The 288,358-nt window shown below is 38.4% G+C and overlaps 11 protein-coding genes and 2 long non-coding RNA genes across 25 annotated transcripts; 6 read left to right on the forward strand and 7 right to left on the reverse strand.

The window, feature by feature from the left end:
• Positions 1-14,923: 14,923 nt before the first annotated feature.
• LOC121643333 lies at positions 14,924-15,444 on the forward strand. Its single transcript, XR_006011100.1, has 2 exons — positions 14,924-15,067; positions 15,281-15,444. It is a non-coding gene; the product is annotated as an uncharacterized LOC121643333 (long non-coding RNA).
• Positions 15,445-22,266: 6,822 nt separating this feature from the next.
• Positions 22,267-22,844, forward strand: LOC121643146. The gene is made up of 2 exons (XR_006011044.1): positions 22,267-22,467; positions 22,681-22,844. It is a non-coding gene; the product is annotated as an uncharacterized LOC121643146 (long non-coding RNA).
• Positions 22,845-45,450: 22,606 nt separating this feature from the next.
• Positions 45,451-50,183, forward strand: adrb2a (adrenoceptor beta 2, surface a). Its single transcript, XM_041990211.1, has 2 exons — positions 45,451-45,603; positions 45,875-50,183. Exon 2 carries the CDS (start codon positions 45,875-45,877, stop codon positions 47,135-47,137), a length of 1,263 nt encoding a protein of 420 aa, XP_041846145.1. The 5' UTR covers positions 45,451-45,603; the 3' UTR covers positions 47,138-50,183.
• Positions 50,184-66,224: 16,041 nt separating this feature from the next.
• sh3tc2 (SH3 domain and tetratricopeptide repeats 2) lies at positions 66,225-86,270 on the reverse strand. Of its 3 annotated transcripts, none has more exons than XM_041989538.1 (22): positions 86,051-86,270; positions 79,194-79,292; positions 78,471-78,596; positions 77,814-77,941; positions 77,298-77,403; positions 76,971-77,114; positions 75,558-75,759; positions 75,301-75,374; positions 74,917-75,112; positions 74,544-74,680; positions 74,240-74,290; positions 73,837-74,141; positions 72,792-72,986; positions 71,817-72,674; positions 71,493-71,713; positions 71,223-71,389; positions 70,839-71,016; positions 70,590-70,740; positions 69,924-70,046; positions 67,859-68,009; positions 67,536-67,732; positions 66,225-67,388 (listed from the first exon to the last, which is right to left on the reverse strand). In XM_041989538.1, the coding sequence occupies exons 2-22, from the start codon at positions 79,201-79,203 to the stop codon at positions 66,474-66,476; spliced, it is 4,635 nt and encodes a 1,544-aa protein (XP_041845472.1). In that variant the 5' UTR covers positions 79,204-79,292; positions 86,051-86,270; the 3' UTR covers positions 66,225-66,473. The 3 variants fall into 3 exon arrangements, with proteins under 3 accessions (XP_041845472.1, XP_041845473.1, XP_041845471.1); XM_041989539.1 differs by having other exon boundaries at positions 79,194-79,295; XM_041989537.1 differs by lacking the exon at positions 86,051-86,270 and adding an exon at positions 80,420-81,250.
• A 3,243-nt stretch (positions 86,271-89,513) lies between these two features.
• Positions 89,514-134,045, forward strand: ablim3 (actin binding LIM protein family, member 3). 7 transcript variants are annotated; one of them, XM_041989540.1, is made up of 23 exons: positions 89,514-89,939; positions 97,546-97,680; positions 111,303-111,486; positions 116,642-116,757; positions 118,951-119,077; positions 119,242-119,335; positions 122,168-122,255; positions 122,336-122,394; positions 122,482-122,553; positions 124,533-124,694; positions 126,126-126,155; positions 126,299-126,425; positions 126,872-126,967; positions 127,282-127,332; positions 129,871-129,987; positions 130,181-130,251; positions 130,473-130,641; positions 131,544-131,573; positions 131,908-131,963; positions 132,110-132,176; positions 132,282-132,292; positions 132,408-132,488; positions 132,827-134,045. In XM_041989540.1, the coding sequence occupies exons 1-23, from the start codon at positions 89,927-89,929 to the stop codon at positions 132,938-132,940; spliced, it is 2,070 nt and encodes a 689-aa protein (XP_041845474.1). In that variant the 5' UTR covers positions 89,514-89,926; the 3' UTR covers positions 132,941-134,045. The 7 variants fall into 7 exon arrangements, with proteins under 7 accessions (XP_041845474.1, XP_041845479.1, XP_041845475.1 ...); XM_041989545.1 differs by having other exon boundaries at positions 132,285-132,292; XM_041989541.1 differs by lacking the exon at positions 127,282-127,332 and having other exon boundaries at positions 129,853-129,987.
• A 2,438-nt stretch (positions 134,046-136,483) lies between these two features.
• On the forward strand, positions 136,484-172,138 carry afap1l1a (actin filament associated protein 1-like 1a). 5 transcript variants are annotated; one of them, XM_041990886.1, is made up of 20 exons: positions 136,528-136,569; positions 157,707-157,738; positions 162,168-162,293; positions 162,812-162,916; positions 163,000-163,079; positions 163,452-163,587; positions 163,759-163,854; positions 163,950-164,164; positions 164,261-164,440; positions 164,540-164,623; positions 165,148-165,223; positions 165,702-165,821; positions 165,901-166,112; positions 167,370-167,515; positions 167,613-167,685; positions 168,163-168,277; positions 169,766-169,933; positions 170,670-170,845; positions 171,090-171,215; positions 171,711-172,138. In XM_041990886.1, exons 2-20 carry the CDS (start codon positions 157,708-157,710, stop codon positions 171,735-171,737), a joined length of 2,292 nt encoding a protein of 763 aa, XP_041846820.1. In that variant the 5' UTR covers positions 136,528-136,569; position 157,707; the 3' UTR covers positions 171,738-172,138. The 5 variants fall into 5 exon arrangements, with proteins under 5 accessions (XP_041846818.1, XP_041846821.1, XP_041846820.1 ...); XM_041990884.1 differs by lacking the exon at positions 157,707-157,738 and having other exon boundaries at positions 136,484-136,569; XM_041990887.1 differs by lacking the exon at positions 157,707-157,738 and having other exon boundaries at positions 136,484-136,569; positions 162,812-162,895.
• Positions 172,139-173,022: 884 nt separating this feature from the next.
• LOC121643527 (gamma-aminobutyric acid type A receptor subunit pi) lies at positions 173,023-202,766 on the reverse strand. Its single transcript, XM_041990989.1, has 11 exons — positions 202,582-202,766; positions 178,619-178,798; positions 177,555-177,635; positions 177,326-177,438; positions 177,149-177,216; positions 176,833-177,050; positions 176,209-176,291; positions 175,889-176,026; positions 175,651-175,803; positions 173,927-174,120; positions 173,023-173,838 (listed from the first exon to the last, which is right to left on the reverse strand). Exons 3-11 carry the CDS (start codon positions 177,605-177,607, stop codon positions 173,506-173,508), a joined length of 1,353 nt encoding a protein of 450 aa, XP_041846923.1. The 5' UTR covers positions 177,608-177,635; positions 178,619-178,798; positions 202,582-202,766; the 3' UTR covers positions 173,023-173,505.
• A 1,333-nt stretch (positions 202,767-204,099) lies between these two features.
• Positions 204,100-206,269, reverse strand: foxi3b (forkhead box I3b). The gene is made up of 2 exons (XM_041989377.1): positions 205,519-206,269; positions 204,100-205,391 (listed from the first exon to the last, which is right to left on the reverse strand). The coding sequence occupies exons 1-2, from the start codon at positions 206,117-206,119 to the stop codon at positions 204,823-204,825; spliced, it is 1,170 nt and encodes a 389-aa protein (XP_041845311.1). The 5' UTR covers positions 206,120-206,269; the 3' UTR covers positions 204,100-204,822.
• Positions 206,270-207,253: 984 nt separating this feature from the next.
• syce3 (synaptonemal complex central element protein 3) lies at positions 207,254-208,593 on the forward strand. Its single transcript, XM_041990489.1, has 3 exons — positions 207,254-207,361; positions 207,922-208,030; positions 208,170-208,593. Exons 2-3 carry the CDS (start codon positions 207,922-207,924, stop codon positions 208,346-208,348), a joined length of 288 nt encoding a protein of 95 aa, XP_041846423.1. The 5' UTR covers positions 207,254-207,361; the 3' UTR covers positions 208,349-208,593.
• Positions 208,594-210,754: 2,161 nt separating this feature from the next.
• LOC121642797 lies at positions 210,755-215,358 on the reverse strand. Its single transcript, XM_041989748.1, has 6 exons — positions 215,281-215,358; positions 212,880-212,957; positions 212,506-212,704; positions 211,477-211,557; positions 211,324-211,393; positions 210,755-211,229 (listed from the first exon to the last, which is right to left on the reverse strand). The coding sequence occupies exons 1-6, from the start codon at positions 215,356-215,358 to the stop codon at positions 211,082-211,084; spliced, it is 654 nt and encodes a 217-aa protein (XP_041845682.1). The 3' UTR covers positions 210,755-211,081.
• A 2,134-nt stretch (positions 215,359-217,492) lies between these two features.
• Positions 217,493-219,526, reverse strand: LOC121643197 (protein Wnt-8a-like). The gene is made up of 6 exons (XM_041990480.1): positions 219,285-219,526; positions 219,157-219,190; positions 218,891-219,020; positions 218,418-218,543; positions 218,172-218,314; positions 217,493-218,093 (listed from the first exon to the last, which is right to left on the reverse strand). The coding sequence occupies exons 1-6, from the start codon at positions 219,350-219,352 to the stop codon at positions 217,542-217,544; spliced, it is 1,053 nt and encodes a 350-aa protein (XP_041846414.1). The 5' UTR covers positions 219,353-219,526; the 3' UTR covers positions 217,493-217,541.
• Positions 219,527-219,685: 159 nt separating this feature from the next.
• LOC121642601 (protein Wnt-8a-like) lies at positions 219,686-221,893 on the reverse strand. Its single transcript, XM_041989363.1, has 6 exons — positions 221,582-221,893; positions 221,450-221,483; positions 221,147-221,285; positions 220,841-220,966; positions 220,603-220,745; positions 219,686-220,456 (listed from the first exon to the last, which is right to left on the reverse strand). Exons 1-6 carry the CDS (start codon positions 221,650-221,652, stop codon positions 219,893-219,895), a joined length of 1,077 nt encoding a protein of 358 aa, XP_041845297.1. The 5' UTR covers positions 221,653-221,893; the 3' UTR covers positions 219,686-219,892.
• Positions 221,894-224,410: 2,517 nt separating this feature from the next.
• On the reverse strand, positions 224,411-226,446 carry tmsb2 (thymosin beta 2). Its single transcript, XM_041989368.1, has 3 exons — positions 226,291-226,446; positions 225,157-225,261; positions 224,411-224,854 (listed from the first exon to the last, which is right to left on the reverse strand). Exons 2-3 carry the CDS (start codon positions 225,254-225,256, stop codon positions 224,817-224,819), a joined length of 138 nt encoding a protein of 45 aa, XP_041845302.1. The 5' UTR covers positions 225,257-225,261; positions 226,291-226,446; the 3' UTR covers positions 224,411-224,816.
• Between the last annotated feature and the right edge of the window lie 61,912 nt (positions 226,447-288,358).

A 288,358-nucleotide genomic window follows, 5' to 3' on the forward strand; every position in this document is an offset into this window, starting at 1 on the left:
GTAAGAAAAGGTGAAGCAGCTCCAATACCTAAATTTTAACCAAAGGAATTATTAACCACTACAATCCTAACTAGCCCAACACATTCTAATATAAAAATATAACTAAAGGAGAAGCTAAAATGGCTTTAAGACTTATCACAAAAGAAAAAAGACTATCAGTCAATACCACAAAAGAAGAACGCAAAAGCCCAAACAGTTCTACCACTGTGGGGGATCTACTCTAAACTAAGTTTCTCTAATCACAAAACCACCAAACAAAGCATATGATCATACCCAACGCTCTCAAGCCAAGGGCAGACTGTGTGTGCAAACAGTTGCCAACGACTCCACAGCTGCAGATGGCTTTTATTACCTCATCAGGTGGCTGTAGGGATGATGATTGGCCTGGCAATTATCTAATCAGCTTGATGAAGGCAGAGGTGTGGTGTACGGAGCCAATCCTCAGTAGGCAGGAATAAAGGTGTGTAAGAGCATAACCAATCTCAGATGAGTGACGACACACAGGCATTTCCATGCAAAATGAGAGGGCAATTAGTGAAATGACAGGCAGCCGTAACAATTGCACTGGCTTAATGCAGGATCTACTGTATCTGCATGATGGGTTTATTTTGTATTTAAATTGATCTAGGACAGGGGTAGCCAACCTCGTTCCTCGAGGGCACCAATCCGGCAGGTTTTCCAGATTTCCCTGCTCCAGCACACCTGACTCAAATTAAATGGATCCAACAGCCTATAAGGATCTCCACAATGACTCGTTAGTTTAAGTCAGGTGTGTTGGAGCACAGAAATCTGGAAAACCTGCCGGATTGGGGCCCTCGAGGACCGACGTTGGCTACCCCTGATCTAGGAGATAACTGCTGTAATTATGTTGTCAACATTAAAATTGAGTTGCTATTGGTATCGGTTATTCTTTATACCCATACTGACCATGCTGATTGATTAGGGTTTAAAGGAACTCTGACATGAGCACATGTCTCTACTTGGAAGTCCCATTGCATTTATTGTCCAGTCAGTAATCCTGTGCATTCAAGCAATGTAACACTTTTTGTTCTGTTCTTCTAACCATTGAGCTTTTGTTTCTCAGCCCACATACATTTTTCTTCTATCAAACTGGTGTAGTTTAAACTTTGCCTTCTTGTTATTTTACTTGCGTCACTTATTTGGATTTTCTCACAACAAAACTTTTCAATATCATTGGTGCAATTGGAGTAAAAATGGTTTAAGTGCATTTTTATTAAGCTGGGAACAGTGTGACATTTTACAGGAAAATATGGTCCAAGCAGCAAGGACACATTGATCATTTGACATGATGTGTAAAGCAGATCTATGAAACAGCATCTACACTCATTGGACACGTTATTCGGTACAATTAAGTATAATTGCATGTTGACACAAAGAGCTAATCAGCCAATCACATGGCACAACTCAAAAAAAAGAAAATTTAAGTGACATAAATGCAACATTGTTGTTGGTACCAGAAGGACTGTGCCCATGCCATCAGGGGAAAAAAAGAAATAAAAAATCCATTGATAGAATAACCTGGTCATTCAATATGTTCAGCTGACCTCATTTTTTGGGCACATAATGTGGCTGAACCTAGACCGGATATTCCAAGATGACAATGCCAGGATTTAGCAGGTTCAAATTGTAAACGACTGATTCAGGGAGCATAAGACATAATTTTCAGTCATGGTCTGGTCACCACAGAGTGCAAAGCTTAACCCCTCTGCAAATCTTTGGGATGTGCTGGAAGAAGGCTTTGTGCAGTGGTTGGACTTCCCCACCAATAAGAAACAAGTCCGGATGAAAATAAATCATAGGACATTGCAGAAGCTTTTTGGTGGCCAACACACATTTTGTTGGAGTATGCTGTAAAATATTTGCCATCATTTACAGATTTTTTTTTGGGCCATTTCATTGACAAACATATATATATATATATATATCTATATATAGATAGATAGATATATATAGATATATATTTCAGATCTCCTCACTCGTAGAAGCAACAATAGTTCAAAAGAACAGTAAGAAACAAAATAATTCATAAATAATGTTAGAAAGCAATAAGAAAAAATCAGAAAATCTTCCAAAAAAAAAATCTAATTATTAAACAAAGAATTGAAAAACACTTGAAACATATTTACATATATGGCAGGTTTTGATTATTCAGTATCATTGTGTCAAAGTGATTCTCATGTTGTGAGATATTTCTGTCACTGTGTGAAACTTCATAGAACAGTTTTACATTTTGTACACATCTCTTTTGATGTTGAGCAGTGTGATGTATTGTCCAAATGGACACCCTGATTTAAAATGCAGGCTGTAGATCCTTGCTTCTTCTTCTTCTCATGCTTTAGGAAATCCCATCATTGGTTTGCTCTCTCTAGCTTTCTTTTTTGGATTTGCAGTGTTTGTGCAGTTTGAAATTTAAATGCGTACCCTAGCTGATTTTTGTCCTCTCATTCTCTTTGCTGCTAAAAGAAGTAAAACTCTTCTTTATGTTTTTTTTTTTCAAACACCCTGACTGGTTGGTATCATTTATGTTCACGTAAACTGGGCATGGGGCTTAAAAACTTTGTGTTGCCTAAATGAGGTATAGTAATGGACAAAAGCAACATTTGTCCATAAGCCTTGCATTTTTGTTCCTGCAGGCTGTCATTTCTTTTTTCCTTTTACAAAAGATAAATATATTTTTGAATCTGGGTATGAAAATCTCAGTAGATCCTGATTCCTGTGACCTGAGAATTACCTGCTCAGTGCACTCTCAGCCTATCAACTGACTGTATTCCTCAAGATACAAAAAAACATGTAAAAAGAGCAGGAGGATAGCACAGAGTTGTGAAAGAGCTTTACTAAAAGCAGCTGCAGGTGTTGTACACTGTGCACAAAAGTCATACTTGTTTAGAGATGTTTCAATTTTGTGATTTTGAGTCATGCATTTTTTTCCTGCCAGTTTGAAATAGGAAATTTAAAGAAAGAACTTCTATCTAAGTTTCAGAGAGCACATCAGATGACAGTCAGGCTCCTGTTTGTTAGATAAATGCTATGTTTGCATCCATGCTGGGACTCCAGTTTCCCCACAGGATTTAGACTGTTGCAAGTCAACTCACTAAACCATTTAAAGTACATTCAGCAAACTTTGGCTGCATATTGTTACTGCAGTTTAGTGCTGAATTTTCTACACACACTATTGAAGATTTTCTGGAACTTTGTGTGTGCAGTGTTTGCTTTATAGTTATCTATTTAATATTATTGTCTGCAGCCATTTTTCTTCTGAAATGTGATTGAATATGAAACTTTGTCTGTGCTTAAAGCGCATTGGAAACAAATTTTTGCCACTTCTTCCAAACAATAAGCAAAATCAGACGTAGTGTTTCACTTGCTCCCCCATGTACACTACTTACACCTTGCATTTTAATTACAATCTGTTTCTAGAGGAAAAAAACAAGAACAACAACAAAAAAAAAAAAACACTGATGAATCCATAAGAATTATACCAAAAAAAGTAACAGAAAGTTTAACCTTTTAAAACCCGAGGTGCCCCAATTTGGTGATTTTGAGAACAAATGGTGGCAAACTGTAACCTATATCCTGGTAATTACATATCTTAGCAAATCTCACAAGTCCTCTCTTTACTATGACACCTAAACTTTTCATATAGACCCTGCAGTTATAGACATATTTTTTATTATACTATGGATGCAATTTTGAAGCATAGGGCTAATAAAAATAACTACAGGACTGAAATGGTTGAACAAAATGAGGATTTTCATGCTGTCTTGATTAATCAATTCTTTTATTTAAAACACACAAAAAATAGTTTAAATTTATATTTAGATTAAACTAGTGCATCATATGCTAAAATTATAAAGCTGTGATATAGAACAGTAGAATGACTGAAATGTATAAGAATAATCATGACATTTTAAAGTAGAAAGTCAATTCTAAAGCAAAATATTACTGTAGTTTGTTGTGGAGCTTATTTTGAAGACTTACCGAGTTAATAGACTCCAGCTCTTCATGGCACTGATTGTCTTGAGTGGAGGGAAGACAGCACATGTACCCAGAGAGCAGCCAATGTTCTCTGTCTGCTCTCAGAATAGGGCATCTGTTAATTGTCATTATCCTGTGATATGACTTGAAAATGTAAATCAGTCTTTGCTTTGATTTTGCTTTGTTGGACAAAAAAAGAGAAAGTGATTTCTAAGTGATTGTGTTGCGTTACACAGTGACTTGTTTCAAGTGCAATTCTACACATCGACACATTTTACAGGCAGTTAAAGACCATCATGATGAATTATGTTATGCTCTTTACCCTTCTAAAGACTACATTTAAATGAATATTTCTTTTATTTAAAGAACAGAATAGAAGCCCCCTTTTCCCCCAAAGCTTTCCACTGAGAGTCTGCTTTGTCCAAGGGAGCCTTTAATTGTTGCTTTTTTGTCTTTTTGCTTTTTAGCTTCCCCTTAAGTAAAGGAAGACAGGAGCAGAGCGTGTCTTTACCTAACCCTTTGCTCTCTGTGTGCATCTATGTGGGCATGGCAACCAGGCGCAACAGCAATAAAGGTTAGCAAAAAAGAAAGGGGTGAGTCATCCTCATCCACAGCTGAATGTGCAAATCAATTTAAGGAAAAAGCTTGTGGAAGAGGCTTTTATTTTTTCCAGCCACAGCGATTACACGGCTCCTTCCAAAGCCAGTCTTAACACATTTAGGGCAATTTTATATGTTAAACTATGTCATAATAATTAAAACATTTATTTATCTGACACAACACAAACATCCCTTAACCTCAAAACAAGGTTTTTCTCTCTTAATAAAGCAACAATAATACTGGCAGGTACACAGAATGGCCAGAGGCAGGTTCCCATCATTAAGCATCTGTGTAAGGGCAAACTGAGGCGAAAAGAAAGCACAGAAAATCAACTTCTAACCAATATGTTTGAAGACGAAAACATTTATTAAGGTGACTTTCTTGTTCAGAGTGTTATGACAGACACTGTTTTTCCTCGTTCTCATCCAGTGAACTTCTTGGTGCTGCTGTTATCAGAGAAAAGTTGCTGTGGGCAATTTAAGACTGCTTGACACCTGCAGGGAGTTAGATAGAGTGAGGTAGAAGAGCATGTCTCTAACGCAATTACTAAAACACTCTCCAATTTAAGAGCTGCACTCAGGCACATGTTCATAGTTGGCTTTATTAAACACAGCTTTCCAGTGCAGAGATTTCCTCTACATTAGAACTGCAGTCGTTTCTCAGGTTTTTGCTTTGCATGGTAAATATGCACAGTACACATGCAAGCATGGGGTGTGTTGCCTACACAGGGTTTGCATACAATGTGCTTCAACAGTTAAATATTTTAGAGGTGTGAAGCACCTGAAAGTTTTGCTCAAGTACTTCACAGATTAGTTGCAGATAGTAGGAACTTAACAGACCAGCCAGACCTGTTCATACCTTTCTATTCCTGCCTGCTGGCAAATCACATAGTGTTCTTGGTCAGAAATGCTGGAGGAGGTGGTGACTGCAAAACATATTGTCAATAAAACACAGTTTGAAGACTCTTAATGTCAAAGCATTTCATTTAGATGTCATGTATGTGTGAAACAAGCTGTATGATACTTTTCCTACTTTTCCTGGTCTTAATATTCAGCAAAAAATTAAGAGTATTTGATGTCTTTGCTGTGTTTCTGCATCAGTCTTTTTATACTTTCTCATGTATTTGCTGGACTTTCCATTTTTTGAATTGTGAACTTATGAATAAGATCCACAAAGGACTGAATTACATTTAGAAAATGATTCATGAAGGACAAAATACTTTTCAGACACTGAAGGTCCAGCTCATGAAAAATAGTTTCATTGTCATAATAATAATAATAATAATAATAATAATAATAATAATAAAAGGAATCTGAGTAACTCAACCTGAAAACTGTAGAACTTTTTTGTTTATATTTTTTTTAAGTAAAACTAAAACTGTTGAGACTTAGATGTAATTCAGAAAATTAAAAACCTTCCAAAAAAAAAAAAAAAAAAAAATTGTAACACTGTAGAATAGGAGACACCACACCAGTATATGCCCAGACTTAAAACTCTGGGATTGTAATTTCTCGAGCCCTGTCATGTGATAAGGAGTATCCATCCTTATAAATAGTCTGTCTGTCCCTCAGTAATTTTGGCCCCACACTGTCCCAGTCTGAACTGCCAGCTATCAGGGGCACTCAGTGGTACAAGGTTTCATCTGGTGGAAACGCATATGGCGTCAACTTGGGAGTTACTGCTATCATGTGTTCAGGAACAGGGAGATAAGACAAATGCAGGCATGCATCGACATACCAACACTTGACGAGGAGTTAGGCATGTGGTTGGAATTTACATTAGCTGACACCCACATGCACATACACACACACACACCTGTATGTTTCTCATTATACATAAGGCACTGACATGCTTCTGCCAGCTTTTCACATGTGGCACTTTAGCCTTGCTTCAAATTTCAAATCCTGCAATGACCTACACCATGTGATAACAAATACACACTTTCTCTTTTGACGCTGCACTCAAAAGCATTTCCAGTGTCAAATCATATGGCATCATCAGCCAGGGTTACATAAAATTTTCCACAGATAGGAATTTAACAGAGCAGTAATGGATGTATTTCAGACAGTTTCCCAGACATGGGTTTAGGCAAGTCGAGGGCAAATAAAATTACAGTTAAATAAAGAGCCCTATCAGAGGAAGATTTTAGTCTTGAGTAGATTTAATTCATGTCTGAGAATCTAAGTCTTTATGTTGTTTGTCTATGCAAGATCCAAGTTCATCACTACAAGTCTGCTGCCCCAGTGGCATCTGTGAGTAGTTAAGGTTTTATGTTGTCATACAGATTCTGAAAAGGGAAAATAATAGTAAAAAATTATTCTCTGCAGGCAGATGCACAGGAGAAGCAGTGTTACCACTATTCTTCTGAACAAGAACATGTATGCATCAGCAGCAAACACACACCATTTCCCCTGCACAAGAAGGTCCCTTTCCTTTTGAATTGGATTGCACATCCTATTCACTCTGCCTCCAGGAAACGCATGTGCAGCTTTTACCCCCCGCATCTCTTTGCTGCTCTCATTCTTTCACTTTACAGTGCTTCTTTGGTCAGCTGAAGAAGTTTCCCACACTAGATCAGGTCCCTTAACCCCTCACTCAACCTTACTATCTATGAGTCCCCTGAAGTAAGTTCATGTTCAACCCACTGTGACCAGAAAGAACATTTAACATTGCTTAACCATCTGACTGTCTCCTATGTAAGCTTGTCATGTTCCAGTCCAGCTTCTAGTCTCAACTTTGTAACCCAAGGTTTCCTATTAGGTATGAATTAATTATATGCTTCAATCTGCTATTTGTAGACTTATTTATTTTTTTCAAACTGCTTTGCCAGTCCCTGACACCCCCTGTGGTGGGTAAAAAATACTGTGATTCAGGATAAAAGCAATGAACCAGCATAACCAAACCAACAAAAAAAGCAGAATGATTCAGTTCTTTGAGCAGACCCTAATCAGTGGCAGACCTTGTACTTTCACCATCATATAGGGTGACAGTTATTACTCCAGCTCACAGATATGAGCAGGAACCATATGCCATTTCTTTCCTGCTCAAGGTTTTAGTGTATGGGCAATGATGAGAAATTAGACACAGAGGGACCTGGCAGAGTTTTCAGAGGTCAGATGAACACTTCCACTAACAGCCAGAGTTGCTGTGATAATTATATCTCCAACAGGGACAATCTGGAAAGGTTATTTCCATCTGCTGAAAGGGTTGTGGGTGGGCTTCCTCTTGGCTCTCATGAACAAATTGTTTGAGGAAAGAAAGTGACACAGTCAACACTCTCTCAAAAAAAGACACCACAACTTGATTCTCCTGCTCTGAATAATCAGAAAGAGTCTCTTTGGGATATTCAAGGCATTCCTTGAGTTCTTATGGGATATGACAAAATTCTCATGTATCCAACTGGTTTAACAGTTGTTTCTTAATCTTTGTTGCATTTGTCTCAACTTCCACCATTTCTTTCCTCTACATTTCTTAGAAATTATATTATTAAAAACAATTGACTGACTGTACAGCTTTACATGTCTCAATGTGCCAAAGCACTAAAAAGACAGTCAGTGTATAAAGACATTGGTTTAAATATCCATGGATCCAAGACTAAAAATTGGGTTTAAATTGTTGCTGTTACCAGCATTTGCTCTGCTAAACCACTGACTGAGCAATTACGGTGGGAGAGTTGAATTAAATACCTGCACAGCTTAATATGAATATCCAACTGTATCTCTCTTTGAGTTTTTTTTAACCACTCCACTTCTCTAACTTCCTCCACGTCTTTTGGTTTGGAAACCATCCTTGCAATCACACTCTGGTCTTTGGTTTCCTCCACATGCTCTCACTGGGATTTGGGTCTGGACTACATTAAGATTCAGGAGGAAAACACCTGGCAGTTAGCAGTTCTTGGCCTCAGGCAGCACTGAACCTTCCAGCAAGTTAATAATCAGAAACATTTTTCCGTAGTAGCCAGGAGTCATCATAAATGATGACAGCTGGAAGAGGAGTAGCTCCAATATAAACAGCTTAACAATTACAAGCATTTAATTTTTGTGATAGTAAATACAGGGCTTGCCACTATTTAATGAGAAGAAGCTTAAATTTATCAAACTATGACATGGGTATAAAGTATTTTGAGTTAAGCAGCAGTTACACACTTGGATCATTAATCACTTGGACATGTTTCCAATTGCAGCTTCATCACACTGGAAGTGTAAAGAAAAAAATATCACATAAACATATCGTTTGTTCTGCCTGTTCATTCCTTTTAATCACAGATTTATAACAAATTATAAACTTTTAAAAGCCATTTGTTTAAACATTTTGAAAGTTCTTTAGATTACAAACTATTTTGATTGTCGTTTTTATCAAAATCTAAAAGTACAGATGATTTTCCAGTATTTTATCAAGAGCTACAAATAGGGGGCTATAACTTAAAAACCTGAGGTCATCTTGACATGCTTTAGCCATTTCTACTGGGGGAAGGTTCAGATGATTCTAATTTCACATATATTGACTGTGTTTCCTGCATCATTGTGAATCTCCATGACGTGACATTTGCTGTGAAACTAGTGAAAAGGTTAATGATATATAAAACAAATTGTACTGTGCTTAATAAGCTGAGAGCTTTATCTGTTGTTTCTCTCTGTGCAATTAACGTTATTTTGATTCCTGAACTTGAGGCAAAGATGACACGCAGTTCTTATTTCAATTAGAATATGATAAAATTCTTCATCTATCACAGATGAAAAGACTCGCATTAATAAAGGCTCATGGCCTCATATTTTTCCTAATTATACATAAATGGAGTTTTAAACTTGAATAATAAATGTTTTAAGGCTCAACTTTTATAAGCTCTGTCATTTCTCAAGCATTAAGCTGCCTATTCAATGAAGAGACTTGTTTGAGTTATATTCTGACATGTGGGACTCTGTGATTTCAGGGTTTCTAAGGCTTCACATGTATATTGGATTGTGAGGGCTGGAAGAAGGTCTGGTTGTTTTATTCTGCTGTTTCTTAAAGGAATCAAAGGAATTTAATTTTCAGTCATAAAACAGGCCAACATATAAAACAGGTAACATATAACAAGCATGGAAGACTTGATTTTTCTTTTTGCCTTTTCTAAATAAAAAGAAATAAATAAACCCTCCCGTACAGAGAATGTAATGTGTTTAAAGTAAATGTTTGACTTTGAACTATTGTCCAGGGTTGCGGTTAGATGTAAAAAATAAATATCTAGGGTTACATTTAACTCATTTAAATATTCTTGGGTGCAGTACATGTGCTGTTGCTGCTCCCTTGTTGTGCTTTACGAAGCAATATGCTGAAGGTATGTATTCCAATTTCTCTGGATGATTGTTGTCATATATTTTGAACTTCTAATTAATCAGACTCTACAATAAAGTAACAGTAAAATCTTTCTAAATAACAGGACGGGTCCATAATGCCTAGTTTGGACTGATTAAACTTAGCATAACGAGTCAGATTCATAGACCTGATAGCAAAGATTACAGCATATATTATTGTGTCTTTCTTTTGCTTTGTTTTTTGGGGAAAAATAATCGGTTAAAATAATGTTTGATTACTAACCAAACAGTAAAAATGTAATATAATGACAGGTCACTTGCATCATCTGTGTTGTTGATCTCAACAAGCACGATTGATCCATCCGCTTCTCACACTTTGCTCTATTGTTAAGTGTTACAGAATTAGCAGTAGCTCGACCTGTAGTTTCCTATCACCGTGTCTGAGCAAACGGAAACTATCTCGTGGTTGGATGTGTGTGTGTATGATGAAGGCCAGAGAACAAGAGAAAAGGGTGGGTCATGGAACTGATCCCAGGCCACGAGGAAATGGAGGGGTGGGACACCAAGGCAAATACAACTCTATAATAACACATGATGCACATGTTGACATTTTGTTGGCTTATCTTGGGATTTTCACCTTTCATTACCTTTTCTGCATGTCTGTTTGGAATAGTTTTATGGTACATGATTATGCTGTTATAATCACCCACAGCTTAATGTTATATGACATACATGTGGATTAGGAATGTCAAAAATGTCAAAGTGCTGCATAGACATTATCTTGAAGCTTTTATTAAGCTGTCAAAAGCCTTAAAGAAATACTGAACAATTAAACTTGCTGTCAGGTTGTGGAAAACTGAGAATTCAGTATGATAATGTCAATGTCAATGATAATGTTTATAAAGCTATGCAGCATAGTCAGTCTTTTTCTTTATTGCATGCTTCTATTGCTTTTAAAAGTATATTGACTTTGAGAGACTTGAATATGAAATTAAATGAAAACTACTTTATTTGTAAATGAATGCAATTTCCAGAGTAGACTTTAAGAAGACGTGCAGCATTTTGGTGCAGACAATGAAGGATCTTAGCTTCCTCAGTAAGTAATGTCCACTCTGTTCCTTTTTGTACACAGCCTTTTGTTTAATTTCCAGTTTAGTCTGCCTTAACTCCCAGCTCTGGTTCCTCCTAAAATTCACAATCATCTCTGTTGTTTTGTTTGTGTTCAAGATGTGTTTATGGACCCCATACCATCCTACAAATTGATGGACCACTTCCCTATAGTGGGCTTCTTGTCCATCACTGACACCCCACAGCTGCAATCATCTGAGTAGTTTTGCAAATATGAGGAAAGAGTTCATCGAAAGCCTCAAGTGTACAACATAAAGAGAAATAGTAAGAGTCCCCTGTGGTGCTCCTGCGCTTTCTGACCACTTTCTCAGACAAGTAACCTATTGCTCTCACAAACTGTGGTCTGTTGGTTTGCTAATCATAAATCCAGGTGGTTATGGGGGTATCCACCTGAAGTTTCCCATGTAACAGTGCAGACTGAATTTTGTTAAAATTACTGGAGACATCAAAGAACTTGCTGTTTGATTGGCCCAAATGACAGCGGGGTTGCTGAAGCAGTTAGATGATGCCGTCTTCAGCCCTAAGTCCATTACAATAAACAGGATGGGTACTAAAAGGTTTCACATGCTTATTGAGGTGAGTAACAAAAGCAGTTTCTCAAGCATTTTCATAATATGAGATGTAAGAAAAACTGTTCTGTAGTAATTTGAGGCAGATGTGATTTTTTTTAGGTACCAGAACAAGGCAGGATGTTTTCCACAGCACGGGAACTTTCTTCTGACTCAGGCTGGTGCTGAAAAGCTGCTGTAGAATCCTATAGTTGTTTTCCAAAGGTTTTCAGAGCCCCGAGGCTGACACCATCTGGGCCTGCAGCCTTGTTCCTGTTCCGTCTTCCCAGTTGCTTCCTCATCTGACTGTTGGAGACAGACAGGCTAGAGGTGGCGGCAAAGGAGGTCTCAGTGTTTCCTGATGTGGGGGGAGTTGAGGCTGTGTTAAGGTCCATGAATGAGATTCATGGCGACAGAGTGAATGTGTTACAGGAAAGCTATGGCTCATGGAGGGTTTGAGGATTGCTAGCTGGGAGCAGTGGGAGAACATGTTCAGTTAATTTGATTTGTCCAAATTTCCATCAGTGTAAATCCCATTAACTTGAGGCCCGTTATCTTTTTTTCATTCTTAACCACACATCCCTAATCTTGAATTGTTTTTCCTGTAGTCCTTTTTAATCTTTCTTTTTGTGTTGCCTTCAGTAATACCCTGTCTACTTCCCTGAAGTTTACTGGTGATCCATTTACTGGCTCACTATTGGGAAAAGTACCTCACTGTTTTCACAGGGTTGATGCCCGCCACATAGAAGCTGATGCAATCTGTCACACACTCAGTCATGACCCTGATGTCATTTCCATGTGGCTCACAGGTCAAATCATCCTCACAAAATATTCTTAGCATCATTAAACAAAGTTTTAATTGTCTGTTTGATTACTGGTTGCAGCTGAAAGATGGATGTGTGAGTGAAGACAAGTACAAGCACAAACTAACGCAAACTTGCACAATGTTGTGTTTGAATCTCTTTTTGTGATGAACTTGTCTTAAAAAATAATGGTAAGTCATTTAAACAAATTTAAATAATAATGTAAAATAGACTCAGTCATTTATTCTTTCAAAATTCTACAGATTTTTAAGCGTTGCTGTCATCCTATTGTATGGTCTAAGAGACAATTCTAACTGGAGGAAGCCTACAAGAGTAGTGCTTTGTTTTGTGAAAGGCTTTTGCTTGAAGAATTGGCTTCTGAGAGTCATCAGTCATCATAAGAAAACATTGACAACTTGTGTAATAGCCCTCCCACCCAACCTGAGCAACAGTACCCTTGGCACATTAATACCTGTTTTATGAATATACAGTATAAATGTAACAAAGTGACTAATGATGATAGAAGTGAACAATTTTTTCCTTTTTCTTTTTTGTATAACAAAGCATGTCAGTGTTTTTTGTATGGCAATGTAGAAAGATTTAAAGTTTAGTGCTTTATTTTAAGTTGAATGAAGATAAATTGTTTTATATTGTGTGGTTCATTAAAACCTGCAAAAAAGTACCTGTAGAGAGCACCTCAGACCTTCAGGATGTACCATATAACATTCACAGTAAGAAATCTCTGTAAACTAAACCCACTCTGGTTGTTACTACTCATAAACCTTTAACATTATGTGCAACTCATTTGTAAGATGGTCAGTTTTGATTCAGATCAATGCTGTAGCCAATCACCGAAAGGGCCCAACTCATGCAGGCAGCATTTGTAATGAGGAGAGATGAGTTAGCTAATAAAAGAAGAGAGGATAAAAGGCCAAGGTGTCTGATTCATGGTTTGGATTTGTATTAAAGCTGCGTCTCATAGAAATGTATTGATCATGTCAGCATGACATAACCAAAGAGCTCCCTTTGCACTTGCAACACTATGCTAGAACTGGGTCTCAACCTGTCCAGACCGAGACAGAGACTAAAAACAGCACAGAGAAGGTCGTAGCAGGGTTGTGTGTAATTATTTAGAGCTCAGTTTGTTTGCCCTTGTCCACAGTGAGTGCAGAGTGGTTTCTTTGCTAATTAGATTCTTGTAATTCCAAATTACAAGGGATGCACATATCACAACATCGTCCCATGACACTACTGGTTATTTAGAGACCGTAGATGAGAATAGTTTTTTGAACAAAGTGTAGTGAAATGCATGAACTATACACAGACCTGGCACTACAGGTGGGCCTTGCCCACTGGGGCCAGCCTGTAGCAAGTCCGGCCCCCCAATCCAGCCTTTTCATTTTAATTTATATACTTTCCAATATTGTTTTCATTTTCAATTATTTAACTTTTTTTTTTATATAGTGGTACTACGTTATCAAAATTAGAATCAGTTCCCATATGTACTTTTTTTGCATTGATAAAACATATCTTGAGATATTTGGAAGTTGTGTGTGAATGTGTTTCTATATTTAATCTATGTGTGCGTGTAGTCACCAAATCCCATAATTACCTAAAGAATATAATGTGTTTTTTAAGTTTTTGCAATAACTGACATTAAGACATTAACTAGCTTCAATGAAGTAGTAGGAAATTAATACCTTTACGCAATGGAAATAAGAAAGAGATCCAATGATAATGCGAAGAAAGAACATGTGTCAGGTGTCACACAGCAAGAATTAACCTCTTCCAGCAGTTTGGATGATTCCAGTAATGTGATGAGACCTAGCAAGACAGTAACCATGACAACCACAGGTGCATGTGGCCCGTCTTCTCCTCCATTTCTGGAGCATCGACTGCAGCTGGATTAAACTCAGTCCGACACGTCCTTACTAACTGTAGTAAGTCGCAATTACATCTTTAGTATGTTTTTGTCTGCTGCAGATGTTTGATGTTTTACAGAGTTGAAGTTGCACAAAATGAACCAGGATCAATTTGGTTGAGCTCTAGTTGCTTTTCTCTAAGACAAACTTATGTAAACATGTGCAAGTTGGTAGTTTACTGAGCATGATGGAAACATCTGTGTTGTGCTGAGTGTTTATGTTGTTTCTGGTAAAATTTGATCCGCGGATCCGAAAGTCCCTCACATAATGTAACTGTTTATGTTTTTTGATTAACTGATCTCGACCTCTGACAGTCTGTCATTTAATTCTAAAGTCTTATTGGTTGAAATGATTGACATTGTTATTTATAAATTAAATGTTTTATTTTCTGTGAAATCTGTCATGTTAATCTGATACTTGCCGGATCTGATTTTTTTTCTTTTTTTTTTCTTTAAATAGTAGAGGGAAAAAAATCTCTCTTTTTTCATTGTATTCTATGCCTAATCTGCTTTGACATGGGTCAAATTTTGAATTATTAAAGCAGAATTTATCTTCTTAAAAAGTCAAAATTCATTTGATAAATAGGTCCTGCCCACAGCGATCAATTGCCTCTGTACTGGTGCTGGTGTAACATAGTTAAATAGGTTCAGGTTAAATCCTGCTAAATGGGGAAAACAATGCCACCTGCTGGTGTAAAATGTATCTGCATCCCTTAGCATAATAGTGACAGCAAGGAACGATGGGTAATCCTCAAAGTAACGGAGGATTCCCACGAGGTAGGGTGCAGATGGAATGTCCGTGGACAATATTACTATAAACTCACTGAAAAATGCATTAAAATTAAGTTGACTTCTTTTTAGTTTTATATTATATGTTTTAGAGTAATTTCACCATGGTTTTGTTAAGTAATGACTTGAGTTTTGTATGTTTTATTGCTGGTGAAAAATTTGGGTTAGGCTAGCTAACATTAACATGTGCCACGTTTCCAGAGTGAGCATGTCCTGTTGTCCGCGCGAGGTGACATTCCTCCCTGTTTGTTACTGATGCAGGTATGTTACTGTATGAAGTTTGTTTTAAGATAAAATGTTCCTGTGGTTATTTATTCGACTTGTATTTTGAAGTTGATAAATGTTTTAACATGAAAAATGCTGGGAAAAAGGGTAACAGTTCAGTGATAAAATTGATAGAGATTTTATAATATTTTTTGTTTAATTCTAGTAATTCTGGTAAGCTGAAGGTAACAGCGTAATTAATTTAATTGTATTTTCATTTATATGACATCAGATCCACTATACGATCACTCCATGTATTGTACAGTTAAATACTGTAAATGTTTTTTTTGTGAACTATGGGTAATCAAAAAAAGTAACGGAGGATTCCCACGAGAGTGAGCATGTCCTGTTGTCCGCTCGAGGTGACATTCCTCCCTGTTTGTTACTGATGCAGATGCAGAATAAACTGGATGTTACCCAGACCTGACCAGCTCCAAGAGAGTTAATCACAATCAGAGAGGACATCACACATCGGTCACATTGGTGCCGTGACCCGGATTTAACCACGCTGGATCGGGCTGATGTCTTCTCGCCACTGCATCACTGGAGCTGTGATCCGTTTTTTTTTGCTGTGTATGAACTGAACTTTCTGAGGAGTAATAGGCATACTTCCTTAGATGGTCATTTTATATGAATGAGGTGTTGAATAGCCAACATGAGTCTCAGCAAATTTACTGATTCTAATGTGACTCCTTTCAGTGTTGGTAGAGGTAGAGGGTTTCGTATCACACCTGTTCCATTTTTGCTTGGTGACCACCAGGTGGAAGTAGTGTCACCTCATAGTCAGACTTATCCACCACAGAGCATTAGCACATCACTTCCAGACCCCCCTCCTCATAATGTGATACCAGGTTACACCTCACAGTCAACACATAGTCAGCCCATAGCCGACTTACACCCACCACAATGTAGTAGCACGTCTGTTTTAGACTCGCCCTCTAATGAAGTAAGCCTAGCTGACCAAATGAATACAATCGTGCAGCAGATTGGGCAGCAGCTAGCTGATAGCATTATGTCACACCTCAAGACATCAACCCCTGTGGCTGCAGGAAACTCTGACAAATGCAAAAATGAGAACTCTTTCCAATGCCCCACACTGGACCTTTCCCAAGTCCAGTTTGTCACTCAGAGAGGTGTCAAGGACCCACCTGTGTTCCGAGGAGAGAGTTTGGATACGCTGACTGTTGATGAGTGGGAGGAATCAATGAAGAATTACATCAGAAAAACTGGTGTTCAGCTGGAAAATCAAGCTGAGGAAATTCTTGTCCATCTGAGAGGCAGGGCGAAGGACGTCGTGAGATTTGGAATAAGGAATGGTGAGATTAATGTCCAGCAAAACCCAAATGCAATCTATGGACTCCTGCACAAACATTTCAGTACCAACCAGTGCTCCTCTGTGCCCCTAGCTGACTTTTATTCCACCTTACCAAAAGAACAGGAAGACCCCTATGAGTACTGGCTCAGACTGAATAGGAGTGCTGATGTTGCGGCGAGCTATCTTAAAGACCAGGGCAAAACATTTGACAACCCCAGTATTGAGGTCACACGCATGTTCATCAGACATTGCCCCAATAGAGATTTAGCACTTACCTTTAGGTCCAAGACAATCGATAAATGGACAGCTCGTGAAGTTCAGGAAGTGCTAGATGAATACCACCTGGAGAAAGGACTCCGATCTTCTACTGGAAGGAGTAGCAGAGTTAATATGAACTCAGTTGAGGTGAGCCCTAAAGCCACTCTAGTGCCTGAAATTCCCGAACAGAAAGCAGCTTTTAGTCAAGACACCTCCACTCTAGAGAGATTGATGGGAATGCTAGAGAAAGTGTTACTTCAAGGCCAGGGTCATGCTCGAGCTAACAAAAAGCCCCAGAACAACAGACTTCCAAGAGTAGAGGGTTTGAATGACATACCATGCTCCATATGTAATGATGGTTCTCACTCTGCCCTCATCCACTGTAGGGAAAATAGACTTTGCTTCCTGTGTCACTCATCCGGCCATTCAAGACGCAACTGTCCTGAGGGGAAGCGTTCTCCTCTCAACAGTCAGCAGGGAAACTGAATGACGGGGGAGGACAGCGCAGATCAAGTGAGCGAGCCTCCCACCTTCGATTTGTCAGACACTGATGACTATGAATCATTGTGTCATAACTACAGCAGCATGGTGCCACCACATAAAATACTGATCGCACAAGGCTTGCATAGACTCTCAAAGACTGATAGCCTGTTCTACACAGAGGTGAATACAGACAGTGGGCAGGTCCTCAGAGCTTTAGTGGACAGTGGCTCTATGGCATGTACTATAAGTGAAACGGCTGAGACAAAACTTGCAGAGACCATCTCTAACACTGAAAAGAAATCAGCTGAGGACTTTGTCATTGTTGGTTGTGGGGGCCACCTTGTCACGCCGTCTGCCATTTATGAACTCACTGTGTCCGTATGTGGGTTTAAATTAATAATCCCTGTCCTAGTTGTGCCTGGCCAGACTGATGAAATGATTCTTGGCAGTAATGCCATTAGGTGGCTGATTTCACAGATGAAAATGACTGTTAGTAGCCAAAAGATCACACCCTCAGTTAACAGTGCTCCTACTGATAACTTGCCCCATTTATTATCTCTACTGTCCTGCTCAGATGAATGGGAAGGTGGGGCTATGCCAGACAGGATCGGCACTGCTAAACTTAAAAGATGTGTCACCTTACAGCCCATGTCTGAACATTTGGTGTGGGCTAAACTGCCAGCCTTCGACATTTCTGCTGTGGGAACCACCGTCATAATGGAGCCTACACAGTCCAAGACCAGACCTGCACAGATCCTGGTGGGAAGAGTTGTAACTTCATTATGGGGAAACGGTTGGGTCCCAGTAAAAATAGTTAACCCCACTGAAAAGCCACTCACCCTGAAAAGGAATACAAAAATTGCAGATGTGTCTCCCTGTCTTTCAGTGCAGGATCTACCGGAGCCAAAGCGGATACAAGTCGGTGCACAGTTCACAAATGGCCCCCCACCTGCACCAAAGTCTGATGAGGAGATATCACGCATCTTGAGTGACATGGGTCTGCAGGAGTTGGACATTTCATCTTGTGAGGTTTCCCCTGAGTGGAAAGATAAGTTGCTACAGATTATTGGGAAGTATGAGTCCATCTTTTCGAGGCACAAAATGGATTGTGGCGAGGCGAAAGATTTTGTCCACAGAATCCGCTTAATGGATGACAAGCCCTTCAGGCTTCCATACAGGCGGGTCCCTCCATGCCATTATGACAAGCTTCGAACTGCTCTGAACGAGATGGAAGAATTGGGGATAATTCGCAAGTCTCAGAGTGAATATTCGTCCCCCCTTGTCCTGGTTGGCAAGCCAAATGGTGATCTCCGCATCTGTAATGACTTCAGATGGCTAAATGCAAGAACAGTGAAAGACGCCCATCCGTTGCCTCATCAGACAGACACCCTCGCTGCACTTGGTGGTAACGTATACTTCTCAACCATGGATCTCACGTCAGGTTTCTACAATGTCAGACTGCACGAGGACGACAAAAAATACACAGCATTCTCCTCTCCATTCGGTCTTCATGAATATAACAGGATGCCACAAGGCCTGACAAACAGTCCTGCTACCTTCATGCGAATGATGATGTCCATCTTTGGCGATGAGAATTTTACAAGCCTGTTATGCTATCTGGATGACCTCATGGTTTATGCTCCATCCGAACAGGTTGCCCTGGAGCGTCTGGAGATGGTTTTCTCACGCCTTGCCGCCAACAACTTGAAGCTTGCGCCAAAGAAGTGCCACTTTCTTCGCCGGACTGTAAAGTTTCTGGGGCACATCATAAGTGGAAACGGTGTTCAGACAGATCCAAGTAAAGTGGAAGCTATTAATGATGTGCAGGAAGCTGATTTGATGGAGGCTGATGGAGAGACACCGTGTGCTAAGAAAATCAGATCCTTCTTAGGGATGGTTCTCTATTACCATCATTTTATTGAAGGATGTTCTGCAAAAGCCAAGCCATTGTTCAACCTCGTTGCTGAGCCAGCTACACCTAAGAAAAGAGGGAGGGGCCATAAACTAAAATTCAAAAAGGCCCAGGTGAAACTGTCTCCGACTGACTGGACTGAGGAGTGCAGTGAATCATTCAGGACTTTGAAACATGAATTGGTGCACAGCGTCACATTAGCACATCCAGACTTTAATGCACCATTTATCCTGGCAGTTGATGCCTCCTTTGATGGCATAGGAGCTGTCCTCTCACAGTTGCCCCCTGATGGAAAAATTGCCAGGCCTGTGGCGTTTGCCAGCAAAACACTTTCACGCTCCCAACTGAACTACCCTGCACATCGACTGGAGTTCCTTGCTCTTAAATGGGCGGTCTGTGACAAGTTCAGCCACTGGCTAAAAGGGCAATCTTTCACAGTTTGGACAGACAATAACCCATTGACCTACATCTTGACTAAGCCAAGACTGGATGCATGTGAACAAAGATGGGTTTCAAAGCTGGCAGCTTATAGCTTTGACCTGAACTACGTTCCTGGCACAAAAAATGTGGTTGCTGATGCACTCAGTAGAGAGCCATTTGTTCAGTCATGCATAGGCCATCGTCTTGTAAATGAACCTTATGCTTTGCTGCTGAGTCATATGAACGGAATGGAAGATAAGACAGTACAGGATGCATTCAGATGTACTACTAACTGTCAGTTGGTTGCTGATCAGTCTGATGAGGAAGTTGTCGACACTCCACATTCTTCCCAGGGTTCGTTGTCTTCTCAGGATATCTCAGCTTTGCTGCAGGCACATGAAGGGGAAGGTGTTAGTCGAGTGAGAGGCACGGGGCCAGCAATTCCCCAGCTTGCCGGTGTCGACCACACTACATCCTTACCCAAGAGTGAACTGGTCAGTGTCCAAGAGCAGGATGCTGTCTTGAGCAGAGTTTTTTTCTACATCCAGCGTCATAGGAGACCCACCAGACGTGAACGCGCTAGTGAATCGCGTGGAGTGGTGAAACTGCTGAGACACTGGCCTAAACTTTCCATCAAGGATGGGATGTTATACAAGGTAAAGAAAGACAGACAGTTAAATATGACCACTCATCAGTTTGTTGTTCCAGATTCACTGAAGGCTCAAGTCCTCCACGGCCTCCACGACTCAGCTGGTCATCAGGGACAGGCCCGCACGCTTTCTCTTGCCAGACAGAGGTTCTTCTGGATAGGTATGGAACGTGATGTTATTAACCATGTGAGTAACTGCTTTCGGTGTGTGGTTGGAAAAACACCAGAGCCTAAGGATCGTGCTCCACTTGAAAGTATTCACACCTCTGAACCGATGGAACTGGTGTGTATTGACTTTTGGACTGCAGAGCAAAATGACAAGAAGTGTGTTGACGTTCTGGTTGTAACAGATCACTTTTCCAAGCTGTCACACGCATTCCCGTGCAAGAACCAGTCGGCGAAACAAGTTGCCCGTCGTCTCTGGAATGACTTTTTCTGTATATATGGTTTCCCAAAACGCATTCATTCAGATCAGGGGGCAAATTTTGAGAGTCAACTCATTAAAGAGCTCCTGGAGATGGCTGGCATCCAGAAACCACACACTACCCCGTACCACCCTATGGGGAATGGAGTTGTTGAGCGTTATAACAGAACTCTTGGAAACATGATAAGAGCCCTGCCTCCACATTCCAAAGCCAGGTGGCCACAAATGCTTCAAATGTTGACATTCTGTTACAACTGCACTGAGCATGAGACGACAGGCTTTGCACCATTCTTCCTCATGTTTGGGAGAATCCCTCGTCTGCCTGTTGATGTTGTATTCCAGCATGCCATCCATAACAGCACTGTTATTGACCACCGGGAGTTTGTCTCTCGCTTAAAACATGACCTGTCTGAAGCTGCACGCATTGCCCAGCAGAACAGCCGGATGGAACAGGCTCGTCAGGCAAAGAACTACAACCGCAGAGCAAAGGGGTCACCACTCATTGTTGGAGACAGAGTCTTGGTTGCAAATCGTGGTGAGAGAGGAAAGAGGAAAATTGCAGACAAGTGGGAATCCACAGTTTATGAGGTCGTATCTGTAAAGCCTGGAATTAATGTGTATCACATCAGAGATCCAGTGACATCAAGAGATAAAGTCGTCCACAGAAACCTCCTCCTCCCTGTGAGTTTTCTTCCTGCTGGAGGTGTCAGTGACTTGGAGTCGAGCTGCTCATCACTTGCTGGAGATGAACAGTGTGAACCTGATATTTCTGTTGAAGTACAAGACAGTGAGACAAAGACAATTAACTGGCTCCTTGAAATGGAAGATGCAAGTGATGGAGGCACCACAGCCGATCTGCACGGTTCTCCTGTTAAGGCTGTGGATGTCCTGCCCCCAGTGACTGAAATGACTGTGATCCCACATGCTATACAGCTACCCTCCCCTGAGCCCTCCTTGCGCTCGACAGGAGCAGCTCAACATGTCCCCTCCCCTGACCATGTAGCTGAAGCACAGACAGGTGCGCTCACATATGACGCTGTAGTTTGTACACAGCCTCCTCCACTTTGCACTAGGTTGGGTAGATCTGTAAAGCCCCCAGCCAGACTCATTTGTGAGATGAACGAACAGATTGTGGATGAGCCTGTGTCGAAAGGGGATTCATTGTTTTCTTTTGTGAGGAACTTGTTTCCGGGATAGGTTGCTGAGTGTTAAGATATATTTTTTTTTGCACTGGTACCTAATTGTGAGTGTTAGCTATCTTTGTCGTAGAGCAATGTTTACAAAATGAGAGGTGTATACGGCATCTTTTGTGTCTTATTTTAGTTAGGGAGTTGGCCATTCCCTTACTAACATAATCCCACATGGGAAGTTTCTAACTGACTTGAACTGGTGAAGCTCTTCTATTACACAAGTGTTTTGTGGAATGTGTCTCTTTGGTTGCTTTATTGGGTTGTTGTGTTTTTTTTTTTGTTCTGTGTCATGCCCCAGTTTAGCAGAATTTAAGGGGGGTGTATGTAACATAGTTAAATAGGTTCAGGTTAAATCCTGCTAAATGGGGAAAACAATGCCACCTGCTGGTGTAAAATGTATCTGCATCCCTTAGCATAATAGTGACAGCAAGGAACGATGGGTAATCCTCAAAGTAACGGAGGATTCCCACGAGGTAGGGTGCAGATGGAATGTCCGTGGACAATATTACTATAAACTCACTGAAAAATGCATTAAAATTAAGTTGACTTCTTTTTAGTTTTATATTATATGTTTTAGAGTAATTTCACCATGGTTTTGTTAAGTAATGACTTGAGTTTTGTATGTTTTATTGCTGGTGAAAAATTTGGGTTAGGCTAGCTAACATTAACATGTGCCACGTTTCCAGAGTGAGCATGTCCTGTTGTCCGCGCGAGGTGACATTCCTCCCTGTTTGTTACTGATGCAGGTATGTTACTGTATGAAGTTTGTTTTAAGATAAAATGTTCCTGTGGTTATTTATTCGACTTGTATTTTGAAGTTGATAAATGTTTTAACATGAAAAATGCTGGGAAAAAGGGTAACAGTTCAGTGATAAAATTGATAGAGATTTTATAATATTTTTTGTTTAATTCTAGTAATTCTGGTAAGCTGAAGGTAACAGCGTAATTAATTTAATTGTATTTTCATTTATATGACATCAGATCCACTATACGATCACTCCATGTATTGTACAGTTAAATACTGTAAATGTTTTTTTTGTGAACTATGGGTAATCAAAAAAAGTAACGGAGGATTCCCACGAGAGTGAGCATGTCCTGTTGTCCGCTCGAGGTGACATTCCTCCCTGTTTGTTACTGATGCAGATGCAGAATAAACTGGATGTTACCCAGACCTGACCAGCTCCAAGAGAGTTAATCACAATCAGAGAGGACATCACACATCGGTCACACTGGGACTAACTATACAGAGGTAAATATCATGGCATACAGTTTTAGCCTGAGCATGGATAAGTTTGAAAGGTCAGCCAAATTGCTGAGCTACTTTTTCCTTGAACTTCAACACAATTACTTAAACTTTTCATTAGTTCTGTCAGCTTGAGAAGCATCTCTAAATCATGACTCGGGACATGACATCGCATCATGACTTTATTATAACCTGCAACTTATAATGGCCTCTAATTTTCATGTATATGGATCATAACAAGTAACTTCAGATGGGGTGCATTTCATTTGCCTTCTTTTTACTTTTATTCTCCTTTTACTTTTAATTTCCTGGTTTGTTATCATACCATACCATATTTATTTAAAGTACAACACATGGTTGACCAAAGTGCTGCACAACAAGTGAAAACACAGGACAAAAATAATTAAAGCCGCAAGCGGCATCCATCGGGTCCGAGCTTCATGGCCCCAGACACCCGTCTCATACACCTTTTCCTAGCATGTTAGCTAACCTGCTAACATGCTATGTAACATGGTAAAATGTCCAGCTGAAATCTGAAATGTTGATATACGTAGTTAGCATTTTTTGCTAGCATGCTAATATTGCCAGCTAACATGCTATGTTGCCATGGCAACAGGTGTTGTAATGTGTTAAGGACCCGACAAGTATGAATACTGTCAACTTTGGTGCAGATCCCATGTATTTCTATGGAGATATGAGCAAACCGTGTTTCATGGTGAGAAGGCTTTTTTCCGTCGGTTGCCACGGTATCACGCTTGGTTCTATTAGAAAGATTTGAATAGTGTTTGGTCCCCAACTTCTCAGGAAGATTCCCACCAAGTTTGGAGTCTCTCGCATGAATCCCCTTAGACTAGTTCGTTCAAATACGATGCATATAATGGGGAAAAAATGGACGTAAACTCCAAGATGGCGGGCACCGCGTTGCCATGGATTGACTTTTTTGCTCGACTTGGGGTGTTACATGTGTGTGCCAAGTTTTGTCTTCATACGTCAAAGTAGACGGTCAGGACCCCATTAATTTTTGGATTTTTTTGGTGTCTAGGTGGCACTGTTGAGCCACTTTTGCATTGAAGTCTATGCAGACCTTAGAATATCGAAATGTTCGCTGGCCTTGATGTGTGTGCCCAATTTCACAACTTTTCATGGGTTTTTAGGGGGTCATATTTGCCCTCAAAGTTCTTAGAAAAATAATAATAAACATTTCAACAACAAAAACAAACTGTGAAACATAATTTTAATTTTAACAAACTGCAAAAAAAATGTTTCTTTAGTTTATTTGTTTGTTCACATATTTAATTAAATGTGTTAACTTAATTAAACAGTTGTGTTTAATTAAATTAAGTGTGTGTTTAATATTGTGTTTGTTGAGATCTTCTGTACATTTGCTGGGAACCATTTAAGTGTTTATGTGTTTATATCGGGACTGTTGTATGTGTGTGTGTGTGTGTGTGTGTGTTTTCATGTTAAAAAGAATCTAACCGAAACATAATTTTAATTTCACCAACTGGAAAAAAATGTTTTTTTTTTTTTTTAGTTTGTTATGTATTTATTTGTTTACATATCTAATTCGAGTATTACAGCCAATGAAGAAATAAAAAATCAGAATTCTGACTATTTTCTCAAGATTTAAAAACATCAAGATTTAAAAACATCAACAGAGGGAGTTTGTCTTTTGTGTAAAGCAAGCTCATTCCAGAGTTTTTAGGGTCACAACAGAAAAGCTTGATCACCTTTCACTTTCTTTTGTGATTTAGGAGCCACCAGCAACATCTGGTCAGTTGACCGGAGGGAATGAGAAGGGGCATAGGTATGCAGCAAGTTAAACAAAAATGTTGGTGCAAGATCATTAAGGAACCTAAAAACAAATAACAGAATCTTAAAATTAACCCTAAAATGAATAGGAAGTCACTGCAATGAAGCCAACACCGCAGCGATCTGCTCTCATTTCCTCGTACCTGGTTTGTTGTTGATGATACATTTGTACTGATATTGCAGCATTCTTAATTAAAGCATAAAAAGTAGGTTTCACATTCTAACATAACAAATATGTCTCACAATCAATTAATAATTTGCCAGATTATTTTAGGACTTAAATAAAACATCGGCTCAAAAATTACACATAACTTTTCTGTCAACAAACAGCTGTGACACCAAATGTGCATGGAATTACAACCTATTTACATCTCTCACAAGTACACAAATGAGTTTAAGCCTGGTTTTCATCATGTAGACACTGCAATGACATTTATTGAGCCCAGTTTTATGTTGTGTTTTTGCTCCTATCACCTCATCACTTAAACACTGGGAGCCAAGTGTTTGGGGCTAAAGTAGGTGGGAGTTGACATGTTGAAGTATTGATATATTTGGTGTAATTCCAGTGGATCTGCGCTGTATTAAACAATCATTTGTCAAAAACAAACTAGTTGACTGTTTAGAGCTTGTGTTTATTCACAATGTTTTGAAAAAAGAAGAATTCATCTTGAATGAGAATATTTAAACAGTAACATGTGATGTTGGGCAGACAGAATTAACCAAGGGTAACTGTTATACAAATCTTTGCTTAGCAAAGCTGTTTTTTAATAGTAAGTCAAATTTTTACTAAGGGATGTAATGACACTTGTTCAGTCCTACTGAAACACATTTTTGTTTATTTCTGTCATTTGCCATGGATAAAATAAACAACATTTTGCCAATCCAATAATAGCTGCATTTTCACAGCTTTTAGTGATTACTGTGGTTGCAGCGAGTAGCTGATTGACTTTAAAACCTTGGCTTTGGTTGCAGTTAACATACTCCATCCAGTCAAGGCAGATGACCGCCCTCCCTGTCTAGTTCTACTGTTTATAAGGGAGTTTTCTCCACTACCACCCCATTCATGCTCAGGACATGAAAATGTATCTAATTTATGTGATCAGTTAGTTTTCTTAGGCTAATGTTTCATGCAGGGCATCCCATCCTTGCTGTATTTAATTGAACAGGGATTACACTTATTTTCTTTATAAAAATGCCCTTAAATAACCAATATTATACATGTAAATATATTGAATTGAACTGAAATTCTGTTTATATACTGTTCTAGAACCTTCCATCCATTTTCTACCACTTATCCGGGGTCGGTTTGGGGGCAGCTGCCTAAGTAGGGATGCCCAGACTTCCCTCTCCCCGGCCACATTCACCAGCTCATTCGAGCCCTGCCCATGACCATGTCTTTTTGAATATTGGACTCATTTTTTTATTCTGAATTTTTGCAGATTCTGGCGCAACACCTCCTGTTGGACTCATCCTTTTCCACGACCACATCCCCCTTTTTTCTGCAATAAACCTTATCCTGTTAAAAAATTTGTGTGTGGCTGAACTTCCGGGTCTTCAGGAGCAAATCATTACATCATTTCAGGCTGAGCCCGACCAGGCCCCATAGACAAAGCCCCGGCCACCAGCCACCAGCCACCCGTCTCCATGCCCCACCTCCTGGTCTGCTTCCAAAAAGAAGACCCCAGTGAAAACCAGAATCTATTGTTTTTATTCATCATAGTGGTTTGTTGAGCCGTGCTTTATGTACAACCATTCTCCTTACCAAACCAAACATCAGTATCTTCACTGTGTTGGCTACAGTTCAGAGTCCAACATGTGAGTCTGAATGTTCCCCATTTAACTGCAGAATAGAATAATCAATGCTCAGGTCAGCATTCAAATTCAAAGGATCTTAACTGCACCGAAAACCAAGAAAAGGATGAAATACAGCAACAGGCTGAAGTTGTCCATGTGCATTGCAAACCTTTGAAAAGCAGCTGTTCATTCTCCTCCCCAAAGTGAACAGAATGAATAAAAAAAATACAAGGCCATACCTCTGTGGGTTAAAATCTGACATGAGAGCATAAGTTCTTTTACAAATTTGTGTCTTGTTCTGTCAGCACCTGTTGCTGTATTTTTCACATGCACACACATGTGGCCTCATCCTAAAGTCAAGAGTTGCCAAAAATATTCAGTTGCGATTTATTTAACACTAGGGAACATTAGTCTGATTGGCCAGCTGACTAGAGAATAAGTCATTCAAAACTGTTGGAGAGAAATAAATGAGGTTTATAAATAGGAATCAGAAGATATAGGCTATCAAAAGTTAGGTCATGATACCTTTTCTCTAAACCAAGTTAAACAAATACCTGCAATATAGTGTTGTGTTCATTGCAGATACATTCACTCTAATGAATATCAAAACTCAAAGTGTCATGGGACCATAAAGTATTCAAATGTAAAGTATACCATAAAGTATTAAAAAAGGATGATGTGGAAAGCTAGTAATATCACTGTTATATGTAGCTTGTTCACTAAGTTTTCTTATTTAAATCATGTGAAAGCAAGATGTGAATCAGCTGTCCAAATATGCTGATTCGTCTGGGAGAACTTCTAGGTAAAGTTGGCAGCCATGCTAGAGAGTTACAGTGCATGCAATTTTAAAGATGTGCATTGAAAAGGTGTCTGAGCATGCACCTCAGAAAATCCACCTTACTGTGCAGAAAAAAAAACTGAATTTATTTCCTCTTAAAGAAACAACAAACAAAAAGAACAATTTGAAAAATCTTTGATGCTCTATAAATAATCATCATTGCCAGGTTTTATGTTTTCTGCTACCAAATAAATCCTTTGCAGTATTCATGATATTTCAGTGGTATGCTGTTTTTCATTCTTTGGCAAGGAGAAAGCTGCCAAACTACAATATTTATTTCACTCTAGGAGAACACAGCCCAGAGGTTGTGTATGGTGTATGTCAAATAGTTAAACTTATTTCAGTCTAATCTGTTCTGATGTATACAAGGTTCAGTTCTCTTACAAAAAAAAAAAAAAACTACACAAATCAAACAACATATGAACATATGAGCTTTAACATACCAATGAACACCTTGTTGAATTTAGAGCCCATGTTTACAGTATTTGAAAACAAAGTGTGACTGGCACCAGCAAAGTTACAGAAGCATGTCACTGACCTCACACATGGCTCTATTCAGAACATTGTGTGCTTTTAGAAGAAAAAAGAGGAACTAGAAGTAAATGCAAAGCAGAAAAACCAAAGAGTACCTCCAAGAGGCATGGTTTGGTAGCCTAAAATTAACAGTGAACACTTCCTTTTTTCTTAGATTTTCTCTTTTTAAAATCCTTTAGTCTTCCTTGCGAGACATGAGAAAAAAGCCAGGCCATCAAATGAATTATGATTAGACTGCATAGTACACTGAAGTCACCGGAAAAGTAATACGTAATATGTTCAAAATTAGGTTTACAACTTCACATTTGTATAATCATGAATCTGGTTTTATCTCACACAGCCCCCTTTTATTTGCAAACAGTTTTTCCCACACACAGAACATTTCAGTAAGTAACATGGTGACATTAGAGTTTATTTTAATGCACTGTTTGCCAGAATTTAACTTTGGATTAAGCTTTGTCTTTGTTTTATTGGTAATTGAGATTCTGGCTTTTCCAGAGTCACAGAAAGTCATGGAAAAAGTTACCATGCAATATGTCATTCAAACAGAATGACAAATGGATGGATTGAGGTATATTATCAAAGTCTTCATAGCCCCCTTTTATTTAACAACTTTGGTAAAACTATTTATATGAGCTTTCCAAATATCTAGTGGTTTGTTTGTATTACAGTAACAAAAAAGCAGATAAAAAAAAAATAAAAAAAAATACTTCACCTTCCTCACAACTCTATTTTTGGTTGTCAAAGGAGAAATTGCACAAAACTCTATAGAGTAACAACTTTCTCAAAATAACACATTTTATGCCATAAAAAGTTACATCAAGCTTACAAAGAGAGAGTGCCTTAAATAAAACCTCAGTAAAGGGGACCAGGAAGTATTGGTAAAAGGCCAGACAGAAGACAGAGAGGGTTCAACTTTGGCTGCTGTTTAAATGAGACAGAAACAATAAGACTCGGCACTGCAGCTAATCATCACAGGTAAAACCATAGTAGAGGAAAGTTTGAAGGGTACTGTTACTTATTAAATAATAGTTTCTGTCTGATTCTTTTGAAGAGCTGATCATACGTCAGATTTATTCCTTAGTACTGTGTCTTGCCTGTCTGTTAATGTCTGTCTGCTGCAGTTAAGGCTCTTGCCTAGATGACAGCGATAAACATGTTATAGGTCCCATCAAGTCTAATTAATGTCACAAAATGTCACAGAAAAGCACCAGGGGCGTCTCTCAAGACACCAACATGTTTAACTACCATCAGATAAAGGTGAAAAAGACTTTTTGTATCCTCACAACCCTATACTGGACTAAATGGGTGTAGAAAATGGATGGTTGGGCTTCTGTACTTTAATAGTTTTAATGAGCTTTATACAATGAAAACACAGATCTTAACTCAGCTATTAACTGGGCTTCTTAAGCCTTAAATACCTCAGAGAGTTAAATGATTTCTAGAGGTACTTCAGTCACTTTTCTGTCACTAACCCTTTAACATCTGTAATGACAAGTAACCAGGCCAAAGGAAATGTTGTTTACATGGAAGTGATTGATTTCTCCAAAACCAAAATAATACCAAATCCAGGTTAGCTGAAGACAAGATGTCTAAGATATAGTTTTTGAGTTAGTGAGTAAAATTCACTCACTAAAATTACCCGGTGATGCCGAATGTCACATCAGCCAGTTGTTGTCAAACTACAAAATAAAACATTCAAACACATTTATGGTGACCTCTGGAACCACACTGTGTCTCTGCTAGCCAAATACTTTCAGTCTTTATTTTTATTCTTATTTATTTATTTTATGATCATCCTTCCATCCATCCATCCATCACTTTTTGGATTGCTTTTTGACTTTATTTTTTCTCACTAAATGTGTTTCACAGAACAAACTGAATGTGTATTATGTGGTAACCCGTGATCACTGATGAGAGAAAATGCAAGACTTTGGCTAATGGATTTTAACAACCTCATAATGTTTACTATAACATAATAATTGCGCTGTTAAATGAAGCTGCATGAGTTTGGCAGATGCAATGCCTTTTCTCTGGCTTTATTTAAATCCAATGCTTGCTACACTGATCACCTGTTTTTCTCCCTTATTGAGCTGAGTCACAAGATTTACCCTCCTTGTCTTTGGTTTGACATATTTACAGAAAAATCAAAATTTCATCAGTTCCGCCATTAACATAGAATAAAGGCTTTGTGAGAGTGTTATCTAACATGAGTGTTATACTATTAGCTACACACAGAAAATAAATCCATCCAGAGACCTGCAGAGCAAATATGTCAGATTTGATTTATTACTTTTGAAGGACACTGGGCCATTTTTTTAAGACAGTGTAATGTGGATTAGATTGAGCATGACTCTAAAATCCTATGGTCTGTATTCAGGAGTTATCTTTGTGCTAGTTTCTACAAGCAAATAAATCACTGTAATTCCCATAAATCTATATAAAATAATCAAATCCAGATTACTGTCCAGTATTGGACAAGGATCACAACAGAGGTTATAAGAGAACATCAGGCAGTAAAACCAACAATAGGTTATTTTTACTTGAAAAAACAAAAAACAGCAGAAAAAATTATACAAATAATTAATATAATTTCATTTTCAATCTTTTTAACAGTCAGATCCCTAATCTGACCATAAAAAAGAATTACAAATATGCAACCATAGATAAATCCAGAATACTTTTAAGAGCTTTTAGGTTGAGGGGAAAAAAATAAATAAAAAAAAAGAAAACGCTAATAGTAGTATAAACACATCTGAAACTGTGACCACCAGAAAAGTTAGCAAATTATGCTCTAAAAGTTAAACAGCTCTTAACTAGCTATAAACTAGCTTTAGCATCAGCCCAGTCCTGGTTCACGTTTACGGGAAGGGACAAGGAAGGATTCACACAGAGATGATGTTTAATGTTTAAAAAAGGGCAGTTGGATTTTGGGAATGTAGTGATAATCAGTCACAAGATCAGACAGGTTAGTCAGACAGTTAGGTTGTCTGGCGCCTCACCTGCCTCTAAGTTGTAAAACTAAACTATTCACTATACATTCCATTGCAAATTTGATTTGCAAAGCAGCAAACCTAAAATTCAGTTTGGCAACACAAATTATTACCACACTGAAAGTGAAAAGGAAGCAAAAATGTTTGAGTCTGAAAAGCATGCAAATGGCACCTTAGAGAGGCAGTCAGCAATGCATACACAAGCAAAATGCAAAGCACGAAGACTTTCCAAAATACACACATCCATCTGCACTCTTGCTCCCTGTTTTAATTTAGAGTGGTATGTCAAGGAATTACTAAATACTAGTGTGTGTGTGTGTGTGTGTGTGTGTGTGTGTGTGTGTGTGTGTGTGTGTGTGTGTGTGCATGTGTGCATATGTATAAGTACCAGAATTACTACCAGCACTAGAACTAACTTTTCAGGCAGGATGTCCTTTTGTCTTTACCATTTGCACATTAATTTAGATTAAAAATGTGTTTTGCCGTTTTAACTGCTATGTTTTATGTTTACGTTTGTATGTTTTTGACTGTCTGAACTCAACATTGCATCTGTTTTGTTTTTTTGTTTGTTTTTGACAGATTAAGTGTACAGTTTATTTTAGATTTGGATTCTGACAGGGTTATCTGTTTGAATCCTGTATCTGTGCTGGCTTTTTGTTTATAACCATCACATGATGGTTTTACGAAGAAGTTATACATAAGAAATGAGCATGGTAGAAGGACATTAAAATCTTTTCTTGTTTTGCAGTATCTTGGGTGTCTTGCAGAAAGCAATGCTATTAACGGCTGAAAAAGACATGAATAGCAGTGTTTGCTAACTGTTACTGGAAGTCTTACCACTGAGCTCTGAAAAATATCTCATGCTGGAGGTCAGTGTAATAACGGATGCTGCTTTGCATGGCTCACAATAGAGCTCATTCTTTGTAGGTGGAGTTAAAGATGAGGAGTTAGAGGTTTCTAATAAATAAATAAACTTACCAGCTGGGCAGATGTGCTTACTTATGTAAAAGAAAAAGCAAAGAATACAAGTTTAGTCCAATTTAATTTGTTTTAATCTGTCTTAAGCTGTATTACTATGCCATAAAGGGGTTACTATGATAATGACCTAATTGGCCTCTTCTTGCAGGTTCATCCCATCCTTCATGGGGCCAAGATAACAAAGGATCGTCACTGGGAGTAGATATGTTATTTATCTCCAATATATTACCCAGATGGAGTCAGTGAAGTTAGACAGGTTATATTGCCTGCTTAATAATTTCCTCAAAGGCAATAAGAGGTTGTTGACCTGCAAAGTTGGTGTCATGGAATTTGTTCATGTATGCTGGCTGCTCATTTGATTCTCATACCTTAGACATGACTGTACACAGCTGCTGTCAGCAAAACATAGCTGAAACAATATGTCATTTTCACTAAAATCTACAGAAGAAACTGCAAAAATGCACATGCACTCTCAACATGCTGGTTTGTGCATTGACAGCACTTGCACCACAAATGGGTGTTTAAATAAGACTAAAGCTGGATTTGTACTTTGTGTGCGGCGTCTGCATATTGTAGCATCAGCACAGCTGGCGCCGGTGAAATGTGCTCTTGCACAGCGTATGGTTATGCTGTTGTGTTGCAGCTTCTCTTCTGCAGTAACCACATAAATTCGGCAGGATGCTCCAGAAATCTGGAAGCAGACACGTAATCACAAACAGAATAATTACATGGGAGTAATAGGTTGGAAAGATGTGAATTCACAAAGAGATGTCACTAAGAACACAGGCATGTGGTTATCTTTTAAAATAGGAAAGAAAATTGGGAATCTGCTTAAATCAGTATGAGCTCTCCCACAGAAAAAAAAACAACAAAAAACAAAAACAAAACAAACAAAAACCTATTAGAGTCTGTGACTCAAACCAGAAGAAAAGCCTTAGCCTTTTTCCCCACACAAATTGACTTAAACCTTTAGTTTAGTCCTTGTATGTGTCCATCCATTTCCATCCATTTTCTGCCGCTTATCTAGAGTTGGGTCACAGGGACAGCTGCCCAAGCAAGGAAACCCAGACTTCCCTTTCCCGGTGGATTGAGAAGGTCTTCAAAGTATTTCTTCCATAGCCTCCCAACGTCCCGAGTCGAAGTCAGCAGCCCCAAAAAGGCCCGATAGGACTCCTTCTTCAGCTTGATGGCATCCCTTACTGCCGGTGTCCGCGAAACGTGTTCTGTAATTACCGCCACACCAGGCACCAACGACCTTACAGCCACAGCTGTGGCCGCCTCGACAAGAGAGGCACGGAACACAGCCCACTCGGACTCAATGTCCCCCGCCTCAAATGGGACATGGTTGAAGCTCTGCCAGAGAGACTCTTTCTGACAGGGGACTCTGCCAGATGTTCCCAGCAGACCCTCACAACGCGCTTGGGTCTGCCATGGTTGACCGGCATCCTCCCCGACCATCTGAGCCAACTCACCACCAGGTGGTGATCAGTTGACAGCTCTGCCTCTCTCTTCACCCGAGGGCCCAAAAATGTAGACGCAAGTCCGATGATAGGACTACAAAGTCGATCATCGAACTGCAGCCTAGAGGGTCCTGATGCCAAGTGCACATGTGGGCACTCCTATGTCTGAACAAGGTGTTCGTTATGGACAGTCCATGACGAGCACAGAAGTCCAGCAAAAAAAAACATCACTCGGATTCAGATCAGGGGGGGCCTTTCCTCCCAATCATGTCCCTCCATGTCTTTCTGTCATTGTCCACATGAGCACTGAAGTCCCCCAGCAGAACGAGAGAGTCCCCGGAAGGAATACTCTCCAACACCCCCTCCAAGGGCTCCAAAAAGGGTGGGTACTCTGAACTGCTGTTTGGTGCATAAGCACAAACAACATTCAGAACCCGTGAATTTTACACAATATGGGACCTTTAAATCCTTTCCAAGTAATACTCAGCAGTAAGCTTTTCCACGAGTCTAACGCAACCCCTGATATACTCAGCTGAGCAGCAGAAAGACACAAGGAAATTCTGCTGGCTGCTCCAGGCTGAATACTAGACTCATATGAGCAGGATCCTGAGGAACAATTGACAGTATCATAGATTCATGGACATTTTTTTTTTCTCCTTTCTGAAAAGTGGAACACTGTCCAAGCCTGATCTGTTTTATCTGATTTATGTTCACTGAGTAATAATTGGGACAACTGTTTAAGTATATAAAACTTTAAAATACTAGTTTTGATTTGATCACTTCACCAGGGTTTGAAAAAATTAGTTCAGTCACACAATGGTTCTGCATTTTGGTGACAGTAAAGATTTATATTTTTAGATGCTGTATAACTTAGCTTTATTAGCCATTCATTCATTCATTCATTCATTCATTCATTCATTCATCATTCATTCATTCATTCATAAATTTTCTTTACCTTTTATTATTATTATTATTATTATTATTATTATTATTAGGAAAATGACACAAACAGCTATGAGCACTCTCACTTCTTGGGTCAATACAGAATCACCAGTTAACTGAACATGCATGTTTTTAGAGTGTGGAAGGAAACCAGAGAGAGCCAGTAAGGTTTATTTAAAACACTTTACTCCATCATGTGTGTGTTATGTTTTTCATCAGTGATTACAGTTAAGCTAAATGATACTTTTCTTAACTTTCTAAACAGTCTGTACTGAATGGGCTGACAAACTGCAGGTGCATTGAGAATAAACAGTAGTAGAGGCTCTCTTAGGGGTGACAAAGACTTACGATTTACAGCATTGCCTGGAGTATTTTCTTTTGCTGTACAATATTTGTAAATTTACGTTACATATAAGAACACTAGTGATGTAACAAACATGTGGTTGTCAGCACATAGAAGCTAAATGGCTTCCATAAATGTGAAGACCGATCACCTTTATGGGCGATTTTTTTAGAACGCTTACAAGTTTCTTTCTTTCTTCCGTTTGTTAGGTTTTTTTTTTCCATCACAGCAGTTCCAGTGCTGCATTCATACTCTCTACTTATCGCCTAAGTTACGTTGTCTGAAATAATAACAATACAGATATGTCTCAGATGTTTCCCCTAATGCTGAAATGCTTTTATTCTGAAGCAGAAAAAGAAGTTGGTGACAATCACTCAGGCCGAGGAGACAGGTGGAACTAAGACCAACTAAAAAGTTCAGAAATGTGTGTGTGTGTGTGTGTGTGTGTGTGTGTGTGTGTGTGTGTGTGTGTTTTCATTGAACATTAACTGTATTTGTCAGTTGATGAAAACATGTAAGTGACAGTTGATTGTGACTGCATTGGATTATAATCTTATTCAGTTTTGTTTTCATCTGAAAGGACATAAATTGAGAAGGAAAACTGTGGGTTTGTACCATTCACCACCCCCTAACACCCTTTCTTGAATAAAAGGCATGCTATTATTCTACTTGCAACACTGGTTGGTTGTGTACAACTGTAAAACACTACTGGATTGTCTTTATTCTTTATTACAGTGTCACAACATGCATTCTCTTTGCAACAGAATAAATAGAAATGTTACTTTCGTGTCATTTGATGGTGTGATGAGAAGGTGCTATCACTGCAAACTTATCAATCAAACTCTTAAGCTGCTTCAAAACAACACAAGAAACAAATGGGTTGATGTTAATCAGCAGCAAAGTACGGCCACAGGCTTTATTGCATATATTGCAGATGAGCAAACTCCTCTGCTGCATTTTGGTTTCCGTAGCTACAGATCAGGTAACTGATTTTAACATGCAGTTGTTTGTCATTTGAAAGTAAAGAATTTAACTTTGAACTACAGTGGGCAGAACATAGCAACAGGCTGATCCAAGACAGCTGTGTTTGTGTGCTGCTTCTAATGTTGCTCCTGCCAATCCATATGCGGTACAATGTATGCATCTGGCCCACACAGTGGTATAGTGTTGAATAGGGTGCAGAGGTTATGATTCAAACCCACTGACTGGTTGGAGTCTTTCTAACTGTTTAAAGAGATTTTTGTGGGTGCTCCAGATTCCTCACACAGTTCAAAGAGACGCAGGTGATGTTAACTATCTTACCAGTTGGTGTGAATGTGAACTTGAATGGTTACGTGTTTCTGGGATCTGCTCCAGTAACCTTTTGCCCTTAAGGATAAGCAGGTAAAGTCAATAGAAGGAATACAATTTTGACACAATTCTTCTTCAGTTAAGTAGATATTTTAGGTCTTTGAACAAAGAGCTTGAATGAAAGAGCAACACTGAGGTTTCAGAGACAGAAAGAATTTTAAAAGAAGCTTTATATATTTAGATCAGCAAATGAAATTATTTAGAAGTAACTCATGATGTTTGCCTCTTTATTAAATTATTCCCAAGTTTGTTCCATTAATTATTGTGGTGTATGGGCTTTTCTTCTATTTAGTTCTTATTAGTCTAATTCTTTGGTTTTCAGTTAAGGCTTTGAGTCCTCCATAGTTGTGTCCCATTTCTACGCACTTCAAAGTGCAAATTCGTTGGCTACATACTTCATCGTGATGCGTCAAGCACTGTCCTGTTTGAGGGTGCCTTTGAATCCACCCTACAAACCACAGACCGTATATAAAAGATGGACGGAATCTCCATGACGTCACCCGTAGGTTTTTTGAAGAGCTGAATTGAAGCTTATTGGGCGGTTCCCACTGTCACCATCTTGGCAACGTCACGCGTGTAGTCATTCCCAGAAAATCCAAAAATGGGCAAAAAGGTGGAGCTGAGAGGGGACTACTATGTAGTCTGCACACTTTGAAGTGTGTAGACCCTGAATTGGGAAATAGCTTATGTGTTCATTTTGATTCCTGTTTTATTTTATGCAAGTTGTTTTACTGTTTTTAACACACAACGCTGTGGTGCCATGTAGATAAAGTTTAATTATTATTTATTTTATTACAGTCTTTACAATCTGTTTTTATTATTATTATTATTATTATTATTATTATTTTTATTTTATACAATTTTTTTAGTTTCTAGTTTAGTTCTGGCCCTCACAGAATTGTTTGCTTCTCCAAAGAATCTTAATGTGCATTCTTCCAACTGTCTGATTCAGCATTGGGTCCTACTCCTTGTTTTTGTTTCCTATGAGCTGTGACATTATTGGCATATTGGTGATGAATTAATATTTAGTTAGAAAAAAGTCAGTTCTTTGCAATTTCTTACCAATTTCATGCTTCAGTGAACTGTGCAGCCACACAGGAAGTTTTATTTAACAAATGGCATTTAAAGGTAGAATATTTTTTTTCAATGCATGGTTTTGATCAGGGCCCCTTCTAGTCCACATGTAATTATAATTTTTACCAGATAAGTAGATAATAGTGATAAAAGCAGTCTTCAGATTAAATATATTTATTAGGGAGTTTGCACTATTGTGATTACTGCTTAGATAATCAATTATTGATGAACAATTACCGTGTTAAGAGTAATATAACCTATGTTAAATTGAAAATAGCTCTGTAGATAAGTAGAGGCTGATTAAGGCAGATACAAATCCAGAACTTGGGGAAAACAATATAACTGACCGTTTGCAGCTGCACTACAGCTGCACAGAGACAACAGCATTGGAAGATAAGGTTGTGTCATGACAGAAGTTAATTAAATGTAACTTTGTGCTGCTGTTCCAGCTTTGAAGAGGCAGTAAACAGAGTGGCAGGAGGATGGCTGAGTCATTATGAAGCCACATGTCACTATCAAAAATACCAATCTATTTCTTTTGCATGTCTTTGTCTGCACATTCTAGTGATAAATGAATGATAAATTACTGGGCTTGTGTTGTCTGTTTCATATCTCCTGTTCTTACTGTTCAAGATTCAAGATTCAAGAGTTTTTATTGTCAATTTCTGCAGTATGTGACTACTTACACAGGAATCGAAAAGGATGTTTCTCTCCATTCCTCCATCCTTCTTCTCTCTCTGGGTGCAGAGGGAGGGGCTGGCAGGGAGGGGAGAGAGTTCAGCTTTCTGACAGCCTGGTGGGTGAAGTACATACACAGGAATTGAACGTTTCTCTACATCTCATTACTGTAACACTCGTGTGGTAAATATCCTCCCAACTTATGGCTTTGGAGGCCAGAAACAAGAAGGCTGCTGCATTTACAAAATGATCAACCCGCAGTGCTGCTTTCTCAGTTGGCATGAAAAGTTGCAAAAGTCGACTGTTTTCTGCAGGGAGTTGATGGAGGATGAAGCTGCTTCCTTAAGTGGCAAAAAGAAAGAGCGTTGCCTGCAGTCTGTTTATTTGCACATTAATCATGGCAGACTCAAGAGGAACAAAGGGACTGGAATTCCAAGGGTCCACCCGATTTCCACTTGTCTCAGTTATGCAGATTTGTACACTCTTGGACATATACGAGCTCTTGATTTAGCAGAGCAAATGAACATTAATTTCATAACTGTAAAGTGTTAAGAAGGATCAGCAAAGATTAAGAATTATTGTACACAGTGTGAATGAAGGGCACAAAACTACTGATGTGAGTGTGTGAATCATGGATGTCATCTGAGGGCTAAAAACTCATTTAGGAAGTGAGAAAAGTCTATATTATTTTAATGAATACTAAATGGCATTAAAAACCACAAAGCAGCACATCTGGTGGTCAGAGACCTCTGGTCAATTCTTCCATTTTGCACATTTAAGAAAAAAAAAAGTTGTTTATTTATTCATGCCTCAATTTAAAAGCCATTTCCTGAACTGGTTGAGAAAGAATTATTTAAATCTGAGCATTAAAGTCCTTTTTTTTCTTTTTTTGTTATGAAAGGTCAGTGTTGAATCCTTTCTACCATTTGCTGACTGGAATACATTTATTAAAACCATATGAGCACAGTGCATTAGTTTTCTTGCCATAGTTAAAGCAGAGGTAATAATGAACAGTTGAAGGCAAATTTATGTTTGCTTAGGTACGTAAATAGCGATGTCCATTTCAAACGTTTTTGTAGGTCGCCGTCCTCGTGCTTCCATGTGTGTTTTGTGTTGCCATGGTTGTTGAGTCAATTCTTCCACTAGCGGGCAATGCTAAGTCCAGAGTTCACTCCTGTAAGCCACCGTCAGTTTCAGGCGGTTTGGCAGCAGTAATGCATCACTATCAAGTTATTTCCAAATGCCCACACTCCCTAAACATTCGCATATAGTCTTTCTTCAAAAGCTTGCACAATTTCTACAGTTGTTGTTCTCATCTTTGTCCATCTTCTGATTTTTTGTTCCCTTTCTGATTATCTGCTTCTTCCCTGGTTTGTTTTTTTCCCTGGTCTGCATATCCATCTTCTGTGCCAAGCATTAATGGGTCTTTAGTTTTGACTATCTACAGAAATTTACATTATTTACTATTACTATTAAGTCCACCTGCAGAATCCCTTTTTCAAACAGGCCATTCAGTTAAATTAATAGGTCACTAGGTCTTTCCAAGCACAGAACTTTTAACCCTGTTAAACAAGGATCTAATGATCCTCGTGAGTGTTTCCCTTTGTATGTCAAGATCAATAAAACAGACAAAAGAAGTGACTCCCGTGAGACTGGCCATGTTTCTCCCAACCAAAGAAAAGAAAAAAACATTATGCCTTTTATCGCCAACTACAGTACAGTTTAGTACACTTTGGTATATTTACTGTTTTCATTTGCATCACAATGCACTTGTAATGGTGAAAAGTAGGACAATAGCATCTTAGTAAAATTTGTGCTTGTACTCAGCCTACAGTTTTTCAAACAAAGGTATCTGTTATATATATGTACACTAAAACCAGACATTCTCCTGTAAAATATATGTTACACTGCTCAGACCCCCATGAGGACATTGTTATTTATCTTTTGGGCTCTATCTTGACGCTACAGGCCAAAAGTTGTTTACTGGTGCAGTAAAGTGTTTTTACAACCTCTTCCTCTGTCTGAACTTCATCAGAGTAAAACTGAGGGAACAATGACTTGTAAACCCTGTCTGTAATGCCTTGGCCTATATATGGTATGCTTCTTTTAAAATATTTCACATAGTTTTTGTCCTACTGTTTATGTTTTTCCAAACCATATTTAACACCAGGGATTTAGCACTGTCCCCTAGTGCTTTAACATTTTTGTCTTTGATGGCCCTATGTCCGTTTGTTAGGAACTCACTCATAATTCCCTGAGGGCACTTACCACAGAACCAATTAAGTGTCCATGCTCTGGATCAATCCCATGTCTTTGTTCCATTGAATTAGATAAGGAATAGGATTGACATTGATAATAATTCCTAGAATCAGAGCAAGATTGAATGGTTTAGACACAACGGATCAGTCAGCAGGAGGTAAATCACTCTTTCCTATTCTGCACACACATATACACACACATTTTTTTTTTTTCGTTATGTTTCTTTCTTCCATTTGAGATGATTAGAAATCAGAAAATTACACCCTGTTTATGTTATTTACACGCTGCAAATTAGGTTCCACAGTTTTCTCCTTTAATTTCCAGGTATACAAAATGATAATTTAATTGTTCTAAAGAGTAAAATGAACCCAACAGATTTTATCCAGACTGAATCTTAGTTCGGTTAAGGTCACCACAAAGGCATCAGCTAATCCTTTCTTAAATTTCACTTTAAATGTTGAATATTTATTTTGAAATCAGGTTGGCTTCCTTCTATATTATTCCGATGGTCATCCGTCTGCCCCTCCCCCTGCAGTGGCTCTATGTCCCACGGGGAGGGTTCGCCACCCAGTCTGAGAACCACTGCCCCAGAGTAAAAATGCCTCCCAGGTATTGTTCTTCACAAGCAACAGGAAAAATAAAGTGGAGGGGTTAGACAATGTTAGGCCAAAATGTTAATATCACAAATATCTAAGTCAAAGAGGACTCAAAAAGGAGAACATGAAAAGAGGAGATAGACTGTTCAACTTAACAAAGGTGAGTCGACTAAATCTAAGACAGTTAAAGGGTCATCCAAATGTTCTGCTTGGGAGTGACAGGATACAGGAACACAAAGGTCACAGAGTGAGGAAGTCAGTTGTGATTGATGGAACCTCCTCACTCACATTTTCCAAAACAAAGCAATTAACAAAAATACTTTAAGGTAATGTTTACAGTACACATTGTATATTAAAAGTAGAATACATTTATGTTAAGCTTAATATTTGCATATGTGGTTTAAAGGACTTCACTTAATTTTACACCTTGTCATCCAATGAAAATAATACTGTGACATTTTAGGCAAGAACTTAAAAAGTTTTACCTGAACATTCTTTAAGCCTTCAGATGGAAACAGCAACATGACAAACATTAAAGGCTAGCTGTGTGTGGAAGTCACAGATAACATGATGACTTATCAGTAGTGAAGCTAACCACGATGGGTTTGTCATGCATGTTATGCAAGAGATAAGGCCATAGGGGTCACTAAAATCAAACATGTACAGTCAGCTTGGAGGACTAACAAGCTCAGAACATTTCACTGTAGTCTTTCTGTTTTTTGATTCATACGAAAAGCTCAGGATCCATTCTATAGGGTAAAACAATGTTCAGTGCAAACTTTAGAGCACATGCGCACAAATGTAGGATTTTTTTTCAGCATGCAAGGGTAAATTTCTACAAAATAGCACAAATAGAGAATAGTGTAGATTGAATCATCAAACATTATGAATACATGAGTACTGATGTACATGGATGCCTGCCAACATGAACATAACAAGACAAAAGGTCAACAAAATCAATAGCTTTCTTTGAACACCTATAGCATTGTTTATGATTATCTGCCCAATAATTAGGAGCTAAAGGAATTCTGCTACAAGCTAAAAGTATTCAAAGGGGTCTAGGAGTAAAAAGCTGATTTTTGTACAACAGGAGTCAGTGTACCCCCCACACCCTCCCACCCTTGTCTGTGTAAAAGAGTCACAGAATATTATTTGTTGCATCTGTATGAACACTGAGCTTTGAGATTTAATAGTAATAGTGATTGTATTTGTTCTTACGTAATCGGTCAGATGGACTTTTGTGAGGGCCCATTGTAGAGTACATAGATGAGGCCTAATGCCTGAGGTGTCTGCATTCATTTAAGGTCTGTGTTCTGGAAACCATCATGCCCATTCTCTGAGAGCATAGCATAGATCTGCTTACTCAAACACATTTACAAGCACCCGCACTTAATTCTCTCCTGATACTTGCGTAATTAAAAGAAATGTATGACCGCTTGTTGAACTTTAAGTCAAGTGAATTGCCCCAACTCATGATTATTTTAGGAGAATGCCACCAAACTTGTTACGCAACAAGAGATGCCTGTACATGCATCTGTTGATGTTGAACGTCTGCAAGAACATAGATGCTATCTTCTTAATGGGGTATGAAGATTATTGGTGATTTAAGTATGTCATGTGCCAACAAAATGGTTCCATGCTGTCGGATTAAAAACGATTGACTCGATTATTTCTTAGTTCATGTTGTGAAAGTGTTGTTAACCATCCAGCTAAATTTAAATGATTTAAGAGATGACCAAGTATACCAAATTTAGTTTTATAATCACAAAAAATAAGCAGCATAGAGCTTTCCAACCAATTTACATTTTTTAACACACTGGGGGTATGTAGGATCAGTATTTTTCCAAAGGACACTGTTACATGTAGATAGGGGAAGCTGCAGATCAAGCCACTAACTTGCTAAATGGTGAAAAATGGACTGCTTACTCAGAGCAAAGCTTCTAATCTTTGTACTGTAAGCTGTCACACAAAGTTTGATGAAACTACAGCGAGAATGCATTCTCAACTTTCTATTTTTTAGGGTAGTTTGAACAAATGTTACAGCCCATCTCATAAGTCCTTCATACTTTGAGTTAAATTTGACGTAAAGCTAAATTGACAGCAATCTGCTGGGTGTAACTGGTAACTCTGGTGCAATGAGTGTGAGCAAAGCTACTTACACCCAAGAGAGAAATATGCTGTTTTTACATAAAGTGTGTTTAAATGGGCTTTTACATATGGGTACACTCACCAAAACAAGCTGATTAAACTCTTTTTCTTTACCAGTAGAAGCTTATTTATTCTCAGTAAACTGTCAGGGGGCTACAAAATATTCAGAAATGATCCAGAAACTATCGCCAGCTCCCATGAGACAAGCTTGCGAGCATAACACACAAGGGCATAGTATTAGGCCCAATATAAGTGGGCAGTGAGGCCCATGTTCATACGGATCTACACAAAACTAAGTTCCTCTGCATGTTTAAATATTTTAAATAAGCATAATAATGTCCCAACATTTTGTACATGTAATGCTATGATTTTGCTTTTGTAGGTTAAATGAAAACACCATCACCTCTATAACTAGAAAGTAAAGGTAGAATAGTAGTTTCAAACTTGTTAAACATTGTGATGATTATATTTTCAAAAGTCTTCATGTGCAAATTAAGTAGAACTTATTTTCCTGTTTATTCTTTTTTTTTTGTTTTCTTTTTAGCTGAAATAGCAAAATATATTTATTGCTTGGAAAGGTATGAGTTTGTGAGTTATTATAATGCAACGTCATGTCATGATCATGTGCTTTTTTTTAAGTTTTTATGATATCAACATAAATTCATTGCTTCTTTGTTTTTTCATTTTGTTTTCTTTTTGCAGTTTTTAGACTTTGCAGACCTTTTAGATATTACTGATAGCAACCTTGAGGTTTAGCACTTTATTTTATCTAAAAATATTTGTGGTGAGGTTACTTTCTTTTTATCTAAAATGTTGTTTAAATGTAACAGTCTAAAAACCTGAACTTACTCTTTACAATGTCCACATAAGATAATTTCACAAATGAGATAGCCTTTCATCTGATTATAATTTCCTGCCTTGTTTCACCTGCATATGTTCACATTTTAAAGTATCCAAACTACTGCAGGCTTCTTTAACTTTACTTAATTAGAGAGGTTTGGATTTGTAGAGAGGACCCCCAGAGCCAACTTGCCCCTTGCACTTTTGAGCTGAACTCAAAAGTTAGTAGCCCTGGTTGAGAGCAGGATGCTTAGCGGGGCTTCAGTGCGTCATCAAACCATAAACTTTGTCCCACCCATGATATCCTGAAAACAAAAATGACGACAAACTGTATAAAGTTCAAACACCACATAGTCTTTTTGTGTTTAAGCAGTGATTTCTTTACTTGTATAATGTGTTCAGAAGCTTTTAATGCATTTAGATAATTTCACAGCTAACTTGAGCAGATGGGCTGCTGATTGTGATCGTTGTTTGGTGACAGGGGCCTCATGCTGACTCTATGTGTGCATGGCTGAGTTCAGACTGAAGTACAAAACAAAAAAAAAAAAAAAAGAAAGAAAGAAAAAGAAAAATATTTGCATCCCATGGTGTTGATGTTCCTTCGCTCTGATGTTTTCTGGCTCTGAAAGAGTTTCAGTTCAAGTACAAAACTACTTTTGCTATGTTAACACATAGTCAAAGTTTGTACTCGTAGGAATTTTAACAGCTGCATGTTAGTATCCATTAGTACTTTGTAAATATAGACAGTAAATTTGTCTTAAATTCTAAAATTCATTTTCTATATTGGTGTGAGCGTAGCATGAGCGTTTCATAGTGACAAGCTGACTGCACTCTCACGACCATGTCTGCAGATTCAGAAATGGAAGGGAATTTTATATAGTTTGACCTCTTGATGTTTTTACTCACAGTATTACATAAACACAAGCTTTTTTATTATTATTTAATGTATTGACAAGGACTGAACCGCTTTTTACTTTTAGTGTGTGCTGCATTACTTGTTCTGTGTTAAACTAGTAAGACTTTATGGCTAAAGAAAAAAAGAGAGAAACGAAAAACAGACACAGTAGCACTCCAAGGTTTTGTCAGGATGAGTGTGGAGAAACTCAAACCACCCAATACGTCATAAATAGGTCTACTGATGTTAGCTTGACTTGTCAGTTGGATAACTTGTGAGTTTGACCTGATATTAAAAAGACTGAAGAGAGCTTCACTTGTTTTGGATACATTTAAGTGATCCAGACTAACAACCAAAAGCTGTAACTCCTTTCCCTTTAGGAACTGGACTGCATTTCTGGACTGAATATTTCATTGAACCTAACTTTACATAGTACATGCACTGTGGAACAGATTCACAGAAATTTTAAATATGTAAATTACCAGTCTTTGCTTTTGTTGGCAGCTTTTGCCTCATGCAGCCCTGCTAACGCAACTGCAGGGACAGTGTGTTCAAACTCCTGAGAGCTCTCAGCACCCTCAGCAGGCTGGCTGTCTGATTGGCTGAGCAGCGACCATGATGTCACCACAGCATGTTATAAGGGCTCTGACAAATAGCCTGGGAGACACATTGGAGGAAACACTGCTCAACTGACAGACTGAGGAGTAAGAAGCACAGAGATCAAGACAAACGGAAAGTGGAATGGGCATGTGATTCTTTTGCAGGAACTATCCGTGCACTGAGGTTTTTAACGGTGTATGGAAAACAGGAAACACAACAACTGCCTGTCAAGGTTTGCATTTTTATTTTTGTTTGGTTTGCTTAACCTGCTCTATAGCTTCTTAGTGCCGAACAGGATCTGAGTTAGTCTGGTAATTTCATTTCTTCTTTTTTGTCAGAACTAGCTTTTAGTGCATATATACAAAGACTTTGCTACATTTGTTTTATATTAATCTTACAACTTAATTTTACATTTGAATTGTAATACTCACTTTTGTGTGTATGTGTGTGTGTGTGTGTGTGCATGTTTGTGTGTGCTTGTTGTCCGCATATGGTTTCTGCAGATGGAAAGTACAACCCCCCTAACATACTCCAATATGAGCATGTCACTGGGAGCAGACGTAACAAACTCGTCCTCACTGCCCAAGACTGAGGAAGGTTACAGTGAAACCGTCATGATCCTGTTGGGCATAATCATGTCTTTGCTAGTTTTGTGCATTGTCTTCGGCAATATCCTGGTCATAACAGCGATTGCCCGTTTTCAACGCCTCCAAAATGTCACCAACTGTTTCATCACATCCCTGGCATGTGCAGACCTGGTCATGGGTCTCATTGTGGTTCCTTTCGGTGCCTGTTACATTATCTTTAACTCCTGGCACTTTGGTAGTTTCTGGTGCGAGTTCTGGACTGCGACCGATGTGCTCTGCGTGACGGCAAGCATTGAGACTTTGTGTGTAATAGCCATAGACAGATATTTAGCCATTACTTCACCCTTCCGCTACCAGTCAATGCTGACAAAGTGCAAAGCTCGAATTGTGGTTGTACTGGTGTGGGTAATTGCGGCACTGACATCTTACCTGCCCATCCATATGAAGTGGTCAACAGCAAAGACAGAGGACGCAGAAAAGTGTATAAACAACAGCTACTGCTGTGAGTTTGACACCAACATGGCTTATGCCATCACCTCCTCCATCATCTCCTTCTACATCCCTTTAATCATAATGGTTTTCGTCTACAGCCGTGTTTTCCAGGAGGCCAAGAGGCAGCTCAGAAAGATTGAGCAAAGCGTTGGACGCTTTCACAATAGTGACAACAGCGACTTTAAAACTCTGGAAGCTAACAATGGGCGTGGCCAAAAAAAGGTTAAGTTTTGCCTGCGGGAACACAAAGCCCTAAAAACACTGGGCATCATCATGGGGATCTTCACTCTCTGCTGGCTGCCCTTCTTTCTGCTAAACGTGGTGATGACTATACAGGACGTGGGGAACAAAGACATCTTTAGGATACTCAACTGGATAGGTTATTCCAACTCTGCCTTCAACCCGCTCATTTACTGCCGGAGTCCTGAATTCAGATACGCCTTCAAGGAAATCCTCAGGATTAAGAGGAACCGCCTCAGTAACCCGGGACAAGTGAATGGATACATCTACGGCAGGCACAGCTGGCAGAGCGAGCAGCAAGGGAGGAGTAAGGGAAACTCAGAGGACAGTGACACCAATGAAGGGTGTCTGGTGAAAGGAGCGGGGGTCTCCGGTGCTTTGGACAGAACGGTGGACCCAAATGGCAACTGCAACAAAACCCTGTCGACTGTAACAGCCACCTTATAAACTTGGAGTCTGACACTGCAGTCAACAAGGAAATCCAGATGTGTTTACACTGCTAACATAGACTGTTTTGCTCCTCAATTGACCGATGAAGGTAAGGCCAGTCAAAACAACTGGCAAATATTCTGTTGACTGCTTTAAAAAAACTGCAATCATCATGTTGAGCTAAGGAAAGTTTTATTTTTTTTATTTTTTTTTTTTTTGTACAGTAAATTAATACTGTAAGTAGATCATTGTCCTATTTTTTATGTTTCTTTTTTTTTACATTGATCATCTACCTCATCACAGTTTTAAAATATTTAAATCTTAACTCATTATTTTTTACATTCTGCCCACTGGAGTTAAACTAGGGCTGTGTCTTGGCTGTTTATTTGCTTTAAATTGTCTGACGATAATATATTTGGCTTCAGCTGGACCTTTTGGGCATAGTTTCAGTCCCAAAGCTCTTGGGAAAAAATCCCACAAATAAAATTAGAATAAACATACTTTTTATTTCATTATTAATTTAAGTTGTGGGTTAGATCTGGGTGCACCTAACTGGCATATAAAGCAAGTATCTTAGTTGCATCAGAAGTTGGTAAATAGTAAAGTAACACCCATTCTGGTGCTTTGTATGAAAAAATGCATTCCAAATCAGCCACGATTATAATCTGGCATACTTCAGTCTGTTTTTTCTCTTTTTATTAGGTATAGGAGTGTTAAGATCAACAACACTCAAGTTAAAACCTTGCTCCCTTTTCTCGCACTTCTTCCTGCTCTTGTGCTTAACAGCCTGTTTAATCTGAGTTTCAGTTGTCAGCTGAAAGCACCAGAGATGTAATCTAAATCTCCCTGTTGAGCTGACAAACCCCTGTGGCCATCCTCTGCTAATATTATGATAAAACTTAAAAGTTTCTTCTATCAGCGAGATTATGTTAGAAACGATAAAGATATATGATATATTTGAATGGAAAACTAAAGCCATTATGGATAATATGGTAAATTGAACTTAAATGCTTGGAGCTTGAAAGCACCGGTAATTTTTTTTTTTTCATAGTTTACTACAGAGTCATGTTCTATAAAGTGGCTCAAAAGTGTTGCATGCACATTAATATTTGGTATATTTTATAGCGATTACATAAGTGTTAGAAAGTATTTCATTTTCCCTTCTATGCAATAGTAGCAGTTTAACCCGTGCTTGCACAACCCCTGGGTGTTTATCAAATCTTTGTGTTTGCTGTGTATGGGCACTGTTTACTGCAACCAGAGTAGCCATTTCCTCATAGTACAAGGGTACAAATCATGCATAATAATAAACAGGGCGTTAACATAGCCAAGTGTTAATGCTCCAGGTCAAAAGTGTGGTGGTGGCGATTCGAAGACAAAAACAATGACAGAACCCTGTATAGTGCAACTTTGTCACCACTTCCTGACATTTCGCAGACTGTTCTCAGTGTATACAGATGTCTCAGTCTCTCTAAAATTAGTGTACCACTCAGGAGTCCACAGAACAGTGCCTCAGCTGTTCCACTTGTTTCAGTCAGTTTCAGTCAGTCTTTTTAAAATGCTTCTTGGTGTGCATTCTCCAGGAAACAGCCCGATCCAGCTGAGCCCAGTCTCGATAAACATGGATAAATATATTATCTCTGCTGTTTAGCTGGGAAATCAAATAACTCTTTCCAAAAATCAACCTTGAAATAGATTAGTAGATGACCACTGATAGAGTTTCCAATTTACAGGTTGTGATGCGATCCAAAGGATCAACCTGAAATGAGACTTTATTTCTTGCCACCCATTTTAAGATTTCATGCTCTTGGGAATGCTTTCTTTTCTTGATGTAAGGAGGCTATAATGGGCAGTGAGCGCTTAGTATGGAGGGATTTAATTAAGACAGTCAGGCTCTTTCTTCAGACTAAATTGCTTGCAAGATCATTAAGATAAAGAGAGGTAGTGGAAGTGTGACTCTAGACATAGCCCCCTTCCCCAGTCAGTTTGGGAGTCTCTTGTACGATCTGATTGAAGTGACAACACGCTAAATGGAGCTTCTGAAGGTGGGGAGGGGGGGGCGGCAAGGGATTCTCTGCCAGTCTAAATTGGTGCTAGTGACATGTGTTTTAGTGCATGTAGCATTGCCTCTGTAAGGAGCTGGATCAGCTGACACTGTCAAAACTGTGAACTTTGTTCCCTCCAGAGGAAATCTCTATGTACTGTATCGCAAGGTTTGGTCAGCACTGTTATCACAGACCTTAGGAATAGACGTAAACATGGTGTCATCATGCGTCAGCCTTTGCCATGTGAAAAACAAGCTTTCCAGCATGTTGATCTTTTTCTGTTTTTCTTTTTTGCGAATTTACAGCAAAGTAAATGTAGGGGTTGAATGTCACAAGAAATGTACTTTGCCGTTTTTTTCCTTTTTTTTTAACATTCTCACTGTACAGCATGCTGACAGCACAATACTAGAAAAGAACTCAGACCAAGTCTTTGATATGTTGTATTCACTTAGTTAACTGATGAACTGGCACTAATTAGTGGCTCTGCTGCTTCTTCTTTTTTAACTTTTATCTATTTTATGTAATTATTGAAGCATTGTGGAAGTGATTGTTTGCATGTCTGAAATGTATTAGTGGTGTTGTGTTTGTGGACTTCTGTGCTGTTTCCTTTCCAAGTGCTCTATTTTAGTCCAAGTGAATAGGTTGTGAACTATATATCTACACTGCACCCTCCTGGCAGTGGCCTCTCCTTGCAGTTCAGCTATCTTGCAGTTACAAATGGTTACTGTTTCTTCAATACCCCTGTACAATAAGGATTGTAATTCATGCTTTCACATCCTCAATGCTTGAGGACACAACACTGTTATGTGCAATGAGTCTTGAATGCTGAGCTGACAGTACAACATTCCAAGCACAGTACATGTTTTATATCATGCCTACAATGCACATTCAGTTTTCCCAGTGCCTGGTCGAAGGCACTTTACCCACTGCTGTACTTATGCTAACTCAGCTAAAAAAAAAAAAAAAAGTTATTTTAAAAGAAGACTATGGGTCACAGCACGGATGAGTTTTAGAGGTTATGTTGCAATTTGGCACACACATGTCACACATATTTCAGTGTAATAGCATACAGTGTATGTCATGGACTGATGCACGTTTACATGATCCAAGTGGGCTAAAGCCAATGCTGTCCTCCCTCACCCACGGCTGTTTCTAATTAACAAAAGTCACTTTTTTCATGAACCTGAAGTAGCACTAAATGGCACTTTCATGGCATATTTGTGAGGACTGAAGATTAGAACACACATTTGAGTTCATGAACTATGAACAATTTGCCCATTGACTTGTACAATAATATTTTTGGAAGTTGTTTTTCCTCTCTGCAACTCAAAGCAAAGAGTCACAAGAGGAAGAGAGCTGCAGCATCTCAGCACAGATGCTGATCAAGGCCAACTATTTACAGAGATTGATGTAATATTTAAATGTGAATTTTGTTGGAAGGCTGAATATTGCTTTAGCTGTCACATGAAAAACAAATATGTGTCATATGTGAACTTCTTTTATGTGGTCAGAGTGAAAACATCATCACTCAACTGAATGTTTACTAAATGTTCACTATTTTTGCACAAGTTCTTGTCACTGTTTGTTAAAGTCTCTTTATAATATGTGGTGCCCTGTGGTATTTATATAAAAAATGTGTGTGTGATGTATAACATTTTTATTGAAATAAATGATGTTCATGTTGCATGTAATGTTCTCATTGATGTGTCTTTTATGATCATTAAATTGTTCAGATTCCATGTCTCTAGCTCCCTGAAGGCAGAAAGCACAAATACTGAGAGCAGTTTAGTTATTTCTAACTGGGAAAATCATCAGTGTGAGATTCAGGTGGAATGAAATGGGAAGGCGAGCAGGATACAATGAAAACTTTTTCCACTCTCCTTTTAAAACTACATTTTGCCCAATGTTCCAAGAATATACTGAGCAACTAGCTATAAAAGAAGTGAAACAACAGAGATCTCTTATACAGTAGAACCATACAAATCTCAGTATTTGGCATTTGGTTATGTGTTCAAATATTATTCATGTTTCCTAACATGGGAGGAAATGGAGTTGACTAGAAAATTATGATGCAAACTGGGTTTTGTGAATTAGATAATGTATTTCCTGGTGAAAAGACTAAATAAGATGTTAAATGTAGCATACTCACACTATTCTATTCCATGCAGAAGTAGCAAGTAAGAAGCATGTAAGTCTTTAAAAACTTTCAAGTACAAATTATCTTTATTTAACATATTCCTGCTGTTAATATATGCACATATTCCCAAAATAAAAAGATTATCATGAATTCAGGCCTGATACCTCCCTTTGACATGTGTATTAAAAGTGGTGCAAATGCAAAGTTCTCTATTTTACTTGATGCTGTTGTAAAGTAGTCTCGTTCAAAGTAAACTAAAAAACTTTGTTTTTTACGGTTTAAATCCTTAATACAGAAAAACATCTTTTTATGTTGTATTTACCTGCTTTTTGTCTCAATTAATTAATTAATTACTTAGAGCGAAGGTTAATTTTAGCGTGTATTTTAATTGGCCATTAATTTTTCATTAGAAAAAAACAAAGAAAAACAAATGTTAAATATACAATTTAAATTTAAATTAAATGGAAATATAAAACTATCAGCTATCAGCTCAGTTGTTGCCAAGCTAATAAAACAAACAAATTAACAAAAAACAAAACTGTAATGCTTTGCTGATAGTAATAAGTGACATTATTATTTTCAATTTATTTGGGTATTTTTACATCCCTTTAAACAGTTATTTTTCTCAATATTTTGTACTGTAAAAATACTGTAATCATTTGGGGACAATAAAGTACAATTCAGTTCATTAACCGAATGACAGCAACTGGCACAACAAATATCACTGATTTATTGGAAAAATTGGCTCCATATGTTGGAATTGTTTAAGGAATTTAAATTTTTTTTTAATGTGTTGGAGCCAGCTCACAGCCATTATCACCGGTATTGCATTTTATCAGCTGTCGTTTGACAATGGATGATTTGTTTAAAAGTGTTTTCTCCTCATATTATATACTTTATTGACTTTACTAAGATAAAATAAACATTCACTGCTCAAGGGTAACAGGTAACTGTGAAAGAAGGAAGAACATACCTTCAAGTTTATGTTTGTTAAACTTTGATCTACATTATAGATAAAATGATGAAAGAAACAACATTGAGCAGCACTTACAGGAGGCAGAGCTTTAGGTTTTGTTGATTAATGAGAGTGTGCTGTGGCCCTGTGAAGTACTGGAGTGCTCTAAATACTCATAAACTGTGTAAAATCAATATGCCACAGTATTGTTGGTGTCTCCACTTTTCCATTGAATCTTCTCTCATGGACATTGTTTGTCTTATCCTGTAATCTTTAAAAACTCAAGTCTTACCAGCTGCATGGCAATGTAATTTCAGCTCAGCTCATAGCAAATGCTTCGTGTCTTTTGGGCTTTAGATGTCCACTGAGGCCGATCCACTGGCACCTCTGCAGATATGAGACTATGAGATCAGACATGTGCTCTGTGGAGCTTGATAGACAATTTCCAACCCAACCAAGGAACCCAAATCCTTAAAAAGTTACATAAAACGGACATTTTCAGAAGTTGTCTGAGTAAGAGAGAGAAAAAAATGAAAGAGTAATAAAAGTGAAATAAGAGCTACCTAACTTTTGTTAGATATGTGTTTGGAGGCAGTTACATAACACTAGACAGTGTAAGCATGTATGAACCCCTGGCACCGTGAGCAAGGCACCATTCTGTCTGCAGTCTTTTCCCTCCCATGGGCCTGTTGAGCATGTGCAAGTGTGTAGATCCATGTGTAAACATAAGCACATCTCAGATCACTTTGTCTGTCTCTGAAAAATCTGCTCCACCCTGACAGAGATTATAAACACAAATGTGACTTTAAAACATGTGGTTTATGTGCAATTTCTTAAAAAACAGTTTTTAAGGAAGACAAATTTTGTTATCCTGTTTGGTTTTTTCATTGTTTTCCAAAATTGTTTAAACTTATCCACTAGATTTTCTTATTTATAAATGCGTCAAAGTATATTCCCTATACAATAAGTATGTCAAATGAATATTATTAGCATTTTGACATATTTATTAAAGAAAAATTATAAAAAGATGTCAGTTTCAGTTGGAAGATTATGTGTTCCGTTGGCCACAGAGGTTATTCAGTACAAAGCTTCTTCTGGATGTTCATAATTGTTAACCAATCTTTGGCTTGAATTTCTGACTCCATTTTACAAAGTGATTGAGGGTTTTAATACTGTACATGTGCTGCAGTTTCAAAACCTCCCACAATATTTCAGTAGGATTAACATCTGGAATTTTGACTTAACCATACTACAACCCACACTTTTTTCATTTTGAAGCATTTTTGTAGGATTCATCCTGGTGAAAGATTCCCATTTGGTTCAACTGTAACTTCTCTCTGCACTCTCACTCTGCAGTTCAATCAATGATATGAGGTGCAGAGTCCATGAACAATGAAATGACCCTAAACCATGACAAACATGTTTCACAGGTGAGGTTCTAATCCTGAAAATGAGCCTTGTTTTGTTTGTGATATTTCATCTGTCACAAGATGTACCTTAAACAATTCTTGCAGGTTTCTTTTTGGATTAAAACACATTACATTAAGTTTAATTTGCTGTGCAAAGGATCTGGATTAATTGCAGAAGAAGTTGCCTCAGTGGGAAAATATGGCGAGTAATTCCCAATTATTTCAAAAGTTATTCCCTCCGAACAAATAGATTAAATCATCCTTCTTTGGATTTCTCTGGTTATAGAATAGGCTGTCATTGTGGAGGACAGCTCACCAGCCAGTGAAGCATGACATAAAAAAGCTTCAGTGAAAGGAGGAAAAACTCCTATGTTTCAACAGCTGCAGGACAGACACCAGCTTCATATGCTACAGTAAAGGTAAGTGTTCAGAAACTGGGTTCAATGACATTAGTGTTTACCTAACTTAACACTGAAAAAAAGTTAACTGTTCACTGAACGTTACATTATACGGATGAGAAAGGCTCAAATACGTCTTTTTTGATTTGGTTTTGAGTTTTGCTGTTTAAACATAATCAACTTATCATGAGATCGATGCCTTTTAGTCCTCAGTGTGCAATGACCTGGAGACGAGACAGCATTTAATTCAAGATATATGGTCTTCTTTTTTATTTTCCCTGCTCTAGTATTATTTATGTTTCATACATCAGCTATTCTGTTTTAGGTCAGCTGAAAGTCAAAGCTAGCAAGATTTTTTTTTTTTTTTATTCTAAAGTCCTTACTGAGTTTGAAAAGGAATGTTCAAAAGCATTTTTTATAACGTAGTCTACAGAAAGAAGCCTCCTAGTTCAGGTAGAGGTCCTGTATGCTTTTTATTCTGTTTTTATTCTGATAGATTAAGATTAAGGATTTTGCAGGAATGGTTTCTATATGACTTTATGTTGGCATCAAAATACAGAAATACAGTATACAGAGTTTTCTGGTAATTTTACACATTTAGTGTTGGGAAATATAATAATTGTGATGATCATAAGTTTGTGATTATTTTTTTTTTAAATAATCATTTCAAGAACATCTATATTTGTGACATTCCTATTCTGCACGGGTGTTGGCTTTGTAGATGCCAGAAATGTGCAGTATATCTTTACATTTACATGCTGGTGGAAATTAGGCAATAAAATAGCTGGGAATTTGTTATGATCGTATCTTGAATTAGCATCTAGAGAAATTTAACAGCAGTAACAAATACAGTGGTGTAATTCATTGCATAAGCAATGTCATAAAAGCATGTAGCAAACCATATTTACAGTATCCACTAAATTTTAGCACCAAACTGGTACAAATACAGAGTCTTTTCTTTGTTCCATCAGGGTCCATGATTTCATGTACCAGGAAAGAATGAAAAGTCATCTGGTTCTTATCAGGTTTTAAATGAGGATAGAACAACCTCAGATGAACAACACTATATCAATATTAATAAAAAATAAGGTAAAAAGTAACAGTATGCCCAAAACTAAGTACACTTTTACTAATTTAATTTGAATTAACATCAGCTAGATTCTGCTGGTCAATACATTTGACTGATTGATGATCAGTAACTTTGAGCTCTTATATGAAAGACAACAATGGTCTCAGAAAAACAATTGTTTCTGGTCATCAGTTTGGGAAGGGTTATAAGAAAAAATTGTTTCTACACTGAGAAAAAATATTCACAACTGGAACTCATACACGGCAGTGTCTGTTCGCCCTAGGCTGGACATTCCAGCAGATTCACATGATGTCAGATCATAAAATGATAAGAAAAACTACAGAAAAATAAAGTAAAACTAAGAAAACAAGAGGCACACCTCAGACTCCAAAGACCTCAGTTAGAATGTCAAATGTTAAAGTTCATGACAGTACAATTAAAACATACATGTTTACATACATGTTTAATACTGTTTGTCAGTGTTTTTCAGTATTTAATTACAAAAGAAAGACCTGTTCTATTTCTTGCTTTTTCTGCTCTTTCTCTTCATCTTCCTTGATCTTTTAATGATTGTAAGTTTTGAAGTGGCCCCTGAATCTTTAGTTCAGCTTACAAAGGGAGGTCAGTCATGTTGTGCTGAAGCTCTGTGTACAGTGCGTATAATCAGCTTTAAAACTGCACACATCTGTCGGCGGTTTACAATAAGAAATACATTCAGGCTGTGGCTAACAGGTCAAAAAAGGTTGTTTAGATTTTTTTTTTAATTAGTGTGCATGTGGTCGAATATAATAAATTATCTTCCCACAGACAGCAGGGAGTGTTCTAGTACTTCATTTCAAGTGTCAACCTTTTATTTCATATTTTCTTCATGCTATTGATGGCTGGCACATTGACACAAGCCAAAGGGGATGTAGTATAATGATACCACTTTAACTGCACCTAAAGTCTGTATTTTCCTTTCTCTATCTAATGGCGCAATTTTCTGACAAAATAACTGCCATCATTTGCTCCTAAGTAATCAATTTGACTGTGAGCCAGCTTCAGTGTATTGTATTCTTAATGGCTGGCAATTATTTGTTGATGGCTTTGTAAAGAGTCACTTTCACCATCTTTATGAAGTCAAGTCAGAGGCTTATGCAACACTAGAAGAAGTTCTGGGAGTACAGTATGTGGTAGTGTTGTGATCGAAGCAGCAGGAATTGGCAGAGGAAAGCATTTATCAGCCAGCAGCCTCCCTTGTTGTACAGCTCACTCATCAGCAGGACTGGTAAAGTGGAAAACTTCCATTAACCATGTACCTTTTTGTTATTGCAACTTGGAAGACTGCTCTGCAGCAGAGATTTATATGCATATGAGAGTAGTCTGACAAAAGAATTAGGCTATCACTCACTGTTAAATGTGTACAATTTAGTGGGCTCCAGTTTCTCTTTTTACACAACTGGCTAACTCAAAGGTTTTATATCATGCAAAAGACAGACAAACACAGGAAGGGGAGTGACTGTTACATTTTTGTAGCAACCTAACAAGAGTGGAAAGTTTTGTCACGTCACTCCCAGACAAGCCTCATTGACACTGGACTTCGAGCAATTGCTTCTAATCCCTTTGACACCACAGTCATCTCCCTCCAAGAATTCCCTGACATGCTCGTGTGAGACAAAGATGCTTGTCAGCTGGATGCCTAATATGGTGCTGCAGATATGGGCCGTAGTGGGTGGCTGGTGTGTAGAGATGGGCAACAAGTGTTAATAGATGTGTGTGGTCTTAGTGTTTGTTGGGACCAGATGAGTATGTAAAATAAAAGCAATTAATTGTATTTAAAACACATATCACATGAATGGTATACTAGCATGTGTTTTAAATACAATATAAAATATAAAAAAGACATCCCGACTTGTATAAGCAAACATGTTCTATAGTTGATTTCAATGCTTACTTTTTATTTAATATTGTCATTGCAAACCAGGGTAAACCTCTTTAACTGACAACACTATGCATTTTTGAACTGAGGAAACTGATGGCTAGTTTGTTTTAAGGTGCAATGTCCCATTTTTGCTTGATGTGAAACTTAAACTACTCAACAACTTTGCTGTTGTAACATGAGCAGAATGTGGTTTGGTTTTGTGTTCCAGAAACAAACAAGACCAACATTGAAAAAGTCTCCCAAATGACACCCCCGTATAGTCACAGCTGGCGGATGGAAACGTTTGCAGATGACAAGCCTTATTAAGCCATTTCTCTTTAAGCCTGGAAGATCCAGCACCAAGGATTTCAAGAAAGATGTGTTTTGGGTTTGGTTTATAATTATTTTTTCTTTCTTCTGGGATTCTTTTTAACTTCTTTAGCTGTGTTTTCTTTTGACAGTTCCTAAGAAACACTTGCAATAATTTTCACAACACAGTCTGGTCTATTTATCGGTGCAGTGCTATCTGTAACTTAAAAGATCACTGTCATTAAGTTTTCATTTTCAGCCGTGTCTCTTGCAAAGACGTTTCTATGACTGAATCTGTACTGTTACAGCATTGCATACAATGGACAATAGACTTAAAATTCTTTTCAATTTTACTCTGAGAAACATTATTCTAAAATAGTTTATTTCTGCAGTGTCTCACAAAGTGGTGAACTTTGTAAACGTCTCCTTGACTTTAATGCTGTTTTGTTCTCAATTACTGCACTGATCTGTAGCCAATAAACTAGCTTTGAAATGTTCCACCAGGCCTTATGTTTTCAACTTCTATTACATTTAGCCTCCTGAGATCTGGCAGTTCACTTTTGTCTCCTGTGGAAAAAATGAGTCTGAGTGCTACTGTACAGTAAAGAAGACATCTTGGGCCTTTTGCCAGAAACACCCAGGCTGGAGACTCTCTAATCAATTTAAAGGGATCATGACATGTTTTCTGGCTTATCTGCAGTGTTGGTATTGTTCGATGAAATCGTGATCTTGTATTTAACAAAATGACTTACAGAAAACTGGAAAAAAAAATATATTATATGCACTGCCTCTAGCACTACATGACAGTACCTGTGTCCAACTGGACTCAGCAGTCTGACTACCACTTAATTATGACGTCCCATCTTGTTTGAATTCTTGCTTGTGTTATTCTTACTCTCAAATGTAAGTTGCTCTGGATAAAAGCGTTTGCTAAATGACTGTAGAATGTAGAATGGAACAACAACATTTGATCACATTAAATAAACAAACAAATAATGAGAATACATAAGTTTTGTATTTTAATATTTGTTGTAGGAGAATGTGCCAGTAGTCTTTTAACGAATTGGCCATTATTATATCATTTTCTTTTATGCTCAATTTTTCTGGCAGTGCACTCCATCTAGGGTGAGTCCATGTTCTACCGAGACAATTTGAAAAGTGGAAGTTTTTCCACAGCAGTGGGACTTTATGTCTCACACAAGCCAAAAGAGGATGCCAACTGGTGGGACAGCAGTAGTCGGTTTCCAAGGCTGAATATACAGGTGGTCGTGGCATGCTTGATGGAGAAGCGCATTCTTTGTGTGTCTGATGTTGGTGCTGTGAGTGCTACCTCTGCATCACCTGTGGTGGCAGGTCCTTCCATGGAGGCAGGACTTAGCAAAGTTGAGCCTAGCGCTCAGCCTGGCTCTGCAGAACCTGAGGAGGACTCTGTGGGAGGTGGTGGCCCGTGACTCCTGTTACGCTCCCCTGCTTTGATTCCATCCTCTCTGGCAGTGGTTCTGACGGCTCTCGAGTAGAGGCTCGATTGAGAATACGTCTCGCCCGGTATGTCGCAGTAGATGCAGCCTCTATCCTCTGTGTTCTGTGTTTTGGCAGTTGTCACCAGTTTCTTTTCAGCAGCCTTAACTGTAGACTGAAACAGTTTTATGGGTAAATACATATCCATCTACCATCACAACAGCAGTAGACAACACATTCATTCTTTGTTCATTTAAATGAACCACAAGACCTTCAGGAAGTCTATTTTTAAACTCCTAAGAGGATTAATTCTCTCAAGGCTTTATTTGAGGTGACGCCACAGGAGGAACACCATCTATCAAAAAAATTGCTTTTTTTCTCTGGCGAACTCTATATATGTTTGGGATGGCTCCTTTTTTATAAGCCACAAATTTTCGTCAGTATGCTTCCGGAACCAACTCGTAAGCTTTCAACACTGCAGCTTTAACAGCTGCATAATCCTGGCTATCCTTAAGAGGAAGAGCTGCTACAACTTCTTGGGCTTTACTAGTGAGCTTACATTGTATAAGAAGGGACCAACAGTCCCGAGGCCACTGCAGCGCATGCGCAATGCGTTCAAATGCCACAAAATAATAGTCCACTTTAGCTTCTCTAAATGCTGAAACAAAAGCAATAAACTTGGTAATATCCCAAGGACAAGCTGGAGGTCTCTGTTGATGAAACAGAGGCCTGTGAAAGAGCGGCTTTAGCTTGAGCATCCAGCTCTAGCTGGCGCAAGTGCACTGCTTTCTCAGCTTCGATCTCCAGTCTCTTGATTTCAAGCTGCATCTTTCTGTGTTGGGCTTTCTCCTGAGCCTCCAACTGCAACCGGGCGAGACATATTCTCAATTGAGCCTCTACTTGAGAGCTATCAGAACCACTGCCAGACAGGATGGGATCAAAGAGGGGGAGTGTTACAGGAGTCACGGGTCTGCCACCTCCCACACATAATCACAAACTGACCAATTACAAGGGAGTACTTCAGCAACCGTGCTGTGCAGCAGGATAGCATGCCAGGCCCAGAAGAAGTGTGAGTCAAGCCACCATATACCTATGTGAAGCCTATGGCAATGACCCCATAACCAACCTTAAGCAGACGCCGTGTGAGTAAAAAACCAGCTTTACAGGTGCATGCTTGTCATCCTCTAGAAACTCTCACGAGAGCAGCTTAATGGAATGTAACTTGGGCAATTTCAAAATAAAAGCACAAATACTTTACCCCTCTTCAGAAATATAGCAAACAAAACTAAAACTCTTAATCATATATTTGGTACAGACCAAGTACACAAACATACAATTTAGGAAACAATATGAGTATTTTAAACAGTATAATTGTAGCAGTTACAAAGTTACTCACACAGCCATAGTCATAGCATTGACAACATCTACAAAATACACATTAGCTACTTAACCACAGATAGCAACACAGGAAAGAGTAAGTATGGTTAGCTTCTTAAATAGTAGCAGTGGGACTCTATCTGTTCCACTTGATATCTGATACAGATTTGCGAGGTTGATACTAACTCCCCAAATCTGCACCTATAAACACAGGAGTGCACATAAAACACACACACACACACACACACACACACACACACACACACACACACACACACACACACACACACACACACACACACACACACACACACACACACACGGGACATCCCTCTGTAGTCTTTGTTTATGTTTGTTGGTGATGTCACCTATATATTTGGATTCAGTTCTTGCCTGAGTATATACTGTTACATTTGAGGTGATTTGTTTGTTAAAAGTATTTCCATTGTTCACAAGTTGCGATTTTTCAAAAAGTTCAGTACAAACAACAAACATTAAATGCTCATGAATGCAACACACAATAACCAAGCTGCACATTTAAGAAAAGGGGCACAAACTTCACGGCAAACTTTATAATGTACTTGATGTTTAGAGAAAACTTTGATAACACCAGAACAAATGCAACTTGAAAACCTGGTATGGACAATAAGTCCTTGCAGACAATTACAGCTTCAGATGTCCAGTAAGAAGAGACCAGCCCTGCCAACATAAGCCTTCTCTAATGGAAATCTGTAAAACCAGCCCAAATCCTGCTGGCTGAGCTTTCATCACATACTGCTCTAGTTATCCACCTCAGCCAAATTGAAGTTACAACACAGTGCTGACAGATCGAAGAGTATGTGTAGTTGTGGGATCATCTTAGCTGGAGCAGCTGACCTTAGAAGGTAACTTTCTGTAAGATCTTAGAGGCAGCACACTCTCCAGTGACCCATAATGGGACAAAGTGAAAAATGACCCTAACCCTAACCCATAATCTAAAGTGTGTGTGAGGTTAGTGTGTATGGGTGTGTTAGATATGGTAGACGAAATGGACTCATTCATCTGTTACAACAGTGAAGGTGAATGTACCCAAAGATGAGAGTTGTTATCCTGGAAAAGAGGTGAGAGCTGAGTTGGGGGAAGGACAAGATGGAAAGGCCTTGATGAGAGTTTGCAGACATAAAAATATTAAATCTTAAACTATGCAGCAAAGAAAGCAAGTCCCTTACATCTTGCTGCAGATGTGAAACTGTGAAAAATCCATCACAAGGTAACTCAGGTTACCCTTATTAATAGTAAAGTGTTACCATGGGACTAAAACTATCATCATGGCAAGATATAAAGGCCTTTAGACAGTGAATTTAAAAACCATGTGAGTTAACCTTTACTACTTACGTTAGAGTCATTTAACTGATGCTTTTATCCAAAGTGACTTAAAATGGTTAGGCAGTAGTGTTAAGGGTCTTGCTGAAGGATTCAACTGGAAGATGTTAATATTCTTCCCCTGGGGGATTCAAACCCTGGTCTCCCACATGGGAGACTGATGCTCTGCCAACTGAGTTACCCAGTATTACATGTACTTACTAATTTAATTGTGTTTTCTGCATAAACACTAAGTGCTTGAAATATATATGAAGGCTTCTGTTTTAAAACTGAACCAGAATTGCTGATTTAAACAAGTCGCAGCTTAAGCAAGCAGCTTAGTCCACCAAAGGATGGGTCTAAAGTCAGAGTTGGAAGATAATTGGCCAAAGAAAAGCCTGAGATTTGATTTTCACTGAAATGTTTCAGGTGATGAAAATGGATGATCCATGTGAGAAAACAGAAGGTACAAGACTTTATATATATTTTGTTTGTTTATTCAAATAGGGGTGTTTCAGCTTTTTAAGGACTTTCATCTAACTTTCAACTTTCATTCACAGATTTAACAAAAATCCTTCATTACTGTCATTGGTAGATGTTTTTTAAAGGGGATCCTAATAGCTTCCATGAACAGAAATTTAAACAACCACAACACAAAACCTAATCAATTCTATATAGGAAAACCTTTCTGTTATTTGCTTGTTTTTTTTTTATTAGCCTGATGTGCATTTCATATACTGCTCTTATTCAGTTAACATGGAATAACTGACCGGATTAAGATACATACACTGCTAAAAACTGTATAATATAATTTCTTAGTAAGCTACAATTTGTCAGACATCTGCATTAATTCAAAGTTACTCCATCGCTCCTTGCTCATTTTTGGTCAAGGAGTAATCATGGATTTCCTTTTAGTTTTCAGATTATTTTCCTGGTTTTATGTTATTATTTTTTTTTTTTTGTTTCAAAATGACTTTCCATATTATTCGTTTCACAAAAGGATGTAATAAAAAGCTTTTCAAGCTCACTTATGTTGTCTGAATACAATACATAAGGCTTGTGTTTCATTGTTGAGCACCATAGATGTGCGACAAAGATGACGTACCATGATATATCTGGTTGAAACCAGTTCTCCAGCATTCTATAGTTTTATGACTGTCCTAGTTTAAGTTGTTATCTCTCTATCAGAGACTGCAATTTAGGACAAGAGGTGAAAAGGCTTGTGTTATGTCATATGTCATATAAAAGAGTATGTTATGCTTTTCATGAAGTCACTTGCTTGTACGAGCTGGAAGATTCAGAGTTAGTTTTGTATCTGCATCTGTTTTTAAAAGCCTAAAAGTTGTGTACCACTATTGCATTTGGGTTTTAGACCTCCAATCTCTCCTGCCTTTTGAGTGCTTGTGGTTAAAAAATAGTTATTTGACTGAGTTTTGGGAGCGTTGCATGCTAATTTTTAACTTTGTGTTTATCTGCTTTTGATGTTAATGAGCTTCTATGTTTCCTCATGGTTTTCAGCTGAGCATGGAGTGCAAACTTGTAAATTTTAAGACCTGAAAGATCATTTGAAAGTAACCCTGGGAATAACTTTAGAAGGAAGATCAATTCAGTGCTTGTTTTGGCACAATTGGGTTTGTTTAGAACTTGTGCTAAACTTATGCCTGCCGGGGGAAGGAAGAAGCCTTGCAGCATTATTCAGCACGCAGATCATGTACGCAAACAATCCTTCCTTTGGCTTGTGGTGTTACAACATCCTAAAATCTAATGACTTCTTTGTTTTCCTTTGCTTGGACTCTCAGTCTTACATTTCCATATTCCATTATGCAAGCAAATACACTTCTGTAGCCTTTATCTTACCACTGCAATTAGAAAAAAAAGTTGTGGTTACATCCAAGTATCACTGCATGTATTGAGCAAATCATTGCATTGTTGTCTTTAAATCAAACTTTATCTTAATAACAGTTTCTAATTAGACTATTACCCCTGGTTGCTCTGCTCCTTGCAACTAACTGTGAACATTTTGAGTAAAAAATAAACCTGTTTGAAACACATTAGGAAGGCGGGTCCCAGCTGGAACTGGTCCCAGTGGGTGTGTAACGTTCTGAAGCATTCCTAATTAAGATGGCTCTGCTCTAAATAGGTTTCATCGGCCAAGCAAGGATCCAAGACTTCTGAACTCAATTTGAAACCAGTGATAATCTGGTCAAAAGGTAAAATAGGATATGATGAGTATCTATTTTACATTTAGTTGTCTTTCTCTCACCAGTAGTAAGAGGTCATGATGCAACACTTTTCCACAATCAACCTCAGGTTGAAATGATAATGTTGATGTTATACTGCCCCCTTGTGGTGCTTTTGCAACATGGCCAAAGCAACTTAGCTGCTACTTAAAACCACATCCCAGGAATAAAACCCACTGTCTCCTGTAGCTAAGAATAAAACTATCCAGTGTTGCTGTTACTTCAGTCTTTTTTATTTAACAATTACTCAGGTATACTTTCTGCATTTTTATTTAGTTTTACTTTTTATTTATTATTTATTTATTTTTTACTGAATTGTCATAAACTTCAACAACATCATGGAGATCAAGAAATTCATGTAATTTAGAAAAACAAGGATATCATTCAGCTGCAGCATTCCCTTTGATTAAATTCTGTAGACTTTAGTCAGTCAGTTTGGTCTCAAGATGAATTCAGGACATTTACAGACTAAAGTTAAAATGACAATTTTTGTTAACAGTGTACCATATTATATAATTGATACTATGAAAAGAAAAAAATAATATATTTATCGATCCTGGAGGAATTAACTGAGAATGATGTTGCCTTGTGGCCTTAGCATTTCAGCTATTCGGGCAAGAAAGGGAATGGGACTTCTTCAAAATAGAAAAAGTTTTTTTTTTTTGTTTTTTTTTTTTAAATTAAAGGAGGAAAAAAATCAGGTGGTATTAGGGTGCCTTAAAAAAGTGGTTGATGGAGCCTGACACAAATGTGTCCCACTGTGACATCAACAATTTTGCTCAACAGTTCTAATGGAAAAATACTGTTCAACAGGGTCTCATGAGGGTACATGAGACCCTGTTGAGACATGAGACATCTGATTTGCGTGAGACAGGACCATGTCAGTCTTGATGCAGCAACCTGACGTTCCATGCTGCTTAGAACAGTGGAGATTGGGTCCAACGTGACTTTTCTACCTTCATCTGGAACCCAGAAACCCTGCAGGACTCCATTACTACTTCTTATGGGCTAGCAGTTTGGAGCTGGGTGTGTCTTGTTGCTTCCCTGTTGAGATTTTGACATGGTCCGCATGCAATGCTAGGATGTCTGTAGGTTGCAGTCATTGAAAATTTTTTTTAATAACCCTCAGATCACTAAAGAAATTTCAAAACTTACAAAAGTGCAAAGAAAGTAAGAAAGCTGTGAGGTATGGCCTCTGTGGACTTTGGCATCTGAGCTTCAAACTGAATGTTCCTCTTTTTATTGCTAATGTTAATTGCCCACACCGGAAACAAGACATCTGACATAAAGTGCATTTTAAAAAACATTTTCAAAGTAAATCTGAATAATTTGATAGAAGATTTCAAGGTCTACTTGGGTTTCTGGTCTTACCACCATGAGAGTGAGAATGAGCCTGTGTTTCTATTTTTGCTCTTAACTTTGTGAGAGAGACAGATTTATTGACATGAGCAGACACTGATGTGTAGATGTGCAGTTTTGTGTTTCATAAACCTATCATTCTGTAAGCAAACTTTTGCCCTGCTTAAATAAAGTTGATCATGTCTTCAGAAGTCACTTGAGATGAGATCTGGTTTTCCTCCTAAAACTTTGAGATTGCCCTGTAGAGGCAAACGAATTTGCCTTGTCAAGAGGAGCTTTGCGTATATACAGCTCCCAGGGAAACTTAGGTATTCTTTTTAATTTGTTAATTGATAGATTTACATTGAGGGGCAGCATAAAAGGGGGGGGGGGGGGGGGGGGGGGGGGGTGAACAGAGGAGAAAAGTAGAGAGTGAAAAGAAGAAGAAAAAAGAAAATACAAAAGATTTAAAACACCAGCAAATGTGAAGTCAGACATCCAAGGAGACTTAACTTAACAGAAAACAACCTAAGTTTTCTGTAAGAAAACACAGCAATCAATCACTGGGAGCTCCTGTAGAAAGAAACTGAGAGAGACATGAACAACAAAACCAGCAACAAGTGTAAGAAAACACAACTAACTATTAGTGCTTAAACTTTCCTGTATACACATGCATGATGGTTGATGAGATTGTGGGTTTGTGTGCGCATGTGTGTGTGTATGCAAGACATGAGAAACACGTACTGTTCAGTAACAAGTTATGATAAGTGTAATTGCACAGATGTGACAGAACCCTGTCCAAGGGTCAGAAGCAGCCAGACATGCCCCATAGCACCATGCAACAGAGCATGGAACCAAAGCAGCTTGCTGCAGGGACGACCACGCGTCCACCCAAAAGGAGGCAGATAGGCTGCAGTCAGAGCCCCACGGCCATGCAGAATTAGCACTAAGAGGCCAGAGCCAATGACTCTATTCTATTATTTTCCTCCCTACTAAGACATTGTATTTTCATTATTCTATTGTGCCCAGTATTTGAGCTTATCTTTTTTTGTGACTAGCATTTTCTCTTGTATTGAAATAAAAAACAAATCATCTAAAATCAACACTCAACAACCATAATAACATTTTTTTATATATATATATTTGTATCGTCCACATGAGATACAACAATGTAAAAAACATATATTACAAGCAAATGCAATTTAATACCCACAGTATACATTAAAGGAAAGGCACATGCTTAAATTTACAGTATCAACATCTCATGTTGCATAAAAAGTGCCGTGTGGCTGGAACGTTTCAATCAGTTTGCTGGGCAACCGACATGTGACCAGATGAAAGGAAATTACTGTGAAAAACATGAAGTGCCACTGGGATATTATGTGTTAACATCCGTGTGCTTACTGTGTGTGTCACAAGCCTCTGATTTATTTTCCAGTGTGCAGTTGCAAGCATTATCCTCACTGTTTATGCTCTCAGTTTCCTTCTGGTCACTCTCAGACTCTTTCTGAATGAAATCTACTAGAGCATCTGTCTCTTTAGTGGGAGTGTGTTGTTCATCTTGAACATCAGAATCAGTATCTCTGACATCTGTGTGCCCTGTGAAGTCACTGGCATGATCAACAGGTATTTGACTGGGCATGCTGTGGTCAGAGTCAAACTCAGAGTCTTTCCCATCTGCTGGATTCTGATAAGTGTCAGAGGAGCTGCTGGAGTCTGAGATGTGCTCTTTAGCTGTGTCAAAAGACTCACTTAAAATGCTGTCAGTATATGACTGACTGGCAATGGTGTCTGTCTCAGAGCCAGACACATCTACGGAAGGACTGCATGTGTCGGGAAGGAAGTGACTGTGACCTTTTTGCACATAAGCATCTGTAAGACTCATGTCTGCACATCCCTTATCTAAGTCTGAGTGGATCACATGAGTTCTTGAACCTGAGTTATCTTCAAATCTCCTGTCCTCGGGTATAGATTCAAAAGTACAGTTTCTCTCCACAAAACTTTCTTTATATTCCACATCAGCATTGGGGCTTTCTTCCTTCTTCTGTTGGCCAGGATCTCTGTCTGCATCCACATTTTCCTCTCCAGCAGCAGGGCTTTCCATGCCAGCCAAAACTCTCTTCAGACTCTGGGCTCTGTCTCTGTAAACTTGACACAAATAAGAATCGGGCATGTGGCTGCCATGGATCTCAGCCAACTTCATGTACACCACATACAGAGCCTCCGGGTTAGCTTGGTCCTCGAGAGCAGCTGCCAGAGCCAGCTGGAAGTAGCCCACTGCATCAAAAGCATCCTGCAAAAAAAAAACAGTTCAGGAATACAGAATAAAATACTCAGACTTGAAGGGTTGATTGCCACCACTTGTATCAGCAGAACACCAGACAAATAAGTTATTGTTGCTACACTTGAAATGAAATACTTGTCAGACCTTCTCCAGTACCTTGAGCTTGTGCAGAGTAATGTTTCCCAGTCTGCAGTAAACTTTAGTGTAGTAACGTGCCTCTGTGGGGTGCTGCAGGACAGGCGGACATAGCGAAAGGGACTTCAGGTAGTAGTTTTCTGCCATTTCATACTGCTGCATGCTGTAGTAAACTGTAGCCAACCTGTGGTAGGCTGTCCTCTCATTAACATGGACTCCTTGGTTAGAAGAAGAAAAAAAAGTTAGTGACAAAGTAGAAATACCATGGCAAGTGTATCTATATCCATGTCTTTAATATGCATGGCATTAAACACACAAGGCTCAAGCTACACTTCTGTTCATACCAGTTTTACTTGCTATCTGAACAGCCAGTGTTGCATACTGCAGAGCTTCCTCCTGCTCTCCTTGGTTCATCAACAGCTCTGTTAGTTTACTCAACAAGCGGAACTCTGAATGGATATCTCTGATGCTTCGTGCAAATGGTAAGCTGCCATCCTGAGAACAAAATGTAAAGATGTTTGTGGAGTTCACTGGCGTCAAGAATAAAAGAAATTATTAGAAACACAACTTGCAACAGCGGATGGAAAACACTGCTTTGCAATCAGAGGTGGGTATTTATTTCATTACACTCACTCTTAAAAGTAACTTTTATAAAAAAGTCAAAGTAATAAGAGTAGTTTTACTGCATCATATTTTTTACTTTATTAAATTTGTGATGAAGAAATGCTAGTCTTACTCTGCTACATTAGGCAAAACTCAAATCATTACTTTTGTCTGTTTGTCTCTTTTTTTTCACCATTAGCAACTTAGCAACTATCTCTAATGCTAAAACTGAGGATGATGAACACTTCAGGCCTCATATAAAAGCATGTTTTATTTATACACAGTGCAAAATAACAGTGGCATCTTCTGTGCCTGCCTAAACAAGCCAACATTTTAGCAAACAATTACATTTGGGCAGCACTGGCTCAGGTGATAGAGCAGGTTTGTAGTTCGACTTCTGCTTCTTCCAATTACATCTGTCGTTAGGCAAGACACTTCACCCACTTTGCCTCCAGTGTCACCATCGCTGGTGTTCGAATGGTTTTGTTAATGTAGCATGACTTTATGCTTTAACCACCATTATAATCTAAGTTAAAGGCCTTAATGTTCCCAATATTCATGAGTCTCTAAACTGAAGACGTCCAAAGCTCTCAGCTCTGTGTTACATTAAGCTGATATCGTGTTTTAAGAATGTCAGGCTCATTAAAAAGAAAATTGCTTTGACGAATACACACACATGCTTTATTGCTGAAAGGGAGTTAGGAACGAGCGGAATTTGATTGCAGTGGGGAGGCCAGAGTCAGGCACAGCCAGGTAGATCCCACTTAATCAAACAGGACAGAAGTTGAGAAGTGAATTACACCCATGATTTGAAAAGAAATGAAAAGAAAAGTCCTGAAGATGCTAAATAGGCAGACAAAGAATGGAAAGATGAGGGAGTGACTTTTTTACGGCGCTGTTTTCGACTATTGGGCAAAAATTTCTGCAAGATGTGGTTAAAGACTGACCACCAACAAGGGACAGACAGGCTGAAGCCACAGCTCCTCCGCAACATTTTAGCCGACCATCTGTACTCACGCGCATGAATATTCAAAATGACTGTATCATCTATGAAATATGTCCACGCTGTTAAAAATCCTCCCATTTCTGGGAAGACTTTGTACCAAGCAGATGTGGTCCTTGTACAAGCTTGATTGTAAATCTTCAATAAGTCTTTGATTATTTTAAGAAGTTTTTAGTCAAACATGAATCACCTGACATTGGTAAATGAATGTTTCGTTGGTGGTTGGAGAGGCTGTTGACACGGATTGGTTGCCATGTTTCTGTCAGTTTGTCCCAGGGCAGCTGTGACTACTCATGTAGCTTTTAATGTAATGAAGTTTGAATGTGGATGTAAGAATAATTAATTCACTGTAAAGTACGTTGGGTGTCTTGAAAAGCATTATATAAAAATCAAATCCATTATTGTCATTATTACAAAAACTCAACGCCTAACCCGAGGAAACATGTCGCATTAAGTTTAACCTAAAGGTGGATGAAATGGAGGAATGAATGAGCATTAGCTTCCAAATATTACAAATTATGAATGGTCAAGATTGTTTTGGTAACTTTTCTGTCTGCGTACATCATTTCTGAAAACTAAATCCAACATTACAATCAAACGGTTACTCGGAACTTTTTTTTTTTTTTTTTACCAAATTCTTTTTTTTGACTATTTCTTACTTTTACTTGAGTTATGTTATTTTGAAGTAAAGCTATACTTGCTTGAGTACAATTTCTGGCTATTCTACCTCACCTCTTTTGTTATACAACTGCCCTGATGCCAACAAATCACATAAAAAATGTGTTCTATTTGCACCAACTTACTCTGTAGAAAGGTAGTGAAGCCATCCGGTTCCTGTGACCTTTGAAGTAAACATCTCCTGCCTCCTCATAGATGCTCATCGCAAAGTGCGGGTCATTCATCCTCAGGGCGGTCTTCACTGCTGCCTGTCAATATGTTTTTTATTGTTACTCAGTACTGACTGTGTGATTCACACGATAATAGACAACATTCTACATAATACAGTGTTCAAACATCAAAAAGTGTTCAGAGGCTTCTTCAACTCCATCACAATCACACATGAGGTCATTTGGGGCTTTGTGAATAGCCAATGACTGTTGTCTAAAAATTTATCATTTTTCATTTTTATAAATAACAATTATTAATAATGTTTCTATTTGTAATTTACCTTCAGGACTTTATAAGGTATTTTTCATTATTAAACTTTCGTTCATAAGTATTATTGATCTTTAATGCTGCAAGTTATTTTAAATCTTTTTGCATTAGAGCCCCTGTACACTTGCTCATGTGTAAAGAACACAGCTGTTAGTGAGGCCACTGTTTTTGCTACTCTGGAATGTGGACCACAGACATTAACTGAATACCGGTTTTATAAAAAACAAAGCGCAGAACAAGAAAGAGACGGAAAAGAAAAACAAAGCACTGAAAATGCAACCACTCCACATTCTCATTTCCTCCTTTGTCCTCACCTGCAGGTACATGTCAGCCAGCTCATCCTCTTGGATGAGGTAGTAAATGCGTCCCACCTGTAGCCAGGTCTCTGACTCTTCTTCTCTCTTGCCCAGATCAATGGAGATCCTCAGGCTCTGCTTGGTGTAGTCAAGAGACTTACGAGATGATCTGTACCACATGCAGAATGTTAAATGAATGATAAAACTGATACAGTTTTGGAAAAAAAAAGAATCTGAATGAATAGGGCAGAGATGCAAAGGATTCACTTTTCTGTGTTGAGTGAGAGGTAGAGGCTGGAAAGGATTTCAAGATACTCTCCCTCCAGTCTTTTGTCCTTCAGTTCTCTTGATACTGACACACAGTGCTCGTAGTAAACAATGCTCTGACCATATAGCAGCATGTCAGCGTACAGTCGGCTCAGCACCTTGGCTACCACCATCTGGCCTGTGAGATATAGGGGGAAAAAACTTATTTGTTGTATCAAAAATCATTAAAAGAAATCCTGAAAAATATATATATTTTGGTATCAACAGATATGCAGCACAATAGAGTAAAACTAATTTCAATGGATTCAATACTGCAAATATTTACCCTTGAAAAGTTACAATCAGTCACATCAAATTAAATCTTCACTAAGTTAGTGTACTTACTGTGCAAGTTTCTGGCATGTAGTGCAATTAGTAGCCCCATTTCGTAACATGCCCTGATCTCCTGACTCCTTCCCCTGTCTTTATAGCTCCGTCCCAGCCAGAGGTAGGTCTGAACATGCTCCTCATCTGTTGGGCTCTCCCAGAGCTCCAGAAAAAGACACAACGATCTGATTGAGGCAAAATAAATACTATGAAAATAAATACTTAATTTTTGACTCTATATTTTTCCACAGATGTTCTCTGCATTGACCAAAAGAACAAATATCTGACCTGACCAGGAAGCGTTCTGCAACAGAAGATGCCCCGGCATCAAGTGCCAGACAGCCTAAGTTGGCCAGTGCTAGAGCCTGATTCCTCTGGTTTCCACTTTCTCTGGATATTACCAATGCAGAATAGAAGTGTCTGCCTGCCTCTCTGACACGACACTGATGCCTCAGACACAAAGCTAAAAGGTTATGGATCACACCTCGCTGAGTCGGACTGTCTGTGCTCTGCAGAGATATTTACACTCAATAAATATGACATTCACATGGAAAGGAACATACTTATATAAAAGGAATGCTTTTGCTCGCTTTTCATCATTAACTGCTGTACCTGCAGTGATGTTAGCAGTGGTTCTAGGACATTCTGGGCCTTTTCAGCCTGGTCTGTCAACACCAGCAGCCATCCGAGCAGCACAGAAGCCTCAAAGCCATCCTCCTCATTGATGTGTCCTGTCTCCACAGCTTGTTGAGCACAGCGCACTGCTTTATCGAGTGCACCATACTGCTGGTAAATTGAGGCCAGGCCCAAACACAGATCTCTCTGAGTTTTTATATCATCTCCCTTCTCAGCTATAGCCAGGGCCTGCTGCAGATAAACAACAATCTGGGCATGAAGAAGGGAGGTTCCTTCTTTCCAGCATGGGTTCAAACGGACAGTGTTCTTGATAAACAGCTCAATTCTCTGGAAGGCATCGTGGAGTGAGTGGTCTTGTCTAGAGTCCAGGCTCAGAGAGGCCAGTGCTAAGTAAGGCATGTATTTACGATGATAGAGCCAGCTCAAGAGCCAGTTAAGGTCCAAAGGTGCTATAAGTCCACTCTCTGCAGCAGATAGAGTGACTGAGAGGAACTGGAGTCTCTCTACAAAGGGAAGTGCTTCATCAGTTTTCCTGAGGAGCAGGTAGAGGCTGGAGATGAGGTAGCAGACACGAGCCTCCAAGCGTTTGTCCCCCAATACCACTGATCTCCTCAGGAGGAGCTTCAACAACTCAACTTCATCTGTGGATGTGAAGGTGTGATTGGGAAGGCAGAGCAGCAAGGCACTGGCCTTTTCCAGAGTCTGGGGCAGTTTATCCATCATACGCTGCTTCAGGTAGATGGCAGTGAGGTTTGTGAGGAGAGCCACAAGCAGCGGCGTATCAGAGAACCCATCAACACAAACACTCAGAGCCTCCTCATAGTACACACGTGCCTGAAGAGAGGTGGAAATTAAATTAAATATTTTCAGGAAAGGGACTCTAATAAATACCTCAACAATTACTCTTTTTCTTTTTAATCTTTGGTTTTATTCACAAGTCATTGCACATACCTGGGAGAACTTCAGTTTCCTGGCACACAGTCGGCCCAGGACAAAGCATGCACGTCGATGTGCCCAGTGCTTGCCCATCCTCTTGGCGCACTCTCTCACACTCTCAAGTTGTCCCGACAGCTCTTCCTCAGTCTTACCGCTGAAAGTCACCCACAAGAAGGAATACTGCAGGTCGTAGAGGGGAAGGAAGTCCTCCTGGAAGACACAACAAACACAAGATTGTTGAATGTAATAACAAAGAACAAAATTATATGTATATACACAGGTTTATCAGTAGAACGCTGCTGAGGAAGAAACTTTTAAAAATGTAAATGACTCCCATTCCTTCCTTGGTCTCTAAGTGAACGAACTCTGACTCGTGCACATGCACTCTGCATGCCAACATTTAAGAATGCATCACATGCCAGTTGGCTAATGTATTTGATATCACCACACCCTTAAAAAGCATCTTAGTCAGAAACAGGGAGCTGTGTTGATGTGCTGTTTTATGCATAACAAGGCAAATGATCTGCTGTTCTCCATATAATATTAGAGGAGATTACTTCTTTTGGAATTTGGCATTAACATGGGAAATAATTATTAAAGAGTGCAAATATTGGAGAAAAACAAAATGTTCCTGCAGTAATATTGAGAGGGAAGAAAGTTGTTTCTGGTGAAAATTACACCTTTCCAGTCCAGCACTTCATGAAAAGCATTCAGACTTAACATTTTAACATAATTATTTCCTAACGTCACACTTGCTTTCAGTAGAGTCTTAAAAACTTGTTAACAATAACATTGCAATCACCCCTCAACGTTTTCCTTTCCTTCTCAAAAACACTGCATATTTCTGCTTGTCCATGCAAAAATCCAAAATATTCCCAAATATTACAAAAGTATTCCAAAAAGACACAACAATCTATAACATTGTAGAAAACAGTGAAAATTTGTCTCTCTTACTTCATAAAAAGGACATTTTCTGAGACAAAAAGAAAGAGAGAAACATTCCTTCAGTTTGTGGCTGTGCTGTAATAAATACTCGATTTAACAAAGTGACCCCACTGACCTGAAAGTGTTCGTGGTTGAGCAGAATCAGCGTAGGGTCGCTGAGCTCAGACTCCTCCCCATCCCAACTGTTTTCTTCCAAATAGAGCGGAGGATCCTCCTGGAACTCATCCAGTTCCCTGAAAGTGTCATCAAGAGTGAAGGAAAAGCGCTCTCCCTCTCGTGGCAGAGGATTGTGAGACTGATAGAAGGACACACGAGGAGAGGAGTGAGACACAGATGTGCAAGGGGAGGACTGGTATGGCGGTGTCCCTCCACTTCTTTCTGACATGACACTGTGACGAGCGCTTGTAAGACCCTTATGATCTTTTCAGAAGAGAAATTGGATCAGTGTGAGACAGATAAGTGCTTAAAATCTGATATCTAAATCTGCTAAAATGCAACATCCTTTTATCAAATATTACCGTGTTTTGGCCGATTTCGGATGTACATGAAATCAGTCTCATCCAGTCTGTCTGGAAAAACACACAAGGTAAATCAATTTAAGTATTCATTTACCAGACGGCAGTAGAGATGGAAACTATTTTTCTCTGAATGAAGCACAAACAGCATTTAAAAAAAATAAAAAATAAAATAACTGAAGCTGTACATCAATACACCCTTAATTTTATTGACTTAAATTTCATTTATACCTCTGACACAGTCCCTTCCTTTTCTCCCACTGAGAACAAAAGTTAAAAATATAATAATATCTACTCATTCCTTTACCTAGCCTGTATACAGAGCTGATGTCAGATGAGAAGAGTCTTTCCAGCAGACTAGTGTCACTTGGCTCAGAGCTGCATGGGTTAACCTGAGCCAGGCTGGCCTTCTCCTCGTCGGTGAGAAAGACTAATTGTCCGTCTCTGTGAGAAAGAAACAAGGGCAGCATTATTATCTCACATATCTCCCCAACCTCATCGCCTGCTCCTCCCTATCCAGACTGCAGACACACTAAATAGTGTTTCATAAAAGAAAAGCACAAGACTGTAAACAAGATGTTACATACGTGGATGGAATTGAGGTAAAGTACTTTAAAGATTCAATGATGCACATATTATGTAACTAATAAATACTAAAAGTAAATTAAGTGACTTCTTACAGTGGTATGGTATTCAGAGGCTTGACATGGGTCTTCTGTACAAAGCCAATTCGTCCTGTGGAAGTGTGTCTTCCTATAAAAACACCCAGGCCTCGGAGCAGCAGACCCTGGATCTCCACAATGTCCCCTTGACTCAGCTGGAGCTCATCTGGACCTGCTGGGCCGTAGTCAACAACTGCTACACAAGAGCCCATCACTGAGGGATGAGGTGAGGAGACCAGGAAAGGGGCAAAGGGATGAGTGTTAGAGTCAATATGTACATGTTTTGTTTGATTTTAAGTGTGTGCAGGTTGAAGGTACTTCACTATACATTTAACAATTTGAGAATTAGAGAAGTCCTGATGTGTGTGTACTTCATGTGATTCACATTGCAAACAGAATTACCAATAGGATGTTCAAACTGTTCCTTTTCTATTGGTGAACATTCAGCATGGCCTGGATACTTCCTCAGGAACCACCTGACCAAACAGGAAGTAAAACTATTCAAACTGCTGTTAAAAATGTCCACTGCCTTTTACCTCTGTTCCGTTCATTTATCAAAACGTTTTTTACAAAATAATGTGATAATTCTGCTATAAGGCTTAAAGTGCATCATCAATAAACTGAGGTGGATCATTTGAGGAGCTTTTATTGTGACTCACTGATAGAAGGGGTATGGCAGTGGCTGCATGCTGCTGACCGGGACCAGGCCGTGGTTCCCCGTGGAGAGCATGGTACCCTCCCACATGTTGTCCTGCCCCGTGTCCCTCACCATCAGCAGATCATTCTTTTTGAAGGAGAGCTGCTCTTCATCTTCCTCCTCCCGCTCACCTCTAGTGAACAGAGCCTTAGCAAAGAAGGATCCTGCAGTGAGACAGACAGCTTCTGAAAACATGCATGAACTAACAAGAAAATGAAGCCCATGTAAATCTAGATACACAAAAAAGTTTTTTTTAGTCTGTTTTTGGTTTTCAACCAAAGTTGCTGCACTTAAAGATCAGCAGTCCTGCCACAGTGACGCTGCTGTGCCCTCATTCAGTCACAGGCAAATAGTGGATGATGGATGTTTTATATCCTCCCCTCTATTATGTTAATGTAATTTTCATCACTATTTGCCAGCACTGCAGTCTTATTTTATGTTCCGTGAAGCTTTTTGCTTGGGAAACGGTATCTGCATTTACCAGGCAGGAGGGAATCAATATGCATTCACGGGAAAAGTGAAGGAATCACTGGGTTTAGGAAAACACTGACTCGTTTTGTTTGTTTTTTTTTAAATAAGTTTTTTTTTTTTTTGCAGGGTGTCTGATGTCTGGGAAATACTGAGAGATTTTATTTGTTTGTTTTATCATCCCTTCACAAATCACCTTTTTCTGGGCAGGATGACAAGAAAGCTGAAGCTTGTCTCAGCTGTTATGGGGCAAAAGGTGGCGTACACCACAAGAGTCCATTACAGGACTGAGACAGAAAAGCATGCATGCCTATAAGTACATAAGGCCTATTTCAAATCACCATTTAACCTGGCACATGTCTTTGTATGGTGGAATGAAAACAGCACCAAAAGAAATCTTACACCGGCACAAAAGTCCTCAGTTAAGGTTCTTGGAATTTCTTGCTGGGTGGGGACATTGCTAAGCACTAACTACACCAACAGACTGCCGCTCACGCTATGGATGGCATTCTATTCATTAAGTGCCTCCCAGAGTTAATTGGGGTCTGAAAGAAATAGATTAAGAATAATGGGGTCAAGAGGCAGCTGCATTCAGATAATATGTAATTAACTGCCTCAGTCAAAATCCATCTGGGTGGATTTCACAAAAGTTAAAAAAATGTGAGATAATGCTTGAAAAAAAAGAGTAAAATATGGGTTTATCTACCAAAAAAATCAGATTTTAATAGCAGATTCTATAATTTAATTTAATTTATGTTCACAAATGTTTAAAAACAAGCATTGAAGACCTCCTGTGACCTTGTATCCATACCGTGTTGACATTATATATATATATATATATATATATATATATATATATATATATATATATATATATAAAAGAGAGATTTAAATAAATACTACTGACCCTCTTGGAGTACAAGTCCCAGGTAGAGAGTGGCTAGATGTTCCTCATCTACCTTGACATTGATTTCCAAATCACTGAGCAGCTCTGGATCCAACCAGATCGACTGATCACACAGGAAGTTCTCCAAGCAACGAGCCACATAGCCTGGAACACAGCAAACTCCGACTCAATTACACTGATAAAACTAAAGCTATTATCACTATAACCACAAGCTTTAATAAAGAGAATAACTAGCTGAAAAAAAAACAGTAAATGCTTGCAAAGGAGGTCATACAGACCAACAGAGAAACCTTAGCATCATCCAGAAGGAATTCATGTTAGTCCTACCTAATGACAGGTAGGTTGAAAATTTCCAGATCTCCTCCACTGTCTTGAATGTGAGAACAAAGCTATCTCTCTCAGCGTGGACAGAGACTAGACGTGCAGAGAGGTCCTGCAGAAGCAAGGTCTCAGGTCACATTTCAATTGATTTGAATTTCCTTCAACCTCACCCACATTAGATGGCATGGATTATAAATAATGCAGCTGTACGAGCAAAGCAGACAGGAGTGATATTGGATCTAATCAATTTAAACAGTCTTAATTCTTAAAAAAAAAACAAACAAAAAACATCAACAAAAAAAACTTTTGTTGGTACTTTTCCTTTGCTTAGTATGATATTTCTCCATGCAGTTATTATCATGTATACTACGGCAGCAAGATTTTGATGCTTGCGTACAAAGGGCACGTTACATCATGATATATCATACTGGATTATGTGGACTCTTATCATGTGTTTATTATCACATCAAAGCATTTGCATTGCGGTAAAGTGTATGTAACATCAACATTCTCCGATCTTACTTTAAAGAGCTGAATAACATCTTTGCTGTTGCTCTCCACCACTCGGAGTCGTGTGCGCAGTGCCTCCTGTAGGGCCCGGTCAGGATCCTTGCTGGAGCGCCTCCGCCCAGTAAACAACAGCACAATTTCTAGGTGACAGACAAGCCTGATGTGATCAATAATACCAATCTTACATTATGTTATATAGTGGAATAATCATACAAATTCAGTATATAAAAGGTGAAAAATACAGTATGATTATAATATGCGTAATGGTTTTCAAATGGTTTTATCTGTAACAAGAAAAAGAGAGGATCTTCCAAGAGTTTATTAAAGATGCTTTTATAACAGCTTTAATATCAGAGAGATGCTTTGTGAGCACAACTTGAGTCCCTGGAGGAATAACAAAGCTATTAGGCCTCTTACTGGACTCTCAATGTAGCCATTTAAATCCATTTCAGAAGAAGAACCTGGGGGATGTGATGGATGAAGCTAAAATGCTGACTGAGTAAAACATTAGAAGATGGGGGGAATCTGCTTCATCAATATGCATGAAAATTATAGCCACGAGAAACGCCTTGATGTATAAAGCGTTAGTTTAGTCATGCTGATAAGAAAACTAGTTTCATAGTTAAAAGACACAACATGCCAGGACTAAAATGCTTCACTAAACTATACCTGCAGAGAATTTATCTCCTACTGAGACCATACTTCCTCTAAGGAACGCTTCCTTCTTCTTCCAGTAGTTGTCATGCTCCACCCCTCCATCACCCGACTCCCCCACTGCACCGTCCTCCTCCTCACCTGCTCATGAAAGAGGGAGCAAGGTCAAGGGAAACTGTGGGATCAATTTTTTTATTTTCGGGTTCAAGGTCATAAAGGACAACACAAAGTAGAAAACTTAATCCGTTGTTGGATAAACAGGATGCTGCAGTTTGAAATTCGCAGTGTGTTGCATGTAAAAACAGTTTTATCAGAATGGTCATCTCAAAGGCTGCTTTAATGAGATCTCAATACAATTCCCACACTGACATGGAGATTAAACAAGAAATGTGATCAGATGACTCAATAATGTAATCATTGTTTTACAATTAAAAAGAGAATAACAGCAGCTATTATTTAAACAACATATTAAACTAGAGGAGTAATATACCTCTTTACACACACATAAAATAGCTGGCGACAGTATATTTTTTTGTAATAAAGTAGTGACGGGCTTCCCCTGATTTGTTCCATTGTGCAGGGAGGATATCCCAAACGCTTCCTCGGTTTGTGACCAGAGGGAAAGCTGCACGCTCCATCTCACATGAACCTCATGAGTTGTTTGCACTCTGAACCAATGCAGGGATTTGACAAGATTGATACAGGGGTTCAAATTTTCTGGCTGGTTCTTCAACATACCTTGAGTCATGATGTCATCTCCCGTAAAGAGCTCATTTGTTCCCCCAAGAGTATATGGTGGTTCCCTCCACAGAGCATCCAGCTCAGCAGGAGAGATGTCTGCTAAAAGAGAAGAAAATCAAACATCCTAAACATCTAAAAGCAAACTTTATCCCCTTCTAATGTTTTTGACAAGTGTGATTACATTTTTTTAAGTTTCATCGTTGCATCTTTAGTGTTTGGGGAAACATGAACATTTACTTTTTGACATCACAACTTCTTCATGTGTACAGTAAATATTAAGCTACAACCAGCAGCCCCAAGCTTAGCTTATTTTAACATGAAAGAAAACAATCCTAAGTAAACACAATCTGCTTTTCTGCACCTTTAAAAGTTATTAATATGTTATACAGGAGTTGGTGTATGAGATAGGCTACTTGACAGTGAGTAGTTACTAGGTATTGCTATATAATACGGTTTTCGTAAGGGATACAAGACACGATGTGTAGCGCTCAAGAGATTATTTTTTTCTTAAAATCAGTTTATCTCTTCAAGTTACTCTAAGCCAAACCTATTTTCTGCTGGTTGCATCTTCACTGCACAGATTTTTTTCTTGTCATGGAAAGAAAGAGTATTTCTAAAAAAGCCCAGCCATCCAATAAAAAAAACAGACTTTGGGATAAGGGGAGTGTTAAACATAACTGGGGGACTGATTCATCCATTCATATTGGAAATGGCAGGTTTATGCTGTTGGTTAGTTGAAGGAGTCATCAAGGGGATACAATGACACTGGATACACATAGAACCAGAATACACACAAAACTACACTGACAGAAGGACATTCGTTTGCTCTGTGCCTCGTGTGTGGTCACACCATCCAAACAAAGAATAAATGTTAATTAAATACTTTTTAAAAAATGGATTAGGATGCCTTTAGTTTTTAACATGCCATGTCAGTGCAAAAACACATTATTTTCCTGATGCAAAGCATTAACAAAGCAACTGGGTGCAAGACAATATGCAACATGACATTATGCCAAGAAGGACAAGAGCCTATTCTTTCCATCAGAAAACAGTTAGCACCAACGGGACTGCTTGAATCATGCTCCTACAGTGCAGCATCACACCATGCTCCTTTTACCTTCTTGGCTAAGTGTGTTACCCATGTTGTATATTGACCTATGTTCCTGTCTATCTGAATGTAGCAGTCCGTCTCATGACAGTAGAGCACAGAGAGCTGGACCGACCTGTGAAGGAGGAGAGGCAGACTTTGATGAGCGGTCGACAACAGGAGGAGTTGAGGAACGGTCTGCAGCAACAAGACGCCATCTGGACCAAGAGTCGGCAGCTCCCAGAGATCAATGCCATCCCATTAGTTTCCTTCAGTCTCTTTAACAGCTATTCCTTCTCTTCCTCTCTGCTACACAAGCCCTGGGTCCTTTCCTATTTCTGTGAATCCTTTCCTGCCCAGCTAACACTATCTTCCTCCCAGTTAGTGTTAGCAAGGTCTGTCTCCACTGTCCCGCTGCAAGCCTTATCTCCTCTTCTACTCCGTCTGCTTGGGTCTGCGTCTCTTTATAATATTTCTGTCTCTTGCTGTCTCCATCTTTCCCCTCCCACCAGTCTCTCTCTCTGCTCAGTATAGCTGCCCAGCCGGTCAGTGAATGCACAAAGCACTCTCTGCAGTTGGAATGAGTGTGTGGGGGGCAGGCCTCAGTGAATTTCCCTATGTGTTTTCTGTGTGTGTGTGTGTGTGAGTGTGTGTCAGTGAAAAAATGCACAGAATGTGTGTCACAAAGACAATGTGTGTGTGTTTTGTATGTGTTGCTTGGATAATGTATTGCTGACCTGCTGTAAGGCAATGCCACACAGGGACAGGCGGCAAGGTCACAGCAAAGTGGGGGTGAGAGGAGGCACAGACTCAGGTTCAAAGATTGCACACTGAGGAAGATCATGGAGGTTCTGACTGTTCTCCCCCGTGTTGCAAAGGGTAACGTGGTCTCATTAATGTCATGTGAACGACAAAATCAGTGACCTCATGTGACCCATTGCCATCTGAGAAGGAAATTACCAATTATAACATAATGGCTTGAAGATAGGAATTCCTTAAAAGTCTTGTAATAAGGAATAAAAAAAAAAAAATTAAAAAAAAAAATTAAAAATCAAAACATAACAAACAAAAAAAAGACTGGTCTTCCATCATGATGTTCTCTTTAGAGTTTAGAGTCTAGATATTCCAGTTTGAATGAGGTGGTTTAGCTGATTTTCTGATTCAGAGTGGTTTTCTTGGTCTGGTTGTTTGACATATATCAGTGTTCATACTCAACCAATTATTAAAACCTTTGGCAAAAGGATGTTTGCCTACATGCTAAATTAATTTAAAGTAGCAATAAATGATATTTTGAACGACACAAGGACACAGTAAACAAGTTTTAATTACACCATTAACTTATGTTCACTGTCACATAAAAACAAAACAAATATTTGCTTTCTTAAGTTTTAAAGCACCACTGAAAAACCTCATTTATTTTTTTTTTTTTTTCGTCTTTGTTGCCTCCTACAGTTGTGGGATGGAATATCACTGTGGTATAATCGTAGTCTACCCTCTGTAGGACATGAAAATTTGTTGACATGGTGAAGACGCTGTCAAAAACATAAGACAGCAACCACAAAAAATCCAGAAATAATTACTTAATCAGGTTTTGGTTTAAGCACCAAAATTTTTATAAGATTTCTACAACAAACTAAAAAACAACAACAACAACTAATTGTGTATTTAAATTGATCAATGTGGTGCTGTTGTACTGTGTTATTTCTTATTAGATGTGATACAAAGCACCAAATTAAATGTCTGAAGTACTGTATAAAATCATGTTTCAAGGCAAGACAAGCTTATTTGTACAGCACATTTTATGTACAACACATTTCAAGGTCCTTTACATAAAACATTCAAAGCTTTACTTTGGTGTGCAGGAAGCAATAAATGCATGAAAAAAGAAATTAAAGAAATTAAATAAAAACAGAAATTTTTACTGTACTGTAACTTATTTGTAGTACTCTTGCTTTTTGTTGTGGTTTATATTCTTTTTAGTATTGTTAGGAGAGCCTGGGATTTAAGAATTTCACTGCCAGTGATTGTTGATATAATTGTTGTGCAACGGCAATAAATTCATTCATTCATTCATTCATTCATTCATTCATAAAAGCTGAACGCTGCCTCTCCACATTTAGTTCTAACTCTGGGAACAAAAAGTGGACCTGAACCTGATGACCTCAGGGATCTATGCTGGTTCATGACAAACCAGAAGATTTTGGCTCTAAACCATTCAGTGCTTTGTAAACTAGCAGCAGGATTTTGAAGTCAATTGTTTGACAGACAGGAAGTTGCAGTAGTTTTATAACAAAAATCAACCACAGCCTCAGTCTCACCTGATTTGAACCCTACCTAGAACAGAAGGAGAAATTGTTTTATTTATAGTCTTTTCATGATTATAAACCAAAGTTATAAGCAAAGCAAAGCAAGACTGACACAGAACAAGAGAGCTAATCAGTTACTTACAGATAGCAATAACAAAGCTAACTTTCATCTTTCATCCTCTATTTTTCTCAGAGCTCTTTCCAGCAGTAAAATCTAAACTGATATTTATTTTGCCCTGTGCTGTTCATATACACTTTACCTTGTTATCTAGTTGTTGGTATGTAATGCGGTACTATAAAGAAAAATTATGTGGTGTGGGATTGAAACCAAGAATTGTGAACTGGAGTTTCTAAGCAGTTGGCAGCAGTCAGCATGCTCTGAATCTGAAGAAATTGATGTTATTTGGTTAAAAAGACTAAAATCCATAACACTGCACCCACTCCAGCAACTAAAACGTCAAATCTGACTTGTTTCAGATGATAAAAATGTGCTACTCCACGGCTTTGGCTTTAAGTAGCTCCCCAATCAGAATTCCTCATTTCTCCTTGATTCTCCAAACTAAGAGCGTAATGACTGATGTTCATTGCATATAAAGTAACCCTTTAACTTCTATGAACTATAAATTGTTAATTGTCCTGAGTCTTAAGCCAAATTTCGGATTATTTAACTTATGAAGCTAATGCTAAACCAGTTGTGTAATAGGTAAAAAAAGCGTACCCAAACACAGCCCACCATTCACAGTCTTTAACTAAAAAAAACACATAAAGAAAGAGGTTGGTTAACTGATTACACCAATTAGGTGATTGCAAAAGAATCAATAAGTGAATAGACACAACCAAATATTATAAGTTGCATTTATTTACCAGTTAGGTATGTTTGCCATTAATCACTGTGGAGAAAGAGTCTAAGTTACCCTGAGCAGAGCAGATAAGCAAACAATTATTGTTTAAAACATGTCAAATAACCAAGATCTATGTTATATTAAATAGTGTAATTAGACTGTTGAGAATGTTTTTTTTGTTTACTCTTTAGGCCTTTCACACTGTTTTACAGACCTGCTGCAGTTTTTCATCCACAGACAAGCAAACAATACCACCTAACAGTGCTTCTGAAAACTGGCATATCTAACTATTTTGCCCTCATCATAGAAATTAGTCTTCCATGGATGTCAGAATTTACTGGACAGAGGCTGTGTACTTAAACAGAAGACTAATGAGAAGAAGAAAACCAGATTCATACTGTAAGAGGAATGTACAAATGCAGCTCTGTAGATGTTATCCCACTCCGAGAATCTGATTAACGCTTATTGATTGAAAAGCCAAGTTAAAGGTCACAGTGATATGTGCACATACTTACTGGACTTACACAATATGTATAATTTCATGTGGAGTCAGTGGTACAGCCCAATAGAGTGATGTGCAACTAGTCAAGCTTTGACCGAATTGACATTGTGGTTAAGAACTAAGGATCACCACCAACACTTGTTTCATTTTTCACCAAATCATTTCACAGAAGTTAACCAGAAGCAGCAACCGATACACCAACATGCTACAAATATCACACCATCTCATTCCCATCCCCTACTGGTGCAATATGTACAGATGCTTCTCAGCTGAATTTTCAGTTTGATATACACGCCATGAGAAAGAACATTTAATCAATGTTGGAAACTTAGTCTACAGCTGAAAAGTGACCTAAATTTTTTAGGTTTTTAGAGAGCACCTGGGCTGTTTGGTTCTGATAATAACAAACTTAATTCTAGATGGTTAATTAAATATTATGCTATGTGAATCTAACTAATCTATACTTTTAAAAAAAAGGAAATAATCTTTTGTGTTTGCGAACATTTGTTACTCACATCCAAATAGTCAGAACCCAATCTCCTAATTTAAATCAAACTCTAAAAATATGTTTCAGTTAGCACTGGTCTTGATCACACTTGGAACAATATATGTATACAATAAAGGATGAAACAAAACCATTAAATAAATGTGACAATTAGCTCATGATGAATGGATGCTCCACATTCTTTACTACACTTTAAAAGGAAACAGCTGATGGCTGAATTCAGCTGACTTCTGTCTGCTGTTAAAGCATCTTTTTCTAGTCAATGAAAACAAATTAATAAAGTTTCTTCCTCTTGTGTGCTTAGATCACTGCTCTACATTAGCATACAGAAGGCCAAAGTTGTGATATCCTTGTTTGAGATCAGTCTCTTTATCTTGTTTATGTGGCAGTTAAATGGCCATGGTTAAATCTGTGCATGTGTATCTTGTGAGGTGGAAAGCTGTAAACAGGCAGAAGGCGTGTCGGGGCATATCCTGACACTCTTCATGCTCCCCTGCTTGTTCCTCATAGCCAAACAGATGTCTAATCTAATATGGACAGACTTCTCAAGGCTGATATGTGCAGTCACATGTGCAGACCTTTGTTTGCACCAAAAGCTGCACAAGGGCCAGTAGTTTTCCGCAATGACAGCCACTTTAAAACATAAAGTGACTGCCAATAAAACAATGAATTCTTCCTCTAGTTCCTCTGCTTTATATATGTGTGACAATCTCCTCTTTTACTGAACACCTGAGGATCTTAGCCATTGTTTCCCAGCAACTGCAAAGTCAAAATCTTTCCTCTTCTGGAGTATGGCACACAGGCGCACAGCTTTTCTAAAGTCTTTTACAAACAAACAATGCACATCATTACAGAGTTGTCAGGTCACGAACAAACCGCATACTGTTGGTAATGACAGGGTATGACCACACACCATAAATGACCTTAAAGTCTCCACACAGTCTGAAGCCACAGCCATGGCCTGGACTACAGTTGTGACACTCGGTGGTCCATGACAATAACAGTCAGCCAAATGAAAAACATATGGTGTCAGCCTTGGCTGACACTGTTTAAATGCGGTTATTTGAGATATTTATGTATGAAAGTCTGTGTAAAACATGGCTTTGTGGATTTAGAATATTTAGAAGAAGACTAAGCACAGTAACATGAGACAGGGGTTACTGCCCCTAAGTTTAGACTAGCCCCCCTATTTGCTCACTCACATGCCTGTGTGTCTGAGATAGAGCTCCCTTTGAGGAGATTCCCAGACATTTTATACTCCGAAACAAACATTTTCTAAAGCATTTCTGAGAATTCATAAGGCATGTTTAGAGACCAGTTTAATCTCCCCAATCTGACATTCTTTTATGTCTACCAACTAGAAAAGAGAAAGAAAAAGATGTCACATTGTCATTTATGACAGATAAAACTGCAATTCAAGTGACTTTGTAAACTTTTACATGTATTATTAAACCATCAGCAACTACATTGATTACTTTACAATTACTGCTTGCTGTAAGATTACCTATTTGTCCCATGCCCTGTGGACTGACAGCAATTTTATGGTCATGTGGCACAGTACAAAGTACAGCTTTACTTGCTGAATCAAAATAGGTTTTTAGAAAACTCTTACCTCTGTGTTACTGCCAGCTTTCTCTTCTCAAATCATTCCTCTCGTGCTTGGTTAAATGTCTGTGAATCTCAATCTTTCCGAGTGTATGTATATGTCTTTTTCACCATATAACTGGTGAACAGCAAGTCATAACAGCTGCTGAAACTGTCCTTCTCCCCTCTCAAAATCACCGTAGTGCATAAACAGAAAGAGTGTATAAGTCTGTGAGAGTGCGCTAGTGTGTGCTTTGGATCAAAGACAGCATGTCACTGACTGAGGAAGTTTTTAGCTTTAACTCCTCCCATCAACTCTTTGTGACAGCCTCCTTTTTTTTCTCTCACCCTAATCCCCATTGCACACACACACACACACACACACTTTTCATCTGTGTAAAAATCTGAAATCCTGTGAGCCAGCAGATCTCAACCAATGAAAGGTCACGACATGAATCAAGTTTAACTTTTAACAGCTACAACATTCTGCCAGCTGTCATGAGGTACATATTTCCATTTAGAGAAGCTGAAGTATAATAACCTGCAGCTTATTTCCTCATTCTGGAATACCAGTTACACCAGCTTGGTGTGACGCACCCCAAGTAATGACAGCAGATTACATGCACAAACAATCAGTTGGTATGCACAATGGTTGAACTACATTATCTCCATTCCAGCTGAAAAGCGTTTACACATATCTGTCTATTGAGCAACACACACTGGAATTTGACTAATGCACCATTTCTGCCTGTGTGAATGGCAGAGTATGGGAAAAAATAAAGAAAAAAAACTTTTTTTAAACTGCTCAGTTAAATATAAACTGCGTATGTCTCAAACCACAGTGCACCTGTACTGCATGTGATCACGCAACTGGCTATGCAAGACTGCAAGACATGGCCAATTTATTATGCTCTGTTTACAAATGTGTGTGGGGGTCTGTGAGAGGTAGAGAAAGAGAAAGAGATGCAATGACGGGTACATTAAATAGCAACAAATTCCAAATAGGAATGGGAGGATATTGCAGCGCATTGGAAATTGTTTGTGTTTTTGTGTGTACCTTCCCCCCCCGGCCCTTGTGCGTGAACAAAGAGCATGGATTGTGAGCCTTAGTTAAGAATGCAGCATATTGCTGATCGAGTCCACACATGGTCTCAGCGTGACTGATAAATAAGAAACACACACACACCTCCAAAAAAAAATATTAAGCAAGTGATTTAGGCAAAACAATGTAGCAATCCATTAGCAGTTCAACAAAAACATGATCATGTCTCTGTCATGTGTTCAGCAGCACTGTTTGTGCTCATTGTTGCTCTTGTATGCCGCTTGGCACTTAAGGAGACAGTTTCCACCAGTAGCAACAGAAAGACACAACACTGTGCAAGTTTGTTCCAGTAAGGAGACATACCATTGTTGACCATGGGCTGCTGGAGCCTTTGCAGACTGCAACAACACTGTGTTGACCTGACGGCCTCCTGCCCCATTGCCTTCAGTGCACAGGAAGGCCAGCTTCCTGTTTTTCTGCCTCATCAGTTTGGAGGACAAAAGCATGATGTAGGATTGACACAGGAGCAAAATCAGCAACTACCCAAGCATCATGCCCCCAGACAGGACAACTTTTTCCATACCATTTATGCACGCTGGAAGCTGCAATGGAGTAAATAAGATTAATGGACAAAAAAAGAACATATTGTACAACTTGTAAGCTCTACAATTGAAGAAGTAATACAGGACAGGGCAGCAGAAAGAGAATAAGGGCACCTCTCACATCCCGCCATTGTCCAGCTTCCTAATGGCTTCAGAACCAGGGCTTCCTCAGGACACGGGGACCGGGCAGTTGGTTGGTTTAATAAAACAGGGTACACATTCAGATTATTAAAATAGCACAGATTTATACAGAAACGGAAATTAACGCCTAATGAAGCTATTTTTAAACTAATGCCCATCTCCCCTTGAAAGTTGAAAAGATATGAGTCTGATGACTTCTACTTGCATACTTCAGTGGTATAATCACGCTGTAATAAATCTGAAATTGAATCCTATTTCTGCATTAGAATTTAATCAGATTTTTTCATTTGCCCAGTTTGACCCACTTACCTTCTGTTATAATTTTGATATATTTTCCCGATTAATCAGCTGCTCTTGTGTTTCCATGCGTCTTTAAGCCTTTTTACTTATTTATTTATTTTTATTTATTTATTTATTTATTGTTTTTTTTTCAGAGCTGCTGGCTGTAATGGAAAGAGGAGATGGATATTTTATTTACATTTAGATCTTTCCATTTTAATATGAGTGATTAAAACAACCACAGGAAATCTATGCATGACAGTTGGGCCTTTTAATCCTAAAATGGACCAGATCAGAAATACTCTATATTGGAGCTAAGATGTCTGGTACTGCTTCAAAGGCCAGTTACAACACAATTAACCTGGTCGCCTCAGCAGGATCTTTACCGTAAACAATCCAATTAACTAATCTGCTTACGTCAATTTTCCAGAAGGGGGCGGTGTCACAACAGTTTTAGAAACAAAACCAGCCCAGCACAATAACAACGTCAAGATGTATTGACAAGGATTTCCAGGCTCTTTATATCTTTTCCGTAATCTCCTCTTTGCAGGAGTGACCACTATTATTACGCTGACTGTCAAAACGCTTCATTTGGTTATCAAATTAATTACAAATTATTCACACACTGAAAGTCTTTGTACGAGATCCACCGAAAATCCACATCTGGAGTACATAAGTATTAAGGACAATTAAGACTTTTTGAAGTGTGCTGTGGGATTTCTTGTCCCTGTGGCGTTCACAGCAGCCCGAAGTGACGTCGCTAACAGACGATGAACCAGATAGTAATCAAGGTAGCATTAAAGCGCTACAGAACGACCAGAAACAAGGTATATTTCTGCCAAAATAAAACAAACATTTTACAACAGACTGCGATAGCCTGTTGTTTAATTGAATAAAATAAATAGAATGACAAGTGAGAAAGAAAGAAAGAAAGAAAGAAAGAAAGAAAGAAAGAAAGAAAGAAAGAAAGAAAGAAAGGGAAATAATTATTCCATTATACTTAATAAATAATTAATACATATGGAATTAACGGTATCTAACTCGATTTATTTTAAACGTGTGCTTTGTCATGTCTTACAGATTTTATGTTTTTTTTTTTTGTTTGTTTGTTTTTTTGTTTTGTTATTTATTAAGGTAAAAGTATTTTTTCTACAGAAAGTGCTTGGTATTTGTTTAAAAATAATCTTATCGGTTTGGAAATGTTTATTTTGATGGTTTATGATTAAGCTGCTGTACAGATGAGTGTCTGTTACCAAAATATTAACAATTAAGCAATAAGCGTACATTCAATAATTTATTAATTTATTTATTAACTGGCCTAAAATACATTTTTAGGCCAAACCTTTTTGTTTGGTCTTACTCTGAAAGCAGCGACCTCAAAGTGTTTCCGGTGACTGTATTGACAGCGCGTGAGAGGCGCACGGGGACACGCCAGGGGAGCGCGTCGGAGCTGGAGGATCAGCCGGGAGTGAAAATGTGAAGGTGGAATCCAAGGGAGCAGCGTCGCTTTATTGTCACTGTGAGAAGAAAGCCGACGTTCACACAGCAGGCGCCGGGGCTTTGTTTGGATGTTACGGCTAATTACGGGAATAACCCTCGTGTATATTTCTCTTTTCTTTTTCTCTCTTTTTTTAATCCCTCTTTCTTTCAGCGTCCACCTTCTCATTGACTGGAAGCGGTGCTGTTGACAGTGAGGAGCATCATTTTTATCTTTACTGGATATTCATTTTAATTACACACTGGCAAATCAGTAAACTACCCGTTTGTAGATTTCCTCGTGCTTTATGGGATTATTTCTTGACGGCGCAGCTTTGTTTTGGATAAGAACACATTGGCTGTCATGAGTTCCAGTGGTAAGTCCATTCTTGCGCGCTTTATTTGTCCGCTTCAACTGCACGGACAAAACATAAGAGACAATACACGAGAGTCCAGAAACTCCCAGAAAGCAGTCATTGCCTGCATTTTTTTTTTTTTTTTTTTTTTACATTTGTTGGCTAATTATTACAGAAAATAAACATTTTACATTTTAAATGAATATACATCTGAAAATAGTTTATTATCACATTTAATCTTATGTGCTGTAGAAGCAAGAGAACCCCTGCAAAGCTCGTGCAATAGATTTGTAACAGGTTTAGGGAGGATAGTGGAGCTAAAAATAACTAATGGAGGTCAGCATGGCATTCGCTCAGAGTTCATCCATAAAGGAACATCTTTTGTATTTTTCACTCACATGACAGAAAACAATTACTTGGACTTTCTCGATGTTTGCTGCTTTGCTCTGTCACCTCTCTTTCACCTTCTTCTCTCCTTTCTCATCCTATTCACTACCACTCACAGGAAACCACTCCAGCTTTCAGCTGTTGTCTCTTAATTAAAGACCACCTGTCCTCATAAAGATTCATGGCAGGATCAGGAAACCTTTTATTTGGGGGGGGGGGGGGGGGGGGGGCTGTTCTCTGACCTGACCGCTATTGGTGGAGTTCATGTGTGATGAAGCATGGGACATAAAAACTCTGACAGCCTGAGGGGCTCCTGTCATCCTTACCATGGAACGGCCTGGGGACAGCTATGATGCTAAGCTGACCTTGTATCAGCTGACTCTGACCCTGATCCTCTTGTCCGCTGAATCAGGGCTTTCCCTGTTTGGCTGGGGTAGTGTGTGTGCATGTAGGGGGTGGAGAGTCAGCTGTGTGAGCATGTGAACACATATGCATGCTTTGCTGTATTTCCAAGTCATAACAGGTCGATACCCTGATCCTAATGTGAGGATTTAGGTGTTAACATTTAAAAAAAAACCCTTTCTAGTCCACTGTGATGTTGGTGGAACTTAATGTGATGTACACCAGGTGCTTAGAGAACTGATGGTGTCAGGCACTTCCTGTCCACCCTCTGGTATTACTGCATCATTCATAATCTAGCCTGTCATTGTGTGGCATTACATTATTCATCCAGCACTCTGAACTCAGCCCAGCCTGGCTGCCGGCTCTATTTCTGTGTGAGGTAGGAATGGTGTTGCTCCTCCACGCAGTCTGAGAAAATCAAACTGATTCTTACGTTAAGCTTTAAAATGCTTTTCCCAGTTGACACAGAGAGGGAGAGGAGCATGCACAGCCAACATGTGGAGAACTGTCACAAGTGTTTTATGGTGTATAAGCATGTGCTCCGATAGGATTGCACAGGTACATGATTGACATGTCAACGTGTGTTTGTGTGTGTGTGTGTGTAAATCTAGGGTATGGATGTCTGTAGTTAACTGCATGTGCATGTGTCAGCATTGTCACAGCTAGGAGATTGTGGTGTGACATGTCTCTGCTTTGGCTTAAGGCTTAGAAACACAGCAGGCATCTGAGCTTAAAAGAGAGCATCTCTTTTTCTCTCTTCTTCTTTCCTTTTAATGTCAATCAAACAAGTGTTCTCCTCTGTCTCCAGTGCTGTCAAGGTTTGAACATGACTGTGCCTGTTAGGCAGTACTGTGTGCAGTGTTTTTCACTGAACTGGTGATAGCCCAGAGGCCATCAACACATGCAGAGTAATTACAAACAACTCTGTCCATCTTCATCTTCTGGGCCCTCTATCTCTCATGGTCACTGGGCTTTATGGATGTGTAGTCAGAAACTTTATTTTCTGCCTGGCTGGAGGGCTGAACAGGACTTTGAGTAAAGCAGGTTAGTTTCTTTCTGAAATAATCTTGGATTTTGATAATTAGATATACAGGGAAAAAATAAACAGTGTTTCTTTGGGGCAAGGTGCATGCAGTTTGTGTGTTTCAAGGGAGTGGTAAAACACATGTTTAGCAATACACGGATCATTGAGCTCAGGGACCTGAGGGGATCTGCAGAGCAATACATCAAAAGCATTGACACTTCTCTCTCTGTTTGCACTCTAGAGGAACATTCTTGGCTTTCAGACAAGAAATATCCAGAAGCAACAGAAGAATTTAGTTCAACATGTTGGAACTTTTAAAAACTCTCTCACACACTACCATTTTGCTGACTTAACAGTTAGACTGCATGTCATGCAACTTCACTATTGCATTGATTTAAATGATGCAGATACTGTTGTAATCTCCACTTTGTTGTCAAGTACTTTTGATTGAATGACAATTCATTGGAATAATGTAATAAATTATATTTTTGTCAATTTAAGATAATCACATTCCAGTGATAAAAATATATGTGTTTAAGTGTATTTATACCTTATCAAGCACAGATGGATTTCTGATACTTGGTACTATTGAGAAATGGAAATACAGTGTGAAAAACATATTGAAATGTCCTCAATAAAAGCAATATGCCCTCCCCTGTGTTTTCAAAGAAAATTTCAGACATGTTAATCATTTAGCTTCTTTGAATGTTTGCGTTTAAGCTTGTTATATTATTTTCATAAGGTATAGATTTTGGGAGATAAAATTGTGGGACCACACATTTTGAATCCAACATGGATGACTTTACACATTTAGAGTTTTTTTGAAGAATTGATACTTGGCTTTATTAATTTATTACCATAGTCTTTAATGTAATAGCTTTATTGATTAAGATTTAGGTTAAGCATAGGGTAAGGGATATGGTCAGACCTTCAGTTGTGATGATTAAAGTTATGCTTTATAGTCAGAATGATGCCAGGCCTATGACCAAGCCATACGACAGTGACATCAGTATGGGCCTTTGTGCTTGAGTAGTGTCTGCATTTGTCTGTATGGTTGGCAGCATGGTTGTTGATGCTGATTAAAGGAGTGGCATCTAAAAATATAAGTTGCTATGTTACTGTGGTTTTATGATTAGTTGTTGAACTGAGTATAAAATAATTAAGAAAACAGTTACAGGCATAAAACTGGTTGCTGTGTATGAACGTATGTACAAATTTAATTCAACTGCAGCTTCTTAGATGTGAAATTGGTGTTCCACTGTAGGCTATGGTTAGAGAAGCTGCCAGAGCACAACAAAGACAGAGACAGCCCAACCAGAAATGTCCACAAAATCATTTTCACACACACACACACACACACACACACACATATATATATATATATATATATATATATATATATGTATATATGCTTTGTTAGCATGCCAACTTTAACATTTCAGTCAAAGCTAGACCTATAGATTAAATGATGGACTTTTTTTATGTGCAGCTTTACTGTAAGCTGAGATCCCCTTTTTATTGAAAAAATCAACTGGAACTATGTAGGGAGCCATATCATTTTTGATTCCTGTGCGTATACTTTATCTAATGCACAGTTCAAACATGAGCCAAACACCATTCATCACTCTGTGATCAGTTCAGACTTGTTACTTAAATAGCATAGAGAACAAAGGCGGGAGACAAACATGCACAGATGCAAACACAGATGCTGGCATGTACTAATGAATATTCATGAACAGTTGTGTACAACTGGTATGTATTTACAGGCCAATGCAAAACTAAGCACACGCCTTTGTTGTTCAATGGTGGTTTTTACTCTAGAAGTCAGTTTAATTTAGCTCATCAGTAAATACCACTCTGGAATCTGGAAGGAAAATTTAGAAGACAGTCATGGATACAAATTAACTCGTACACTAATTCAGCCCAATGACAAACCTCTGCTGTGTCCTCAAGGATGTTATCACCATGACCTTGGCTTCTGGTAGGACTGAGCAATCATTCAGACTGTCAGTAGCAGTCTGACCCTCCTTTCTTTGTCTGTGGAATGACAGCATGTTTGTGTTACCCCTGGACACTATATCGCTCTGATGGATGCTCCTTCCCAAGGTCTTGATGGAGATAAAGACAGATAAAGAGAGGGTGTTGGGGGACAACATGAAGAGCCCTGATCAATGCCTGCATTAGATTACTGACAAAGATGATGGATGTCCATACTCCTTTGCTGTATTATAAAAAGTGATGATTAGCAGAGTGAATTATTATTCCATCAACATTGAAAATCCAGTAATTGTCTTGGTTATTTTAGAGTTTAAAAAGCACATATTTTTGCCTAATGTTCAGGTGGATAAAGCAAAATATTTTCCAACATGCTTTCTTGTTCTGCAGATTTGAAAAAGTGTCTGTGTGTGTGGCATCAGGGTGGTACTCTGTCGTATGCAGCACAGAAAGCATGCAGAGAGGAATTATATGCTGTGGTGTACAACATCTAACTGTTTATTTTCTAATACAAGGACAAAGTATACACCAGCTCTAGGCTGGCTTCAGTATTTTGGCCACAGGTTGCATCTTTAATCCATCTGCTTTCTATGCCACTTATTTCACATTAGGGTCATGGGGAAGCTAAAGTCTATCCCAGGAATTTGCATTTGAGAGGCAGGGTACATGTATGCAGGGTGCACCCTGGACAGGGTGTCAGTCCATTGCAGCAGATTACATCTTGCAGTTTCAAGAAAGTGTAGCCGTTCATATCTCAACTTTGGGTCTTGCGTTTATAAAGCAGTTCATATTTTGATGCCATCTCATGGTGATACTTCATCTCATATTGAAAATATATTTCTGTGTAAACACTGAACTGAAGCTTGAATTTAAAAAAAATTAAACTGAAAACCAAATTGCAATCTCAATATTCTTTAGAAAAATCGCAATTCAATTTGTTTTTTTAAAATCATTCAGGCCTATTGGACAGAATGGAAATTAGTTGGTAGAAACTTGCAGGGCTTTTTTTGGCATTGGCTATGGCCTGTGGATGTTCCTAAATAAATCATCAAGAACACAGAAATATGCTTCACCATTATTTGTGTGGAGAACGCTACAATATTATCCTGGAAGAGAAACATCAGTTTGGAAAGTTTAGGCTCATCCTGGGTCACTGTTATTTCATCATGCAGAACAAAATTTGGTCCCCATGTTCACAAATGGGCTCCACAAGTTGGTCTCCTACAGTCCCGATAACGACACAATAGCAAAGACTCACATATACACACACAGACACACAAAGACTCAAGGATTGATGAGTAAGATTAATCACAACCTAATCAAATGTTTCCTAATTCCTGTGACGTAGTGAACCTGTCATTAGTCCAAGAGTCTTAAATTATTGCAATAAAATGGCAGAAGTAATTATTTATGATATGCTTATAAATACTCAAATTCAAAAGAATATGCTGGAAATTCAAGACATTTTTCTTTTCAATTTAATGCTTAATGTCAGGTGATCCTTTTGATTTTGCCTGATACTCATCATTCCACTCGTTTATCACCACCCAGTCACCCAGCATCTGTTGTGACTCAGCTCCCAGCATGTTCTTCTTCAGGGCTGTCAGGTCAGGGGCAGAAATAGCAGCAGTCTCCCTGGGGATGCTGTCTGCCTCTGACCACAGCGCTACTATCACCTGACTGCCAGAGGCCGTTTTCTCCTGAGACACTCAGCACTGATGTGGAGTCAGTGGATCACACCTGTAGTCTGGTGGCTATCATTAGAAGGATGACTGAACACCTAAAAGCAGGAGAGAAGTGTACAAATTTTTGAGAAATCTATACGGGTTTTGGACACTGGTTTTGGAGATTTAATTGAGTTAATGGGAATGGACGCACTGAGACAGTTGGTCATGTGATGCTTGAGCTGACTGCTTTCTGCTGGATTGTCTGCATTCTCTGCTTTTCAGGCATGCATGCTCAACAAGTTAAATAAATACCTCACTCATTAAAAACAACATTTTTTCTTAACCTTGAAGCTTGATATTTTCACAAGCTTTGTAATTTCAATTTGTGGTGATAAACTTCATCCCTTACCTTAGTCAAGTTTGATGGCATGTGCTGTTTCCATATAAGATTACCTGGCTGAGCTTGGAAACAGAGGGTGTTAGACTGTGCCAGAGGATTGTTTTGGCCCACTTTCAGAAGGTCATCATGGTGAAGAAATACCTAATGCATTTCTATAGAAGCTTGCATAGGCATGCATGTACTCCCATTAGTGACTAGTTCTCTTTCTTTCTCATTACACCTGATGGAATCAGTTTTGTTCATGTGTGTTTTTTAAAGTAAATTAAATAAACTTTGAGGGAGTGTAATTTGAACCAGACACTGGGCACTTATCAGGCAGGATAGTTGTTCCCGGTCATGCTGCCAGCATTGTGAGCAAAAACAATGAACTAACAGACTTGAATGTGGGAGATGGCGAGTGGGAAATGATCATTCTTGCATATTTCAAGCTCTCACACTCCTATCCTGTGCAGGAAAATAAACAACTAGAACTGTGCAGACATTTTCTCCCACACCCATAAATTTATGCCCTCACATGGCTCACATACACTTGTAGTATAGAGAATATTCTTGAGGTCTCACATAGGTTTTTTTAACAAGCAATATACAGAGTCCAGTTTGACATCTGTTTTCAGTTCACCAGATAACTTTGCTTAAACTATCTGTTCCAAGGTCAAACTACAATTTTTAACATCTCTAACCATGTTGTTGTATAAAACCAATAGATTTGTTAACCTGTTTTGACTTGAGTTCCTAAACTCAAATCTCATGATTTAAAATCATGTGACTTACCCTCTCCACCTCCTCTGCATCCCTATGTGGATTTTAAAAGGAAATATTGAAGAATGCTGTCAGACACCATAGGTTTTGAGAGTTCAGTATTTGATGCCCTGGGATGAAAACAGGTTGAAATACACAGCTGTCCCTGACAATGCATTGAGGTGCACAGACTACACGACTTTTTAAGTGAAGCAAGTTCTTCAGAATTCATCGAGTAAAATAAAATCAGCTGCTCTGTTGAGCTTGTGCTTCAATCAGTTATTCAGGTTGCCACTTGTGCTCCTTTATGAAAAATGAAGATAAATAAGAGACTGAACCCAGCTGGAATAGTACAGAGTCAGCATTGTAAGGCTTGTATGCAAGAGGATTTGTTTATAGCTCAGGGGAGGAGATGGACCTTTAAAGAGCTTTTAATAGCCTTTTACATCATTCATTTCAATTAATGTATCATCTTGATGTTTTTTCATGTGATGGCATTTATTCACTGTGTTGTTGAAACATGTGAGAACCTGCTTTTCTGACTGGTTGAAATAGCTATTGGGCTTGCAGGAATCGGGCATAAGCTAATGCATAATGAGGTAAGGGTATCCATCCGCTTTCTCAAGTGTGTGTGTCATCCAGTATGAGTGTGTGAAAAATAGAGACAGTGGGAGAGAAAGCCTGGAGCTTACCGAGCTTATAGGTGTCAGACCTCACAGCTTCAGAACAAGTGTTGACGGATTTACAGACTGATTTTATTGTGTGAACAGTACACAGTACAGTCTGTAGTGTAATCAAGCTGCAGGCCTGGCAATGAGCTGATAAATTATTTGAGACCTATTTGAGTATGTGAAGCACCTTAGTTTTATATCTTTATGGTTTGATATTTTTATATAACGATAGAAAGTTTTTAAAATTAATTCATGGGACAGTTGTGTAACCAAAATAGTCTTTAATATCTTCTTTAATGTAACACAGTCAAATATATAAACTGTGCCTTATTGTGTTTTGCAGCTTTTCACCAAGGCTCTAAGCGTATTGAGCAGAGCTCTGGACCTATTCGGTGCCACCGATGTCGGGAAATATGCAAAGGAGAGGTGGTTCGAGTCCAAGATACTCACTTTCACGTCAAATGTTTCACCTGCACCGGTAAGAAATGGAAACCTTTTCACTTAACACAGCACAGGAAGTGTTAGACTAGACAAACAACTGTGGTGATTGTGCAAACAGGTGTTGTTTTACATACTCCCCATGCCTGGGTGGTCATGGTCATAAATGCTGTAAAAGATATTTTCTGTTTTTTTTTTTTTTTAAGATGAATTCCACTAATAGGCCAGAGACAATACATCTTTCTTGGCCACATCCTCACCCTCTATCCACACACCTACACACATGCTTTGACAGATACATTGTAAGCACTCTATCTCCTGGTGCACATGCTGAGTGCTACTATTAGCCCACAGTGGGGACTAGAATGGATCAGAGGTGCCTAGCAGGGCACACAGACTCCTACTAAGGTAGCTTGTTATTATGTTAGTAACTTGTAAAGGATTTTCATTTTATTGTACACAGTGGCCTAATGAGACTAACTAGCTTTGCACTGCTATGTGAGCACTGGAGACTTATAATGGAAACAGCGGTGACATAATCGCACAGCATGTTAGGGCGACACTAATGTGAAATACCTGTGATGCTGTAAAGCTAATTTGCTTACCGTTGTGGTCACTAATGTCTTAACTGTGGAGTTTATTCATTCATAGGATTTAAAGCTATAGCTATAAAATAATGAAAAAAAATAAATGAAAAAAGAGGAAATTATCATATAAAATTAAGAAAAAGTATTGCTTTAAAAATGTCTAAGTTTATGATAATTTTATAGTTATTATTAGAAGTAACTAAAATTCTTGTTGATGGATGGTAAAACATACAGTAGATACATAGTTTAAAGTGGATTTATTGGTCACATGTTATAGACAACATGCTTTACTGCATGAACAATTGGCAAAACAAGAAATAAAAAAAAAAGTTAATGAAAAATTTAAGGTCTTTTCCATCAGGTGAAACTCAGTTGTGAAAGTGGTCACATTTTCAGACTAAAAAGTAAGTAAAGTTTATTTATATGAAGATTAATTATAGAGATGTTGCTTCAAACCACAATAAAAGATTTGAGGCTTGAGTTGATTTAGACTGGCAACAAATTTTGATCTTCTGTGAGTAGATGTTAGCTTAGCTCCTCGTCAGAATTCCCTCCCAGATTCTCAAAATTAAAATTAGGCCTGTTCACTGTCTGCAAGTGAGACACAGAGTACTCATAAGTACTTTAAACAACTTTGCTTCAAAAGAAAAAAAAAGGAAAAAAGCATATCCCTTAAAGGCAAGGACTAACTGGGTCTTGTGACAACAAAGTATCTGTGTATGCCAAAGAGTACGATTTGTCATGCTGCTGTGCTGCCTGAAGAATCTGCTCAATATTAAGATTGTTGTTCAATTTTATATGACGTGACACTCATGGGTTATTTTTCCACCATTTGCAGATATGCTTAAATGAAAAGGCAATGTTTAAATGATATACAAGAAAAACTTGTGCATGTTTGCTGGGTTGTGCAGATGAAGAACATAACATTGTTCTACAATAGTCTAATGGGCCGTCCCCACGGCGCCAAATTGCAATAAAACCGCAAAAGTATTTTAGCAATCCACCCTTTCATCCACACAAACCAGGGATTAGCCTCCATGAAACCAATCATGTCTGAAACAAGGTACCAAGGCGGATCGATTTGAAACCTCTACCCTGTGTGTTCGTCAGGACAGCGTAACCGCACAACTGGAGGATATGACGTCAATGTGACGCACACGCGCCAAATACAGTAAATTTTTTTGCTTTGTTGTCTAGCATTACTCGAAGAAGAAGCTCGACTTCTTCATCAGAAACAAATGTTTCTCTTTTGGCTCACACTGAATCCTCAGCCATCTTCTCTTCTTGCAGTGTGAACGTCCTGCAACACGCAGTGAGCCTTTATCTGCGCACGCGCTATGTCTTGTTCTAACTTTGGAGTGTTACTCTTTAATCATCATAGCACCCCCCACGGCCTTGTAGTATGTACTACAGTGGTTTTGTGAGGATAGTGAAGTCTTTCTCCTATTTAAATATATACATATATATAAAAATAAAATATGCTGAAGCTCGGTTTTTCACTTTTGCTTGCTGCTGTCAGCACAAACATTTCAGTGTTTTAGAATTTACTCATGCTTCACTTTATAATTGGATTTCAGTGCTCTGCAAATAATTTAATCACACTGAAATCTTTTAGTTTCTTTTTTTTTGTCAATGCTTAAATTGACTAAAGATGGACATTTTATAGTAGCACTTTTTCCTTGGCTGTCTTTGGATAATTGAGAAAAGACGGATGTTTTATGCTGTCTGAACTGTACTGACAGTTTTACCGCACTCAGATGTTCTACAGTACATTAGCTCGTGTGAGTCTATTCATTGGAGGGTTGCTTTTGCTACTTCCCCACATGTATTTGTCACATACATGAAAACTCAAACCTCTACTGAAAATATACACATATAAAGGCCCTATTCATCTGTTTAAATGTGCACGTCCAAACATGCGTGCACGCTCACTGTGATTATGAGAGGTTGCTGTGGTAACGGTGTAAAGGGGCACCTGAGCCCTGGTTGGTGGATATTCTCAGCATCTCTAAGGTGCCAGTAACCAATCAGAGGATGCTGTTTTGTGCCCCAGAGAAAAAAAAAAAAAAAAAAAGGGGGGGGGGGGGGGGTGTTACCAAAAGTAAGTAGGAAAAAAAGAAGAGGGGGCGTGGGGGTGCTGTTTGTGTCACCCAAACATTACATACATATAATACCAATCTGAGTCTTACACTCTCATCCTCCTTTTTCATTTTCTTTACATTTATAGCAGCAGTAATGTCATAAAAAAATGTTAGCATGGATCATTTTAGTGTTATCATGATAGATGTGAGCACACCTATCAGACAATTGTTCACTTTTGTATTCCAGAGAGTTCTTCTTGTCCCATGAGGTAGCAATGGGGTGCTTTTTGTGCCATTAGACTCTACTACATCCCTGCTCATAATATGCACCCCTGTATGGGCTTCTGCACAGCTAGCAGTTTTCTAAAGCTGTTATTGTTCAGCATCTAAACCCATCCGCACACAAACATGTTGCATGTTCCTTTGAACTCCATAAACTCAACCCATTCTCTGTTATCTTGGGTTCTGATCTCTGCTTTTCAGCAGAAGCAATAGAGAAGGATTTCTGTGTCATGTTGTTTTTTTTAAAGATTTCTTTTTCTTACTGTCTACTTCTTTGCTTTCTCACTCTCTTTCTTGATGATTGTCATCCAAGCATGAAATCAACTGTTCATCTTGGGACAGGATGATATTGTCATGCTGGATGTGAGTTGGGTGGCTTATGGATAAACTTTATCATACCATCCTACCAAAATGACTATCTGCTGCCAGGAGTCATTTGCCTTGTTATACATGTTAATTAATTCTGTGACTGGGGTGGTTTTTCACATTTTATAATGTTCTATGCTTTTTTTTCTTCTTCTCCAAGAATCAGCTTGTGTTTCCAAGATATCGACCTGGACCAGTCATGATGTGTGTGTTTCAGGCTATCTTCATTACTAATGCAAAGCCATGTTACAAAATCTTACTTATTTTCCCCTTTTTTCCCATCCTCCCCCTCTCCTTTCTTTATTGCAGTGTCCTTTTGCATCAAAAGGGCTGAGTTTGCCCCTCTGTAAAGATCGTGATCATTCAGACTTAAATAGGCAAACATGTTTAGAGTTACTTTCACACACAATCACTGCATGTAAAAATACATACAGCCCCACTATCCATAATTTTATCTTCCTTCTGTGGAGCCACATTACAATCTCTTATGCATTAGTCAGAGGAGGAGCAAATTTCTAATCATATGCATTTAACCTCTCATTTCAGCTCATTATACTGTAGGTGATTATGGCATAAAGAGGGAGCCAAACAGCTCAAGAAATAAAGTGTGGAAAATTCTGAAGACAGAAGCCAGCTCTGAGACTAATGCATCAGCCCCAGACAAAGAGAAGGCAGCAGGGATGTATTTGTGGATTATGTGGATTCCATAGCCGTTCTCTGCGTAGCAGCCAGCTGCAAAGTATGGACAATGTGGTGTTGTATTACATGAATATGGGCTGACTCGTGCATAGTGCTCCAATGACACAGTGACCACATTTACCAATCTTCCAAAGCAAGAATTAGCGCTCTTAGATTGTGGCAAATGCAACACAGCCTGTCTGTGACTTGAGCACATAAATCCCATGCAAAGGGTGAAATAGGTACACATATCCCAGCAGCCAATTACTGATTAAGAAACGACACAACAAAAAAACAACAAAACTATAAACAAATAAGGATGCAGATACAAACACAGACAAATTCACACAAACTGCCAAGCTGCTCCCTGTAGTTATTTATATTTGGAGACCAAACAGATTTCTCTAATGAAACAGCACTTCCGGGAATAGTAGATTTACACACAAGGGTAAGATAAATAATTTGACTGCTCTTGTAATGTTCTGTTTTTTTGTTTGTTTGTTTGTTTGTTTTGTTTTGTTTTGTTTTTAACCAGTATTCTCACTAGACCTCTTATAAAACAGCAGCATCTTTAACTCTTTCTCTGCAGATCTGTCAGTCTGTTCTCCCTCTGGATGCATTAGCTCCCATCTCTCCACCTCAATGTTGTTAGTTTCAGCCGTCTGTACTGTACTGTTATTACACTTTGAAGGCAAGAGAAAGACTGGGGAAAGAACAAAAGAAACAGAAAGATGAATGGAGAGAAATAAAAAGGAAAAGAAATAAAGCATGGTTATGTTGAGAAACAGAAAGAGAGACACAGCACAGGGAAAAAAAAAGTGGGGGGTTACAGGGAAGGGGAGCTTCCTGTAGCTATGGCAACCGCTGGTACACTGGTCCAATCACCACACCAATGCGTGGTTGCTAGGGAGAGATTCCGGCAGAGGGAAAAGGGAGCATGGTGAGAAGCTTTGCTTTTCCCTGATGACTCCTCTGGATTCAGAAGAGATGACAGGGATTATTCGCCTGCTTGTGTTTCCCAAGCATCACCATCCTTAAGGGATTTCACACATTGAGGCCGTGCAAATTGCCTGAATTAGTGCATGTGTATGTGTGTATACGTCACAATGTTTTTGAACTACTTAGGTGAGAAAGAGTCTGGCTTTGAGATGTAGTGAAATCCGACGGATAGAGACGGTGATTGTCTGGAAAACCCTGCTGTGTCAGACAAAACGTCCATCCATCCATCCATACATTTTTATTGCTTATTACAGAGACCAGTCCCTCGCAGTGTGGTTATCTGAGCATGAACTGTGATATAATTCGTGCCTATTTTCCACTCAGCTTTGTCATTTATCAGCTCTCAGAGGGTTAAAACCGGAAGGCCTCAGCAGCAGATCTGTTCTGCTGGTATGAAGGGACTACACTGGGCAACCATCTGTCTCGATTAACTACAGCAGCCAGAAACAAGGGGAACCCTGTCACTCATGCACGATTTCTTTCTGCTTTGGCTTTGGGGAGCTCACCTCCCTCTTATTTAAGCTTTTTCTATGACCTCTCGCTATGAACTCTGGTTTTTGCTAGTTATTTTTAGCCATGCTTAGGCACTGGAGGTCACACAGCCAATCACTTTTATCCAGGCTGAAACTGAAATTAAAACCCTGTTGACCCAAAAAGTTGCTTTATTGTCAACTTATCATAGCATTACATCTGAAATTGCCTACCAAATGAATCTTATCAGTTTCTGATTATCTTTATTGTGACTGCAAGTAACAAAGACATTCTTTTTAATGTGTTGAACTAAATGGCGAAGGCTGGATAAATAGGTACTAAAGGTTAGCATGTTAGCATATGTCTTTTGGAGTCTGCTAGTGTTGTTTTTTTGGCTTGAAGCATTCACAGAGCTGCTAATGCAGCTGAAGTTTTTAGTTTTTCTCATTCTCTAATCTGTGTCACTATTTCTTCTCCCTCCCCTGTGATTTGGCACAACTTGTGAAAACACATTATTTACTCTTGAAGTGTTTGCAGAGGGGCTCAGATCCGGGGGAACAGGAGTAGGGCATAGCAACTTCAGCCTTGTGTTTGTATCACAAATGTGGAAGTGAATAGATGTGATGTAACTTGCCGCTGAATTACTACATACATAACCCTTCGCTATATTATCTCAGGCTGCCTGTGTTAAACTGCAAAAATCTTTTAAAATAAACATAATGGTGAGATCTGCATTAGAGCAATAAGAATGTACAGTGGGGTTTCTTTTATTTACTGTACAAAGCATGTCCTTTCAGAGTCACAGAGAGACTTGAGGAGGTTCAGGGAAAAAAGGTAGACACTGAATGAAAGGCAAGGTTGCATTGAAGTGCAGCTCTGTAGTGGTGGGAGGACATGGTGCAAATTGAGATAAAGTGGAGACCTTGTGCTCAAAGCCACAAAGATTTGGAAGCAGTCTTGAAACGGAAAGACAGAAAGAGAGGGGGCAGTGGGTGGGGGATCCGGGACTGTTTTAGGGTTCCGGCCTGGGCCGACTTTGAGAAGGGAATTTTAATTGCGTCTGCTGGCTGGAGATAAATACCCAATCAGGCAGACCCCCTGTGGATACCTAATCAGTGCAATTCTAATGACCACAGCTGCCTAGATGCTAACTTCTAATCACCAGATTTATGATCTCTGGGTGCTAAGTTCCTGCACTGCCAATATGAAGGAGAATACCAGCAACTTTTGGTTCCCCTCATTAGGGTCCCATTGAGGGAAAGATCATAAAATAACCAAGAAGATTAAATTAGGTGTTTGATGTAGTTTATGATAAGGATAAGAAAGCTGTATTGTCATTGTAGTTGCCCACAACAAAATTATTTCTGGCTTTTTTACATGACAACAAGTTACATAAGTTAACATCACAGTAAATAAACATTTAAAAAGTTACAGCAGTTAAAAAAGTAGCAGCAATAAATATCAAAAACAGTACAAACATCGTCATTATTGCACAGTTACCCAGGTGTTGTATTGCACTTACCAGACATCAACTGTATGCCTGCAGTTCAGTTCAGGTCACACACCAGTCTATAGTCTGTGTGTGTTGGGGGGGTAAAAGGATACAGCTCTGGGAAAGAAGCTGTTATTCAACTGTGTACTGTGGGTTTTTAGAGAGCAGTATCTCCTCCCAGATGGCAGGGGGATGAACGGAGAATGCCCCAGGTGAGTGACATCTGTGCTGATGGTCCTCGCTCTCCGCTTCAGCCAGTTGGCATACACAGTGTCCAGGGGTGGCAGTGTGCTACCTGTGACCCTTCGCACTGTTCCCACCATCCGAACCAGATGCCTCCTACTCTCCCCCGTGGAGTTTCCATACCCCACAGTGCAGCAGTGGCAGAGGACGCTCTCTATCATGCTCTGATAAAAGTTCCTGAGCAGCTGAGGTGGCAGACTGGCCTGCTTTAGCCCTCTCAGGAAAAAGGGTCTTTGTTTTTTGTCTTTTTTTACCAGGCTAGAAGCTTTTACTGACCATGTCAAGTTCTCATTGATCATGTGAATACAGAGGAACTTAATGGAATCCACTCTATCCACTTTTTCCCCCTTGATAGTCAGAGGGTCCTTTGTGTTCCTTCTAACTGTCCAAAAGTCTACGATGACCTCCTTTGGTTTAGTGGTGTTCAAAACCAGGTTTTTTCAGTGCACTATTAAGCCATGTGTTGAACCCCTGCCTGTAGTAGGACTCATTGGGCTTGTTTAGTTCTTCAAAGCTGATTATGTTTGGTTTAAGAGGATACAATCTGACTCTTTCTCTATACAAAAACATTTTAACATGAAACCATTTTATGAAATGCAAGACTTCAACATCACCTGTATTGTTTAACAGTAGCTTTGTACATTTTCCTCACAAGTAGCTGCATTAAAACTCCCCAAAGGCCATTCATAGGACTGTAAAACAGAACAGACTGGTTCTAATATGGGCTGTTTTTTATGGGTAGTTCTCCACACCATGTGGTGCTGGTTGTGAAGTTGTAGCCAGACCCTTTATTCTCAAAGCCAAGCAAAGCCACAGCTCTGAAACAGCAGAGACACCAGAGTCTGTCAGCTCCACCCAGTGTGTTGGCAGCTAACACGTGGAGGGTTAAATTTTAAAATCTGTGATCATCATGGCTGAACTGGGAAAACTTAAAAAGTAGAGGGCCTGCTTGCAAGTGACTTCTGAAATGTGTAGGCCCTTTCAAGCAGGTTTGAAGGTTGGTGTTTTTTTCAAAAATTTGAAAAGCTGCAATATGATTGGCTTACACAGTATGCCCTCTAAAACCCAGCCAGAAAGTGTTTTAGTAGAGTATTGTAATATCATGATGGAACAATTGTAGGTTTTAATCTTTACAGAATAAAGATCAAAATCAGTGGAAGGTCAATCAAATCATTTCAAATGTGATACTTTAAACAGCACATTTCCTTCTGACATGTAGAAGCATAATTCCAGACAAAGCTGAAAAACTCATGTATGAGAACCATAGACTAATATACTGCATAAGAAAATGTTTGAGTTCTACAGCTGATATAAAATATTGTACAAAATCCTTGAGCTACCTCTCTGGGATATTGGTGCATCTATTTTTTTTTAAACAAGCTGTAATGGTTTCTGGGTGTTGTTGTGTGTTATGTTCATGTTTTTGGGTTTCTGGTCATGTTTAGTTAGTTTTCCCTTGTGTGCTGTGGTTTTCTGTTCCTGCCTCGTTAGTTCATCTGGTCTGATTAGTCATCCACTTCACCTGTGTCTTGTTAATCCCTCTGTGTATAAGTACTCCTGGTTTTCAGTTGTTCCTTGTTGGAGCCTCATCTTTCACCATTCAAGTTTGCCTGTTCCCTCTGGTTAGTGTTTTCTGTTTTGGATCTGATAAATAAACCTCTTTGTACCTGCACCGATTCTGCCTCCTGCCTGCCTGCCGGCCTGCAATTGGGTTCTCACCTCTTCTGACGCCCGCCATTCATGACACACGCATATATAGAAATGCATCAAAAACAGCATTTGTATATTTCTAAAGTTTGAAATCAATATTTGGTACTCTTTTATCATTCAACACAGTTTTAACCAACTTTTAGAGAATTTTTCTTGTAATTTCTTTAAGTATTATTTAGTTTTCTCCAGGCCTCTTGAAGGACATTTTAAAGCTTTTCTTTGGATGTTGGCCACCTTCTGTTCTGTTAAGATGACTCCACACTACTTCAGTAATGTTGAGATCAGGGTTCTGGGAAGGATTACTGTGATCAATCCATAAAACCTGTTATTTTAGAGGTTATTACTGACCAATAGATGGACCAACTGAAAAGCCAGCTGCATGTTTCTTTTTTTGTTTCAGATCTTTGCTGGATTTTTTTTTCCAGATTTTTAATGGAATTACCAGCAGATATCATTTATCTGCTGTAGAGTTTTTTTATTTTTTTCTAAAGAACAGATCTTTCTGAGACATGCCAAGTTTACAGTCGCTGGCTCTTTTGGAGTAGCCATGTATAGGCTTATTATTTCACACATGACAAACTGGTATTTTTTGGCAGTTTAGCATTGATTCAGTTAAAGAAAGTGCTGCAAACTATATGTCCATGCAACAGGCTGCAGATTCAATTTAAAACGGATTCTTTGTTTAGTTGTTTGTTGTGTAGATACAATACAGCTCCTTCTTTTGAGTCAGTTGTTTTATTTTGGGCTCGAATGATTTATATGTCAGCAAGTTAAGCAACAAATAATTAAGCAAACAAACAAAAACATTTCTCTGAAAATGAATAAAAAAGCAGCCAGTAAAATATGCTGCCCTCACCACCAACCACCAGCACCTCAATCAGACTGGAAACTAGCTGTCTCTAGGGTAACTGTGGAAGGTTTATGTCCTCCTGGCAACTGTGCAAGAGGGATGTCCTTTGTGATGCATCCAGCCAATCTTCCATTTTAAAAAAGAAAACACAGTGATTAGCCAACAGGTGAACCATCCAGTTTGAGCAGACCCAATTGTCTAGATGTAATTTGATTAAGTGTTTGTATGCTAATGTACACAATGCATTGAGCTAATTGAGCAGATTCCACTCATTTAAAAACTCATCTAGGTGAAGACTGAAAAGCAATCATTTTGAGAGAGGGAGAAGAGTGTGGATAAAAGGAAAAGATAGAAGCAGAGAACAGTAAAGCTATGAATTTACTACAGAAGGTTCAGAAGGTTAAAACATTGCTTTGGTGAAATGAATGCTATTTCAAAGCACAATCAATTTTTTAGTGGTAAAGAACTCTATACATGTGGAAATATTTACCCTCTCATTCCCATTTTTCCATGAAGAGATTGGATAGCCTGTGATTTGGGTTTCTGGTATGAGCCTTACTTGATCTGATTCAACATGCAATTAGGGCACTCTCTGAAATTCCATGTTCAGTGGTTCTTAAAATGTGGTTGGCACATACACGCACAATTTTATGGACAGGCAGCTGAACTCTGGTCTTCTGTGTGCATCTGCCTTACCTTCTTCTATTATTCTGTGGTCACATTTCATTGATATAGTGACCTGTCACAATGATAAAGACCCACGATCATGTCTCACTGTACACAATGTCCCTTTTCATTATCCCATCTCTGCATTTGCTCAGTGCCATCTCATCAGGGATGGATTTATGTGTTTACACCCTCCCGAGGGAGCTGAGATTGTTTTGTTTTAAAGTGAGGGCCCATTGATTTTTTATTACACCATTAAGTCAATACGATCCACTCATAAACAGCTTGAGATTAAATGAGCCCCTTTGAAGGGTTTATGTGCATATGTGTGTGCCTATGAACTGTCTGCCTGCAAGCAAATGCTAAAAAGTGTTTGGCTCTGGGGAGCCAAGTACAGCCTGGTGCAACAACTCCATTTTCTATTTATTAGCAGTGAGTTGAGGGCTTATCCTTATGTTTCATTCAAGAAAATATTGTTTAGTTGCAGTGTTTCACAGAAGCTCGTCAACATTTAGAGCTGAACCTAGTATGGCTATACTTACAGCATCTGATTTTTTTTTATACCCTATTTACATTTTTCATGTGCTGTGACAAAGGTCTAAAGGCTGAAATCAGGATTTTTTCCATACAATTATTGTTTGAAGATGCACTACAGAACTTTAGCAGACTTTTTCAGTGAGGTGCCCACTATTAATTTGTTAATTGTCAATTTTGTTAAGTTGGCATCCATCTTGGATCCTACCTGTATTCCTCTCCTGAATCAGCCCAGAGGTGCATTCAAAACGGCTGGTGTATTTATATCTACTTGCTAGCATGAGACGTAGTGCTTAAAGCAAAACTCGGCTGCAACATCGAGGGGTGTCTCTGAGGAAAAAGTTATATAGTGTGCTTTCTCCACCTCGGGATGCTGCTGGGTAATGTCAGACAACTCTGGAACGTAGAATTTTAAGGTTGGAAAGTTACGTAACCTCAAAGAACTAAATAGAAACCCTTCTTTCAGATTATCAACAAGGATGCATTTCTAAATCACTGACTAATTACAAAAGATCCAATTCATAATTTCTTATTTAACCTTATCAAAAATTAGGATGATGTGATATCAAGGAATCTGCTTATGTTAGAAAATCACGTGATTTAATTGATCTTCAAGGGCTGAATAAAGGGAAAGTTTCTATTTTCAGTACTTGTATTGTTGGGCCACCAAATGTTATTCTGCAAGCACAGTTTTCACAGTATTCCTACTTTTATGGTCCCTCAGTGGCATTCCTTAGAAGATGTTGTTTAAAAGAAATGAAATAAATATTTCTGATTTCTGGTACCTGATTTGTTATCTTCTCAAAAGGCAAGGCAAGGCAGTTTATTTGTATAGCACATTTCATGTATAGGGCAATTCAAAGTGCTTTACATAAAACAAAGGCATTACAGATATTTAGAAATAGTAAAAGGCATCAACACATAATCACAATAAAATAATAAATTACATTAAAATGATTAAAAGCAAAAAAAGTTAAGGAGAGTGAAATTAGCCTAATACCTGTACTAAAAGTGTAAGTTCCTGAAAGTCCTTATATGCTAGCATAGCTTAGTATATAACTACCTAGAGTCTCTCTTTTGGTAGCACTGTTGTCATCTAGACAATCCCTCTAGTGTACACACAATTGAAAGATACAGTTTGCATTATACAAAGAAAAAGACACAAATGTCTTTAGAAGAAGTTTATTAGTTTTCTTCTCTTTGCCTCGCTCAGGTCTTGTGTCTTTCAAGAAGCGCTATGAGCTCTGTAAACAGTGCATAAACTCCGCCTCAGGCAGAGTAGTAGAGGATGGGCAGAGTTTGAGTGTCGTGCTTGCAAGCAGTCATGTAAAATTGTGGCTTTGCATGCCTTGAAACCTTGGAAAAATGTTCAAATATATATGACGGAAAATATGCCTGAGTTAAGTGTCCCATGATGTGCTTGGGACTAACCTCAGATAAGGCAATGCATAGTTGTGTGTAACTATAAAGAGATTATATATATATATGTATATATATATATTGAGGGAGGCATCACATGTTTACGCTGCAAGACTTCTGGGACTTGTTGGTTGCAGAAAGAGTCCTTTTGCATTTCTTTTTTCATCAGGGGTGTGCATGGTCTGCAACAGGTTTAAATGAATAGTCATCCCAAAGTAACATCCACATAACACAAATGGTTTCCAACCAGAACATTGCATTATAAAGAGATTATTAATTTTATCAAATTTAAAGTTAAAAAAAACGCCCTAAACAGGTTTCAGCATTCATAAATTCATTTCACTTGGTTTAAAAAACTTTCATCCTTCAATCTCATAAGTGACATTTCTTTTTTCAGTCAGATGTCACAATAATTGTTGACTCTTCCTGTTGGTGAACCACATACAATAAACTGGGAAAATTATATCAGTGACCACAGTGATCTGTAAAAAAAAAGCCTCTCAGCTAAATAGTTATACCCACTGGAATTCCCTCTCAGTTACAAAGGGCTATAGCACATATTGTCTGCTAATTGTACTTGATATACGCAAACACAAACTAAGCACTGACTTTGTGCATTCAATGCAAGACATTTCCGTTTCGTCCCCATCACTATGTAATGAGTGTGTAGTCGGTGGTCGGATGCGGTTCCCTGTTTTGACTCCTTCTTGGCATTGTTCGGCACAAAATGACTTTTCTACTGATTATGTCATTATATTCCCATCAGAGCAAATTGGCTCTCTACTGTCTGGAACTGAATAACTTCCTGGGCAGCCATGTGCAAAGACAAAGATACACAAAGGACAAACAAGCACATTTAAAAGCGTTTGATGCTAAAAATAGCATTAATGATATCCACACATCATTCTATATGTTTTACCATATCCCAGAAACTCCCAGAAAACTGCAGGTCTGCTGAAACTATCAGTAGTTTTAGATCAGGGTTAAAAACTTTTGTATTTATGCCTTTCATCAAAACAACTGTTAAATTCCCAAAAATGGAACTTTATTTTATGCATTTTATCTGTTTTATTTTAGTATTTTTTCTTTCTGTTTTTATTTCATTAATTTTATTTCTTTTAAAGTTTGTGTTTAATGCACTTGGTATTGCTTCTTACACCCCGCTGTAATCCTTTAATGTTTTGTGTAAAGCAATTTGAATTGTCTTGTACATGAAATGTGCTATACAGATAAGTTTGTCTTGCCTTGCCTCGCCTTACCATATATCAATGCTTCTCTCTACAGTGTGTAACTGTGATCTGGCACACTCTGGCTTCTTCCAGAAGAAGGGTGAGTACATCTGTACCTCAGATTACCAACGTCTGTATGGCACACGCTGCGACCGCTGCAACAGCTTCATCACAGGAGAGGTGGTCTCTGCTCTGGGTCGTACATACCACCCCAAGTGCTTCGTTTGCAGTGTCTGCAGGTAGGTGTTCATGCTTTCAGCACAAACACAAATCAGATGCTCTAAACTTGATTTTCAGTCTCATTAATTAAGAGTTTTGCAACCAGGGAAACATTGTTTTCTTTAGTGTCAAAATATTCTACTGTGTTGGTGTTGGTGCTGTACACACTGAGATTATTATGTCAATTTATTGCAGTGCTTCCTCTGTTTCAGCTGTATTGGCTACACAATATATTTTGCAAATAAATATTTACTGCCACAATCAATAAGAGGGACCATTTTATGGTAATATTGGATTTTTGAATAACTTTGCATTAGCATGATGAAGAATTTTGAACCACTTTGTGTAATTAAACAAGGACTGACTGACTATTTTTGGTCATGTTGGAAGAACCAGCTATAAAAACACCATATAGGTGCAATAATGAACTCTGTTTTTAGTCTAGTTTTGGTCCCCATGTCAAAATGTTAAGAAAGTCTTAGCCTTTAAATACTAAGCTCACATGTATTATTAGTTGCCTTCTATTTAGGAGGAAAAACTTGCTTGAATGGTCTTTGTTTAATGAGGAATTATTAAACTATCTGAATTAGAACCAGGTAGGAAACAAAGGATGAACCTCAAAGTTCAATATTTAAAGTGCAAAACATTTAAACATTATTTATCTTTTCATTAAGTCACATTTCGAATTTTTTGTGAACGTATTTTTTTCTGACTTGTTTGTCCAAAGAAAAGTTTTAGAACTTGGGTTATAAAAGTGCAATATTCAGCCCAAATGAGTAAGTAAAAAGACAAGCAAGACCACATGTCTTGCATTTGTCACGTTTATGAAAGCTGAGGATTCCTCTTTCCGCAAATTCTGCAGGTCTGTGACAATATACTACAAAAGGTTTTCCAGCTGCAGCTGAAAGATGAAGACAACAGAGCTGCTGCTACTGTACGCCATTATTTAGTTTTGGTTTGTAGAGGATCTGCTTCAGCATGCCGTTGCCAAGTCTTTAGATTGCTTTTAGTGACATTTAGTTTATATACCTTGGAAGTCTAGCCAGGTGCTTGTTTTCAGGTTTGCTGATCATGTTGTTGATGTCCAGATTATTTCTACCATAGATTTCTACCATTTATTATGTTGGCAAATATTTGCTAAGAGATTATGGTTTTAGGTCCTCCAGCTTGTACCAATCAGTTATCACCAAACCAATATACACGGTTAAAGCACTGTGACACCCCAGCTCCATCAGTCGGGGGGAAAGGAGACCATTTTCTCTGGTTCTAATCTTACCACAGACACTGTAGTTTTACAGCTTCCATTGAATCTTTGTCTAAATAGTTCTAATAATTCTGATCCATAAGCACTTTTTTAAATTAATTGACTAATGTATTTACTTTTTCTCTTTTACTTCAGTGTAGGAGCTTTCTAGAATGAAGGGTACATCTTGTAAAGTAATTGTACCTTGATCATTTCAGTTTTTGTTAAACACATTAATTCTGAAATGGGGGAAAAATGTAAAACTTTGTCCACATGAACAGCAGTTCTCAAATTTAGCTTCTAAAAACTCAAAGTGCAAATTGACTGACATTCAAGCTTGGTTAAACACAGAAAGAGCACTTCAGTGTTCCTTCGTTCTGTTAAATTATCCACTTTCTGATGTCATTATAACCTGATTTTTCTGCACATGCCCATATGTAGCATTTTGGGCTGCTGATCTGCTGTCACCAATATGGTATTTTGAGTTTGATGTTTTATTTATTTGTTTGTTTTGTTCAGTTTTTCCATACATGTCCAGACCTGGGAAATATTTATTTTTTACTTCTTCTTTATAATTTCATCAGAACTTTAATAAAAGGTGCCCCATGCATGATGCGCAAAGAAGGTGTCTTGTGTGGATCACTTGACTTCTTTATCTTTACTGTTTTGGATACATTCTGGAAAAGATTCATCAGCAGCCTGTAGGATAGTATGATATAAGAAAGGATGTAGAACAGTGGAATGATTGTTGAGAGACTGAATAAAAAACGTTTTCTTCTTCCCCTAAGTGCCATGAGTCACTGCGTTTTCATGACAATGCATCCCGTTCAGAAATGATGCTGCAAAAGTTGCATCTTCAGAATTAAGAAACAGAAAGGGTGCTTTAAGTGTGTAACTATCAATGCTAGTCAGTATTTGATATCTAATAGGAAAGCTAAGACCATTGTTTTATTTAGTCAAGACACAATTCCAATAAGAAAGCTGACCTGGTGTTTCACATAGCTAGTTTCAGCGAAAGTAGGCCATCTCTCTACTGATCATGTTGAGCTCCTCCAGCTCGTGTAGTTAACATCATCTGGGCTCCTTTTCCTCCTTTTATTTCACCATCTTTCACTTTTTGTTGCTATCTTTCTCTTCCACGTTATAAAGCCGGGTTCTCTGTTTGCATTGAAGCTATGGATGATGTCTCTCTTTGGTTTCCTCTGCCGCCCCCATCTGTTGTAATATGTTTTAAGTTTTATATGAGAGTGATCTTTACTTACTTCCCTCCAGGCGAGTAGTGTTTGTGTGTTGTTGGGTGTCTGCTTGACATCGGCAGTCACACCCAGGAGCTGCTTGTAAAGGAGAAAAGAAACAGAAGTAACCTTAAGTGGCCAGCAACAGTCAGTGGAGCAGTCCTAGCAGAGACGGTGTGTGTGTGTGTGTGTGTGCGTGCGTGTGTGTGTGTGTGATGTCAGTGCACAAGAGTCAACTGGAAGAGACAGCGAAAAGCCTCTGGGTGAATCTCTTTTTTTTCATGCTCCATCTGTCCCTTATCACATCACTCATATTTTCTTTGTAGGCTACTTCTTTTTTTCCCCTCTTCTCTCACTCTTATTTTTCTTTTTGATGAGTTCCTTTTCCTCATTGTCATTATCCCTGTCATCATCTCCCTGCCTTTAATCATTATCTGCATCAAATCGTCTTCCTGTATGTCTTCATCACTCTTTTTGTGTGTGTGGGTGTGTGTGTATGTGTGACATGACAGCCTCAGATCTAATGGAATCAGATTACTTTTCAGTGTTAATGTTTTTTAAAAGCAGCAGTGATCAAAGCTGTAGGGCATATCCCTCAGCCAGAAATAACTTAACTTTTTTGGTCAGTGTAAAAAAAAGAAGAAGAAGAAAAAAAAAAGGCATTAAAAATGTAAACAGAGTGAATTTTTAAAGCGCTGAGAAAGGCTGACAAGGCAAAAGTGTCTTGAGGGAGTAAGAGTAACAAGCAGGTAAAGACAAGGTCATACACACTTTTCTGCACCATGACAAAATTTTTCATACAAAAGTTAGACTCAGGTCTGTGACTTTTATGGTCAGACTCTAATACATGAAAGTGATTTTGTCTGTTATGTTATGAAACTGAATCCAGATGCAAAAAAACTAGGCTCCATGTATCAAATCAAATAAATTCTATGCTTTATCAGCTTTCACTGGTTTGTGTTCGTTTACCAGGCCTTTGTTGAATAATTTGTGTGTTGGAATGTCTCTGTTGGCTCATCTGCTCAACTCACTTGTCTGTCCTTTCTGTTTTATGCATGGAAGTTGCCTGTTCTTTAGTAAAATGAAAGACGAAAGAAGCAAATCTAGCATATTGTACAGCTGTGTAAAAGAAAACTTGTACTCTTTCACTTGTAAGTGCCAAGGAGGAAAGACACCATCAATGATTTCAGAGAAGAAATAGTTGCTTCTCATCAATCTGGGAAGGCTAATAAAGGCATTTACAAAATTGATTCCATCGTTCTGCAGTTTGAAAGATTATCCCCAAGAGGAACACATTTAAGACAGTTAACAATCTTCTTAGGGGTTGTCATCCCAGAGAGCTCATAGACAGTCCGGTAAGAAACTGCAAAAAGCCAAAGATATACATCTCAGACTCTACAATCCTCAGTTAGTACATTAAATATTAAGTTTCCAGGCTTTCTCCTAGAAACCCTCTTCTCTGTGGCATAGTGGTAGAGAGATGATTATTTGTGCATGTCCTGCAGCCACACGGCCAGGACACCTTGGTGTCATTGAGTCAACCATGAACTCTGTGTACCAGAGTTTTCTAGAGACAAATATGAGGCAATCTGTCTGAATGTTTAAGCATGGCAGAAAGCAACAGGACAATAATCCCAAACACAGCCAAAGTCCAGACTTTACGATGATTGGTACTTTAAGAAAGCTGTGGATGAGCATATGTTACCACAGCTCAGTGAACTGATATTTTTTACCTAATACATAAAATCCTAAATCTTCATTTTGACACAGATCCTTCCACATACATAGACAAAAACAGATGTTAAAACTCCCATATAAGCTTGCAACATTCACAGCTGCATGCTCTTCACAGAACACACTTGACATGCTTTACTCTGAACATCTAAAAGTGAATACATGAATGTACCGCACTCATCTGTGCTGAATGTAAGACTCAAGCCTCCCTCTGGGTCTTGGTTTGGCTCCAGGTCTTGGCAGGGGAGTAAAAGGATTACTGTCATCTGTGTCTTTTAAACAGCCTTCCCTAAGCCTTTTAGCACCCCATTCATTCTTCCATCCTCCCCAGTCATAAAGAAATCAATCTGTCTCTCCCAGAAGAAAAGGAAAGGGAGTCAAAACAGCGCATCATGTAATGGTAAATTTGATTGTATAAACATTGTCTTGTTGTCATGTCCTCAGCCTGTCAGCATGTTAGTGTGTATTTACTTTATTGTAGCATGGCTGTAGAGCTGGAGGAGGAAAATGGGGTCCACAGCTGTGTAGGGAGTAAATTAGGCATTACAAATCCAACAGCTACACAGGCAGTTAAGATCAGTATTCACTCTGCATAGTCTCCCTAATAAGTTTTTATTCTCACTGAGAGAGCTGGTTTTCCCTGTAGAAGCCTGTGGCAGCATCACATTATCACCTCTTTAATCACAGAGAAGCCAGGTGCTCCTGCTACAATCAACATCCTATTAACCCATCATCTCAAATGTTTATAAATGCCTCATTGAGGATGTCAGACTATATTTAGCTTGTGTCAGTAGGATTGTGGCCTCTCTGTCAACTAGTCATGCTCCATCCATCACGTATGTGTTATTTCCATGTGTCCTGTTTACTTGGATGCAAAAACAATGAAAGGCTGCTTGCATTTCATTTCCTTTTTTGTTCTGTTATCGACTTCTTTCTGTGTTTTTCCTCTTTTTTCTTTCCCAGTAAACCCTTCCCAATTGGAGACAAGGTGACGTTCAGTGGAAAGGACTGCGTGTGCCAACAGTGCTCCCACATACTTGTCAAGTCAAACGAACCCATCAAGATCCACGGGCCCAGTCGTAAGTCCAACGTCCATCTTGCTCTGTTAGCTCTGTTTAGGGCCACCAGAGACTACAGTGCTCCACATCTAATGCAATGAAGCCCATTCAGCTAATTTAGAAAATCAAGTGTCTGTCAAATCAGTCGCCAGGGCTGTCGTGTTGATCGAGCTGATAATTATGCACAAAGACAGACCTGTCATTCGTTCTGTGATATCAGCACCAAACATACAGTTGATTTTCTGTATTTTTGCAGACTCACGCACAAGCTAAATCGATGTTTAACTAACTAGACAGTCAACTGAGATCTGTATGTCATGGAAGAGTTCACTCTCCCAGTTCTTTTAGTGTAAAGACAAAGAATGATAAACTACATTCCTAGCAAAGAGCGATAGTGACTGATAGTGAATCATTTATTTAGTGTGGCACACAGACAGCAGACTGCTGCTCGCTGGCTGTGCAGTTAGAACAGATGGTGGAGAAAGGGTGAATAACTGTCTCCCCCAGATCTCTCCATTTAGGAGAATAAAATCCAAACGGCTCCCTGGGTACATGTACATCACTCTGCGTTATGAGGATGCACTCTGTGAAACGAGACTCCGAGTGCAAACACTAAGATATGATACACGGCTTGTTTTGTGGGGTGTATATGATGTTAAAGAATATGTTTTTATACTGATCGTATTTGCCAAGTACAAAATTAGTTCAAGCATCACAATGGGGCAGAAATCGTGACTGAGATAACATCTACTATCCCTTAACCTGCAGATACTAATTTTATAAATATCATTTTGTCTGATGAGGTCATCTTTGAAAGCATGAGAGTTTTGATTTTGTTTTTAGTTAACATGAACAGATCACAGCTGCAGTTGGTGAAGGAAGAATAGAGTGAAATCGACAGGCTGCTCTGGTGGCACTCCTCAAAAGCTCTCAGTCATGGTTTATCCAACACTTTGTGACATTTAATGTTTTTAGCTTTTTGAAAAAAATATGGTTTTCAGTTTGCTTTTTTTTATATATCCAATAACCTGGGGACATCTCTTTATCGTGCCTTTGTAAAAGTTGTGGTTTCATATCCTGATCCTTCTTAACGCTTGTAGCAAATGGAGATTAATTGAAAAAAAAAACATTCTGCTTTTGATTCTATATCATAAGGTTTATTGTAGGTGAATGACTTTATATATTACCCTCCAAACTCTACATCCCCTTGCATGTTGTAGAACTTAGCTGTTTATCATCCTTCTTACTCACTCAGTACATTCCCTTGTAATTCTATTCCATGACTTAATCAGTGTTGTTTTAAACAAGTTTGTATTCATGTTCTTTCATTTGATGCCATAAATGCTGCTGCAGCAGTTCCACAGACAACCAAATAATTACCGTCAGACCTGTGCTAAAGAAGTTTTTTCAGAATGTCTGCTGCAGAACTAGTCACCTGCCGACATTTTGCTCGTCTGATTTTGCTCCACACTGACGCCCATTTTTTCCATCTTACATTAAGATGTACAAATTACTTTCCTCCCTCATTCAAGTGAGTTTTTATCTTACCACATTCCAGCATAAGATAATTGTCAATGAGTTAATTCCTATTCAGTGGTAAGAATAGGAAAGTGTAATGACTCATTGGAAAAACAGCTGCGTACACCTTCAGTCAGAAGCTGAAATCCTTTTTAAATTCTTTATATTCAGCGCTATTGCCACAGTTAAGATTTATATCTGCTGCAGAAACCTGACTCTATACACTGCAAGGTTTTACTGAAAACCTAGTTTCTCTTGGCTGACAAGCCAGAGTGGAGTGGTCCCCGACGACTTGCGTTCTCATTGGGTTAGCAGACCAGGTCAGAGAAGGTTAAGCTAAGTCAAACGTTTTACAGATAGAGACAAATGGAGGGCCGACCTTGTTTCTGCCTTTTTACTTTGCAGCCATGCATCATTTGCAGCTTCTGTGCTCTTCTTCTACTTTCTTACACAGTTTGTAACGGTCACACCTGCTAGGGAAAACCGAAGGTCCGAATGCTTTCATGTGGTGTGTAGGGACTGTGTGTATGTGCATGTAAAAAATTATATTCAACAGTACTTATAAGTAACTGATTTCACTGATCCAAACACGGTGCAGTGGATCAGTGCAGTCTCTTATCTTCCTTTCTCTTAATTTTGTACTCATGTGGTCTGTCTGAATTGTTTGTCTTTTCTCTTTTTTACATACTTCTTCAGACTGTGCTGGATGTGGAGCTGAGATCAAACAGGGTCAGTCTCTGTTGGCGTTGGAGAAACAGTGGCACGTCAGCTGCTTCAGATGTCAAACCTGCAACATGGTCCTCACCGGAGAATACATCAGCAAGTGAGTGTGTAAATAAGGGGGGGACAAAACAACATGGGCGCCTGTTTAGCTTTAGATGTCTCACTTTTCGGCTCTTGCTTCATATCAAATTTCTTCAGATAGGTTACAGTAAACTGTGCATTTCACACACCACAGCAGTTTCTTTCATATTTACTGTGTTGTAGGGATGGAGTGCCGTACTGTGAGGCAGATTACCATGCCCAGTACGGGGTGAAATGTGAGACCTGCAACAGATACATCAGTGGACGGGTTCTAGAGGTGAGATTTCAGCGTGAGATGATGCCAGCAGACACTAAGCTGCACATAATATTTGCACAGATCTGCAACCATACAGAAATCCAAATTGGGAGAAGACAGTGGTAACAGAGTGCAATCAGTGTTATCAGAAATGAGCAGTCCCTTTGTATCCTCAGGTCCGCTTAAGCCCCTCTGTACACCAAGGAGCAAAACAACTTAAGATTGTGGGATAAAAACTTTGTTCAGCTTCATTAAACTCTAAAACAAATGCAACTGGAGCATGGTATCCTGCCAAAAAGCACTCTGCTTCAACAGTTGGCCAAAAGCTGAGCTGCATTCTAACATTTTTGTAAGGAGTGAAGAGCAAAAGGGAGCTATAAAAAGATTAGAGGGTCAAGAGGGAAGGAGAAAGATGGTAGAAGGGTAGAAGGAGGGACACATTGCTAATTCTACTGTGATAGAAATGCCCACTTGTGGTTGTACACCATGGCAGTTTCTGAAAAGGAGTGGGCAGTGAAAGGAGGGCGGCAGAGGAGAAAGAGAAGGAGCTGAGGTGATGTGTTTAAGAGAAGAGTGAAGAGGAAATAATGAAGGTAGTGGAGGTGAAAATAATGAAAGTGATTAAGTGCAGATGCTAATTAAATGTTCTGGAAGAGTCTCTAGAGGTTGTTTCTTGTCTATTAGAAGCATGTGTAGCAAAACTTCATCAGACCCTCACACAGAAACACACACACGGGGCCACACTGTCCCTATGGTCCTTTGCTTGTCAGAATGGTTGGTGTAAAGTGCTTTGTTCTTGACTGTCAGCCTCTCTGGGCTATTTATAGACATGACGACATGTCAGCCTTTATACACAAGTCTCTCTTTCTTTTCCCTCTATGTCTATTTGACTTTATCTCTGAGCATGTGTGCTTGTGCTCATGCATACTTGGTCTTTTCTCATGTCAAGTCTTGATAACATGGTGATGCACTTATTTACGATGCATCATGTGACTTATCTGCCTCACGAGTCACATCATTTAGATTTGTGTCCTCCACACACAGACTATAATCCATTAACAATAACAAAAAAAAAAAAAAAAAATTCAAGTGATTGAATGTTTGGGAAATGTGTTTTACCAGAGCTAGATGTCATTATTCTATTGCTTAGAAACCTGCAAATTGGCTGGCACCCTGGGCACTATAGCTTATGCTATCAACAATTTTGCAGGAATGGTAGCATGTAATTCTGTGCGGTAAATTATGATCAATAGCTTACCCTTTAGGTGACCTGCAGAAGTATTCCAGGTATTTATATCCCTTACAGGAGGTTTACAATCCAGTGGAAAAATTTAGTCTTTTTTCAGAGAATCCTATAGGGTAAATCCGGAATGAGTAAACCATGATAATGCAAATATCACATTTTAAAAATAATAAAAGATCACTATCGCTGCTAATTTGCAGGACCTATTTTTATCTGGATATTGTGATAAAGCCACTTCCTGTCAAACCTTCGATCATTTAGAGAGCTGCTCTGACATCCCATCCGGAGCAGACAAAGATCAACAAGTGAGCAGAAACATATATGCCAGTCTGAAAAGAACAAAAACAATGGTCCTCTATGGCTGGAATAAAGCCAAGAAGACAAATTTATTGCTCTGTGGTACCAAAACCAACATGAATAGGAGCTAGTTTTGTGAGAATAGAAGGTAAATAATAGCATAAATAACTGTAAATAACAAAGAAAACAACTTAAGGAAAAGGGTTAGACTTGAGAGAATGATATGCAGATGAGAAAAGGCTTGGTCACTATTTACAGTGCGTGATTCATTAATTTTATGTAATTTTTTACTCAGGCAGACCAAAATTAGCAAAAATTAGCTTTGAGTTTTAAGGGTTAACAAGTAGTTTTAGAGAAGATGGAGACACAATAAGAGAACGTGGAAGATAAAGGATCATAAAAACCCTCCTTTGTTTTATTTCACTTCTCATCTTAGTTCTGCAATCAATTTAGCAGGCTGTTAATGCCACCGCGGAGAATGGAAGGCCTCATTAAAAATGGTACCAGCATTTGCTGAACTGAAACCATATGACCACAGACAGTGAACGCTCCGCTACTTGGAAAGTAGAAGACGGAAATGTTGTATCCTCTCCCGCCTTTCCTTTCACGGTAACCTGAGTGGCTCGTGCAGCTAGCCTATTGTTTAAGACGCAGCTCAGATACAATTAAGATTCCAGCTGCACATTGGCAGGTCTCGAAGATCATATAAAAACAGATTTGCTATATAAAGTGCAAGAAAAGTCAGTGCAGCATGAAATTGCATAAGATGATATGCCGCCACACTTAAACTTGTATGCTGGGTGTGTTCGCTTAACATAGTTCAGGTCTGCTTGTCAGCAGTGCTTCTATAAATAGGAATTCTCTAATGGTGTGTCAGAGAAGGCAGAGGTGGTGGGACGGGGCAACGCCTCAGCCATCAGCCCTGCAGAGACACATGTGAGAAACATCAGGCCCGTAAACTGCAGCATTTTATGTGCCCGTTTCTCCTGAACCTTCCATATATGTTTGGATGTGTCCCCTCAGGACGCTCTGAATGTCTAAGGACATGTTTCAAAATCTTGTGTCCTTCACCAATGTGGCCACCCTCCTTCTCTAAATAACACACACACACACATGCACATTACTTTCTTTATGTAACTGACCTACAGGGATATTTGCTCCAATTAAGGCAGATGGAGAATGTGTTCTGGTTTGTGATTGCCATATGAACAGCTACAGCCTACTGGTGGTTAAACATACGGGAAACAATGACTTGCTCATCTGTGTATCCTTTATTATTATAATCCATGTTCAGCCACTCCTCTCTTTCTCAGGCAGGAGGGAAACATTACCATCCATCCTGTGCTCGATGTGCCCGCTGTAACACCATGTTCAAAGAGGGAGAGGAAATGTACCTGACAGGTAAAACTCAACTCTTACACTAGCAGGGGTGGATGTAGATGCTCCAACGCCCATTGCTTTCTCATCCTTCTCTTTCTTAGGCTGTGAGGTGTGGCACCCTTTATGCAAGCAGGCTGCGAGGGCAGAGAGGAGACTCAGGGTGAGCAAATAAAAAGGGTAAAATAATCCAAATGTCTTCATTATGTCTATTTTTCACTCCTTGCCTTCCTTTTTCTGGACATCACAGCACAGACGCCTGTCAGAAACCTCCATCTCTCCGCCAGGATCCTCCATAGGCTCCCCCAACAGAGTTATATGTGTAAGTGAGCTACAACTCTGCAACTTTTAGTTGCCTCTAAATTTACTCTCAAAGTGCTTTTGCTGCACTAGAAACACAAGCTGTACCCAAAAACTTGAATGGTAAAGCACCATTAAGCGAGGCTGCTCACTCCCTTGGCCTGTTCACTTGTTTGTGTCTTACTGCTGTGTTGTGTGAGTATTTTGTCAAGTAGCTTGTTGTTACAGGGTGAACAACAAGAGGAAATTACACCAACAAAATCAAAATGAACTCACTGCTTAAGTATAATATTTGCATTATCCATTCTCAGCCCACAGTGTCCAAAATAACAGTAAAGGTGAAGAAGATACTGGCAGCCTGAATCACTCTAGAGATGCCAAATTTTAGCTTATAAGATGGTCCACAATTTTGGTCCACACCAGTTTCGTGACCCACAAAGTTTCAACTTCTGAAAACAGCTGCACAGCTGCAAAAACTAATAACCAAGAGAATTATATCGCAAGCTGTCTTTGGTGGTTTCCTGCACTGAATTAAGGTTTTAAATTTGAATTTTAAGGTTGCGAGTAGATGAGTCCTTATGGGGGTTATAGTGTGTTTTTTATTATTATTATTATTATTATTAAACTGTCAATTTTATTTATTCATTTATAAATTATTTAGTCTCAAGTTTGAGCTTTTTTTAGCTTTCAGAAATACCAAAATAATAGATCTAAGAGAAGCACACTTGAGATGCAACACTTTTAGTGTATGGTACTTTATCAAATTGCATTTTTCGATTAACTTCCTGAAATTCTTGTTGGATATTTGGCTGTTGTTTTTTCAGGACTTGAAGGGTTTTTAGGTATCTTGGCAATGCCCAACTTTTCAGCACAGTCCACATATTTTTTGCATGGCTGCTTTATTTGTTTCACAATTAGCTTTGATGTGTGTTAGGTGATGATTAATCACCTAATTGAGTCCAAGTTTTAACTCTTACTGAGAATCTGAGGTTTAGCTGAATAACTTGGAGGTAGATCTCTTATATTCCTCCATCTGAGCAGTGAAAACAACAAAGTTCACTTAAAATGGAATCATCATAGCTTGTGTAATGTTTGTGGGGTTTTATTTCCCCCAGAAGACTTTCTCTCTGGTCATTTAGTCAGCTTCAAACTCATTGAGTTTAAAGATGTCAGCTTTTGAGCAGGTCCTTTTTCTCTTGGATGTCTTGTGGAGCTTTTCAATTATTCTGTAATTTGGTTAATCCACCAAAGTTAATGAAGTTTAGAGCTGCAGTCAACCGCCTAGCCTAGCAGCAAGTTAAGGTTCAAATGAAATGATAATGATTCAAATCCTCACTGAATTACTCATCACTCTATAATCTAAATTAATTTATGCATATTTTCAACCCGTGTGCACAACAGTTTGTGGTGTTTGTTAGAAACACAGACAGATGTTCAGAGAGCTCAGAATGTGAAGGTTGCCACTATCTGCACTGCAGAGTTGGACCAGTTCCATCACTTCCAGAGATTTCAGCCTGCCGCTGGGCACTCTGCTGAGTGTAGCTGTACATGACGGCAGTATTAGCATGTCAAGGGTTGTCTAAATGCAAGCCGGAGTCACCGTTCTCTGCTCTGCTCGTCCCTCATAATCAATGACCTTTCTGTTTAAGGTGATGGATGAGGGAGAAATGCAATGTAAGCAGGCTTGTCTTCCATACTGTCTCCACACCTCCTCTCGGTTTCTCTGGCTGTCTTTGCTTCCTCTGTTTTCTTTCTCACATGCACTGGGTTGCTGAAGGTCAACAACTCATAGTGCTGTCAAGTTCTCCCGTATGCATGTGCCCATTTGTACTCGTGTGTGCTTCATCAGCTCTTACTGCCTCCTCACTCTCTTCACACATGAATGATACCACTGGTGGAGTTTGCATTGTACTCTGTAACTGTGCATTGTCCATCCGGTTGATGTTGGGTCTTGTTGCTGTTGTCTTTGTCTTCGGTGGGTGTGTGTGTGTCCTCTTCCAGGCCAGAGTGGAGAATGAGATCCTAGATTATAAGGACCTAGCTGCTCTGCCAAAGGTCAAGGCCATATATGAGGTCCAACAGCCAGACCTCATATCCTCCTCATACCAGCCGTACCACAGATACACCTCTGATGACAGGCTAGACAATTACTGCTATGGGGAGGTACTACTGCAACACACTCTAGGCCAAATGTAGATTTTCTCTCATCATCAATGTGTTTTCAGGAAGGTTTAAAGTGTGTATTGCCAGTAGACATCTGCCATGTAATTTTGCTGGGCTCATTGTTTAGTTTTTTAAGTAAAATTAACTTTGTACAATTTCATTTGTTTCATTTGCACAATTTGTTAGTAATCTTCTTCTTTCATCTCTATTCACATTACTGACTGAATGTTGTCAACTTTGCAAGAGGACTTTTGTTCACAGTAAAAAGTAGTGAGGTTTGTCCTAGTGAACAAAATGTCATAAGACAAAAAATCTGTTTGAAGATGATGAGCCTGCAGTGTTTGATGCCTAACACACAATTAGTTTCTGGTAACATTTAGGTCACAGGTCTAGCTGAACTTGTTGACAAATAAAAAGAATGATAGCAGTCTCATATCTGTGTGCTCAATGGGAAACAAACAGCCCAAGTTAAATATTAAAAGGAAAAAAAAAGAAAAATAAATGCTACTTTGTTAATAACATCCTAGACAGAACACCTCATAAAACAACACAACTTGACATTATGAATTAACTTAATTAAATTTTGGCAGATATCAAAGTGGTATGCACAATTTCATCTAGGGCAAAAAAAACAGATAAATAAAAATCAAACTTCCCTAAAATATTAACCTATTCTTTTCACTGACTTTAGAATAGTTTTGTCAGGCTTTTACGGTAAAGTAAATACAACCCCAATACCAAATAAAGCTGGTATGCTGTGTAAAACAAATAACTTAATTACAATAGAAGATCAAAAAAAAAAAAAACAGCCTTTGAGTGTGAGACATTTTACTATTTTATGAAAAATATTTGCTCCTTTTCCATTTGATTGCAATAACATGTCTAACCTAACTAATTTGCTCAATCTGCAACTGGTTAGTGACATGATTGGGTATAAAGAGAGCACGTTAGTGAGGCAGAGTGACTCAGAATTACAAATGATTAGACACCTCACCCTGTCCTAAAGGGTCAACTCACCCACCCTCCAGAAAAAGCTCATTTCTGCTTCTTGACCTAATTTTTTTGTCACTGTCCACAACTCATGATCCTAAGGTGAGGCTTAGAATGTAAATCAGCTGGTAAATCGACAGCTTTACCTCCTAACTCAGCTCTCTCTTCACTGCAACAAACTGGTGCAATGTCCACATCGTTGCACATGATGCATCAACTAACAATCTTCCTCTACTTTTTACACCCACTTGTGAAGACCTTGAGAGACTTACAGTCTTCCACTTGAGGCAGTGACTCAGTTTGCAAAACAGTAAACTGTTTAATTTATTTTACTCAGTCTCAACTTTCTTGGAATTGGGATTGCACATAATAGACAACATATTTGCTACTTTCTTACAACCCTAGTCCAAAAGATAACTTTTCTCTCTGTCCATCCTGCAGTCACTTGGAACTCTTTCGCCATATTCTCAGGTAAGGATTCCTCCCTCAAATGTGGGCAAAAGATAAACTTCAAACAAGTGAATTGTTGTCATATTTACCTGTGAATAAGCTATTCTCTGTTCCTGCTGTCCTCTCCTGCTCTGTAACTGAACTCACATCCTTTGTCTTTTCAGGACTATGACAACCTGGATGCAAAGCAGCGCCACTGCTCCAGTCCAGGTTACATTGACTCTCCGACGTATAGTCGTCAAGGCATGTCTCCCATCATGCCTCGCTCTCCTCAGCACTTTGGCTTTTCAGGTAAGAAAGATGGCTTCTAATGCAAACTAAATGTCTAACTAAACCTTTAGTTGACATCAGCCTGTTTATCATTTTTATTGTTTCTCATTACATTTTATACAGCTACAAAAATAACAGAAATAAAGTCAGTGAGGACACATGACTTTAGATTCACCGTCTCTGAGCAGAATGCCATGATACTCGTTTGGCTGTCTCATTTGCTGCAGTTGATCCTTGGTTGTCATTTCATGTAACTCTTGCACATGTGCAGTGACACTAATTGCTGTTTTCAAAAGCATCCTATGCTGTTAACAAGTCAATAATTTTGTCATTACACAAGTGGAAAAGTTTAGTCTCAGTTTGAAATGTAAAGAAACATTCTAGCACTTTAGTTTTCATCTGCATGTGACGAGGCCTTTCCTCATGCTCATGTTTCCTTTGCTGTGATCGACTTTGGCTGGCTGCAGGCTCTGAGAGTGGCAGGAGTTCACCTTATTATGGCCAAGAGGGGCGGTCAAGCACACCCACCACAAACCAGCCCCCTAAACATTTTCATGTACCAGGTAGGACTCCTCATCTCCCCATTGCAACAAGTCACAGTGATCAGAGAGAATATTTCACTCCAAGTCATTCAGAAATTTTTGTTTCTGTGGGATCAGAATGTGTGGAAATGGGATTAAGTTGTATGTCTATACAACACAATCACCCAGGCATATTCTTCTCCTCATACTGCATCTTTACCTCCTTTTATCTTCCTTAATAACCATCCCTTGTGCCTCTTCTTTTTTTCTGAACCCATCATCCCAGCAGCAGTTTACTTTCTCTCCTTCTTTACTCCTCCACGTTTCACCTCTTCATCTCCTTTTTCTCTCCTCAGCCACAGGGGACCCCAACATCTACAGGAAGCCTCCCATCTATAAGAGAACGGGTACAGTGCAGTTAGCCTCGCTTTAGCCTGCCTGTCCTCCTGTTAGTTTAGTCAAATTGTGTTTGATATTCGCTGTAGATGTTTTTTACTTCCTTGAGCCCTCAGCATCTTCTCATATAACCACAATTTGCGAACAAAAATGGATGAATGGAAAAGAAGGTCTTAGAAGAAGTGCAAAGGAAAACAGAATTGAACAAGAAGACCAGTCAGACTTTTATTTTGCTTAAGTGGCAGAACAGCAACATTTCATGTACATGTCACAAGCATTATGCACAAGCCTGCCTCTGCATGTGATTCCCGACAGGTTCTTGTTGGCAAATAAGGATGGAGCAGGACATGAGTGAAGAGTGGGTTTGCTCAGGCGTGACAGTGTTCAGTACATGGGACTCTGTGGACACACATTTGACAAAAATAGAACAGACACAGCAGAACAAAGCACAGTGCGAAGCTGAATTATAATTAGAATTTCTCAGGCTTAGTTAGTCAGTGGTCAGTGTGTGGTTTAAGGAGCTATAAGTTATTAGAAACCATACATAACCTGAAGACAGCAGTCGTGCTCATTGTAAAATAATCCATTCAACATAGGCAAAAGGAATATCTATCATATTTCTATATTGTATGCATCAATACTGTTGTGTGGTCAAATAGCACGAAGGCACACTTATCAAAAGACTTTATTTTTGTCTTTTTCTACAAGTAAATAGACTCAAATGTATGTCATCTGGGTTGCCTGAGTATAAAAACACAGAAGAAAGAGACTCAGTCTCCTCTTCTCGCATTGCACTTAAAAAGCCTTTTCAGCTGAGAGTCACAGGATGTGTTGACTGAGAATAGTTTATCTTTTGTTGTTGCATGCATCTCTGTGCTGTACACCGTGTGCGAGTTAGTTACCGAACGCTGTGTTGACCTGTGATTAGACGCTTTCACCCTCTTGGTTTCTTAGCTATAAAATTAGTTCATCACTGGTCATGAATCCACTTAAATGCACATTTTCTGCATATGACAAAGCAGGTATTACCATGTAAAAATGTTAGAACACTGATATTTAAAATTAACTCACATGGCATGTGTCAGTGTCATTGATCTTAGTTGTACTTTATGGCTTCCTTAATAGCTATTGATTATTACTTTCTCTAGTTTCAGCACTAAACACAGTTGATTTTAAACCAAAGCCACAACAGACCAATTTGAAACTGAGTTGCTTTGTGAACTATCAGCCAGTTATGTACTAATCAGTTAGCTAAGTTTGCTACCTGTACGGAAAAAGAGGACATGTCACAAGTTGTCTTCTCAGATCTGTCCTCACTTTCTGTCTGGGCAGCAAAGCTCTCATATTATCATGTTCCCCTCTGGGATGCTCCAGTAATGTTTCCCTTTTCTTTTTGCCTCTTTTTTATTGCATCCAATCACTTTTATTCACTTCCCTCCACCCTCTGCTCCACTTTACCTGGTGACCTTGCCACTGTAAGTATCTCCCTCCTCTCGCTGTTCACTCATTCTCAGTGGATAGATATTTAACCTCTTTGCGTGTGTGCTCGCTGTGGTTTTGCTGAAGATGTCTTTGTGTAAATATTACTGTTTAATTGAGTTGAAAATACTGTATGTGTACTGATGATGAGAATGTGTGGTACAACTGTCATTCATCATGTATATAGGAATCCAATGGATCGGGGCCGGCATGGCTAATGGCTAAGGGAATGAGGAGCGATCTATTTGATATTACACTGCATGTTACCCCCATTGACGTCCATTGACTGTTCTTTAGTGCAGAGTGGCATCAATATCATCACATCACAATGCTTGTGAAGTGACTGTCTGCCTCAGGCTAAGCTGTAACTGAACCTACTTTAATGCAAGTTATTTTCCAACCATTGGATGAAATATTGATCTCCTCTGACAGGAAAGGTGGATATGATGACTGCAAATTTGTAGTGTTGAAGTGCTCTCTTACTGTGTATCTTTGTCATTTTTAAATTGAGTCCCCCTTGGTATACTACAGTGTGCTGTCTGACAGCAATTGAAATGTTAGAAATTTCAATTTCACACTGAGAACTAAATGAAGAAATCAGTGCCAGTCTTGTGAAGTATGTCTTTATTGTGACATCAGTAGAGAGCTTGCTAAGCTTTGTATAAAGACAGAAGGCAAGCAGCTAGCCTGGTTAGCAATGCCACATGGTTTATGCTGTACAGTGTCTCATTTTAACAAGCAAGATATGATTGTTTTTTTTGTTTGGTTTTTTTTGTTTTGTAAAAGTTAAGCAAATGAAAATCTATGTGAAAGTGAAGAAAAGGGTCAATGTTTGCCATCTTTATGCTAAGCTAAGCTAACCCCTCTAATGATTCTAGATTCATACTGAGCAAAAATATATAAAAATGGTGTCTGTATACACATATTACTGCTGGCAATTAATTGAATGAGAATATTTTCTGAAATGTTAAACTGTTTCTCTGCAGGAATTTTCAGTTGCTTTGGTTTAATGTGTTTTTCATTCTCTCTGAACTCCATCTGTTTCTTTACAGACAATCATATGGACGCAGCCACCAAAAGCAGGACCAGTGAGGACATCCTTAGATCCTCCAGACTGTCCACCTATTCTCCAGAGCCATACACACAGTCAGAGTGTGATTACTACCCATACACCAGCTCCCCCAGGGGTAAGGAACACTGTCATCTGGTAGCAAGCTGCATTTGTTTTGTTTTTCAGTGGAGTAAACACAGGAACAGAAATGCAGTTCATTTTGTGGCTGTGTTGTCATATCTATTCGTGCTCTCACTTTGTCACTATGTTCCCACTCAAAGCTCTATATTCAAACGAGGGGAATCTCTTTTATCTCTTCTCTCTCTCAGCCTATCGGGCACCAAGAAGACGCTTCTCAACGGGAGGAGATGAAGAAGGCTGGAGTCAGAGTCTTCAAAGAGTGAGAGCGTCTTTGTTTTCTGTGTTCCTTCAGCATCAAATTGAACTAAGCTCTTTTCTCAGAAACACCCCAAAATGATGCACTTTTTATTGTGTGCCACCTTGACTGTCCTTCTTCACTGTTTCGCTTCCATCACCTTCTTTGCTGTCTTTACTGTTTTTTTCCTGACATCTCTTTCATTTTTCTCCACCCTTCCTCTTCCTCACACTCCTTCCCCTCAGATTGGGAGTGGCATTGGGAGGATGATCCTAAAGGAGGAGATGAAAGCCAGATCTGGTTCCTATGACAACGACCCCTGGGGCAGTACAAGGAATTCTCGAAGTGGGAGCAAGGAAACCCTGAACACAACAGGCTACAGCACAACGGTGTACAACAACACCATCAATGGCTGTAAGGATTAACCCTACCCCCTCTTTGCTCTCTTTTTGTCTGCAAGTTTGTGAACGTCCACACCTCTGACTGTAATTCTGTGCAGTGATGCCCCTCCCAGTCGATCACATGTTTACCACAAGGGCTTTTTATGAGCCTCAATATCTGCTGTCAGTGGGGTGTGAGTCGAGGGCAGTGAAGTTGTCCGTATAGGTCATCGAGGGTCACGGCTGCTGGAGGCTGGGTGGCTTATTGAGAAAGAAAGCAGATGATTGAGCTATGAGCCAGCAGTAGCAGATGTAGCCTGTCATAGTTGATGAGATGTCTTATCAGGATTATTCTCAATATTTCAAGGTAAAGAAAAAAGCGTGTTCAAGCAGATGTGCAGAAATGTCAAATGTAATAATATCAGATCTGAAAGGGGCCGAGTTGTGTCTGTAAAGGCCAAGCTTTACTGATCATGCAGCATGTCAGGATTCTTTATTTTAGGATCTGACATCCGGACGGCAGCCTGTTTGCACCACTGTCATATTATTTTATTTTATTTTCACTCTCTCGCTCCCCCTTTTTGAGGGTCCCTAATTGCTTATTTTGTCTTGTTTCTCTTTTCTCCCTCCAACAAAAATCACCCTTTTCTATTCCTCCATCCAGTTATCTGAGTAGCTATCTGATGCTCACAGTGGGTGTCCCATATCCTGTTTTATTTATGGGCAGCAAGATCTCTCATTAAAGCACGAATGGGAGGGAGCATGAGTGAACGAGACTCACGTGGTTCTTGTTGAGAGGCAGTGAAGGCTTTCAGCTAAACAAAATGTTTGGGGGTTTTTCTGTATTTTAGGAATTTTATCAAAATTCATTTTTATATTTTCATAAGTAGGATTATGATTTATTGTAATTGTATGATGTTTTGTTTTTTTTCACAGCTCCTCGATCTCAGTTCAGCGCTGACAGTGGTGAGTTTATTCTTATCTGGTTGAATTGTCATTCTGTAACTTTTGTGTTAATCAATAGAACTTGAATTCTACCTTATTTTAGCAAATGTTGTTTTCTTAATGAAGGTTTGGACTAATTAAAAAATCATATGTTTTCATCATCCAAGCTTCCGTATTCTGTGCACACATCTGGAACTTTAGTATTTGTTTTTGTTTAGTCTGCAGCGCCATCTTCTGGCACTGACTGGAAGCAATAATGGATTTTGATATACTGTAGCAGACTGCATGCAACGATATTAAAATACAAACAGCTGATTTTAGTTAATATTATTCCTTTTGTTGTTTTATTATTTAGATTTTGTATGCAAGTCAGCTTCACTACCAGGATATGGACGCAATGGCATCCAGAGGGTGAGACCACAGTTAGCGTGACATTCATGCATTGTACTCTAATGCCTCCTTTAAATGTTTTTATCTTAATTAAGCAGTTTTATTTAAAAAAATTCCCATAGTGCTGATATTTCTTCTAATCTCATTGTCCTTCTCTGCACCTGAAGCCTCAGAGTGCAGATTGCTACCCGTACCAGTATGAAAGCGGCAGTGAGGTCAACTGGGGAAGTAAAGGTAATTTTAATGGGATTTAAAACACCAAGCAATTATTAGATTGAAGTAGTTAATCCAGACTTTTTATCTCCTGTACTTACATGGATATCTTCTTTTTTCTTTCAGCAGAACTCAAGGTAAAGTTTTGATAAAGCTTTTGTAAGAACTCATTCCATGAGGTGCACTGTGTGTTTTGAATTGGCACAGGGATTTTGTATAAGGATAAATAAGGGCGATTGCATCTCCCTGCAGATTTACCCCTACGAGTCTCTCATTGTCACCACAAGGGGACGCAACAGGCTGCCCAAAGATGTGGACAGAGCCAGGCTGGAAGTAAGTTATGAATGGGACATAAGACCGAACTGTGCTGGAAGGAAGTTGTCTTTTCTTAATTCAGTTAGGAGAGGTTTTTTTTCCTTAATATTATGTTTTTCTCACTCTCAGATGTAAGTCGCTTTGCAGAAAAGCATCTGCCAAATGACTGTAGAACATTATGTAATGATGCTGGCATGTGAATGAGTGAGATGAAAATAACTTTTTTTTCTTTTTAAAATGCTAAAATACTCATGTAATTGTAATTTCATGGTATTAAAAGAGTAGTATCATATAAGAATGTTCATATTTATTGATGATATGAGGTAAGATATAGTCTCTTTCTCCATGTTTCTTAGCGCCACCTGTCCCCAGAGGAGTTTACCCAAGTTTTCGGGATGACCGTGGAAGAGTTTGACCGGCTGGCTCTGTGGAAGAGGAATGAACTAAAGAAACAGGCCCGACTGTTTTAATATCATACAGATAAAACTGCCAGAAGAGGAGCCAGAAACTGAATGAAGGGTGAAAAGAAAACAAAGAAGATTTCCTCACAGTTACACTGCCATGCCTGAGAACCAGTTCTAGATCTCCTCACACGACAAACCAAATTCTGGTCACACCAGAGTGGACTTCTGGGATGCTGATGGAGGGCAGCTGAGGCATTATGCAGCGTGATCTGGTGCATGGTTGCCAGTGCAGCTCTGGCTGTGTGCTGGAGTGGAGTGTAAGCAATAGAGACTATCATACTGTAGTGTTGTGTTTTATTTAAGACATGAATGGCTCCTGTAAGGACCCAAGAGTGTGTCTGTGACCAGAGCTGTAGTACTTCATCATGATGAGGAGAATTTTGGCTTTGCCTTATTTGTTATGCTATCCTAGTTTTGACTGTGCAGCACCAGCAATCTTAAATGAGTAGAATGTAGATACAGTATATCATTTATGACACTTTATCAGTGTGAATGATTTGGTAAGAAGAATGAATTTGAGCTAAAATGCCACCATTTTCGTTTGGATGTGTTTTGTTCACCTGTTCCAACTTTTGCTTTTTCCACATGAAACAGTGTCCTCTCTAGTTTACACAAATGGATACTGAATTAAAAATAACCCAGGGTGGATGAATCTAGGGGAACTGTTTGCTTGACCTGCATTGATTTGCATGAAAATAAAAACCAAAGTGAGAAGGAAATTTGCAATTTAGAAGACCACTTCCATGTAATGCTGGTTGAATTAATAGTCAAAGATCACAAGTAGATATAACTAACTACAGCTGTACAGTAACCTGAAAGAATGTGCGATACAGTAGATTTAATAGGTACAGTAAAAGAATTGTCAACTCCTGTCCTTCTGTTTTCTACTCAGTCCAATAGAATCTTGAATTCATGTATGGATGAGCATTGAAGTCATCCATATATTCACCATTATTTATATTCTTTCAGAATTATAATTTTGTTGAGAAAGAGATTATACTCCCTCACAACGAAGATGTTCAGCAAGGTATTTAACTCACTGACAAAGATCCAGGGTTGTTGAAGACATTCTTCCTTTGAATACTGTTATTTTTGATTTTGTCACTAAAATTAAACTTCTACTCAAAATATCTCCTGTTTTTTTTAAATTATAATTATCATTATAATATGTAATTTTAAATAATTATAGTTCTTATAATTATAACTCAATGCATTTAGTCGTGTAGACATGTTCAAGACAACTTTCTGAAGTTCAAACTGAACATCAGAATGAGAAAGAAAGGGAATTTACGTGACTGTGAACAGAGCATGGTTGTTGGTCTGAGTATTTTAAAAACTGCTGATCTGGAATTTTCATACACAACCTTCTGTAGGATTTACAGAGAATGGTGTCAAAAAGAGAAAATATCCAGTGAGCAGCAGTTGTCTGAACAAAAATGGTTGGTTAAAGGTTCCATATTATGGAAAATTCACTTTATAAAGGTTTTCTAACAGTCATATGTGTCCTCATAACCTGTGTATGAGGCCCAAAAATGATAAAATTCTGTCTTTCACTTGCTTGCTCCACCTTTTAGCGTGTGTGCTCAAACGGGTGAGTCTGAGATCTGAGGGAAATGACCACTTCCTTCTGTAGTTTATTAATCCCTTTGGAGAGTCCTCAGGGAAATTTGGGTACCAGCAGCAATACAACACCAACAGTAAAGCAGGATAAGCACAAGATATAATATATACAGGTATAAAGTAAAATAGAGGCAATAAGGTGCAAGAAAAGTATAAAACGAACACAATAAATAAGTTAAATAAAATAATATAAACAAGCATTGCACACAGTAGAGGTGGTACAGATTCCCAGTTCACTTATTGCACGTATAAGTTATTGCAACTGTTTGTATGGGTTATTGTGCATGTGTTGTATCAGGTGGACTGCACACCTCCCTCTTCCCCCTCCTTCTCCCCCTCCTGCCTAATGCAGAGTTGTACAGTTTGATGGCTCGGGGGACAAAGGAGTCTCTGAGCCGGTTGGTCCTACTCTTGGGGAGGAGCATATATGTATATATATATATATATGTGTGTGTGTGTGTGTGTGTGTAAGAAAAGCTGGAAAAACAATACATAAAGACACATATTTTTACAACGACTGGCTCCACAAAGTAGAGTAAAACATGACCAAACTTTGTGTTTTCTTTTCTTTTTTTTTTCTTTTTTTTTTTTTTGTTGAAACTGTTAACCTAAACATTCATGTAAGATTGCATGATACAGCATCACAAGTAGAGATGATAACACCAGCAAACAAATGACTTACACAAGTCCATTCCAGTATCTTAAACATCCACAATTCATCATTTTTTTCCTTTGCATTTATGAATATTGCTTTGTTTACAGTGCTTTTTACAGTAGACAGTAGAATGTATGGCATGCTTTAAAAAGTGCAATGTTCACTGATACAAAAAAATATACTGAACTTGCATTAAACAAAACTGTCTGTAGATATTCATGTCATAAGATAGGTCATTATTTATAAAATGTCTTAGGTATTTAACCAAAATACACACTTCCAGAACAATACCAGACAGAGAGAAAAAAGGAAATACTAGTTTATGATTACTATTATATTTATTTTTTGTTTGATTGTTTTTTAAACATGCTGATTTAGCTGATGTGATCACAACTTCAGACTTAACTACATTTTGAAGAGAAAAACCAGGGACATTTCCTGCGAGGTACTCAACATGAAAGCAGATTATTAAGATAGAGGTGTAATCTTAGCAACTTTGAGGAGGACTCCACTGTGAGGACTGGAAGACTGAATCAGAGCTAACTGGTTAACGGTTGACACATTTATTGTGTGAATGGAGGGGAGGTTGGAAAGTGTGATCAAATCCTAAATTAAAGAGAAATTAAAACTGAAACTGGAAAGTTATCAGACAACACAATTTATCACAGCTTGCCATGAGTTCCCATACTGAGCCTTGTATGCTGCTACTTTGGGCATGTGAAGGAAGGCAGCCTGGTTTGACAAAGCATTTTCTTCTACATCATGAACAGCAAGGCCTGTATGTCTCATTAATCTGGGAAACAATAACTAGTCATTGCACTATAGATGGAATTCCAGGACAGTGTTGCTTTGTAGGGGTACATTTTGGTCTCCTAAGGTACAACTTATTTAACTTTTTTCACAATAAATTAGTCATCATCAAATTCTGTACTGCTATTTCAGAGACCTCCTGGTCCTCCATATTTCTCTTTTTTTATTTTTTTTTAATCTCTCCATTTTTTCTTGGGTTGGGCTTTAAAAGGTTAAGACACAAATGTCTGTTTTTTTCCTTTACTGTATATAACAGAAAAATGTAAATGAAATTATTCTTTAGAAATACTGAAGAAGCCAAGTTGGTAAAACACAAAGGTTTGCCAGGACAGTACAGTTGGAGCCTTTGGAGAAAGCGCCACATACATAGCGGACTTTAGGACCCAGCAGAGGAGAAACCTGTTGATCAGTATTGAATCGACTCTATCTGTCAGAGGCATTAAGCAGTACTCCACGCGCGCCCTCACACGCTCAGTCACCCATGGGTCCCCACTTAATTTCAACAGTTCTGACAGCATGAGCAGCAAAATGGATACAAGCAGCTCTAAATGTAAGTGTTATCGGTCAGTTTTCCAAAAGCTCAGTTATTGCTGCAGAACACAGTGCGTCTGTCAGCGTGGGACTGCTGTGTGTCTGTGTGACGTCTTTTAAAGCGGATTTAGATTTGCATGTGTGTTTTATGTATTGGCTGATTATTTCATGTAGTAGTCAACAATGACAACTTTATTTAACACACTCAATTGTGTGTTTCCCTCCCCCCATCACTTTTGGTTGCAACAATGTCTGAACTTTACTAAACTGGGAGAGTGCTGCTGGATGCAAAACTTTTTAGTTTAAACATGTTCTGATATTTTACATCTTATTATTCTGCTTTATTAGGACTAAGGGAACACGCACAAATGCATGTTTTGAACATTCCCATTAAATTTTAATTTACCTTGTTAGTCAAAACATTGTTAGTACACCCACCAGCTGTTTGGAGAGCCAGGAAACCAAGCACTCATCCAGATCCAACGTTGATTATTAATCTAGAAAGTTCTCATTCATATTGAGTCAAGTCAAATATCTGCAACTGTAAAATTGATATATAGACTGGACAGCCTTGCTTATCATGTGTCTGGTACTGGACACTACTAGAAAAATAAAAAAATATAGCTGGGAAAAAAAATGTGTTTCCACACCATGTTTTCTCAGGGAGGGACTCATTTACCCCCTGAACAGGGACATTTTTCCACAATGCAACAAAAAAACAAATGCACTTCCTCTTTGTCTGTTTAGGCTTTAAAAGAAGTGTTGATAAAAGTGTAATGTGAATATGTGCAGGATTATAAATATGATTTAATTATTTCAGTTTCAGGTTGATGTGATATGTTTGCTCTGTTATTACACTTCTGTTTGCTTGTAAAGCTGCATGTCTTGTTTCCAGCTGCCAGGCTGGTAAACATGTGAAAGTGATTATAATGTTCAGCTTAATGAACTTTTTTTTGTTTGTTTAACTCATCTGACTAGAGGTGAAAGGAATTGACATAAACGGCAGATGTAATGCTTCGTCCTATTTTCAGTGGTGGTCAATAAGAGATAACACACACTTTTATGCACAATAGTCACTTTTGTCTCCCATCTTTCTATGCTTCCTTTTCTTACAAGTGTTTAAACATAACATTGATGTTAATCATTGATGCTGCCCATGTATTTGGCTTGTGTACAAAGTAACCGAGGAAGGAAGTCTTAAGGTCTTATCCAGGGTGGAAGCAATCCTCATCTGTCATTCTTATCTGTTTCTACACACACACACACACACACACACAAGAATGTCACTTAACTGGCAAGCTCTGTGTTTGGGTAAACACCACCAGGGTAAACAAATTGCGATCACTCGACTGTTTATATTGTCTTGTAGTCTGCTGATTGGCTGCTACTATGTGACTTTTAGTTGATCTGTCCTATATAACTTTACGACTATTTCAAATACCGAAGGTGTTTGCTTTCCAGTTCCTTGTTTTTTGTCACAACAATGACTTTTAACCCAAGAGGATTCCATCTGTAGTAATATTAGATGGTGAGACAATGTAAAGTTACCTCATTCGAGTGCAGAAAGACCTGAAAGAAAAGGAAGACATTGAGAAAACAGCCACTGAGTTGAAGAGAAACCAGGGCACTTAGATTTCGTTCACTTGCTGGTCTTAAAATGGCACTACTGACCTTTGGCAGATTTTTGCACTTTGGTACCCCTAACAAAGGCTACTTTGGCATCTATCTTGCAGCTTGTATTCTCTGAGGTCTCTCCAACTAGTAAAAGTCTTTCCTATGTGGACTATCTTTTCCTCACTTTGTCTGATAATATCCTTTTGTATATCTTTGCTGAATCAGTGAATCAGCCATGGTGCACAAAACAGCTAGTGTGTTGATATCCAGTTGCTAGCATGTGACAAGGGATGCCCCGGAGTGGGAGAAAAAAAAAGATGAGAAGTGCATTTTCTCAGGCCAGGGATGCTACTGGAGAATGACAGCTCCAGGAATGTGCATAATTAATGTCACTGTGCCATCAAGATAAGGCAGGGACATGGGATTTTTAAGGCAAGGCAAGGCAAATTTATTTGTTTAGCACATTTCATGTACAAGACAATTTAAAGTGCTTTCTAAGGCTTGAAACATATGTAGTGTTGCTTCAATGCTCCATACCAAATTTTTTTGGTCTGAAAACTGATTATTTTCCATGACATGTTACATTATAATTTAATGCTATTACCATCAGACTCAAGTGTGAACAGTCTACAGCCTTTACGTGCTTTCAGACTCTGGAAAAAGAAGTGACATAGGACATGTCATAGCACCTCATGCTAGTACCTTGCTGCCTCTCCTGCTATTCATACCGGACAGATTTTTGTGAAAATTTCATTAAGTTTGACCACCAAAGTAAAAACAGAATCCCCAATACAAGCTTTTTTTGGTCTTGGCCAATCAATTAGCCAGATTTTTTTCATTTTTTTGTTTTCAGGAATATCACCCCTAGCAAGCAGTTGTTGTAATTGTGTGAAATTGTTCAGACAGTTTAATCTGCTCATGTAAAGTGCAGTGTGAAAACCCAGCCCAATCGAGTCTCCCAGACCATCCTGGTGTGGATGTGCCCTAAATGACCAGCATGCATTTAAGACATAAAATCACATGTAACACCTTGTGTTAATGGAAGGAAATATGGATGCTACACGTCTGTGTGTGTGTGTGTGTGTGTGTGTGTGTCAATTTTGAAGTTGTTTCGTCCACTGTTGCCAGCTTGATTAAATGCAACATGGCCATTCAGATTGAGATTGCTTTGAAAAACACAGAATATGCATCTGATTTAGTATCACATATTAAATGGTGGAACTCAAATATGACTGGTCCCCCAGGTGCCACTAGAATAGGCAATGAAATATTATATTATATTATATCAGCACTGCCATATTCTTGATCATAATGCAGAATCTTTACAGCATCCTCTCCCCAACTGCCTATGTGGGTGATATTTGTCTGAACTGTTTCCATTTTATAAAGAGGATGTAAAAGTAATTAAACCACCAGATGTAATGATTGTGCAAAGTTAAACAACCAAAATTGCTGATGATAAACTGATAAAAACTGCTGATTTAGCTCAAAGCAAATTTTTCTCATTGTCAGTGAGTGTTTGTGCTCCAGTGATCAAAGACAATGCAGGATCATCCTCAGTAAACAATACTAAAGCTGTTTACTTTTGCAAAGTCTTGCGTTAGGTCTAAGTGCCACCCTCTCAAGCAGGACATCTCCTCTACAAATTTACTTTTTTTCCCCTACAAATTTCCATCTCCTCAACAGTATCAAAAGAGAGTCAAAAGTAGTACACAGGTCGGCAAAAAAATAAAAAAAACAAAAAACAAAACAAAACAAAAAACCTTTGCCTCATTCATCATTCATGGTTGATGTTGTTGCTGAATAGAATGAGGAGCTCAGTCATTCTGGAGGGCAGTTGCTGCTCCCCCTGCATTAAAGCAGATCAGTCAGCAGAGGTAGTTTGGGCATCTGGTTGGGGTGTCTTGCTGAAGTCCCCCTGTGGAAGTTTTTTGGGCATATAGAAGGAGGCCTCAGGGCAGACCCGTGACTCAGTTGAGTGATATATCTCTCTGCAGGTTAAGGAATGCCTTGGGAGTCGAGGGGGTGGCTGGGAAGAAGGAGGTTTGAGCAGTGACGTTGCTAGGTATGGCATACCTGATGCATTAAAATCGGAACGGACGTGGTAAACTCACTATCAATGCGTCCCGGGGATGCACCTCATTTTTCCCATGAAAAACGATACATTTTGAGCAACAACTCGTGTTTAAAATCATAGTAACTAGCAAAGTAGAGTGTTTCCTCTACATTGAGTCAGCCATGGCAGGCCGCCGCAGCTATATTGCTAGCGCCACACTTTCAAAATGCCAGGATTTAAATAGTTGAACAACAAAATTTCTTAATAGAACCTGCACTGCGGCCTCCAGAAGCGTAGCAGTGGTCAACTCTGCTGTCAGACATCTGCTGTGCATGTGAACACAGCATGCAGAGCAGATGCTATGGTGTTTCTTTCACAGACATGTCTATCGTTTCTTAAGTTCCAAAAGGAGCACACTTAAAAATGGACACACGATTGAAAACAGACAGTGTACGGAATATGAGTGAAAAAATTAATACCCGCAGGTGAAAATGCACATCGCGAGGAGGCATATCTGCACTGCAAGAGAATAACAGTATTTGTAAGCAGAAAATCATCCTTGTGAGAGCCCATCAATCCACCAGCGCTCTCAATTCTGTCACTGCACGCTCAGCTAGTCCTCACTTGCTAGCTGCTGGAGTTTTGAGATTCTGGAGGCGGAGACTGTGGCTGACGTGTCTTTTCCTCTGATTGGCCAGTTTCTGGCCAACAACAGAGTTAATGTCAAAAAGAACTTCTATAAAGTTTTGTCAACACATGTAAATAAACAATGCTGAGATTTGCTGTAAGTGTAAAGGGTGATTCCACTGAATTCTTGAAAACATCAGACCAGCTCCTGTTAAAAAAAAAAAAAAAAAAATTACATCTTTAAATTTGGACCGAATGTTTGATAGGCAGGTGCAGCCCAAGAGGTTCGGTACAGAACAGCGTCACACAGGTTAGATGGAGAAAGCAGAAGAGTCAAGTGAAGGAGCAGGAGAGGCGCGAGACAACGAAATAAAATAAAATGTCAACAGCCAGAATGCAAATTTTATCACTGACACATTTAACTTAATAAATGTACATATTTGTGAATCAATAGAAATATAAAGAATTTTTTTTTTTTTTTTTTTTTTAATTAGGGACACATTGAATTTCCCAGGGACCCACTCAAATCACAACCTGTGGGTCCTGGGGACTTAATACATTGAAAAGGGATGCACGATATAACGGCATTAATATCGGTATCGGCCGATGTTAATAATTCCGGTCCGATAAGAAAAACTGGGCCGATATTAACAGCAGATATTTATTTTCGTATAATTGCTTTTTGTGTACGTGTGTCGGGAGTTTTGGCCATGCAGCCATGTTTGGGCATGTGACAGCGATGCAGCACTATATTGTGGGATGTACCTGAAGCAAGAAGCAATTTCAGCTGTGTGGTAATTTTTCACGGTGTAAAAAGAAGGTACTCGAAAAGCAGTTTGCAATATTTGTAAAGTCAAGGTAATGCGAGGAGGATGGCTTGTCAACTCATACAGCACCACAAATTTGATATGTCATCCGAAAAACTGCCATCCAGAACCTCACAATGGTTGGAAGCTAACGCCTTTAATGTTTGCCTTATTTTCACTTTGTACAGAATTTGATTATTTTAAACCTTTTGAAACAAAATGTATTTATCGACATCGGTAAATATCGGCTATCAGCCATAACAACAATATTAATATCGGATATCGGTATCAGCCAAAATTTTCAAATTGGTCCATCCCTAATTGAAAACCTATCAACAACACTGTTTGAAAGTCTTTGCTTAGCTTGTTACCCCTGTGACTCAATCCTGGATGGATGGATGGATGGATGGATGGATGGATGGGAAGACCTGCTTTGGTCTCTTTGCTTCAACTTCAGACATGTTTTGCTGCCTAATTCTTATATGGTCACTAGCTTGTTTAATTGTTTGCTGATTGGTAGCAGATAAGTTGTATTAAATAGCTATAGCAGCCTTTAATTCTATTTTTCTCTTTTTGCTGACTTGTTCCTTTGACTTTTAGTAATTGTCTCAAAAAATACTTCAATTCCTCTCTGGCTCTCAGATTTCTATGCAGGATGTCATGAGTTCAGATATCAAGTTCTGAGAGGATGACAAGAGGTAGTTTGGGACTTAAATGTAAGGAGCTCCTTTCATCAACTGGAGCAGTGGTGTCAATGGTCTGTGTCAATGTAAACTGTGAGAAGCAGAGCATCAGGTGGGTGTGAGAGGGGAGAGGCTGTCCCTGCAGAGATGCATTGCAGTGTTGGGATTGTCTGTGATTTAGCCCAGCTGATGTGATGAATTGTGGCTGTTGTCAGGACTTTTTGGAGCATGTGGAAGAATTTATGGAGTAACAATGATTTGCTATATGGAGTCAAAAGTGAAGCATAAATGCAATATTCTGTCCATGCAAGCACATGTCTGCAGTAAACGAGAAATCCCAGCTCTCATGATGCTCATAATGCTCCACATTCCACTGAGATTTCTGAAACGAGAACCTGTGTTTAAGCTCTTTGTCAAATTCTGTAAATTTTTCAAACAGAACTAAGTCTCCATTTTGAGAGACAAAAACACATCAGAACTGGCAGGAGCTAATTTAAATCATGACTTCAGTAGGTCGAAGCTGGTTGAGCAAAAGAGCACAATTAAAATGCAGCCTGTTGTCGTCATCGGGCCAGAGGTGAGCGAGCTCACTGTGTGGGCATTCATGCCATTGTAGATTCTGTTATGAGGAAAAGGAGGTCACAGAAACTCTGCTAATAGAAGTAACTTCACTCTAAAGTCATGGATCCTTAAAAACACTTCAGCATATTTACAAACAGAGTTTTTAATCATTCTTACCAAAAGTCAAGCACAGACTGCATAATTTTCAGATTCACATTAAACTGTTAGTCAGCGGCAGGATGCCACACTTCACTTTGTTTTTCTGGTGTTTGTATCAAGCAGTAACTGCCATGCAGAAAAGTCTTTCTCTTTTTACATCACTACACAATAACTCCTGGTTATTCGGTCTGTTTTTTGGTTTACCTGGATAATGAAGAGGTCTGGTAATTTCTCTCCGCTCCTCTCTCAAGTGCAAGATGACTGTACTTTTTCACAATGCAGAAGATGACTATTTATAAAATAACTTTACCGGAAGTAAATTAATTGCCCACTTTCATTTAAAGATCCAATAACTATTTTTTTTTACCTTTAAAGAAGGAACAATTTGTTTTGAAAAATGAATACTGAGGCCTTAATGAAATGTCTGTGACATGCTTAGATAAAAACAGAGATACAGTACATGTGTTTAACTGGCTTGAAATGTTAAAACATAAAACATTAAAGCCGCAATCCACATTAAAAAACTACAGGGCATCAAAAAATGTGACATGCATAGGCAGAAAGAAAAAAATGTACAAAAATCCACAGAGCAGAAGAAGAGAGCAACAGAGAGCTATTAAAACATAAAACAGCCCATTGTGCAGGGGGTTTCCAAAGGTCTCGATCCCTGAATAGAAATAACTCCCACATATTTAAAGTAGACTCCTTCAGACTCATTCAGCCTAGCAGTGTGGGAGTCTGGGTGTACCTGTATTATCCAGATACAGGATATAAACCAGAAGTTTTCAGGTACTAAGTGAGGGTGTATCCCTATTTGTAAGATAGACCTTTTTAAATCCCAGAGCACCATAATCATTATTTTCTGCTGAACCTTGACCATGATCAGAATCCTCATTTGACAAACAAAAATGATGGTGGTCTAGGAACATCAACATCAAGTAGAAAACACAGATCAGCAAATTTAGAGGACTTCCAAAAAATATGGAAGAAAGTATTTGGGAAATATTGCAAGTGTGGCAAGCGCCCCAACTCATTTGCACCTTTCTCTAAAGAGTAGATCAAAACTCCTGCTGCAATTCCTCTGTCGCATATTGGCTCCACAATCGCTGGATTTTACAGTCAACTTACTGTTGCTTTGTGAATAAAACAAAATCTAAAACAAAGAATCATAAAAAATCATAAAACATTGTTAAAATAAATGTATCCCAGGAAGTAGAGAAGGGGAATCTCCCGTCCATATAATTTCTCTAGATACCGAAACGTTCCCTAGGTCCCTTGTTTTGTTTGCCCTGCAAGACTTCATCAAGAGGTTTCAGACATAAAATAGTTATGCAGACATTCTGGCAATCAGACATGAGAATATAATAACACATTTAGTATGATATATGTGTTCTTCATCATGCTTGAACTGTATAATATGCATGGTTGTAGAACAGCCCTGTAAGAAGTGGAATTCCCCTCTTTAACCCTAGCAAGAAAAGTGGAACACTATGATTCATATGGCTGAGATTTGTGCAGGGTATCTGTATGAATCTGTGCATGTGGGAGTGCACATATGCATTTTATATAGGCAATGGTCATTCTCAGCACATCTGTTTATGTAGGAGTTTCCATGGAGATATGCTGCACACAACACCACAGCAGGGGACCAGAGAGGGTATATGACACTCACAAATGTTCCGTTGCAGAGGGTGAGGTGACAGTGCCTGGGGTGTGCGTGCACACAGCTACCAGCAATACAGAGAAAATGCAGATTTATTGGAAAGACTTGACAGAATAAGACTTACCTAGCCTGTTTTTATTCATAAGGTAGTTGACAGCAGCCATAACTTAGCATTATTGGTGTTAATTTGTTGCCTGGGGAGGTTATTCCTCAGCACTTTCAACCAGATATTGATAAAATCTTGATCTTCTACAGAATCAGGCAGATTTGTGAAAGTTTTAAATGGAAAGCAACTCATTGAACCCCATTTCAGCCTCCTAGTCTAAGCATGCAGGAGAATCTATGCTAACTGCAAAAAACAAGAACTCTTCTTAAAGGCATAAAACCTGAAGCAGCCTTTTAGAAAACAAAAGAAGGAGAAACGTTAATAAGATGCAGTTTTAATTAAAGATGCAACATGTATTAAAAACAAAGTTCAATGACAGGAAAATGTGATATATCAGTAAAATCAACTTTTCCATGATGTATTTGTGCCACCATTTTTACTATGGTGTCACTGAATGGACAAACAACTGTGTGTGAGCTATAAAACTGCAGCACCAGCTTTGTTTGGTAGGTGTCAGAGCACCTTTTGGGACAAGTAAAGCCTTAGAAGGCACATAGAAGAAGGCAGCACACATACACAATTTTGAAGTAGTCATCTGTAGTCACTGCTGCACCTGAGACCACTGGATCCACTCACAGATGACAACATATTTATGTCTGGAAAAATTTTGACCACTGACGGCCATCATCCATTCACAATTGTGCTTCACATTTGAAGTAATTTCTATGCCTGTCTTTACCTCTAAATGTCAGTAATTCTTATACACAGTACCTTTAAAATTTTAAAACAGTGCTCTGTATTATCACCATAAAGAGACATAAAAGTTATGTTGGTCATAAAAACAACTAAAAAATACCCTGAAGAAAGAATAAAATGGCAAAGAAAAAAAAAGGTAGAAATTCATATAAAGAAATTGAAGAGAGCATTTTGGGGATATTTATCATATGTCATATCTTTACCAGGTCAGGCACTATTCACAAAGTTATTATCATTACCTATTAAACCTCCTTTAAAATTAGCAAAAAAGTCGCCTCCATCCAGCGTATAAATGTCTTTGCTCAGGAGTGGAAGGTTTTGCACAAGTCTCAACTTTTCTGTTCACATCTTATTAATTTTGAACAGCAATGACACCAGTGTTTGACACTACTGTTTGTTTTTTGGCCACTGTAGAAACATGACCAATTATGTGGAAGAAGACCTTGACTGTCTAGAAATGGCTTATTTTAAAGGGAATACATGATTTGATGCTACACTAATGTCAAAATGGTAGTAAGTGAATTTTAGAAAATGTTAAGCACATACATTTCCAGCAAAACAGCCAGTGTGTTCAGAGAATAAAAATTGCACTGCCTTTCTAGCTACAAAGGTACACATTAAACAAGTAGCAGATTCATAGCATTTTATAGCAATTGACCGAACATTAACTATATGCGTTTTTTGTCTGGTTGTAATTTTGCAGAGTGTATGTGGTGTAATGAGTCTGCTTCTTTGCAGTGGATTTGGAGGTGGTTAACACTGTCATCCTTGTAAAGTTAACACCCTTTCTTTGGTTGTAGTTCAATATATTTACTGGGAAATTTTGTAAAAGGTCTTTGTAGTGAATTCTTTTTTCAGTTGTTTAGCTTAATAACAGTCTTTTAAAACAGTGAAATTGAACGGGCATGACTCAACAAAACACCCCTCTCAAAAGTCTGCCATCCCTTGCAGGTATGCCTGCAGGTTTAACAGCTGGAAACAGATTCTTAGAAATAGCTTTTAAGAGAAACAGCTCCACGGTCCTGGAATAACAAGAGTCCACTCATTAGACACAATAACGACTCACTGACATGCCAGACGTTGCTGCAACTGATTAAATTCTACTTTTCGCCTCTGTTTACTCATCATATAAATCAGTTGTTTTGGCTTTCTTTAATTTTTTCTGTGTTAGTCTCAAGCTGCTTTGAATGATGAAATTAATACTTGAAAGATTGTGTCAATCCAGGTTTTGAGTTATTTATCTGTATGAGTGTGTGGGAGATAATGAATGAATTAATTAGATTCTGTGATGTACTTGGTTATGTAAAGGCTTATTTTTAATTTTTAATTTAATGTTTAAATTATCTTAACTTGATATTTAATTATTGCTGGTATTATGTAAAGCTTTTTGTGCTGCTCTTTGGTTTGAAAAGTGCTATATATAAAAAAAAATGATTTGATTTAATAACAGAAATAAAACCCAGAGTGTGTCTCAGACTTTTACTGAAGAACTGAAGTCAGTGCCCCGGTCAAATTCTCATTAACCCATCAAATCCCAAATGGAGACACAGTGGCTTCTTTTCTCTTGTTGTGTTTGTGTGTATGTGTGTATTTGCAGGCTTGTCTGTTCAGTGTATGTCACCCTTGTCTATGCAGCATCAGTAAAGCAGGGCTTCCGCTTGCAAAATAGCATCTTTCTTAGTAAGTGAATACTTTTCTGTGAGTGAGACATAGTATTGTGGTGATCTCATAGGACTCGGGGCAGATATGGGATCTGAATAATACTGACTGCACTGTAGGTCCTTTGTCTGGCAGCAGGCTGAGTCAAGTCCTCTTTGCCATCCCAGACCTGAATAAATCAGAGTAAAAATGAAAAATGGGAGGTAGGGGTGAGGGGGTATTGCACAGAGACATGACTTCATATTGATCGGTTCTGTGGCCTTTGGCCCAGATGCAACTGTCGCCACCTGGTCAGTGCTGCTATTCTGTGATCAGACTCCATCTGTACTTTTTTTTTTATCTTCTGCATTGTGAAAAGGCAGGGAACTTCCCTGGACAGTGTACTAGTTTGTTCATTCATGGATGGACTTCCTTCATGATCAACTGTTAATTTGTATTTTGTTAGACATATAACAGTAGATTTGATATGACACAGAGCAATGGATTAAACAAAGCTTATGCTCACTGAAACGGTCATATCTGTCATTGTTCATAATCTGAAATACATCTTATAATGGCGTCCTGTAAGGTACTGCCCGTACAGGCAGCATGAGAGCAAACATTCCTCATGTAAGGGTTTCTATTTTGCAGAAAACATCATTGTCACGTTTGTAATTGAATAAGGCACAAAGTTCACATAAAGAGGGTGAACATAAGCTGGCCAGAGCAGTAAAGGGCAGCTCTTACAACCATGGGCCTTTAAGACATATGTTAGTAACACAAAAATGCTTCACTGTAATACTTGTGAAAATGTGTTTAGAAACATATTTTCAGTCTTTTTATTTTATTTTTTTTTAAGGATCATAATTTAAGCTAAAATATATTCTTTTTGCAATGCATCAGTAACATTTATAGATATTTGTATACAGCTGCTCTCATGACTGAAGGTTGCTTATTCTTTTAATGTAAATATTCCAGCTTATTATTTTTGTAATTATTTTCTGCCTACACATTTCACATTGGCACATTTTGGAGAGGACAACAGTCCCTGGTGAATGCCAAAAGTGTTGTTTCTGCTGTTAGTTGATGTTGCCACATGCATCTAAGGTTTTATTTAATAAATGATGGTGAATAGAAGCAGTTGAAAATTTAGATTTATAATCCTACATAAAGCAGAAGCTTCAGCTGGAGCTAAAACTCAGTTTTCTCCCAGATGGGACAGAGCGGATGATGGGAAATTACATTGATGTTTCTACTTGAATGACTTTTCCTGAAAATGATCTTCTCCGCAGCCCTGTTGGGCAGTTTTGTATTTTTCTCAGCCATTTTACTGGTTTTATAAGACAGGACTGGGTAAACTACATGGGACGTATAAAAGGTTTGCAGGAATTTTTGAAAGTGCAATGCATCTAAAATCCAAATGATGACAGACAGATTGGCCATCTTCAATGTAAAATACATTAGTCTGTTTTTTGTCATGTCACACCCTATACTGGACAATAATTTCTATTTTTTCATTATTTTTGGGGGGCTAACAAATTATAATCTCACTAAAAAATATCTAAAGCAAAGTGAAAGATCCAGAACAAACACGGTAGATGTGAGGTGGGAAAATAAGCGTCAATGCTTTCCTAAGCTGACCTGTAACTGAAGCCATTGACTCTTTCAGATAAACACCTCAACTCTCATTGCAGCTTTCCAGATCACTCCGCTACACTGAGGCCAGGCTGAGCTGTGTGTGGATGTAAGTGTGTCTGAACATGAAAATTTTGGGTGTCTAATACATAGAAATGTCTTATTTGAGTCCTCGTAACTTTGACTTAAAATTTTGACTCTTGGACAAGTTAATATGCATGGGCTAATTAGACAGAATGAGAATGCATGTTTAAGTCATTTTAAGTGTCTGCAAGACACTTACAAACCCTGTTTGAGAGACAGTTGGAATATTTAATTATATTATATTGGGGCGGCTGTAGCTCAGGAGGAAGAGCAGTCGTCTTTCGCCCGGAAGGTAGGCGGATCGATTCAAGGCTTCCACTGACTACATGCTGAAGTGTCCTTGGGCAAGACACTTAACCCCACGTTGCCTCCCGATGTGCCTATCGGGGTGTGAATGTATGGGTGAATGTAATAAGTATTGTAAAGCGCTTTGAGTGGTCAATCTGACTGGAAAAGCGCTATATAGTACAAGTCCATTTACCATTTACAGTGCACATATTGCAGTGCATTATAAGTGTTGTTCTACCTCAGAGAGATTTGAACTTAGATAAGTAGAGTTAAGTCCCTAACTTTGATAAGTAGAGGGTAATTGTGCTGTGGAATGCATTTACATTTGTCAAGAGCATGCTTTCTCATGCATGCTCTTGACAAATGTAAGATTGTAAAATGGCATGTTCTCATTGGTAATCTGTTTACGTGTCAGTTTATAAGTCGGTGTGTCAGACAGTTCACTGCTAGTGAAAGTAAATACATGGAAATAGAATAATACAGGCTGTATCGTTGGACATCTTCCATCTCTACATCATGCATTGTGTTTGTACACTTGTATAACAGACTGTGGGATCTTTGCTGTGTTTTATGATGACCTGAAGCCTCTTCCTGACTGCAATAAAAACAGTAGGGAGATCATGTTTTTTTCTCTCCTCTTCCGTTCATTTGTATACCTTTACAACTCCTACAGACTAAATAAGCTTTTCCACATGCTCTCCTCACTTCCTGCAACAGCTTTGTAGTCTGCATTTGTTACACTACATTTACTATAGTATGTTTGTCTAAGATTTCCGGCCAAATAATGAATTTGTCAGACTATAAGAAAGGAATTCTGACGCTCAAGGGGCCGACTTGCAGTTGCTAAATGAAAGTGGAGCTCTTTCACATTGTCTTTTCTTTGAAATACAGCTCTACAAGCACACGCATTCAATGCTATCTAGCATAGAATCTTCAGAGTGCTATAAGAATGGGGTCACCTGAGACATTACAGTTAAAGTGGGAACGGGTCAGCTGACAGGAAGAGGAAACAGAAGACAGGAGGTGATAGGCGATGTCATCAGCAGAAGGAGGAAGTCCATATAGGACTATAGGGGGAATACAGGGCAACACCAAACAGTTGGCCAACTCATTAGATGATGCAACAGATAAGAGCATTTTATTGTCATCATAGAGAATAAGATAATAATTACTTTCTGAAGGCCATTGGTATTTAATTCATCATTACTAGCAGGAGCATGGCATATGTACTTTGTATATCTGCAGTAGACTTGTCTATCTGAGGATATATGACACAGTATTTTGATATTTTTTTCACATTGATGCCATTGTCTGTGTGTGGTCATATTTTTTATTATCATGGGATTTTACTCTATAATTTCCTGTATCTGTAATCAACAAAATCACCATTGAGGACCTCCCTGTGTTTTGCAGAAAGGCTAAATTCAGTAATAATAACTAACAAAGATGTACTTGTACTTGTAGAAATCAGTCAGACTTTTTGTACCATATCAGTTTATACATAAAAAACAGAAATTGTCAACTTAAATTTGGTGTCATGGCTCACAGTTTTGCACTGGATGATAAATCCTCCAGATTTTCATAATGCTTCTTGCATTTCTGTTTATAATAGGGGCACAGACTCTGATTACTAGCAACCCATTTTTTAACTGTCAAAACTGAATAACTCAAGTTGCAGCTTATAATGTGCTTAAATGAAAAAAAGCTATTTTATAGATTATTTCGCCAGTAATGATGCAAAGATTTGCAAAAATAAAACAAAACAAAAAAAAAAAACAAAAAACAAAACTGGTGAGTCACAGTTGCAGTCGTCAAATTGATATGTATCTTCCCAATGAACCAGCACCGTCTCTGTTTATGCATTGTTGGGTGAGGAGATAGCAGTTGGTGAATGCCCAAACATGTTTAATGCAGTGAGAGAGGAGATCCATCACCCTTGGGAAATGCCTGGAATCTAAGGAGTAGAGTGGGAGGGGATTTCATCATGATAGCCCACAGGCTCGTGAGAGAAGTCATTGTTGGCACAGCTTGTGATGTGGTTAAAAAACATAAAGCACATCTGGCTATCTGGTTTACCTCACCTTTGTTTGCATGTCAGCCACACTCACCTCACGAATATGCACAGTGCAGTGGGTGTGATGAATCCCATGGTAACTGAACAGAGAAGCAGACATACTTTTTTAGGAACTTTGTGCTTAATGTTTTGGGCCAGCTGCTATCTTTAAGCATGCATGTCCCAAGTTGGATGGTGGTATTTTGCCTTTTAGTCTCTCACGAGATGAAGACAATACTCAGACGTTGCTGCCTCAGTACTGAAGAACTTCTATGAAGGTAAAAATGTGCCAAAATGAACAAACTTGTAGATTTGATGTGAAAACTTGTAGAATACAATGTGAGAAGTTGCGCATCAAAAATCTGAACTTGTATGTCAAAATTCTCTGCTGTAAAGAAAACTCACACACACGTGAACTGAATTTGAAGTTACAGAGAAAAAATAGTCCATCTGACAAATTATCTTCCATAGTTTACTTGTAATTAAATTTTTTTTCAAGTGTTCATTTTGCTTTACAACCTCAACTTAGCGATTACAACTTCCTGAATCTGCTGCTGCAAGTCACAAACGTGCTTTCACGAGTCACAGCGTGATAAAACTGTGGCCTGACTTTTGGCTCATTCCTTGAGAGATATTTGTGCCAAAACTAGCTTGTGTCTGAAGATGTGAGAGCAGAGGAGGGGGGGAGGCGTTCGGGGCTTAACCAATCAGAGTGAATGGTCGTGAGATCAACGTCTCCAGAGTTTCTCTTGTCGGACCTCTTGGCAGCTATCGCTATGGCACACCAACCTGGGGTAAGTTACTTCATTAACCATCGTTTTGACTACCCCATTGTGTGTTTTAGGAGTAAACGAACATATGCTCTAACAAAATGTATAAAGAATTACATTAAGATCAAGTGAATACTCTCTTTGGTGTGTATGAAAGGTGACTGTTGGCTAGCTGAATAAATCTGAACAGTTCTAACTTATAAATGACCAAAAACTAGCCCTGCATGGTACCCATGTATAAAATCTACATTCTGTACCATTTGCGTTTAGTCATAATTTGACTAGTATACCATGTAAATATTGTTTTGATGTAACACTTGAATTTGCACAAAAGATATCATTACATATGATTATTCTTATTGTTTCGGAGTGCCTGTTGTGGTCTTTTTCACCAGTATAAAGTAATCACAGCAGGCTGCAGTTGTTTCACTGTTCATATTTTCAAAAACTGTCTAAAAAAAAAAAAGATCTACTTATGGATGCATTATGTTCACTTGTGTTCATATAACAAGCTCACTTGCCACGACCACTTTAGCAGACGCACTGACATAAAAAATAGAAAACCCGCGTAGCACCACGTCTGGGAACGGGTAAACGTAATTCAAAAGGTTCATGTAAAAGTGGACTCGACCGGCTGAATGTTGTAACCTCCCTCCCGCCTTAACGGAACTGAGTGCCATGTCAAACGTGGTCTATTAAATCAGTTTGGGTACCATGCAGGGCTAGTTTTTGGTCATTTATAAGTTAGAACTGTTCAGATTTGTTCAACTAGCCAACAGTCACCTTTCATACACACCAAAGAGCGTATTCACTTGATCTTAATGTAATTCTTTATACATTTTGTTAGAGCATATTTTCGTTTACTCCTAAAACACACAATGGGGTAGTCAAAACGATGGTTAATGAAGTAACTTACTGCAGGTTGGTGTGCCATAGCGATAGCTGCCAAGAGGTCCGACAAGAGAAACTCTGGAGACGTTGTTCTCACGACCATTCACTCTGATTGGCTCAACTATTGATGACCCACGTTGGGCTCACAACCATTCACTCTGATTGGTTAAGCCCCGAACCCCTTCCCCCCTCCTCTGCTCTCACATCTTCAGACACAAGTTAGTTTTGGCACAAATATCTCTCAAGGAATGAGCCAAAAGTCAGGCCACAGTTTTATCACGCTGTGACTCGCGAGAGCACATTTGTGACTTGCAGCAGCAGATTCAGGAAGTTGTAATCGCTAAGTTGAGGTTGTAAAGCAAAATGAACACTTGAAAAAAATTTAATTACAAGTAAACTATGGAAGATAATTTGTCAGATGGACTATTTTTTCTCTGTAACTTCAAATTCAGTTCACGTGTGTGTGAGTTTTCTTTACAGCAGAGAATTTTGACATAAAAGTTCAGATTTTTGATGCGCAACTTCTCACATTTTGTTCTACAAGTTTTCACATCAAATCTACAAGTTTGTTCATTTTGGCACATTTTTACCTTCATAAACTTCCCTGTGACTAACCTAGCATGAGATAATATTATGCTGTCTCACCAAAAAAGGAGTAGCTGGGTGATATTGTTCAGCTGACAAAGTGACTCCCACACTGCATCTGGACAAGATGTCCAACCTGCAGAGCTCTTTCATGTCAGATCAGGTTGGGAAATGGCTGTATATCCAATATGTCCAAAGACAATAAGGCAGGGGAGACTTCCAAGAAAAATCCAGCAGTTTTTATTAAATGCTGATCTCTTGTGGAGTCACAGATGGTACGGTCCTTTGAGGTTCAAACAGCAGCTTTGTTTGGAAGACTTAAGCTACTCCAACTTCTGTGGATGTTGACTGTTGTGAATCATGAATTTAGTTTTGAAAAGAATATGCGATCAGCTGGAATCTGTTCTAATGTCAGGCGGAGTGATGTGGATTTTACAGCTTGGTGTGCATTGGCGTGTCCCCTGCAGTCTCCACGGCTTGGGATGGGTCACAGCTTCAATTTGGAGGTCAGAGTTCACTTTTAGTCACATTGAGGAGTGGTTTGTCTGGCCATAACAAGACCTAACGGGGTGTGCCTGTTTCTTTTGTATAGCTAGGGGATATTTTGAAAAAGCTGAGAAACCCCATATACCTCAGGGAAGTTCTGGCTTTTGTATCATTAAATTGTTTTGGAAGAAGCCCAGTCTTTGTCAATATGTGTAATTGCTACATTGGTCCACAGCTCTAAGCAGTGTCCGAAATTAACTTTTTGACTCACTGGCCAAGTTGGTCGGTAGATGAAAAAAGATCCACCGGTCAAACATATTTTTTACTGGCCAAATTATTAAATGATTTTACACACACATACCTCTATGCACGTTATTTTCTATTATACTCTGTGTGCAAGTGGAAGTCACAGCAACATTAAAAAAAGGCAACAAGAAAAGTGGTTTTATTTGATAAAGTGTTAATGTCTAAATTCATTCACTAAAACATGATCAGACTCGTCCCTCTTTACTCTTGGTGCTCTTACACAGTCCAGGAAGTCTGGCCTCCTGCTCCTAACAGTCCTTGTGCCACAGCATTATAGCCTTGGTGGGATCATACTCCTTGATATTTGCTTTTTATTTTATTGTTTAAAAAAATAAACTGAACAAAAACGGAAAATAAATAAATTTAAAGCTTATTGATCTGATTCATGACAAATCAGTAATATAGAATATAAATAGCTTATCAATAATTATAAAAGCTAATTTATAATAATAATTATAATAATGAACTTATTAACTGATCAATACAATAATGTGTATCATTGCGCCGCTATATCCAAACCATCACTTTTCACTGAACTTTATGGTTGGGGCTGTAATTTATCCTCCAGTTCACCGTGCTTTCTTTTGGAAAGCTGGCTGGCTTCTGCTAAAAATCTCCACATATTTACCCTACTTAATTAGCCTGAGCTAAACGGTAAACAGAACTGAAACAGTACATCGTGTGCAAGTGTTTGCGTCAGTGCGTGTTTGTGCACATCGTTCATACATGCAGACAGCAGACGAACATGAAGAAGAAATCCACCGAAAGGAAAACTGAAAAACATGACTAATTTGGTACAAACATTTACTCGCCATTTGACGGATAGTCCTCTGAGATTTACTCGCCAACCGAAAAATTTACTCACATTTGGCGCCTGGCGAGTGTTTATTTCTGACCCTGGCTCTAAGCATGTTTTGCCCACATAGTCTCCGAAACTGTAAGATCTTTTTTACCCTATTTGTAAATCTAGATTTGAGTGTTCAGTCAAGGTTTAGCTTGAGTTAAGAACAAGAATATGCTTTCAATTAGAAAACATTTATAAATCCTCCACAGTAGTTCTCATTTGCCTTCAACTTTGTCATCCTTTTATAGTGGTAGTACTGCAGCTTTCTTTACAAGTCTTTCAAAAAATCCTGTCAGCATCACAGTTAGGGCTGCAACGATTAGTCAGCGTTGTTGACAATAGTTGACAATAAAAATAGTCGACAACGAATTTAGCCGTCGACTATTGTCGGCAAACAAAAACAACAACAACAAAAAAATAAAACTACAGAGTGAGACATCGTCTTCTAATCCTATCTCTGCTGAGAGTTGCACAATGCACATGCGCAAAGAGGGGGAAAAATACAGAGTGAGACATCGTCTTCTTTTTTTTTTTTTTTTTTTTTGTATCTCTGCTGAGAGTTGCATGTGCGCAATAAAGTCCGCCAGGGGAAAAATATGATGGAGGGAGGAAAACAGCATCAGAGAATGTTAAAAGTCTGGGATAACTTCACGTTAAACTTACAAAATAAATTAAATACATGTGAGATTTTTAAAGCGGACCTTGTGTACCACAGAAGTACGTCTGCAATCCTCGAACATTTAAAGAGGAGGCACGTCGGACTTAACAACCTTATGCAGAATTTCAAAGCTGAAAGTGAAATAAGATCCATTTATAATAATCATGAGATACATCCGATAATCCGATTGGTCGACTAGTCGTTTTAATAGTCGGTGACTAATCGACCATCAGAATAGTCATTAGTTGCAGCCCTAATCACAGTTTGGATTATAGCTTCAGCATCTTATTGACCAAAAGTTCTCATTTAATCTTGTATTTTTCATCAACTATTTGTTATTTTTGATTCTCGTTGATGCAAATCACACTTTTGCCAAATGAATGAATGAGGGTTTTGTCCAGACAGTATTGTATGTCTCTGTCCGGCCAGCATGTAACATTTAAAAACTTTGTCGTCTTCTTTCAAATAATTAGGTAATCAAAATATAAAAGTAACTAATCTCATGAAAATAAGATGAATGATCTGACTAAATAAAAACATTATTTAACTTTTGCAGCCTGTCTTGAGAAGTTTGTTTATATGCTATTGCAAAGATTTATTTATTTTATCATTATTTTCAGTTATTTATTTTTGCCAGTAAAACTTATGCAGACGTTTTTGGCAGGTTAATGTGCCAAACTGTTTTATTTACACATTGTATTTATACTTAACAATACTTAACAATACTATTTTTATACTTTAAAAATATATGAACTTAAATTGTGAGGTTTAGTACTTCTGTATAACCAAGCAGGACCCTTGCTTACAGTCTGCTCAGCTAACCTGACGATGCTCCACCTCTGCCTGACCCTCTTAGTAAGAAAACGTATGATCCCAAATTTATTCCTCTAACTCAAGTGTGTTTAATTATATATATATATATAAATATATATATATATATATATATATATATATATATATATATATATATATATATATATATATATATATATATATTTTTTTTTTTTTATTTATTTTTTTTTTTAAAGGGGTCTTGAAGGATTACGCCAGAATGAAAACAGATGATCTTATGTCAGCTGAAATTGAAAGGCTTTTTTAAAAAGAAACACTATATTATGTCTCTTTCCCTACATTGTCGTGTGTATAGTTGTGTAGAAGACTGCGTGTGCTTGGGAGTTGTTGGTCCAGCGTTAGTGCTTGTCTGTTTGAGGGCAACAAGTTGCGTCGTGTTTGCCTCAAGGCAACGAGTCATCCACGTGTAACTCCTAAAAGTCTCAACTTGCCTCCACTGCAAAAAAAAGAATGTGAATTTTCTTTTTCTATTTCATAATTTAAAAAAAAAATTAGAAAACATGAATATTTTGACTTGTGCCACCTGCTTAACAGCGTTGAAGTTGCTCTACTGCAGAGTGAGAGTGATCTGCTGTTACAGGGTTCATTGGCATCATGTGGATGTGTGCAGCCAGTTAAAGGTTAATAATGTTAACTCAGAAAGAATGTGAAAGAATAAAGAATGCTGGTTAGCCATTAGTCTGCTTGTGTGTTTACACAGCAAGGCTTTCCCAGGTGCTATACAATCCCTAGGATTACAGTGGAAGGGGATCCAACACACACACAGAGCACCACCATCTCCCTATACCCTACCCCCAAAAAGGGAGGGGGGAGGAGGAGAGACAAAGTGTTAGAGGTGGAGGTGGAGGGAGATAAGAGAACAGATGGAGGAAGGGAGAGGGAAAGGGAGTGTGTATTCAGCAGACTCTAGTTAAACTCTAATACAAAGGCTTCACAGGACGGAGCATGCAGGGAGGCTCTGAGTGTGGAATAGATTTCCTACAGAATCTATTTTGTGTATAAATGAAGTGGTCTCCCTCCTCTTTTACCTTTCAGAATGGTGGGACTCTCATCTACTACTGTTGAGGGTAAGTTTTGCAAAAAAACAGTCTTTTTAACCTGTATTTAACAGCTGGTATCTACGGCTGAGGTAGGTGCCAGGATTTTAGTGGGAAGGGAAAACATTCAGACTGTGGGGATGTAAAGAGGGCAACATCCTAAGAAGTTTCTCTGCTTTTATCAGAGTAGGAAATCAGGTCATGTTTACTTCACGGCTTAAGCATCATGCCATCTTGCTGAAATGTTTTATAAAGAAAGCAAACCATTTGCCTGCCGCTGTCAATCGTAAAACACTACGTTTTAAATCCTCCAAAGACTTTTTGTGGCTTTCACATTCTGGTATGATTAGCGGGATTGGGTGACAGCAATATTGTTGTGAAACAGAGCTGCTGGTGAATCACTGAAATTTGTCTCTTTCGACACATTGAGAAGTTATTTGTGTGTGCATTGCATTGCAAGGAAGGTTAACCCAGCGTGAGGAAAGATTTTAGTGTGAAGACGAAGACTAAGTAAAAAAACAAAACAAAACATTCGCAGGTCACTTTATTCTTCAGATCAGGGTTTGTTGGACATGTTAGCACAGGTGCTCAACCCACTAATGTCACGCACCTACTCCATCCCCACCCCCACCCTTTTCCCTTCATCCCCTGCACAGTTAGTGCAAAGAAGTTGCAAATGGAAGCTCCTTACAAAGACCTGACTCTGCAGTGTCAAACAAACAATTCTCACTGCTTCACAAAAGTGAACGCATACACACACAAGCACACTTTGCAGAGTCTTGCACTATCAACAAGGTGAGGAATGTGGCCGATGTTTAATGACGGTTGTCAAGCAAGTGTGAAGGAATAAATGTTTGAGTGTGCTAAAGGATTTGAATAACCTTACACATTCCTGTTTTTTTATTACTACTTTTCAGTGTTTTTTTTTTTTCCCCCCAAGAAATCAAAGCACCATGTAGCTGCAAAGTTTGATCAATTTGGACACATCCAACCTGCTTTATTTAGCGTGGAGATGGTCCGGAAGTGTTTGTGCAGTTAGCATTAGGTGATAGGTTCAAGAATTAGTTATATCTGGCTTTATAAGGCATCAAAGGCAGGCTTCTCAAATACACCCATAAACCATTGCAGCGTAGGTTTAAGGGGTCAAGCTTTAGATTTGTGGGAACCCATGTAAGAAGTGTGGTGTTCTAAAGGTGTGACCAGTGTTTTAAGGGTGGCCTGTTTGCCAAAAATTGCAAAGCAGTTCCTCTTTGCTCATTTTGGCACAAGTGTAAAAGCTGTGTAATCATCCAATTGGATAATCTGCTTTTGAAAGCCAAATGAAATAGTGAAAAAGTTTTATGAGTGTGACGTCCAGTGTCATGCCAGCATCCTTAAAAGTGCCGCTTTGGTTTCTGTGTTATATTTGATTTAGTGCTGACTGGTGTACATTTCAATATCTCTGCAGTGAATGAGTCATGTTGTGGAAAAGGTTTTGTCTTACATTTGGTTAGGGGAAGCCCAGTGCTACGCTAAAGCCAGAATCTAAACAGCTGGAGCCTCTGACAGAGAGACACCATCCACCAGGCCAAGATATCCCACTTTCATGAGCTTCCTCTCCCTCCATGAACTCCACTTCCTTATTTCCCCTGGGTGAATAGGATTTTAATGAGGAAACATTCCAGGTTCCTGCATGAATTAATTCTTCATGCCCACGTCTCATTGTTAGCATGCTATCATGACAATGGAAGGAAACCATTCAAAGTGTAGAAAACAGTCTGTTTAAATAGACACAGGCAAACACACGCCTGCTGTAGCTGTTGCGTTTGACTGTAGTCTTGGCAGGGCATTGCACAGCCCAAAGGAAGACCCACCTCAGGAAAGTATGTCAGTCTTAAAGGAGTGGGATAACTGAAATAAAGAGCATGTCTCAGTGCCAAACAATTGATTTGTCATCCAGGTTAGGGAGATTGTCTACTTATCAGTGGTGATACATTATATAGGATACAATTTCACCATGCTGCAGTAAAGCATCCAAGTGTCCAGTATTCTGCCTGAGTGGTGGCTTGAAGCCCTTTTCTAGAGTCATAAACCAAAGTTAACTATTGATACGTCTCACTAAATACACATCATAAGCCTTCCTGTGTGCATTTGTTTTTTTGTTTTTTTTCCATGTCTGGTATTCATTTGTGTGTTTAGTGTAACAGGTCTTGTTGCCGTGTGACCGCCCAGTGAACAAAGACTTTTCTGGCTCAGCTGGCTCTGTCCTGCAGCTGACCCCGGCAAGACGCACGGTTCAGCGGTTTTAATTCGACTGGACTGTGAAAATGTAGTGACAGAGGTGGGGAGTGAGGGAAAGAGATGGAGGGAGGTGGGAAGTTGGGGAGGGTGTTGTAGACAAGTGTGGCAGCAGTGACTCAGGTCACAAAGAAGATTTTAGACTTAAAGAGTGGCGGAAATGAGCATTAGGATGCGGTGGTTGCCGGAAAACAAAGAGAGAGGTCTAGAGTGGATGCTTGGTGGGACACCCAATTTGATTTCAGATTTAATAGATTTTTTTTCCCTTTTTTATGACATCTTAAACTTATTAAAACGTACATTAAACTCAATGTCTTTCATGTAAATGTGTCAGTTGTATTAAAATAATTAAAAAACGCCCCAAAAATGTGAATAACATGAGTAAAGCTGAGCTTTTCTACTGTAAAAAAGACATTATATCCTTAGTGATATGCACCTGACTGCTTCCTCTTGGACATCATGTAGATATGATGTTAGTTGTTTCTTCAAGAGAGTTTGTGGGCTTTTGCTCTTCTCTGTATCTTGTAGCAAGCAGCGTTTCTCGCTGCGGTCAAGTGTACAACAAAAAATAAAATCCAAAAACTCTCAGAAACAATACTAATAATATTATTTACAACAGTAAAATGTAGTTTACACAGAAAGTGTTTGAAAAAAAGTGCCATTCTCACTCTAAACTGCTGCTTTTTGGGCTCTGCTAGTTTCACCCCCGACACAGGCAACCCCGCGAGTACCGTAATACACATATTACATATATCATTGGAGAGCTGAGCTTCTGAGCTTCCAAAGTCTATTGGAACTGTGTTTTTAGCGCAAATAGTTGAGGACTTAACAGTAATTTGGATTGTGCATGTCATTTTCTGGTGCCAGCGATGGGATCTGGCTTTAAGTGTCGACTCACTTGTTCGCTGTCATTTCTCTTCCACTCGGCAGTATGGCTGTTTGAACTGTTGAACTAAACAAGTTGTTCTTCCATCTTTGGTAGAAACAGCCTTTAAACTGATTTAACAACATATTGTTACTTGTTCTAAGTGTGAAGTTGTTCCAGATAACAGATAGCACAGTACCTTTTTTAGAACGAGCTCTTCCTTGCTAGCTGCTGTGTTTAGCTTAGTTTTATGTGTGTCTCCGTGTGATACAGGTGGAGGGTTAGGGTTGTCTGGGTTGGATGTCTGCTGTTAACTACAGAATCCCAAGGACAGCATTTGTGGTGTATATTATAAGTGTGAAGAAATCTTGATTTTCATAAAGCGAAATCTTCAAATTAATCACTAAAATCGAATTATTGCCCAACCCTTGTTGGAAGTGAGGTAAAGGAGGAATTTGAGCACTCACATCTGCAGCAGGTTGTGAAGTTTTTCTCACACTGTCCAGCAGCTGGGGGTTTGAGGAGGTTTATTTAAGTTTTGCTCTGAAAACAGGGAGTGGACCGGTCCCACCTCTCAGGTCAACACATGATGTGAATCATATATTTCTTTAATCTGAGTCTTCATGCTCACAGAACTTGCAGAACCCTGTGAAATACCATCAGAGCCTACTTGTGTTTTTTATGACTCCATGACTCAAATCTCTGAACTGTTAGATACAGGTCAGGTCCCTGTGAATGAATATTTGCTTGCTGGCTGTAAAGTGGGCCTTCAGTTATTCTTGTCAGCATCCCATATTATTCCGTCCCATTAGCTATATCTGCAGAAAGTCACTGGGCAGGATCTCATGTTTCTGCCAAGGGCTTTGCAGCCTTGGCAGCACAGTTAATTTACTCTCTTATGATTGCAAGTGACAGTTGATTGAAGTTTGTGTTAGTGCCAATCTGGCTGTGAGCCAGCAGCATTTTAGAGCTGCTTTCCTGCGCTCTTTATTCAGTAAGTTCTGTGCATAGGCTTGTTATTTTTGGTAGTCTGAGATTCTCTCTCTCTGGGATAATTAGCAATTAGCAAACATGTTTCTTGTCACCGGAGCCTTTTGTCGCTGTTTAGTCTGGTTTTACTGAAGAGGGAGACGCTATGATGAGAAGGCAGAACGTCAGTGATAAAAATGAAAGACTGACACAAACAAAGTAAAGCACAAAAAGCCTTGTGGACATACACCTGGGGTTTGTTTAGACTTGCCAGTCTGAACTTTGCCCTTTCTGCTTATAAACTGAAGCCATGCCTTTGTGACCTTTGTGTCTCTTCCTCCCATTTAGCCATGGAGGTGCTGGTGAGTGAACTGGGGTTGCTGCTGAGGATGCTTGACCAGGAGAACCTCAGCTCTTCCACTCAAGAAAAGAAGACCTCAGTGCGGAACCTCCTGCAACAGATCCAGCCATCAGGTCAGAGGGTCAGGAAAAAGAATATTAGACGAGCACATAAATCTGAAGAATATTCAAACAATACAACTTGGCATTTCATTTATGCGCTAGCTTACTTTAATATCAGACCCACAAAAAAGTTAACTTTTTATAAAAGGCAAAATGTACCAAAGTTTAAGAATTCTACAGGGTATCCAAGTTGTGCCCTCAATAACATGGGCAATATGGAAATAAAAAATGGAGGATGAAATGATTTGCAGATGTTACAACAATGTTTAGTTGATTTTTGGTAAATTTCTGCTGTTTTTTTTTTGTAACTGAGTTTTGTAGATCGACCAGAACTTCTTTAAGTATACTGTTTTTCATAGAGGATATAGAAAAACTGGTAAATGATATCCTAGGCTTGCTTCTCTGCAGTCAAGAAATGGGGATGGATAACAGTGTTCATATTTTCTTTATTTTTCACGTGATAATCATTATATATTCAAATATTTTGATGCAAAGCCCCTGGTAATGTTTGTTTTCTTCCTCCTGTCCAGTGTCGGGAACAGACTACATCTACATGAACTCGTCGGTGTACAGAAACGGCACAAGCTTTGTGGAGTCTCTCTTTGACACGTTTGGTGCGTTTGAGTTCCAACATGGTGAATATAAACTGGACATGATGTTGAAGATATCACACTCTTAATGGAGTTTGGCTTTAAATTCAGGTTTTGGTGTTTTACAGACTGTGAGCTTGGAGACCTAAAGGATGTTACAGATGTTCTCACAGAAGACAAGAAAGCAGAAAAAGACACTTTAAAACAGGTAAGTGGAAAAAGTTCAGTAAATTCCCATAACTTGAAGTTATTTTGACTTTAAATGTGTGTGAATGTCTCTCTTCGACATTCAGAAGTCCATCTTTGCAAATGAATATTACGCCTCCATGTAATGCCTTGTGGAGACAAGGCTATGAAAAACAAAAAGATTGTATTTCATGCACACTCTGTGGGGTTTTCCCAAGTTCACATGCTCATCACTCCACACACCGCTGGAAGAGTGAAGTTTTAGGGGTCCGCCCATGTGTCTAATTTATGGAGATTATTTACTGTAAAGCTTTACATGCTGCAGCTCTTTGGTTTTGAAAGCACTTGGCTACAGAGAAAAGTTTGTTTATGTTTATGTGCCTCCTCTTTCCAGAGCTGTGCAGACTCCCCTGCCCCACACTCAGATGACTCCCCTCCCCCTCTGCCCACAACGCCTCCTCCTGAGGAGTACTATGAGGAGGCATTACCTCTTAGTCCTGGCAAGATGCCTGAGTACATAATCACACGAGGTCAGCATGCTCCCACATCAGCTCAATTTGCTGACCTAAGCATCAGTTTTCTGAAAAAGTCAGGACTTACATTATCTAAAGAGTCATGTAGCATTTTCTTCTAAGGTTAAGTGTTACTGCAAAGTATAACTTGTTCTAAAATCCAGATTTTTTTTTTTTCCCCGTTTCCAGTCCGACCCAGTCCTCCCAACTCAATAGAAGATGGCTATGAAGACACTGAAAACCACTATCCAACAACCTGCATAAATTCTCACCGCAAAAACTCTTGTGAGCCGAGAACACAACAAATGTCCCATAGTTTACAATGAGTATTTCCTTTTTTAAGATCAAATAAAAAGTCGTCTCTGTCATTGTTCACTTAGACAACGACTCCGATGCCTTGAGCAGTTCCTACGAGTCCTACGAGGAAGATGACGAAGAGAGGAACACTGGTGTCCGACTCACTCATCAGTGGCCCTCGGATGAGAGCTCCATGCCTCCCGCCAGGGACTGTCGCATTTGTGCCTTCCTGCTGCGTAAGAAGCGCTTCGGCCAGTGGGCCAAACAACTCACTGTCATACGGGAGAACAGACTACAGGTGGTGTCATAATCCTCATAATCTTTCCTTTTCATCTGATCCTGTATGTTTTCTGTTTTTAACTTACACACACCTTCCTTTCCTTCCTTTCTGCAGTGTTATAAGAGCTCTAAGGACACCTCCCCCTATGTGGACCTTCTTTTGCCCCAATGCACTGTAGTCTATGTTCCTAAAGACAGCAAGAGAAAGCACCATGAGCTAAGGTTCACTCTACCTAACGGAGATGCACTGGTGCTGGCCGCGCAAAGCAAGGAGCAGGCTCACACATGGCTTACGGTAAGTACTGTCTTTTCAACAAAAATTCAGACTGACAAGACCACCAGTGCTCATCCCTGGAAAAATACTTCACTGTACTCGAGTGAAATGTCTCCACAGGTTGTTAGAGAGGTGAGCGGTCAGAGCGTAAGACCTGAGGAACCTTCATCTCCTGTCACATTGAGAAAAAATGAACTTGACAAGGTAAGATTGGGAAGGATGTTCACATCAATGCTTCCCTGTCATTTTTATTCTCAAAGATATAATCTTCCAGCTTAGGTAAGGAAAAGTCTGCACCAAGTAGCAATTGTGTTGTCACCATCAATTTTACTAAACAATTGTTTGCCTTTGAGCTACGAGCTATGTTGGCTATGTGGTGTAATTAGGTGCTAAGACAACAATGACAGGGGGATAGCAGTGAGTCAGTATGGGAGCAGACACGTCCTCTAAAGCTTACTAATTTGTTGGAGTATAAACTGAAAAAGCCTCTGACACAGGCGCACAGACCGGATAGAGTTGGAAGGCAAAAAAGGAGATGATATGCCTCTTTGTCTAATGACGTGCAGAGACAAATAGAAAATCAAGAGGTAGATTCATGTGAGAATTGTCTTGATTATAGTTTTTGAGTTTTTCAATAATGAAAGATAGGTGTGGAATTTTCCAGCTCTCATTTGCAGACAGAAGTGCAGGTGAAAGTCTTAACTTGTGATTGTGTGCTTCGTCCACAGAGGTTATCCGCAGAGAGGAACACGTCCGATTCAGACAGTATTGGTGTGTCAGCAGTAGAGAACAGCAGAGAGAGCGGTGAGACAGACACACATGTCAGCTTAAGATAAAAACCTTCAACATTTTCTTTCATCTCATAATCATCTTTATTGGAATGGACCTTCCAATAACACACCAGGTTGATGATCCTTTGCTTTCATCTGTTTACATTTTTTACCATATTGCATAGCAAATATCTCTGCTTCCTTCTGCACTGCAAAGTTATGTCCTATCGCTATAACTGTATGTGTAGTTTTGTTGTGTTTCAGTGCAGTTTTCTCCAGAAAACAGTGATGAAATGAATGCTAGAGATGTAAAGTATTAAAATTCTTATTCAGATATGTGAGGTTAGATTCATAACAAGTACACAGACAGCTGGATTAGAGAGAAAAATTCAACCCTAACTTCATATATTTTATAGGTATATTTTGTATGTATTAAACTGCTTTATAGTTTAGGAGGTACATTTGGGAGTAAAAACAAAAAACAGATGTGTATATCTCTACTTTCGACCTAGGAAAGGTGAAACGGGGCGCTTTCGCTGCAGGCCGTAAGATCACACGTATCATCAGTTTCTCCAAGAAGAAGCCCCCTCGACCAGGAGAGTCCAGGACAGCCTACATCGACCCCCGACAAGGTGAGACCCTGCTTCTCTGTCATTCTTTGTGTCTTAACTTTGCAGACACATCATTTTTCTCTCCCTCCTCACCCTGCAGGCCACCTGTCTTTGCTGGTGAGTCAGGTGTGGCGTGAGCAGTGGTGCTGTGTGTGCAGAGGCTCCCTGCACTTTTACTACGACAGAGGGGACCCCCGGATGTCCCTGCCCTCTCTTCCTCTTAATGGCTGCGAGGTAGTCCCAGGTCTTGGACCCAAGCACCCCTTTGCCTTCCGTATTCTGCGAAACAGCACAGAGGTGGCTGCTCTGGAGGTAAAATACTGTTTTTTTTTCCTTATTCTAAAGCCAAACTGATGCAGATATATTTTTTTAGAATATCAGAGGATTCAAAACCTACTGCTATAGAACAGCAAGCACACTGCAATCCTTTTGGTCTCTTTAAAAAAGAAAAAGAAAAACATGGATAGAAAAGCTGTCACGTCCACGACTGTGACATTATAAGCAAATACAACAATTCCTTAATTTTTGACAGTTATTAAATTTTTTTGACACGTTTAAAAAGTTTCATTTATAAAGTATTGAATGGATTTGTACCCCCACCGTTAAGCATCTATATTAATAAAATAAAACAGAGCACAGTCACCAGGGTGTTAACGAGAGGAGATTGTAAAAAAAAATGAGGTGAAATTATTAGGTCATTCAGTGGCACATAATCCTGGAACAAACAACTAGTAATCATCAGGATGAGCAATAATTATTTATCATTCAAAAATAATCTGAAGTAATGGTTAAAATAACACCAATAATATACCCACCCTGTATAACAGAGATGGTTGTTATTTCCCTGTTTTTGTGCTTGTTATAATTAGTTTTTATTCTTGGAACTGTTATTATATATTAACATTACAGATGCATAAACACATTTTTTAATTATTACATTTTCATTATGCAACCATGTGATATAATTATGTTTTGCTATCACTGTATTATGTCATTGTATATTACTGTTTTTAAGTCTATCTACCGGCCTTGAGACCCAACATGGAAATTAACTACTGGCTACAGTCTTGCATATTTACCTGAACATTTCTAATAATATGCCTGGTCCCTATTATTAAATAAATAAATGGAAATGGATTGAATAAGTGTTACATGAAAAGAACAGTTTGTGAAGATAAATGTCACCTGCCATCGAAGCACCACTCTGCTATAAAGAGCTTTATTGAAATGTGATGCTGAATTTTGACTCACCCTCATCTCTTTTCTTCTGCCTCATCTTGGCCAGCAGCGGGCATTTGCTGTCATTAAAAATCTTTAATAAATTGACTATGGAGCAATAATGAGCTAATAAGCCAGATGTTTCTCTTCTTAGTGGGTGGAGACAAAAATCAAAGTTGAAAGATCAGTGATGCTTCATAACATTCCCTCTCTCTCTCTCTCTCTCTCTCTCTCTCTCTCTCTCTCTCTTTAAGCTTCTCCACTAATATCCCTAATTATGTGTTAATATTAAGATTATGAAGACAGTAAAAAAAACATTTAAATACTGATTCATGTGTTTTGTTTTGTCAGGCGAGCAGCTCTGAGGAGCTTGGACGTTGGCTCGGGATCCTCTTGGCAGAAATGGGCTCTGCTACAGACCCGGAGTCTCTGCATTACGACTACGTTGACGTGGACACTATTGCTAACATTCGTGACGCTGCACGACATTCCTTCCTGTTAGTGAGATGGGGATCGGGGTTGGAGATGTTTGGACAAGGCCAGAACAAGGCAGTGATGTTTTGACCTTACTTTCTTCTTCCCCTCTGATCTTAGGTGGGCTACCTCCTCCAGCAGTACCTCCACGGATTCCAGAACATATGATGAGGTCCCTAATGAGGACACGCAGGTGGGACGCACATGTTGACATCCACTTGCATATTTTCCAAGATTAGTGTGTAATGCTTTACTTTGATGTAAACAGATTAGAGTTTATGTGTATGTGCAGCTGTCTGAATGAGAAACTCCATGTATGTCAACCAAATAAACAGATAGTGCTCTGTTACACACTTTTTTTCCAGCCAGTAGGAGAAAGGAAAAAAAAATAACATGCTAAGACTAGTGACAAGAAGGCAAGAGGTCATGGCAGTTTTACAGCCCATAAACCTCCTTCTTAACCCCTCTGACATGAACTTAAACACATACCTTTCACCACCTACAGCCAAAAACAACACCCAGCCCTCAGCAGTCTCTTATCAGTAAATCTGAAGATTAGTTCATCGCTAAGTCTAATCAACCATTATGGCTTCTCTTTTTACTTGTTTTGCTTTCATCACACAACATCTGTGATGCCCCCTCCTCCCTTTTTCTCCCTACTCCACCCAAGTCAAGGGAGAGCCACAAGCAGCAATCTGGAAATCAAGTGAAGCGACGCTCGAGTTTCTCAAGCAGTGACTCCGACAGAACCAAGCCATTAGTCTCCCTCAAGCGATCGGGCTCAAGTATGTGCATTTAGTTGGTTTTCCCTTTGTTTACAAAGCAGCAGCTCAGTGCACAAGCTCTCAGAACTGCAGGATTGGTCCTATTTAAAGCATAGCTAATAGACTGGTACCCCTGGCTTCATGGACGTATGATTAACTAACAGCTTTCCACCATTCAGTGCAAGGTTTCTTTGGTTGCTCTGAATGCTTTCCACAGTTAAAATAAATGTATGAAAAGTTGATTAGTGATTCTAAATTGACTACAGTAGAAAGTGAATTGTCCTTTTTTATAGACTGGTAACCTGTCCAGGGTGTTCCCTACCTCTCACTTATTATTGTCTTTTGTAGGTGCTTTCTCCTTTTGACCCTATACTTATATAGAAAATGTGTTTGGGCTGGCCCTCTTTTATAAGGAAATAGTGTAATATGACCAAATAATATAGAAAGACATATAAAACAGGTAAAGACACTGACTAATTGAATTGCCACTATTAATATAAAGTGACCAAAGTTCATGAAAAGGTTTATTTTCATGAGACGTTCTACTAGGGATCAGCTGTTTTTTTTTTTTTTTTTGATGGGTCAAACAAATACAAAACACTGCTAACAGACTTGTGGAAAATAACATAAAATTTAAAAGCCTCTCCCTCTTGTTGATAGATGCAGTCTTTATAAGCCCTGCAGAGCTAGAAGCAAGGATGGACATTGTTTTCTTCTTTTAAGTTCAGTTTTTATTGTTCCATGCAAATAAATAAATGCACTCTCAATTGCATGAGCATTTGCATAAAAACGGTATCCATGTCTTGGAGATGGAGCACACAGTTGGGAGAAGAAAGGCCTAAAATTAATGAGTCCTAGTGGAGCTTCTTCGTTACTGCTACATTTTTTTATTTCATAGTGTTTTGTCAGCTATGTACACCTCTCTATGTTCTATCATATAAGAGCGCTTACACTCTCCATACACTCCTTTCAGTGCTGAGCCAATTCACTGGCTGTCATATAATCTGAGCCTCCGTCTTCTTTTTATTTTCCAGCTATAATCCCATCCCTTTTCTCTCATCTCTCCCTTTTACTCTGTTGGCTATTTTGCTGTACAGTATTCAGGATCAGTGCCGCTGCCCTCTTCAGTGCTTCTTCACGATAGCAGTGTACAGACACTTCAAAGAGCCTGGCACTGTCCAGGGTTTACAGCTTCAGGATGTAACCTGAGATTTATTGGACACTCACATTAGATCTGCTGTCTCACCTCCTGACCTCTTGTTCCGTACGACTGTTTGTGTGCTTGTTTTTCCTTCATGCATCGTGTTGTTTTTCCGCCCTAAATTCTTAATTTGAATTATGAGCATGAGGTCAAATTAGTTTGTCGCACTTGCACGTAGAGGTGTCATCAGGGTTCTTTATGCAGAGGTTTTAGCTGTAATTAGACAGGAAGACGTATCACGCGGAGACATTTTGTCTTCTTCTCACAACCTCTGCACGTTTGACCCTTCCCCTTTGCTCCCCGTGTAGATGCCAACCAGTATGGAAAGTATGGGAAAACACGAGCGGAGGAGGATGCCAAGCGCTACCTAAGAGAAAAAGAGGAGCTAGAAAGAGAGCGGGATGGGATACGAAATGCGTTGGTGATCCTCCGACAGGAGAAGAGAGAGCTGAAAGAAGAGTTGAAGACGGCCTCGGGTGAGAAGATAACAAGCTAAACAGAACGCAGATGCTGCAAACTGCTTGCATTAAAATAGCAATATTATGAAAATGAACAATGTGAGCAAAACATGCATCAATTTCCCCATTTGCCAATTAAAACAAAATTAAAGACATAAATTGAGGCTCAAAGTTTCCCAGAGACAAAATGTAGACCTAGAACAAAGAAAAAGAAGAAAGGATAAATATTGCATAGTCACATTTTTGCAGATGGACAATTCATATTTGTCTAGCGTGCATGATATATCATTTCCCATAATCTGATCCTGCTCACTGACCTCCATTATTAGAGGGCCGTGTGAGAGAAGAACATCCACCCACAGGGATAAATAGAAATGTTATTATTACAACCAGTTACATGCTTATGAAAATGTCTTCTATGTGTAATTGGTTAATTTCCTGTAGTTGCGAATGGTGTGCTGTCTTCAGACCCTAAAAGTTCAACTTTATAAAGTTAATACTGAAGAAAAAGTTTTTACTGTTAAAATAAGAGAGCATGTTTAAGTGGCTAATTGATGCAATGTAAGTGAATTTGTTTGTAAAAATGCAGTAAATACAAGTATAATAACTAAAATGGAATTTATAGTAATAATAGCATTTGAGTAATTTTATGTAATTGTGAAAGCAGTCCTGGATTTTTATTTTTTTTAGAATCTGCTGCCATTTTTGATCCCGTTTTTAATTTTTCTGATTCCTCATTGTGTGTCTGGAGCAGAAAAGATGAAGTCCTTCCTAAACAAGCACATGTCCCAGCTGGAGGAGGCCTGTCGGTCTAAAGAAGCAGAGAGGGTGGATTTGGAGCTCCGGCTGACTCAGGTCAAAGAAAATCTTAAGAAGAGCCTGGCAGGTGGCGCTCTGGGGGCACCAGTGGAGTCTACACCACCAGTTAAGGTATGATTAGTGGTTAATGGGAAATGATGAGCATTTGTAAGCCATGATGTATGATTTGATTTAGCAAAAGAAGTAAGCACACACAAACATACATACATCTTAGGCTTGTGAGAACGCGAAAGTCTTGAGTCGTTTTTTAAATGTAGACGCAGTTATACCTGAAGTCAGCAGGAATTAGTTAGATAGAACTGGATTAGAGACCAATGAAGTACTTCATTTATTATTTTTTTTTATTTTCATATAGGGGCCCAGTAAAAAAATCCAGAACATCTACAGCGATTCTTTACCGGTGAACTGTGCCTCTGAGATGCGGAAGAGACCTCCTTCTGTTTACGCCTCCTCTTCTGGAACGGTCATGCAGAAAGCAAAGGTGATGATGATGATGAGATTTATGCACATTCACTTCCTTAATAATCCTTCAGCCTGTCTCTACAGGGCTATTTTCCTGACAGCCTGGACATGCAGCGAATTGAATCACAGCTGCACGTATCCTCATCTAAAGGGTTTCATTTCACACAGACATAGGCAGCGTGTGAATGATGGTGCACTTATCGTGGACGTTTTGGCGAAATCCTGTCTTTTTGTGCCTTTACTGATATTTTCTCTAATTATTATTAAATTGTGTTCCAACATGATACATGCAAGATGTTTTGGATATTTTTGTTTTTCTGCTCATTTGTTCAGCATAAAGATTAATTAGTGAGCCTCTTTGCACTGATATAATAATTACTTGATCTAATTTAGAAAATGCTCTTAAGCAACTTAGTTAAGGCCAATAAAAAATTAGCTGAAAAGGATCTATAAATATAATATGTTTTGTTTTCAATCAGTTTCCACATTATCACCTAATATTCTGTTTCTACAGGAATGGGAGTCGAAGAAAGGAACCTAGGATGGGTTTAATGGAAAGGACTGCAGATCTCAGGCGGTGGCTTTTTTTCCCCACCTTCTGAAAGACTGATTTCATTTCAAAAGTGCCATGATGTTCAAACTGTAAGAATTAAATCAGCCAGCAGGTGGTGGTACAATCTTACTTACTCTTAAGATTCTTTGGATCACCCTCTAGATGCAGCTTTTTTCTATATCTTGAGTGGCAACATTTTAAATGTAGACAAGAAAAAGGAAGAAAGTAAAGAAAAGACAAAAGAAAAGTGAAATGAATAATGGGCAAGTGTACAGATGGTTGTTTATAAAAACTACAGGTTGACATGTTTGTTTATGCTGTGTCAGAAAAAAAAAACCTGAGTAATGTGATGTGTTGGAGGATAAAATGATGACAGTTTTTACCATGACGTGCCTGTTATGTGACATAATATTTTTATTCTTCCTGTACATAGTGAGCTGCGACTGCTGTCTTCTGTGTTTTATACTTTTCTACAACGTCTCATTTCTTACTATCATCACGTGGCAGTGTGCAAAGGTTAAAGACACAAAATAATTTGTGGTTTTTGTTTGTCTTCTATCCTCATACAGTAACTTAAACAAGAAGAAAAAAAGTCACATTGCAGTTTTATAATGTACTTGGCATGAGAGCACACTTTCTGTTGCAAGGTTCTTCTTCTACCTCTTCTTATTTCCTCTTCCATTTCTTCACCTACTTCTGCTTCTACTTTTCTTTTACCTCTTCCTGCTTCTTCTTCTACTTGTTCTTCTACTACTTTTTTACTACTTCTATTGGATTTTTTTTTCAATGACTCTTGGCTGCATTTTGGGCCAATTAAAATTCTCCTCATTGTATACATATTTGAACTTTACAAGTGTCCTAAACATTTGCACATCATCTTCCAGATATTTCTAAACAATCACCTGGAAGATTCTTAGTTATCTTTAATTACTGTAATTACCAGTTTCTCCATTCAGCTCAAAGCAGCCCGACTAACTTACCCAAATCCAAACAGAGCCCTTGACCCTCTTTGGCAAACAGTCAAGAAGAGTTAAGTACTCCTGTTATAGATGATTAAATTACTAACTAAGTGGTGCTATTTAAGTGATACAAATGAATATTTTCCAACAGCTTCTCTGCTGAACCTGTGGCTGACATTTGCACTTTACTTACCTGGATGAGGGACTAATAAACATGTATCATAATGTCTGAAACAATCAGTCTTGATTCATTTAATACCACACACTGAAACTCTTGTTAATTGAATTGCACCAACACATCCCAGTCTGTCAGTATTATTTTAATTGCACATAGTAGTGTGAAGTAAACTTACAATGTATTTTTACATACAAACATTGTATCACAACTAAAAGCGAGAGAAAAAGCACACACATATGAGCCGTTTTATAAAGGCATTTTACTGCAGCACAGTATTTCAGGCAGAATATTGTTTAGAGCGAGTTAACTCATGCCTTATAGGATCTATAGATTTTTAGTAGGTAATAAAAACTATCACCATTCCCACATGCTTATATATTGAGAGCCATTAATTCATACATAATCAATAATGCCTTTCATTACAGAGCAGAGTGTAGTCCTGACTAACTCCATCTCACCGATTTGAAGCTGTGAAAAGTTTTGATCTGTGTTTTAGAAAAACGGTTATATGTAATCAGTTCAGATCCAGGCACCGTCGACTGATACTGGAGCTCCAATGAGGAGGTAGACCAGCTTCAGGATGGTGAGAGCAACTTTTTCTGTAGCCTGAAACTGGTACTCAGAGAAAAAGATAATACAGCCAGTACAGGATGTTGACAAAGAAAAAAGCTGTAGGGAAGACGGTGCGGGCATGCCGGTCAATGTTGTGTGGGTTTTCTACAACAAAGACAGACGCCACCTTGCGAGATGCATCCTTCACTAATGACAAACCACAGCCCTGACTTGGTACCTTCTCCTTAGATGTGGTATGGTTTTGAATGTCACTGTTCACAGAGTCCTCCGCGGGCTCCTCTGCAGTAGAGCCAATCTCCACAGACTGGTTCGGTTGGCTGGAGCTGACAATAGGGATCGAGCCATTTCCATTAGACTCACTGAATTCCCTCAGAAGTTCCTGGCACAAACACAGATAGGTTAATGGTGTTTTTATCAGGTAACGGGGAAAATAGCAGTTTCAAGACATGGACATGCATGTTTCTCACCCTGTGTAAATCCTCTATGGTTTGGTGCTGCATGGTATAAAAATGAGCACAGGCATACTCCAGCAATGCACCAAAGATGAAGGTGAAACAGATGCCCAGATAGACGTCTATGGCCTTTATGAAGCAGTTGGCATTTGGCAGGGAAGTGCGGGCACCCATCATCAAAGTGGTCATTGTCAAAACCGTTGTAACTCCTGAGGAACAGATCAGAAATTTTATTTATTTATTTTTAAGGTAGAATAATGCTTTTGTCAAGTGGAAAGAAAGCTGTGAATCTTCCCAAATTCTTGAATCACTTTAACTTTAGTTCTTTCTGTTGTCAGGATTTTGAAAAAAGTAGAAGCCTCTGACTGAACACACTTTTTTTCTAGGAAGTGTGCAGTGGTGTCCATTTTGTTGAGATTTTGCAGTATCTAAATTTTGCATGTAGTATGTTTGGGGATTTTGTGTGATGGTCCTACTCAAAATATTCTAAATCGATTCCTATAAATAAATAAATGAATGTCAAGTAATACAAATTAACCTATTTGGAAAGTGGTGTGTACACATCTATCCGCCCCCTTTATCTTCAAACCATAGATTTAAGATATAGTCTTACAAATTCCTTTCAGATGTCGCTCAAGTCCACCACGTCTACCTGTAAACACTGTCACATGATATCAGTAAACATGCAGCAGGAATTTACCGTTAGGAAAAGACCCAGAGACGTTAACGCCACAATTCAAGCAACACAATGAAGACCAAGGCTCTCTTTAAATAGGTTAGGGACAAGGTTCCACAGAAATACATACAATTGTTGGGTCGTACATACATACATGCATACATAATCTGAGTAAATATTGGTTATGAGTTAATGAAAAATGAAATAAATTATTAAACAATAAGCAAAAGAAAGAAATTGTTAGAAAATTATAAGACAAATAAAAAAACAAAACTGGCAAGAAAGGCAGACAGCCTAAATGTACGTACCAGACTGGGATGACATTATTCTGAGAAGTGACAAGGAGGCTAAATTAAACCTGAAGAAGCAGCAAATCTATTCCTATATGAATTATTTTAAGGTAGAACCAATTTTAGACTTCAGATGACTTGAAAGTGGTAAGCAGGGTTCCCCTTTTACCATGACAACAGCCCTTTGTGTGAATCTAAACTAACAAGTGATATGAGGGGAATCGGTTCAATGTCTGGAAATGACATCGTCAAACTGAGACTTCAATTTAATTGATCTGTGGCTTGACTTAAAGATTACAGTACACCAGCAGAACTCATCTGGCTTGAACAGGAGCCATTTCTTTCTTGAGAAATGGGAAATATCCCTGTGACTACATGTGCCAAACTCCTATAGGCAAACCCACTTAACCCACAATATGGATTTTGAGCCATTTCAACATATTTTCCTTAAGGTTTTCTCTTTTCTTTTCATATCTCTTGTCTCCTAATTACTAATAATTAGCAGCATCAGATGACATAAATCCCACGAGAATCCATTACAATTCCAGATGAAAGCACAAAAAAGAAAAATGCTGAAGGGGTAAATATATTTGTAAGACACTGTAAACATGGCATACACCACAAGTTTCTTAGTAAATTCTGTAATGGAAAAGGAAAGATTAATTTTCACTGTTAGACAGTTATGAATGTGTAGCTGTCTACAAACATTTTACCTGGTGATCTATTCAACAAAATCATGATTAAGTTAGGAAAATGCAGAATTTTGTACTGACCAATGCAGGTTCGAGCTGGTACAGAGGACTGACTGATCCAGAAAGAAACCCAGGAGAGGACCACAAGTAGAATGGAAGGAACATACGTCTCCAAGATAAAGAACAAGACGTTTCTACGCAGAGAAAAGTGCAAGACCAGCTTGGGGTAATGTCCTGTAAAACAACATGAAAAGACACAGAATAAATCACATTTTTTTCTTTACAAGATTTTCTTTCATCACATGACTTTGTACAGTACCTGTTTCATATACAGCCTCTGACACTGATGTATAGTAGCTCTCCACACTGTACTGAGCCAGCCGCAGTGTGTCTAAACCCTTCACTGAATCATTCCCTCTGGTCCAGTAGAACACCACATCCTGGATGTTATAGCCCCCTGGCAACACATGTACATATACATTTGAGTTTTACAGAATCCAACCTGCTCAGCAACAAACCCCCTCTTCAGTTTGATACTCACTAAACCGATGATGCAAAAATGGTCATAGTGATGATGAGATGGAGATGATGATTCAAGGCCATCTACACACTTGATGGGGGGACATGGGAAGTACTCACAGCTCTCCAGCTGCAGGGTGCACACCTGTTTGTCCATAGGGTATTTGGTCAGGTCCATGTTGCAGGCAATTGTTGCGGTGATGCTGTTGGGTGAAAGCAAGCTCTTTTTTAAAAGAAAGACTGCCTCTCTTTCTGATGTATTGCAATGCAGCTAATTATTAGTGAAGACAAAGAACTGTCTTCCCCTGAACAACACTGAAGAGAACAAAGACTTATTTTGGACGTAACACTGATGGTTCATTTATGTTTAAGTCTGACTTATTGCAATTCAGTGATTTTCTTTGGTTTTAAAGATAGCAAGTGAACATCACATAATCCTAATGTACTGCAAAAATTAGGACAGGTTCCTGACTCATGCAAATTGAGTTGCCACAATCACAGACATGAATCAGCACATTCTGTTTTCATTCAATCAGAATGAAGATCACCCTGGACAAATCTGCCTTTTTTTGCTGTCAAATAAGTTGGAGAAAAGGCTTCAAGTTGGAGAAGAAATATAGAAATCCAGTACCATTCCATGAAGTTAAATGAAGAGATAATCATACATAAATAACATTTCTTTTCCTTTAGTAGAACCTGAAGTCAGTTCATGTCACAATCATGAAAACATGAAAAACAATCTACCGAAGAGCATATAGAACGGTTCCATTGCTGAAGATACGAATGAGGCGGTTTTCCACTGTGACGTCGTGCAGGAAGGAACGCTTGGAGTCTGGAATAAAGGTGTCAGGGATCCAGAGTAGAGACACCAGGCGCCCATCCACGCTCACGCTCTCATTTCCAGGGAACACTAGTCTGGAATCCCGCCAGCGCTGACGGAGGAAGATAGTTGCAGTGTAGTCCTGAACAGAGTTAAGAAGATTGAGTATTTATTATTATCAATATTTATTTAGTCACTTCTTCATTCACTGAGACAAAAATAAAAGGTCAAGTGGCGTACCATGTTGATTTCAGAGATGGCGTCAATGCTGGCAATATCAAGGCTCATTCCAATTTCCACAGGACCCTCTGTTTTATAAAGAGCCATGAAAAAGTTTGAAAATGAGTCAGCTTTCAATAAAAATGAAGAGGATAATTAATAAAATTGTCAAATAATGCTTTTCAATTTGCTGAATACCATTGAAGTTAGGCCTGAGGTAGCGGTTGTATCCTTTCATGAGCCTTTGAATTGTTGGCTGAAGCTGAGAGTCATTCCATTCACCCCAATGGTTCCCAGGGAACATACCACCACTGATAAAAGCAGCAAGAAGGAAACAAGAACAAGACCGTAACATAGATGCAGAGCAACACCTTGCACTTGCAATAATTTAAAACTTCCATGTGTTTTTCGACCGCTGATCCCTCACCAATATGTGACAGTCAGGCAGAGAACCAGAAGCTCACACAGCTGGACAGACATTGCGCATCAGCAGGGAGAGGTCAGCACTCTGCTCAGATAAATGGAAAAAGGCCCAAATGTTCATCTTTTCTCTTCTCTTTCCATGGGATGGCAGCACCTTATTGCATGTGATTACACACCTCAGGGAAATTTCCAGCACAACAGCCAATCTCATCTTAAATAAATAAAACAGCGCTTCTTCTCTGCCCCAAAACTTGAGAAATGCACTGTAATCTTACATTGATCCCTTCCTCCCAGCTGCCATTAATACTGGTATATTAGTAGCTGCTTCCTTTTGCACATAAAAACACAAGAATATGATCCCACCTACACATTTACATACTTTGCGTGTGTGTGTGTGTGTGTTTCTAGCATGAATGCAGCCATGTCTGGTGATTTATGTGGCCACCACCTCATGGTTTATTCACAGAGGCTCCAACCAACAACTAATCATGTTGCTAACTCACCGAGAAGTCCTTGTAGTCTACTTGTTTCTTGCTACCTCTTCCCTGCCCTTTCCTCTGACTAATCTAATAGCCACTAATAGACTTTGGGGCTCTCATGTCTCACTTTCATTCAGTTTATGCAAATATGCCATGCATGTGTTTGTGTTTAGGCTGTATTCCCAAAGAAAAACATTATGTTGACAGGCTGCAGATTGCAAAGCTGCAAAATGCAATTGATTTAATTCCTAATGGTCAAATCGAAAGATACAGAGTAACTGAATGGTGATAGGATGTGTTGGCTTCTCTGTACATCACATATTGATTCAAGCAACCTGTTTTGATCCCTTTTTCTTGCTTGCTTCTATTCAGCTTAGGTTAAAGACTATTTGTTTTCTTTTCTTTGAGCATTCCTCATTTTTCCCTCTTTTCCTCAAGCCATACAAACGTTAAAAACAGAGTAGCATACTTTCTACACAATTTCATGTCCATGCACATCCAAATAAACATACATCATTACATTTCATCTTCTTGTCCTGAAATGTTTTTACTTAACATTTCCCATTTGTCATTCTTAAGCTTCTCTTACCTTCTTTGGTTTCACCACACTTATCTTCTGTGGGCTCCTCCCCCCACCACACTCCTCCTGTTGTGTAGCCCTGTCCTTTGTTTCTTTCTCCAACTGATTTCCTCTAAATCCCACGTGTTGGCAGTGGCTGAGCTCGGTCCTCCTTCTCAGTTATTTCTGATTAAATTCCAGTGTTTCTCCCTGTAAACAGTAATCCACACAGTTGCACCAAATATGGGATCCTGTTGTGTGAGAAGCGGCTGGTTGTTTTACTGTTTGTGCGACTCCCACAGACTCTGCACAGCTGTATTCATCTCCCCACAGTGCCTGTGTGCAGCCCACCCTCCTTCGTTTCTATCCCTCTCTCAGTTTACGCCACTCAGCATCACATTTATGCTGTATCTGTTTCACTGCCCTCTACCTCCACACACATACTGAGACAGTCAATTCCCTAGGTATTTACCTATATCTGACCTGAACCTAAACCAAGTCCTAAACTTGTTTTAGCAAATCTTAACCCTAAAACAAAATGTCCAAACGCTCCAAACTGGCCCTCACATCTAAGTAAAATAACCAAACAAAGCTAACACACACCCTTACATTCACACAAAACCCAGCCTGTTCACCTTAAATCACTTCTTTTCCCTAACACTCTTCATCCCTATGGCACCTAATCTCTATACACCACCTGCTCTGCCAATTTACCCCGACACTTCCCCACCTTCTGGGCTCCCAAGCACTCTGCTGTCTGATTCCCTCACCCTCACCATCCTCATCTCTGATGTATGTTCCCTTGAATCAGCATCACCGTCTGAATTAGTTTCCTCTGAGCTCTATCTCAACTCCCAAAAAGTAAGCAGGTGGCTAATTTTCAACCACTTTTCTTTTGTGAAGGTGTCTGTCATTTGCCACTGTAGTGTATGAATTGCACATTTAACACTAGTGGTATCCAAGATTTTTAAAGATAATAGCTCTGGGTGCACATTTATGTCACTGCTGCTGATTTTAGCTGATGATTATTACAGGAATCTGGGTATTTCCAATGGGATGATGGTGACTTATCCACACACAGCAGTCAACTGTATTAAATAGTTATTTATCTCCAGTTCTGCTGACATTGTACCATTAATCTTGCTCCTCGCTTTCATATGACTCCACAGCTCAGCTTCAGCTGTAATTGCATAGCCTGACCTTCGAAAAGCCAATGGTTGGAGCTCCAGTGTGTCTGAGGAAGCCTCTATGGTATTCTGCCTAACAGTGCATGATGAGATTTCACTGCTTGTAACCTCTCCCACTCAGTTTTCGCTTGTGATAATATAACTACTAACAAGCCAATATGTTGTACTCCCCAAGTTATTTTGTCTGTCTTTAATGCAGTAGAATTACAAAGCTGTCTCCCACTTAATTTCCTTCTCTAATGCATATATGTCTTGAAGATTTTTTTTTTCCTAATGATGATGACGTGGGGCACTGTGGAAGCAGCATAATCTAATTTGCATTCACCTCGAGAATCATGTGAATCGGAGTGCATACACATACTGACAGTGAAAGGACAGATGGAGACATTTGTGTAGCACCTGGGGGGGGTGGGCATAAATGTTTTACATGTGAATTAGGAATCTGATGAATAATCACAGTCTCCACAGTGATGTCAGAACTGCAGACAACTATGTGTTAGTCAGCATCCAGCTGACTGCATCATCCTATTTGTGAACATGTTCATTTGTCTTCTACATTATAATGGGTGCATATGTTTCTGTTTCTCTTCCTTTTTTTAATTTATAGTAAATGTGGTAAATGGTGGTCTGACTGCCTTGTTGTACAGAACAAATTTAGAGGATATAAGGAGGATATAAGAGGATCCCCTATAAGGAGCACCTATAAGAGTACAAATGATAGGCAATGACACGAATAACAAGAGCACCAGCAATACCACTGTGAAAACATAACTGTAGCTGTTGGTGTTAAACCTGCACAACAACACAGTGACCGTACAATCATGTGCATGAGCGAGCACAGAGTAAAGAGGATGAGATGTGTTCAGCGATGAGTGTAATCATGAAAATGCAACTGTGCCCCCTCCAAGGATCAGAATCTGACAATGAGGGCTCCAAGGTCCAGCCAATTAGTAGCCACTACAGAGAATGAAACCCAACAACCCCCCAAAGGGATGACAACATACCCACCCAGAGGATGGCAGAGAAAGGCACCAGCCAGAGGACTCAAGGCCAACAAGCATGGATCCCAGCAGGCCAAGGATGATAGCTGCCAGTCCGAATGGGAAAAAGATTCCCAGGTACCCCATGAGCCTGAGAACCACACACCCTCTCTGCAAAAGCCCTGCCCAACATCCAGGAGGACTGGGTTACCCTGAACAGCCACTGACTGTGAGTCAGCACCCACTCTAATGCCCTAGCAAGGTGCTTCGAGTACCAGGATGCCCCAAAACTCCCCCCGCTTACCCGGCCACAAAATCAAATTAAATCTCCAGTTTCTAGCTGCTGGTTTGATTTTCTTATTTCTCCATGTGAATGAGACTGGTGTGTGATCACTGATTGTGATGAGCTTTGGTTTCTGAAAAATCACTCATCAGCAAATTGCTAGTTTATAAATGATCTAGTCTGGAATACAAGTGGAAATGAGGAAAAGAAGATGTATTCCCTGAGAGTGGGGCAGTGACAGCACCAGGCATTGCAAAGACAAAAATCTCGCTGATTTTTTGTGGGATTGAGCCACTACTGCTGAGTCAAATATCACAGTGAGGTCAGCTCCTGTAATAAATGTGTTTTCTGAGTGATGAGTGATGAGTGAAGTGAAAAGGGAGTGAAAAAAGGAGAGATTGTCAACATTGTGAATAGATCATTTCACAAACATAAATCTGCCTTCTGGAGTACACATGTTGAAACTCTTGGTGGGAAGTAGGCCTATTGATGTGTTTGAAAACTGAAATTCTTATAGTACATCTGCCTGCAGATCCTGCAGTTGACTGAAAATTTTGAATATCTTTTTCCTGGAACCAGCTTTTCATTCTTACTTGTTGATAAGCTAAAAATGTGCTTGTTATGTCTCTAAATGTTGATGCCGGCTTTACTGTAGTTTACGGTTGCTTTTCTTAATCACTTCAACTTTATCATCTTTTTTAAAACCCCAGATGCTACTTGTAGGTTTGACTGTGGGTGGGTGCAGTAAAATCCAAACACCCAGCCAAAAGATGATAAGGACTTAAACTGCCTAAAGCACAACTGGCTGCAGAAAATGTCTAGAAAGTCAACCTACTAGACTTCTAAAGGGCCACAGGTGCTGTAGTAGGTTATATTGTAGGTTTTCACTAAAACTGTTAAGAAATAAGAGATTTTCCCATAACTGAAAACATACATTAAAATTGGAATTGATTTAGAATTCTTTCATGTGTTCTTAAATATTTGGATCAGGGATGTCAAATTTCAGTCAACGATGGCCATTATACTGCAGGTTTTGGATGTTTTTTGCTCTAACACATCTTATTCAAATTTAATTGATCTCCAACAGCTTGTCAAGTTTTACACAAACCTGTCAATGATCAAAAATTTTGAATTAGATGTGTGGGAGTTCATGCCTTTGCAGTAGCAGCTCCAAAACTGAGGATCAGCCTTCCTGTGCCAATTAAATGGACCCTTCCTATTAACAGAACAAAACACACGGATGAAATTATATTTCTTCTCCTCTGCTTTTCACTGCATTTAACACTTGTTTAACTATTCTTTAACTAATTTTAGCTGGTATTACTTTGTTTCATTCTATTTGGTATTTACAGGCGAGTGAGGAAACAGAAAGCTGCAGATGTTGAAATGTTTTCAACATTTCTACCTAATCTAGTCTATTCATTTTAACCCTTAAACAGCTTACTCCGGCGTTTGGTAGAGCAAAAATTTCAATGACTTTAATACATCTTATTAAGATTGTGTAAAGTGCATTTCAAATTAAATGTATTATTATTGTTGTTGTTGTTGTTGTTGTTATTATTATTGTTATTATTATTATTATTATTATTATAGTGTTCTTTTACGCCTTTTTACAATTTTACATTTTGACCATTTTACTATTTTTTACAATATTATTAACTTTTATTTCAAACATTTAGTCTTATTTTACATAAATAAATAAATAAATAAATAATAATAAAAATAAAAATATCTTGCTATTTTCTTTGAGTGAACAGTAAAAGATGATACCAACTAACAATTTAGAAGGTATGCTTAATACAAATGTTGTTTCTTATGCCAGACTGATACAGCCCAGTTCTTATCCTTGGCTGTTCTATGTTTATGTGTGTGTATTCCTGTTAGGCAAAAGACTTCCATTTTTAGCCCCCCTCATTAAGGGCAATGTCTCATTAACAGGACCGTTTTGTTAACTACAATGCTTAATTTTTCACATCAAATGAAGTCCACAAATTTGTCTGACAGTGCCCTGCTGCCACAGCAACCATCCTTGAGTCATCTGTTTAATTTGCTCCACTGCTGCACCTATATCTTAACAAGTTATCTTTGCATTCACAATTCTTTATGTCTTTCATTTATCCATCCATCCATGCTCCCCATCACCCCCCCGTCTGTCAAGAAGAACACTGCAATTTCATTTATTACCCATGAATTCCTCATTGCTTAATCTTCATTCAAATATATTCTCTCTCTCTCTCTCTCTCTCTCTCTCTCTCTCTCTCTCTCTCTTTCTCTCTCTCTCTTTCTCTGGGTCTTTCACTCTGAACAGATGTTTTGATGATACCATGTTCCAGGTAAAGTTCAGCCTGTGCATTGGCCCAGTGAATAGCTGCCATGTAACAAATGGAAATGTCACAGGACTGCCTGTGAGAGGGACATGGAAAAATCTTCCCTAAATGACTGTGACGGCTGCCATGTCCAGGAGGGACATGTATGAATTAATGTGGCCCAGGCGCTTTTTTCCCCCTGAGCCATCTGTCAGCTCAACCCCCACCAAGCCAACCCCCCCAATGACTGTTGCATGAAGTTTTTTCTGGTGTCTCTCCTCAGATATGAACAGAAAATAGTCATTTAAGTTTGTTCTCTTTCTTTAAGGTTTGGTCTCTTGACTCGTCTTCTCAGTTGAACTTTCTATTCTGTTTGTGCATTTACTAGTAACTCCAAGTATCACACTTATTTATTTCAAACTGCTTCAGACCTGTTTTTCTATTTGTCAGTGCATTAAAAATTTAAGTTCTTATCAAACACCTAAAATATCACACAGATATCATTGTCACTCCCTCTATTTCTGCATCATTCCTCCATTGCTAAAGAGTCCTGATTTCTCTTTGAGGCATGCATTCACTTGTACGATTGTAAAAAATATAATTATAGTGCTATCAAAACAATTCACTCTATTTGGGACTGGGTGCAAGAGCCAAACTTATGACTTGATTGCATCAGTGAAATATCTTATGAAAAAGAAAAGCCTTATTCATGATAATTATGAGGGAACGTTAAAGTTTGGCTGATTTTCTAGTTAAATAAATGTATGCGCTTCAAAGGGCTTAGGTTAATCATACAATTGTGTTAAATTTTCATTTGATTATATGAGTTTTATTAAAGATTTTTCATATCGTTAGCCTCATAGCATAATTGCCTAAGTCATATTTCAATGTTTTTGGAAAACAAGAAAAAACACAATTTTTTGAAAACACATTGGTATTTTTTATTGAAATTATAATAGTACATTCAACCAGATGTGTGAACAAGTATGTGAAGAGGAAAAGACCCATCATCAATTGCCTAACAAATAAAAATGACTTGGGCAGAATATGCCATGACTTAGGCATTTTTTCTCTGAAATATAAATAAAAACATAACGTAAATAAAGTTGTTTTACTCTCCTAAATATAACAAAGATGTAACTCAACCTTAATCAGGTTGTTTCTTAATGTCTAACCTTAGACCTCTTAAACTTCTAACCACTGTTTTCCTTTCCCACCCTTAATCGAACTTAAACTCAGGTGGTGTGCAGACTCATTTTCACACTGTCTATTGATGAGGGAGGTTGTCATAGTACTGGTGGGCCACTTTTGGTAGCACTGCTTTCATTGCCTGCAAGTCATTGAATTTCCTGAGAGTAATTGGCAATTGGGCAGGAAAGAGTGGGACCCACTGGAATGGTTCTTCAGGGATGCTGATTCGCTGAGGCAGGTTCTCCCAGTCAGATTCAAAATCCAACTTGAACCGGATTTGACCATCAGCCAAGTACTGGAGAGCCCGGAGGTCATGGACTGTGGGGTCACCAACTTTTTTACCTGGTCGAATATTGGTGACATAGGCCCTAGATAACTTCATGAAGTCATTGTGGTATAGCTGAGTCACCTTGTATGGAGATGGATGCATTCGTGCGGTCTCAAAGATGACAATGTAGTCACGTGGAGTGTGAATATCTTTAATGATGCGGCGTTCAATGAGGCTATGCATGGAGTCACACTCCATTTGTGTGTGCCCTGCAACCAGAAACTTTTGCTCTATGGTGACACCATGCTTCATGGCTAGATGAAGGTAGGTGTTGCTGATGGTGCCACACCGATTTTGATATCCACAGCCATCACTCCAGACAATGACTTTCTCAATGTTTCTGTTGGCCTCTAGGATTGAATCAAAGTGTTTGGACTGCAGATGGGCAAAAACCTCACTGCTGAGGGAGCCTTCATGCTCCTCCCAAGCATAACAATACCCATCTTTGTTAGTCATGTTAAAGCAAGTAAAGTTGTGCATCTGTAATTTAGTTTTATAGTACATTGTACTTGCTTTTGTCTGGGGGCAGAGAAGAACGCATTGAAGGTCCATTGTCCACACTGAAAGTTTGTCACTGGATTCCTTTTTATCCTTGGCTTTTTCAGCTTGAGCCTGAGCCTTTAATTTCAAGTGAGTAGTAAGGGTATCCTGATCAGTATTTCCCACTTTGGCACTGACACATACATCACACTGGTCTTTTTTTGGTATGAACACAGAGTATTGCTGCTCACTGAACACTTTTCGAAAATATGTCTCACTCACAGCACGCGTTCCATTTTCACCAGCAGCTTTCTGATATTCCTTGTGAAGATCACTTAGAACTGTTCCTGGCTCCAGGAACTTCTTATCCTGATAGGAGGGAACCTGACGGCAATAATGGGATGGGACAGTAGGCAGTCCAGAGAGCCATTCTTTCAGGAAGGTCTGGTCAACATCTGATATGGGGACATGTGGACCAGTCTTGTTAGTCTTGGGTTTACATGGAACAGTTTTGTTTTTCATGTCCACAGTTAACCATGATCCGATGGTTCTGGGGGCGATGCCAAGTGTTGAACAGAAAAGATTCTTACACACAGGTAGTTTACATCTATCTGCCAGTTGGAGGTTGTATGATAGAGACGTTGTTCTCCTTGATGCAACACCACCTTTTTTCTGTTGTATAGGCAAATTCTCGACTAAAGTCTGGATATACAGCTTGCGTGTCTCCCAGGAGGGAATGGACCAGAAATTGTTGAAGATAATTGTTCTGTCCTCTTCAGTCAGTAGTTCACAACTTCGTTTCTTCGACCTTAAACAGTGCTGTGATGTGCAGGGTGGGCCCATGGTCTTTGGTGGTCTCTCCTGTCCCTTTGTATTCCTGTATCTCTCCCCCTTAAGACGCTTCTCTTTTATCACCTCTCGCTTCCACGTATGTGGTCTTGGGCGCCTATGACGTTGAACAGCTGAAGTTTCAAGTGCAGCTTCTGTTTCTCCATCACTTTGTTGAGCTATGTCTGTATCACTACCATTATCTGAGCAATCATCTTTCTCAGGTGTATAGTCCTTATCCCTGACACTGTCATCAGGTTCACTTTCTGATGATGAATCAGGATCTGATTCAGCTCTAGAGGCTTTACTGGCTGTTTCCTCTTCAATCTGTTGCCCCATGTCTACATCATTTCCTTCTTTCTCAGGACTACTCTCATCTAAATCCTCTGACTCCTCTATATCAACTTCATTCCCTGACAATAAAGCAGAAAATGAAGTGCTGTTGAGTATTTTAATACAGTAAACCACGTGTATTGTAGCTAGCTAGCTAGCTACAATACTTCATCATAACATAATTGTGATTTACATACACAGTTCATAATCCCTTTAATTGACTTTTTACATTTACTGTCTTGAAAATTTAAGAAATATGAACTTCTTACCAGATGAAAAGGAATCAAAGAGAAGAGCTAATGCTTCACTTGTGGACAACCGAGCCCTCTTTCTCATGCTTTCTGCCATTTTGTTTGTAGCATCAAAACTGCCTAAGTCAAAGAAATGACTAAGGCAGATAGTGTTTTTGGATTCTAAAAAGTGTTGTGATTGGCCAATGACATGGGCAGAAAGGCAGGGTGATGCAGCAGTGGTAGGAGAGTAAAGTTATGCAGGAATCACAATTTGGCCAAAAAAATGACTTAGGCAATTATGCTATGAGGCTAACGATATTAAACAATAACAAAAGCTATAACCCCAATTCCAAAATATAGTTGGGATTTGTGTAAAAATGTAAAAACAGAATTCAATGATTTGCAAATTTCATGAACCCATATTTTATTCTCAACACAACATAAACAACATACAAAAAGTTGCAACTGAAACATTTTATCATTGCATGGAAACCACGGCTACATGGGAATGTGGTGGTTAGAACCACCCAACAGCAAGAAGATTCTGTCCAAGCTGGGGGTGGGGGTTTAACATTGGCCTTTCCATGGCCTTTCTGTATGGAATTTGCATGTTCTCTCCGGGTACTCATGCCTTCCTCCCACATGCATGTTAGGTTAATTGGTCATTCTAAATTCTCCCCATGCATGAGAGCATGGGGAGAGAGTTTGTTTCTCTGTGTTAGCCCTGTGATCGACTAATGATAATAATAATCAACAATGAAAGTGGTGGGATCTCCAAAGTCTTAATGTTTTAGATGCAGTCACAGATTGGTGAATCTCTGCCCATACTTTTATCTGAGAGGCTCTGCCTCTCTGAAATGCTCTTTCCACCCAGTCATGTAACTGACCTGTTGCCTGTGACCCTAAATAGTTGTCAGATGCTCCTCTATTTGCTTTTGTCATAACACAACAAGTGACCCATAAAGCAAGTGCAGACCACAGCTGAGAAACTAAAGATTCTCTGTAAACTAATTCAGTGAGGATGAGGGTGAATTCTGTTTGAGTGCTCTGCCAGGGAGGAGAATCAGAGTTAGAATCTGTCCCAGCAAGGGGGCTATGATTGGCAAGGGAAATTGCAACGAGTTACTTGGTCCTACTTGAGTTCTTTGGAAGGCAGCTGGCAGATGTTCAAGGGCAGGTGCTGGCAGGTGGAAAGATAGGCATCTGAACAGGCAGATGAACGGACGCGTCTGCTGGAGGTTCCCCAACAGCAAAACTCCAGGAAAACAGCAGTTCTAAAAGAGCAATCTTCAAGCAACTGAGTAAGAATAGGGGAGATCTAGTTACTAAGCAGTTTGAACAGACTATAAGTGACCTACATGGCCAAACGTTCACCACATCAGCAAAGGCATTTTGGCAGGAAACTGTTGCAGCCTACTGCCAGATAAACCAGGTTCGTGGTTGCCAGATGCAGGGCAGGTGCACGGTGGATAGTTAGAGTAGCAGAGCCCAGCAGGGCAGCCTGCCCAGCACCACCCTGCAGCTGAAACCTTATAAGTTTAAAAAAAGGAAAGATTTCCAGCCCGACTAGCTTCCCAACCACAGTTTTTTATTCATGCCTATTACTTTTCCACTCTATTGTTGCCTCATTTTTTTTATTATTTATTTTTAATTTATTTTTTTATGATTCAATGCTATCAAATTTAAAATGAGCTTTTCCATGAAATAGTAAAATATTTCACTTTCAACATTTGATATGTTGTTCATGTTCTATAGAGAACAAATTGGGTAACAAATATGGCAAATTATTCCATCTTTTTGCATTTACATTTTACATGGCACCCCAACTTCTTTGAAATCTGGGTTATACAATCCAGACATCCAGGCAGACATCATCCATGGCTTAATCCACCCATCCATTTTCTGTACTGATTAGTCCAGTTAAGGGTCGCGATGGAAGTGGAATTAAATAATGAAAAGGTACATGCTGAATTTCTGAAGACAGGAATGCATAGGAGAAACTTTACTGGTGATGGCAGAACCATCACCAGAATGACAGAACTTCATGAATATACTGGATCAGTTGAAAGCTTTGGTAGTTTTCCATGAAGTTTTTTGGGATTTGGAAAGCAGCTGAGAGATGGAAGCATAATCCAGTGTGAAATAAACTGCTTATTTGATGTTAACATCTTCTTTTTTTTCTCCAGTCTGCAAGTTCATTTAAGCCTCAAAACCTTGTATGCCACATACTGGGAGGCAAATGTGAAACATTTTGCCTGTTGAAGACTGGTGTCTTGAGAAAATGCAAACCAAAATGGTGATTTGCAGTCAAGGCATTTAGTTTGAGATACAGTTGGTAAGGCAGAGAAAATTTGCATGATTTTATTACACTTTTAACCTCCATCTCCATATAACTAGTAATTACCTCTCTGCCTCTACCATCATCAAACTGCCACTGATCCTTCCTGCTTTGTGCTAAGCTTTGGTAACAGACAAACTGCATGTTGATACAACAATAATAAGGATTTCCACTGAGTACAGGGTTAGGGATGAAAAACAAAGACTCACTCTCCTGCCCATAAGAGCACCATCCTGCCCTGCTGAAAGTCAGCTGGGGTAGTTATTAGAGCTGTCAGCAGCAGAGAAGCCAGAGATTTCATTTTTATAGACAGGACAGAACCACTAGGATGAACAGTTTTTCCAACATCAGAAATTCAATGTTCATGTTCCTCTTGCAAAGCTGTGGGACTCCACTGTTTTCCCAGAGCCATCACTGGTCAATCACCTGGGACTCTGAATCCCTTTAGGGACAATTAAGAGTCTGAAATGTGTCATTTATTCCACCTTCTCTAAACTATAATGCCCTTGAATGCATTATGTTAAAGCACCAACGGAACTCATTAACTTCAGGTGGAAACAGTGTGTAATGAAGCTGGTGCACTTCAAGGAACATATCTAAGAAATGGAGCGTAGAAGCAGGAGCACTTCCTGAATGGAGAGATTTGCTTCTGGGAAAATGCCCGTATTACTCATGCTGGGAATTCAGGTCAGTACCAGCACACTGGTTTTCACTTGTCTTTACTGTGCCTCAGTTTTTCTGTTCTCTTGATATTATTGACTTTGCATTTTGTGCTTGAAAACAGGCTTTTTCATATTCATTTTCCAACATTGCAGGTTCATCAAATCTAATTTTTTTAAAGGGCAGATAGGAAGTGTGACTGCTGACATTTTGAATTAATACTTATTTGTTCTCTTGCTCTAAATTGTTTTACAGATGTTCTTTAGCTCTGTGTGCACTCTTAACCATGCTACAATCTACCTTTTAAGACTTCACCATCATATTTTTAACAGGTGCTGCAGACAGCAGCTGGGTGGACATTCAGAGACAGAGAGCAAAATCCTGTTTGCCATACATCACCTGAGACTAGTGCAGCAAAAGCAACAGTTCAGCACAGAACAACTATCTTCACTTTGACTCCATCTCTTTTCCTTCTCTTTTTACATCCTCTCGGTGGTCTCCATCCTTCCAACAACCACTTCTTCTTTGGCCAGTCAAGTGAAACAGTTTGTTCTCTTCTTCCCCGCTCTGGTTGCTTTGAGCTGTTATTGAGTAACCGAAGTGTGAATTCATCAACAAGCTTGGCAGATCTCAGGGGATTTCTTGTTGATTTGTACCATCTAATCAGCCCAAGCGCTGGCAACAACATGTAGAGAATGATAAGACTTATCAGGGTTGTAAAGTGCTTCCAGTTTGTGCAGCTAAATATGTACCATGATGATAATGGTTATTTTTTCTCTTTGTAGCAGAATTGATTGATTTTTTTTTTATTATTATCCTGACCAGTTGTGCAATTTCTCAGCCTCATTAAACAAGTCCACAGACACAAAGTCTCTGTTTCCAGAATCAGCCCTTCTCCCCAGAGCAAACCCCATCCCTTTTGCCATTCTACTTGAAATTCAGATGAGTGGAACGTCAGGATTGGTTATCATCTGGACTCAAGCATTCTGTTCAGTTCCACAGGAGCGAGGTGAGGTGTACAGGGAATTTATTCCCAAGTCACCTTCATCCTGACAGCTCCGATGGGCCAGTCAAAATGAATTCTGCCTCAGTCTATCTGCATTCTGTTTTCAGTGGTAGCCTTTGTTTTATGGGATTTGTTTTTCTTTTTTTTATTATTAATATTATTATTATTATTCCTCTTCTTCTTCGTCTACTTCTTATTATTATACTGGTAAATTCTTCCATATTTCAGTATAAATTTCCTCTGATTCAGAATTAAAACATTTATTCCTTGAAAGCCGTCAAATACTTTGGGGCTGAAGTAGATCCTAAACTCAATTTTATTTTAAATCATATAAAGAAGATTTACAAAATTCTTCTTAAAAATCTAAACTGCTTTGAATTAATCACAAATTATATAGAAAACCAGCAAACCAGGCAGCCTACTATACATGCTTGGTGTGAGTGTTTCCCAATTTGGGTTCAGGCAGCCCTGTACTGATTAAAACACATAGGCTCATTATGCCAAGCCTTAAAATTATGGAGTATACGTTTTTAAAGTTTAATTAATCTACGCTTAATGAAATTAAATTTTTCAAATGTGTCAGAAGATCACAACCAAAGCCACTTTGTGGATTCATCCGAAGAAAGAACATAACTAGTTCAGGTCAGGTATTAAAGTACATTCCACATAAAAAGCAAATATGGCCCATAGCTACAGTTTGTTTGGCCCACATTTGGCCTTGACTTACAACATCGACTCCATGTGAGTGTGGCTGCCAAAACTCAGCCACATGACCACCACATTTCCCACAAGGTATTTGCTGTGATGTATATCCAGGCACACAACACCCACCAAAATTCATGTTCAAGTTACAAGTTCATTGCTTATTGTCATAAATTTGACTTTGAAATTATTTTAGTTTGATATTTAATTATTGCGACCCTGTGATGGACTGGTGACCTGTCCAGGGTGTACCTTGCCTCCCACCTGCTAAATGCTGGGTTAGGCTCCAGCTTCCACATGACCCTTAATGGACAAAGTGGCATGGGTAATGGATGGATGGATGTATTTAATTATTGCTGTTATTATGTGCATTGTGCTGCTTTTGGTATGGAAAGTGCTTTATAAATAAAATTTTTAAGTTAAATAATCAACATAGAGCCTTATAATAATAATAATAATAATAATAATAATAATAATAATAATAATAATAATAATAATAATAATATTTATTTATTTATTTATTTTGAAAGGGACAAATCATCTGTTCTCTGGTGTTTCTTAGACCTGTTTCATTAACTACTCACTGATTTCATTAAACCACAGTACACAGACAAAAATGGATTGAATGCAGAAGTATACCCTTATAGGTGACTTTCTTTTTAATCTTTTTTTTAACCACAATAGCTCTTTATGGTCAAAGCCTTGGGTAACCCCTGTGCTCTTTGGGTGACCCCCCTTTGGGGTCTCAGACCCCAGGTTGTGAACCACTGCTGTAGGGGGTCCAATAAGTCCGACATGCTGTTCTGAGTGTGGGCCAGCACCACTCTCTCAAAGCATTTTGTGATGATTGGAGTAAGTGCTATTGGCCTGTAGTCATTTAGGCAGTTTGGGGGTCTCTAAACAAACAGCTGACACCTGGATCACATGCGGTCTAAAGAACACAACATGCAACACTTGGTACTACCTGTTTATGCCCTAAATGCCAAAACTAGCCCCCATCAGGCCCAAATGTGTCACTTATCTGGCATGGTTCGAGTTAGACCTTTGCAACATAGGATTAGACTTAGAAAAGTGCATTATTTTGTGGCCTAAACATTTACTTGTGTATTGTGGTTCCTGTCACATTACACTTAATGCTGCCAAAATAAAGAAAAGAAAAAAGAGAAAACAGCCTTGTAATGGTTTGCCATCTTAAAGTTTTCAATTAAACCTGAATTGTGACACAACGCATTTGACAACAGCAACCAGTGGTTAATGTAATTCTAAATATTTTGTGCAAATATTATGTGGCTGCAATCTTGTTCTGGCAAACAACTCAAGCTGCTGTGCTGCATCCCATGATCTGTCTCAAATGTTCATACTACATATTAAAAATACCCATCTAATCAGGGCAGTCTATTTAAGTTGCACACTTCCTCCTCTGCTGTTTGCTTCATGCGTGCTGCCACCATTATCACTGCATATTGCCCCTCTGTCACTCCAGCATCCACCTGTAGGCTTCACTTAAGAGAAAATATCGTCCAGCATTCACTCAGACACTTGATGGATTAAAAAATATGCATGTGCAAGGAGTGATGGAATTTGAGCTACTGCCAAACTACGGCATTGGGCTGAGTTGTCTGACTGAACTAAAACTTAAGTATTCTTGAGTTGTAGTGCTCAACACACTCTAATTCTTCTAAAATGGATAGTTCAAAAAGAAAAAATAAAGAATAGAAAAAAAATCATCATTACTTTGGGAATATATGCACAGATTTAAAATGAAAAAAAGAAGTACAGATCTCTAAATGTTGTGCCCTAGGTGTCTAAAATTAATGGTTTGATGTTGTGTTGAAATTTTTACTTTAAAGAAAGTTTGAACTTGTTTAAAGAATTTATTTGCTGATTAACTTCACACAACTTCTGTATGAATATCTGCTTTCTGTTTTCTGTATGTTGTGTTTTTCTGCAAGAAGATGTTTTCTCAGTGTCTTTGCCTACAGTGTGTGTTCCATTGTTATAGTGTAGGTGGACTCTCAGCAACTTCACACAATCAACTTTGAACATAATTTGTGAAAAATATGTTTTAATATTTAAAAACTGAGTATGAACAGTGTGCAAGAGGTAAAAAAAAATGTTCTGAATTCATCCAAATTTGAAAGAACATCTTACACACGTACTTGGAGTTTGCATGTATATGTGTGTGTTTGTTTGTGTATGTGCACCAGGAGATGTGTCTAAACAGATCTCCTATACTGATGTGATCCAGCTCATCTGCATGGTCCAGTTGACTCCTCCACACATATACACACACATTTGCTCTTGTAAGCACGCATTTATGCGAACACGTACTGTTTCTCCTTTTGCCACAGGGATTAAGACACACCAATTATATGCACCAGTTGATTTACTTAAGACCAGCAGAAAAGCCCAACGGGGAGAAGAGGGTCCACAATGTCATTTGCTGTGTGTCTACCCTGGACAGACATTAATGCTGCAGTGCAGTGAAAATAATTAGGCATGCAGTTTCTTTTCTTTGGTATATAAAGATTTCCATAGAGATTTTAGCTAAACAGGCAATTACCGAGTAGTGGGCATTAAAACTTGTGCTCTAATATTGTTCTTCCCTTTTTTGTGGCTGTGATCCCTTGCTCATGTTGAGGATTTAATGCAGTCTTTAAAAGAGAAAGGGAAAAAAAATCATTCTCTCTTGATGGTTTTCCCCACTAAAAGTACTAAATATGTAAATTCTGTGTCATGTGGATGATGTATTATCCCTGCTATAAAACCCATATAAATGCCAGTCTTTCAGGAATCAGGAAACCCAGATGTGCTGTCTTACTGCCTGTTATTCATGGTTTAATTACATTTTAAGAAATGTGGCAATTCAGCTAAAGGAATTTACTAGTAATTTTTTTTAGTTTATAGCTGAATGGTTCCTTAATGACAACCTATCCTTTTTTACGGCTCTAAGCAAAGCTTCAGAGGATGCCCTGTGCTAATTCTGGTTCTTCATCTTTTATATTTTAGCAGCTAAATGTTTCTGCCACAAATATCACAAGGCATGTTGACATGAAACATCATGACACAGCCCAACTTTCCAACTGCTCCCAATCCCCCCAAGGCAGTCTGTGATCATAAGGTTCTTTAAAATATTCTTAAAAATAGTTGCAAAATCATGAATATGCATGATAAAGAGTTATTTTTTTAATTAGACTAATGAGCCAGTCAACAAGCATGCAAAATAAATTGATCTATAGACCAACTCTGCTACAGTAGCTGGTGATGTGTCCCCTCTCAGCAGAGGCTGTTGTCCTCCCCAAATCAAGTCCATGCGGTATACATGCATATAACTAGATTTGCTCTAAGTCTAATGAATATGGCACTTATCAATGTAACTCCTATGAATCTTGTTGCTTAGGTGAGTTGGACATCTTTGCAGCTTAGCACATTTCATATTTAGGGACTTCATCAGGACAAAAACTATGGAGCCTGTGCTAAACACCTAGGTCAGGGATCTGCAACAGGTAAATTAATCATTTTTGCCATCTGTTCCACTAAATTAGCATAGTTTAGAGCTGCAAAATCTTACTCTAAAAAGTAACTTAAACAAAACCTTTACTTTTTATTGTTTTCTTTGTCTCCATAAAAGAAAACGCCAAACCTGCGTTCATATAGCAACATAACAGCACTGTCTGCTCAATATTGCCAACATTGCTCGATTCATCACAACGAATTGAGCCAGCTGGGACTGAATCAATTTGCTGAGTCATGATGTTTGTCATTTTAAAGAGGCACAGATCACCTTTGTTTTTGAAGAATTCATGCTCCTGTAGTTCTAGGAATTGTTCTTTGTGTATTCTACATTCATGAAAGGCTTTCCACATCTTACTATGTCTTCAACGTTACATTTTTTTTGCCACAGTTCAAGCAAATTGGTAAGCTAGCATAATTGGTAATGAATGTAAATAAATCTGTTCATGCAGAATTACATTCTATTTTCCCCTATATGCAGAATGCCTGAAGAGCTGCACATGGCTCAAGAGCCGCAGGTTGCCGACCCCTGACCTTGGCCAGTTAGAGTCCCACTGAAGGCATTCATGCAGGCGTAATGTAAAATCACAATCAGAATTGCTGTCTAGCTGCGTGTTAGCACAAGCGAGGCTACATAAAAGTCTTGTTTTAGTGGATTGACTTAGTAATATTTTGTTTTAAACTTCAGTATTTTAGTCCATTTAGATTTTTAAAGCCAATACATTTTTTTAAAAATACTGATTTTTCCCATATCTGTAATAAAATTGAACATTTAGTACCATTAATAAATGTGCATTGTACAGAGAGAACAAGTTCCAATGCTATGCACATTGTAAATGCATTGAAAAGTTTACGTCTCATAATTAGCAGCCAAAACTCACTCAATCTACAAAAAATTGATAAAAAAAAAAAATTATTTACAAAACGATTGTTGACAAATAATCTGAATTTCTTGATGAATTTTTTCTAAATTAAAAGATAAAATTAAAAGATTCTTTTTTCTTGCATATCTGAACTGAAAACAAAGGTCAGTTTAAAAGTCCATCACTTTTACATTTTTATATATACAATGTCAGAAGTTATTTACAGCATATCTTTATTGTCTTAATTTAAATGCTATGGAACTGAGAAAGACATTTCTTGACTAAAAGTGTTCATATCTTTCAAATTGTGCTCAGATATATACAAAATAATTCTGCGCCAGATATTCTTAGTGTTCTCCACCAGAATGATTCTTAATATTTTTAATAATCTTATTACAACTTCTAACTGTTGTGAATCCTATAAAAACAAGCATACATATTCACATGTACCGTCACTGTTTTAACTTTAGTAAAGGGTTTATCATTTAATTAAGAGTATGCAGAATAGTTAGATTTTACAAATCTTGGATAAAAACCAACAGTATGACGAATAGATGCAACCACTTTGTGATACAAATTTAGAGTGACAAGGATTTGCGTGACGGTTGGCCATTACCTCCACTGGATGTCAGCCTGCTGTTTAAACAGCATCTTGTTTAGTAGTCTGGTGTATATGGAGTCCTTAATAGATTACTGTCTTGACAAAATATATTCTATTTGAACAATTGATATGAAAAAAAGCAATTCATGTATGTAAGTCACACTTCAGTGACCTTAGTCAAAACAAAATTCTCATCCTCTTTGTGTCCTGCTCTGCTTTTACTCTCCCAGTTGCACCTTTTCAGACACTTGTGATAATTTTCTTTCTTCCACCCACTCTAGTTAATCCTCCCCTACTTTTTCTTTCTCCGCTGACTTAATTTTCTTCATCTTCAACCTTCCAGTCCCTGGAGCCAAGGACAGACTAGTTTTTAATGATGTCTGCATGTTCAGGTGAGCCTATTTGTATGAAAATTAGATCATTATAAAGTGGGATGAAAGTTGCACGGTACAGGATATGTAAAGCAGAGGGGACCCTCTTGAGGCCATGATGAAAAGTTAACCACTGGGATCAGGTGCTGTCCCTACAAAGAGACTAAAAATGCATAAATGATTAACATTAAAATGGGTCAATTCCTTTTTCCACAATAACTAATACAGCATTAGTTTGATGTTCTGGTCACAATGTTTATATTCACTAAATAGCCACTGCAGAAAAAAATTCACTGGAATGATTACTCTTCAGGTCAGCCGTGTGTGAAATCCTCATTTCACTAAGACAAAAGGGGCGATTAATTTTCCATTGATTCCCACTCTGCCCTTTACAGATCTGCAGAGTAATGAGAAAACAGATGGACTTGATAGAACGTGCTGGTTTTTGTACCTCCATTAAGAAACTATACAGAATTGCAGCATTTTAATGCAGTGCCACAGTGCATTTAAAAGCATCTGCATTGCCCTAGAGTTGTGGTACTTTTGTGAAACTATACAAGTACTTTGGGTGACCACTAGGTGGTCTCTTTTTTATTTTAGATTGTTCCCACACCTGGTCCAGTTTGTCTGTTGGGGTGAGAATTATGCAAAGTAAAGAGATCTAAAGATAGCAGATCTAAAGTATTATTCCTTACAAGAAAAGCTGTTTATCTGCAGAGAGCCATAAGCTGTTATTACATAGGGAAAGCAGGGGGTAAAGGGAAGACCAAGCATTCTTCTGCAGTGCATAGGTTGGCCCAATATTAAGGAGAGAATGTGGGGAATTATATCTTCCAACATATCACCACAGCCTGGATACACCTGGTGACATAAGCCGAGACCAGAACTCATCCGTTCCCTGTAAAAGCACCATGAATTTTGAGTAATGAGAATTCCAAACATAAAGGAGTTTATTTGTTTCCCTGCTGGCCCCTATTTGGAAAGAGCTTTTTATTTCTAAAAACTTTCCTCATCAACACAAATGTCTTCAGTTCCTCCTTTTGTTAAAAAATGATGGAATTTAATTTAAATCAAAGGTGCCATAAAAACACCCAAAAACTGAAGAGCTGTTAGAGTTATGAAGGGGCATGCTTAAAACTCATGTTTGTCTTTTTAACACTTTAAAGTGAACTATATTTACTTAATTCTATGTAAAACAGGGTCGCCATTAACTTTCTGACATTTCATGGAGATTAATTCTTGAGCTGACTCATCCGAAGCATCACTGCTGTTTATCCTGTTTAAATCTCATGTGGGCTCAAAAAACATAATCAGTCTCCAGCGATAGTGTTAACCCCAAGTTGTATCGGACATTTTCTTAGAAGGATTCAAATACTTAATGGAAAATCCCTTGATACCCATATGAACAGACCGGTGCAGTTACCTTGTTTTTGTCACTGAAGTCAGAGTAGTGTGTCATAACACACAGATCATGAGGGTTTGGAAGATGTACCCATCTGATGCTCATTAGCCACGGTTTCGTTGGGACATTTCCTGTTCTTCACATAGTAAATATGTCATGTAATCCATCACAGGATCACCTGCAGGGCACTGTCAGTAACAAAATGCCATCATACTAAAGGCTTTACGATTGTAAATTATGCTCTGTGTAAGGAGATATTGTCTCTGACCTGCACATAAAAATACACCAACTGATAATATATATATATATATATATATATGTGTGTGTATATATACATATATTAATTTATCTTTCATACAAATACAGGGAGATTCATGAATAAACTGGTAAATCCTCTGATTTCTCAGTTTGATACTGCAGCCTTAGTTTGGACCATTACATACTCAGCATGTATGTGATAGAAAATTAGCAACTGCATTTCTAACTGTCCGGAACCATATGGCAAGATCGAAGGCACATGTTTTAAATCTAAATTAAGAAGGTGGGATTTTATCTATTTTAAAAATGAGAAAACACAAAATAATTACTCAACTTATCACAGAACAAAATTTGAACAGTGGCACACTAAATTACTTGGCCTACCAATGGCATCAAGAACAAAATGTTAAATCTCAAGATTATATTTAATCAGATTAAACCAGATAGACGTCCCATGACTCTGTGAAAGCTCCATTGCATCGAAACCATCTATTATATGCATCAAATTCCTTACTCAAGGCATATGTGAACTGAGAGGATAAAGAAGCAGAGACTGTCGTCTCATTTGATCTGTTAAAAGAAAAAACTCAAACATAGAATAAACAACTTCCCTTTCAAATATTAAAGCCAGAGAGGGGATTCAGGTTACAGGCTTGATTTATGACACTGATATAATATATTATTTTATGAAAACCAAAAGTCTTTCAGATCTGCACCAAAGTATCCACAATCCTAACGACATTCTCAGCATGCACCTGCCTGAGGCAAGATTGTTGAAGGCAGGTCGATGTGTGCAGGTTAAATGCCAGATTTGTAAATAAAGCAAACAAACTATTTGTGGCTGTTTCATCTAAATATATCAATTTTTTTCATTGGATTTCTTTTGAGCAATACATCTGAATGGACAAAGTCTGGATGTTCCTGTTTGAGTTTCAGGCATGGTCAATGGAAATAAATAAATCCCTTATGGACTTACAGAGTGTATTTATGTGCACTGCCTACCAAACAGCCACAGTCCTCACTCTGCATGCTAAGATGTAGCCTCCCTTTTTTTTTTTTTTTTCTATTAATTCTACCAGGTATCTCGAAGGCTTGAATCTAATCAGTTGGACTTTGTACTCAGAAAGCAATTCCAGGTCTCCCTCCAGAAGGAATAAAAGAAGCTAAAACTCCCTGAGACCAATAGCAATGACACTTAATTGATTATATTTCTTCTCTGTATTATCGGTGTTCCCAGATTTAGAAAACTTTAAAACTTTTTGCGGTTTGAATTCTTTTAGAAGGTGGAAAATTCCTTTGGCTCCCTTTAGGTAGTTTCATCTTGGATTGTTAGTCAGTGAACTTTCTGACCTCTATCTTTTTAGGTTCTTCACACAACCTACATTAAATGGAAAAAAGAAATCCTTTCAATAGCATCTAAAAGTTAGTGACTGTTGACCTGGTGGAACTCTACATGACTAGCAAGGATCTATTTCACCAGGTCAAGTATGACACAAACTGCAAAAAGAGGGGAGAAAAATCTTTCATTTCTTTAATTTATCATTCACATACACCCGACCCCCCCTCACCTTCTTCTATCCTCTCCCTCCCTCACAGAAAAACCCCGTTCATATCTCCATGTTTACTGCATGTTGACATGAAAAATATTTTAGGGAGAAATAGCATTGATTCATATATACACACAGTCTCACTGCCTTCTGTGTTTGTCTTCAAACTTCGCTTTTCCCCAAATCGTGTATATAAACCATGTTTAGGATGGGGAGATCACTCACTACCTTATGCTCTTGACTCTGAGACACTGGGATACATGGGATCATGATCATTTTTACAGCAAAGGAGTTGCTGCACTTTTGTTCTTTATCATTGGAAAACATGGATTTCTCACAAACAACCTACATCAAATAAGGACTTTTTATGATCTAAGGTGGTTGGATGTCGAAGATGGCAACCTGCTGACTGTCTGCACATTTGGGCATTGTACAGAAATCCAGATTGTAAAATTGGCAAAAAATAAAGTAAATGTAAGAGTATTTCATTGATGCTAAGCCTCTGCTAACAGAGCTTGAATAGTGTGATCGGAGAGATTGCAGATCACAGAATTCCCTCTTCAACAGTCTGCCGTTTTTTCATTGACCTTTAAAGAGCAAAGAAAACTGAAAGGTTGTTGAATGACTTCCAGACCGGTGAAAACCTATTTTGTTCCTTTTATCACCTGTGTTCGTGTGTCTGGAGTGTGTGTGGGTGTTTACCCAAAACAGCAGGCTGGTGATCCATTGCTGTGGCAGAGGCCATAACGACACATCTCCAGACTTGACGTTCTGTGCTACCGTTTACTAAACAGCCCTGATAGGACACCACTGTTTTAGTAAATACGAACAACGTGCAAGAGTGTGTCCTTGTGTGTGTTTTGGGTTGAACTGGTACCAAGAAACTTCACCTTTTGTTCAGATAATCCTCAATGACCCTCTGGATCCGCTCATTCTGAATGCAAAGATTTGAACAGAGTAACTGTCAGCCATTAAGGTGTGACTTTTCCTTTTCCATAAATCTATAATCTGGAAGTTATTGTATATACAAATATCTCATGCATAACATCTCTAGCATGATCGTTCTTTGAGTTTCTATTATAAACACCACACACTTACATGCACTGCTTTGTGTGGGTGCGTTCCGTTAGTTCGACAGGTGTGTGAAATGCCACGAGCCAGGCAGCAGGTGGAGATGGATTTATAGATTTTAATCATAGAAATCTGTTGAACAATAATTCTACTGCCAAAGGCAAGTGCTAAATATTTTTGAATGCCCCAAAAAAAACTTTTAGATTGGCTTGGACTACAACTGTCTGGCATCATAGGTTTTGCACCACAAGTGCCACGATTTTCTGAGCAAGGCAAAGGTGGTAAAATTTAACATGTGATGATGGTTTAAATTAGGACATAGTAAAAATAAAAAAAAAAAAGAAGAAGTGCCAGGAGGGGGGAAAAATTACTGGATTTCATGTGCAGCTGGACATGATGCTACTACTTCTTACAAGGAACATATTACATATTCTGTAAGAAACAAGGGATGTTTCAAGATACAGACAGATATAGAGGTGTGTGGTTTTAACAAAAACAAATTGACTGGTTTGAGGGAGTAAATCCCCCCAGTTTTACCGTTTCTTATCGGCAAAGTTCCATCTGGAATTCCAAAGTCTTGTCATCCCCATTCAGGGTGTGATTAACTGTTAGAAATTTGCATCAGTGAGAAACTGCCTGAATAAGTCAGCAAAGGTGATGTCAGCAGTTAAGCAAACCCCTGAGACAAATGACTCTAAAGTGTTTCTGTTCAGAGAAGCTTAGCCTGGATCACCCCTTTTCTTCATGCACAGTCTTTAGACCTGTCATCTCAAAGACTGAACATGATATGGGGAAGAAGAAAAAAAAAAATTGGCAGTTTAAGATAAGTATTTCCCTCTCTGTTCAATCTGTTTTCTTTTCAGTTCAGCTCAACTTTATTCATATAATACCTTTTAAACACAAGTTCAGATGTGCTTTACAGAGCACTAGTAAAATATAGAAGAATAGAGCCAAGACTAAAGACAAGAATGTAAAAGAAAAAAATAAAAGGTTCTGTACCCCCTGAGTCCAAGAAATTCTGGAAACAAGAAGTAGACCAGCATACTGGGAACAATGTGTTCATGTGGGGAGCAATAAGCTCTTTCAGACAGGTCAGAGTTTGCTGTTATCATGAGAGGGATTTTAAATTTGATTCTAATTTCTTTCACCATATTACAGCTTTTAACAAACACTAAATAAAAGAGTGGACCACCCTTATCTCGGCACACTTACGCTGGCTCCCCGTACACATCAGAATTTTGTCCAAGATCCTGATAATCTCATTCAAAGCATACTATGGCTTTGCATGAATATCAACTAAAAGTAGATCTTCACACTATATGGAATTCAATGGAATGGTTTTCTCATAATCTGACACTCGCAAGTGTTCCTATTTTACTTTGTAGTATTTACTGTTAATTTTTCTGTATTTTACTTTACTTGTTTCTACACTTGTATATGTGGTATTATTCATGGTTTTGTTTGATTTTTTATTATTATTATTATTTTCTTTTGTTTTTTAAATCTTCTTACCTAGTCTGAAATTCTGCAGGAAGCGTTATTCCCTTTGCACTGGCATCTGGCAGTCAGGATTTCCTTAATTAATTCTTGAATTTTCAGCACAGCATGACTCAGAATGTTTCACACAATTAAATCAGAAGTGTTACCAAAGCCTCACACAACTGATAAAAGAGAACTTTATGATCCATCCAAAGACAACCTCCTTATTTATTTTAAAATCAGTTATGCAAATTTGACAGCTTGACCTCATACTGCTGAGACACTTTGCTACTAGTGCCAGGATGTTAAATTCCACTTGATCCTTTCTTTTTTTTTTTTTCCATCCCTCTTCTCCTCACTTTTTTTTCGTTTTGGTTTTGTGTTTAGTGTAAATTGGTGTCATGCTGCCTATGTTTCTGGGTAAATAAAGGCCTCAGGGTGATGGCAGTAAAAGTTTTTATTTATTTAAATGACATACGTACCAATCAACCAATGAGCAGGAAAAAAAATCTGAGAATATGACATGATTTTATCTTATCACAGTTTAATGTCTATCACTAACTGTTTCAATAATGATTATGTAAAGCCTAAATTTGGTGCAGCATTATATACAGCGTTTAGATACATTCGTCTGACATTGCAGGTTAAATGTACTTTCAGCTATTTTTAATTAAATATCATGTTTCTTTTCATTACTTGTTAGCATCTATTTAGTATTTTAGTATAGTGTTTAGTTTTTATTATATGATTATTCTCCTCATTAATGATTCCTCACACTGTAGCTTTAATTCCTTGCATTTCATTTTATTTCATTTGATGTGCTTCTGTCTTCATTTCATGTATTTTATTTCATTTTAAAATTTTGGTTTTATTGTACATTTTAATGCTTCTTCTGTACCCTGCTGTATTGCTTTAAATTGTTTTATCTAAAGCACTTTGAATTGTCCTGTAAATTAAATTTGCTATACAAATAAAATTGCCTTGCCTTGTTCTTCGATGCACATACAAGTGTACATACACTACCGGTCAAGATTTTGGGTTTACTTTCCCATTTAATACAATGGGAAAATAAACCCAAACTTATAAACTGTAGTGTATGTGTATATATGTCTTAAACTTCTTTTTTGCTTGTTTGTTATTGTAATTTTGCATGTATATAAAAGAAATGTGTTCAAACAAGAAAGTAAACTCTGTTTTTCTTTTCTTTTTTTTTATTTTTTTTGTTTGCATGACAAATACCTATTGCTTGTTCAATTTTTTATTTGTTAAGACCATTTAGTGTTGAGTGTCTGGAGGGGGCACAACATGGGAATGTGGTTTTCCACCGTTTAGGAGAATCAGTTAACTATCCATCACACAAAGATCAGGTTACACTGACATGTAGGTTCCACACGACTGGTCATTGCTTTCCTGACAGGACTGTTTTCTGTCAGTGACTGTTTTATTGTCTAACTTTTTCTTCTGGTTTCTTCTGTGTTTGAATGTGTGAGGAGAATTGCATTATTCTAAAAAAAGAAAGAAATAAAATAAAAAAAAGAAAGAAAAAGAAAGTGTAACTCCAAAACCTTTTATTCATATACAAAAACACAGCTTCCAACATGTATTACACCTTATAAATCGATCATGTACATTAAACGTTGTACCAAGAAACCAACAATCATGTATAACATTCCACAACACATATACTTTTGTACAAAGAACAATAACCAGTTGTATATCATTCACCTAGTCTGTAAATTAATCAGATTAATTTAGTCTCAGTAAAAAACCTTGACACAAACGTTACTTTTCACTGGTTTGTTCTTATTTTACATGCATATAGATGACAGTGGTGTAATTCAACCATTCATCTAAATGTGCTGTCTGTGCATTGTAAAGGGCGATACCATCATAGCATCCCAGACAGCAGATATGGAATAACCTGGTGTCAGCAGGATCTGTTAATAATGAGTCAGATCTGATAGAGACTAGCTTTAGTTAGAATAAAAGCTGAGAGAAGGATCTGATAGGAAGGCTAACTGTGGTTTCAGGGAGTGACAGTGGAAGGCCGCTGCAGCTGACTCGGCTGTTCCTGTGGGAATCAAAGCCTTTCTACTCTGCTGTCACACACTAGTGATCCCAACTGTCTCTGTCAGCGCAAACATATTGTTTTTCTGTGTGAAGTGTTCGTGACCGCAGGAAATCTCTAAAACAGAAATAACACCAGACAGGTGAAATGTTTTTTCAATAGCCTTCTCAAACTTACCCTCCCTCCCCCTCTCTTGTGATGTCTTATTAAACCTCTGTACCCTCACGATGATAGATAATTCCTGTTGATCCCAGTGTTGGATAGAAATGCCCACTAGACCCACTGTACTGGTTTAAGATTGGGTTGGAGTAACCTAAAGAAGAGTGAGTGGGTGAGGAAGTGAGCACAGGGGGAGCTGGCACTTGTGGTACCCACTCCGAGCCACCTGAGTTGGAGGAGTAGCTGTTAAAGCTTCCAGGCTGGGTGGGTCTATGAGGCCCATCTGTGGGAAGGTTAATCTGCAGTGGCCTGCTTAACCCATCTCCCCCCACCTCACTGGTTCCTCCAGAAGAAACTGTAGACATCTCAGACAAGAAGCTGCTGAGGCATGGTGTAGGACCTGTCAGTGAAGGGGAGGGAATCCTGTCCGGTGTTGGGGACATGTTGAGGGTTGGGTGTTTGGGGCTGCCCCGCTCGCTGTCACCCGACTCTGGAGCCCCTGAACTGCCATCACCGCCAGAGAGGGAATCAGACTTCCTCTTCCTTTTGCGACGGAAGTTTCCATTGTCGAACATCTTCTCACAATTTGGATCAAGAGTCCAGTAGTTGCCCTTGCCTATTGGATGAGATTCAGTTTTCAGATTTCAGAATTAAAAGTGTGTAAAGAAATGAATCATATAAGTGCTTTTCTGATAGAACAAAACACTGAAAACACAATCATAAAGATGGTCTGAAAATATTACCTGGATCATCTTCATCTCTTGGTACTTTTTTGAAGCAGTCATTGAGGGAAAGATTGTGTCTGATGGAATTCTGCCAGCCCGCTTTACTCTTGTTGTAGAAAGGGAAGTTATCAGCGACATATTGGTAAATTTGACTCAGTGTCAGTCTCTTGTCTGGTGCTCCATGGATAGCCATGGCAATGAGAGCAGAGTAGGAGTACGGAGGCCTGACCAGCTTCATCAAATCTTCTTGTGAGGGTAGAGAAAACCAGCTCAGTTCCCCTCCTGGACCTCCAGCTCCAGCTGGACCCAGGTAAGGACGCTGCATGCCATAGTGCTGAGGGACAAAGGGAGGGCCGGGAGTACCAGGTGGGACGGAGGTCGACAGGTACGACGGCGTGTTGATCCCAGAGCTGTTAAACCACAGGTAAGGGTTTGGAGATGAGGTGGTGTAGTCACTCAGGTCGTAGGAGGGTGGCGTGGTGCGCTGAGGACTCGGCAGTGAGGGAGGAGGGTAGTAACAGTCGCCGTACATGCTGAGCTCAGGCGGCTCCTGGCCCAGGTTTGGGAACTGTGGGCCACATCGTGGAGGAGACTGGTTCTGGGTCTCAAATGAAGACATTGCCAAGTTCTTCTCACTCTTCACCTTTGCTTGTCCTTCTTCTCTTTGCTGATTTTCTGGAATGTACTGGAATGTGAGCGCATCCAAATTGTTCTCTCTGAGTTTTAAAGCTGTTAGCCACTCTTATCCTCTCTGTTCTTGACTGTTTGTCCTTGCTTTATGCCAACATGTCACCTGTCACACCTGTTTTATCTTTTCCCTTGGAAACGCCCCCTGAAGAATCTGATTGGCTGCTTTCTCAGGTGAGAAGTCTATCTCTTTTATCTCCTTTTTTTCCTATTGTCAGCTTGTTCAGTCCCCCCAGGGGTTTTCCTCATAGCCATTTAAATCATTTTCCACTCATACTGTTACTACAACATAAACAGAGTTCAGTCATCTGTGATTCTCTTAAAATTCAATTTATTAATTCCTTCTTTATTTTTTGACACCTATCACATTCATAAATAAAATTAAACAATAAAGATGAACAAAATTATTACAGCATTGCAATTGCACCAATAAGTCTGAAAACTGCCTACCATCTGTAACAACATATTGGCAGAACAAAACCATCAAACCACACTTTTCTATAATGTTACAAATGCAGACAGTATATAGCTAATTAAATGGCATTTGATGCACCTTTTTGTGCAATGACCCCAGTCATTTTCCAAATTAATATGAATGCTTGTGCAGACCTATAGTTTCACACATTTAATATCGTGTTAAAAGTTAAGATATTTACAAGCTTTTTGAGTTCTGACATTTTAACAGAAAAGATCAATAATATATATAAAAAAAATATAAACATGAGAGAAAAATGTCATAATTAGAAAAGGAATAACTGAATCACATTTGCAAATTGCTTACTTTTCTCTCTCCTGTCAATCATCTTATCAAGGGCGGGGCCAAAGGTGATGTTCCACTCCTATTCTACCGTTATTCTTATTCATAATGCATCATTCAAACGACATCATCAGATATAACCTTTTAAGTGAGGTTGATTTTACTTATATAGTAAATTATAATATAATATAATATAATATAATATAATATAATATAATATAATATAATATAATATAATATAATGGCTTCTTAATGGCTGTTTTACATTGTTGTATTGGTATTTAATATAACGTTTTTAAAATATTTCTTTATTGAAGAGGACGTTTAAACGCCTTGGAGGCGCGTGCCCGGAATTTATTCAAATTAGCACGTGAACTATCCTTTTCCAGCACTGGACTAACTTTCTATCGACGAAATGTAAGTTATTATATGATTATGAACAAAATAATAATAATAAGATTAAATAACGAATATTAACCTTGCAGGAATGATACCGTATTTTAATTTGGCAAACAGTTGGCGAGTCTAACTCTTTTTACTCGAAGCCACTATTATTTTTCACTAAATCTATCTAGCTAACAGCTAGCCTTTAGCTTTGCTGTCATGTCGCATCAACAGCCGTTAGCGTCTGGCCTCGCTAGCGTCACCAATCCTTTGCTGATGTATTTTGTATATGTACACTTACTACTGTTATTGAATCCTGTTCTCGGGTGCTCTTTTACTGCATAGGACACCAAGCACTCATTCCAGTTTTATTTTTCTAGTTATATGTCTTTTCTAATGAATATTATGTATATGTTATTACTGTCATGTTCGTTTTCTCTTATATTGTACAATGTACTCCGTGTACTGTTGTTATGATCATTAAATTATATATATATATATATATATATATATATATATATATATATATAGCATCACCCTTTAAAAAAACAGACTTATTAGCAGATGGTAAGATGTTATATCATCTCTAACAGATGACCGAGTCATCTTTGACCCCCGAGCTTCCGCCGACCAGCAACTACAACATATTGGACTTGAACAAGGATTTGGAGAGCATGATCGAAGACATTGAGAACATGTCTGGTATGTCACCATATTTTATTTAACTGGCACAATGTCAAGTTGTATGTATCATAACAGTAAACTGGCCTTCATATTGCCTTGGTGTGGAATTCAATGATCTGAAAGCAGGCCAGTCATGTTCTTCTTTGTCCACCTGCAGTGCAGCTGACCTGGATGGCCTATGACTTGGTAACACTGAGGACCAGTCCCGAGCTGGGAGCCTCTATGCTCCAACTTAAAGAAGCTTATAACAGATGCAGAGTTGCTGTCTACGGAGACCTAAAGCAGAAGCCAGAGATTGACCTTTCTACTGAGACTGCTGCCATAACATTTTCTTAACTGTGATTTGTACTGTTAAGAGTTTTCAATTTACAAGGATGCATTTAGACTATGATTGTACTGGCCATGCTCCTAGTTGCAATGTCTTTCTTTAACTTTTTGCATAAAAAAGGATGTTTTGATGATTGCTGGTAATATCACTTGTTGTTAACATGTCCTTCATTTGTTTTTTTCAGCATTCAGGTGTTTTCTGAACTGCTGAACCTTGTTTGGTTAAATAAAGACGTTTAAATATGAATGAGAATTTGTTTACTTTTTTTGTATACACATATTTAAACTAATTCCTTGCTCTGATATGAGGTAATAAGTTGCTTTTAGTTAAAGTACAAAAAGAGTGATTCACTGCAGGCAGACTGTGTATAGTTTAGGATAAAACCTGGCATAAACTGTCTGCTAATGTTTTTACAGATGGATAACACAGAAAAGGAAGCTGAACGAGTTAATTCCGCTGCCTGCGTTAATCTGGAGCACATCCTGAGAGGGCTGGACTCTTTATCTCGCAGCATGGACCAACTGGCATGTATGTTTGACTGTTTATCTCCATCTACTCCCATAACAATCCCAAGATGTCAAAGAGCACCATTTTTCAAATATGCAAAGCATATGATGAAACTGCTCTAGATCTGAACTATGATAGAGGAAATAAATAAATAGATACACCAGTTTAACTTTGCTTGTAGAAGTCAGCGGTCCAGACCTACATGATTCTACGTAATGTCTGTGTGATTTTGGCTCACTGATGGGTAGATAGGAGTAACTGAAGATTTCACACATGCAGTAGTCTTATCGGAATGTCAATGTGAGACATGGTGTTGCAGCTTTTATTCTGCCACAGGGGATGGTTAAGTTATGACCATCTTCTCACTTAAGTGGCTCAAAGGTTGGAAACAAACATATAAAGTTTGACAGAGAGAACTGTAAACTCAATAGATGGCAGGATTTGTGATACTGTAACACTTAAGATAGTCTCGTGATACAGCCCTGTTATGTACAGGATGCCAAAATAAATAAATTTACAATATTCCATCAAGTTTGTGATGATGCACTATTTACAGCAGTCTTTTACTTAGATGTAAATAATGCTTAAATATGATTTCACCCATATTCTGTTTAGATTTTTCCAGCTTTAGTAGCTTGCTTTGCAGTGCAGTTTGACCATGAACTTCATTCTTAAATTGACTTAATTTTATAAACAAGGTAATGTTTTAACTTGTCACTTTTTCTGTATAAATTATTCAGTTTGTATTTTGCACTTGTGATACAGAAGCATACTTAACTGTTAGTCACACAGACATGAAATACTGGTGAGAAAACAGAGACAAAGTAAATGTTATTGCATTAAGTCACCCCTGCTGTTTGGTTTTAGATTTAATAGCAGTTGGTTTAGACCCGAGGCATTTCTTACACAAGATATTTTCTTTCTGCCGGCAGTGCAAACCCATCTGAAGCAATGCGATCTGATTATCTGTGTTGGCCACCCTGACAAGTTGGCGCTTCTCAAAAAGATCCCAGATGTAATGAAGCAGCAACCCCCAGCCTGACTTGAAATGGAGGCGTGAAAAATGGAGGCAATGCTGTATATTTGCGGTATGTTGTTTAGAAAAATAGACAAACCATCATATGAAAATCATTCCTTTTTTCATCTTGTTTATTAAATGTAGTAAAAGTGGATAAAAAAGTTATATAACTATGCCCTTTTGAAATGGCAAAATTTGTGACATTTGTTTAAATTTGCTAATAAAAAAAGTCACTTGTATGCGCAAATCAGCATGTAGAAATGCAGACAGATGCTAACACCCACATTAAGCTTGGTGCTGGTCAGAGTCCCACAGGGTGCTTCAGATGACACTGGGTGTGCTCTTTGGAGCTCTGGTCTTTGCCATCAATGAGCAGCAGCGGGTTGTGTGTGTGATGGTTAATCATCTCCCTCACCCCGGGGAAGCTCTAAAGCACAACAACACACACTAAAGATGACAGGGACCTAATGATGCAGCACAGCACAAGTCAGCATCAAGCACCCTCTGAGACATGCCACAAGATGTGAACTTTTTAGTTTAATCTCAGGGAGGACACAGAATATTTATCTTTTCGTTATAACTTTGTTCTTTACGCTGCCATGACTATAAGTTTACCTGCATTTTCCGTAGGCCGTTGCCGAGCAAATAGGAGTTGCCTTGGTTACGGATCTTAATGTTGTAAACCTTGCCTTTATTCAGTACCATCAGAGTGTAAGTGTGGTCAGCTGAGCTCGTTGAGCTGTCTCTCACTAGAAATGCTCCATCCTTCAAGATACAAAACCACATACACAAAATGATCAATCCACTGTCATTTAATTTGCAGTCCTGTAAAATACCAGTTGCATGTTTATATGTGCATTTCTGTATGTTTGTGTATTAATTCCAGTTAGGAAGGAAGAAGCAGCATTCAACCTTGTTCATCTCTCTGAGAGCCATTTCAGCCACACATCTGGTCACCTTTCCTCCATACCAGCTGGGATCCATGTCCTGGATTCACCATGATAGAACAGTGATAGTAAGAGACTAGCAAAAATCTTTATTGCTACAAAAGCAGGTGTGATTCCTAAATAAGAATTGCTGAACTAAGTAGCACAATATTTTACAGTTTACCAGACATCCTAATAAAAATCAGTTTCTTCTGTTGTTTTAGCAGTCATAATGGTTTCAGTAGTATTCTTTTCAACATCACCATCTGCTGTTTTGTCTCTGAAAGTGCTCACGGTGTGGAACTAACCACATGTAGATTGTGTCTTCCCATAAGCATGTCTGAAGATTGTGTTTTCATCTGTGTTGGTTCTGGTATTGATTTTTTTTCCTGGACAGGTTTTGTTGCTATCAGAGGAACTGGAGGGAGTCTATTCATCCTGGGAAAGGAAAGATAAAATACAACAACTAAGAAGTGTTGAGTAACCAGAGTAAAGAGCTTGCTAGACTTATACATGTCTTATTTTGTGCTACCTGTTAGATGTGGCATGCGGTTGAGGCAGGCTCACTGAAGATAATCTGGGAGGCAAGACAATGCCGCCCTCTTGTGGACATTAGTGATGATATTTAATAGAAATATAAACTGCTGCGACAACAGCGTAACATCACAAAATAAAGTGTACTTACTTGATTTTTTTGTGGGCTTTAGGGATGTACTAGGTAGTTCTGGTTTCTTGATGTTTGCAATTTTTAAATCAGAATACAGAACTGGCATGAGGAATGAGAAAATATAGTTCAGATCATTGCCATTTAGGCAAGGTAAATATATTTGTACAGCACATTTCATCCATAAAAGCAGTTCATTGTGAAAGTTGAATCTCCGCTGGTAGTTTGTTTCACTTGTTTTCAGCAGAACAGATAAATGATCCATGTTTAATCTGGACTCTTGTCAGGACTAACTTACCTGAGTCCTTAGACCCAGAGCCATACTAGGTTTATATTCTTTGAACATATCACAGATGTATTCTGCACCTAAACTGCTGTGATTTATAAACTAGCATTTGTAAACTCTCTAGCAGCAGAGCTTTTGCAAAGTCCTGTTAAAAAACTATAATGAATGAGTATGCGGATCAGTTTCTACTGGTCTTTTTTAGACTTAAAACGTTTAATTCTGTTAACAATGTGACAGCTTTAATGTGACTGTTGAAAGTCAAATCTGAGTCTAATAACACACCAAGGTTACAAACTTTGTTGGTGATTTTAAGAGGGTATCATTTCCAGATTGCATGGTGTCAATTTCAAATGCCAAACTTTCTTTAACGATTTTTAAATTAACCATATCAAATAGTGACATGATAATTAAGTTATTTCTAGGTTTTAGACAGATTAGGTCTTTTGTTTGACAGTCTGGCATTCACTTTTAGTCTGTTTAGATAACTAAAAAAGTTTGTAAATTCATTACTGAGTGAAGAGGAGTTCTGGGCTTATCTGGGAGGATTTGTAAGTTAATCATAGCAAATAGAGTGCAGCAATTGTTCTTTCATTTCAGATCATTTCAGATACATACAGCTGTCTGGCCTTGCAGAACCTGCAATTGCACAGGCTTTGCTTTCAAAGCATATACATATAAAAGTAGCTGATACACTCAGATAGTTTCAGATGTATTTGAATTTCTGTACACACAGCAGCACTACTATCACAGTTGCGTGCCATCACCTTTATGACAGTCCTGAACAGCAGCATTTCTCTCCAGTTTAGGCGGCTTCATTGGACGTGCATAGTTCTCCTGCATGTAGTTGGCCTTGCAGGTTTTGGCACCGTGTTGCTTCTCTACTGTTTGTAGCTCAGAAGGAGAACAGATGTAGTCTTCAGCTTTGTCATCCTTGTCGAAGCTCTCATATACATTTCCATTATCCTGAGCACACATACGTAACACAGCAAATACAGTATATGAATACAACTCATGCAACGTAGCCAAGTATAAACTACATTTTGAGCAACTTACAGTAATTAACTAAATTATATCTTTTTGGCTCTGTTTGTATTAATAATGTCGGCAAGTTAAAATAAAGCAGGAGCATTTCACTCACAGAATCATCAGACCCCCAGGCTTCTTCCTCCTTTGCACATGCTTTTCGAAAACAAGGGGTGACAAACTCATTATCAGGCTCAGGGGAAGTTTGATGTTAGAGGTATAGTTGACTTAACGTGCTTGTTACCTGCTGCAAAATGCTTTTGTGTCTTTGGCCTGCACATGAAGTAGAGTGTAACATCATTCTATGTTTAGTTGCAGATTCAGCTGATACTATGAATAAAATCTGTTTACTTACTTTGGACCAAAGTCATTACTCTGCACTCCACTTTTGATTTTCCTTTGCATAGAAGTGAGTGTTCTATGAAGATGCAGAGCCAGTCAGTAAAATAATAACAACATCTACACTGTTAGAATCATACATTTGGCTTGTTTTAGTTAACTATATTTTCTGTCAGACTCACGGGACGTGGAAGTCAGGAAACACTTGAAGCTCAGACTGTGTCATTTTCTAGATATTTGAAATGTTATGAAAATGTGATTATTTGTTGCAGTTATTATTCCAGAGTGATGAAGATATCTGAAGAGTTAAACTTACATACCATGAACCGGGTTCCTGTTATATTGCTCTTCATCACCACTGTATCACAGGTAGATAATTTAAGCTGAGAAGATAAAAAAAAAACAACAACTCAGAAACGTAAAGAAACAGTAAATTAACGTTTGTGTAGTCATTTTATTCTGTATGACGTTTAATATTTAGTGTTGGGAATATTTTGCATCAAATTGCAACCATAAAAACATTCAAGATAACAAATGAGTTCTGCTTAAATACATACTGCACAACTAAGCAGTATGTATTTAATATATTTAAATACTGCAGTATGTGGGCACAGTTATTAGATAAATGACCTTTTGACCCCTGTATCTATATATTTTAGGCCCCTGCTGAAAATTGCGTACCCATAATGAAATGAGTATATTTCTGCAGCCACACAGTCTATGTGAATGCTTTTGAAGTAATAGATTTGTTAAGATGTATAAATTTCAGCATATGTGTTACTGGTGAAGAAATAAATGAAGATTGGACAGAGCATGAATAAAAAAAAGTGACTGGCTTGCCTTAAACAAACCCAACCACTTTCAGGATAAATATAAATATCCTTTTGGAATGATGCAGCTGTAACTCTACACCTCTGAGTAGCTCTGAGAAGGTTATTCAGGATGGGTCTTATTGTGTTATATAAAAAAAATGTGTTGCCTTTAACTTTTTTAGAAATGTTACTGAACATGAAAGCTTAATGTCTAACAGAAATTAGGTTTATCTTTAATAGAGGGACACAAGTGTATGCATTTACAGTTTCATGTGTGGAAAATGATTAGGCTACTAAGTAAAATGATAACATTTTTATTCTTTGAATGCGTTGACATATTTAGAAGTATCAGCCTTGTATCCATTACGTCTGTTGTTTTCTTGATTTGTTTATCATCAGCTTTGCTAAAGCAAAAACCACAGCCTCCCACATGCCGTTCAGATGTTTGTTGTCTTCCATTAGTCTCAAGGCTTACAAGTCCTCAGTAGGATTTAAGTCAGATGATGAAAGGATGTCATTATTTGGTCTTCTTCAAAGCTTTTGCTGGCCAATCAAACTGAAAACCTTCACAGTAAAAAGCCAAACTACAAATTTATCATGTTAACATTTCTTTCTAAGGGTGCATTTACACCAGGATAGTCCGCTAGACTTGGTGCGATTGGGCACTCGGTTCAGTTGGAGGGGTGCAACATCCTTCTGGACAGAGACTGCGTTTACGCTGTACTATTCAAACAAATTGGACCACTCTCCGCCAGAGTGCACCAAGTATTACAGAAGAAGACATCTATTCGGAATGCAACTGCAAGCTGACAAGTTTGCAGGGTTGAGCCAAGTCTGGAGATACCATGATCTCCCCCCCATGTATGCATTGGTGTTTCCAGGTTAACTGTTTACTCTAAATCTGCCCTACCTTCCCTCTCACCTAGCAGCTGTTGGTATAGACTCCAGTCCTACTTTTTAAAGTTCACTCTACTTTTTTTTTGTTTTTTTTTTACAGATTTGGAGCATTGCTCCATTTGACACTTGATGTTTGCAGCATTTGTCCTCCATTCTATTTCTGTGACTGTCTTGGCTATTAACAATTCCACTGATAATATATTTCAAGTATGGGTATTTAAAAATGTTTTTTGCTTTTTCTTTGTCTCACACACAACCTGAGATCATGAAGCTACCTAAAAAGAATGTGGCAATCACTTAGATCCAATAAGCATTCAAGAGTATGTAATGTAGAAATTGAAATAATAAAAATATTATTTTGCTTAACAAATGCAAACTGTCTTGTATAGCTTTCTCAAGATAGGAGTTTTTTCACATGATAGCTGTCAGATAATAATGGCACAACCACAATAACAGAACTTGACTCACCTTCCTCATGTAATGGGCTAGACTTTGTGGATTCCATCCCATCACCTCTTCTTCAGAGGGAACATTCCTCAGGCTCATGCTTATTTCTTTAAAATGCAGGATTTGCTGCGCTATCTACAACGCTCTCGACCTGATCTGTAAATTAAAAGAACAAAATGACCACTTTAAACAATCCCATTTATAGCACGTCATCTTCTCACCTTTTGCATAAAGGAAAGAGTGTGTCTGTGGTCATTTTGAGCATGCACTAATTGTAGCCTCTATCAGTTTCTAAACTTAGAGGCTGCAAACTTCCTTTCACACTGCAACCTGCATTGTAATTGTGCAGCATGCATCTTCACTCAGATTTCTGACTGAAGAGCAGACTTGTAACAAAATGCAAATTGAATTTGCTGGAGATGGGTGTGGATTTAATCTTGACATTAAATAACTTTACATTTGTTTTTTCTTTGTACATCATGTATCATACACTTTTCTCTCCTGAGCTGTAACATATTGTAGGCAGTCATCCAGCTGCAGTTCTGTGTCAGGCCTCCTGGTATCTCACACCCAGGTGATAGAGGAGGGCAGCAGGGAGAAAAGGGTGATCAATCACACTCAGACCCCGAGGCCTGTCTGGGTCAATACATGAGTACCCCTAGGGGGTCCTTATGGGAGATTCCCCCACCACTTCACCCTATGTTCTTCTTTTGACTTGATTAGGAAGCATACTTCCCCACGAAAGACACAACACTGCCACTGTAGAAGAGGTATTAAATATAGTAAAATTTTAACGCAAGAGGGGCATCAGTTTTGTTTGAATATGTGTAAAAAATGTGCAATAAATTGCAGAATTACTTAGAAGATCAGTAGATACCAACCCTATGATGGAGAGCTCACCTCTGAAGGAAAACCAGGCTTAAAGCGTGGGTCTAAGCCAGAACCAGTGTACTCAGTGGAGAGAGATGATGGGCGGACCACTGAAAGCCTCCAGTGGAGTTAAACTTTCATTAACACTCAGCAGGACAGCATGGGAAACACACAACATCCCTGGATGTAAACAGACAAATGGGGAAAAGACATATTTGTATCTGTTATTGTCTGAACCTTGTTACATTCCTGTCCTTTAGCTATAGCAGATCCCAAATTGTTGCTTCCAGTTCTGTTCATTTTCATGTTTTTATGTGACTGTTTGCAAACATTTCCTAATGACATGTCAAATTCAGAAAAAAAACATAAGTGGAAGAACAGGACTTTAATCAGTTTGTCATATCTTTTGTAAATCTGCATTAGTGACACCAGCTGGTCTCTAATGTAATGATAATTGACTTCTAACTTCTGATTTACCAACCCTACAGTAACCAGTTTGTAAAGTGACTGAAATAGCCCTGTTACTAGCCCATCTCTGTTAAACTTCCATCCCTTCAGGCACAGACCCCTGAAGAGGGCAATATCCATGCCGTCTCTTATTTAACTGAGACCATGGCAGATTTATGACACATCCAGCTGAGAGGAAGATATTTGGAGATACAGGGGGTAGAGGAGAGAAGGAAACACATGAATGACTCCTTCAGGCCAGTGGGAGGAGAAAAGAATCCTCTTAGATGTAATTGCTTTTAAATTAGATGAATAGAAATTAACTTGTTTGAGGAGAAAGGTGAGTATAGACTAACCCTTATTTATACTGTCCCCTCACATTTACAGTGGAGCTGGACCGCATGCACCCTCTTTACTGATATAACAGTAGGGTCAAAGTTGTTTTTTTTTCTCATCATGCTTTGAAGTACTGTTTTACATTGCATTACTTATGGGATGTGACACAGACTAGTCAGTGTTTTGCTGAATTATCAAGGCAAATACCATCTTATACTTCTAGGAAATCCTTCCCTGATTTGTTTTTCAAAGCCTCCACTTTTTTGAATGAAGTCAATACACACTGACATCAAAGTGATCGTGGATCAGCGCTGGATCAACACCTTGGCTTGGTGTGAGCTGCACCATGTTAGTCATGTAATCCCCTGTTAAGTGTTTCAGCTCATTCTTATTCTAACTTGTTAGTTCTGTCACAAATTCAGTGACTGGGAAATTAATTAAGCAAAACAATAATGTTTCCTGGAGTTACTGACTGAAGTAAAACCTGGTATTTTTATTTATTTTATTTTTCATTTAAACAAGCAAACTGCATTTATAAATATACATTCTATTGTTTATACAAGGAGACATTAATGAGTGATTCAAAGTGCACAAATATAGATTATAGGTACATAAAAACTGAATTATTTTCATTTGGGTCCACGATATCTCCGTCTAAACCCGTCCCCGCTGTCTCTCCTGGCGCACACATGCTTGACTATGACCTGAGAACAGTCCTCGCAGTTCACCCTGCAGCACCAGTGGAACTTGCAGTTGCAGCTGCTCACCACCTCCGTCCGCCTCTCCTCCACCTTCAGGCCGCACTCGTGACACAACCTGCGGCAGCTCCTTCTCTCCCACTGGGTCAAACCGTCTCCTTGCTGCAGACAGTCCCGGCCCTCCGTGCCCTGAAGCCCCAGGCTTGTGTTTCTCTTGCAGTAGTCCGGAGAATCCTCCAGGTAGATGAGCTCTGTCTGGGCTATCCCGCCGAATGCGTCCACGATGGCTCCTCGGTTGTCCGCGCTGTTTCCTGCTCGCATCCGCTTCTTGTCAATGTCCAGTTTTTGAGCTTGACCGTGTTTAATTTTTAAATAATTGCCGATTTCTCTAAAATCAGACAGCTGCGTCCAGCATGTTTGAACGCTGCAGCTCTCAGACATGCCATGACATCTGCAGATGCGCTTCATTGTTGCTGTCACGGCCTGTTGGAAAGCAGACTTAATTAAGGTCTATACTTCTTAAACATGATTAATAAGTTGCTCAATGTGATGAAAACTTGCCTGCCGTCCAGCAGCGTTGTTGTGCAGGTTGACTGCAGCCCTGGAGTCTTGCCCTGACTCCTGCGCATCCACGTACTGTCTGGAAATCCTCTCCCCAAAATCCACGTTATCACTGCATCCACCCCATAACCATCCTCTACCACCTGGATTTTTTTTTCAAAATAGATTTATTCTTATTAAATGAGTGGGCTAGGTAGCACAGAGATGCAATAATAACGCTCTAATTAGATTATTGGTGAGCCTTACCAGTTTTTCCATTATTTGAAACATCGCAGCCACAGTTTTCAAGATCTCCCATACTACAGTTCCTAGTGAGGGTGTACATGACTCCTGCTGCACTGATGGCATGGATGAATGACGTCTCTCTGGTGGCTTGAAATAAAAGGAAAGCCAACATATGAATAACCTACGTAATTTTATTTTAAAATATTCAGTCATTCACATCCAGACAATTGCATAACATCATCACACAAATTGCCATATAAACCTATAATAAGTTGACTTAGTGAGTCCTCAGAAGACACAGTTTTAAATGTAGAAGGTTTGAGGTCTGTGAGGTATGCAGACGCATTTTATAAGTTGTATTTTTGTTCATCTTTTTACTTGTCAAATGTTTCTTGTTGGATTTTAGTTTCCTCTTATAACTTTAAATAAAAAAATTATAGTAAATTTAATTGAAATACGTTATTAATTTCTCAAGGGAAATTATTAAGACCTACCTAGTCTCAGACCTTTCAGCTGGGTTGCGCTGTCAGGACAATTCCATCTGTCCCACGCAAACTGGTGTTTACACTCTTCAATCCCTCTCTGGGTGCCCACCTGCACGCTTCTTGCAAAGGTAAAATGGGCCTGCAGGGAAGGCAGGACAGTTATATATATATATATATATATATATATATATATATATATATATATATATATATATATATATATATATATATATGCAATCTAAGCAATAATCATAATTAAACCTGATTATGTTTACCTTTGGCCCCGTCATAAGAAAGTTACTGGCCACCCTGTAAAGAAGATAGAAAAATAAACAAACAAAAAACGGTTACATTATTTTGCGTGGACTTTTTTTTATTAATAAGATGCAGAGATATGTCTTACCAAGCATGTCCCGGGTGTATTCTGAAATGCAGAAGCAAGAGCCAAAATACTGAATGCATCATTTTCATATGTAGCGTTTAGCCAACGGAGATCTTGCTGTTTTGTCCCGGTGTGCTGTAACTTTCCTCTTTATTTGATAGAGGAACAAATGGGACTCTTGTTCTTTGTTCCCGAAGCCAGAGGAAGCTGATTGGGCGACCAGTTCAGGAAACGCCTCTATGCGCACTTCAAAGGATGGCGCTTCTTCCCTAAGGCTGCATGACACCAGGGCTCCCACATAATGAAATCAGAATGTTGCCCATGACAGATCCGAATAAGTAGTACATATTGTAGAAAAATATTTATTAAGTAACAATTTCAATTAAAATTAAGTATAAAATATATACATTGTTCAGGCACTGTCCAACCCAATGAAAGAACACAGCAAGGCCTAAACTCATATTATGTGCTTGGAATGGAGCGTTAAGTCCTTAATAATAATTTGATCCATATACATAATCCAGTCTATAAGATAAAAGTGCAACAAGAGATTCAGATGATGTGACAGCTTATAATGAAATTAAAATTCTCACAGTGCTACACTAATTAGTCCATTATCCATAATGTAATCAGTGTCTGCGTCCATGGTGTCTCTGTTTCGTTTTATTGTGCTGTTTTCTCCCACCTTTGCGCGCACAGTAATACTTAGTCACAACTTGTGTGCACTTTTCGCACTTGACTGTGCAGCACCAGTGAAATTTGCAGTTGCAGCTGCTGACGACCTCAGTGCGCTTCTCCACCACTCTGAGGCCGCATTCATAGCACAACCTGCGGCAGCTCTTTCTCTCCCACTGGGATATGTTCTTGTCACCCTTCAAGCACTCCCGCCCCTCAGTGCCTTGGACTCCCAGGCTCTGGTTCTTACAGCAGTAATTTGGTGAATCTTCCAGGTATACGAGCTCCGTTCTAGCGATGCTCCGAAATGTGTGCGCAATGGCTCCTCTGGTGTCTGCGCTGTTGCCCGCCCTCGCTGGCTTCTTGTCCATTTCCAGCTTTTTAGCATGTTCGTACTTCATTTTCAGGTAGTTGCCCACCTCCCTGAAGTCGGCCAGCTGCATCCAGCAAGTTTGTATGCTGCAACTCCCGGACACTCCGTGACACTTACAGGCTCTCCTCATGGTTGCCTTGACTGCCTATAGGAGAATGGAAGTTATTGATTTGCACACGTGCGTAAACGCAACAAAACAGAATGTTCGCATATCACTGCCATGGTTTATTAAGAAACAGTCATCAAAAATTATGAGATATGCTACCCATGAGTCATGGATTCAGATCTTACCAATCTGCCCGCCTCGTTATTGTGCAGGTTGACTGCTGCGCGTGAGTCGTGTCCACCTTCTAGCGCGTCAACAAACCGTTTGGAGATCTTCTCGCCAAACGCCGAGTTGTCGCTGCAGCCTCCCCAAATCCAACCTCTACCTCCTATAAACGAAAAACGAAACATCAGGAATTTTTGAGAAGTTTGGTAGCTGTTGGAATGTTTATCTTAACAATAGATAGAATACTCATAAATGTACCTGTCTGACCAATCCTGGAGTCATCGCAGCCACAGTTGTCGAAGTCCCCCATGCTACAGTTCTTCGTGAGCGTGTACATGACGCCGGCGGCGCTGATGGCATGGACAAAAGACGTTTCCCTTGTGGCTAGAAAACGTGACAGACAGAAACTTTTACCGAGTTCAAGATGGGTCCACAAATGCTAAAAGCTGCGTAAAGGCGCTTTTCCTCTGTGCGTTCTGGGAAAACTGACATGCAAACCATCTTATCCAAATGCAGCGTGCAATAAATTAAGTTCAGATTTACTAATCTAATTAGAGTTCTCACCACTTCGGAGGCCGTTGTGCGTGGATAACTGGAGTGTGCTCTCTGGACAGTTCCACCTGTCCCAAGCGAACTGATACTTGCATTCTTGTATTCCACTCTGTGCGCCCACTTGCACACTGCTGGTATAGGTAAGAAAAGCCTTGGAACAAAAAGAAATAAAATGTGCTGTTGTTGCATTCAACTAAAAAAAGTCAGGAAGACTGTTGGCATTAGAAACAAAATCGAACATAGCAAATTAGATTTGTTTCTCTCAAAAGACGTTTTACGCATAGCACATTTCTAGATAATTTCACAATAAAATACCTTTGGTCCTGTCATGAGGAAATTGTTCACTGTCCTGTTGAGAAAAAAAACAGTGTTAATACTGTCACAGAATGTATATAAAAATAAACATATCTAGTTTAAAAGCAATTCATCCAAAAGTAAACCACATACCATGATGATACAAACTGAAAATGACAGAGCATGTTCAGAGCAAAGATTGTAAGGAGATTCCGTGATCCCATGGCAGCTGTAGTGGAGACCTATATTCCAGATGTGTACCAGGTCGAAGGGGAAAGCAAGTGATGTTCCCTCACGCCACACGGATGATATTTATATGGGATTGCCCCTTTGATTGACAGATTTGTTCCACAGGTAACGTTTCAATGTGAAAATGCGTCAAAGACAGCATTAATTGCTGCGTCCTATAGACAAATAGGAGCCGTCGGCGCATAAGTGCACTTCAAAGAAGTGACACAGACATTTAAACAGCCCCTCATTCACTCACCTGTCGTTCCCAGGCCCTGAACCTTATATGCTTTTCCCACGAATTCAAACATTTGCAGAGAATAAAATCAGATTATTGTGCGCACTATGAGGTTCAGTAAGACCCTGAATACATGTCATAATGTTTATTAAAATACAAAGTTGAAAATATCAACATAAATCGGGATGGTGATGTCATGCACACTCAGTGTCACTCCAGAAACATACCGTTTATTAAAAAGAACTTGTTCACCCCAAAATATATTAAATAGGTTTGCAGTATTAAATTACGTTATGCAGCCGTGAATGCGTAGCAGAGGTATTCTTGTTCTGTTGAAGCGTTTGGGAAATAGCACCCTGGGACACCGACTACAAAGCCTTAAAGCTTTTCATTGGTGACCCCATATAGTCATGTAAATACTGCCTCACACATTGGCGAAATTGGCATCGTCCTGATAATAGGATAATAGATGTTTTCCTGGGAAACAACTTGGTGTGAAAATAGTCTGGAATTTATACTCTCCAAACATAGAACTGCTTTTGTTTTAAACATTAAAATGCTGTGTCGTGTTGTTGTATGGCATGTTGTATGATGAATTTTATATAAACTTAAACTATTCTGGTTTATCCATTTACTTCTACTTCATCACGCCAGTTTCTGTCATTTCATAACTGTAATTTAATGTGAGAGGACTTACGAAGTTAGTGATTAACATGGCCATTTTTTACCCAACTTAAATTTGTCAAATCCCCCTTAAACCACTCAAGATCCTTTAAAACAACTATTCACTCAGTGTGCTGGACAATAGCCGATTGGCTGGGCGAGGTCTTCAACACAATGGAGGAAAGCTGAGGGTGAGGATAATCCTTACTAATTAGATATTACCCACATTCATTTTCCAGTAAGACTGAAACCTACAGCCCTTCAGCACCAGGCAGAGAATCAGTCCTGGATACTTAATTTGTAATTTGTGCTAAAGTGAGCCCTCCCTTAACGGTTTTAATTAGTTAATAACAGCAGACAATAGTTTTTTTTTCCCCGAATGGGTGCTGGATGTGTCATAAACATCGAAACTGTTAAGAACACATCACGCGGGTTGTTAGGTCGTATCCCTAATTTGATTTTTTATTTACTTTATTGCCAGATTCTTTCACAAAACTATAAAGCATATGTCAGATTAATACATTGTTTGTTGGGCTACATCGGGTATTTATGCTTTCAAAACATTGTTCTGGGCTTTCATTCATTTTGAACGGTTGACTCATGACATTCAGAGCTTTTAAGTTGTTCTTGTAATATCATAGAAGTAGCTGCTGCAGGTGGAATTATTTTAAACACCTTTCTAACACATTAGAGAGTTCAGGGAGCGTTGATTTATGGGTTGTGAGGTGAGAAAAATGGAGCAATAAAGGCTCAGAGGGTGACAAGTTTGACAGGCCGAGGAAAGGGTGGCAGGAGTGGAGACGCCAGTGAGCAAGCGGCCAGTTTAGAGAAATGTGTTAACCTATTTAACCAGGCCTATGCAATGGTTAGTTGTCGTAATTGAATTGAATGACAGGCCTAGTATGTCATAAAAATCAATGAGTAAAAAAATTTTTTTTTAATCCAAAAAAAAAAGAAAAAAAAAAGTTTAATCATGTCTTAATGATGAGAAATAATAATAAAAAAAAATCCACTGAACTGTGGCAGTCATTATATATATATATATATATATATATATATATATATATATATATATATATATATATATATATATATATACCATTGTTTTATTAGTTGTTAACATTTTGTATGACAACCAGTTTCCAAGCCAGTTTCTAATTAATTAAAATAAAGTATAATTATTATAAATTGTTCTATTACTGGTTGCCAAAACATATAGGCTCAAAGAAAATAGCATTATGCACATTTAAGCTCAAAGCTAGTGTGTCATTTATGTTTAGGAAAATGTCTATACAACATATCAGTCTATTCAGCATCTAACTAAATAACTTAGCGTTTGTTACATAATTATTTGATCTCAAAAGCCAGGTAATTAATGCTAACAAGATAATGTCATAACCATGTAGCGCTACAAACATGGTTCCAGTAAAGTTGGGGTGTTGAATTTATCTACAGCCTATACTACAAAATCTATCAATTTTGTAGTATAATCTATAGTAGTTTCTTCATTTTGAACATTAGCCATTAGGAGAATTTATTATCATACACCAGGATTACTTAGTTCAGTGGGCTGCAGTTCTGTAGGTTTTCATTTTATTCCCAGTACTCAAATTAATGAGTCATTGTACAGAATTTCATAGGCTGTTGGAGCAGGGATGCTTTGAAAATCTGCAGGACTGTAACCCTCATAGGACAAATTGAGTAGCCCCTACAATACACCCTAAAATGTCCATATTATAATCATATTGTGTGTTTGCTGTAAGGCTGTGCCTCATGATTACATTGTGTAAATTGATTTATGAATTTATTCCCTTACACTTTCATATAAATGGGAGATCAACATGCGGCAGACAAATGTTTCCCATGTCTTCATTTTTATTTCTTAAAGAAACGTAAAAAGTTTAATAAGAAAAGCATCCCACATGTGTTGACTTTGATTGATCCCATGTCTGTAGACAACTCCCACCTACCCCAAGCCTGGATGCCTGCCTATCTGTGCTACATCACTATACCACTCCCCAGTTTGGCAATATTGGAGACATGTTAGCTATAGGCTAACAGTACAAGGCAGGCACCCAGGCGGAAGTTTTTAGAGTGGTAAGAGAGCCCCATGTGAGGATGCCAAAGACCCTTATAGCACCCCAGGGAACTCACAAGCACCCTTTTCTGAAGACAACATAAGAGATTTCAATACTGTAATAATCAAAAGAAAGTGCTTTTTGCTGCGGCATCTCAGCTCCTTCTCTTCGTGTGCTGAAGTCAAGGTGTGGCATCACCTTTCCTTTCTTGCTCAATGGCTGGAAAAGAAAAGAAAAGAAAAGAAAAGAAAAGAAAAGAAAAGAAAAGAAAAGAAAAGAAAAGAAAAGAAAATAAGAGAGATACTGTTAGCAGGCTTATTTCTGGGGGTGCAGCTTCTAGATTAGCTGAATATCATGCTGATCATGCAGCTATTTGGTTTTGCTGCTTTGCTTGCTGCGCATGTGTGAATGGGATGATGAGTAAGGAATGACAGGAGAATTGCTGCAGGGGATGAAGGACTCATGGCTTCAAAACTGCTCTGAAAGACACAGACACAAAGACATACTCAGGGTACACTCACTCTCTTTGGTGGGCAGCGGGTTTTTTTCTTTTGTCTCTGTCTTCTTCAGCTTTGTCTTGTCGAAACGGGCGATCTCAGTCATGTCAGGCTTGTCAGACATTTTAGCTATGAAAAACGAGACAGGTGGTACTTGAGCAGAATGCTTTGACCTTTCCTGTCAAGCATCATATTGGCAATGTGGCATAACAACATACACACACATGCACTGAAATTTGAAATCATAATTTAAAAAGCCAGCTATGAGCCATATTTTTTGTCTGATTTGTCACATGTTTAATCTTTGGAAGTGACTACACCTAAAGGGAGTGGCTACAACATGTGCAGTGCAGACTACGTCCACATGCAAGCCTGTGAGTGGTTGTTACCTCCCACACATGCTCGGTCTAGATCTCTGCTTCTCCCACATGTGTATGTAGCTAGCATGTGTCTGTTTTTACCCAGCTGCCTGTTCTCTCCTTTGTCTCTGGTCTTTCCCTCTCTGAAGCAAGAGTCTTTGTTCTCCCCCTCTATATCCTCCCTCTGTCTGTCTCTCTTCTTCTGCATCCACCCCTGCAGCCCTAAGGATGTTATAATGTTCCACAAGCTCCACTGCAGTCAGACTTAGTCTCAGGTCTGAGTAATCAGTCTTTCACAGGTTAGCCCAGTCATGCCTGATTGAACCACTGCTCTGTCTGAGATTTGACTAGCCTACATGTCTGCCGGTCATAAGCAATCCAATCTATTGTAAAATTATTCTCAGCAGTGTAAATTTAAATGGGGTCTTATCAGTTTAACATGAAATTAATATTTCAGGCATGGATTTTTAAGTGTCCATTTTTTCCTCAAAGCAGTCCAAATCATTTCAGCAAGATAAGCTTTGATATCAACATTAGGAGTCACAATCTCAGCCCTTTCAGTTCATTAATAAACCTAATCATACAAAGTCTCTATTTCTATTCTTTCTCTATCAAAGACAGCATAATCAGTAGCCACAACATCCTGTTTTTTTCATAATTTCTCTGCTGCCACCAGCAGCCAGCTTCTGTCCATCCAGCCACACCCCAAATCCTTTGTTTGAATCCTGATAAAACACAGCCAGAGAGAGACACACAAACAAAGACAAATGAATAACAGACAGAATAAGGGATGTCTTACCAATGTTACACACAGCTGTGGGCTGAAATCCACTGGTGGAGAGTGTAGGGAGGGATAGAGATGCAGAGATGGAGGCAGGAGAGTGACACGGAAGCTGAAGCAGACCACCGGTGTGTGCGCGCTTTCCTGCATCCAGGGTGCGGGTATAAGAAGGAGGGAGGGAGGGAGGGAAGAGAGAGAGAGTGACTGAGAGCTTGGTCAGCCTCCCTGTGTCATTAATATTAATATTCTGAAAGGAAAAGAGTAGAGGAAAGCAGTCACTAACAGGGAACAGCTGTTATGTGTGGATAATGTGAGACTGATTATAATTAATTATTAACATATTGTATGCATTATTGTCCTATAAAGTATTTGTTGAGTGACAGATACAGGAAGGAACATTTTATCCATCTTTATAGTGATTCTTCATTTGTGAGAAATAACAAATATTGTAAGAGTACATCTCTCTTTTTCTGGGGGGATTATTTCATAGAAAGGTCACATACAACATATAATAAATCAAATAATAATTATTCTTGGATGTAAAAATATTTCTATTTTCATGTTTCAGTGTTTTTCGTTAGATTTTTGGTTTTTACATATTTATATTGTATATTTTTATTTTAAATGTACAAATATTGCACCTGTTTGTATCATATGTACCTCACTATGTATTATGTTGTATGTTTCTCTTTATTTTAGCTTATGTTTCTATTTAATTTATCTTATTTTGTTTAGTTTGTTTTAAATGATCCTATATAATGTTTCTTTTTTCTATCATGTACATGAAAGATTCTATACTGATAAACCTGCCTTGTCTTGAATATTTAGGGATTTTTGACTGCCTTCTATATATTCTAAAAAACTAACTTCTAGAATTTGCCTTTTTTTCTGCACTTACAGAAAAAGAAGGTGTGGTGGTATTTGAATGGGACAGTCTCTTGGCATATAAACTGATCTGGCATGGAATAAATGTGTGACCAACTTCAGGTTCTGGAGACATGTCTGGCCCTCAAATCATAATGTATGCAAAAACCAGATGCCTTTAGAAGGTTTCTCCTGGAAATTCAGTTGAGATTGTTTTTTTTTTAACTTCCTCCTGGGAGAATTGGCAGAGTTAACTTGAACTTCATGGTTTCTTATCTAAAACTGGGCATCTAAGCACTGTACACATATTTTTTGATGGGTTGAGTTTAGGATTTTAAGGAAGCCATCCCAAAAAATATGTTTTATCTTTTCAGCAAGCTTTGATATGTGTGTTTTGGTCATTGTCCAACTGGAACAACAACCTGTGTCCAACTGGCACAGAGAAACCAGCCGCTGCCGGTCATAAACGCTAATAGAAAATGAAGAAGCCTTGTGATTCAAAAGATATTTTTAACTTTGGTGGTTTATGTGTCTGTGCGAGTGGTTTTACATTGGTCACATCTTTAATTTTGCACCCGATCAATCATGTCATGTCCTATTAAAGTGGTGAGATGTGAGGAGCTCATGGTCCTTCGCTGACATCACCAAACCTGCTGATCTTTGCTCTTTAATCTTCCTAAAGGTACGATTACAACTGATGGCAGCTGATGAGGAAATCTATCTCAGAAAAGAAAGCTCATCTCAGATCAGCATGACTCAACATGACCTCAGTTACTGAGAAATGTTCAGGCAGTTCATTTAAAAATACCCCCTCCTACCCACCTCATCAGAGACTAAATTTGACCTGTTTTCTTTGTTTCCCATTTATAGTGTCAGTTGAATTGTTTATTGAATCTTTTATTTGTTTTTAGAACTTATTACTACACACACTTAAAAAAAACTATCTAGATGTTAAAGTATATAAATATAAAGTGTAAAATATGTATATTTCTATTATTTGGTAATATTGGGAATATATATACATTATATTCTGAAATAAGTCTGAAATAAGTCAAACAAAGTGAATCAAACTAAAGGGTTAATGTGTGACATCACTCCACTGGATGGCAGAGTTGAATTACATCAGCATCATGTCATCATTGCATGCCAGTGCTCTGCAATGATGCTGCAGCACCACCTAGTGGTCAAAGTCCGGAGTTGCTTCATGTAAGATCCATTGAGCACTTGAGATTGACTCATTTAACAAACTGACTAATAACCTGCTACGTAGTTACACTTTGACAGGACACAAAGCTCTCTGAAGGGCACACGTAGTAATGTGGGTGCCCTTTGGCGCTTATTATATTTCAGCACTTTTCAAAACTCGATTCAGCCTATCAGGTGCGTGTTTCCTTTGAGTTGTTGTGTCTTTGTGAAACTGCAGAGGAGAAGAGATCTTTGACCTTCTCTCATTTGCCCAGGCCCTTCTATTAACCTTTCTGTTAGAAATGTCATCATGTTTGAAGCGTGGAGATGAGATGCTAACTGACAAAGGTCAGATGTGGAGACCAAATGACCTGTCAGAAAAATCGGACAGCCTTCTGCATGTTGATGGGTGGCAATAGACCAGTCAACCTTTCTCGAATGAAGCCACTGTCTCTCCTGTTTGACTTTGTCTGGATGAATGACGTTGCCTGAGAAGAACACACGGTATAAGGAAATCTTTGCTGCTAGATAATAAAGTACTCATGTCCATCTGTGGACTAAACACAGGATGGCAGCACAGGACTGTTTAAAATCTGAGCTGCACTGAGGTGAACAGTCTGTGGGGGACCACCTTTTAGACTTAACCAACACTTTGCAGCAGTTTGAGTCCTACTGTCACTAATGTGATTTTAGAAAAGCTCCTCACACTTGTACACAGTTTTAGTCCATGTTTGTTTCTTTATAAATTGGAGAGTTTTAACCCAGATGTTAGAGCAGTTTCACCATGAGATGAGGAAAAAAATGAGGGGTATAAACGTCACTGAAACTAGTGAAACTTTACATACTCAAGTGACACTGACTGAAGTGAATGTAGTAAATAAGCATGTAGTCTGCATAATGAACTCTGTAATCTTCTTTTCAGCAGCCTTTATGACACATTATTGGTTTCAGACAACAGGAAAGAAAAGCCAACTAAATCGCAGTAAAAGGCCACAGACACAGGTGACAAATATGAGAGTTATTTACTATATATATATATATATGTGTGTGTGTGCGTGTGTGTGTGTGTGTGTATTTATATATTCTAAGTCACCTTTCCAAAACACTACCTAACATACCTGAAAGCCTCATGACTCTGTCTAAGCTGCTCTTCTGGTTGCTTGGCAACCTCATAAGAGCAAACAGACTGCAGGATGAGATTTTTCTTCTACGTTTTTGAATAGAACAACACATACAAAGCTTGATAAAGCATGTTGACTAATTTTAAAGGTGCTGGTGAGCTGCCAGAGCTTTGCTTTAGATCTAAAGTAGCACAAAGGTAGACAGCGAGGTACTACAAGCAAGAAAGGGTTACAAGTACCAGTTAGTCAAACACATACAGTGCACTATAAAAGTTATCCCCTTTTGGCATTTTTCTATTTTTACGTCCTTACAATATGGAAGTAACAATCATTTTTGCAGGGCTTGCATCATTTGAGCAACAAGACATGTTTACATTATAGAGGGTGTATTCACTCTCTTACACAAATACTTCTTGATCCACTCTGTTTGGAGGATTTTTGAATGTCTATATTTTTTTGAACAAGTTGTATGGGTTATAAGTTAGCCCACAAATTCTCAATCTCATTGAGATCTGGGTTTTGAATTAGTTCTTGAGTGTTGCTTTAGCAGTGGGCTGTAGTCCCAGTAATCTCAATCCAAGTTACTATTTTCCTATAACACACAATTAAAACACAATTACCAATGCACTGTACATATAGAAAACACACAAACATTCCAAACACTGCCACATTCTGCACATCAAGACATGAAAAACAAAAATACAATTGAAAGTAGAAAGAGAAAATATAACAAAGACACTTAAAGAAATTAAGACCAAAAATAACTACACAAAAATTTAGAAAACTAAACTACATTGAAAGAGAAACAGAGTCCATACAATTAAAAGGAGGAAAAATAAGTTTCCAGAGTGGGGGCCAGTTTAATAAGGGTGGGGAGCTCATTTCCACGGTTTCCTCTCTTTTCCTGCTTCCATCGTCCTCCACTGTGATTCATCTGACAAGATTACACTATCAAGCTGAATTTGATGAAACTTGATGGAGAGGTGGAGCACTGGTAAAGGTAGAGGCCATTAAATGTTGGTGCAGGCACAGATCACTCACTTAAAATATTCAAAAACAGCATCGGCCTTGGCTGCACACCGAGTGTCCTTCTAGTGACTTTTTGTGGTCTGATGGACTGAGGAGTGGATATTTGTCATCATCCGAACTGATTAAGGGTGACTGCAAAGAGGGCTGGCTAATTTCACCCCTAAAATGAAGAGTGGTGACTTTGTTGTTAAATAGAAAGAACTTTGGCTGAAGCAAAATTAGAAACCACATGCACACAAATTAAATTCAGTCCAGCACTTTTATCAGCCCCAAACCAACAGAGAGAAGAAACTCTAATGCAGATAATATGTAAATTAAAAAAGAGAATACAACCCCCCCCCCCCGCTTTTTTTTTTCTTTCTTTTTACTTTGTCAGCCATTGTAAAAGTGCTGAGCTATTTCAAACATGTCTGATTTATCCACATTTAAAGAGAGACTTGTGTTTTTCAGGGGAGCTGTTGGATGTATGAAATGGCTAAGAGTAGTGCAGGATCAGTAAAACCAGATAAGCAGCCTATACCCAGGTCCATGATCCCCACGACTAATGATGCAGGGTTTGATTGGTGCCCTGTGTTCCATCATTCGGCCAATGGGCTGAGAGCATCTCAGTGTGGAGGAGTTATCTCACCTAGCCAGCTGGAGCACAGTGACAGAGATGAAAAGAGAAGGAGGAAAATAGCAAAGAGGGAAGAGAGAAGACGGAGAGAGATGAGGAATGAGAAGGAGAGAGTCTGAGATTAGATCTACAGATTAGAGCTCTGCTATAGCCAAAAAAGGTGTTTTTAATACAGTACATCTTATCAGGTAATAGGGTGTAATGCCAGTCTGTGAAAATGATGCCCATAACTTTTTGTGTTTATAGTGTTTTTGGTGTGTGTGTGCTTCTGCTACCTTAGTTAGTCTGAAATACAGGATTTATAGGGATAAAAAACACACCAATGTAAACGTCTTCTATGGACTTCCCCTTGTTCTCCATCCTCCCTCATGTCCTCCTCTTAATATTCTCTTAATATTTAATAAAATACAGTATACATGCATAAAGTTGCAGGCATCAATGGGCAAAGCAAATGGTCAAATCCATCTGCCAATTAAAAAAACAATGAATAACAAAGGAAACAAATTTTCTTTTTTGGTAGAACTGAAAGAAAAGATGCTGTTCAGAGTAATTTCTTTCCTCAAAAAGAACAAAAATAAGTACAATGCTCATCACTGGCAATTACAATAACAAAAGGATGTGGCAGTAATACAGATTTATTGTCCTGATCAGAATGTTTTGTCTATAACATATATTAACAAAAGTCATATAAATAAATGGAATGGGTCAATGTGTAATTAATTGGGTTTTACTATAAATATGATGGTCTGTTATATCGCTGCTGTCTGCGGTGATATGTGATGGTGGGGAGGCCTCGCTCACTCTGTAAGGAGCTAATTAGGATTTTTGTCTGCTGACTGCACAATAACAAGAGTCCGGCTAGTCCATTAATCTTTGGTTCATAAAACTTAACTAAAACAATACAGTGCTTCTGCTATGCAGATTCAGGGCAGATAATTCAGAAATTAACATATTCAAATGATAAGAGAACACTTCTGAGTGAGGAGAAATTAAACGGACAGACACTCAATTAAAAATCGACTGTCGTTCCACTGGATATTTCAAATATTTGCTTCAGATTTTGCATTAAACTTGAAATATTTCATTCTTCCTCATTAATGAGTCTGTCAGAAACTAAGCCGTTTAAAGCATTTTTTCCTTTATCCTCTAAAGTCTCTTGCATATTGCTAGTCCCGTGTTGTGTGGTCCCACTGGTTGTATTAATGCTGCATATCCAATCTTTACCTTCTACCTCACATATTCCCATCAGTTAATTTACGAAAATACAGGAAGATGCAAATAGACAGAAGAGGGAGCTGAAGCAACATCACATGCAACCTCAGCTTATAACAGAACTCTGTGCACAGTGAACACATCATTAGAAATGATGATTAGAAAAGCAGATAATGAATGCATTTGCACAGAGATGTCAGTTAACTGGGAGATTAGTTATAGACAGGCACTCATGAAATTATGGCCTTACAGAAAGATACAGGGATTATTATAAGCTCAACTTGTTCTCTTGACATCCCCTACCTCCCTTCTTTTAAAGGACTAATTTGTCTTCCCATTTGATAAAAAGGAATGTGAGATAAAATATTCATATTTGTTTTTTTTCTCCACGATCTTCACAGCTTTTCTGGTCAGACTCACCGGGAGTAAGTACGGTGCAACATAACCCCCTTTTAATTCAAAGACTTACCTTAAAAACACCTTCCTCTGTTGTGTTTTATAATTCATATGGGACATGTGTTGGGACAAATACTGGTTTTCATATTGAATAAATCCTTCATCACATTAATATTTAACATCACAGCCTAGCAAGAATGCTTTTTTTTCTTCTTGCTAAAGGCAAGCATGAAAAAAAACGTACTTTGATGCTGCAAAGTTTCTAAAATAGAAAGCTATCTGTTGTTTCCCAGTTTGAAGCTGGCTGATTTGTAGTTTAAAGTTTGGGTAAAAGGTTTAGAGCTGGAAATTCACTTAAGACAGGTCTTATTCACGAAGTTCAACTTGACAGGAAACTGTCCTAAATTTGTGCAGACAGCATGTTTTGTCAGAAAGCATATCTCTTTTGTCATCACAACAGTACTAAAAGCAGTGTATTTTTAATACAAGATATTTTTTATGCTCCTCCACTAAACCAGTGAACCTTCCTTTGCCAGCAGCCAATGAGAATACAGTCTTTTGTGACCTTTACAGTAGGAAAGCTTTTAGTAGTTTACTGTATTATTCAAATAAATGTTGTGTGGGCTGAGTGAGTCATGGTGGCTTTTTCTGAGAATTATTTTGTTGAAAAAGCACATGGTTATCTAGATGTTAATTTATAAACATCTACTGATGACCAAGAAACTGAAACCCTATCTTGTCACAGACACAGATTTCAGTTTTGGCCTTTAAAGTTCAATATTCTAACATTTAAGGGATGAAATACAATTTGGTGTCTATTGACATGTTTTCATTAGTATAGAATGAAATGGTGAAAAAGGCAAGTTTATTAGTGTAACACATTTCATGTATAAGACTATTTATTTAAGACGTTAAAATAAAAATAAACAGTGCATTGTAAACCAAAAGTAAAAAATAAAAAACAAAAACAAGAAACACAAAAACAAAGGGGAAGTTTTGTCACCTAAAATTATGCTTTTACTGGATGGATGCAGGTCTTTGGCACTGTGAAAGGGAAAAAGGTGCCACAATAAATAAAATGCATAGATCATTGAATAATTAATTAACTGTGTCTTTCATTTATCATAATTAGAAATGAAGTAATTAAATAAAAAATAATTTGTTAATAATAATTTAAAAAGTATCATTAATTAACATTGGAAATAAATTCATAGATAATGCATTAATTTTATCTTTAATTAATTACTTTGTCAGTAATTACTAAGTCAAATATGTCAGTAGTTAATAAAAAATAGAAATAGGTTCACAAATAATTGAACAAATGCATATTTTTTAATGTGCTTTAAAGTCATTTGAATTAATTAAATTGGTGCAAAAACATAAATAAATATTTCAGTTTTTCTAATTATGTCGAACTTTCTGAGTTGCAGTGCATTATGAAACAATTTAAACTAAACTACCAACACAGATTGTGAAATCTGATTGGTTACCCAGCTCCGCAAGTCATTAGAAATAAACCCCCCCCAAAAAAATCTCAATGTTAGCTCCGCCCACTAGGTTAGATGGGTGAAGCTGACAGGTAAAATGAATTCATGCATTAATTGAACCATGAAATAATTAATTAAATTATGAAAATTTCTAGACAATAATAATTACCTCATGTTTATATTTCTAATAAAAAACTTTTTCTTTGTCTTTGCTTTACATACATTTCTTTAAAAACTACACACACACACACAAAAAATCAAAAACAAAAACAAAACAAAACAAAATAAACAAAATACAAAACCTCAAATTTGAGCCTATAAAGAATGCTTAACATGTGCATTAAAACGCTCCATCACAGACAGGAGTATCTTTGAATTAGCCATAATGAATTCTAATGGCTCTGTCAGCTTGTGTTTCTGGGCTTTTTAAACAAGAGATCAATACAGAGGTTGGCTTGTCAGTGGATGCAAAGTGACAAGGTCAGCACATAGATACAGCTTTAGGAAAGGCAGCCAAGACATCAACAGGAAGGACAAAATATAAATCTCTTTTTAGGATCAAAGACAGATATAGTCTCTGCAAAACCACAGGGCTTCACACACAGACATACACACCAAGACTTTCAACCAAATGACAAGCACACTACTGAGTCCTTCTCCTTCATTTCGATCTACGGTTCATGATGAGAGGAACTGAAGAGACAGTCGGGTTCTTGTTACCTTGACAATATAGAGTTGAATAAAGGATTTCTGTACATGTGTGATTGCATGTGCCTCAGAATCCCAAAAAACACTCCACTTCCTTCTCAAAAAAGTATTCTTCTGTCTATTAGGCACATCGAGGCTACTCACATGACTTCTGAGCAGCTGAAATTGAACTATGATAAAACTGGAAGCACATCTTGGGTAGTGCAGGAGGTAGGCAATGGGGAATAGGAAAATTGAGCCTTTTATTATGCACATTTCTGCAGCAATGGCAACAAAACAAAGCTAGTTTTGCTGTGTTGTTGCAGCTTGACGTTGGGTACATGCAAGGTGACATCCATTCAGGAATCCCTGCTCATACACCTGAAAGCTTTGGCGCAGTTCTTCTGAAACAGAGAGATTAATAAACGTTTCTCTGACTGCTTTAGGATTTAACAAAAATGCACAAACTTACAGCACAACACCCGATGACTGCGCACACGCATGTGTGTACGTGTGCTGAACGTTATCTCCACACAGCCACCTGTTTATATGAAGGGAGTCAACAAACATCATATGAATTCCAATAAGGCTCACCCTCAGAGTACACACACTTCATCATCATGAAGCTAGCAGTGTTCACTGTAATCTAAATCCCTCATTTGAAAGCTTGGTGTGTGTGTGTGGGTGTGTGTGAGTGGAGGGGGGGGCAGGATTGTGGCAAGTAGAGAGATTAAAACTGACAGTTTTCAGCAGTCTCAGGGGCTATGTGCGAAGAGAGGTTAAGACTACAGGTCTTCAGTATCAGCAAAAGATTGATCACATGAATAATTAACAAGAACTAAGCTCATCAAGAAACTGACAATTAAACTACAGATATGAAGGTGCATCAAACAAACACACTGTTTCCTCATTTAAGGCTTAGACATATTATTCTCAAAGGGAAACTCCTTTTTTCCTCATGGAGTGATAACAAGATGTATTACAGCTATAGGTCAAAGTTTAAACAACCTTTTGCTAAAAAAGGCAAAGGAGGAAACTCTTCAAATACCCCACTTGGAATAGATAAATATTCACAGCACATCTTGCTCCCATTTTCAGTGAGGAAATAAGACTTTTTAAACTGGAAACGTGTTGAGAATTAAGCTGTTAATCCACAGGATTAATACAATTGAGTTTTCTGGATTGTGGTAATGCCCTGTTTCCTAAGCTTTGCCCATTAGGCACCTGCTGCTGTCGCACTTGGATGGCTTCACAGGAAATTGCCTGGTTTTTAGAAAGTCGACGGTATGCCAGGGCATTTGAAATGAAACACACTCACACACTTATCAGACAATACAAACACAGGAAACGGATGTTGCTGTTCTCGTTCTTTGGCTTCACGAGCCCAATTACCAGCTTCAGTGCGTGTTTGTCCATGCACATGCTTGTATGTGCAAATGCGACGGTGCGTGTCTGCTGACAGGTGCGTCAGCAGACCCTAATAGTCAGATTTCATGCACTGCAGGCAATGCCACAACCAGACATACTCAGTCCAGGAGTAGTGGAGATGATTGGACTGCGCTTCCTCCAGGAGGCTTTCTTGTATGCTGCAATCTTAAAGAGCCAATTGTGTGTGAGCCTTTGGCCACCAATTATCATACCTCCTCACCCAATCTCTCCGAAGCAGCTCGTAACAAAGTTGCAGGAATTGAGCTGCCAGTTGCTTTACATTTTGTAAGAAAGGTAAACCAAAAATTAGATTGTCATTAGATCTGACCAACAGATGCTCAGATTACTACTTTCAAAATTTACTTTAGCAACATTTAAGTCTGATTTAAGTTTATAGCCTTTAAGTTTATAGTGGTTGTAATCAGGGAAATGTCTTATTATTTGAATTATTAACAAGTATAGCATTTACATGAAATGACTTAGTGGTGACTTCTGAGCCAAGATTAATGAATTTAAATGGAGTGTTCATACCAGATAAAGGACGAACACTTTAAATTTGTTACATATCTGGATTACTTTCTTTAAAACTGCAAAACTGACTACAATTGACCTAGGTAGAGAATTTGCAAGATCGACAGTAATTGGACTGTATTACATAGGAAACATTAATAGAGTCAAACCTTGGATTCAGGACAAGCAGTGTGGTTTTTGTCCACTCTGTGGAAATGTACCAGATTTTCCATAGATTTTATCTAACCTTTATTTAACCAGAAAAAAACTTAACTGAAATTAAAAATCCTTTTCCAGCAGCATCTTGGCAAAGACTATGGCAGAACAGTTACAAATTTAAAGCACACATGCAAAGTGACTAAGGTATCACAGGCAAATTAAATCCCCAAATCATGCAGAACATCTACAGATTTAACTGACTCCAAATCATCGAATATTTTCTTAAAAGCATCCAGTGAGACCATGTCAGTTCATTCCAGGCAAAGGGAGAAGCATACATAAAAGCCTTTCCCCCATCTCAGTTCACACCTTTGGAACTCCAAAGGATCAAAAATTCTGTGAACAAAGACAGTGGAGGAGGTGGTGGTTTACGCCAAAGGTTGAAGCGGCAAGACAACTGTTGGATGCTGCTTCCCACCATCATGGTGGCAAATGTCCAGTCACTCCGCAGCAAAATTGACAAACTTTAGGCTAATGTCAAAAATTTGGTGAAGTATAAAAGCGCTTGTCTACTTGCACTGACAAAAACATGGTTAAAGGATCATGACTTGTAGTCTAACTTGGAGATTGATAGCTTTGGTGAGCCCATCCTTCTGGACAGAGACTCCACAGTGACAGGCAAATCACTTAGTGGAGGCTTATGTCTTTACGTGACTAAAAAGTGGTGTATTACAATCATTAGAGACCTTGTATACTCCCGACATTGAACTACTCTCTATGTCTTTGCATCTTTTCTTTTTGGCAAGGGAATTCCCCTGCTTTTTATTACACTACATCCATCCCAAGGCGGAAGTGGAGCTAGCTGTTCAGCCTATGGTGAGTACTGTGCAACTCTTCAGAGAATCTCTCCGGATACTCTGAACTGTATTATGAGTGATTTTAACCACTGCAGACCCAGGAAGTCCCTCAGTCATTTTTACTAATATGTGAATCGTTCAACTGGACTTAGAAGGTGTTTGGATCTGTGTTATGGAACTGTAAAAGAGACTTACAAATCCCTAAGCAGGGCTCCACCTGGCTCTTCGCACATAATGTTGTTTATTTAGTTTCGTCCTAATAGATCTGTCCTGAGGACACACAAGCCGGAGTGATGTTTAGGTCCGGTTTGGTCATAAAATTCCGTCCACCGCCTTCAGGACTGTGTTAGCTGTACTTAATGAGATGTGTTTAAAGGTGCATGCACTGGCCCAGATAAACTCACAGACACTGTCACCTTTTGTGAGGAATATTATTGGCTATTCCTAGGAAAAGTATTACTTTATTTCCTAATAATAAACCCTGGATCCCCAAATCAGTCAAACATAGTATTAACATGTACATGTACGGGGTTAAGTCCATGATGGGGATGCAGACCAAAATGTCGTTCATTTCCTTTCATTCTTTGCTTTTGAGTTGGCTGAAGATCTTAAATTTTTTTTTAATCGTTTTAACATTTATGATTTTGCTGAGGAGCTTGCTAGTTTAAAAAATGTGCCTTCGGTGGCAACAGTGCACATTGACAATGGGATTGTTTTTTTTTTTTTATCTTTTTTAGTAAGATCAAAGAGAGGAAAAGTCCAGGCCCTGATGGCATAGGAGGCTGAATGCTGAAGAACTGTGCCCTGCAGCTGGCAGACATTTTCTGTTTCTTGTCTAATATGTTTCTCCAGACTCATGGGGTCCATAAGCTTTGGAAAGAGTCTGTTATCGTTCCTTTCCCCACAAAAACAGCTGCTCAGTCCCTGAATGATTTCAGGTCAGATGCCCTTACTTCATTAACCATGAAGTCATTTGAAAAGATTGTTTATGAGGTCCTTTAATCTAAAGTTGAAGATCATTTGTATCCACTTCAGTTTGCCTATAGGTCAGGCAGAGGGGTGGAAGATGCAACAGGAACTTTTTTAAACATGATTTTGAGGCATGTAGAAGGTACCAAAACTTTTGCGAAATTGCTTTTTATTTATTTCTCATCTGTGTTTAACTCTGTTCAGCCCCATGCTTTAGCAGAGAAATTATATAGTTTTTGTGATATTGACTCTGGCCTCATAGTTTGGCTAATGGACTTTTTAGGTGAGCAGTCTCAGCAGTCAATGGAGTTTTTACTGATATCCTTCTTTCTTCTACCAGTTCTCCCCAGGGATGTGTTCTCTCGCCCCTTTTATTTATTTTGCACACTAATAATTGTTGCAGCCAGTATCTACAGCCTCACATTTTAAAGTCATCTTGTCTCTCCTCAGCAGTGTTGACCCTGATCACGGGTCAGTGGTCAGGGATTTCACTGACTGGTGTGAGTGTTCCTTCTTACAGATAAATGTTGCTAAAATAAAAGGAGATGATTATTGATTTTAGCAAAGAAAGTCCAGTCACCTCACCAGTCGTCATTTCAGGTGAAACTGTTGAAGTGTTGAACCAGTACAAGTACCAGGAATTGTATTTGATGAGAGGCTGACTTTTGAAGCTCATGTTTACTTTGTTATAAGGCTAATCAATGAATGTATTTTTATTGGAAAAGTTGTGTTTTTAACATGGATTTTACTTCCATGAGAATGTTTTACTCGTGTTTTATCGAGTCCTTATTAACTTTTAATTTTATCTGCTGGTTTGATCTTTTAACATGCAAACATAGAAACAAACTGTTGGGGATTGCCAGGGTGGTGCAGCAAAATAGCTGCACAGCCTTGAATAACCTCACTGATCTGCACAAGACGAAGTCAGTGAGGAAAGCCAGACTGATCCTGTCAGATCCAGACCACCCACTACATGACCAGTTCAGACTGCTTTCTTCCAGACGTAGATACCTGCTGCCAAGGTGTAGGACTAACAGACTAAAAGATTAATTTATTCCTGCAGCAATTATGTTTTTAAATTATTTGTTGTGATATGATGTTTCTGTTTGTTCTTTTTTATACATGTTGCTACTGGCTGTAAAAATAAAAAAAGGTTCTTGAACTTCTTGAGCTAGAAGGCCCTGAACTCTTCAGATGGAGAAAGGTGGAGAGAAAGGAGAGAAGCAGACAAAATATAGTTTTATAAACAAGGATATGCCAATGTCTTAGCCTTAATGTAGACAAAAAGGACCATCCAACACATTTGTATAACAAATAGTGATTAATAAGAAATCTAAAATTTGTGATGAGCCTCAAAGCCAGGTAGTACACAGTATCCAGAGAACGCAGTCTCTGGCACTGGGCATGCATGTACAAATTATCACCATGATCTGAAACCAACATTTTTGGCAACATACAATTTTTTTTATTCATATGAATGATTACTATATGCTCATGCTTCTTCCTACACCTTTTCAGAGGCATTGGTTAGCAATGTAATATGTAATATATAATAGTCCATGTAATATATAACATGTAACATGTAACATGTTGGAAATAAACATTCATTCATTCATTCATTCATTCATTCATTCATTCATTCATTCATTCATTCATTTATTCATTCATTCATTCATTCATTCAAAAACACAGGATATAATCCCACAATAGAAACTATAGCTTTGGTTTAAACCTTTTTACTAGCCGATGAATATGTGGAGTAAAACAAAAAATAGATTCACCAAATAAAAGTACTTGGGAGTATGGGAATTTCTAGAAGCTATTAGGTCCCTGTATGATTAAAACAAGAGATCTGTGTGTACTAGGGGAGAGGAGGGTGTCTGCTTTGAGAACCTCAGGATTGTATACTATGCAGATGATGAGCTTATATTCGCCTCTTCAAGCTACGACCTTCAGTATGCACTAGAGCATTTTGAAGCTGAATGTAAAGCAGCTGGAATCAAAGACCCTACAAAATTAGGCTACAGTTCACAACCCGAAAAGGGTGGAATGCTCCTTCTGGGTCAAGGAGGGGTCTTTGCCTTAAGCACACAAGGTTAAAAAATATCTAAAGATATTGTTAATGACTAATGGTGGGATGAAGCCAGAGACAAACAGATAGATTGAGGCTGAATCAGCCTTAATGACGATGTTTCACTGGTTTGTTGTGGTGAAGAGAAAGCAGAGCTGAAAGACTAAGCTTTTGATTTACTGGTCCATCTTTGTTCCAACCCTTACCTTCGGGATTTGTGCTAAGATCCTTCAATGTCTTCATCAAGATGCTTCATGTCTTCATGCTTCATGTATTCCAATGCATTAGCTGTGCAGCCATTTATTTGGGCCGCAACACAGCCAGAGATTTAAAAAAGAAATTGAACAAACTGGAATAGAGCCACTACTCCTCTGCATCAATAGCAATCAGCTGAGGTGATTCAGACATCTGATTAAGATACTTCCTGGTTGCCTCGCTCTGAAGAGTTTTAGGGCATGGCCAACTGTTTTTCAGACACAACTTCTATTGCAAGAGAATGGATAGATGGAGCATATTATTAAAGTCTAAGGTCACTACCTACTCAAAATAATCATTAGCAATTTAATCATTTACTTAAGTAAGTAAGAAGCTAATAAAGGTCTGGCAGTAATTTGTGTAATGTTTAAATCCTGACCTAAAAACCTAATTTCTAATTTTCTCTCTCATTATGTCTTTGGTGATTGAAATTTTATTTTGTACGTCAGCAGCTCTTCCATTACTAAAATAAACTTGTGAACTTAAATAAAATAAACCCATTTAAACAACTGTGCCTACCATTATTGTGCGTTGATGCAACAGAATTACAACATGATTTTTGACATGTCTAAGAACCTACCAGTTGGCTGTTACATTATGTTGTGCAGTGTTTCAACAAATCACAATTCAACATACAGTATGACTCCTGACATGAATACACATTAAAAATGGATCAGTACCAACTGTTTATGGTAGAATTGCAAATGAGTGAAATGTATTTGAAAAATAATAATAATAATAATAAAAAAAATAAAATAAAGTTAGCTCTTTCTTTATCAGTTCAGCAAATTGTCAGTCTATTTATTGTATGGCCTCTCGTTTGGTAAACATATTCTTAAAAAGGTTTTTGAGAATTTCTGATCTGAAAAGAGGTTGATTTTGTGGAAAGGAAGCGGGGAGTTGAGTGAGTTGGTCACTTTATGTCCTGACAAGTCATTGTGAGTGGAGGTGGGCATGCCTGGTGGAAAAGAGCTTTTGTCTTCCTTTGGTATTTTGACCAAAGCAAGTCACAGACTTTTCATTAAGACTTCTGGAAACGATTTAAATAAAAATAGGTTAATATCCATCCATCCATCCATCCATCCATCCATCCATCCATCCATCCATCCATCCATCTATCCATCCATATTCACCAGCTCATCCGGAGGGATCCCGAGGCGTTCCCAGGCCAGCCGAGAGATGTAGTTCATTCAGCTTGTCCTGGGTCTTCCCCCGGGCCTCCTTTCAGTGGAGCATGTCTGGAACACCTCACCAGGGAGGCATCTAGGAGGCATCCTAACCAGATGTCCAAGCCACCTCATCTGGCTCCTCTTGATGCGGAAGAGCAGCGACTCTACTCTGAGCCCCTCCTGGATCAGCAAGCTTCTCACCCTATCTCTAAGGGAGAGCCTGGCCACCCTGCGGAGAAAACTCATTTCAGCTGCTTGTATTCTCGACCTTGTTCTTGTGGTCACTAATTATTATTATATTAGTTTAATATCTCCTTTAATTATAGTCTTCATGCTACAGATGCAATGTCTTCTTTCATTCACTTTGTAGTAAGTGCAACAGTGGGAAGGTCATTCTTCATTTGCTTATGATTTTTCCTTCAGTCATAATATTTGTTCTTTTCACTCTTTAGTAGATGTCATCTCTGCAGTATAAAAGAATTTGGTACTGTTTTGTACTCACAGTCATTCATCTTGAACATGTATTAAATAACTGAAGGTGAAAACAAAAGCTGCTCATGCTGACTAAACAGTTCTTAAGGTACAGGTATCTGACAAGCAACTGCAACAAGTTTGGGGAAAGAACACTTGCCACATAACAGTCATTTTGCACCTTTTAAAAGGTATGTGTTTGCAATTCTCTCAATTTCTGCAGAAGGACATTTTTCCAGTCCACATGGCAAGACACGCAGACTTACAAAACATAGCAACACAGAGCGCTTGAAGTTGATGTTGATGCTGACTGGCTGAAAATTAGCTTGAGTCAGGAGAGCCCAACTGTGGTTGACAACAACCAATTTAATAACAAACAGGATACAGCAGCAGAAAGGATATGAAGCAAAAAAATGTGCTGAAAAATCACAGACCATAGCTGCAGTGTACAATTATATACCACTTAGTTTCCCTCCAATACAAAGCAAAACTTTATACTCTGTGCTGTATAAAACCTAAAGCAACAGCTACTATATTCAAGCAACAAAGAACCTCCAACATCTCAGTCTATTCCACATATTTCTGATTACTCCCTCCAAGTGGCAGCAAAACACCAAGGTCCTGTTTACACCACGTTTCCACACAAAAGGCATTTTATTTCCCTTGCATATTAAAAAAAACAACAACAAAAAAACAAAAAAACGAATGCATTTATACAACAGCAGAATGAAATCTCCATGCATAAACTATGTAGTGCACATGCCATTGCAACGACACACCCAGGTGTGTCGTTGCAATCCCCTTTGGGGATTAATAAAGTTTTTATCTATCTATCTATCTATCTATCTATCTATCTATCTATCTATCTATCTATCTATCTATCTATCTATCTATCTATCTATCTATCTATCTATCTATCTATCTATCTATCCATCCATCCATCCATCCATCCATCCATCCATCCATCCATCCATCTACAGTATCTATCTATCATTGTCAAATCTTTGCTGATTTATCCACCAAAAACCCTAAAACCATATAAACAGTGCAGAGTGACAAAAAAGCAAGAAAAATGCAACACAAAAAGAGGATGGGCATGACTTTATCAGGGGGCCATATACTGAAAAAGGAAATTATTGTGTTCCTCTCTCTGACACTAACTCACATGTGGATCTGGCAAACATCTTTGTATTAAAAATTTGGATCCCCAAGTGAACATAATTGCAACAAAATCACAAAGGCCCACAGTAATGCAAATTGGTAGTCTTGGCGAGCCTTGCTCGCCTCCTGTTAAAATATCGATTTATTTACAGCTGATTGTGTAACACCGCCTATTTTTTTATTGAATATTAAAGACATTCTCAGATAAGATTGTTTTTTTTTATAAAACAAAGTGCATTTACTTGACAATCAAAATCAATTATGTGGGAGTAATCAGATTACTGCAATAATGTGATCTGACACATCTACATGCATTTCTGAAATACTATAACAATACAGTGTTTCCCCAGATTCAGAGCCATAAATGCTGTCATGAAAAAAACAAAACAAATCTTGTCTACAAATGTGCAGCCTAATGTCAATCATTTTAAAAGATATCCAATTTGGAAATCACTGTAAAATTTATTTCAAACTGGTGTAATGATACTGGTGATCCATGCATGACTGGAACAATGTTTCTGTCCTCCTCCTCCAGTGATCTGTCAATCACTTGAGGTGGCACCTGGGGTGTCCAGTCAAATTTCAGAGGTGTCCAGTGCCACCCTGGCCACCCCTCTTGCTCTACCCCTGCTTGTAAAAGTACACTTTTCAGATCATTAGAGTCTGCTTCATCTTGTTGTGAAAAGAAGCAAACAAACGTGATAAATTCTGTAGTAAACATGTTAACATGCCTCGTTACCTTCAGATTAAATCTAAATCATCCTCAATCCTTCAGTTTGGCATTTCATGTTACCATGAGGCATAAAAAAATCCCATTAATCCATTTGCCATCCCCCTTTTTAAAGACAAATCTATTTGTAGGTCATACATCATGTCTCTGGAGCATTAAACTTCATCACACACTGATATAAAACAACTAGTACTCCAGGCGAAAGTAAACATGTGGCTGAGAAGGTGGAGCGTGGCATCCTGGAACAATCTATCATCTTCCCTTTCAGATACAAGATGCCATGTACTCATGTGCTTTCACACTTACCCTTTGCTCATTTCTTCACACTTCAATCGATACACTGCATAGAAATACTGTATGCCAGCACAAGGCGCTATCTCCCCCTTCTGTTTGCAGCACGATTTAATCTCATGTTTCTCTGCCACAAGAAAGTACTGGTCACTTTATTATATCTTCAGTGATGCCCCTACTGACCCCATTCTCATTTGTCCACCCAATGCCATATTCATGTTGGGCGCCCTCAGGGAGTAGGGATACTAATTAGTATGCTGATACATGAGCCAGTGGTGTTGCCATAGTTGAACAGCTAACCCCCCCTGCAGTGAACCACTAAAGAAGCCTCTGATATGTGTGTGTAGGTGCATGTGTGCTAGAATGTGTCTTATAATGAGCCTGAAGTAGCACAGCGGTACATACTGTTCTTGTCACAGTGAAAGGTATAACGTTGATGACAGATGCTCTCACTGTGTGGTCTACCACTGACTCATTCCCATCTTTCTGTCTGTTTTTCCGTGCATCTCTTTTTTTGTGCGTGGGGTTGTGTAGTTACATAAGAATCCACACAGATTCCTAGGATATGCGCTCTGTTCATTTGTGCAAACAAAGGAGCGAGGGAGTGTTACCATGACGATGGCATTAGAAACCAATCTTGCATCAAACTGATGTATGTATATCTGGATAGGATCTTGTTTGTTGTGTTTTTGGGGTTATTTTTTTCCCCATTTGTGTGTGTGTGTGTGTACTCTTGCATTTGCTTCCATTAAAGTCAAAAAAGGAAAAAAAGCGCCTCTTGGTACACTAAAATAGCAAAAAAGGAGGGTAGGAGTATGGAGTCGAAATGGAGAGCAGAGGAGAGATTTGTTGCTGGAAAGAGAGATACAAGATGGAAAGGACAGGATGGAGGGCAAAAATGAGGATGCTGGGGAAGTTAATTAGAAGGAGGGGGATACTGATTGTGGGCCCAGATGTTTCCAAATGATCCTTTGATAAATCCCCACCCCCTCCCCTCAACTCTCTCCCCTCGTTTCATGCCTGAATATTTCATTTTGGCAATGCTTTGAGCAGCCTGCACCTTTGCCAAAGCCATGAGTACGTTGTGTGTGTGGGCTTGTGTGGTTATGCATGTGTGTAACTTGCCTGAGAGTGTGTGCATATATTTGACATGATCAACTCTGGTTATAGTAGTGGTGTTTTCTCTAGAAAATGCTACAGGTTGTGAATCCATGTTTGACCCACAGTGTCACTACTCCTGCTAGCAGGTCTACCATCTCGGGTTGTCTTTTAAGCTCACTGGGTCCCTCACAGGGTCTCAGAAATCTGAACAAACACATGATAGGATCTTTCTTCTGTGCTTATGTTATAATCATACGGACCTGTATAAAGTGAAGCAAGAAACTTGGCAGAGACCCTGATGAGTTATAAGACTTGGACTGGTGTTTTGTTTTTTTAATTCTTTTTTAAAAAGAAAAAATCATTTTTGAGGGTCAGGCAAAACATTAAGAACAGATTCTTATTTACAGTGTTGGCCTGACAACAAAAGGACAAAGGAGGAGGAGGGAGGCAAAAAAAAAAAAAAAAACTTAAACAATATGACACATACATTTAGTAAATCATTAGTATATAACTGTTAGACTGTGGTGAAACATTTACAAATTTCATTAAAATTGCCTTTAAGTGGCCTTTAAAAACAGAGAGAGTAGTAAAAGTGTTTAAGTAAGAGTGTTTTCTGAAAACAAGCTACAGTCATTAGAAGCTGCAAATTTTTTTTTTTACCAACATTGTTTTTATTGAATTTTAACATAAAACATAATACAAAATAACATGTATAGAACAAACATGTCATACAAACAAGCACCCCTTATGAATGAAAATGAATGAATGAAAAATACTTTATTAATCCCAAAGGGAAATTCAATAATGTTCCATTAGTTGGTTGGGGATTAAGTCAACAAATTACACTCGGTCTTAGTTCAGGTTATACACAAAAAATATACATATATATAATAAATAGATACCTCTTGTACTGCAGAGGGCCACTAATCATTTATCCCAGGCACTTCCATTATATTTGTCAAGTCTGTCACCGTTATATAGTTAACAAAGGGATCCCAAATCTGATGAAAAAGTTGTTGTTGGTCTTTGATTAAGTAAGTTATTTTCTCTAGAGGAAGAGTTGTAGACAATTCAGACAACCATCTACTTACTCTTGGTCGTCTGACATTTTTCCATGAAAGGGCTATAACTCTTTTTGCCAGCAGTACGCATAGATCCAAAAATATCTTTTGATTCTTTTTAATTTTCACATTACTTGGATATATGCCTAAAATAAAGAGTCTTGGAGTTAAGGGTATTTGGATATGTAAAATGTTTTGAATATTTTCTTTCACCTCGTGCCAGAATTTCTGAATTTCTGTACATTGCCAAAGACAATGGAAAAGAGTGCCTTTTTCCTTTTCACATTTAGTACATATATCAGGTATGGTTCTATTATATTTATTAAGCTTTTCAGGAGTGACATATGTTCGCATGAGCCAATTATATTGCAATATTTTTAAGCGAGTGTTAGCGGTTCTTAATTGTGCTTTATTACAGGCTTCCCCCCATTCCTCTATTGATATATCTTCATTCAGATCCTCTCTCCATGCCTCCAGCCGCTCTGTGGATGTCTCTGTACACTCATCTATAAGGCATTTATATATTTTGGAAATTAAGCCCCTTCCCAAGCAGTTCGTATCCATTAATTTTTCCAATGTGGACAGTATGGGAATATTCAGTGTTTGGTTTTGCTGTATTCTAATAAAACTTCTCAGCTGCAAGTATTTAAAGAAATGATTACGTGGTATATTAAACTTGCCAACTATTTCTTCAAATGTCATCAATACCTGCTGTTGACTGTAAAGATCACCTATTTTCTCCAGTCCCCTTGCAGCCCAGAGTCTAAATCCCCCATCAGCCTTTGCTGGGGGGAAAAAATGATTCCCCCATATTGGGCTGAAGACCGAGAAAGAGGATGTTTCTCTCAAATAATTTTTAATTTTGTACCATACAGCAACCATGTTTTTCACTATTGGGTTACTTGTATTCTTTTTAAGAGCCTTGACATTTGCTGAATATAAGTATACAGGGAGAGGTAAATGTAAATGAAGTTCCTCCATCTCCTTCCAAATAGGAATCTCCCTTTCTGTAAAATAAAACAACAATGTTCTCAGCTGTGTTGCCCAATAGTACAAAAGTGGATTGGGACATTTAAGCCCCCCTCTGTCAAAGGGCAAGTATAACAATGACAATCGTGTCCGGGAGCGTCTATTATTCCACAAGAATCTAACAAATAGTCGTTTTAGTTGCGTGAACAGGTCATTTGGAGGAGGAAGTGGAAGATTTTGGAACAGGTACAGCAATTTAGGCATAATATTCATTTTAAGGATATTTATTCTTCCTATTAGAGACATTGGTATAGACATCCACCTATCCAGTGATTTAGAAATTTCTTTCATTAATGGCTCATAATTACAGGATACAATATTTTTAAGTCGTGGGACAATTTGAATGCCCAAGTATGTGAAATTATTAACAATTTTAAACTGAGTAGCCATTTTAGGAGGGTTCTTGCTGTCTAATTCATCTAAAAACATTATAGATGATTTAGATTTATTCAACTTATATCCTGAGATTCTTCCAAATACACCAATAAGCATTAATAATTCAGGAATGGATTTCTCCATGTTTTTAAGAAAAATTATTACATCATCGGCAAATAGTGCCACACGGTGTTCCTGCTGTCCAACTGGTATACCTGTTAACACCTGATTTGACCTAATAGCAATCGCCAGAGGTTCGATGGCCATAATAAAGAGTAAAGGGGACAACGGGTCTCCTTGTCGACATCCTCTTTGTATTTTAATTGCCTTGGAAATGTTTCGATTGGTCATGATTTCAGCAAATGGTTGAGTATACAGTAGTTTTATCCATCTATTAAAATTTTGTCCAAAACCAAAACGTGAAATGATCTCAAATAAATATGGCCATTCAACTCTGTCAAAGGCTTTCTCGCAATCTAATGACAGTATTGCTGTATCTGGAGTCCCCCTTTCTTCGTTCAGTATATTTAAAAGTCTACGAACATTATGAAAGCCTTGCCTTCCTAGTACAAAGCCATTCTGATCTTTGTTGATAATATTCGGAATTATTTTTTCGAGTCTCCTGGCAAGTATTTTACTCAAAATTTTCAAATCCACATTCAAAAGGCTGATTGGCCTAAGATTTTCACATCTATTATTTGGTTTGCCTGGTTTTGGCAATAAAGTGATTAATGCTCCCCTTAATGAAGTCGGCAGGATTCCCTTATTGAAAGATTCCTTAAACATTTCTAATAGCGGTATCATTAGTCTTTGTTTAAACATTTTATAAACCTCTATCGGTATCCCATCAGGCCCAGGTGTTTTCCCTCCTTTAATATTATCAATGGCCATAGACACTTCCACTAGAGTTATATCTTTATCTAATTCACTCTTAATTAATTCTGATATTTTGGGAATATGAATACTATCTAGGAAATTATTCAATTCAGATGTATTTGCATTCATTTCAGAACAGTAAAGTTTTTCATAAAAGATCCTGAAGGCCTCATTTATTTCAATTGGTTCTACTATTTTTTCATTATCATTGCTTATTAACTGTGTAATAAGCCTCTCATTCTGTAGATTTTTAATGCGCCACGCCAACACTTTACCAGGTTTTTCACCTTGATCGTAGAATGTTTGCTGAAGTCGTAATAAACTTGATGCTGCAGACATTTCGTTATATTCTGTTCTAAGCACAAGCAGTTGTTGATGAATAGTTTGGGAACCTGACTGGTAATATTGTTCTTCTAATGCTTTAATTCTTGTTTCTAATGATTTTACAGTTCTATAAGTTTCTTTGGCTTTTGAGCTAGTTATATTGATTATTTGTCCTCTAATAAAGGCTTTAAATGCATCCCATCTGACACTTCTTGAGGTTTCTATTGTATTTGTTTCGAAGTAGAATTTAATTTGTTCATCTAGGAAGGTAACAAAGCCAGTATCAGTTAACCATTTTATTTTGAATCTCCATTTAGGAATATCACTTGTTAGTTTTAAATCTTGGTAAATTACAGAGACTGGTGCATGATCTGACAGGAGTATTGGGTCGTAAGATACCTTTTGCAATTTATGCCTTACCAGTGCAGAAACCAAGAAAAAGTCTATACGTGAGAATGACTGGTGAGTACTAGAGTAACATGAATATATTTTGTTATTGGGATTATCTTCTCTCCACACATCAATAAGATTCATTTCTTTCATAAAATGTTGAATCACGCTTCTACTTCTGATGTGTGTATGATCCACTCCTGAACTTCTATCTATCTGTGGATTTAGGGTGCAATTATAATCACCTGCCATAATACAAGCACCAGGCAAAGAGGCAATTATAAGAAAAAGATTTTGAAAAAACTTGGGTTCATCTGTATTTGGGGCATAAATATTTATCAGAATTAATTATTCCTTAAGGATGTTTCCTTGTATAATTAGATATCTTCCTGCCTTGTCTTTAATAATATTATGGACCTGTAATGGAATTGAGTCATGAACCAAGATCATAACACCTCTTGCCCGAGAAGTAAAGGGGGCTGACCAAATTTTACCCTTCCACCTCCTCCTCACCCTAAGCTCATCTTCCTGTATTAAATGAGTCTCCTGAAGGAATACTATGTTTGATTGTAGTATTTTAATCCTGTTCATAACCTGTTTGACCTTTTTCATTTTTTGTAGCCCTCTGCAGTTCCATGATGTAATCTTAACTTTCAATTCGACCGACATATTAATAAGTATTTTTGATTTTCCCCAACATGTAAGCAATTCTTAATCAAAAAAGAAATAAAACAACTATTACTCCCCTGAACATCACACATACACCTGAATATAACCCAATCGGGCTAACCCCACCTTTAAGTGTTAGACCTCCAGAAAGCAAAAAACTGCTCCACACACTGTGAGGATCAGTAAAACTCTGCTGATATAAAAATGTAAAATAAAATTAAAATAAAAGTCCTGTCTGCACTGCTACTAATATCCAAACATATGCATAATTCAACAACTCTACAAGAGTAAAAACGGCTATTTATGTTCTCAGTGTATATTAAACAATAAATTGTCCATTATTAACAGGCTACACAGGAAGGAAAAGCAACGCAATAAAATATGCTTATCTCCCGCTAATAAATGAAGCAGTCTAAGTAGTATCTTCTACAATAGCACATGCACCTTCCTCCTCTTGTTGATTATCCAACTGGATCTCCTTGATAAAGTTCTCGGCGTCCTTGGCGTTGGAAAAAATGCGCGTGTTGTTTTGGTAGGTCACTATGAGCCGTGCAGGAGGGATCATGCCGTACCGTAGCCCAAGTGATCGTAGTTGTCGTCGTACCTCCTCAAACTCTTTCAGCTTCTTATGCATCTCCGTCGCCATATCGTGGTAAAACCTCACAGGATGATTCTTATACAGGATCTGTCGTTTTGTCTTAGCTGCTTTCATCACAACTTCTTTGTCTTTATAATTCAGAAACTTCATTATGAGGGTTCTGGGCGCGGAGTTAGTCGCACTTTCTCTTCTCGGTCCCAATCTGTGAGCTCTTTCCACCGTGAGTCCTCCCCGGAGTGGGGCCAGCTCCAGTGCCTCCGGGAGCCAGCTCTCCAAGAAGCCGCAAATATCATTGCCCTCCGCGCCTTCGGGTAGACCGACAAGTCGGACATTTGAGCGATGTGACCGAGCCTCAAGGTCCAGTACTTTCTCTTCCAAGTCCTTAGTTTTCTTTTCTAGACGTTTCACTTTAACCTGGAGGAGGTTCACGTCGTCTTCAGTTGTAGATATTCTTGTTTCAGCCTGAGTGATTCTCACCGTACAGTCGCTGATATCTTGCCGTACATTTTCAATTGCAACGAGAATGCCGTCTAATCTGGGACTAAACTCAGATCTCAGGTTGTTGATAGCCCCCATTATTCCTTTTAGGGTTATATCAGGCTCCTCCGGCATTGCTACTTGATTATTTGAGTTGGCTTTTGCAGCGGCTCCATCACTGTGACTAGCGCTAGCTTCCATGGCATCATCATTAATAGCGCAAGTCTCAATAGCGTCATCTTCCATAATGTTAGCCTCCACAGCACTAGCCTCGGTAGCATTAGCATCCGCAGCACTGTCTTTGAGCTTAGGCTTGGCCGTCGCTGTTGTAAATTTAGACAGGCTAGACTGTTGTGTACGGCTGCGACTCGACTTCTTTTGTGACATCAGTAATTTTCTTGACACCGGCGGTATTGTTGAGTTGAAAAACGGTATTTAAGAAACTTTTATGATAGGATTTGGCAATTTACGTAGCAGAGCGGACTTTCACGCGTCTTCTCAGCAGGGCGCCATTACCGGAAGTCTAGAAGCTGCAAATTAAATGGACAATTGTTCAAAGCGAGACTTGGTTTTGGGGATGTGAACCATGATAAGAAAAGAAGGTCTGTCTTAGATATAGAGGTGAGTGACCTTCAAATGTTTTATTGAGAGTAAACCAATGAAATTTTGGACCACTCTTCTTTAGGATGTTTTTTCAATGCATTTTGAGTGTATAAACACAATGCCAAGTAGTACAGACATCAGCCATCCTCTGAGGGAAGCCATTTTTGCTTCTTGCAGGGGTTAAGAAGTCTTTTTAAGTCAATTTAGAGTTCATCCTGCTGCAGCGAGAAAGATTATTCACAAGTGGAAAACATTTAAGTCAGCTGACAATCTTCCTTGGTGTGGAAGTCCCAGCAAGTTTACACAAGGTCACACTGTGCAATGCTCAGAGAAACTGAGAAAACCCAACAGTATCTTTAGTATATACAAGCTATGTATTGAACATACTAGAAAGTTTGAAGTAATCTTGAATCTTAAAATTAGCAATATTCTGACTGGTTTGTGTTCATTATTTATAGTGTGTGAATGATTTACTCGGGTGGGATTTGTTGGGCTTATTGCACTCATGTAAAAAAGTCATCATATTCACATGAATGGAGATGTGGACTGATGTGAAAGCAAGTGGATGAGAGCATCAAAGAACCATTATTCTTTTGTAGAAGCATTCTTGTAGTCCTGACTTTAGACATGGCATGCCAGACTCATTCATATGCCTACTTACTCACAGCATGCCACTGATTAAAAGAGCTATGTAGATCAAGTGGATTGAAGATTTGAGTAGTTCTGTTGCTCTAAGTGAAGTTAGTTGTTCTTGTTTGCAGTTTTATGTGACTCCTATGGAGCTCTGTCCCAGTCTCATCAACCAACTGCTGTTTGCTTCAGCTTCCTATGAACCAAATGTTTATTTTTCTACCTAGTAAATCAAACATTTTGCTGTAACTATAGCAAAACATGGGTATAATTTATCAAAATGCAGCTTAGCTGGAACATGTAGAAGTGGAACTAGAAATAATATGCAAATGGTGATTTATGTTTTTTTTTAGTTATTTACCAGAACAGATTCAATTTATTGCTACATAATTGTTGTGCTTAACATGCATATTCCGATTTAAGGATTGTGACATCCAAATAAGAAGTAAGTTTTACAAACAAATTGTAAAATTGTAGGGCGGCTGTAGCTCAGGAGGAAAAGCAGTTATCTTTCGACCGGAATGTAGGTAGATCGATTCCAGGCTTCCACTGGCTACATGCCTAAGTGTCCTTGGGCAAGACACTTAACCCCACGTCGCCTCCCCATGTGCCTATCGGGGTGTGAATGGGTGAATGTAAAGCGCTTTGAGTGGTCAATCTGACTGGAAAAGCGCTATATAAATACAAGTCCATTTACCATTTAGAAACTTTTATTTCAAAGCAAAAACTAAAATAATTATCTCTAATATGTTTATGTGTTATGTTTTCAAGGTGAAACCAGGATCCAAGCGTGGAAACAGAGCCAAGTACAAGTAAAAGAGTTTATTTGATTCCACAGGTGATGAGCAGCAGAATGACGGAGGAGTGGCAGGCAGGCAGGCAAGCTGTTCTGCAAGCGGCCAGAACAGAGCAAAGCAGAGATAATGTATGCAAGCTGAAGGGCAAAATGGACAAAGAATGCAGAATAGGTTGAGAGCTGTTACTACTGGGTAAACTAACAACCTGATGATGACTAGAAGGCTGAGCTGGTCTAAATAGGGCTGCTGCTGATTGTGGATAAGGTGCAGGTGAGATCCTGGTTGCAGGGGAAACAGGCACGCCCACCAGAGCAGAAACATGGACCACAACTCTATTCACATTTCTTGGAGAGTCCTTTACAGGCTGGATCACGAACATCTATAACGATTGGGATTTTTTCTTAATTGATGCTCTGTTAGTCCTTTTTATTAATTTTAAGTTTTACCCTCAGCAAGGGATGTTTTGTACAGATGGCTGTAAAGCAGCAGAAATTCCCATTTCTTTAAAAGCTAACAAGTTTCTTCAAAGTACATTTGGAGTCATTGTCCATCCTGGAAGTATCATCAAATAAACTGCTGCTTTGGAGCATTTTTCCCCTGTTCCACCGTTTTTTACCAGAGACATCTTGACCATGCAGGGTCAGATAAGCACAGACACTTTCATGCATGTAAGGGTGCAGAAGAGGAATGCAGCCCTTGTTAATGCACCTTTTCATGTACAACTATCTTGAGTGAAAAAGACCGAGTGGAAGCAATGCCTTTTCATGACACCCCAGTTGTTTTACAGTTGAGGTCGACTGTTTCAGCTCATGAGTTGTTCCAAGAGTATGAAATGTTCTTCCTTTCGTTATAGTGAAGCTTAAGTTAAACAAAAACTGCTCCCAATCCTCTCTGACTTGAAGATTTTATATTTTATTTATTTATTTATTTATTTTATTTTATTTTTATAGTATATGACTGTTCTATTCTTGAGTGTTTTTAATGATTTGCACCTTGTGACGAACCCTCTGTATTTGTTTAATGAAGTCCTGCCTTTGTACTTGGGTACTAACATACCTGCTACACAGAGAATGCTGTTTTTATTGGCTGGATGCTGTGCAGGGGTTTTACTATGTAAAAACTGCTGCAATTGTCTGCTGCTGTTTTATTTTATAAACAGGATTTATGTTGCTGAGATCACCACTGAATTCTTCTTTTCTCTCCTATTTTTTTTCAGAATGTATCAAATTGTTGACTATACCAAATTAGCAAAATAGCTAATGGATTACAGGTAAAACTGATCACTGTGTTTTAACTATAAAGTCATTTCCAACTCTAAAGCCAGACTTTTATGGTTATATTTAGCCAACATTTGCTTTTAGATGAGTGTGGCGTATGTCCATAGTGGTTCTTGTAACATCTTTCACATAACTGACAAGGCTGGGAGACCAAATTCCTGACTCATCTCTGCTGGCATCACTGATTTTGGTTTTGTCACTGCTAGCCTCTCTTGTTACTCCAGAGATGTTTCTTTCCAAAAAAAGATTTTTTTTTTCCTTATATGTGGAAATAAGGAGCAAGGATAACCTGTTTTACGTGCAATCAGCGTTTCTTTAACTACGTGCTGTGGGTTCAGTGACTTTTCTTTCTTTATATACTATATATATATATATAGTATATAAAACCATATATATATCCCATATATATATATATATATATATATATGGTGTGGTGTGGTGTGGTGGATGGTAGCACCGCAACCTCGGCTGTGGGAGGTTTGAACATGGGGAAGGTTGTACTTTCTATGTGGAGTTTGCACGTTCTCCCCGTGTATGTGTGGGTTCTTTCCGGCTACTCCGGCTTCCTCCAACGTCCAAAGACATGCATGTTAGGCTAATTGGTCACTCTCAATTCTTCCTGTGGGTGCGCATGTGGATGGTTGTTTGTCTCTTTCTGTGTTGGCCCTGCAATGGACTGGTGACCTGTCCAGGGTGTACCCTGCCTCTCACCTGTTAAAATGCTGGGATAGGCTCCAGCTTACTCGCGACCTGTAATGGATAAAATGGTACAGATGTACAATATATAAATATATGTAAAGGAAATTAATAGCTGAGATCCAGACATACAGCAAGCAATGTTAGCCAGCCCAAACAACTGAAGAAACAGTTTGCAAGTTGTCCTGTACAATTGCCAGTACAACCATTGAAGTGCTTGTTTTTGAATTCATTTGGAGGTTAAAATCATTTTAACACAATCTGAATTCTCCCTTGATAACACGTAAGACCTGGCAGTCTCTTCTCTGCTTCTTCTCAGCTATCTAACAGCAGTTAGATACTGTGAGTTTTTTCGGTTGTGAGCGTTGCTTCCTCCTATTGCACTTTTCTGTCAATCTTAAATCCTTAGTAGCCTGTAAAAGATGTTTGAGGAATAGCTGCCTCTCCTATTAGCATTTATGTTTTCTGTTTTTCAGAAAATATACACATATAAGAGAAAATACAAGTTATGAGAACTGAATATGGCAAAAACTTGCTTGCAACAAGATGACATCTGTGTTTCTGTTGCATTAAGACAAGAAAAATGGCCAATCTGTGCCCAGAGAGACAAGTGAATCATTACAGATAAAAAGACAAAGCACGAGGAAATAAAGACGGAGAAAGAGAATGTGTGTGTAAATGTGGGTATGGGTGTCTGTGTGTGGCCTCAAAGTGCTCAACCTGTCATTCAAGCTTTAGGGGTTTATCTTTGGTAGCAAGGGCACCTGGCTTAGCTGGCTTTGCTGTAGGAATGGCAGATATCTGCGTGCACATGGTTGAAGATGTGACAGCAGGTATCCACTAGTGAGGAGAGATATGACACCGTGTTATTATGAGCAATGCATAAAACATCCACAGCTGTAAGCTCTTCTTTTTATGTTTGCCTCTGTTTTGTTGTCTTTGAACATGCAAACCTAACACGCACATACAAATGGGGAGCAGTGGGCTGTATGGGAAGATAGAATAGAACTGGGATGTGTTCGTTCGCCTCGGCCAGTTATCTCTGCCCAGTCAATGCACCACACGATGACTCCCTGAGAGGCTTGAAATTACAATCGTGCTCGTGTGAAGGAAAAATATTTTGTATGAGCGGTACTAGCGTCTCCAGCCACATTTGCACTGACATACACTTCAGAAACACACAACGTGGAAAGACAGAGCATGGAAAGTATGCTCACACACAGAAATACACACAAGTCCAAATGTTTTTTTGCTGGCCGGATAAATCATTTTGACAGCTGAACACAGATTATGAACCCTGAGCACAGAAAGATGGCAGAAATTCTCATGTGGGTTAAGAGTAGGATGTGACACTGCAACAAGTAACAGTGCTGGAGGCTACAGCAAACACATATTCTCATTTAAAGACTGTATATCATGAATCTTATATGAATCGCATTAACTTAAGAGTTGAATCATGCTAGTGGGATAAATTAAGGGTCAATCTGAGTCATATAAAGATAATATTTCTAAATTATTTCTTATGTTAATCAGTGCATTTGATTTAAATCTTGTAATTACAGGCACTCTTTCTATCACTAGTGACTGGCTGTGTTGGTGTAACACATGAAATAACACATGATTTTACTTTCATAAATTTACAAAGACAGTTACCATAAACTAAGTCCACCTTCAAAGCTTCCAAAGGATTAAAGAGAGTAAATGATATCCAGGTGCTGCCATAGTCAATACACTTGATTATTTGATCATCAGTAAGTGTGGGTACCTCTAAAAGCAGAAATCTTGTTTGTTTTCTGGTAAGGAGCATTAAGGTGTGTGTTACCACAGTGCCAAGGAGGAAAGGCATCAGCATTGTTCGTAGAGATGCGACTGTTCCTGTCCATCATTTTTGGGAGAGTTGTAAGGACATCTCCAAACTATTTGGAGGCCATCATTTTATAGACAGAAAGACCAAGAGACTATGCAATACTCAGAGAAACTGCAATAAAAAGAAAAAAAATCCAGACTCTAAAGGCCTCAGTTAGCATGTAAAATATAAAAGTTCATTGCAATACAATTAGAACAAGTATGTATTGGAAGGGTTGCAGGAGAAAGGTAAAAGAATATGGAAGCACAGCTTAGGTTTGTAAAGCTGCATCTGAGCCAGTCACAACACTTCAGTAATAATGTACCTCATGCTTTTTTGTATTCCTGATAATTAACTTGAACTGTACCAATCAAATAAATACATAAATAGAAATAAAATATATCAAATATGAATGGTGGGAAGGTGATAAGTTGGACTTGTTTTGCAGCCACAGGACCTGGACACCTTGTGGTCAAGTATTTGTGGTCAGCACTACTGAACTCTGGCACCACTGCTAATCCAGCTTCCATCCTGCATCCTATCCTGACCTCTTTCCAGTCAATAAAAGCCAGTCCAATGCTGACATTTTCTCTCTCCCCTTGTCTCTTTCTTTTTCTCTCTTCCGCTGATAATATTGGCTTGTGTTTCGTTAATGAATCAACTACAGTGCACAGCTACCCCCTCCGCCGCTGTTATATAGTGCTACTTTAACTCCTCTGTATACTACAATATGATAGATTCATAGGTCATATAAAATGACAATAACTCCAACAAACCAGTTGCAGAATGTTTGAAGAAGGAAATCAAAAACTCAAGATTGTGTAGTCCAAAGTCAAGACTTAAACCTGATTGAAATGCTATGGTGATTGAAAATATGGACACCCGCAAACATTAATGTACTTAAGCCTGATTAAGAAAAGTTGGCCCAACATCCTCCACAGTGATGTAAGTGACTGATAACATCAGAAAACAGTTAATTTAAGTTCTTGCTGCTAAATGTTCTACAGACAAGTGAATCATGTTTTTTTTCACACAGTTTCTCCATTTTGGCTACTCAGTGTAGTTTGTTATGTTCATCTACGGTTGTATTTACCTAATTTAAAGATCTGGTAAGAACCACATGTTATCTAATATTATATACTCACAGATAAAACAAAAATGACAGAGGTTGTACTGTCTTTAAAGACTTGTTTTCCTTAAGTCAGAAATTTGAGAGGTAGGTGTAGCTTAGTGGTTGAACTACTGTGGGCCCCCGAGCAAGGCCCTTAACCCCTAAACGTCTCCTTGGGCGGCAAAACATAGCATCCCACTGTTCTCTAAGAAATCTAGAGATGGGCAAAATGCAGAGCGTAATTTCCCAATTAAGAAAAAAAGAAATATTATAATTTCCTCTTAACTTTATTATATTATATTAAGCCATTACTATTTAAGTTTTTCAAATTATTTAATGTACAAACAAAGTATTTGTACATTTTATTTATAAAAAGTTTCACTCTTGTATTTGGATAGAGAAAATTGACAAGTATGACATTATTAGGTCCACTGATAACTGAAAACTTTTTACTAGGAAAGTAGTAACCCTCACCATTGATCGGTGTAGAGAATCATTCCTGAACATTAATGCATGTAAAACCAGAGAGCTGGCTGTCAGTTTAAAAAATAATCCAACCATCATTTCTTCTGTGCTCACTGATGTCCAGACTGTTGAGAGCATGCAGCAGCATAAATATTTGAACGCTGTAATTGATGACAAGCTGGCCTTTGAGCCTCATGTGATTGCTGTTTGTAGTAACGTCCATTGGTGCTAATATTTTATTCAGATGCTCTGCTGCAGTTTTATTGTTAATAAAACTTTATCCTTGTACTGAATCTGTTCTGGCATTCACTTTTATAAACTGTTAGGACATTCTCACGATTTCAGGTGTTTGTTAAGGTGTGCAGTAAGATTGCTGGCATTGATTTGAATGAGCTTCATAATCAGTCAGATTTGGCATAGCCACCCCCTCTGAGGGGAGTTCAAGTTGTTCCCTTCAACTTGCAGATATACCAGATATACTCCAAAATACAGGACAAATAGAATAAAAAACTCTGTCATCCAAGCTGCCATTGACTTCTGAAGCAACTCTGTGATTTTTGTATTTGTATCTATTGTCTGTTTGATTGATTGTGATGGCTTGAGTGGAAAGTGTTAGCTCTAAAACAGTTTGCACCTCTGAGATGATAAATACATCCAGATCCTTGTAAAAAATAGCCCGATACATGCAAGAAAATGCAATTTCTAGGCAGTGTCCTACAAAATCTTAACATTTTATAACTGTTACAAATGTGCTGCTGTAGTTTTTAAAGTCAAATATTATCTTTCTTGCAAATTTAGAATTTAATCAGCTTCAGATGTTTTTTTTTCTCATTTTGTGTCATTCCTAATGCATCAAATGTTTTCACTGGGTGATAAGTGAGGACTACAAGGATTGTGATTTAATTATTTATTTTTAACTATAAAGCCATGCTTTGAAAACTTTGCTGAAATTAACAGTCTTCTGCAAATCCTGCAAATGAGAGTATAATATTTTGACATGTGTTGATGTTGGTTTGTTCACATTTGATGAACAGATCTGAAATTTCCATGTTAATATAAGTCAGCATGTTTGAATTAACAGACTGAGACAAGGCCATATGCTGTCAGATTATTTTTATTTCCACATTCATGAACCTTTCATCACATAAAAGAGTGAAATTAGCTGAAATGTCCTCACTTTCAGTAACTTTAATCCTTTTTAAAATAAGTCACTGTGGAGATAACAGCTTTCTTTTTTCATCCTAATCCTGCAAGCATTACACTAAAGAAATGCTGTGATAAGGCTGTCTCGTCTCTTTCTGTGAGCCAAAGTCAGCTGCGGCCAAAGGCTGAAGAAAAGATGTTATGCTGGAAGACATTTCCAATTTCACAAATATATATTTCTTCCTGAAGCCACAACGGTGGTCACACTGGATGAGGAGTGATGACGTGCAGTATACGATATTACTACATGCAATGTTTTTGCGTTTACAATTACAACCATGTATCTTGTTAAGGCTGTTTCCCCTCCTGCACATAAATCACCACAAAACCATGAATGGTACAAGAGAGGGCTTTATCTGTTATTTATTTTTTACCTAAAAAAATGACATCAGGCAACCTATATATCTAAAATGTGGTTGTTCGGCCTAACTCAGTTGGTAAATCATCCTGTCACAAATGGCAGCTTTCAAGCATGTTGATAAGTGCAGGACTGCTTCCAGAGTGGGTTTCACAGCTTTCTGGAACAGTGAGGTGCTGACCTTCTCTCAGCAGGAAGATAACCAACAGGACTCTGCCAACATGTACCCTGACAATGTGACTGTATGGAACCCATCTGTAACTCAATGGGAGCTATTTCTGTCTAAAATGAGCTCTCATCATAACATGAAACAGACAAATCAGTCAGGGTACCATGTTACCATGTCAGATACGGATTTGGGGGGGGTGACTCAGCTTAATTAATGTTAAGAAATCATATGAAAGATAACTAAATTCTCCCTGTTTTCATTCATATCTTTATTTAAACTAGGTTAGTTATTGCCACAAAGAAACTACATATGATCAGCTGACGTGAGGCTGAATAAAGACTGAAACCCTGGAACCAACCTCCACCTCTGTTGACATCTTCATGCAAATCCATCCACACCATTTTGAGGAGCGTAATAAACAGTTAAAGCTTGTTCCACACTATATGACTTTTAGTGTACTTGAATTTCTTTATGTTTAAATTATTATAATTATTATTCACACAATGTGTATCTCTTGTGGTCAAAAGTTTTGAAGTCCTACTGCGATCACATGACATGACATGCTGTCATGCTGTCAGAAACATCTGTCTCTCTTATCATTAACATTACACTTTAATACATGTAGCTCCTGGTGAGTCAGTCTGCTTTGCTTTCCTGGTTGTTGATGAGAGCTTCCACTTTCTCATCAAGACTTAAGTCCATCTTGATACTTTATGCCTCAAACATTGGAGAAGAGTGGTTATTGTCACCAGTATTTAACCATGCACATGACAATTGATAACTGCTTATCAAACCACTAAATTGCATCAGATATCTGCCATTTTTCTGCAGCCTCATTTGTCTGTAACTTAAAAATTTTGTAGTGTGAACTAGGCTTAACACACATGCTAAAAAAAAAAAAACCTGCTCCAGCCATATCATCTTCTTGGCTGAGGTAACTATCCATCTGTTGGATAAAACAGAAGAGGTCTGGGTTGTTGAAAAGATAAGTTGCAGAATTAAAGTTAAATGAAGGAGAGTTGTTAAGAGCAAAGACAACAAGTGATACACTGATGCTTCATTAATCATCATTAGATTTTTTTAAATCCTACTTGAGCCAGCTATGCATACTTATGCACATCCTTTCCTCTTTGTTAGGACTTCACCATCACCTTAACTGTGGCAACTGCTTAACCCTCATCCTGAATTTAAGTCTTAACCTTCAAACAGCTTTTCAAATATTTCATGTTCAGTATTTTAGACTCCCGGCTGTCAGACCCATCCGGTATAACTAACCATCCCCCACGTGCTACATGCATTTTCATAGAAATACTTTCTGTTTAAAACCATTCAAACCTTCTTTCTGCATCTATCCCTTCTTTCCTGCTTTCCAGACCTCTTCAGTCAAGCTCCTTTCCTCTCGGCCCATTACATTTCATCATCTCGGTTATCCCCTCTGTCATAAGTGCCCATTGGCTTTTAACAAGACGCAAGAGGCCAGTGAAGCGGGCATGGTTAAATGCTCTCTGCCCCTCCATTTCCCTCACTTGAACGCAGTGATGATGGAGTCTCATGTCTGGAAGCTTTATTTCCCCTGTGGGCACTCCAGCATATTGTGGGTCATTTGTAGCGCTTAGATGGCTGAGCTAGTGAACAGATCTGAGCCTAAGCCTGCTACAGAAGGCCCTGGTCTCTGCATCAAGTCTCTAAGCTCATAGACAACAAGGAGAGGGAGTTATCACAGTGGATGATCGGTTTTCTGCCACAGTGACAGAGCTGATGGCAGTCAGTTGTGATGGCTTGAGTGTCATGAAATATTCTGCCTATTTTGTGAGCCACACATTTTTCTTTATGATTAGTTGACTGCTTAACTGGCGCCTTCCCGCCTTAATTACTGTTATTACATTTGTCAAGCTTTCCATTCTTGGACTGAACAGTTTAGAAATGATAACAGTGGTGGGATTACTGTTGGAAATTCTTGGTCATTTTATCAACACTGTGTGGTAAGCAGGTGAACGAAGGAGGCTAAAGGTACATGTCACAGGCAGAAGTCAGAATTCTTTGGTGATTTATAGACAAGAAACAGCATTATTCTTATTTCATTTAATCCAAAATGGACTGTTTTTATTCAAATCCAAATTTTTAATATTTTCACTCTTACCATCAGATGTTTTAGGATTTGGCTAATTGATCAAATAAAAATGATCTTTGTAGAGACTGGCCATGGTTGATGTGAGAACTTCCTTTAAATGGACAGGACTGTTATTAATGCTATTTTACATTTTGCTGAAATACTACACTTGCCATGAACAGGGGTTTTTTCATAAGTAAACTTTACATAATACTGCAGATTATGTCTGGCTTTTGAGAAATATTGACTCAGGTTTCAGCTTCCATCATTAGTCATGCTCATCTTTTAGTTTAGTAACCAGAAGGACTATAAAAAGTATGGACAAAATTAATGTTTTCAATTGCTTGATGAGATCATCATTTTCTTTTTCAATGTAAAGATATGATAGAAATACAGGAAATAGGAAGATAGAAAGTAAGTAAATACTAAGTAAATGCAAATGTCTTGCTATCCAGCTGAAGTAGAATGCAGAAGTTTTTGCTGGGTGTCTACAGCAGGGATCACAAACTCTGGATCACTTGGGCCAGTTTGGGCCTGTAGGTTTGAAATGTTTCCTTGCTGCAAAACACCCTTGATGCAGATCAATGGCTCATCAGGAGGCTTGTGCAGAACTTGACAAGCTATTGGAGAACCATTTGTGTAAGCTGCCCACACCGTAGACACTAATGCATCCCAAACCATCATATATGCAGGCTTTTCATCCACAGGACATGAAGTTCCTGGTCTCCAAAAATAATTTCCTATTTTAATTCATCACTGATCACTGAACAGTTTTTCACTATACACTTTGGGCAACTAGGGTAAATGTGCTATACAAATAAAATTGAACTTGAAAATTGATTAAATGAAATTTGGTCCAGAGAAGACAATCGGTTTGTGTTCACATATGGCTTCTTCGCTGCATGATAAAGCTTTAATCTGGTTTTGTGGATTGTTGGCTGAACTGTGTTCAGAGACGGTGATTTTTGGAGGTGTTTACTCCAAGGAACATTTTTCTAAAATTGTTCCACAATTTTTAGAGATAGCTAGTTGCAGATAGATGAATCTCTATCCATCTTTACATCTGGGAGGCTCTGCCTTTAGTAATATGTTCTTTCATTTTTTTCTGGTCAGAGTTGGAAAATTCTGAGCTCCCAGATGCTACAAGTTGAATATTAGCCATTTTATTTCTTTCCATATTTAATCACTTTTTTATTCTACCTTTATTTATACAGATTTAACTGACTGAGAAACAGCATCTCATTTCCAAGAGTGACCTGTTATTGAGAGTAAAAAGGCACCACAATCTGAACACCTATCCAGCCTGCTTCAAAAAAGATGGAACATCTCAAGTCCAGCTGTAATTTAATAATTACTGTTTGGGTTCTACTCCTTGTTTCCCAGTAAAAAAAAAACACAAAAAAACAAAAAAAACTTTGAGTTCAAACACTGTAACTGCTGTGTTTCATCCAAACAAACAACCTCTGTTCAAACCAAATCTCTACATGATTCCAAATGGCTGTTCAAACAGATGCGGGCGCAATGACAACAATTACGATCTAAACAGGAGATAAAACCACAGCATGAAAACAATTTACAGATAACGTTTAAAATTCTGAGAAGGTTAATGCAGTTACATTTCCCATGTTGAAGGTGTGATAATGTGCAATTGAACTCGTAGCTGCTAAAGTATATTTGGAGCAGAGACAAAAACCCATCTGTTGATGTCAGTAGAGTGAGATAAACAGCAAGAAAGACAGACACAAAACTGCTTTTACATCCATTAACAAACTTTACTGCAAGCATAAACTGACACTGAGGGGACAAGCTGTGCATCAGATTGACCTAACTGGCATGGATGTATCACAGTGCCCCAGAAGAAAGATTGAAATATGTCCTGTGAGTGTACCAGGAAGACAGTAAAACACAAAAATCCAGACTGGTGAGCTGGTGTTTTCTCCACAGCAGAGAAAGCTTTCTGATGAGTTTATTATGTGACATGAGTGCTTAGTAGGGGTAAGTGAGATATCTGTGGTGCCACTGTTTCTAAAAGAGAGATGTTCAAGAAGACAACCCTTACAGAATATGTCAGGTAGCATCAGCTTCATTACAGGGTTGAGCCTCCTCCTCTTCTCGTTTCACACAAAAATGCTTTTGTCTTCTCTTATTTTCCACACAGACAATCTATTTAAAGGACTTACACTAATTCTTTCTGTTTTGTGTGTATGTGTGAATGTGCAGGGACATCCATGGGTGGGCATAGATTTGTGTATATCTGTGAAACGGCTGCAGTCTTGTGGAGATGCAAAGAATAGTGTGGTTTGGTTTTTGAGCAGCACCTGCTCAGTGAGGCTGGTAGCTGTGATTTCAGCCACACTCATTACACAGCCCAAATCTGCCTCCACACTGATTCAGCCAAAAAAAAAAAAAAAAAAAAACCTTAATGAGGGATAATGAGCCACACAGTTTTCTTGTTGCCTCCCAGACATTGAGCAGAGCGGCAATGGCACATTTTCTGACATTCCATGAACACGGGATAAATAAAGGGTTATGGTCGATTGGGATTTTGCTTCACTGACTAAATTGCAAGTTTATGATATCTCTGCTTTTCACAGTTTGATTTCCACCTCTTCACCACAAAATCTTACATTTTTTCAAATTGCAGGTTGACATGATAGTCTAACGCCTGCATCAGGCTCTTTAAAATTGCAGCAGAAATAGACCAACCATCATTACAAGCCACTTCATGCACAGACATCCACACAGCACACAGGTCTCATCAGTTATGCTGGAGGCTAAACAGAAACAAACCGTACTAATCCCCACCCAATTTTATTTTCATTTCTAACATCATACAGGGGCTTTTGCATTTGCAGGTTTCAGCAGGGTTGATACATGTGATCTGAAAGCTTGGATTTGGCTGCAGATTAATGCAAAAACATTGCATAATGTGGGATGTTGGCAGTTTGTAGTGTGAAGTAGAGTTGGGGGAGTTTTTTGAAGTGGAAGTGCAGTAGAAATTAAAGCGATATACAGAACAAGAAAATGCATTGAAGAAACTCCTGGAAGATTTGCATAAACTACTAAGTTGATGATGTTCTACCTGCTTTAAAAGCTTCATTGACAAGCTCCACCAAGCCTGTCTCTGACCCTGTATAACCATGTAAAGACTCAATACAACCCTGTACTCTCTTCCATTTGTGCTCATTTAGGCTGCACCACATTTTGAAACTACCGTTCTACACCACAAAGCAGGCAGTCAACTCCCCTCCCAGTCAAGTCATCCTCTAAGTGTCATGTCAGTTTGTCATGAATAGGAGATAATTAGAAGCTGCATCCTTTTATGCTGGGAATCACTATAGAGACCCAACAAGTGGCAGGATACACTCAGCACCCTCAGACAGATCTGTCACAGTCACTTTTCTTACCACTGCCATAGGCTGAGTTGGTATGAGCATGTTTGTGTGTCTGTGAATGAATGTTGTGCTGTGAAGAGGTTATTTGTGGCAGACTACTGTGGGGCCTTTGTTTCCCTTGTCTCTGTGCTTCTGACAGAGGGAGGAAAGAACTCTTGCACACTGTGCCTTTGATCACACACTGGAACAGCTTCATACAGATAGAGGGAGGGGAAATGGGGAGTGAGATGGCGTGATGGAAGAGTGAAAAGACTTAGAGCAGAGGTGGAACAGAGGAGGGCTATGGTGGTTGAGCCAAAGGAGCAAGTGAGCAGGAAAAGTGCATGAGCTTGTGAGATGGATAACAGTTCACTTTCATGAATGTGAAATGAGTGAATGGGGAAAGTAAAGTAGTAAAGGATGTGGATCCGGAGATGTAACCAGGAAAGTTAAGTTTTTACATGATTAACTTGTCAAAGGGTTAGGTTATGAAAGTTAAAGTCATTAAAGATACTTAACATGAATTCTGTGAGGCTTTTATACATAGGGTGGAGGTGTAAGAGATTATGGGGGAGGCATAAGCCGAGGGCACGTTATTTATATAGCAATTTAACGTACCAGACAACAACAAAGTGCTTTACATGAAGCATCGAGAAACATTAAAAAAGTGGAAAATAATCATTAAGAATCGGACAATTACAAAGAGAGAAATTAAATAAAAACAAAACAAGATCTGTCCGCCCAAGTAAAAATGTCACTTTTAGTAGGAAAGGAAGTGATAGTGTTCCTCTCTGTAGGACACTTTCACATACAGATGGGATAACTGTGTTCACATTAGAGAGACATGAAAAATAAAACATCTTTATATCAATAATCTGGAACACTAAGTAGAATTATCTCTAATAGAATTACCTTCTCTTTCAGAAACAAGATGCCATGTACACATGTGCCTTCATACTTAAACCATATTAAAATGGACGACAAACTGTAGTGACACTGGGGATTCATGCAGATCTAGAAAAACGTTTCTGTTCACCTCACCTCAGGTTGCACCTGGGGTGTCCATTTAGATTTCAGAGGTGGCCATGCAGTGCCACTTTGGCCATACCTCTAGCTTCACCCCTGTTCGAAAATTATATAAATAAACCAACCACTCACCACAGACTGATGCTCCTTTAGGAGCACACTGGGTTGTAAGGAACTGTTCTACTACTACATTTTTTCATCCACAACAGCTGTATTGATAGTAAACACTAATGGGAAAAGCTAAAAGTGTCCCGTTGTGATTTATGTTGAACACAGCACTCATCAGGAGGTCAGATGTCAGGGTAGTATGTTTCAATCCAGTCTAATGGCAAGGTGTAAAACAGTAATGTAAATTTTATCACGTTATGAATTTGTGCACATGTTGGTACTTTTTCATGTTATAATAACTTTTGTTTTTTTTTAATCAAATTTTGATTGCTACTTCATATTTAACAGCCAGAAAATTCTACATGTGAAGAACAGATAAAGCTACATACAAGACGATTAAGTGGATGATCCAAGAACAAGTCTTGTGCTGTACTTGAAATGTCATTTATTCATTCAGTTTTGGTTTTTTCTATGTTTATTTTACTCGCTGTTTCATTGCTTCACCAGTGCAAATGGATGTTTACAGCATCCATGTTCGATTGGTTGCTTATCTTATATCTTTTGCTCTTCATTTTACTTTTTCCTAGATTAATTAGCTAGAATACTTGATCAAAGGTTTGAACAGAGATTTATGTTTTTGTTGCTTTGTACATTCGATATGGTTAGCTTTGGTTTTACTCTGCAGTTTATACAAGCACACTATCTCTGTGACACACTGAGTGTTAATCCTGTTGAGCTGTTGTCACCTGTATGATTTCGATCAGTCTAAGCACGATGCTAATTTATGTAGAGACAGGCTGCGTCAACACCGGATAAAAAGAGAAAAATGAATGAACAGTGCAATGCCCAAGGCTAGTTTAAATTCACAAGCTAACATCCTTATAATATGAAACATAATCGACTTCTTGCTTGTCATCCTGCAAGCTAGAAGCAGGCCTTGGTGACTCCATTTCAGAAGCAATCGCTAAGGTGAGTGGAAGTTTATTTCAGAAGAAATGACATTTTTTATCTGTTTTTGAGAAAATTGCAATTACTTCCAATATTGTTTCCTATCTTTGTCCTTTTAATATGGTAATATGGTGGTTATTCTGCCTTATGATACGACCACTTCATTACATTTATTACTCTTATCCATTTTTCCAGTTATCAGGTATTTGAACATATCACATTTTGCAACATATATTGATCAGCTTCATCTATCCCAACCATTTCTTTTCTATTAGCTAGCTATCATATGTTATTCATATGATAAAAAAATAAACCCTCCTCTAAGGTTTTACAAAAATGAAACCAAATTCTCCACCTCAGGGACAGTTCACTTATTAAAAAAAAAAAAAAAAAACATGTTTTAGTCATTCGCTTTATCTTTTATCTTTTTTTTCTGGCAAAACAATAATTTTTGTGTCAATAAAGATACTTAACATGAATTCTGTGAGGCTTTTGGCTTTTATACATAGGGTGGAGGTTTAAGAGTTTATCAGGGAGGCATAAGCCGAGGGCACGTTATTTATATAGCAATTTAACGTACAAGACAACAAAAAAGTGCTTAAATACTTAAAAAAAATAATTACACAACCCAAGTAATACAATAAAAACATATTAATTATTAATAGAAAACAAAATAACATTACCAAATAAATGCATTATTTTAAAGCTCTATTAGTCCTTGCAGAGATGGTCTTCTCAGACTGTTTGCTCACTGTAGTGCATACAATACAAAAAAATTCAACCCCTAGTTAGTGTACTTATTTACATAAGTGTCCTTTTTTTCACAATACCTGACAGAAATTGACAACAGCTGGTTCTTTTAGGGTGCAGCATATGAAGCTTGATGTGGTAATCGAGGGATCAATGGCTTCTCCACCAGTAGTTGTGGCTTACTGTCTGGTGGTAGTAGACTGTATCCTTGAAAACAAAAATAAAAATTAGTTATAAGCGAAGCTAAAAAGGTAATCCTTGAGCCTCTTTTTAGAAAGCATCAATAGTTTCTGCAGCCCTGAGGCAGGCTGTCCCATAAACGAGGACCATAGTAATAGAACGAGGCCTCACAGTAAGTTTTAGCTCTTACTTTACTCTTACAGAGCAATAATTTTTGTTAGCATGCATTTATCATACAGCCGAAAATAACTTACACACAATGGAAATAGCAACACGCATAACTCAGATACTTAAATGATCGCTCGGGTGCACCGTTGTATCAAAGAAGAAAACAGAAAACATTACCAGCACTCACTGATCCAGAGTCATCCAATTTATTGTGCCTTAATATCATTGTACAAGTGACTGCACTTAATTTAAACCTTGCAGAGGGTGATGTGGACTAAATGCATTTGGAACTTTTCAAATAAACTAAGCTAGGCAGTATTTTCAGTTGTTACACATGCAGAAACCCAAACAAAGCAGTCTGACCTCATTTTTTGGATTCAAAGCAGCTTTTATTTAATTAATTGACCCACAGAGTTCAAAGAAAAATGATTAGCACACTCTTCTCTGTTGCTACACAATGACTGGTGTAAGTAACGTTAAGAGAGAAATTCAGTGTTATATACATACAATTTGATTTGATTTGAATTTCCCTTGTATTAATGAATCATGCCTGCTCTGTCAACAACATCTTAATAGCTATTTTTTCTTCCTTCATACCCATCTGTGTGAGGCTCGTTTCACTGCTGACTCCTCTTCTTGAATTTAGTTCAGGGGTTATACAAAGATGGTTTCCTATCAATAAAATATGGTGAAATGTGTTCAAGCTTTTCTTATTTCCCATTTTTGCTACGACACCTCATGTAAACAAATCCATCTAAAGAGAATTCAGACTGTCTCAGTTTGAACACTTTCCTCTCAATTTTAACTAGGTTGCTGCAATTCTTTCATATATGGACATAGTCTATTAGTGTCTGTAGGCTAATGTCTGGGGTTACTTGTTGGAGTGAAATACTGAATAAAAAAAGTGAAATCCACTTATGTTACAAAAACTGTACAATATCAGGGCTGTCTTACTCTGCATCCCACATTTCTCTCCAGGGAATGTTTATGGGAAGGAATTGATTTGACTTTCTCAAAATTCCCTTAATAATACCTTTACTTTACTTGCAGTAGCCTATATTCTTTAAATTGAGTGTACAGCTTTGCATCCTAGAAGGTTTTTTAAATTAATTTAAATGTTTATTCAGCACATAACAGAGATATCATTAGTTATATAGACCATTTAAGAATGAGAGGAAAACAGCATTATTTTCTCCCAAGAAATTTAATCTATTCTCAGTGACCAAAAAGATTATGTACAAAACAAATCTTAGGCAGAATAAAAAAAAAATAAATAGAACTCACTTCATTTTTTGCTTGGCCAAGGGGTTTCCACAGACCCTCATTTTTGTGTGTAAGTGTTTGTAAATTAAATGGCGTATTATATGTGGGGGTGTGCTAAAGTAGTTTGTGATATCTCTTTAGTTCCAACAGACACATGGGCAACAACTCAGCTAATATATTAGAATAATCTACATTATGATTTGAATCCGTATTACTGACTCTGTGGTATTCAAAAATTGAATTAGAGGGTAATGAACAATGTGGCAATGGAGCTAGATCTGAATTGTTTTCCAGTAGTTGTTGATGATGATGATGCTGCTGTTGCAATAGTGTGAAGACAAAAGCACATTTACTTGGAGTCGGTCCCACTGGATGTAAAATGAGCTAGACTGGTCAAGACATTTTAAGTGTCAAAATGGGGCTCGCAGGTTCAGCCTAGTTGTCTTTCTATTTATTTTTATAAACTGCACTCATCTTGCATCTGAAGCTAAAGCTACAGGGCCCACTCTTACTTTCTCCTCAGGCAGATGACCACATGTCAAAAATGTAACTTTGTGGATGTCTGTTGTAAAGGAAGGATTTGGTTTCTGCACAGAGGGTTGGGCTTTCAGTCTGATAAGGAGGTTTTTTACAGTCAGTTAGTTCTGTGTTAGGAAGCTGTAACCTGTCTCTGGACTGTGCTGTCAGATAAGGGCATACCACATCTTTTCTCAGATTGCTTCAGCAGCTCCATGAACAGCAAGACAAGGAGACAGTTACATCTGCTACAAGTGTCCATCGGCGTACGTGGCTTCAGTATGTCTGATCTGAGATATTTTGAGCTTTTGTATTTACTTGAGCTGCTTTATCTGCCCATGTCTTTATTAAGCACTATGCAACTTTCTATTCAATTCAGTTTACATGAACAATAAAATTCAGTTATAAATAACAAGGAAGTGTAAATATTTACCACATGTCCCACTACACAGAGCCTATCTCTGTGAAGCTCAGCTTCACTCAATGTATTTTCAACAATATGCCCTTAAACTGCAGCTTCCAAAGCAAACAAGGTTAACAAGACAAGCAAAACAAGGGGGAAAGGAAACATCTTTGTCTTTAATAGCTATCAAATTCTCCCAGTATCTTAAAAGCCAGAATGCAGAGGGTAAGACTATAAGCCAGCCAACTATTTGTGCTGAGATGTCTTGAATCAAATTGGCAATGAATTAGCACAAGATGCAAGAGGCGAGGGAGAGATGTGAAATTTCTCTCTGATCATTCGCAGTTACTGACAGATGGAAACCAGCCTACGCCAGATCAGACAATGCTCAACTCAGATCACTCCCACTGTTTTCAGCGATGACAGGAAGCACACAGTCATGACAACCGCTTTTAAATATAACAAGCTTTTTGTCCTATATAGGGTATAAGCGGGAAGCATGTAGGGTAGGGGAGTGGAAGTAATGCAGAAATGATTAAGTCCCCTCTGTGTTGGAGGGGTTGTGGAATGATAGGGGCCCTTTCTCACATCTTCTGGGATTGCCTGAAACTGCAAAAATTCTAGGAGAATGTGAAACGACAAATAAGTGACATTGTAAATTTAAATGGACCAATTGAACCACAGCAACTAATTTTGGGTACTGTATCGTTAATGAATGTAGGGAAAGTTTGTCTTTATGCTCAGGTTTCTTTTGCTGATTGCACATGAAATGATCACAGTAAACTGGTTTAAGCCCCGTCCACTCACACTGGATCAGTGAACCCAAAGGCTTAAGACTGTAAATAGCATGGGATGCAAAACAGCAAACCTTCTGCTCCAGATGGACCTATAACTTAAAAAAAAAATAAATAAAAAAAATGGACACCTGTTATAAAAAATGAGAATAATGTCTCTGTTCAACTGGGGCACATTAATCTTTGTATGTTTTACTATTATGTAAATAATTAAACCAGCAAAAAATATTCCTTCACCTCTTTGCTATTTGACTGTTTTTGTATTTAGTCAGCTTAATACCAACATTTTTGTACTTGTCAAACTGTGTGAAACCGGTTCTAATAAAATGAAAATATAAAAGAAAGAAATGATTAAGAAACATACAGCCGTTCTTATGGAAAAGAAGTTAAAAACTGGAGTCTATTGAGCAACTCAGAATTTTATGTTTCAGTACGTTAGCAGGGAAATAGTTAAGCATGCTCTTGTTTTTCCAACCTTGTCATTGCTCGGGGAGTCCACAGGCACTGCACAAGGAGGATTTATTTCACTAATATTGATTACAGTAATTACACATTACTGATTATGTGCTGAAAACAGTGAATGGCTATGCATCTTTCTTTGTCAAAAGAATGGATGTGAAATTATGCTCAATAAAACACATCCTCGAATCTGAGGACATTATAAAATTAAACATCAAGGGAATTAGACACAATTAATTGCAAAGATCTATCACTAATCTGGAATACAAAACACCTTCCTCATAATAATCGCTCTGCAATGTTATATCAGTTGTAATTAAAAGAAGCAAAGTATGATTGATTTCTTCGAATACCCGTGCTTTTGTGGCTTTTTAGATAGGGGTATAACATGAAAACATTAGTCCACAACAGACTGTGGTCATAGGTTTCCCAGATTGTGTCCAAGGAAACCCTCTGTTCTTCTGGAGTGTCTAAAAGGTGCCTAATTGTGTCGTTTAATGGCATATGGACTAACGATAGAGAATTTCAATGAAGTCGATATCATGCACATTAGTATCAGCTTAGACTGTGATATCAACGACAAAATGACACTTAAAGGACAGAGAGTAGTGCAGGGATCAATATGTTGGAGAGGTGATTTGCTACTGCTTACATTAAGCAGATTCATGTTCATGTGATGAAGTGAAATGAAAAAAGGTCAAAACCTAATAATCTGTTAGAACTCACACTGAGCCGGATAGACTGGTCCTTTAAACTTTGTCCTACCTCCCGCCTTGACATGTAAAATCTATAAAGTGCGTCTACTGCATGCATTTGTCATGACCTGATCATTTTCTTGTGTGACATCCGTGAGATTTATAGGAGAGCTGTGAAAAAAGAAAAAATGGAATTGTGTGAAATAAGAAGTATCACCTATGGAAATTGTACCAAATGAAAGTGACATTGCTGAAAACACAAGGACTTGTTAATATCAGTAATATATTTGCCCTCTTATGTCCAAAAAGAAATCTTGTAGTTGTTTTGTTTTAGTCTCAGAGGCCTTAACTTCTCTACTCCACGTGTATTTTTTTTAAAAAGCTATTTTTACTTCTGTGTATAAAACATCTAAATCTGTGAATTGATTCTCCTTTGATGGTGACTTATGAAGCAAAGCAATATCTACGTTTACACTGAGCACTTTTGATCCAATCAAACATCCAATCAGAATAAAAATGCATCATGAAAACACATCAGCTTATCAGACCGGCCTCGATCGGGAAATATTTTTTCTTCGACTGAGAGGGGTGGTTTAAACCTTTACACAATCAGATCAGCAGGAAAAAAAATGACCATGTATACTGTTGTTCTGATTGTTTCTGTTATGGTTGTTGTTTCTGCACATGCTTGAACCACTTGGGGGTTTCGGTGATGTAATGCGTTTTAGGGAAGACTTGAAAAATGGAGGCAGCAAAACAGAATGGGACTGTGGCAGATACATAACATTTCTGTTGGAAACTAAAAGACATCAGGATTGCTGAACATCTTAACGATCAAAAGGTTAAAAATAAAAAAAAATTAAAAATTAGTACATGTTGTACATGTCAAAAACGTTACGATCATATGAAATCTTTCCAACATGTAAGCACACAACTGATCGAATCACTTTATCCAGTATCCATGTAAACATGTCAGCTGGAATCTTTGATCAGATTAATTTCAATTGTACAGATTAAATATTTGTCCATGTAAAAGTAGCTAATGTAAGGTTGTTCTTCTCAACATTGTTGACTATTTTATCTCAATGGTCGATCCAAAAACCTTTAAAGCAACTTTACATAACATTCTGATTCTATAACTCTGTGCTTCTGACTAGTTTTGATGGCACACTGAGAGTCATTATATACATCCCTGGAGCCATTGTTGCCCTGCAGTGTCCCAAAGCTGAAAAACCACTTTGCAACGTTTTTTTTTTTTTTTTTTTTTTTTTCCAGGCAAGGCATCATGTGACAGCTGCACTTTGCTTTACACCAGCAACTGGATACTGTATTAACACACATGGCGGATTATGAAGCCCACCATGGTTGGACATCTGTGGGTAACTGTAAGCTAGTGCAGCGGTGCCAAAGACAGTTGTAAACATTTATTTACCTCATGCAAAGCTAGATAGTATTTTAAAAAAATGGTACATAGATGCACTTGTGTTTTCCAAGACATGGACATTGTACAAAGCAGTTATATGCATGTACAAAGTTTGTTAAGGTGCTGTAATTATCCCCAAATCCTTATTTGGTGTGTTCATTCGTATGCTAAAAAAAAAGGTTTTAAAAAGTTTCACTCTGGAACCTGTTCATAGAAATCTGATTAAAATAATGTTTAAAGCAGCGGTGCAAACACAACAAAACAAAATATATCTTTCTCTTTGTAAAAGATGTTAGTGTGGACAGAGCCTGAAATGCTGACCATTTTCTGGGTCTAAAACATTTTTTGTTGCAAAATAGATCAAAGTTTTTCTTGCATGTACGTTACCAGTCAGAAGTTTGGGCACATTTGAATGGAAAGGTGTGTCAGAGCATTTGTCTGGTACTCTAGACGCCATTTAAAAACCCATAACAAAATTTCAACAGAATTTGAGTCTGGGTTTGGATTCTCACTCCCAGCTTTTTATAATCAGATGGTTGATCGACATCACGTTTAAAAAACTTAACTTTGATTTGGGAGTTTTAGAGTTCATGTCAAGTGTAAGACCGTTACCAGGGCACCCGACTTTTCACTGAAGTTTGGAGTAAGAATAGTTTTGGGAAATGGTTCTGGTAGCTACGGTGCTTTCTTCCAGACTGGTCTGAAAACCTTATTGCTGTGTCATGAGCTTATCTCTGAACATGTCTGCCAGCCTCATCTTTTTATACTGCAACATCATTTGTTTAAGTATTTAACATAATCTTACTTTTAAGTTTATGATTAAATCACAGTTTGAGTTAAGGTAGATTTTTTTTTTTTTTTTTGCTAACGTTAATGTGCTAACATGCATGTTTCCTTCACCTTGATCCAGACCTTTAAATCTGTAAGAAAACTTAATATTTCTATCAGGAAATGTGATTGTAAAGGGGTGCAAAAATTGTGGATGCCAACAGATCTTGACCAAGTGCCAGTCTGTGAGGAAATGGAGATGAGAAGGTGTGACTTTGACTTTTTCCATCAGCCATGCACCATGTCTTACTGAGAACTGTGTCCTCTTCATTAACAGGTTAACAAATATGACCTGATTATATCCTTATAGTGTGCTTTTTTAATTATATATTATAATGCCTGTGGGAAGAGCACCCAAAATTTCACTGTACCCTAAGCAACGAACATAAAGTTTATTCTGTTCTACTGAATTTTATTGATTTTAACTTTGCAACAGATGGCTTCACACACACAAACACACAAGTTAAAACATTAAAAGCAATCTGCTCAGTCCCTGAGGCACAACAGCCATAATCCACAACATCTCTAACAGCATGCTTTACATTTAATTTTAGGTTCTTCTAATGAAAGAAATCTCTTTTGTCTGTAGCAAATACATTGTTGCTGCCAATCAACTATTACTCATTCCAAAAGTCCAGCATTGTCAGGTTTGCTGTAATGTTTTTTTTTTTTTTTTTTTTTGCATTAAAGTCCCTTTTCTTGGATTCTCTCCGATGGCAGTGAAATTTGTCATTTTCAGTCTCTTTCTCATACTTGACTTTGACACCAACAGCAGAGTAACAGGTTAAGACTGCCCTTAGTTACAAGTGGTTTATTTGTGACCAACACAACAAGAAAACTGGTATCCACTGAAAATCAGGACGTAAAAAGACAGAAACAAAGGTCTAACTAAAGTGAACAGGGCATAGGTGTCATATATGCTGGTTTTGAACTACCACAGCATTAAGAAATTCCTACTGCTGTCCTGTAAGGAAGGCATTTTGTAACATATTTAGCATATTTCAAGGATTCAAGAATTCTTTATTGTCATTTTCATTGTTGCGTATAAAAAAGAATAAAATGTTGTTTCTCATCAGTGCAATGCAAAAGCAAAAATAATATAGTAAACATAATCATAAAATAATATTACACTAATGAATATATATAAACTAATATATAGTCGGATAAAAACAGACATAAAAACTGCCCATTCTCTCCTGTGCATTCATTCATATATCATAATTTTCTTCTAGAAGTGGCATAATACTATAGCTTTTTCAGTCTTCTATCCTCACATCGCTTCTTCTTGTTCTTTCAGTACTCATGAAACAGACCAGTAGTCACCCGCTGCATCTACTTGGTTGAAAAAACTACTCCCAAATTTGGAACGTTCTTGTAGTATGATCATCATGGTAATGAAGGCTGTGCCTGCAGTGTAGAGGGATAGTACAGAGGACACACACAGACAGGCACAGCCTAACAGTTGTGCATTCCCCTATTTTAGATTGTTAGATTAACTACAAAAAAGCATATATTTTCCTTTGGCCACTTGCTTATTTTTTTTTCTTTTTTTTTAATTATGTGGAAAATCTTGACCTGCCTGAAACAGCCTATTTTGGGGTTGGACTGTTAAAGTTGACCAGAGCTGATATACAGTGGAATGATTTATTGCGGATGACCTTTTCTCATGGCACAAAGACATCCACAGTCTTTTTTTTCTTTTTGGATGTTCTTAAAGAGTTACTCATTTATTAGCATAGTAATGCCATACACTTCAGTAGAAAAGTGAACAGCAGATCCTGGATTCTTAATTAAGATGGCTTTCACCTCTCACTCTCTAAGGAGACTCTAATCACTAACCCAATCGGGATCCCCTAATGCTTATTATTACTTGGTGAAATGATAAATGTTGGGGAGGTCCTACTTTTTCATCTAGCTTATCCGTAATGTTTTTTATATGCATTTTGTGGTTGGATATATTTCTATTGTCTAGCCACTAAATCAGTGAAGATCAAATGTTTGCTTGTTTGAACATGTTGACAAAGTAAGCAGTTTCCATGGGATATACTTTTTTTCACATGACTGTGAAATGTTCTTGTTCAACAAAGATTTTCCATTTGCTGCTTTTCACTTCATTGACCATAAGACACACATCAGCGATCAAAAGCCACAGATGGAAAACAGAAGATGTTCTGTTCTTCACAGTTTACTGAAGAAGCGACAGAAGCTTTTGGTAAATAAATGGAGGCTATGCTTTCATAAACAGTAACCGAGTATAAAGGGGAAAAAAAATCATATAAAAATAAGAGAAAAGTGAAAAAAATATCTGTAAATTAGGTTGTCGTAATATTTGCACTGGTGGCAGATATAATGTACATAATCATCTTCTCAAGTCAGTTCTTTTGTATCCTTTTACATACCAGAAGTATATGTGGTTAAACCTATAATTAACAAACAGGTGGACCCAATTATTCTGCACGGCAGGTGCCCAGCTGATTCAAAGAAAAAATACCATCATGTGAGATCCACCAAATTTAAGACACTCAAAAGTGTTGGGGAACTGAGCCCTCAGGCAACAACACATAAATCTGATTTTAAAGGTCTCTCAAAATTTTTATATTTTCCTTTTATATTAAGGAAACATGTGAAAATGCATTTTCCCACCACAAAAGAGGTTATTTTACGAATATCCAGCAATCACTTGTTCAACCCTTGGAGGAGATGGGAACCAGAGAGAAAGAGACAGGAGAGAACAAAAGCGGGAGAGGAGGAAAGCATCGCTGATAAAATGAGACAAAAACAGTGCTAGAGGAGGGTAGATTAAGCAGGAGGTAGTCTGTTTTATTGCCATCACCAGCAACAAATCCCCCATAATAATAAGTGCACCCAATTTAATCAGTGTTGCAAAATAACAAAGTAAAGGAATGCAGCTTAGACATCAAAGCTTGAAAAATCCCTGTTTGGTTGAGAGCATGATGCCAGTGGTCTCCCGCCTGGTATCATGGCAGATCTTATCATTGAAGGAGGGGGGGGTCATTTTGTTGGCAGGATTACCCAGGCTTTGGGAAGAAAGATATTCATTAACTCCTGTTGACATCTCACAAAGTGATCGTAATCCCACTGAGAGCAATGGACGGAGCATACGAACCGGAACAGAGGCTCTCTGCAGCTCAGTGGCACTGAGATGTAGCTGCCCTTATCCTCTGCTGAGAAATGCCAGAGGGGAGTGCTCTGAACAGGATATACAAAGGGCACTTAAGCAGTAAATAAAATCATATTGTGAGCACAAACCATACAATGTGAAAAAATGCATTTAGCATCATGTGTCATCCAGGAAGTTTTCCACAGGGCATTTTAAATCTTGAATGTGTGTTAAATATTTTGACACCATCAGTCAGTATGTGAGATCTGGTTGGCTGCACAAGTCACAGCCTGACTGAGTATAACTGGCTGTCAAGCAAACATGTCATGCCTCTAAGGAACTCGTGGTTAAAGCAGGATAACTCTAGATGTGAAGCTTCTTCTTCAACACTGAAATAGGGCAACAAAGTAAACAATTCACTGATAACACGAAGGTGAGAAAGGTTTTAACGCTATCTGGCATTCTTTTTTCGTATATTACTCACATTTTGTATAAAGACTGAGTACTTTTAAACTTTTAAACACTTTTTAAACTGAGATTCTAAACTTGGTGCTTTTAGATTGTCATATTTTTATTTGCCATCATTTCCATTCACTGTAAACTGAATCATGTCTCAGCTCAAATGACACATAACTCTTGTAACATATATTTGTCTTGTTTGTTTTTTATTAATTATAACAGATTGTCAGCAGACCAGTTTTGGCCCGCGGGCCACTAGTTGCCAGCCACTACCCTATGGGAGTATTAGCCTATCTTTAAACAAGAGCGTAATTGTTTGCTTTGAGAGCAAGATGTCTGTTTTTCACACTCAAATAACATCTTTCTCTCTCTACCAAAACTCTGATCTCACACTCAGAAAGTCCTCTCATGCTTTCAAATATGTTGTTCTTCCTTTCAAAACTCTGCACTCAGACTTGGTCTCTTTCGCTCACACTCAGACTCTTCTGAGTGACGATTTGCTCCGTCATTTATCTCATATTCTATTGGCTGGAGGAGGTTTGACAGACAGCTCTTTCAGCAACCCAAGAGAGAGGAAAAAATATCCGGAGCAGAAGAAGAGCAGAGAATGTGTGAGGGAGAGAAACCAAGTCTGAGTGCAGAGTTTTGAAAGGAAGAACAATATAGTTTTGAGAGAGAGCAAGATGATATTTGAGCGTGAGAACTAGAAATCTTGCTCTCAAAGCAAATAATTACGCTTTTGATTAAAGATAGGATAATACCCCCATACTCCCCTAGTAAGAAGTTGTTGTAACTGCACAACACTGCCCAGGCAACTTGGTCTGCTTGATTAAAGCGCAGTGTGAAAGCAAACCAAACCAAAGGAGGGTGTACAATTCCTTTAGAAGTTCCTGCCCAATTAAACTGAGTTCATTAGACTATCCAAAAGTTCTTCTGACCTGAGTTTGTTTCACTCTGCACTCAAACGAACCAGACCTTTTACATAATGTTTTCCCTTTCTCTCCAGAGGAGGCGCTGCATCAAGAATTAATGATTGAGAAGACAAGGGACACAGAAAACCTACCACATTTCTCCTGGCTAGAGCCACCTATCATCCTACATGTGTATTTGTTTTAGTTGTTTACCTACAGTGCTTTGCATTAAATCCACAGTGTCCTTTGCGTTGTAGTACACTTCCTATTTGGTTCAATTGAAGTGAACCAAGACCTACTTTTGAAGGTGGACCAGAGGTTGCTTCTTTCGTTTGCATCAGTTTCTTTGTGCATTTACACCTCTCCAAACAAACCAGACTTTTCAAGAAACAAACTAGTATTTGAATCAGAATGGCTGGTGTAAATGCACTTTAAATGATGCAGTATTTTATCTGTGATGGAGTTGGATTAGTTGTGAACTTGCCAGTCACTAGTGGTACTTTTTTGGAGTGCTGCATGATATCCTATGACTTCTGAAACACCTGCTGTATATATAATATGAAACTCTTCTCTGGTAACTGGATGACCTTGATGCATTTCATGATTCTGTGTGAGGTTTTGACATTTACCACTAGTCTCCTCACCATGTGCAGCACAGTTGCCATGACAGGTATGAGATAATGTATTTGTTTACATACGGTAAAAGGTAACTTCCAATGACTGGATCGGTCACGAATGTGAACTGGAATCCAAGTTAAAAAAATCTTTTTTTTTTTTTTTTTCTTTTAAATAATTTAATATAACAACAATCTAAGAGAATAGCTACTATGTAGTCTCCTCCTCCCCTTCTCTCAACAGACTATCCTCAGTGTCCACAGTACCTTGATGAAATATGCATCAGCTGTCTCCATTCCCCCTGTTTCTCTGTTCTCTCCCTTCCACTCATGGTCGAGCAGAAAACTAGACCAAAGCCATGTGGTTGAAGCTGTCAGTTGAGACGGGCAGTCTGGTACAGTATGCGCCAGGGATTTCTGACTGGACTGAGGTGTGCTTTTGCTGAATAATTATGGATTTTTTTTTTTAGATATTTGAGGTACAAATCTCTCTGTGTCATGCAAACCTGATGTTTGTCTCACTGTCTAGTGATTTTTGTACTGATATTTGAATTATGTACTCCTATTTTCTTTTTTTTTTAATTTTCACTATGTTGTATGTAATTGCAGATAAATTCATACTATCTACTGTTGCTTATCTACAATACAAGATATAAACCTGTTGCAGGGTCATAAATGAGCTTTGGTGCTAAAGTGAGGCTAAGAGATCCAACATATCCATTCCTATGACAGTTTGGCATGCAGTAAGAAGGGCTGTGTCATGCATTTGGAAATGCTAGCAAAAAACAGATAGCAAACAGGCAGAGTTTGACATTGTTTTGTAACAGAAAGTGAGAGAAAGAGAGAGGGAAGAAAAAGAAACTTAAAGGCAGTGCTTGGTAGTGCCACCCCCCACAGGGAAGATTACATGTGCTACCATAATAGTACTTGTGGTAAATCCTGTCACTTTGACATTCAGTTTTAAAATTTCTATCCTCTCCTCTGAAGTGGTATGAATGCAAATATAAAAGATCAGAGCAAATGACTTACCATACCATTGTTGCACAACTTTAAAGCAATGGCAGTGGTTCTGCTAAAAGAACACATCCACCACCGGACTTGTCAAGAAGAGAAAAAAAGAAACTATCTGATAAGCAATTTTCTTTGTCATCTGCATTGCAAATGTTATCACCTTTGTCTGGGTGCTGACAGCTCTCTGTGATGTGTAAAGACAGGATAATAGCAGTGAGCCAGTAAGAGACTGATGGTCAATGAAGAGTTTTAGGACAATTCAGAAGAATGAGGAAAAAAAAGGTTTAAAGCTGCAGCACGTACGGAGATCAAAGGTCAATCACTGAAAATGTTAACATAACATTAGAAACTATGCTTTAATTGGTATATAATCACTTTACTGAAATAACTGTTATGCTTTTATTCTTTTAGAATGAGCCATTTATATCTACTTGCTCTATATAAGTGGTAGCTGCCATATTTGTGCCACCATTTTTACTACGGTGTGTGAACCCTCTGAACTTAAAACTCCAGTATCAGATTTGTTTGATAGGAGCTAGAGCACCGTCATAGAAAAATTGCTCCTTGAAAGGCACACAGAAGACAATGATACACGTGTACACAATTTTGAAATAATTATCTGTAGTGCCTGTAGTCATTGCTGCACCTGGGGCCACTGAATCCACTTGCAGATGAGAACATGTTTATTACTGGAAGAATTTTGGCCACAGAGAGCCATCATCCATTCACAGCAGTGCTTGGCATTTGGAGTCATTGCTATACCCATTTTTACCACTAGATGTCAGTAACTCTTACACACTGTACCTTTAACCCAGTCAGAACTTTGCGTTGGACATAAACAGAGAGCAAAATCAAAAACCATTGAAAACTTTTGCTCACACAATAGAAAACAGAGTAATACACATGTGGTTTGTAAAAATATAATTTCAAACAGCTTCAAGGGCTTGCAACCTGGTTACATTAGGAATTCTCATTAGCTGCAGGGGGAAAACCAATCTAAAGGGACACCTTCATGAAGAACAAAAGCCTGTCAGTCATGTTTAAAATCTTCCTGAATGAAATGTGAAGTCACATCAGTGTCTCTTATTACACAAATCTGTTTAATTGATTCACTATTCATCTCCCGCCTCAGTGATTAGGCCTATTAAAGCTCTTTTAATGGGACAATCTCATTCCAGTGATTGATATTTGGGGAGAGGAAAGTACAGCTCCTTAGGGGCTGGACTGTACCAGAGTTTGCAAAAACCCTGCAATTAAAAAATTGTCTCTGCAAGACTTGGACAGAGCAAGGGAAGAGAAAAGAGGGTCATTAATAAAACCAGCTTTGGATTGCTTAATCAATTATTCTAAATACATTCAAGAAATTTGCATAAGTAATTACTTAGTTGACAAATATTTGCACATTACTGATTTTGTTTTATGTAACAAGTTACTAATTACTCAATGTGTTGTTTTATTGATGGAAAAAAAAAAAAAAAAACAGGATCATAAGTCAAAAGTTTCCACACACATACCACTTAATTTTGAACTGGAAAGCTGAGTGCCATTTGCTTTAGAGTTATAACACTGTTTGAACTCTTCAACACGCGGTCACATGGTTCATGTAGCCGTCAAAGGTTCCAAACAGCTCAGCTGTCAGTCAGTTTGAATGGGTTCTGACAGGAGGAAGCACAGAAATGTGCATTTTCCTAACAATGTTCCCTCAATATTGATCAATAATGTGCACCGACTACTGCACTGTCATACATGTGTGATATGTTCAGAGAATATTAACCTAGCAGAGCTCTTAGATCCAAAGACTCTGGTCAACTAGTCCAGACCAGAGTCCAGACTAAACATGGAGAAGCAGCATTTAGCTGTTATGCTGCAAACAAGTGGAACAAACTTCCAGTGGAGATTAAACTTTCACCAAATGTAGACATTTTTAAATCCAGGTTAAAAACATTTCTTTTCTCATGCGCCTATGCATGAAATCTGCATGGACACTTTTTAACTTATCTTGCTTTTAATCATTTTAATGTAATTTATTATTTTATTGTGATTATGTGTTGATGCCCTTTACTATTTCTCCACACTGAAATTTTATTTCTTGCATCTTATCTGTGTTTATTTCAATAATTGCATTTCTTTTAATCTTTTTAATCTTTTTTATTATTATTATTTTTATTATTAATGCACTTGTATTGCTTTCTGCACCCTGCTGAAATGTTTTATGTAAAGCACTTTGAATTGTCTTGTACATGAAAAGTGCTATACAAATAAATTTGCCTTGCCTTGCCTTGCACTGACTATGAATTTTGTCAAACCCTTTGTTTTTTGGAGCAGCAGAGACACAACATTTATCACAGTTTAAAATTTTTTGAGAGAAGTGAGACTGTAAACACATCACTGCATACATTTACAGATTATAGTCAGTACTGAAAAAGTCATATTTGTTAATGCAATACACTGATCAATATAAACGTGTCTGTAGAGGATTACAATAACATTATACACAGCGGTAAAACATTGTAGGTATAACATCAATTTTAAAGCTATCTCACTGTTTTTCTCTGCATGCTAGCATGGGAATGCTACATCTCGTCCTCCTACATAGTGTGCCAGAATATAATGCCCTGCTTGAGTTTACCATCAGATCTAAATCCATCAACCAAGCCCATGATATTATTGTTTATTCCCAGGATTTACTACTATTGCCCCAAACACTCCAGCTGTGGAAGACTTAATTCAGTCTGTCTGTCCTCTCTGCCAGGTATCAGATGGAAAATGAACTGAATGGCAGAGATGATCTCAATAAATTAGTTTAAAGGAGTTTTAAATGACTTTAAGGAAAATAAATGCTGTAGATGCTTTGAATGATGACTTGGGATTAATTCTTCAAATCTATAGGAAACACCATTTTGTATTACTACATTGTATTTATCATATTTCACTTTTTATTATGTGAACTGAACAAGCACATCTGCAACCCTGTTCATTGTGGTTATAGCCAGAAAACTATTCTAAAATATTAATGAAAATATTAAAATTATTAATAAAACATTTTCTGGTTAATACTAGATTAAATAAAATTAGTTTGCACAGCCTTCAACCAAACACTATACAATAAAACTTTTTATTATACAATATAATTTTACTATACAGTCTCACAGAGATGGAGAGGGAACGTGCGCTAACTGGATGAGATAGCAATCACACCAAGCATGGTGCTGCGCCGAGGAACAGGGAAGCCTTCTGAGGATGTGACATAGCCTGGGCATACAGGGAGAGCAACACATTTACATTCCTTCATGTTGACAAGCACAAGATTTAAAAGAGGTTGTTTAGATTTTCAGTGGTAATTCCACTAACGGGGCAAATTACAAGCCAGTCAGCCTGGATGTATTTTAGAGAACAGCTTCCATAAGAATTTATGTGGTTAACATCAGCAATGCCGTGGGCAGTCATAATCCAACTAAGGGAAAGAAGAAGAAGATGAAGACAATCATTGTGCGTGAACAAAAAATTTATAATTCCACCTGAAAGAGTAGAAAAAGACAGCCTACCTTCAGCTCAGTCATTTTGAGAAAAGGTCAGACCTGCAATGAATCTCTTCAGTAATTTAACAAGTGCAGGTCTGAAATACATGGTAGAGCAGGAACAGTAACCTCCTTCTAACCTTATAACAGCATGGTTTCTGGAGCAGGGAGCCACTGGTTGGACATCATGTCCTCTCACCACTATGTGAACAGTATAATAAAGCCACTGAATTCCTCCAAGACATAACACAGCTCTTCCGTGGACTTAAGATCAGTCAAACTGGTTGCTCTACACCTATACAAGCAGAAATTATGATAACAACATTTACAATTTTATCAAAAAAGATATGCTTGACCATGGAGATGTTTGTGTCTATGAGAAGGTTTACCCAAGGCTGTCTGTGAAACTTGTTTAGCTGCATAAGGCAAAGGAATCCTGTCCCAACACCTGTGGAGTTTCTCCAGGCAATGATAAACATTAAATGATTACTCTTTTTCATAATCAAAATGTTTTTTAACTAATGATATCCACATTAATTGAGCAGAGCCAGGCTGTCTCTGCATTGATGCTGCTGTCTGTTAAAGGATATTTAACTCCACCTGTATTTACCATATCAGTGTTACAGATGAAAAGCTAAATGTTTTAGTAAAATTCTACTTAATATAGCTTACTACCAGGAAATAAAATCAGGCATACTGATACAGCACCAGCAAAGGACAAATCTAATAACCAACAAAATCTTTATGTGGAAACAAAAAAACCTGCCAATAACTGCAGTAAATTTATGATAAATGCAGGCTTACTGGTGGTGTCTACAGTGTCTCTCTCACTTGACAAAATTCCAAAGTCAGATTTTTAAAATAGCATCAGTAATAACTTTGTTTGTTTAAACCCGAGTATAAAAATTCTAAAGGCAATGTTTTGAAAACTGTCACAAACTCCACAATAAAAGTTTTGGTGAATTCAATTTATCAATGTTACAAGGCACCTACATGCCTAAAACTGTCTCACCCACATTACACGAAATTCAGATTTTTATAGTAATACCTTTGTTATTTTTGCATTGGTGTGTTATTATTGGTGTTTGAACCTGTCTGCAGCTCTGTAAACCACATCTGACTTCCTTATTCTTTCTTTCTTTCTATAGAAGTCTACAGAAGTCTATTGCCACTCTGGGTAAGCCTATCCACACTGATGACTAATACACATTATATGTTTTTTTTTGGAATATTTGGTAGTTTTAACGTTGCCTTTTTTTTTTTTTATTTTGGAAAAGTCAAGGTAGCGTCTTTATAATCTGCGTTAGGGATGCTGAAAACAGCTCCAGGCTAAGAAGTCAGAGAGACCTCCTCTATTTCTCTTGCCTGTAGGCAAAGCCTCTGGCATCCACAGTGGAATGCTCAAAGGAATCATGTGTTTGTGTGTGTTCATATAGCCCTATGTTTACTCAAAGCCTTTGCATGTATGTTGAATATTTCAAACTGCACATCTGTCTTCAAGGTTTGTCATTTATTTTCCCTGGTCATCTACCACATAAAACAGTTTTTTTTTTGTCACAAACAATTTATTTGTCTCCAAGTTGCATCAGATCACATGTACTTTGGACAACTGTGTTGCTGGAAAACTGTGACACAGAAGTTACATAATATTAATAATGGTCAAACAAAAAAAATCTTTAACATGCATTTCAAAAGTTTTAAATGAGTTTTAAAAATATCCACTTTTGGTGAGATCTTGTTGTGGAGAGGAAGGCGATTTCACAGATTTGGAACCAACAATAGAAAAAGCTCTGCCAGACTTGTGTGTTAATCAGGACCTTGGGACAACTATAAGCAACTGATCAGCAGATCCCAAGGTTCTTGAAGGGATGGGTACTGTTAAAAGGCTGGAAGGATAAGAGGGGGCTAGCCCATTTTAACACTTAAAAACAAACATTAAAATTTTAACATCCACTCTAAAACAGACTGGGAGCCAGTGAAGAGAAGCTAAAATTGTGTTGTAATGATGTTTATGTGTCCCTATCAAAAATAACTCCATTTTTTTTTTTTTACTGATGGGTTCTTTTGTATGTTTCCAGAGGTCCAAGTTGGATGCTTTAATTGACACAGGGGTTTGAAGGCCCAAATAAGGAGACCTCAGTTATATTTTGATTTAACTTCAGGAAATTTTGTGCCATCCAAGATTTATCCTCCTTTACGCAGCTCAATACAATCTCAAGAAGAGTGAGGTGCTATGCTTTAGGGGGAAATAATTTTGTGACAAGGTTATGTTTCTTTCCATGTATTTGAAATGAGACATTGATTGAAGTTTTGTGGGTTCTAACTGATATGCTTTTGCCTAAATGATAACAGTACAGCACTTATCTTCTGAACCAAACACTTACAGCTGCATACAACTTACTCTTTTTACAACAGCTAGTTTTAGTCTGTGGTGTAGGCAACTTTCTTTAGCTCCACAAAACTTTATGGGGTTTTTCTTAAACTGAAACTGTACTATAGCTCTGTAAGGAAATCTTTGGATACAAATTACAGTCAATAACCATTAAATCATGACATCATCATAATGTGACAACATGCAGTCCCTAGCAAAAGAGCTCACACGAGCACACACAGTAAAATGTTAAACATTTGACCAGCACCTTTATCCTACAATTTTCTTACCTTGTCTGCAGTTTGACCATGGC

This window comes from Melanotaenia boesemani, chromosome 7 (assembly GCF_017639745.1).
Source record: "Melanotaenia boesemani isolate fMelBoe1 chromosome 7, fMelBoe1.pri, whole genome shotgun sequence".
Taxonomy (NCBI): Eukaryota; Metazoa; Chordata; class Actinopteri; order Atheriniformes; family Melanotaeniidae; genus Melanotaenia; species Melanotaenia boesemani.

Bases quoted from the DNA above. Each gene is read 5' to 3' on its own strand.
- LOC121643197 (XM_041990480.1), bottom strand. From the start codon at position 219,352: ATGAAAATGATGCATTCAGTATTTTGGCTCTTGCTTCTGCATTTCAGA. The intron at 219,191-219,284 runs GTAAGACATATC...TCTTCTTTACAG, and splicing joins ATACACCCGGGACATGCTTG to GGTGGCCAGTAACTTTCTTA. The intron at 218,315-218,417 runs GTAAGGCTCACC...AAAAAAATCCAG, and splicing joins TTCAAATAATGGAAAAACTG to GTGGTAGAGGATGGTTATGG.
- afap1l1a (XM_041990884.1), top strand. From the start codon at position 136,536: ATGAGCAGCAAAATGGATACAAGCAGCTCTAAAT. The intron at 163,080-163,451 runs GTAAGTGGAAAA...TCCTCTTTCCAG, and splicing joins AAAAAGACACTTTAAAACAG to AGCTGTGCAGACTCCCCTGC. The intron at 171,216-171,710 runs GTGATGATGATG...CTGTTTCTACAG, and splicing joins CGGTCATGCAGAAAGCAAAG to GAATGGGAGTCGAAGAAAGG.
- tmsb2 (XM_041989368.1), bottom strand. From the start codon at position 225,256: ATGTCTGACAAGCCTGACATGACTGAGATCGCCCGTTTCGACAAGACA. The intron at 224,855-225,156 runs GTGAGTGTACCC...TTTCTTTTCCAG, and splicing joins CCCGCTGCCCACCAAAGAGA to CCATTGAGCAAGAAAGGAAA.
- sh3tc2 (XM_041989537.1), bottom strand. From the start codon at position 80,540: ATGGCATTGATCTCTGGGAGCTGCCGACTCTTGGTCCAGATGGCGTCT. The intron at 75,113-75,300 runs GTAATTCTGTTT...CTCATCCCTCAG, and splicing joins ACAGTTTGAACATCCTATTG to TGATGGGCTCTTGTGTAGCA. The intron at 74,291-74,543 runs GTAAAGGAATGA...GTGTTTTTCCAG, and splicing joins CAGCTCTGTATACAGGCTAG to ACAGACTGGATGAGACTGAT.
- adrb2a (XM_041990211.1), top strand. From the start codon at position 45,875: ATGGAAAGTACAACCCCCCTAACATACTCCAATATGAGCATGTCACTG.
- LOC121642797 (XM_041989748.1), bottom strand. From the start codon at position 215,358: ATGAGCCTGAGGAATGTTCCCTCTGAAGAAGAGGTGATGGGATGGAAT. The intron at 211,558-212,505 runs GTGATGGCACGC...TCCTCATGCCAG, and splicing joins TGTTCAGGACTGTCATAAAG to TTCTGTATTCTGATTTAAAA. The intron at 211,230-211,323 runs GTAGCACAAAAT...TTCCTTTCCCAG, and splicing joins CCGCATGCCACATCTAACAG to GATGAATAGACTCCCTCCAG.
- LOC121643527 (XM_041990989.1), bottom strand. From the start codon at position 177,607: ATGTCTGTCCAGCTGTGTGAGCTTCTGGTTCTCTGCCTGACTGTCACA. The intron at 176,292-176,832 runs GTAGATTGTTTT...TTCACCCAACAG, and splicing joins ACCGTTCTATATGCTCTTCG to CATCACCGCAACAATTGCCT. The intron at 174,121-175,650 runs GTCAGTACAAAA...TCTGTTCCTCAG, and splicing joins ACCAGCTCGAACCTGCATTG to GAGTTACAACGGTTTTGACA.
- foxi3b (XM_041989377.1), bottom strand. From the start codon at position 206,119: ATGTCTTCATTTGAGACCCAGAACCAGTCTCCTCCACGATGTGGCCCA. The intron at 205,392-205,518 runs GTAATATTTTCA...CTCATCCAATAG, and splicing joins AAGAGATGAAGATGATCCAG to GCAAGGGCAACTACTGGACT.
- syce3 (XM_041990489.1), top strand. From the start codon at position 207,922: ATGACCGAGTCATCTTTGACCCCCGAGCTTCCGCCGACCAGCAACTAC. The intron at 208,031-208,169 runs GTATGTCACCAT...GTCCACCTGCAG, and splicing joins AGACATTGAGAACATGTCTG to TGCAGCTGACCTGGATGGCC.
- LOC121642601 (XM_041989363.1), bottom strand. From the start codon at position 221,652: ATGGGATCACGGAATCTCCTTACAATCTTTGCTCTGAACATGCTCTGT. The intron at 221,286-221,449 runs GTATTTTATTGT...TTTTGTTCCAAG, and splicing joins TCCTCATGACAGGACCAAAG to GCTTTTCTTACCTATACCAG. The intron at 220,457-220,602 runs GTAAGATCTGAA...ATTCTCCTATAG, and splicing joins ATAACGAGGCGGGCAGATTG to GCAGTCAAGGCAACCATGAG.
- ablim3 (XM_041989540.1), top strand. The intron at 122,395-122,481 runs GTGAGCAAATAA...TGGACATCACAG, and splicing joins GGGCAGAGAGGAGACTCAGG to CACAGACGCCTGTCAGAAAC. The intron at 126,426-126,871 runs GTAAGAAAGATG...GGCTGGCTGCAG, and splicing joins TCAGCACTTTGGCTTTTCAG to GCTCTGAGAGTGGCAGGAGT.